General features: G+C 44.1%; 2 protein-coding genes, 1 non-coding gene and 2 pseudogenes across 21 annotated transcripts; 2 read left to right on the forward strand and 3 right to left on the reverse strand.

The window, feature by feature from the left end:
- The first annotated feature begins 5,058 nt into the window (after positions 1–5,058).
- On the forward strand, positions 5,059–5,165 carry LOC118661156. The gene has a single exon (XR_004969171.1). It is a non-coding gene; the product is annotated as a U6 spliceosomal RNA (small nuclear RNA).
- Positions 5,166–8,400: 3,235 nt separating this feature from the next.
- On the reverse strand, positions 8,401–34,996 carry GTPBP4 (GTP binding protein 4). The gene is made up of 17 exons (XM_036342547.1): positions 34,879–34,996; positions 33,290–33,460; positions 29,637–29,740; positions 29,420–29,556; positions 27,959–28,059; positions 26,430–26,522; positions 25,596–25,787; positions 22,832–22,897; positions 20,148–20,237; positions 19,186–19,296; positions 16,808–16,885; positions 16,424–16,475; positions 15,793–15,893; positions 14,062–14,259; positions 13,040–13,105; positions 10,104–10,247; positions 8,401–9,097 (listed from the first exon to the last, which is right to left on the reverse strand). Exons 1-17 carry the CDS (start codon positions 34,924–34,926, stop codon positions 8,945–8,947), a joined length of 1,905 nt encoding a protein of 634 aa, XP_036198440.1. The 5' UTR covers positions 34,927–34,996; the 3' UTR covers positions 8,401–8,944.
- Positions 34,997–66,365: 31,369 nt separating this feature from the next.
- Positions 66,366–67,224, reverse strand: LOC118656842 (annotated as a pseudogene).
- A 36,597-nt stretch (positions 67,225–103,821) lies between these two features.
- LARP4B (La ribonucleoprotein 4B) lies at positions 103,822–212,587 on the forward strand. Of its 19 annotated transcripts, none has more exons than XM_036342662.1 (20): positions 103,823–104,095; positions 117,284–117,410; positions 144,311–144,418; positions 148,143–148,277; positions 149,066–149,125; positions 168,477–168,627; positions 168,879–169,019; positions 179,927–180,005; positions 181,410–181,546; positions 183,732–183,835; positions 185,621–185,731; positions 186,951–187,004; positions 187,088–187,297; positions 190,327–190,433; positions 190,953–191,204; positions 196,346–196,391; positions 202,039–202,200; positions 207,606–207,730; positions 207,813–207,912; positions 209,238–212,587. In XM_036342662.1, exons 4-20 carry the CDS (start codon positions 148,197–148,199, stop codon positions 209,508–209,510), a joined length of 2,193 nt encoding a protein of 730 aa, XP_036198555.1. In that variant the 5' UTR covers positions 103,823–104,095; positions 117,284–117,410; positions 144,311–144,418; positions 148,143–148,196; the 3' UTR covers positions 209,511–212,587. The 19 variants fall into 19 exon arrangements, with proteins under 19 accessions (XP_036198531.1, XP_036198581.1, XP_036198600.1 ...); XM_036342681.1 differs by lacking the exons at positions 103,823–104,095; positions 117,284–117,410 and adding exons at positions 138,486–138,532; positions 145,225–145,267; XM_036342638.1 differs by lacking the exon at positions 144,311–144,418 and having other exon boundaries at positions 103,822–104,095; positions 117,284–117,459.
- LOC118667231 lies at positions 143,667–146,300 on the reverse strand (annotated as a pseudogene).
- Positions 212,588–247,043: the final 34,456 nt, after the last annotated feature.

Genomic DNA, 247,043 nt, shown 5'->3' on the forward strand with positions numbered 1-247,043 from the left:
ATAGAGTTAGAAACATTGATGAGAGAGAAACATCGATCAGCTGCCTCCTGCACACCCCCCACTGGGGATGTGCCCGCAGCCAAGGTACATGCCTTTGACCAGACTCGAACCTGGGACAGCTCAGTCCGCAGGCCAACGCTCTATCCACTGAGCCAAACTGGTCAGGGCCAGCACTTGGCACTTTGTAAGTGCTCAGCAAGTGTCACATATTCCACTGTTACTAGAATGCCCCTTCTTTGTGCCTCTCTCCCATTCCCCATTGATTTTTTTATACAAGAGTGGAAAGGATGGGGAGAGACAGAGAGAGAAACATCGATGTGAGAGAGACACCTATTGGTTGCCTTCCCCACACACCCCAATCAGGGTTGGGGATCAAGCCTTCAACTGAGGTATGTGCCCTTGACCAGAATCAAACCCTGGACCCTTTAGTCCGAGGGCTAATGCTCCAATCACAGCCAATCCAGCTATGTAGAATGCCCCTTCTTTGACCTGATGAATTTACAACTCATTCATCCAAGTGAGACTAAAAATTCCTGAAAGGGCCTGAAGGAGCCTATTTAAGCCACTCCTGTATTTGTCTTTCTCCATCAGTTTTAGGTTACACCTCTCATTCCAGACACAATCAGATGTTCAGGGCCATGTATATTTCCCATGGTCAAGTCCTGAAATCAGCTACTTTTTCAAGACAAAGAATAGGAATTTGTATACACATACACTAATTTGAGGTAGATTCATTGCAAAATTTACTCATCAGAGAGCCTCTGAAGTTGAGGATTTTTACCCAAAGACCCTCTTTCCCAAGCTTCCTTTCTTAAATTTTGAGATTAATTTTGTAATTATAAACATGAAAGATGGTAGTGATAAAAAAAAAAAAACATCAGTGGTATATAACATTCAAGATTGTTTTAAGGACTTTCCTACTACTTCAGTGAGGCCAACCTTAGTGATTAGGGCAGGTTCCACACCCAGAACATTTTGGTTTAGATTCAACTGTAATCTTTTTGTAGGTTTTGTTTGTTTTGTTAATCTGCACCCGAGGATATTTTTCCTTTGCTTTTTTTTTTTTTTTTTTTTTTTCCTAGAGTGGAAGGGAGGGAGAGAGAAAAACATCAATAGGAGGGCCAATATTCTACCACTAAACCAAACTGGTTAGGGCTGTAATCTGTTTTTAAATGTTTATTTTAGAAACATCGATTGGCTGCCTTCCACATGCCACACCCTGGCAAGTTCCCCGACCAAATGGAATCAAACCAGTACCCTCTTCTTTTGTGGGTCGATGATCAACCATAAGCAACACCAGCTGGCAGGGCTGTAATCTGTTTTTATTTTATTTTATTTTTTTAAATATATTTTATTGATTTTTTACAGAGAGGAAGGGAGAGGGATAGAGTTAGAAACATCGATGGGAGAGAAACATCAATCAGCTGCCTCCTGTACACTCCCTACTGGGGATGTGCCCGCAACCGAGGTACATGCCCTTGACTGGAATCGAACCTGGGACCCTTGAGTCTGCAGGCCGACGCTCTATCCACTGAGCCAAACCGGCTAGGGCTGTAATCTGTTTTTAAACTGAAGGACAGTGTTAATGTGCATGGGCTGCTTTTTTTTAAAATCCTCACCTGAAGATACTTTTTCATTGATTTTTAGAAAGAGTGGAAGAGAGTGGGAAAGAGAGAGAAATATCGATGTGAGAGAAACACATCGGCCGAAACCAGTTTGGCTCAGTGGATAGAGCGTCGGCCTGCGGACTGAAAGGTCCCAGGTTCGATTCCGGTCAAGGGCATGTACCTGGGTTGCAGGCACATCCCCAGTGGGAGATGTGCAGGAGGCAGCTGATCGATGTTTCTCTCTCATCGATGTTTCTAACTTTCTATCTCCCTTCCTCTCTGTGAAAATCAAGAAAATATATTAAAAAAAAAAAAAAAGAAACACATCGATTAGTTTTCTCTTGCACATGCCCTGACCAGGGCCTGGGCTGGGGAGGAGTCTGCAACCAAGGCACATGCCCTTGACCTTACAGTTGACAGGCTTCCGTTCTATATCCACTGAGCTGAACTGGCTAGGGCTGGGCTGCTTTTAAAAAAAATTATATATATAAAAAAATAGTTATATCTAGGAGTAATTTCATTTAATCTGGTAAATGAATTGCCTCCCAGTACTAATGGAGAAATGTGAAGTCTGGAAAGAGGCTCATCTTAATTAATAGTAGAGTTTCATACGGATATACATAATTTTTAGAGTAACAAGTATAGAAACAGATTGTATTAATTTCAATCAGTAGAGGAACTAAGTAGGATAAAAATTACGTTCCAAAAGCAGGCAAGACAGAGTATATATAAAGACAAATTACAAGTACAAAATAAGATAGTGCTTTTTAATCTGGGTATATAAATAATGAGAACTTTACTCTCTTAGCAATTTTCAAATACGTAATACAGTATTTTTTAAATGAGATTTAGTCTTTTATTTATCAATTTATTTACTAGAGGCCCAGTGCACAAAATTCGTGCACAGGTAGGGTCCCTAGGCCTGGCCGGTGATTAGGGCTGATCTGTGGGGCAACCAGTGGGGAGACAGGGGGTGCCCACTGGCACCCGCCTTGGCTGGCCTGGCGCCATCTGCTCCCTGGTCCCATCCCCCACCTCTGCGGGGCAACCAGCAGTTTGATCAGGGCCCCCCCCCCCCCCCCCAGCACCCGCCTTGGCTAGCCTGGGGCCTGCGAGTTGGGGAAAGTTCCTGCGTTGAGTGTCTTCCCCCTGGTGGTCAGTGCGCATCATAGCGATCAGTCATTCTGCCAGTCCTTCAGCCATTCGGTTGATTTGCATATTAGGCTTTTATTATATAGGATTCTTTTTTAATCCTCACCCGATATAGTTTCCCATTGATTTTCAGATAGGGTTTCCCATTGATTTTCAGATAGAAGAGAGAGGGAAAGAGAAAGAGAAATAGCAATGTGAGAGAAACACATCGATTGGTTGTCTGCTACACGTGCCACGGTTGGGGAGCAGCTTGCAACTGAGGTACGTGCCTTTGATGGGAATCAAACCTGAGACCCTTAGGTCCACAGGCCGACATTCTATCCACTGAGCCAAACTGGCTAGGGCTGTAATACAGTATTTTTAAAATTGGTTTTAGAGAGGAAGGGAGAGAAACATCAATGTGTGACAGAAACATTGATCGGTTGCCTTCTGTACATGCCCTAACCAGGGATCAAACCCACAACCTGGGTATGTGCCCTGACCAGGAATTAAACTTCTGATGTACTGGGACAATGCTCCAACCAAGTGAGCCACCTTGGCCAGGGCAATATAATATTTTTAACTATAATCACTATTCTATCTAATAATAGACAAACATGGTAATTGACCATACCTTCACTATGCCTCCCATTGACTAACAGCGAGATATGCAAATTAACCCAACCAAGATGGCGGCCGGCAGCCACACAGCTGAAGCGAGCAGGAGGCTTGCTTGCTCCAGTGATGGAGGAAGCCAAGGTTCCCCGCCTGCAGCGGCCGGGCTCTGAGCTCCGAAAGCAACAACGTTTCAATTATAGAAGGTAAATAAATCCCAGAATAAAAAAAAAAAAAGTAGAGGCTGGGAGCTTCAGTCACCGGCCAGCCTGAAAACGGCCCTCAGTCCCTCACCCAGACTGGCCAAGCACCCCAGTGGGAACCCCCACCCTAAAGGGGGTGTGGCCAGCCTGAAAACAGCCATCAGCCCCTCACCCAGACTGGCCAGGCACCCCAGTGGGGACCCCCATCCTGAAGGGGGTGTGACCAGCTGCAAACAGCCATCAGCCCCTCACCCAGGCTGGCCAGGCACCCCAGAGGGACCCCACCTGATCCAGGACACCCTTCAGGGCAAACCAAACGGCCCCCACCAGTGCACCAGGCCTCTATCCTATATAGTAAAAGGGTAATATGCAAACTGACCCTAACAGCAGAAAGACTGGGAATGACTGGTCACTATGACACACACTGACCACCAGGGGGCAGATGCTCAATGCAGGAGCTGCCCTCTGGTGGTCAGTGTCCTCCCACATGGGGGAGCTCTGCTCAGCCACAAGCCAGGCTAATGCCTGCCAGTACAGCAGTGGTGGTGGGAGCCTCTCCTGCTTCCTCAGCAGCGCTAAGGATGTCTGACTGCAGCTTAGGCCTGCTCCCCGCTGGCAAGTGGACATCCCTGAGAGCTGCCAGGCGGATGTCTGATTGCCATCTTAGGCCCAATCCCCCCAGGGAGCAGGCCTAAGCCAGAAGCAGGTGGTCATCCCCCCAAAGGGGTCCCAGACTGCGAGAGGGCACAGGCTGGGCTGAGGGACACCCCCCTCCCGAGTGCACAAATTTTTGTGCACCAGGTCTCTAGTGCTATATATTACATTCCCATGACTTAGTTATATTACATAAGGAGTTTATTTATGCCTTTTGACTTCTGTCACTCATCTCGCCCACACTCCAGCCCTCACCTCTGGCAACCACTAGTCTCTTCTCTGTAGCTGAGAAACACTGGCCAGGGCCATTTTTTAAATAAGTGTTGTTGTTGTAGTTGAGTTGTAGGAATTCCTTTTATATTCTGGATATTAATCTCTTACAGATATTTGCAAATATTTTCTCCATTCTGTAAATTGTCTTTTCAGTCTATTTCCTTTGATGTAAAGAAATTTGTTTGACCTAGTCTCATTTATCTCCCTTTTTTTTTTTTTTTGCTGTCTGTACTTTCCACCTCCAGTATTTTTTTGGTACCTGTTTTCTCTTTATTGACATTTCTATTATGTTCACACTGTTTTTCCCACATCCATATCTTCCTTTAGCTCTTTCAGCATCTTTAAGATAATTATTTTGCATGGTATTTGCAGAAAAACAGACACACAGGCCAATGGAAAAGAACTGAGAGCCCAGAAATAAACACATGTATATGGGCAAATAATTTTTGACAAAGGAGCCCAAAACATACAATAAAGAAAGCCTCTTCAATTAATGGTGCCGGGAAAATTGGAAAGCCACATGCAAAAGCATGAAACTGGGTTTTAGTTTGTTCCCTTGTACAAAAATTAACTCAGTGCTGGCTTCGGCAGCACATATACTAAAATTGGAACGATACAGAGAAGATTAGCATGGCCCCTGCACAAGGATGACATGGAAATTCGTGAAGCGTTCCACATTTAAAAAAAAAAAATTAACTCAAAACAGATCAAAGACCTAAATATAAGAATTGAGACAAAATCACATAGAAGAAAACACTGGATCTTGGCCTTAGAGAAGATTTTATGAGTTTGATCTCAAAGGCAAGGCAAGTAAAGGCAAAAATAAATAAATGTGACTACATCAAAGCTTATGGACAGAAGAAACCACCAACAAAACAAAAAGGCAATCAACTGAATGGAAGGTGAAATTTGCAAACAACACTGCTGATAAAGGGTTATTATTCAAAATGTATAAAGAATTAGTACAACTAAACAACAACAAAAATCCAAATAGAAAAGGAGCAAAAAACTTGACCACTTAGTATCCCAAAAAGACATACAAATGGCCAACAGGTGTATGAAAAGATGCTCAACTTCACTAGCTATTATGAAATGCAAATCAAAACTAAAATGGCCCCAGCCGGTTTTCCACAGTGGATAGAGCATTGGCCTGTGAACTGAAAGGTCCCAGGTTCGATTCCGGTCAAGGGCACATGCCTGGGTTGTGGGCTTGATCCCCAGTGGGGAACTTGCAGGAGACAACTGATGCATGATTCTCTCTCATCATGGATGTTTCTATTTCTCTCTCCCTCTTCCTCTCTGAAATCAATAAAAACAAACAAACAAACAAACAAACAAATAAAAAAACTCAGCTGAAGTGAATGACATTTCACTTAAAAAAAAACCCAAAAAACTAAAATGAGGTAACACCTCACACCTGTCAGAATGGCTATTATAAGCAAGACAAGTAGTAAGTGTTGGAGAGATCGTGGAGAAAGAGGAACTCTCATTCACTGCTGGTGGGAATGTAGACTGGTACAGCTACTCTGTAAAACAGTATGGAGGTTCCTCAAAAAATTAAGAATAGAGTTACCATATTATCCAGCAACCCTTCTTCTGGGTATCTGGCCAAAAAACTTGAAAACATTGATTCATAAAGATACATGTACCCCTCTGTTCACTGCAGCATTATTCATGGTGGCTAAACATGGAAACAATGAAGTGTCCTTCAATACATGATTGGATAAAGAAGTGGTACATATATACAACTAGAAGCTCAGTGCACAGGTAGGGTCCCTAGGCCTGGCTGGCAATCAGGGCCGATCAGGTTCCCCACTTCCGTGCCTCCTCCTTTCCTCACTCCCTCAGCGACCGGCCACCACAGCTGGTCACCCGCCATGATCTGTGCCACCCCCTGGTGGTCAGTGCACGTCATAGCAAGTGACTGAACTTCCATTCTCCTGGTCAAAATCCTGAGGGGACACTGCATATTAGACTTTTATATATGTAAGATGGAACACTACTCAACCAAAGGATGAAATACTGCCATTGGAACAACTTGGATGGATCTTGAGAATATCATGCTAAATTAAGTCAGTCAAGAACCTTATTTCACTCATGTGGAATATAAAACTGAAAGCAACAAATGAACAAACAAAACCCAAAATTCATACAGACAACAGTACAGTGATTATCTGAGGAAAAGGGGAGTGGAAGACAGTAAAGGGAGTCAAATACATGATAATGGAATGTTTGACTTTGGGTGGTAAAACACACAATGAACTATACAGGTGATGTATTATAGAACTGTATACTTGAAACTTACATATAATTTTATTAACTATTGTCACCCAGTAAGTTTAAATAAGAAGGTAGCTTTTAAATTCTTTGTCTAGTAAGGGATCGTTTCTGTTTTGGCCATACTTTCCTCTTTATTTGTATACCTTCTTGTTTTTGTTGTTGTTGTTGAAAACTGGGGGCCCTGGCCAGGTAGCTCAGTTAGTTAGAGCTTTGTCCCGACACACCAAGGTTGTGGGTTTGATCCCCCGGTCAAGGCACATACAAGCAACCAATGAATGATAAATAGTGGAACAGCAAATTGATGTCTCCCTTCCTCTCTCTAAAATCAATAAATAATAATTTAAAACAAAACAAAACCTGGGTATTTGACTCATATAATGTGCTAATTCTATAAATCAGATGATCTCCCTTTACCTGGGTGGCTGAATTTTTTGTTTTTGTTTTTTGTTGTAGGATATCTGTGCCAGCATGAGGTAAAAAATTAAGATTGTGCCCTAGCTGGGTGGCTCAGGTGATTGGAGCATCACCCATACATTGAAAGGTTGTGGACTTGATTCCTGGTCAGGGCACATGCCTGAGTGGCAGGCTTGATCTGTCAGGGAGCATGTGGGAGGCAACCTATAGATTTTTCTCCCTCACATCAATGTTTTTCTCCCCCTCTAAAGTCAATAAACACAAAACAAACAAAAAATAAAATCAATAAACATGTCCTCGGGTGAGGATAAAAAATAAATTAAAAAAACTTAACATCTTCTCAGTTCTGTGTCTTTCCTTGGGCATGGGTGCTTTCTAAATGCCCCTGAACACGAAGTTGGTCTTTAAAATCTTAATTCTTAAATCTGTGGTCCTCTGAAAAAAAAAAAGGGGCGGGGGGGAGGGGGGGGGAATAAAAGGCACTGAGCCTTTAAATTTCCTGAATCCAATTCAGCTTATGGGAACTGCAAGAATGAATGTCAACCTCTGCTATCAGAGCAGCAATCAGCAATCAAAACATACAGGGCTGGGACTGGGTGGTATGAAAATACTAACCCGTAAAGGCTAAAACTGACCAAAATTAACTGACCTACTGGCCAAGACTTGCCCTAAAAGAGGTTAGGCATCAGAGAGACTCCAGAGTTCTAAGTTAGTTACATCGGACAAGTTCTGCTGGTGCCACTATAATCTAGAACAAAGGAATTCCTGGTGCTTCCTACTCGACCATCTTCCCTATCACTGGAGGATGAGTCTCTCTCTATCTCTTATTTTTAAAAATATATTTAAAATATATTTTTATTGATTTCAGAGAGGAAGGGAGAGGGAGAGATAGAAACAATAATGAGAACCATTGACTAGCCACTTCCTGCACACCCCCTACTGGGGATCGAGCCTGCAACCCTGGCATGTGCCCTTGACCAGAATCAAACCTGGGACCCTTCAGTCCACAGGCAGACACTCTATACTAAGCAAAAAACTGAAAACAGATCCCTCCCCAGGAGGTGCTTTTGTGGTAGTATTGGGATGTTTATGTTTTAATTAAAATGTGATTTTCAGTCAAGAACTACTGAAACAGGACATGCCTACATTTAATTGCTCTTTACTCCACAAAAAAATATTTTGCTTAAAAACAAACAAACAAACAAAAAACATGAACAAAATAATCAAAACTAAAAGAAGTTTATTTTGGATAAAATAATGAAGACAGATTACAATGGTACATTGTACAAAAAGACTAGAAAATAATTTAGTGCTGGCATCTGACAAACCCTCAACCTGTATCTGCAAAGCAGGACTGGCAGCCTTCTGCCCAATGCCACAAGTGGAGAGGTTTCCTTAGCAAGGAAGGACTATTTATATGCAGGGAACCAAACCAAAGTTCCATCTTGCTGAAGAGAATAAGACTTTTCTTCATCAAAAACAGTCACACCAATAAATCTTCCCAGTTCTGCAAATCTGATGCAATCAAAAGTCCATTAAAAGCAGAAACCAGTCTACTCAAAGTATTTGCAATATTAGGCAGTGATAAAAATTTCTCACACCTGTATTGTTAAGGGTTAACCATAATTTTGAGGAAAACAGGTGCTTTAGTTATTTCATTGTTATTTCCAGTTTACAGATCATGACTCCAATTCTGTGAGACCATACCGTATCAAACCAGAAACAAACAGTCCCGCCAAACGCCAAACTGCTCCGCTGAGAAGGACACTATCTCCTGTCCTTTTTACCAGCTTTCCTCTTCCCAGAGAGTAAGTGCTTGGGCTTCATATCAAACACATGCCTGTCTGCCTCCCCTTTCTTCCCCAAGCGATTCATCTTCTTCTGAGCATTCTTCATCATAGTCTTGGCTTTCTTCACCATCTAAAGAGGAGAAAACATAAAACACATGAGGTGCTTACTGAAGACCAAATATCCATGTGCATTTTCATGACCCGTTAATAGTCTGTCTTTACAATGTAGGTGTGCTCAGTACTGGAAAACCCAGGTAAGCCTCACTCAATGCTATTTTGAACCCACTGCAGTACCTGCAGGAACTCAACCAACACCTGCATGTGAAGGCAGGAGGAAAATTACAGCCAGACAAGTTTTGTACCTACAAGGAGCAAATATATTTAGCGTGGAAGATTAGAGTGTATCTATTCTAACTCCCTCTTGGACAAAGAAACTCAGATTAGGACCCATGAAATTGTACTATTCACACTTGACAAACAAGTGGCAAGACTGATATTAAAATCAGATTTCTAGATGGAGATGGCATGGTGGAATGGAAACCTCAGGTTTCCATGAAGTCGATTGCTTGCCCATTTATACAGACTTTCTACTTTACCTGAGTTTTCAAAATGCTGAAACTAACAATTCTGGGGTGTATTTAATAAAATCAAGTTTCAGCAAGAGACAATGTACATCCAAAGTGTATTTCCCAAAAGACTGACCAAAAAGCTCGGTTGGTTCCCAGCATGACTCACTGTGGGTGAGGCCCCAGGCCTTTAGGGGCTCAGCAGGGGCCATTTCCTAGAACACCCTTAAACGGCTGGGGCATAGGCTCAGACCACCTGGTGCCCCATGACATCATACTTCTGTTCACCACGAGAGAATGGTGTTCTGTGGGCAACCCATTTTTTTTAAAAAAAAATATTTTTATTGATTTCAGAGAGGAAGGGAGAAGGAGAGAAACGTCAATGATGAGAGAGAATCATTGATAGGCTGCCTCCTGCACGCCCCCCACTGGGGATCAAGCCTGCAACCCAGGCATGTGCCCTTTCCTGCTCCAAAGGACAGCTGAGGGATGGGGAGGGTTTACCCTGAACGTTCAGGTAGCCAAAAGCAGAGGCCATCGTGTTATTAATTGCACATGACAGAGACTAACCTTGACATCCCGAAGACCAGACACATCACGTGGAGTTCGAGAGCAACTGCGACTCCGGGAAAGAGATGTGGGCGGGACAGAGTCTTCCCGCTTCCTTTTCCTAGTGACACTCCGAGACCTTCTGGCTTGGGCTGCATAATGGGCCTGAAAAGCACAAAGAACACACTTCAGGATCCTAGCCTGGCTTTCAGGCTTAGTGACAAACATGAAATCACTCCAAGGGGAGAGGGCACTCAGGAGCTTTTACCAAAGCCATTACCAAATAAGCTAAAAAGAGGTCTTTAAAATACACAAAGTTAATTTCACATTAATTATTTGTCAAATATTCTTTTTCATTTAACACTGGATGGTTACGAAGCTAATTTTATTCCATTAAAAAAATTAGAGTTGCCTACCCAGCAATATTTTCCCTTAACCCTACCAGACCGCTGTACCGATTTTTCGGTAATTTCTGAATCTGCCGCGATACCGCTGTACCTAATTTTCGGTACTTTGCCTAGACCTATTTTCTACAATGTCTCCAAGTTCCATCTTATTCTAACCACTTGTTTGCATGTAACTAACATTTTTCTATATCATGTTGGTTTTTTCTCTTTAATGCTCAGGAGCCCAGGTATAGGGGACAGTTAGGTTCAGGGCCTCAGGTCTGGTAGGGCTAACCTAGATCCGTGGTGGGTAAATCGCGGCTCGCAAGCCACATGCGGCTCTTTGGCCCCTTCAGTGCGATTGAAACTTCGTGGCCCATGCACAGAAGCCAGAATTTTGTGGAAGACCCGGTATTTTGTGGAAGAGCCACACTGAAGGGGTCAAAGAGCCACATGTGGCTCGTGAGCCGCAGTTTGCCGAGCCGCAGTTTGCCGACCACTGACCTAGATCATTAGCTCAGCATCACAATTTGAATCTTAGACATAGCGTTTTAACTTCTTTATTCCTCCATTTTGGGTTAAGCCTGTCAACACTGTGGTGAACATCAGAAAGCTCAGCCTTGGGGTTCAGCAAAGCCATGCAGATGGCCACCGACAGGTTGTTCTTTAGCCCCCCACTTATCTGGATCAAAGGATAACTCAGCTCCCTCTAAAGGCAGGCAAGCAGTAAGTCCAACACTTAATAAGCCCCCAAAAGTCAGAAGCTACATCTGCATATTAAACTACAACTCCATGTGAGCAGGGGGTTCTCACTCATTGCTGATGAAAATCCAAATCAGTCGAACCCTTTTGGAAAGGAACTTCAACAAACACTACCCTTTGATTTCATTATTCCACTTCTGGGAATGTGTTTTGAGAAAATAATCCCGAATACAGAAAAGTTCTTTTATACAAAGATGTATATATGCCGGGATAACTCACTAAGGAAAAAACATTGGAATTCTAACAGGTACCTGAAATGCCCTCTAGTTGTTAAGATTTCAGAACACAGCTTTGGATGATTTGCAGCCTAAGTTTCCCTCCCACTGAGAGACTCAATAGTACCTCATGGTTATTTGATAACTGAAGCTAATCAAAGCACCAGGTAAAGACTTTAGTAAACAAAATTAAAGTTCCAGTAAAAAAACTGTGTAGGAAAAACAAAACAAGACAAAACAAAAAACTGTGTAGGACCGACAACATTGTTTTGTTCTAACATTTCCAATTTATATATATTTTATTCACTGACACAAATCTTGTTTTTATTGTGCATTTTTTACACACCAGCTTACATTCTTTAAGGCAACAGCAAATGCATTTTTAAACTGCAAGCAATCAAAAAGGCTTAAAAATGAAAAGTCTATTACTCTAAAAGAAAGTGCCTGTTGCACAATGAAATATAGATGCAGCATATGGGTATAAACAGATTTCAAAGAAAGAAACAGAGATTAAAGCTCTCTGCATAAACACTGAATAAAAAGACATGCACCACATGGTAGCCTAGTTCATTTTTGTGCACTGTAACCACAAGTAATTGTTTTCTTTCTAGTTTTAGGAACTTTCCAAATTTTTTTAATGAATACACAAATATAAGAAAACATTAATAAAAGAAAAAAAGGTAAATAAAAAGCCCCTAGGGAGGCTGCGCACACCTGACATTAACTAAACTGGACACCAGAATGACATCCAGGGAAACCTTCCACCCACAAGGATGAGTTCTAATTGAGGAGGATGGCATGGGCAAGTCTTCTTCCTAAATTCTTCTCAAATGGGAACAGCAAGAACTGACTGTGGCAACACCATCCTGTACCAACAGGAGGAGCCAAATGCCCAACCTGTTCCCCAAAAGGGAATAGACAATATAGTGTGACTAACACTATCTGTCCTCAACTAACCACTTCCAACCAAACTGCCAGGCTAGTGAAGCTCCTCAACAGAAAATCTGCAGGTTCTAATTTCTTTTCTTTTCAAAGTAGTAAGAAATTTTATTGTCAAAACAAGAGATACAAGCTTAACAGAAGACACAAATAAGTTAATTGTTCTCATCCTTTGAGACTCCAGGGCCTCTCTGTGAAAGGCTCAGCCCAGCTCCCTATGTAGACACGACTCCTCCAAAGCAAGAACAGCAGAGATCTGAGACAGTATTCAGGACAAGGATCAGACACGTCCATGGTGAGGAGATCTAATTTCTTTTTTTTTCTTTTTTTAAAAATATATTTTATTGATTTTTTACAGAGAGGAAGGGAGAGGGATAGAGAGTTAGAAACATCGATGAGAGAGAACATCGATTAGCTGTCTTTTGCACACCCCCTACTGGGGATGTGCCGACAACCAAGGTACATGCCCTTGACTAGAATCGAGCCCGGGACCCTTCAGTCCCCAGGCCGATGCTCTATCCACTGAGCCAAACTGATCAGGGCCTAATTTCTTTTCTAGTGAACTCTGTGACCCTATAGGTTTCTGAGTCCCTGGTTTTAGAGTACAAAGCTGTAACCAACTATGAAGTATCTGAGACCATCTCAGCACACTCACGTTGTCATTATCATCCATGTCAACACCAAGACTGCGCATCTCATTCTCCAAGACTTTCCGCTGAACCTGAAAAGAGGGGAAAGTATATTTCTTTTAAGCAAAACCAGTTTGATGAAATGTTAAAAAAAATTCAGAAGAAAACGTGACTTTTATAACGATCTGTGATACACCTCTTTTACAAATTATGTATCTTTTACTTGGGCTCATGCTGATGTTTGTAGACAGCTCATTAAATCCCATGAAAACTAACATTTCCTGGGCACTTGCCATGTGTAGAACAGTGTACACTTTATCCCTGGATTCTGCACAATTCTGCAGGGGATTCCTGTGTGCATATGAGGTCATTAAGGCAGGTCATGTGACACACCCCCAGCCAGTGTCCCTGCAGCACCACTGGTGGATACAGTGATGTCTGCGTCTGCCAAGAACCACTCACTTGCTATAACATGAAAACAGTGTCAAGCACAGGAATACCCATGAGGTGTGTGCACTGTCGTCATTTCCTTCCTGTCCCACTAAACTTTAACTGCCCTGCACATCTTCTTCTGTCTTTGGGGAGCTGCCTCCACCTTTTCTATCATGCAATGCAGTTTGGGGGCGACCAGAGGATCTAACCTCACCTGCCACCCTGACGAGAACAGTAGAGAAAGATGCCTACAGAGATAGATCTGAGAGCTGGAAAGAACCCCAACCTTACTGACCCACTCGAGCTTGAACTAATAGGTCACAGGAGCCAGTAAATCGCCCTCAGATTTATGTTAGATTGGGTTAGGTTTCTGTAAATTGCAAAAGAGTCCTGACTAAATTATGATCTTATGAACTTTGAAAATCACCAAGAAAGGCATAATAATCAGAAATAAAAATCAAGACTCAACTAACCTTGAAAGTCAATACATACCAACAACAAAAAAAAGCATGTTATTACTACACACAGGTGAGAATGTTTTATCTAGCAATGAATATACGAGAATCCAGTATGGAAAGAAATGAGTCACACCTCCTTGAGGGGACACAAAACTTGCCTTCTTAGCAGTTCGTGGCATTCTGGGTCCCTGTGTGTCCTTCTCTTTGGATTGCAGAATTTTCAACTTCCTTTTTTCTCTGATTTCTTTTGCCAGCTGTCGGATTTCCACCATTTCTTCATCTTCACTTTCTGATTCACTGTCATACTCTCCAGCAGCTGTTCTTAGCTCTTCTTCTTTTTCTAATTCTTCCAATTTCTTTAAAAAGGGTCATAAACACAATCAACATTGAAAAAATTAAGTGTAGGAACCTTTCTATGGGAATTAGGTTTCCTCTAAGCCTTTCAGTGTGCAATGGATGCCAGGGTTGTCTCATGTGGGCCTCATACACATGTCAGAGCTGACCTACTAGCAAAGATTACGGGGGGAAAATGAAGACTACACAAATGCTGAGCTGACAACATATTAATTGCTCGGTGCCAGATCTTCTTCTCCTTTAAAAACAATGAGTGTACACAGCAAGGTTAAAAATGTGCAGACAGACAGCACCTCCCTCAATCCCCTCTCTCAGCAGGTACATGGAAGAACCTCCGTTCTTGAAGAACTTAAATCATTAGTCTGCACTGATCTTTTACTATTGTATCCATTTATCCATCTTAATGCCATCCCTAAACACAACCTCACAGGCTGTACTGTTAAAATTTTTAAATGCATGTAGGTATATCATAACCAAATTAAGTAAACTCACAGGAATCCAGCAGTCAGATGTGCCTACATCACTATTTATGGACAGTGTGGGGGCAGAGACTAGAATGGCATGGCCAGACTAATCACAGGCCACCCAGAATCCACACTGAGGACACTGTGCAATGAGAGATGAAGGTAGGAGGCACAATGGGAGAGTTTAGAGGAGAGCAACATGGCTTCTCGTGTGTGTAAGTGTGGACAACAGAATGTAAAGGGAAGAGCTGGGAAAACAGACTAGTTAAAGCCAAGGCAGCAAGGATGAACATCAGACAACAGACAACAGGACTATTTAGAAGTGGAAAAAACAGAAAGTGTGAAGGGGGCTTATGTTAGGGTTCAATCCCTTGATATCTGAAGACTGAAAGTATAAATTAAGGGCACCATTAATTAAGGGAACTGAGGAGAAGAAAGTGGGGAAATGTAGATGGCAAATATTGATAAAGCTTTATTTTTCAAAAAGCCTGACAAAAGAAGGCTAGCAACTAAAGGAGGACACAGGACTTTTGCTTTTTAAAGATGACAGAAATTTGCAGGCACTCATGTGCTAAGAAAAAGCAAACAAGGAGGGGAATGAAACAGGAGGCAGATTCTGGTGATGGAGCAAAACTCTGGAGAAGACAAGGAACCAGGTCTGAGAACCAGGGGTGCTGCACCTAAAAGTACCTGCCAACGAGAAGCACCTGGGCACTCACACCCACGGCGGCTCTTCATTCTTCACAAAGACAGGCTACCTGCTATGATGGGCCAAGGGAAGTAGAGCAGGAGCCGAGAAGGGAAAGGCCTCAGCGGGAAGAGGATGAATGGCCCTGCAAATGGGCAGAGCGCTGGAGTCTCCAGAACTCGGTAGGAGCAAGCTGTGGGTGACTGGGGACACGGAGGCTCGTGGGTGCAGAAGGAATGATGGCAGCAGAGGCAGGTGAGCCCACAGTTGTGCTTGAGTCATAGACCATTACACCATGAGACCAGCCAAAAGTTGTGTTTGTATCTTCTTGTAGTTGTATTAAAAAGGAATAAAAACCATGTAATTTAACAAGTGACACAAACCTGCATGATGTCAGGATCAATGTAATCAGCTACATTATGGCCTTCCCAGATCTCAGGTATCTTATCATACTTTTCAGATGAATTCATTATGTCCCAATACTCTAAAGTAAAAAATAAATAAATAAATTACATTTACAGTAATTTTTAATATCTTCAACTACCATGTGCCCAAAGCAAGTTATAACTTACGCAAGCCATTTCCCTATCTAAAGATAACAGTGTCTGTATTAGACACTATGTAAGCAAAGCCATCTGCTCATTAAAGATTCACCCCCAAACATTTCCCAAGGTCTATCAGTACCTCAGGGTGAAATGACCATAAAGGAAAACAAAAATAAAACAAGTATGATATACTCAAAGGAAAAAGGCATGAATAACAGATAACTGACAATATCAACATGGCTCCACAATTACTTGCTATGAAAGTTACAAAAATAATCTCTCATCCTTAAATGACAGAAAACTACCAGAAAGGAAGAAATCTCAGAGCCCTGCCAGCATGCAACCTTTCATTTTTAAGAAATTAGCGAAATGTTGGAAGATTTGTGCTCATTAAAGCTCTTTCACACTTTCCTGAAACACTTTACATGAAACTGGCATTTTAAAATAACTAGTACATGCAGGCTCTTACTTTGAAGATCCAAAATATAATCATCTCCCAGTTCCAGTTCAATATCTCGTTCCTGCAATTTAAAAAAACACACAATTATGATCAGTTCTATTTGACCCTTCAGGTCCAGAATAGCTGAGCCTCTCCTCCTCGTTCCTGTGAAATAACCTCCTCTCCAGCCTAAGGACTAATCCTTTCCACACCTGGCACTCAGCTCCTACATCCAGTAGGACAGCTGTTGTGCCACATACACGAGGGTGGGATCCTGTGCGGGGTTTCACAGCCATCTTCTCACAGAGTGTCATGGTGCTATTGGCCTGTTCATGCTCTAAGTCTCCATCCCTCATTGCAAAGCCTTTCTGCCCACCCTCACAAGTAAACCCAGTAAGGTCGACAGTGACCTACCCTCTTCCTTTGAGCCTCTCCAATCTCCATTCTCTTCCGGCGTGCCACCACTCCTTCTGGGATGAAAGGGGGTCTCTCCTAAAAAGATATTATGGGAAATATTTATGTAAACACCTTGCTGAATGGGAAAGAAACACACAAATGAAAATCTAAGAGTAAATTCTCCATCTGCAAAAATATATAAAACCACACCCAGGCCAATTAAAAACCAACAGATGAATCATGGGGAGAGGGGAGGGTGCAGGGCCGGTTTGGGCATGTTAGCCAGGAGGACTAAGAGCCGATTCTAAAGTTTATTTAGAAAAAATAAACATTAAGGTTACCAAGAACAATTATAAACAAAGGAAGCAACATGAGAAATAAAGCACATCATGAACAAAAGGAATTTAGATATAAACATGAGATAAATGACTAGCTAGCTGAAAAGTAGAGCTGGATAACTACCTCCACCTGCTTCCTAACAAAATAAATTCAAAACTAAGTGAAGACTTTTATTCAAACCAGGTAAAATTAAAAATAAATTAAACCATCAAAGTATAAGAACTATTTTTGGAATGGGTGGTGGGCATTGATATGCAAGACACCAAACCAAGCAACCACAGAGAAAATATTAATACACGCTAATAGCATAAATATGTGTACTTTCCCTGAGATTAAAAAGAAAATCCTCCAGCCTACAGGGGTGGCTCAGTCACTGAGCATTAAACCATGAACCAGGTCAGGGTTCAGTTCCTGGTCAGGGCATGTGCTCGGGGTTGTGGGCTCGATTCCCAGTAGGGGGCATGCAGGAGGCAGTCAGTCAATTATTTTTTCATCATTGATGTTTCTTTCTCTCCCTCTCCCTTCCTCTCTGAAATCAATAAAAATATATTTTTTTTAAAAAATCCTCCAATGACAAAAAAAACCCAAAAAAGTTTTATAGTACAAAACCCTTTTAAAGTATATAACTGTCTAACCACGAAGCTATACACCCGAAACTAATACCACATAATACTAAATGTTAACTGTAATTTAAAAAATTAAAAAATATATACCAGTCTAATTACCTTAATATAAAAATTACAAATCAATGGGTAAAATAGAAATGACCTAAAGAACTGAAAAGGCCAAGCAGCACATCAAAAATGCTGCTCACCTGCACTAATCCTTAAAGAAATATATCATAATGGAACCATCTCTTAAAAATTGTATACAAGATTATATATATTTCAGGTGTACACCATCATAATTTGATACTTGTATACATGACATAGTCACATCACTGTTCACCCAGATGGCAGCTATCTTTAACCAGTTGTAATCCACTAGACAAGTGGTCGGCAAACCACGGCTCGCGAGCCACGTGCAGCTCTTTGGCCCTTTGAGTGTGGTTCTTCCACAAAATACCACGTGCAATTGAAACTTCGTGGCCCATGCGCAAAAGTCAGTTTTTGGCCTGGGCGAGTCTATTTTGAAGAAGTGGCGTTAGAAGAAGTGGGGGGTGTCGGTCGGTAGGTGGGGCGACGGGAGACGCAGCACGGGGTAGGCGCGCGTGATTCATGCACAAGTTGAGTGAGCCAGTCAGTCAGCAGTCTCACTGTGCAGTGGTTAGTGCTAGTCGCGTCTGCAAATCGCGCGCGGGTGACAAAAGACAGACAAAACAAGTATACAAGACGAGTGTGGATGGGAGAGTTGGAAGGGGTTGACCTCAGCGAGGACGTTTTTAGCAAAGGCCAGCTTAGGAATACCCGAATTAAGTTAATAACAATGTATCTACCTATATATAGTTTAAAAAATTTGGCTCTCAAAAGAAATTTCAATCGTCGTATTGTTATTTGGTTCTGTTGACTAATGAGTTTGCCGACCACTGCACTAGACTAACAGATGTCAACACCAAAGGTGCAAGGAACCATCAGCACAATATATACACATAAGGCATTTTGTAGGACAATATTTTCAATGCCACACCTTAAAATCTCTACAGATAGATTTGAAAATTAAAAAACAACAACACTGTGTGTAAAGATGTGCACTTGAGCACTGCCTACTAGCAATTAAATGAAAACTTAAAGAACACAAAATTTGTGTTTAAAATTTTTTTAAAAAATATGCTTTTATACCAAAAATATTTCTGGAAAGATAAACAAGACAGAGTTAACATTAATAGGCCTGGTGGAATGAGAAGCAGGTTTTAATTTGGCACCTCACACTCATTTTTTGCCTTTTTAAAAATATGTGGCAGGATTTAGCCTGAGTGAGAACTCAAGCCCGCTCATGACATCCATTTATGCAGGTATGTGCAACTGCATCTGTGGCCCCTGGACGAAGCACGTGGCATGTCCGCTGTGTCAGTAACACCATAATTCCATCTCAAAGTGTCTCTGGAAGAGCACCCTTACCTTATCATCTCTTTTGTTTGGCATAGCCAAATGCAATCTGTTCAGCACCTCATTGACTTTATTTCCTTTCATTTTGGTTTCAACTCGATGAGCCAAGAGCCTGTCACAAGCCTAAGAAAGTGTGAAAACAAGGCATGAAAGTCACAAAGCATCCTGCAGCAGCCTCCAGGGAGGAACCAGCAACCAGAGACTATGTATGTTTTGACACCATAATCACACCATGTCACTTCCAAGGTGTTCTGCTCGGTAGTGACATCTAGTGGCTAAGTCTCCAGAACCACATCAAGGTCCAGTACCTCCCCTGGGGTAGACCCTACACTCCAGGATGGAGGCTGCCTCTTTCTCCCTTTCCAGCCCAGGCCCAATCTGAGGCAGAACCCGGAGGCAGCACCACCACACAGCTGGCCCGAGTAACCCCACAGCCTTTTCTGGGCCCTTCCTCCACTACCAGGGACTCCGCGCTAACCAGACAGCTCCCTAACTTGATCCACATCCCACCTCAGGACTCTAACTAGAGCAACTGAGCCTGAATAAAATCAACAGTATTAGAGTTGCCCTTTTTATTTCAGGTAAAAATAACAAAATAAGAATGTTAGAATCATGTGAAATCTAACAAGAAGTACTTCCTTGAGCTGGTCCCACTTTTACTATTTTTTCCTTCTACTTCTGAACAGGTTCCATGGAAGTACTTTTCCATCCAGCTCCCATGGAAATATTGGCAGGTTGAAACAGCAGCAGTGGACAAAGTTAAAACTCCCCGAGCCGGGAGTGAAAGCATCGCCCAAAACCCCCCTTTCAGGGGGGTGGGTGGGACCAGGGCTTCAGCCAGGGCGCCTGCACTCATGCCTCCTGCCTAAGCCACAAGCACTCACCTGCAAAGAAAACTCCTTCCTCACGACTGACTTTTCTCAAACAAGAGAGACAGTAAAGTGCTCGGCCCCTGCCTACGAGGAAGCACTGACCTCTGTTTTCACTTTGATAACCCCTTCCTCCGTCAGGGTGCTGGTCTCTATCACAGGAAATCCTTCAGCCTGCAAATCTGTAAATATTTTCTGGGAATATAAAGGGAAAATGAGAGACATGTTATTTCCAAGTCCCCATGAACAAATCTTACTGTTCCTCAAGTGGGTATTATAAATGCTGCTTAGCACAACATCTGTGGTTTGTTCTAACTCTTTTGAAGGACATCTCCCCCAAAACAGTTATTTATTTTTCCCTCTGTTATTCTGTAATTAAGAAAATACAAATTACTAGGAGGATCAAACCAGACTACAGCAAGCAAACCAGAGGCTTTCTAGAATATTCTGTGAGATCTTACCTTCCAAAAACAAACTTGGCAAGATCAAGATACAGATTTTTTTAGAATGTTTTCAAAGCTTTTAAAAAGAAATCCTCACCAGAGAATATATTGATTATTCTAGAGAGTAAGGAAGAGAGAGATAAAATATAAACAGCCCTAGCCGGTGTGGCTCAGTGGATAGAGCATTGGTCTATGTACTGAAGGGTCCCAGGTTCGACTCCGGTCAAGGGCACATTCTTGGGTTATGGGCTCAGTCCCCGGCATGCAGAAGGTAGCCAATCAATGATTCCCTCTCATCATTGATGTTTCTATCTCTCTCTTCCTCTCTGAAATATATATATGAGATAAACATCGACTAGTTGTCTCCCATACACACCTAGATATATGCCCTGACTGGGTATCTAACCTGCAGCCTTTTTTGGTGTACGATGCTCCAACCAAACGAGCCACCCAGCTGAGGCTCAAAGCTATTTTTATTTTTATTTTTAAAATACATTTTATTGATTTTTTTACAGAGAGGAAGGGAGAGGGATAGAGAGTTAGAAACATCGATCAGCTGCCTCCTGCACACCCCCTACTGGGGATGTGCCTGCAACCAAGGTACATGCCCTTGACCGGAATCGTACCTGGGACCTTTCAGTCCGCAGGCCAACGCTCCATCCACTGAGCCAAACCAGTTAGGGCTCAAAGCTATTTTTAGTAAAAATATTTAACCTCCACAGCCTAAGAGAATTCCTTAGAAAACAACACAAAAATGTTTATGCATCTAGCTCCTTATAAGCCACTAAGACTCTTAAGTGAAAGGACCTCATTTGTGTGCCCTTTCCCCATACACAACTTCATTCACAGTCGACCAATCCAGCAATAGTTAGCTTCGTGTGAATAAGACCTGCTTCCCTACTGCAACGAGCAGTGTCCTGAGGAATACCAGGGTCAGAGAGCCAGCCTCACTACTGACTAGCGTGTGACCCAAGTAAGACACTCTGCCTCCGCCTAAGTATGTGGAGACAGCGTCCATCACACAGTAACCCACCCTGCTGCTGCTGAGTCAGAGCACCGATGAATACAGGCTACAAGAGAGTGTTATCCAGACAGTTACCATTGCAATAGTGCCCACTGTCACCTACTTCTCGATTTCACTAAATCTTCCCAACCATATCACTCATATAAAACCAATGGTGTCACTGTTGGTGACCTCACCCGTCAGGGCTGCTAGGTTGTGAGGCTGAACTCAAGCATGTGTAACATCAGAGCCTGAGCATCCCAACCTTCTCCACCCTCCAGTGCTTTTAGACAGAAAAACTGAGATTATACAATAGGTATGCGGGCCTTTTAAAAAATAAGTGAATTATCTGGTGGTGTGTTTATATATTCAGCAATTTAAAGAATATATCACAGTTCCCCAAGGAAACCAGCATGGCTATTTGAAAAACTCTAATTCTCACCAAGCATGAAATGTCCACATGACACCAGGGGCACTGGGAAGAGAGCAGCATGCCCCTTCCTCGAGACCCACTCAATGGAGCATGCTCCAGGGCATGTGGCCAGGTGCAGCCATCATTCTACTGCAGTAGCTCCCAAACCTCAAGTGTGCACCCATCACCAGGGGGCTGTTCAAGCCCACGCCTGCTAGGTGCCCCCCACCCATTTCTGACTTCAGAGGCCTTGCATTCAGAACATATTACCACTGGCAAGTGACGTTGGCTAGTGGTCACGGGCACAACCTGAGAACCATTGTATTAGTGCAAAGTTTCTCACAGCGCCTGTCCTGAAAGATGCTACTGAAGAGGGCTGCAGGGTTCAATCAGTTTGACAAACCAAGGCTCACATGCTGTCTCTTGGAAAACTTCAGCAGACACGACAGATCCCGGTCCTACAGTGTCAGATGCTCATTTTCCTTCATTCACTCAGTTTCCGAACTCACTTCATCACAGACTCCATGCAGCAGACACATAGGCAACACTATGAAACCCCGCTACCTAGAAACTCACTCTGCAAAGTGCTGCTCCTGTGCACCTGCTGCCGAGGCCTGAGCTACATTCCCTTCAAGGCCCTGGTGTACAACAGTCGTTCCTATGTAAGCAAATCTTCCAGAGGTTAAATGTACCGATCGGTTGCACACATGGATGCTTCCACAGCCTCTAACAGAGCAGCCATCAGGAAATTTCAGGTTTAGTTACCACTAAGAGGTTTTTATAATGTCATGTTGAATGAACTACCAAGGATACTATCTCAACTGTAAAACCAAAAGCCAGACCAGCACTGCTATAATTCTTTCTAAACTCTGGCAATCTGAGATGAGATTTAGAATTGGTAAGAAATATTGAGAACATAAAGTTGACTTACCTGGTCCTCTTCTGGAAGCTCAGCTATTCTCTTCACATCACATTTGTTTGCTACAACTATAAGAGGCTACAACGAGAAGAGAAATAACAAGATGATCACCACCTTCATACTGCAGGTCATCAATGTGGTACTGGTCATACCACCTTGTTTATTTGCTCTTTATTTAAAAACATAACCAGATGCACCTTGGTAGTTTATATTCTCTGGTTGTCATTTTGTCTCAAAATAAACATTGGGAGCATATGCTTAGCAACAGTTTACTGAAACCATAAGATTTACAGGATTCTCAAATGGGTATAATATACAATCTGTCATAAGAATTATAAATGAACAGCATGGATGGAACTGGAGAGCATTATGCTAAGTGAAATAAGCCAGTCAGAGAAAGATAAATACCACATGATCTCACTCATTTGTGGATTATAGAGAACAACATAGACTGATGAAAAGGGACAGACCCAAAGACTGAGAAACAGCAATCAGGCTATCAATCCCCAGAAGGAAAGTAGGGGAGGGCGGGGGTAAGGGGAAGAGATCAACCGAAGGACTTGTATACATGTATATAAGCCAAACCAATGGACATGGACAACAGGGGGATGGGAGCATGAGTTTGTGTGTGGGGGGGAGGTTGGGGGTTAATGGGGGGGATGAGGACACATTTGTAATACCTTAACTAATAATAAAAAACAAAACAAAACAAAACAAAAAAAACAAAAAAAACAAAAAAAAAGAAAAAAAAGAATTATAAATGATGCAAGATAGAATACATTTTTAATACTGGTATAATGGCAATAGCAGCTTTACAAATATTTATAGGATTTCTGTAACATTTTAAATAAACCTTCATTCCACAAGAACGACTAAATCATTTATAAATTATATAGTACACAACGGTTTAATAGCAGCAACATAATGAGTGCCTCATAAAATATTTTGTACAAATGCTCAACTACTTTATTTTTAGTAATCATTTCCTTTATTCACACATAAATGTAGCTAACAGGTTAAAAAAAAACTTTTACTGGAAGCACATGTTTCTTAACTATTGTATGTTGAATTTTTATCCATAAATGTGCTGTAAGCATAAATGTGGATCTCGTGAAAACAAAACAGTACCCCCAACACTATTTGGCACCTCAAAGCACTATTTATCTGTGGAAATACAGGCATTTCTGGAAAAATGCTAAAGTATCTTTTAAGCTTAAGCTAACCAGGGGGTATTTCAAGGATATCAGCTATGTAGCTGCTTCCTCTCAGGCTAAAAAGTAGTGAAGATGTGAAACCCCTGGGTTCCTATCCATGCTCCAACCAAACGAGCCACCCAGCTGGGGCTCAAAGCTATTTTTAGTAAAAAATATTTAACCTCCACAGCCTAAGAGAATTCCTTAGAAAACAACACAAAAATGTTGTGTTGCTCTCCTGATTTCTGGAACTGCAGGGAGGTTACAGCATCTCAGCTAATCCTGCACCTCCAGTCACACTCACCTAATGAGAGTGTCCCTTCCTCCATGATACTTAGAACATTAGCGATGGGGATCCTTGACAAAGCTATAATAGTGTCCACTGTTAAGTAGATGTGTCTGACAAACTGGGGGCTACTAGAAATACCTGGCAACTTTGTAGGAGAATGACTGAAAAGGTCACCAAATAAAAATAAAGATTGCCTAGTTAAATTTGAATTTCAGGTAAACAATGAAATTTGTTGTTGGTCCTCACCTGAGGATATTTTTCCCACTGATTTTTAGAGAGAGAGGGAGGGAGGGAGGAAGGGATTGGGGAGAGAAACATGGATGTGAGAGACACATCAATGAGTTGCCTCCAGTACACACCCCGACTGGGGCCAGAGATCAAACCTGCAACCCAGATACGTGCCCATGACCAGAAATTGAAACCGTCACCTTTTGGTACATGGGCCAACGCTCTAATCATCGACCCACACTGGCCAGGACTGAGTTTTTTAGTTTTATTTTTTTACTATACATATGTCACATGCAATATTTGGGACATAATTATACTGAAAAATTTGTTATTTATCTGAAATTCAAGATTGGTATCACGTATTTATATTTACTAAATCTGGCAACCCTGGATTGGCAGGAAAGAACAAAAATCAAGTTAGGTGTGCATTTACTGTTACTGAATCAGGCTACTGAGGACAGAATATCAGGTGTCATAGTGAATCCGCTATGGACCTCAAAGAATCCTTAGCAGGGCACTGTGGAAAATACAAGGTTCAGGTTGAAGTCTTCATGAAATTTACATTTAGCTGTATGAATGTGGACAACTGACATCAAAATAATGAATATGTCAGACTTTAGTAAGCGTGATGTACCTACCTACCTAAGATGCTAGAAATGATACATTCTAATTTTTTAAATCACATTGGACCCTTTGCTTCCAAACCTTTTGAAAAATAGGTTTAGATGGAGGATGTCCTTACCTTTTAACTGTATATGATGAACATAAATCAAATCTAGAGGGTTTTTTATTGATCAAGTCTGTAGCACTTCATGAATGCATTAGCTTTACAGGCTGAAATACTTTTCATTACTTGAGAATACCCAAGATGAATGGGAACTAGATTATTGTCTTAAGCTCATAAGTGCACCTACAGAGTACATATTAGAGTGATCTAGTTAAATGTGAACAACCTCTCCAACCTAAATTGGGTCATTCCAAGATAAACATCACTTTGGGGATTGTATTTTCTGTTGTGTTCTCTTATTGATCATGCAAATTAGAAAATATCCAAATACCCACTTACCTTGTTGACAAAGAGAGGTCTGATGTTCTGGAAGAGCTCCAGCTGCGCCTGCAGCCCGTGCCCACACTGCTCAGACAAGTCCATCACATACAGCACCGCAGCACGCAGATGGGCCAGGGCCGTGATGGCCTGCATTTCAATTGTGTTCCGATCCTCCAAAGGGTGGTCCAAAATCCCCGGGGTATCTACAACCTAACAGTCAAACTTGTCACTCCAAAGCACACTGCTCACAAACTTGCTGTCCAGCACATCCCAGAGGTCACTGACAAGATTAGTTAATAAAACACAGGTCTCCCAGCTGAGCATGATAAAATAAAGCGGTAAGGGGAAACGGGGGATGGAGGCACCTCCACAGCTCATTCAGGAACTAGCAATGACCTTGAGAGAATGCCTCTCTGCTATTAGTGACATCATGAAACAGAACTGGAATAACTGGCTAACATGCCCATGTGCGAGGAACTACTTCATCATTGATAAAGTCAAATTCAACTGTGGAAATACACGGCTTCATGCTTTCAAATTAGTAAATGCCATTTCTAACAACAGGGTCAGAAACAGTGACAAGACTTTCCTCAGCAGCACCACTGTTAACATAATGCAGAAGCCTCCTGGTAGAGAAATGGGAACTGCTCTTAAGCAACCCCAAAGCTCAAAGTTTTCTTCATGAGGGCACTCCTGGCAACCCTAAGAGTCTACTTCCACCTCCTCATTCTCCCCACTCTAAAAAGTGCACTAAATAATAAGACACTTTGATCCCCTGTGCTATAGGGATCAAAGTCATTCCATTAACAAACCACCAGGACATCTGTTCCGTTTAAAGATAAGAGCTCTTACCTGCCAGCGCAGATACTTATAATCCATGTGTCCAACAAACAGAGATTTGGTGGTAAATGCGTAAGGCTGGACATCCACATCTGCTCTTGTCACCTGAAACCAATCACAGTGTTCTACACTTTATTTCCTCTCACACAGTGTAAAAGTACCCCAGATATGTTATCAAGACTCTTACAGTAGGAGGAAAAAAGCTCAAGTGAGACTTCCATGGTTAACTGCTGAGGACAAGAGCTACTGTGCTTCAACAGGTGATGGTCTCCACTTCCTCATCACCGCCCATAGCAGAGAAAAGAGCCTGAATCAAGGATAAGGGAGGCGAGGCAGGCCCAGTCGGAGGAGGACACCCACCAGCTTTTCCTTGCCTGCCCCAGCCCCTGCTATGCCCAGAACAACTTTCTTTAACGAAAAAAACACTCTACATCTGCGAAGTCCATTTGGGGCCTGCTAGCCACACACTGTCCATGAACTCTTGAAATGTAGTCAAGCACAACTGAGAAACTAAAATTTTTTTTACTAATTAAAGAAATATATTTTAATTGATCTGGGGGGGGGGGGGGGGGGGGAGAGAAACATCTATCGGCTGCCTCCAGCACTCACCCCAACTGGGGAGAGAACCCTCAACCCAGTATGCGCCATAATTGGGAATCAAACCCGCCACCTTTTATTGTACAAGACAATGTTCCAACCGAGCCAAACTGGTCAAGGCTATTGTTTAATTTTAATTATTTAAGTGGTTCCGTCTTTACTCCACAGAACTGGCCTTCGAGTGTTGAGATATAGCTAGGACACTGAAGAGAAACGGCTTGTCACTATGTCAGCACAGCTTGTGGACAAAATCCGTAAATCTTAAAGGCAAAGGTATTCTTGGAAACAAACAGCCACATGGATGTATATGCATGTAACAACTGTTTATTGGTATATGAGCTGTTTATGAAATGACATTTTAATAGCTGTTGCTGCTCTGCTCAGGTCCCTCAAAGTCAGGTAAATTACCCCGAAGCACCAAGTTACTTACATAAATAGTGCCCTTGAGCCTCAAATAATAAACTCACTCAAATAAAAATGACTCAGTACTCCCCATTACATGGACCAAATAGTTTATGTGAAAGCTGACATGGCAACTAAGGGGACAGTACCCGAGAAATACTTTCAGAGAGTGAAGTCCCATTCGGCAAGTGCAGCCTGCCACAGCGAACAGCAGGCCCACTGGCACCACTATTCCCAGAACATGCCAAGACAACATGTCCTGTGAGAGGCTCTTGTATGTTAACAAAAATGTACTGTAACATCTCAAATCTCTTAAAAATTTGTAAGAAGCACACAAGAATCAAAAATTGTTTCTGTAACAGCAATATATATATCTAGGATCAGATAAACTCAATCCTCCCTTCGAGGACACAATGTTTTGAACCCAGGACAGTACCAACTCAAGGACTAATTAGCCGTCCTCCATCCCATACAGTCAGAACATGGCAGACCCTTGGCCTCAGGACCTCAGTATTCTGCGTTATTATCAGACACAAACCAACCTTATTGATGAAGCTGGACTTGCCGACATTCGGGTACCCACATAGAAGCAGGGTCCTCGTGTTCGGATCAATAGTTGGCAGACGAGACAGGTGCTGACGCACTGTGAGAAGTTCAAGTTAAATGTGCTTAATTTCACAAGAAAAATTAAGAAACTCAGTTTAAGATCTGTTTCACTTACACTCCAATATTGTGATATATTAACATCATTCCAACATTTATAATGTGATGAAGAAAAAACAAATGAGACCTAGCCGGTTTGGCTCAGTGGAGTGTTAGCCGGCGGACTGAGGGGCCTGGATTTGATTCCGGTCAAGGGTATGTACCTAGGTTGCAGGCTCGATCCCCGGCCCTAGTCGGGGCTCGTATACTAGGCAACCAATTAATGTGTCTCTCCCATATCAATGTTTCTCTCTCTCCTCCTCCTTTCTACTCTCTCTAAAAACCAATGGAAAAATATCCTCGGGTGGAGATTAACAAAAAAACAAAATACAAATGAATGAAAAAAGGACCATCTATCTGCTCCAAGAATCCCATCCTAGGCTGTACCAGCTTGGTATTCCTATCTAACAGGTTCTAGGTGAGGCCAAAAACCGTCTAAGTGTCCAGGTGACCCTTAACTGAAAAATATTTGGAAAAGTGCTTTTGAAGTGAGTGTGTGATCCATCATTTCTGGCTAGACAGAGGGCTGCTTCCAGGTAATGACTACTACACAGGGGCCTGGTCTGCAGTGCTCATAGCACCAGTGACACTACTAGGCTGCCTTGAAGGTTAAAGCAGCCAAGTACTGCAATCTTATCGCAAATTATTTGCTAGATGCTGGGAGAGGGGGGAACAAAACCACCTGAAAATTATATGAACGTAACAAAGGAAAGAACTGTATTAATAAAAACCATGCTATGTTAATTCAGATGTTGTCCTAGTACATGAAACTATCAGGTAACAAAACAAGTAGCAGTTTGATGCTATCATGTTACAAAGAAAAGCATTTAAAAAAAATACGTAAAACTAGGAATCAGGGGACGCTTTCCCACTCCCCACCTGGAAGTCTGTGCTGTAAGATTCTTTCCCCTCCCCCTGTGGGAGTCTGTACTTGTTCTTTAATAAATCTCCACCTTTGCTATACCAACAAACAAACAAACAAACAAACACAAACTAAGAGCCATTTTATTTTCCTACATAGTTTTGGTATTTCCCGTGATTTATAATGTATATGTCTAATCTACTAAATATGAGAAACATAAGTTTTCTTAAGAGTACTATTAACTTGTAAGTATTGTAAGTGCTAGTTACTTTTTCAATAACTGGCCTGTCAGAATTTCTTATAGGATAGACTAGGAAAAATAATTTGGCCCTGTCATCTCTAAAATAAAATAAAACATTTCAAAGATAAGTTTTTGACAAGGACCAAGTACCTTAATAGAATGCACTCAAGGCCATTTTTGCTTATGTATGACAAATACCTTGTTCCAAATACTCCAAACTCTGTTTCTGTCTTTTGATAATAGTGCACATTCGCCCCAGGGCGGCACGCTTCAGCTGCTTGCAACGGTAGAGGGAGTCTCCATATTTCATAAGCCGCACATAATCTTTAGCAACACTTAAATAAATAAAAAGAAGCACATAAGTTATTTTCACTTTTGACAATTTAAAAGATAATATATTAGGAAAATACCTTACTTGTCCACTAAATTCTTGGCAATATTTATTTGTCCCAGAGCCAACTTGTAATGATCTTTATCATAGAGAATGTTCATCAAGTCAGCATAAAATGGATGGATATCCTGTAACAAAAAAAGCAAAGCAGTTTGGCCCAAGTTTCTCATCCCTATTGTACATAATACCTGAAGAATAATTTCCTAGGGAAATACATCACACCTTTCCCTCTCTTCCCACACCTGTGGCATCTCTCCCCAGATCTCTCTCCTGGCTAACGTCTGTCTGGTTCTCTGAGACAGCAGGAGTTACAGGGAAGTAAGCCTGGCAGACACCTCTGCCCATCCACAGACCTTCAACCCCACTCCTGTAGGAGAACTGTTCTCCGATCCAACCAAGGCCTGGTCCATCCATGCACTGGACCCTGCCCCTTACAATTCAAGAACTGAGCTCCAGATAGTATTCCCTCTCCACCTGGCCATTCCCATCAACCTGTAAACCTATTATTTCTCCCCCCAAATTTTAAGTTTTAAAACTCCCTTGTCTCCCCGCCCCCCCACCCCCCGCCCCAAGTCTTTTCTTTCTCCCCATTCCCACAACCCAAACTAGTCAGGACTGTCTCTACCAGGCCGTCTAAACAGCTCATCACCACCAGTGACATCCGGTCCTCCCTTTTTCTCACCAAATCCTTTCCCACACTTCCTGATGCGTTTATTCACCTGGTCTCCAGGATCTTCTCTTTCACTGGCTACTTCTCCAACCCCCTAGCTGGCTCGAGCTCCAATACTAACCACTCACACTCTCCAAAGCACTCGTCTCACACTCATTTCCTAGGTGACCGTCCATAGGTTCTCACACATCTACATTTTTTTTTTAATATATATTTTATTGATTTTTTTTTGATTTTTTACAGAGAGGAAGGGAGAAGAATAGAGAGTTAGAAACATCGATGAGAGAGAAACACCGATCAGCTACCTCCTGCACAACCCCCACTGGGGATGTGCCGGCAACCAAGGTACATGCCCCCGACCGGAATCAAACCTGGGACCCTTGAGCCTGCAGGCCGACGCTCTATCCACTGAGCCAAACCTGTCAGGGCAGGCATCTACATTTTTACAAGTCATATCTTCCCATCTCCAGGCCAGACTACTCACGAGCTTCAGACTGCTCGGCATTTCTGCTTGAACATCTCACCCCCATCTCACAATTAACATGTACAAACTGTTCTCCACCTCCTCAAACCAGTGTCCCTCCCCGTCTCGGTGAAGGGCAACTCCATTGTGGGCTATGGCCCACACCTACTCCATGAGCAAATCCATTAGCTCTTCCTTCGAAGGATACCCTGAAGCCAAACACTTCTCAACTCCTTCACCACCATGTCCTTTAAGTCACTGCGCTGACCTGAGTGGCCTCCTACCTGTAAAGGCCAGTCATCCTCTAAGAGCTAAGCCAGAACATGGTCAGTCGCAGGCTCAGCTCCAAAGGCTTCCCTCCTTAACAGAATTCAAGCCTTACACAAGTCGCCTCGCCCCACCCATTACCTCTCTGACCCACGTCCCAGTGCTCTCCTCCATCTCCTGGGTCCACCTGTTCTGGGAAGACACCACACTCTGAACCTCAGGGCCTTGGCGCTTGCTTTCCCCAGGGAGCCAGACAGCTTACCACCTCACTTCCTTCAGGTCTTTTACAACCTCCCTACTCTCCGTATTTATCTGACACACCATGTATTTTCACATTTACTGTCTTTCCCCACACGAGATGAAGTTAGGGACCTCTTTTATTACGGCTGTATTCCTAGTGTCTAGAACAGTGATGGCGAACCTTTTGAGCTCGGCGTGTCAGCATTTTGAAAAACCCTAACTTAACTCTGGTGCCGTGTCACATCTAGAAATTTTTTGATATTTGCAACCATAGTAAAACAAAGATTTATATTTTTGATATTATTTTATATATTTAAATGCCATTTAACAAAGAAAAATCAACCAAAAAAATGAGTTCGCGTGTCACCTCTGACACGTGTGTCATAGGTTCGCCATCACTGGTCTAGAACAATACCCGAGACCCAGCAATCATTTGATGGATGGTAATTTACTCTGACCCTCTACCCTGAAACTGTTCTCAGATAACTAACTCTAGCTTTAAACACACAAATACAAGGTTCATAAATTTGAACCTCTAATGTATAAAAAAATGATGCCATAGAAGAAGATAAAACTTACAAAGAACCACAGAAATCTGGTACTAATTAGACCAAAGTATTTTGTTCGTTCAAACCAGGTATTTCCTAATATCAAATTAGTTTAGAATAATCTCATCCTGTTTGTTTTTCAATTTTGAGAGCACTTTTTTAAAGCTGGGAACAGTAAAACAGGAAAGACAGGGCAGGAGAGAGCCTAGGAGAGGCTTCTTGGGCTCACTGAGAAATCAGAGAAAAGGGGGCCTTGGAGACAGGTTCAGGGGGTGAGCTTGGGACAAGCTGCCACTGCCCACTGCTCCCGTCTGCAAGTCTTGTGGGGTTCCTTAGAGGTTAGGCTGCACACCTGAGAGGGTAGAAGGGGAAGCCTCTCTTTCCCAAGAAATACTTGTTCAAAAGCATCTATTGAAAGACATATAAGTGTCACTCCTCTAGCAGAAACCTTTAAATTTTATTTTAAACATTTCTGTATTTTTAAAAACAAACCATCATCTTCTGTTTTTGTTAATCCTCAACAAAGGATAAGGTGATTTTTAGAGTAGAAGGGAGGAGTAGAGACAGAGAGAAACACTGATGTGAGAAAGACACAGAAATTGGTTGCCTCCCACATGCGCCCTGACTGGGGCCTGCAACCAAGGTACATGCCCTTCACAGGAATCGAACCCGTGACTCTTCAGTCTGCAGGCCGATGCTCTTATCACTGAGCCAAACTGACTAGGACCATCAATATCTTTTTATTTCATTTTTTATATCATTATCTTTTTAAATATAAAGACTATTTTAGGACAGTGGCAAGTTTACACTCTCACATCCTTCACCATCTCACATAACCTCGCTACCATGTGATCCTACACGAGGACTTCAGAAGCAGTGCTGCTCCACCTCTCTACAACTAAACAAACAGGCAAACTGCACTATGCAGAAGAGTGAAGAGCTCAACGTTTGTGACTGAATGGAAAATCACGGTTTCCCCCGAGCAATTTCTGACCACTAGTGAAAAAAGCAGTCAGAGCTGACCTGACCATCACCGGCTGATGAACCAACAGGATCACAAACAGTGGTAGACCTCAGGGCACGGACCCAACTTGAGGCCAGGAAAAAGAGCCTTGGAAACAGGCAGGAGAGGAAACCAGGCCAGCTGGCGGGCCACGACAACTTCCAGATCCAGTCACAGCTTCCCGAGACCCTGGGTTGGACCCTGCGAGCCTCAAAGTTACAAAACCTGGAAATAGCGCTGGGCCCTCTTAGACAGGGTTTGGTTGGCAGAAAGTAAAATTATTAAGAAATTTAAAACCAAAAATAACACAAATAACAAACCATGTTCTGTTCCCAACTTTGCCACTAACTCACTGAGTAAACTTAGACAACTCCATTAATTTCTGTTTCCTTCGTAATCTGTGAGGTGAGTAGACCAAACTGGTTAAAACCCATTACCCAAAAGCTAACATTTACATAAGCATCTGTGGACTCTAGAGTCACTTACATCCAATTTGGGGAAGTCCATTAAAATCTGTGACAGTCTGTCATGGTAATTCTGTTGAGTAAATTTGACTTTTCTCATGTAAAAATGTCTAATGCGATGAATTTGGTAATGTTTATGAATGACCGTTGGAGTCTTCCGTTGCGTCTTCGATAATGTCAGGTCAATAAAGTCCTGCAATTAAATAAAATAAGAAAGAGTTACACCAGATGCGCCTACTTTTCATCCACTTTATCGAAACCTTCTTGGAAGACTAATATCTAATAATAGTACTTTTTTTTTAAATGACACCTTTTCTAACTAAATCTTTTATATACAACCTTGTTCATCTTCATAGTTTCTGGCCTTTAAAAAACACTTAGCAAATGGCTGCTGAAATAAATCTTTCTTTTAATTCCCAAACACCTAAAAACCTTTGAAAACGTAAGTAGACAACTCAAGCGTAAATCAGGAAAAAAAACCAAAACACTCCACAGTATTAAGAAAAGATAAAAACAATCCTACCACGTTAAAAGCACATAAAACAATGAGTAAAACGAAAACCCACTGTTGATAATTTCCTAGGACTTGTTAAGGAGACAAGGGCATGAAAGGTTTTTTCGCGAGTTCCCCAGCTGGCAGGTGCCTGCAGCACCAGCGGGGATACAGAGGTCGGACTGCAGGTCGCTACTCCCTCCTGCGTCTGCCGCCTTTGTGAACCCTCGAGGGGCCAGTTCCAAAGCTACTGCTTCATGAAGCTTTCCGCCTCGCCCCTGGTGGAGGACCCTAACGTCTGAGGAAGGACCCCCCTCACCTCTGGGAGGGGGGGGGACCCCTAATGTCGGAGAGTTCTATCGCAAACCAGAGAGCTGGACAAGAGCCCAATGGGCCAATTAGTGAGGAGTCATCTTTATTGCGCGCAGGCTCAGAGCAGATCACCTCTGCCAAATTCTGAACAAACACAGGAGGGAGTATTTCCTTTTTATCTCCTTCTAGTTCTTTAAGTTATGTTTGTAGACAGCGTGTAACCTTGAGTACATATCGATCTACACAGGCACCTGGCATCAGTATCAGCGCATCAGTTAGATGGCTAGCTCGCAAGGTCAGACAATTGAGTTTATCTTTCCTATTGAGGCAAAAAACAAAGTTATTTTACAGCCTAAAAATAACAGGGTTGACCTACGGAATAAGAGAGGAGGAACAACAGAGTAGTTCAAACAGCAGTTTTTCCAAAGGAGAGACCACTATGCGTCGTGAGGACCGACCCCAACCTCTGGGGAGGAGCCCTCCTCTCTGGAGAGGACCCTGACGTCTGAGGGGGACCCCCTCACCTCTGGGGGTGGGGGGACCTAATGTCTGAGGAAAGACGCCAACTCCTGGGGAAGGACCTCTCGCCTCCGTAGAGAGAAACCCTGCTCTCTGGGAAGACTCCAATCACTGAGGAAGGAATCCCTCGTCTCTGTAGAGGACTCGAAGGTCTGAGAAAGGAACCCACCCTTTGCGGGGGGGCCTAGCCCGGGGGACCCCTAATTTCGAGGATGTGGCCTGGGTCGCGGGCCGGCAGGGGAGCTTTGCAGGAAAAAGGCGAGAGCGGAAGGTCCCCGGACGCTCACCTTGGCGGACGGCACCACCGTGATCTTCTTGAAGTTGTAGTGCGCCATGTCGGCGGGTCGGCCACGAGGGAAGCAGGCAGACACACGGGACTCGGGCGGAGGAAGGGGGCGGGACTTCCGTGGGTGACAGAGGCGGGACTTCCGCCTACCGCGCGTCACGTCCGGGCGTTCCCTGCATCTTCCTCGCACAGCCCTCGGGTCACACAACGCCCCCGCCCGGCCGGAGGTCCCTGGCAGGGGAGTCGCAGGCCCGGGTGGGCTAGGGGCGCCCGGGGGACGGAGGATCCCGGGAGTGGAGCGGCCCGGAGGTTCAGATCCTGCGGAGTAAAGGAAGGGTCCTGACGGGCTGCCCTTGGGATCCGTGTCTCCGCCATCCAGGGGTCTCCGGAAACTCAGGGGCCCGGGGATTCTGGGGGATCTTGGCGTCCGGAGGGTCTCGGGTGGGCCTTGGGATCCAGGAGTTACAGGGAGTCTTGGGGTCTCGGGGTTCCTGGGGTCTCCCAGGTCTCGGCGATGCGGGGTTCTCTGGTGATATCAGGGGGGTCTTGGGTACCCGGGGTTTGGGGATCTCAGGGGGTTCCGGGGACTCAGGAGTCCAAGGATTCTGGGGACCTTCGGGGTCGGGGTATATGTCTCCAGGGACTCTTTGCCTGCACAGGTTTGGTTGTAATCCTCAAGTTTTTGAGGTCCCCAGGATGCCTTGATGTTCTCTCTGCCATCTCCTAGGAGAGCAACCTTCATTCCTTACCTGGAAAGATTGCTGTGAACCAAGCAAACAGGCGAGGTACCTACCAGGCCATTCTTGGCTTCCATCAGTTTTGAGAAGGCTTTTAGTGACCCCCAGAGTCCAGGCACATGACATTACAGTCAAAGTCTTGGTTAATAAAACCACAATTAGAGAATCATAAGGGGAATAGAATCTTATTGGATTTATGCAAATAAATAGGGGTCGTGGGCGAGGGCCTTGTGCTCCCAAGAAGGTGGGCGCGCAAGCCCTGGAGCGTAATTTTCCAGGGATTGATAACGAATACAGGGTATCCAAAAGAATGTATACACACTATGACCAATTATTAAGGCAGTGTTTATTAAAATGCATTTCATTTTCAAAATGTAATACAATCTACAGACATTGTGTGTATACATGTTTTGGGGACACCTATGTAATGAAATGCCACCAATCAGTTTACATGCCTGGGAAACTACTATGTTCAAGGTTTTATTATATGTAAGTTGTTGAGTGGAACATAATGTAGCATAAAAGACACCTTCTATGTGCTCAATAAATGTTTTGTTTTAGCCAGAAAGACAAAATTGAATATATAACAGTCTTAGCCAGCACCATCCTATACAATAAAACCCTAATATGCAAATTGACCAAAGGCAGAACAACTGCTCTCTACAGTGCACACTGACCAAGAGGGGGCAGATGCTCAATGTAAGAGCTGCCCCCTGGTGGTCAGTGTGCTCCCATGGGGGGAGTGCCGCTCTGCCCGAAACAGGGCTCACAGCTGGCCAGAGCAGTGGTGGTGGTGGGAGAGGCTCCCGCCTCTGCTGCAGGTGGGCAGTAAGGAACAAGGGGTCCTGGACTGCGAGAGCCCCAGCCTGCGAGAGGGATGTCTGGCTGCCGACTTAGGCCAGATTCCCAGGGGAATCAGGCATAAGCCGGCAGGCAGACATCCCCCCGAGGGGTTCCAGACTGCAAGAGGGCGCAAGCCGGCCTGAGGGACCCCCTCCCCCAGTGCATGAATCTCGTGCACCAGGCCTCTAGTTTACAATATAGTCGTAAGTTGGTCATCCCCACCCTCTTCCTTCAGAGATACAGGGGCTCTTGTCCCTCAAACATCACAGCTCCACCTGCACCCACCTTTCTCCTATCCGATGGCTTTCCCCTCCCTGATGTCTCTCTGTCTCCTCCTTAGTTACTTAATACCTTCATATACAGTGACCTTCTTTCTTCTCCACACTCCCATGTGAACCAGGCAGTGACACTGTGGACTTCAGTAGCCTGAGTTAAGTCCAGACACTCCACACAGATGGCCTGTCTGTGGTGGGATATCCTGAGAACCTCTGTTTTTCATTGCACTGCTTGTGGGAAAACCAGCTTTAAAGTACAAAATGCCAATTGACAAACTAACTTTTAAACCTATTATAACACAATTCAGTGAGAACTGCCTGTACATTGAAGATCAAATTGGAAATAGAGACCAGCGGTTCTCAAATTCAGTGTCATGACATCACTGTCATTTTGAGACTTTTGTTACAAGCAACTTGTTACTACTTATAACGTTCTCAAGTTTGCAGTGATTTCCTTTTTATTAATGAAAAATGCAAACTGAAAACTCTCCTTGTGATGCCATTTATTGAGATTTCTTCTCGAGCAGGAGAGAAAGGGTTGTGCTCCAAGAATTACTATAAGCCACAGACTACTTAATTTGTCTGAAAAATGGAATTTCCGCATGCTCACAATTTTGAACAGAAGTGCAGCACAGCAAAAGAGTGTTGACAAGTACTGTGTAGACAACCTATCAAAGTTACAGGAAAGATAGAAGGGGGGCTGGAGGGTGGTGGCTATTGGAACCAGGAAGGTGTCTCTACGAAGATGAATTCAGACTTGGTGGGTATTATTTCAAACAGGAGAGAGGACAAGCCAGGTGAGGGGAGTGGCTTCTTCTAAAGGGTGAACAGATGGCACCATGGTTCACTGAGGTTGGCTTGGTTCTGTTTTCTTCCGTGTGCGGGTTAATGGATAAGGCGTTTGACTCATGCTGGGCGGGTGACTAAATGATGGTGAAATGGTTTTTCAAGCACTGTATACAAAATGCATCGAAAGTAAGGTCATTGCTGTGGCCTCAACAATATTCTCACTCCCTGAGCACCAGCTGTGTCCTCTCATAGAATCCTCACAAAGGCCTGGAGGTAGGTCCATGTCCTGGGGAGAGGGGTACAACCTGGGGGGGAGAGGCCACGACCTTGGGGTGGGAATTATTGTTATGTCTGTTTTGCACATAAAGAAATGAAGCATAAAGACCTTGTCTCCCACCCCAAGCCTGACAGTGGAGGCAGAGCTGAACCCAGCCTGTCTGAGGGCAGGGCTTCCTTCTTCACTCCCCACTGCACTGAGGACCTTCTGGGATGGGACCCCGTCTCCTTGTGTCACTCCCAGTGGAGGCAGAAAGGACCTCGCCAGCACTGGGTGGCTGCATCGCACATACGCACGAAAGGCATATAGGCGCCTAAGAAGGAGGGCATTAAATCACCCGGGGAATGATGGCAAACACAATTTTTATGCTGTTCTTTTATCAATGCTTGGCTCCTGCAGCTTCTGCGCGCTGAAGGCAATTGATAGAGTGTTGAACTCTGAGCATTTCTTTGGTCCAATAGAGACTCACAGCCTTCGTAAATACTCTATTTGGAAAGCATTCAGTGATTGACAAATGACCATCATGCTGAAATATGACGTCACTTGGACTCACACTTGGAGAAGCCATAGAAAAAATTGTTTCAGCAAATATTGACAAGTCTATTGAGCTGATTTAAAAGATATGGTAGCCCTAGCCAGTTTGAGCAGTGGTTAGAGCATCGGCCCATGGACTGAAAGGTCCTGGGTTCAATTCCAGTCAAGGGCACGTACCTTGGTTGCAAGCTCTATCCCTGGCCCTGGTCTGGGCTCATGCGGGAGGCAACCAATCAATGTGTCTTTCTCACATCGATGTTTCTCTCTTTCTCTCCCCCTCTCCCTTCTACTCTCTCTCTAAAAAAAAAATCAACGAAAAATACCCTCTGGTGAAATTAACAAAATAAGTAAATAAATTTATTTTTTAAAGATATGGTAAAATATTTAGTAAACTTCCATGGAAAATTCTTCTTTAAAAAATTTATCTTTATTGTTGAAAGTATTACAGGTGTCCCCTTTTTCTTCCCCACCTAACCCCCTCCACCCTGCCCCCGCCCCCTCCCCGGGCCTTCACTGCACTGTGGTCTGTCCATGAGCTATGCATATGTGCATGTAAGCTCTTTGGTTAATCTCTTCCCAAAGATGTCCAGGTCCTAGTCCCTGGAACCTTTGACTGTGTCACCCACCATGGCGAGGGGATCAAGAGACAGATGACCTTTACTCCCAGCTGACCTGAAGGTGGGGAGATGACGCTGCATCCGCGGGGTGGGCCCAAGTAATCACCAGAGTCCTTTTAGGTGGCGGGGTATCAGCAACAGTGCCATTCGGTGTGACAAGGACTTCACCACCACCGCTGGCTTTGAAGATGGCGGGAGGTGCCTCGAGCCCAGGGATGAGGGTGCTTCTAGAAGCTGGAAAAGTCCAGGAACGAGCTCCTTCCCTTGACCCTCGGAAAGAACGCGGCTCTACCAACGTGTTCACGTCAGCCAGGGAAACCCTTTTGCAGATTTCCAGCCTGAAGAACTGTAAGGTAATTCATGTGTGTTGTTTTAAACCACATTTGTGCTCATTTGTTGCAGCAGCAAGAGAAAACAAAGGCACCCACTAATCCATCAATTCGTCCGACTGTTGTTGTTTTTTTTAAACATTTAATCACCTTTATTTATTTTTTGTTTGTTTGTTTTTGTTAATCCTCACCCATGGATATTTTTCCATTGATTTTTAGAGAGAATGGAAGAGAAAGGGAAAGACAGAGAGAAACATCGATGTGAGAGAAACACATCGATTGGTTGCCTCCTGCAGGAGCCCTGACTAGGGCCCAGGCCGGGGCAGAGCCTGCAACCAAGGTACATGCCCTTGACCAGAATCGAACCCGGGACCCTTTGGTCCGCAGGTTCATGCTCTATCCACTGAGCCAAACCAGCCAGGGCCCGACTGTTCTCTTGCTAAAGAAAAAATAGATAAGACATGACTCTGACCTGCAGGGACAAACATATTCACAACCAATTGCAGTTGTCCAGTAGAAGTCTGTACATGTTTACATGTGGGTAGTTTTAGATGTGTTGTCTGAGCAGAAGAGAAACATTAAACATAAAGGCAGTGAAAGGCACCGTCTGAACGCGGGTTTTCTTTTTCTTCATTGTGAATCCTGTTGGGACCCAAAATAGTTGCTGTAGAGACAGAGTAGGTAGGAGCTGCTCTCAGCTAGGGGCTGAACCTGGTTTCCTCTGCATCTCTCCATCATTCCCCCTGTGGTGAGAGGGCTGCCCTGCCCTCCTCTGCCCAGAAGAAGAGTATTTACTAGTACATTCTTGCTGATGATTTCGACTACGAGGGGACAGAGTTTTCATTGCAGGAGCCACGACGTGGTGTCCGGGTGCGTGTCTTGCTCGCTTGTCCGAGAAGTGGCATGAACAGAGACAGACACTTCCTGGGAGTCCAGGTCCACCGGCTAAACTGCTCAGGGAACAGAAAGTCTCCTCGGGCTTAGTTGTTCCTGGGGCCGTAGAGGAATTCCATTCTTCACCACACTTTAAAAAAAATATATTTTATTGATTTTTCACAGAGAGAAAGGGAGAGGAATAGAGAGTCAGAAATATCGATGAGAGAGAAACATTGATCAGCTGCCTCTTGCACACCCCCCACTGGGTATGTGCTCGCAATCAAGGTACATGCCCTTGACTGGAATTGAACCCAGGACCCTTGAGTCCACAGGCCGATGCTCTATCCACTGAGCCAAACCGGCTAGGGCCACTGCATTTTTAACTGCTTCTACGTCTTCGCTAGACTAGGCAATGCCAGGCTGGGGCGTTATGGAAAACACCAAAGTTGTCACCATGAAAATGTGCCCATTATGTTTTGTGGGTTTTATTTTTTTTAATCTTTATTGTTGAAAGTATTACATACGTCCCTCCTCCCCCCGCCCCATACAATTACATTTTTAAACAACCCCATTTTCAAATCTAATTTGAAGTATGAATGAATGTGGGAGGACCCTTCTTCAGGACTCGCAGCGGACAGATCCATGTTGATCTAGCCAGTTGCAGGCGTGGTTAGCAACCGTCCAAATTCCACTGGTGCCCTTTTCTCTGCACTCTTGTCAGGACCTTCCCTGGCCACCTAGACTCTGGCTGACAGGGTTTCCGGAGATCCTTGGACTGGCCCAGGACCTGCTCCCTGGGGATGCTGGCACACATCCTGGCCTAAGAAAGATGGGGGCTCTTCAGCATGCTAGCCTCTCAGGAACCTGAGGACTAGTCATCACAGGGCCCATTCTCGGAAAGCCGCTAGCACCTGCTCCACCAGCTCCCTGAGTCCTCTTGGGGCCCAGGACTCTGACCCTCCCACTGGCTTTTCAGAGGTGCTGAGAGCTGGGTTCCCTATTCTGCAGCCCTCCTCCTCCCTCCTCATGCCCCCTTGGTCAGGGGAGGGGACCTCAGAGAGCCGCAGCTCTCGCACCCAGAGCAACCTTCTCCACACTCCAGGGCTCCCCCTACCGCTCCTTCCTGCAGTGAGAGGTGCGGTTAGAGGGACACATCTCTTGTGGGTGTGGAATGCCCACTGATTGGAAAGAAGGAAGGCAGTGCCAGTGTTTAGGATGCTCCTCCCAGGAAGGTGGAAGAAATTTTTCTGCGACACCAGAGGCCTCTTTGTGACCTGGAACGAGCAGAGCAGAGGACGGGAAACGCACGGTCTGCTAGAGTGCCTCATCTTTTCTGCTTGTTGGCTTAGAGGCAAAGCCCTCAATACATAGCCCAGAGGATTGGGCGGTGGGAGTGGGGGTGGGGTGCCCGGCCCACCCAACCCAGTGGTGGTGAAACATCTATGCACTCACTTCTCTAACACGCCGCAGATTTAAATGTCCCCAACTAGATTACAGAGAGCAGTGGTTCTCCACCTTCCCAGTGCCGCGACCCTTTAATACAGTTCCTCATGTTGTGGTGACCCCCAACCATAAAATTATTTTCGTTGCTACTTCATAACTGTAATTTTGCTACTGTTATGAATCATACTGTAAATATCTGATATGCAGGATGTATTTTCATTGTTACAAATTGAACATAATTAAAGCATAGCGATTAATCATACAAACAATATGTAATTATATATGTGTTTTCCGATGGTCTTAGGTGACCCCTGTGAAAGGGTCATTTGACCCCCAGAGGGTCGCGACCCACAGGTTGAGAACCGCTGACATAGAGTGAAAGCCCTCAGCAATGGGACTTGTCATTTCGCACACCTGATACCTGTTAGTAATTTTATATTTTAAAAATAAGAGATAGGCCCTAGCTGGTTTGCCTCAGTGGATTGAGCCTGTGAACTGGAAGGTCCCAGGTTCGATTCTGGTCAAGGGCACATGCCTGTGTTGTGGGCTCCATCCCCAGTAGGGATCAATGATTCTCGTCATTGATGTTTCTCTCCCTCTCCCTTCCTCTCTGAAATCAATAAAACTATATTTTAAAAAGATAAGAGATAGCAGTTTTTTTTTAAAAAAATAAAAGTGTATCATGAAGGAAGATATATACCTAAGTCCAAAAATCGATAGAAAACATGATACATTAAACAGGGAAGTTACAGGCAAAGCGCAAAAGGCGGTCTCCGGAGGAGGAGGTGCGGCTGGGAGATGAGAGACACTCCCAGGACTGCTGGTGATCAGCACCTGAGCGTTTTACACCCAGATGCACCCCCCGCCCTCCTCCCCTCCCCCTGCAAATCGGATCAGTTGATCTGGGGGTGGATCTAGGTAGTTTTGTGAAGCGTCTTGTGCTGTGAACAGAACAGTGGCTACCTGGCAGGCCCGACAAACTGAAAGTAACCACACAGGATGTTTCAGTCATAAAATTCCTAACCGAGCAGGTTGCAGTGGGAAGTCCCTGAGGCCTATATGATAAATTAATCTCTGCCTTGAGCAGCCCTGTCCATTGTTTTTGTGCATCTGGAATAACAGACTTAAAATGTCAGAACAATCTCTTCTCCAGGCCTGCCAGGGCAAGGGCGGATAGCCGCAGCAGCCCCGTCACTCTCCCCGCACATCCCTATAAACTGTGCTGGGAAATGTTGGCCGCCCTGTGCCCACCAGTGCAAAAGAAGTGTGTCTCTCCACTTTGCTTTCTGCCCAGTTCTGTAGACTGACCCGCTTCACTCTCTCCTTCCTCCTTACCCTGCCACCAACGATTTCATGTACCTTCCTTACATCTTCTCCTTTGATTCTAAATGCATGAAAGGAACCACAAAGCTGCCATTCTCTGGAGCATTTTCTCAGTCCTTTAGTATTTTGCTTCTGGGATTGACCCCTAAACCTTAGCCCAAAAAAACTCTTTTTTTTTTTTACATTTTAATCATGCTTTTTAATTTAAATTATAAATATACTCCTTTTCCATACTATTAAACATGAGTTACAAGTGTTATTTTCAATGGCTGCAAAATATTTCATTAAAGGGATATATTATAATTGACGTAGTAACCATTCAAGCATTTTTGAACATTTAGTTTTTTTCTCATTTTTTTACTACTATGACTACTACATTTGGTATTTCAAGTTATTTCCTTTAAAAATATCACCAGAAGTGTAACTACCTGGTATTGTTTCAGAAAGGGTTAGCACATTTTTGAGGCTTTTATTACTTTTTAGAGAATGGAATAATAGACGCTACCATCAGCAGGAAAGGACAGTCCTTGCCTCATCAGACCCTCAACAACACTGTGTATTGTCACTTTTAGATCTTTATTAATAATTCAAGTATTTTTAATGATATTATTTTAAATGTCTATTTATTTTGCTACAAATAACATTTAGCATTATTATACATCTTTAGGATTGTTTTTAACTTAAAATTGTTTTTTCCTTTCCTGTCTCATTATCATTCACCTATTCATTTATTTTTTTAAAAAATCTCTTTAAGCCCTAGCAGGTTTGGCTCAGTGGACAGAGCATTGGCCTGTAGACTAAAGGGTCCCAGGTGCGATTCTAGCCAAGAACACATGCCTGGGTTACGGGCCGATCCCCCCCAGTAAGGGGCGTGCAGGAGGCAGCCAACCAATCATTGATGTTTCTATCTCTCTATCCCTCTCCTTTCCTCTCTGAAATCAATAAAAATATTTTTTAAAAAACTCTTTTAAACCTTTCTTCAGGTTTGGAATTTCTTTCATCAACCGGGGCCCCATGCAGCCCAGGGTGGGAACTGCCGAGGTCGAGGAGTGCGCACCCAGGGCAGGGTGGGAGGTCAGGGCCTGCCGCCTGCACTAAAGGACCATCACTGTCTCTCAAAGTGGGATCACACCGTTCCTCCCCTTCCGTCACCCCTGACTCCACCCAATCAGTCCTCAGTAGGGGAAGGTGCCTTTCCTTCCTCTGAGCCCTGGGCTCCCACCTTGTCTGGACTGTCTGCCCTGGGGACTCGAGGCCTGGTGCCAGGGTACAAACCCATCTCATACAGTGTGCAGGGTATACAAGTCCTTTTTAAAAGAACATATAGTTTTTATTGATTTCAGAGAGGAAAGGAGAGGGAGAGAGAGATAGAAACATCAGTGATGAGAGAGAATCACTGATCGGCTGCCTCCTGCATGCCCCACACTGGGGATCAAGCCCCAAACCCGGGCATGTGCCCTGACCGGGAATCGAACCATGACCTCCTGGTTCGTAGATCAATGGCTCAAGCACTAAGCCATGCCGGCTGGGCTTATTCACAGTTTTTATGTTGCTCACACACTGAACATTTTAGTTATGTGGGGTTATTAAAATTAATTTGCACCTGTCTCTCTCTACTGTTTGAAAAAGTGGTTACCAGCTCACTAAAATTGCAGCCGTCGCTCTTGTTGCATTCCTATGCAACCGTGAGACCCAGATGGGCTGGCGTGACGTTCTCCGCGGGTCTCCGCCTCCCTGTCACCTCGCCTCGGCTGCTCCTCTGGGCAGGGGCGGTTGTGTTGGTGACTGCGCCTGCCTGCCTTCCACCTCCCCGGCCCAGCAGTGAGCAACCTGCTGTGTTGCAGAGGGAATGCCGGCTCCTGTTTGTTGGTTGGGGCTCCAGTTGATTTTTTACTGCCACTCCCCCGTCCTGGCCACGTCCTCCCCTTGCCCCAGGAGCCAGGCGTCTGTCTGCCTGGCCTGCTCTGATCACACACAGGATTGGGACGGTGTGTCGTCTTCCCCCACGCACATTTGCTCCTTGGAGGCAGGGATAGCGCCTGACTCACAACATCCAGCTTTGTGGTTCGTATCAATCAAAACTGTTCATTAACAGGAGAAGCAAGGGAATGAATGATGACACAACTAAGAAGGCAGCGTGTCAAGAGTTGACGTATTCTGATACTCATGCCAGCATCAATCAGCTGTTGTTGTGCTGGATGACGATTATGCGTAGATGGTACCAGTCTCATCAGCTGTCTTTCCCAGCTTCATTTATCATGCAGGTGCCCATCACCCAGAGACACAAGTGCTGTTCCTCACCACACAGGGCCCCCACTCGGTCCCAGAGCAGAAACTGGGAATCAGGCTGCGGGCCACACACTTGCTGGGGTGGGACAGGAAGCTGAGTGTGTTTGTTCAGTGGGGAGAAAAGGAGCCGGAGGTCCTAGTATCTCTGTCAGCAAGTAGGGGAAGGGCTGCACTCTTCTAACCCTGCAGCTGCCCTAGAAATCGTGCTCTAACCCTGTCTACAGGAGGTCGAACTTCAGGCCCATCAGGCCATCGCCTCCCACCACACCATTCCCATATACACAGGCCACGGTGTTTCTCCATATGTAATTAACACATGTGCCGTGGTCACTTCTGTTAAAGAGTAAGCATGAATCTCAGGACACTGGAACCTTCAGGACGGGAGCGGTGGAGGGGAGCAGCCCCGAGGCAGAAAGGCAGGCTGGAGACATTAGGGCAAACTTTGAAACTGGTTGTGAATCACTCAGCCCCCATTCCTTCTCCTCTCCTCTGCCTACCTGTGACTGGTTACCTTTTTACTGGCGTTTCTATCTAGGAAGTGCTCGAGAAGACAGGGTAAGTGCAACTCCAGCGTTCCCTTTGTTTTGTCTGTCCATCTGTTCATCTGACGCTGTGACTTAGGGTCAGGAGCCCCTCTGGAGGCAAAGGGCTGGATTTGGACCCAGGTCCCCACTCCGTAGAGCAGCCGTGGGGAAACTACGGCCCGCGGGCCGGATCCGGCCCGTTTGAAATGAATAAAACTAAAAAAAAAAAAGACCGTGCCCTTTTATGTAATGATGTTTACTTTGAATTTATATTAGTTCACACAAACACTCCATCCATGCTTTTGTTCCGGCCCTCCGGTCCAGTTTAAGAACCCATTGTGGCCCTCGAGTCAAAAAGTTTGCTCACCCCTGCCGTAGAGCCTTAGATGAGTTGTTTGCTTCTCTGTCCCTCAATTTTTCTCTCATAAAATTGGACATAATAGTAGCATCTATGATGGAAAGAAGCATAATGGTGCCCAAAGGTGTCCACATCCTAAATCTCGGAACCTGGGAATGTTCTCTTCCATGGCAAAAAGGGCTTTGCAGATGTGATTACAACTATACAGAATTGTGAGATAAGTAGATTATTCCCGATTATCTGTGCCCTGTCTAATTACATGAGTCCTTAAAAACGGGGAATCATCCCCGACTGTTCAGAGAGAGAAAAGTGACCAGGAAAATAGGGTCTGAGAGAGGAGATGTTGCTAGTGTGAGGATGGAGGGAGAGGCCACCGTCCAAGTAATAGGGATGGTTCTAGAAGCTGGAAAGGGCAAGGAACAAATCTTCCCTAGAGCCTGTAGAAGGAACCAGCCCTGCCAACACCTGGATTTTAGCCCAGTGATAATCACTCCTGGCTGCTAATCTGCAGAACTGTAATATACTAGTAAGACTTTCGAGTCCTTTTAAGTTAGCAAGTTCATGGTAATGCGTTGTAGCAGCCACAGGAAATGTGTACACCTTCCTCATAGGACTGTTGTGTTGGATGAGGTCACATGTGCCAAGAAAAGTAAGTACACCCACTTGCACTGTGGACACACATGGGCTTCTCAGTCTTGGCCCTGTGACATTCTGGGCCGACACCTCCTTGCCGGGGCTGTCCTGTGCACTGCAGGGTGCTCAGCAGCGTCCATGGCCCTACCCACTAGATACCGAGAGCACTAGCCTCTCCACTCAGGTGTGGCAACCAAAACTGTCCCCTGGCAGGCAAAGTCACCCACAGCTGAGAACCGCTAATGTATATGTCAGCTATTGTTGTTGTCTATAATACCAACAACGTGCCAGGCACTATGCTTGGTAATGTAATTTCCTTTGCTAGTTATCATGATTTAAATAAGAAAGTGTCGGAGCATGTCCACAATTATAAATGCACTAGTGCATTTACTGAATTCAGTAATGTGAACCATTGTCTGGCTGCAAACTAGACAATGTGACTTCCAAGTCCAATTATAAACCCAGGGACACTACCCATGCTTTGTATTCCTGTATACCTCACAGTACCTAGAACAGTGCTGGGTCTATCAAATAATAGAATGCTGGAGCTAGAAAGGATCTTTCTGATGATAGAAAGATCTACTGTGATAAACAATCACCAGATACTGGATGAAAGGGTGAGGATGGACAGACGAATGGATGGATGATAAATGGGCAGGTGGGTGAATGTAAGAATGGATAGATTGGCAGGTGGGTGGATAGATGGATGGTTGATGAATGGATGGGCAGGTGAATGGGTGGATATATGGGTGGGTGTGTTGGTAAGATGGATGGACAGACTAATGGATAAATGGATGAATAAGATATCTAAGAGACCAAAATGAGGTTTAGAAATATTTGTGTGATTTCTTAATCTATAATTTCAGTTCTTTCATCAGAGTTCAGTCTCTCACTCTGTCTGTCTCTCTTTCTTCTCCTCCTCTTTGTGTACAAGCCATAGATAATAGAAAAGTTTGCTATAATTCTAAACTTAACAGAGGTCCCACCTGAGTCAAACATTGATGTTTGAGATCCCCATGTGGTATGAGGCCAGGACATCTAAGGGGTCAATACATAAAACTCCGTGATATTGTGTATCCTTTGAGCTGATTTAAGTATCTCATCAGCACAACCTGGGATTGCACAAGTCTATTCAGACCCCCAGAGGGGAGTGTGGTGGGAATTCTGCAGCATTCCCGGTGCAGCACAGATTCACCTATTCTCTTCTGTTGAACTGAATGATGGTGACAACAGGATGGGGGATTGAGAAACTTTGGGTGGTTCAGGACTAATTCACAGCCTTAATATACTGAAGGGAACAATGATAGAAATATTGTCCTTAAAATACAAAGTGGCGAGGATTCTCAAAAGAGTGGAAATGGAATTGTTAATTCAGAAATAAAAGAGAACCAAACAATCTGATTCTCCCAATTTCTGTTATGTTTGTGTTGTTGTCACCAGTCCTCTGGTCCCACTCCTCCCTATCCCTAAATTGGATCTATAATAACTCTCAGGTTGAGAGATGTATTGCTATAATTCCCCTGGAGCATCACTGTAAATAGAGCTCTCCTCAGAAAGCACAATTTTAAAAAAGAGTTCTATGTCTAGGCCATGGGCCTCCCACAAGGCCATCACCACCCCCATAGACAGGGACCACCTGTAGCCTGCTGTGGGCTTGCAGCATCTGTGTGGATGTAGCTACTCCCAATAAATATTTGCCAAGTTAATGAACTAATTAATTAGTATTTTCACTGTGGGGATAGGAATTCAGCTATGTCTACTCTAGAAGTGAATAGGAATTCAGCTACGTCTACTCTAGAAGTGGAGGAAACAATATAGGTTTGAATGTGAGAAATCAGCAAACATTTCTATTGAACACTTGGATTACATGCAAGGACACAGAGTAGACATTTGAACCCCTGTATTACATGTGAGGTCACACAGTAGACAGTTGCAAGAAAAGTAAATGGAGTCACTAAATAAAGGCACCAAAACCAAGTAAAAATAAATGCACAGTGATGTTCTCTTTTAGCCTTTTATATAAACAACAGAGGCCTGGTGCATGAAAATTCATGCATTTGTGGGGAGTGGTCCCTCAGCCTGGCCTGCGCCCTCTCACAGTCTGGGACCCCTCGGGGGATGTTCACCTGCCAGCTTAGGCCCATTCCCTGGGGGATTGGGCCTAAGCTGGCAGTCAGACATCCCTCTGGCATCCAGGGAGCCCTCAGGGGATGTCACATCCAACTAATGGCTTAGGCCCGCTCCCACCCCATTAGTCAGACATCCTTAGAGCTGCTGTGAGGCAACACAGGCTCCCGCCACCACCGCTGTGCTGGCCAGCCATGATCCGACTTCTGGCTGAGCAGCGCTCCCCCTGTGGAAGCGCACTGACCACTAGGGGGCAGCTCCTGCATCAAGCGTCTGCCGCCTGGTGGTCAGTGCACGTCATGTCGACGGGTTGTTCCGCTGTTAGGGTCAATTTGCATATTACCCTTTTATTATATAGGATTATTTAAAAGCAGGTATTGTATTTGATCAGTTTCCATGTTTGTGATGGAGAAACCTGAACCCCAGAGTTGACATGGAATGTGCCACATAAGCTAGTTAGAGACAAACTGCAACTGGCACCCATGTCTCTTCATAGCCAGGCTCGCTCTTTTTCAACTTAAGATACTCCAGAGTGGGTGCTTATCCTCTCCGGGTGCAGGGGAGCCTGAGGAACGAGGCCAGAGGGCAGTGGTGACTCATTGGGCCGCATGGCTTCCTGTCCCTGGGTATCTGAAGAGTCTCCTTCTGGTTCATTGGCATCATCCGAGTGATTCAAGCTTCCTGTTCCATTTATAGTCCAGCCACTGGATGAGCTTGCTGTGGCCGTATTTCTCGCCTAGGCTCTGGTGTCAGGACTGGCTCCTCTGGGGTCATGAAACAGGATTTCCATTCCTGACTTTCACGGAGCCCAATGATGGGGGCAGGTGGCTCAGAGCTAAAGCTCCCAACGGAGCTTCATTTAACACATTCATTTAACCCCAACATACCAGGCACCAGTGCAGGCTCTGGAGATATAAAAGTAAGCAAAACAGACAGAACTCTCACCTCGCAGAGCCGCGTTCCAGTGGAGGGCATGTCAGACAGCCATCCCTGCTGTGGCGAGGAAATACAGAGCAGGAAGGGGAACAGGGGGCTAGGTCAAGGAGGGCACCATGGACAAGGATACATATATATTTTAAAAATATATTTTATTGATTTTTTTTACAGAGAGGAAGGGAGAGGGATAGAGAGTTAGAGACATCGATCAGCTGCCTCCTGCACACTCCCTACTGGGGTTGTGCCCACAACCAAGGTGCATGCCCTTGACCGGAATCGAACCTGGGACCCTTGAGTCTGCAGGCTGACGCTCTATCCACTGAGCCAAACCGGTTAGGGCGACAAGTGATATTTGAGCAAAGACCTGATGGGAAGGAGGGAGCGAAACTACATGGATACCAGGGGCTGGTTTCGACCAATAGTGCGAGTGAGGCACATGCCTGTGACTTGGGCAGCCTTGCAGCTGGAACAACGGGCAGCCACAGTGCGATGGGAAACCCTGCAGGGGTCAGGAAAAGTGACCCCACCTGGCCCCTATTTCACAGGGAGACCTCTGGTTGCCATGTTGAGAGGAGAGGTAGGTGGAAGCCCAGAGCTCAACTAGACACCATGACCCAGGTGGGGTATCATGTCTGTCCCACCTAAGAACCACAGCTCCACAGACGTGCAGCAAAGGGAGCAGGTGTGGATGATGAGCCGGTCGCTGTGGCAGGAAGGGAGGGTGTTTCTGTGCCGCTGCCGTGTTTTACTTCTCAGAGTGGATGGCGAGTCCACCGGTATTGACTCTATTTTAAAATGCTCAAAATCCCTTCTGAAAGTGAAAGGGAAAATAAGGAACTGAAGCCCACGGAGGTGGGATGATTTTGTCCGGAGCCTCATCCCCGAGAGTTTGCCAGCGTCTCCAACCCCATGGCAAGTCGTTAATCCCTAAAATTCTTGTATTCCAGGGAAATCGGAACAGTGTGCCTTTTTCAGTCCAAGGAAATCAAGTGTGAAATGCATGTCACAGACGATGAGCCAGCGCTGTGGGGAGGGGGAGTCTAGGTGATGGGAACGGAGGGGCAAGGAGGCCAATGCCTCTTTCCCTTGAGACAGGGTCCTCTAGGCCTCCTTCCACCCCCCAAAGGCAAAGCTTCTCATGCTCACGGGTCCCATCAGAAAGGCACCCTACTGTCTTGTTGGCACGACGCAGCACCATAAAATGTGAAGAGCTGTCGGCACTTCTTAAAAACCCTGGCTGGATCTCTCTCCCAGGATCCTCTTCTGCTCACTAGCTAACTGGCCTCCAGTGCTGACTCCCCTTAGAGAGCCCTGGCAGAGCCTCGACCCCCACTCGGCTCCAGGGGGAGCTCTGTGGCCAGCCTGCCAAATGCCCACAGGCTGCTGGTCCTACCTGCTCAGCTCCCACCACCTGTCCATGGTCAGGGAGGCCGACGTGAGTTCAGATTCCTTGCAGGAACTGCCCACACTGCAGGCACTAAGCAGACCCTACGGTGCACCCACCATATTCCAGGGCCTCCTTGGCATCAGGAATACAAATAGGTGTAAAAAAAATCACTGTGTGTTTGAAGATAGACAATTTAATAACATCATTTCCTTTTTCTGAAAATGAAATACATGCATTTATTATAGAAACACAGAGAACAATTAAGAAAACTAAAATCATTCATAATGTCAACACCTACAGGCAACCATTGCTAAAATCTTATATCTTACTCTCCATCGCTTGACAATACTAGTCATTTTTCCCCCCTTGTTCACCAGTTACCATTTTGCTCGGCAGCTTCCCTGGTTCTCAGCAGAGGAATCAATTGAGTTAATAGGATCGGTGGTCAGGGGTCTTACCCTCCCCTGCCCATCAGTTTGTTGGTGTGGTTTATTTTCTTAATGCTCACAACCTCTCAGTGTATGCCAAGTTCACAGAAGAGCCTTCCATCGGGCTCGACATCCTAGAGAGGATGCATTGGGGCACAGTCACAGGAGTCTGCCCAGGACAAATGGAGTCTAAAAAATGCCGGCCTTCCGCCGTGAAGTAAATTGACCACTGTCACCACCAGCCAGCACGGCCTGTGCCTTCAGGCCGCGGGAGGATTGGACCATGCCCTCCCCTGAAGGATGGCACCAGGCAGCAGGGACATCTACTTGGGAGAAGTGCCCCCTTCTAAGGAGTTAGATTGACAAATGTAAATGTTCATTAATTTGCGAGAAGAATTTATATCTTAAATAGAATGTAAATTCTGTTTACATTTAACTTGTCTAACTCATCTCCATATTTCCTTGTCATGAAACTCTAAAGTGTTGCTATTTTATGACAACAACATTGAGCCTAAAGCACCTTAAAGTTTGTTCCTTCTTTCTCTCTAATCAGTCAATTGTGTAATTAAGTCCCCTGGTTTTTGGCAAAAATGCTCAAACAGGTCCTATGATCACCAAGCTTTGGGACAGGCTTCTCCTTCCTATTCTTCTATGTCAAAGGCTGCTTCTTCCTTATTTGGAATATTAGTGCCAGATCTCAATTCATAATCCAAAGTCAACATCCAGTCCATTGAGCGACACTCACGCTCCAGGACGGAGAACATCGCCCCATGCCAGGGTGGATAAGCGTCCGTATCCTGTGAGCTGCAAGGAACAGGGATGTTACTGAATCCATGGCCAATGTTACAGAGAGAAGATGAGCTGAGAGAATTTAGCACTTTTCAGTAAAATTATATAAAACAAGCACATATATGTGATTATATATATATAAAATTATATAAAACAAGGCTGGCCGCAGAGCTCCCACTGTGTGGGGGTCAAGGCTCTGTTGGGGCTCTAAAAAATTATATAAAATAACCCTAAATCAAGCCTGTGCTATTTATTGGTGTCTGAGTGGGCAGTGTGGTACTGACTGAGGCACTGTCTTGATTTAGTCCATGTCAGCCTGGACTTGATGTGGGACTCCTCCTGTCCTGGTGGGGGGGGGGGTGCGGGAGGAGGGGGCGCGGGCTGCCTGGGCCTCCTCTTCCCTCACTGCTTTCCAGGAGATTGGAGCCCCTTTATCCACCTAGCCCACCTTAACAAAGGCAGTAATTGGGTGTCACCAAGAGTCCTGGCGACTTTGTTCAATTGGTGCTGGAGACACTGGTTTGGATTAAATTCCCTCCTTAAAGGGTTGATGGGCATTTAACCATTAGCTAGTTGGCTAGCCAGTCACTTACACTCGGACTCCTTCAATAGCGGAAATGTGATACAGCGTTCTTGGTCTTCTACGCCTGGAGCATCTACTCACAGCCTGCATCACGTGGCTCTTCTAAATAAATGTTGTCATTGTGATTGAGCATCCACAAAGCTCTGAATGACAGCGGGGTTTCACCTGCATCACTGTGTGGTCTCCTCACTGGCAAGGTCTATAGGCAGGAGGAGGATGACCATGTGTGATGACCCTTGAGGAACCAATGAGCGTTTCTAGCCATTCTTACTTTTCCTGCCTCCTGCAACAGGGAACTAACTCACTGTCCACAGGCTGGGGTGTGAGGTTAGAGAGACCAGTGGCTCTTAAACCAGGTTCACACCATCGGCATCCCCTGGCAAATATTACAAATAAAGAAGCTAAGATCCACCCAGACACATTGCTTCACTCGGCCCATGAGGGCCAAGGGTGACCCCTGGCCTGGTGTTTATAGCTCCTTCCCCTGAGTCCACCCCCAGCTCTGACTGGCCAGGGGGTGCAGCTGGCTAGCCCTTAGCAGTCCTGCTCCTCCTGAGGTTTTTGCTTGAACTCTGTTCTCAGGTTTCCTGACAGAACAGGAAATGTTCTCGAAGGGGAAAAGTCAGATGGACATGGCTAAGCTACACTCACTAGTTTGCTTACTCTACTTCCAGAATTGTGTTCCCAGTTTCCGTCTGCTTTTGTTCATCTCTGATGCCTTCAAACTACTGCTCTTAATATTTAATACAGAGTTTATTATCAGGAGAGTTAGTACAATAAAAGCAACTTGCCGTGGCCTAACACAGACTTTCCCAAGTATTTTCCTGATGGCCAAGTGTGTTCAGATCGTCAAATAATGTGGAATTGAATCAGGAATCTGATAAATTGAGACAAAAGTATTTTCCCACTGTTATTACAAAATAACTTTGGTCACTTCAACTTTTTAGTATCCTTAAATCATGTAATACAAATAGCTGTAAATTTAGTTGACACATTCTATATTTAAAGAGCAATAAATTAGAGTAGTTTCTTCCTCATTTACAGCCTCCCTTTGCCCCTGTTTAATGTACGTGGCATTTACATAGAACGTGCTGATAGTTCACTTGAGAGGGACAAAAATAATTGTCATAACCTTGTCAAAAATTGGAAGGAAAGGCATTTTTCCATACTTTGCTACTTGAACCAATATTTGTACTAATGGAATTCTTGAATAAAATGAAAAGTAATTAAAATTAAAGAAGAAATTTCCGTTCCAAAAGTTTATCCCAAGAACTCTTTTCTAAAGTGATAGCTTGGCCTGAACAACTGCCAAGGATCTGGGCATGAACAGTGCGCGGGTAGCTTAGCGTGTGTGTGTGTGTGTGTGTGTGTGTGTGTGTGTGTGCGCTAATGCCACTTTAATTGGTTTTGCAAACACCAACAACTTCATCTGACACACAGCAGAGAGATCTCCAAAGGACAGTAGAGCCAAGCCCAACACTGGGAGCGCCAGCACATCCTGTCATAAACCTTTCATGTGGCTTGGAAATGGCATTTGCAATGTCTCCATTCTTCCTTCTCAATCTGTCATTTTTTTGCCCCTAATTCTTCCAGTTGTACTTCCAAACTTTACTTCACGCTCTTCTCTCTGCATGTCTTATCGTTGTCACAATAGCCATCAAGGAAGAAAAAATACACCCCCAACTTTGAGAACGGTCAGAGCTGACGCAGCTGTCTTTTATCTCTTTGAAAAGGAGTTCCATCACTCATTCTAGGAGCCAGGGTAAAATAAACACCCCAGTTGTTTGCAGTGCAGAGTCCCTGACCATGCTGCACACAGGCTGTGATCACTGCTTTCACAGGCCTCCTGTGTAAACAGATACACACTGCTTAGACTCTCAGTCCTACTCCCACTTTTGACCAAGGATTCCAAGGACTCAGAAGCCAGAAAATCCCAGATTTGGAAGGGCTGGACCAGTTAACCCAATTTGTACCACCTGCCATGAGATTTTCCTGTAAAAAAAAACACTCCTGAGGGGTAAGACACTAGCTTTCACCTGTGACCAGAGCTTATGGTTTCTCCTGTCAGTCCATCCCATTGCTTGGCAGTGCCAATGCTTATCAAGTTCTTTCTTGTGTTAAGTAAAATATCCTTCCAGAACCCTCTACACTTAATCCTTTCTCTGTCACTGAGCTATGCAAATGTATAGTTATCTATATATATAAAAGGCTAAGCGACTGTCTGACCCTCCGATTGCCTGACCCGCCGGTGAGTATGATGTGCACTGATCACCAGAGGGCAGATGCTCAACGCAGGAGCTGCCGAGCTGCGGTGACTTGGCAGTGGTGGTTCTTGGGCGATGCACCCCAGAACCAGAGAGGAGGGAGCCTGATTCCTTGTGGGGCCATGCTATTCCACCTTCGCCTGTGGGTTATGTTGTTGCTGGGGAACTGTCAGCCTGAATCTGGTGTACGGCACACTTACATTTGCGTTCCACACCCTGTACCACGGCAACTTTGCAGAGTGCCTTCTTGCACTCAGGGACCCCTGGGGATGTCCCCTGGGAGAGCTGGTTTCCCTGCTCACTCCACAGATGCCCTTTGAGCTGCAGCGCCACCCCAGGTGTGGCTGGCCAGGGAGGGACCATGGGAGGTTGGCTCCAGGGTGTGTCTGACCCTGTCTCACCCAGTCCCGCCCTGTCAGCCACCTTCTAATTAATCTCCTTTCAATGAGCATGAACCCGTGCACTAGGCCATTAGTCAATCCATAAATACAGATGTACAGAAAATTACCATTTCTTTAAATCAACTTTCATCCACAGCTGGGCCTCTGGCGGTAGTGATGGCAGTATTTCATCTGAGTGTTGATAAAGTTCCCAGTCACTAATCAATAACCGGGGCCCACGCAGAGCCAAATATCAGGGGCATTGCAGTGGTAACGAGCATGGGCTGATCATGCTGGAATGCTCATAGCCACTGTACTTCCTGTCCTGTCGGGGCTGTTGTGGGGTGTGCAGCCCCCTGACACACCTTCCAGGGGCACCTTCATAGGAAGGGGATCAGGTTGCCTCTAATCATGGAGCAAGTCACCCCACTTCCATTCCCTAACTCCCAGAATATCTCTTTTTCTACTAATAAAAGTACCACTCCTGTCTCAAGCCTACCACTTGAAATCTTTAATTTCTCACAAGCTTTTGTAAGTCAGGAGGAGCCCTTGTCACCAAACTTCCCTGCAAAGACCCCAGGCAATGCAATTTAGTCTGAACTCTCACCTGCAGTGGGGTGGGGTGGCAGGAAAGACAAACAGGGAAGGTAAATATGGGAAGACCAACTGCAAGTGTTAACAGCCACACCTAGTGAAAATGAATCATTTTCTTAATTTCCTTCCAAATATTTGAAAATATCTATGATGTTTGCTCAAAACCCTATTCAATTCAGAAACTATCCCCATTTCATTGAATAATTCACCGTAAAACATAGTTTCCAGGGTTTTAAAAAAATCCTCACCCCTAACCTGCTGCTGTTTGCCCAAGTCTTTCTAAAAGAGCTGAGACCTGAACATGGTGTCCAGGTGTGGTCTGACCTCTGTAGAGGATCATAGTGCCAGAACTGCCCTTGGTCCAGACAATGCACAAACATCTTAAGGTAATGTCTGTTTTCTCCCCAAACACCACATTGTGGACTGACATTGAACTGCAGCCAAGACAGAATCTCGGTCTCTTTCGAGCACCTTCTCCAGAGCACACTGCTGACCCAGGAACAGCTGTGCAGACAGGGGCTCACCTCTGCTGCCATGGTTTCTGAGAGAAGAAGTCTCTTCCTCCTAGTGCTTTTGGTTCATGGCCAAGCTCTTCTTTGTGGTACAAGGAACTTCAGCTTGTGGAGAGAGCACCAACAAAGCAAAGGAAACAGGTGCCAAGCCTTCAGGAGAGTCCTTCACACCAGCCAGCTGGGAAGTGGAAGTGTCCGTCCCGAGTGTCCTCTCTGTTACGTTCACTAGATTAGAGGAACAGCATTAAAACCTTCCTTTGGTGTGTGTAGTTTAGATGCCCACCTGGAGCAAAACCCTAACAATGTAGGCTGATTGGAGGAAAGACCAATGGGATTAATGAAAAGTCAAGTACATTTGAAAATTCTTTGGGACCTATCTCTAAAAATTCTTTTTTATTTTTATTTATTTATTTTTTAATATATTTTATTGATTTTTTACAGAGAGGAAGGGAGAGAGATAGTTAGAAACATCGATGAGAGAGAAACATCGATCAGCTGCCTCCTGCACATCTCCTACTGGGGATGTGCCCGCAACCCAGGTACATGCCCTTGACCGGAATCGAACCTGGGACCTTTCAGTCCGCAGGCCGACGCTCTATCCGCTGAGCCAAACCGGTTTCGGCAAAATTCTTTTAATTAACATATAAATTGTGTGGCACAATTTTCTCAAGTAGCATGACTTGCTTTAAAAGGCCCTTTTATTAGCTCAAAGGTATACTATAGCTTGAGCCCTGGATGATTACTGCAAATTACCAGGTTTCAACTTAATGAGGGTTTCATGCCATAACGATTATAGAGTCTTGGAGACAGAACCTCAGTGGATATTGACTCTAAATTTCCATCCACTGCTGAAAACCTCCACTTGAGGATGTCTCCTGAGCATGGGTTATGTAATATATAATTATATAATTAATATAATAGTAATATTGTACAATATCTGGAGAGAGAATTTGCTTTAGTTTTGTTTTTTTTAAAAAAATATTTTTATTGGTTTCAGAGAGGAAGAGAGAGGGAGAGAGAGAAACGTCAATGATGAGAATCATTGATCAGCTTCCTCCTGCACGCCCCCTACTGGGCATCGAGCCCGAAACCTGGGCATGTGCCCTGACTGGGAATTGAATATGACCTCCTGGTTCATAGGTCAACACTCAACCACTGAGCCACACTGGCTGGGCAGAGAGAATTTTTTCTAATTGAACCAAAATCCTCTGGTTAATTTCCACCTCCCCTGTTTCAGATTTGCTTCCTAAAGCAAACCATCTCTTTTGATGATATTTTGTTTCAGGCTAAATAACACTAGTAACCTGAACAGGGATAGGGCTCCAGATCTGCCTGCTCACTCCCTCTCCCTTGCCCATTCTATAGTGGCACCTCATGCACATGGCGCACAACGCTCACAGAGCACTGTGGCAAGGTGAGTACCACTGAGTGTTGGCCTTGACTCAGTCTCTAGGCAGCCCATCCCTTACTTCTCTTATCTGTATGTCTCTTAAGTGTCCAAAATACCTAACACGATGCTTGGCACAATAAAGGAGGTTAAAAATCATTGGTTTTCTCTGCCCCTTCCTTTCCCAGCCCACACCCAAGATCCTGATGTTCTGCTTCTCTATGAAGGAGTTTAAGGAAGAAGCAGGTGCATCCCAGAAACAATGGCCCAGACTAACTGCAGCCAACTTCATGGGCATCGTGGGCCCCCCAGAAATCTCTGCTCACAGGATCTTAATCTTAGCTGCACACTAAATCATGTGATGTCAGGCCACACCAGGACCAATAAGCTCACAGATTTATCTCTGAAAGTGTGCCTAATGCTGTCTCCTATTCCTTTTATTCTAGGATCATCCATTCACTCCCATCTTGTGTGGCAAGGTGTTAGCTATTCACTGTTGGCTGCTGCTCACCACCAAGCACACACGTGCACACACATGTGCACACATGCACACCTCTCCCAGCCTTCATATTCTTAACATGCTCTATCGTAACACTGGGTTATTTGACTTGTATCCATGTAAACACTGTTCCCATAAAAAACTCTGATTCCATTTCCTTTCTTCTACACTTTCCCCCCCTAAAGTGAATAACTTGGTCTTTCTACTGGTTACCTTTCTATGCACTTATAATAAATCCCCCTCCCACCCTCTTGGCTCTGGACATACACCTCTTCCCGACATGCACATCACATCCGTGTCCAGTCTGTCCCATCTCCAGGTGCTGAGCTCCTGAGGCCTTGGTCTTCCTCTCCAGTCTGTGCTGGGTTTGCTCAGGGTCCACCAAGGGACTCTGGGAACTTTCCTCCTGTCTCCTGTGTTGGAGTTTCTTTCTGGACCCTGTGTTCTTATGTTTCTGTCTACTCCCTCATTTGATAGGAACACATCTCCACTCACTTCCCGAGATTCCTGAATGCCTGAGAATCTCGGCTATCCCATGGCCAGGTCCAATAATTGGGCTGGATAAGGACTTTCCTGAGAGGCGATCTGCCCTTAGAGTGATGGGGGGGGAGGGGGTTCTTGTTCCATCACCTCCTGCAGTCCCAACGTTGCCTTCCAGGCATCAGTGGCATTTGTTTCCGGTTCTGTGCATGGCAGTGCTCTCCCCTTGTGGCTCTCAGGACCATCCCTTACCCCCTTGTTCTGGAATTCTGTGACAGGTCTGGGTCACCCCTCAGTCCACAACTGCACCTTCAAATGTTTCATCAACCCACCAAACCAAAGATATACCTTGGTTCTTGTTTCTTGGGTGCAGTATCTCCTCTCTCTGAGGGTGCAAATCCCTAGCATTATTCTGTCCATTTCCTCTGAATGGCTTTCTGTTTGTTAACTGGTGTGAATTCAACACTGGCCGCTTTCCTCCAGAGTCAGGTGGGTTGGAGCCATCCACCCGTATGAGCGGGTCTCTAACGGTGATGGTGGCTGTGTATGTGCCTCATAGAGTGGTAGGCTGGAAGGTGTCATGGGGTGCATCCTATGGCTTCCTATGCGAGAAGATCTAAGGGGCTTCTCTCAAAGACTAATGAGATTCTATAAAAAAAAGGGTGTCCACACCTTGCCTGGAAGATGCTGCCCTGCAGCTGCCAGTGGTACAAGACTCACCGCGGAAAGAAAGGGGGTGTGGGGTGGCCTAACCCCTCAATGTGTGGTCGCTCACTTAAACCACTCAGCAGAGATCTTCCCTCTGGCTCCGTCCAGGGACCAACCCTTTCCAAGTTGCCTTATTGTGAGCGGTGGAGGGAGGGGCTTCTTTTCAAGTTTCCAACAAGCCTTTCATTTTCAGGCCCATCGGTCCCTGCTACCTCCTGTCTCTGTGCCTCTGAGGTGCTTTAAGCATAGGGCTGCCAGTAGGCTTCCCTCTGGGCTGGGCTGTCACCTGGGCTCCATGTCCTCAGCAGGATGATGCCACATCCACCCTTTCCAGTTCCCACAGTCTTCTCACTCTTCTCTCCTCTTCCTGCCCCATGTCCTCATCCTTTTTCTTCTCTTCCTTCTCCACCGCTATGGGCATTTCAGAGAGATTTCAGGTGGGAATGAAGGAAAAACTGTACATTAAATTCACTAAGCCCCTAAGCTCCTTTCTACTTTTAAAATGATTATTATTACTATTTTAAATCTTTATTGTTTATAGTATGACATAGGTCCTCCTCCCCCCCCCCGCCCCCCCCCCCCGGTCCCCTTTAACCTCTTCCAGCACACTCCAATCCTCCCCACCTCCAGGCCCTCACCACTCCATTGTCTGTGTTCACAGGTTATGCTTATATGCATACAAGTTCATTGGTTGATCTCTTCCCACCCACTTTCCCCTGTCTTCCCTCTGAGGTTCAATAGTCTGTTCCTGCTTCTATGACTCTGGGTCTATTTTTGATCATCAGTTTATTTGGTTCATTAGATTCCACATATGAGTGAGATCATGTGATATTTATCTTTCTCTGACTGGCTCATTTCACTCAGCACAACATTCTCCAGGTCCATCTATGCTGTTGCAAATGGTAAGCATTCTTTTTTATTGCTGCATAGTATTCCATTGTGTAAATGTACCATAGTTTTTTTTATCCACTCATCTGCTGGTGGGCACTTAAGCAGTTCACTGCTATGAACATAGGGGTGTATATATCCTTTCTGATGAGTGTTTCAGGTTTCTTGGGACATAGTCCTTGAAGTGGGATTACTGGATCAAATGGGAGTTCCATTTTTAATTTTTTGAGGAAACACCATACTGTTTTCCACAGTGGCTGTACCAGTCTGCATTCCCCCTAGAAGTGCACGAGGTCCTTTTTCTCCACATCCTCGCCAGCACTTGTCATTTGTTGATTTGTTGATGATAGCGATTCTGACAGGTATGAGGTGATATTTCATTGTCATTTTGATTTGCATCTCTCAGATGACTAGTGATTACTTTTTTAAAAATAATCGTCATTGTTGAAAGTATTACATATGTTCCCCTTCCCTCCTCATTAACCCCTTCTAGCCCTCCCCCGGCCCCACTCCAGGCCTTTACCACCCTATTGTCTGTGTCCATGGGTTATGCATATACGCAAACAAGTTCTTTGGTTGATCTCTTCCCACCCAACCCATCCACCTGCCTACCCTCTGAGGTTCAAAAGTGTGTTCCATGCTTATATGTCTTTGGATCTATTTTGTTCACTGGTTTATTTTGTTCATTAGATTCCACATATCAGTGAGATCATGTGATACTTTTCTTTCTCTGACTGGCTTATTTCACTTAGCATGATACTCTCCAGGTCCCTCCATGCTATTACAAATGGTAAGAGTTCTTCCTTTTCTTAAACAACATCACGCCCCAAACTTAGGGACAAATGAAAATAACAAATGGACCCACCAGGAAGCCTTTTTTCTCAACAGATGGGAGGGGCTGGAGTGTCTGATTAATTCCTTCTGTTGGTGATATGGTATAAGGTAATGGGCAGTTCTGAAAGACTGAGCTGAAATTTCACCGGTCACACTCCTGTAACACTTTATTACATTAATAGTGGACATAAATCTCTCTTCCAAAGCAGAGTCATGCCTCAACACAGTAACGTTTCCATATTTCCTTTTTATCTTTAGGTTTCAGCCGCTGGCGGGTGCTTGACAAACGTCTGCTGAACAACTTGGTGAATAAACAATGGCCTCATCAGTTATTGACTATTCAATAACTGATTCATGTGGAAAAGACTCAAAAGGACATATTTTGTCCTTTTTCTTGTTTAGCTTGTTTTACTTACATACAAATGCTAGTTCCCTCATATCTTCTGTTGCATTTTTGGGCTCTGGCTGGATCATCAGGTGTTTGAAGATATGGACTGTCTCAGGATTACATAATTTGAAGTGGGAGGAGCACTCAGAACATCTCTGAAGTCATCCTTGAGGCCCATGTAGCATGAGCCACATGAAGAAGATGGAGGTTGTAGAAAAGGAGGTCAGAGAAAAGACAGAGCCCAGACCATCCGGCTCAGAGTCCAGACGAGACATGGCCTTTCATCCGCCACAGAAATTCCTCGGCACCACTGTCTTCTGTCCCTGAGAGATTTCCACTGAGTCCGAGAGGCAGCGAGCGTGGGTCTCCCGTGCTCCTGGGTCACAGCGTCTGCACTGCCCTGGCACTCACCAAGACCAGACCAGGAGGAAGTGATTCTCCCACGGAAGCCAGTGGGTGCAGAGTGGGGGACTGGGGGTACACAGTCACACACACGTCCACTCCACATGCCTGGCGCCCTCTTCACTTCGAACTCTCCAGCAGCAGCTGTCTTAGAGGCTCAGCGTGGAAGGCAGGGACCAGGGGTGGAAGGTCTGCTTGGTGTCTTTTCCTGGTCAGGACGTCCGCCCCAGGTATGAGCCCATCTTCCACAACCCTCATTTCCTGCGCTCCCTCTCCTACTATAGTCATTCCTCCTTCCCATTCCCCTCCAGGTTCTGAACTTTCTGAGCTCTTACTCTGGCTCAGCCTTAGGCCAAGAGAAGCTGCTCTCTCCCCAGCTGCCCAGCCTCGGTCAGGTGGCCAACATCACCTGTGCGTGGAAACGCCGTTGTTATCCAGTACTGCCTCAGCCGGGCCTGGAAACGGAGTCACCTGTGCTTGGACCTTGATTCCTGCATTTTGTGGCCTGTGACCTTTAATCCTGACTTGGCTTTTGACTTCTGTCATATCTGCTGAGCCAGGCCTCTGGTTCACTTTAGTGATGGTCAGTTTTTATTTAGCACAAATTGTTGATTTGCTGCAGAAATATTTGACATCCTGGTTTCTGGTTGTTTCACAGTCCTTGGCCTAATCTATAGATTTCTGGGGCTTGTGACTTAGCCTATGACAAAAGCACAGCATGTCATGAATGTTACTGAGATTGTATTTTAAAAAAACTAATCAAGTCCCTCTTAGCTTGTGGACAAGTTTAAAAAGTGGGTACAGCTCTGGCCAGTTTTGCTCAGTGGATAGAGCATTGGCCTGTGGACTAAAAGGTCCTGGGTTTGATTCTGGTCAAGGGCACATGCCTGGGTTGTGGGCTTGATCCCCAGTGAAGCATGAAGGAGGCAGCTGATCAATGACTCTCATTGTTGATGTTTCTCTCTTTCCCTCTCAACTTCCTCTCTGAAATCAATCAATCAATATATATATATATATATATATATATATATATTTTAATATATTTTATTGATTTTTTACAGAGAGGAAGGTAGAGAGATAGAGAGTTAGAAACATCGATGAGAGAGAAACATCGATCAGCTGCCTCCTGCACATCTCCTACTGGGGATGTGCCCGCAACCCAGGTACGTGCCCTTGACCGGAATCGAACCCGGGACCTTTCAGTCCGCAGGCCGACACTCTATCCACTGAGCCAAACCGGTTAGGGCTATATATATATTTTTTTAAAATATATTTTATTGATTTTTTACAGAGAGGAAGGGAGAGGGATAGAGAGTCAGAAACATCAATGAGAGAGAAACATCGATCAGCTGCCTCCTGCACATTCGCTACTGGGGATGTGCCCGCAACCAAGGTACATGCCCTTGGCCGGAATTGAACCTGGGACCCTTGAGTCCGCAGGCCGACGCTCTATCCACTGAGCCAAACCGGTTAGGGCAATAAAAATATATTTTAAAAAAGAAACAAAAAAGCCCCCCAACTTGGTTTAAAAAATGTGGGTACCTACATTTTTGTTTCCTTAGAGCTCCTTTTATGGGATGCACTCTGTTCTCCACACGTTGCCACTCTGAACATTGTCAGGGTGGACTTGTGGACTCCCGGAGCACGGGACCATGACTCATCATCTTTATTCTCCTACATTTCCGTTCAGATACAGGAGAAACCACTGAATTCTCACACATCCAAGAGACTCCTGGAGAACCTATAAAAACTGGGATGGGGAATCTTTTTTTCTGCCAAGAGCCATTTGTATATTTATAACATCATTCGAGGGCCATACAAAATTATCAACTTAAAAAATACGTTGCTATGAAAAAAGCTCCTGGATTTATTGAACTTGAGTGCCGCCTGCGATTGATTGCCTTGGCAGGGCCAGACCAAATTATACTGTATGCAGCTGGACATTCCCCACCCCTGTTTCATGGTATAAAACATGCAACCCTTTGCAGGCAATTCTGTCTGTATGTCTGAGGCAAGTCTAGAAACATGAATTTCAAGCTCATGGTTTTTTAAAAATATATTTTATTGATTTTCAGAGAGGAAGGGAGAGGAAGAGAGAGATAGAAACATCAACGATGAGAGAGAATTATTGAACGGCTGCCTCCTGCACACCCTCCACTGGGGATAACCAGAATCAAACCTGGGACCCTTCAGTTTGATGCTCTATCCACTGAGCCAAACCAGTTAGAGCGGGGTTTGTGTGTGTGTGTGTGTGTGTGGGTGTGTGTGTTTTACTCATTGTTTATCTGGCATCACTCCACCAATCAATCAGCAGCACCAAGAACCCGTGGTTGCTAAATCCAGAGCATGTTTCCTGTCTCTGTCTTCCTCGTTGATTCATACACAGCACCTCGGACTATACCCTCCTTATTGAACCTCACCAGGCATAGTTTGGCACATTGTAGATGCTCAAAAAGTACTTGTTGAATGATTGAAGTTTGAGGATTTATTTATTTATTTTAAAAATATATTTTATTGAGTTTTTACAGAGAGGAAAGGAGAGAGAGAGAGTTAGAAACATCGATGAGAGAGAAACATCGATCAGCTGCCTCCTGCACACTCCCCTACTGGGGATGTGCCCGCAACCAAGGTACATGCCCTTGACCAGAATCGAACCCGGGACCCTTGAGTCTGCAGGCCGATGCTCTATCCACTGAGCCAAACTGGTTAGGACCGAAGTTTGAGGATTTAGACTAAGAAATATGGAAGAATCACAGAACAAAAAAATACGATTTAAGGCTGTATTTTCTGCTTTGGAGCACAAGTGCTGTTTCCTACAGGAGAAAGATTCATGTGGGGGAAAAAGCAGTCAGTGTCATTTATGCCACAGACAGAGAGACACAACGGAGGTGGGTTCAAGAGGAAAGATGCCTGCTTGCCAGAGTGATCAAGCAGGTTCCCAGTGTGGTCTCTGCTCTCTTTCTCATGTGGCAACCCCTCCTGTTTACATCACTACTGACGAATGAATGCCCTTCTTTCTAATGTTCACCTGTCAATACCGACTCTTAGCATGGATAGCATCATCCGATCTGGCCATGACATTGTTCTTGTTCTCCCCTGAGCAGCCTTCTGCCTTCCTGTAGCCCTCAGCTCTGCCGACTCTGTTCTTTCTTCTCTGCCCCACCCATTGCCGGGTCAGGCCAGAGAGGCTCTGATTGGCCCATGTTGGCTCCTGTTTGAGCTCCAGGTGCAAAGATGCATCATTGGTGAAGGGAAAGCACAGGTGAAAGTCTGAAGTTGAGCTAGGGCACGACCACTTAGGAAATGGTTAATACCCGGTATGGATGGAGTGTAACATTTGAGGAGGCGGGTGAGAAGGGTGAGGGTCAGAAAGAAAAGGAGCCAGATAAGAAAGGGGTTTGGGTACCTGGGCAGGGTTTGGAGCAGGTGTTGTAAGCAGATTTGTGTGTGGCAAGAATGGATGTTGGGAGAACAAACAGATCACTGTTGTGATCAGATAGGGGAGGAAGGTGGACTAGTAACTAGTAGTATCCAGTGGAGGGACATGGAGGGAACTAGTGGTCGTCAGGAGCAGAACTGGTCACTAGTGCCTCCCACGGAGACTGCTTACAAAATAGGGCACCTGGTTTGGGCACCGGGCTGAAGAGGGGAGGGGAAAGGCAGAGGGGAGAGGCAGAATTCAGTTCGGTTAACTCAGTGGTTCTCAACCTTCTGGCCCTTTAAATACAGTTCCTCATGTTGTGACCCAACCATAAAATTATTTTCTTTTTTTTTTTATATATATAAACAGTTTATTTACTCTAAACAGCAACACAGACAAAACGCCATATAAACACAAAGGAAGTGATGCGAAAACAAGAGGCTGGCTGACTTTGGATCTGAGGCTCATAGCAACACAACCCAGGTTCTGCGGAGAGAAGGACAGGGGGAGGGGGACTGCGGAGAGGGAAGGGGACGGCCGATTTCCTTTCCATACAGCCAGCTGGAGGGTAGTGTAGCTCTGACAGGGGAAGCATGCCTGCACCCGTGAGCAAAGGGAACTAGCTCCTCAGGGACTCATAGAAGTATAAAAGTTTATCATTTTACAGCAGTTGAAATACTGACATCAATATTAAAATAAAAGCAAGTTTTACATAACAATCAAAATACAAAAGTCTGAAGGAAGAGACCCTGTATGAAAAACTGGGCAATTCAGCAAGTGGAGAACTGTGTACCGGTGGCGGGAATGGAAAATGGCGCCCACCCACCTCCCCTAGGTGACCAGTTATTGTATAGAGCAACGCTAGATCTGCAAATGTTGTAAACAAGTTCTTGCCAAACCAATCCCTTCCTTTTGATGTTGCCGCAGGTCGCTGCTTATGAGGGTGCAAACTTCTTGGCTTGTGCTCGAACCCTTTTCTCATATTCCACTCTGTTTTGGCAGTAAATTGTGTAGGCCTCTGCTTGCGCTGGATCTTGAATATTTGGTTCATTTAGAAGTTCCTGTATTCCTAATAAGATCTGCTTAATTGTGATGGCCGGCCTCCAGTCCTTGTCTTCCTCGAGGATGGGCAAGCACACAGTGCCCGAAGGGTACACGTTCGGGTGAAATAATGGTGGTTCAAATTTGCATTTCGGAGGTGAGGATGGATAGTCATCTTTGAAGAGCATGTGTAGCTTCAACAAGCCTCCTTCCCAAAGGGTCCCTTTTTTCCCTGGAATGGCACACTCCCAGTTCATGAGGTTCATCATGCCGTCGGGGGTTTTTTGTGGGGACAGCTACAAAACCAAATGGGTGGTCTTTTCTCCAAGCTTTCCTCTCCTGGGCGAGTCTGCTGAGGGCGATCCCCGACATACTCAAAGTCCTAGGGCGGCCGCAGCCCGGCGAGCGAGGCGGACGAAGCGGCGGCGACGGAGGCGGCTCGGCACTTCCTTTGTCTCCCATAAAATTATTTTCGTTGTTACTTCATAACTGTAATGTCGCTACTGTTATGAATCATAATGTAAATATCTGATATGCAGGATGGCCTTGGGCGACCCCTGTGAAAGGGTCGTTCAACCACCAAAGGGGTTATTCAACCACCAAAGGGGTCCCACAGGTTGAGAACCGCTGGACTTGACGTGAGCTTTTCTTCATCCCTCTGGGAAGTGCTGAGTAGGCAGTCAGGGACACATCATTTAAGTTCAGGGTATATGTACACCAAGCATGTCAAACTCGCTGCCAGTAGGCCACATACGGCCCGCAACAAATATTTTTGCAGCCCAGCCAATATAATGGCATGTAAGAAACATTTTAATAAAATTTTCATAACTTAATTTTTACAATATCCTGTTATACATAATTACTAATAACGAACTACAACGTTCGCTAATGACTGATCACTATAATCGTGTTGCATTCATTTCCCTTACACGCCTTACATGCAGGCGCACCATTTCTCTCCACTGATACTAGCAGCAGATATTTTAGCAGCCGATTGCCACATCATGAGTCATGGTGTGCGCAACAGAAAATATTTTGCTTTCGGAGAACAAGAAAAATAGGTTTGTTTGCGTTATGCTTATTAATTTGTGCAATTATTCAGTGTCTGGTAGGTTAATGTTCCAGAAAAAATATTAATTTTTATTAAAATGTTCTATTATTTTATATTAGCGATTACTCACTTATTTCAGCCCTTTGTATTCAGCATGTCTCTATTGAAATAAACCTACGTTTCTATGAAAATTGAAGCTTTTGTTTTTTTGCGGCCCACATAAACTTAAACCCTGTTTATTTGGCCCGTGTTAGCCTTTGAGTTTGACATGCTTGGTCTACACGAAGGCTGCTTTGGGAGTAATTGAAGCAGAGATGATGATGGAAAGTCACCCAATGAGAGTGGGCAGAGTGAGGACACATAGCAGAAACCCCAGGGGCGCCAGAAGTTAGAAAAGAGAGGAAGAGGAACCTACGAAAGAAACAGAGAAGGGCTGCCAGAGAAAGAGAAGAGGCCAGAAGCCAAGGGAAGACGCTGCTCAGGAAGGAGGCTGAGACCCCTGAGGCAGAGCGTCAACACCGAAGGCTGTTCTTCCAGAGGCTGTCCCCGACTCAGCAGGTGTGGTCTGTATGGACAGAGGGAGGCGTGGGCCAGCTGGTGGGCTAAGGGGGTGACTAGGGAGAGGGAGATGGGGTGACAAGTGTAGAAAATTCTTTCCAGAGTGTGATCAGCCTGAGCCAGGAAGATCTCGCCTATTCCTAGGAATCAGGAGGCTCAGATGTCTGTGTCAGGGAACAAAAGGAGTTGTTGTGCAGTGCCTTTATTTTCCCTGTGAAACTGAAGAGTGGTGGAGTGGGGAGAGCTTAGTGGTTTGAGGAGGAATGGGGGAGGTCTGAACCAGCATCCTGGAGAAGGAGGGGGAAGTGACAGGCTGCAGAGCATGGCTGAGTGAACCCTCGAGTTGTGAGCAGAGCCTGTGGTCTCACCTGGAGCTCGAGACCCTCTTCTGAGCTCATTCAGGTTGCTTGTGATGATCTCTCTGAGGTCCCTGAGTTTTGCTGGCTGTTAGATCACTCTCAGCTCCTAGAAGAGACCCCCCTCCGCAGGCAGACACCTCTCTCCTCAGGTCTTTGCTTTCTTCCTCCCAGGCCCTCTGCTCTTAAAGAGCTCATCCAATTAGGTCAGGCCCCCTCGCCCCACCAAGGCAATCTTTCTTTTGATTAGCTCAAAGGCAAGTGATTCAGAACCTTGTTCACATCTATAAAATTCCTTTTACCATATAATGTAGCATGATCATAGGCGTTATATCGCAGGTTCCACCCACATGCAATGGAAGGGGATTATACAGGAGGAGGGCAAAGTCACCTATGTGCAAAGGAAGACCTGAATAAATAAAAAGAAGAGGCTCACAGAAATTGAGGGGTTGGGGACAGGTGGGTGTTCCTGAGTGTAAATATAGCAGAGTTAGGATTAGGTGTGATGAAAGAAATGCAGAACAGTCACCCAGAGCAGGGAGGTGGGCAGTTTAGGCTGATGGGACCAGGTTCTCTCAGTGGCCCTCCATCCTTATTCAGTGACCTCAGCCTCCTGGTCCAAGCTGGACTTCTAAAAAACTCCAGCCCTAGCTGGTTTGGTGGTGGATAGAGCATTGGCCTGTGGACTGAAGGGTCCCAAATTCGATTCTGGCCAAGGGCACATGTCCAGGTTGCAGGTTCAGTTCCCAGTAGGTGGTGTGCAAGAGGCAGCCGATCAATGATTCTCTCTCATCATTAATGTTTCTATCTCTCTCTCTCCCTCTCTCTTTCTCTCTGAAATCAATAAAAAAAATCCTATCTAATAAAAGAGAAACATGGTAATTAGCATACGTCTGCTACCCTTCCCATTGGCTAATCAGGGCGATATGCAAATTAACTGCCAGCCAAAATGGCAGCTGGCAGCCATGCAGCTTGAAACTCACATGAGGCTTGCTTGCTTCAGTGACGGAGGAAACCAACGTTCCCCGCCTGCCTTGCCAGCCTCTGAGCTTGAAGTTTGAAACATAGTTACAAATATAGAAGCTAAACAAAACCCCAGAAACCTGCTTTCAGCAAGCCGGGATCTCAGAGCTGGAGTTGATACAGTGTTTTGATTATAGAACACAAACAAACCAGATACCTGCTTTCAGCAGCGGAGGCCTCAGAGCTGGAGTCAGAGCTAAAGTTGGCCCAGAATAAAAAAAAAAAAAAAGAAAAAAAGGAGCAGTTGGGAGCGTCAGTCACCCGCCAGCCTGAAAACAGCCCTCAGCCCCTCACCCAGACTGGCCAGGCACCCCAGTGGGGATCCCCACCCTGATCCCAGACACCCTTCAGAGCAGACCAGCCGGCCCCCACCCATGCACCAGGCCTCTATCCTATATTGTAAAAGGGTAATATGCCTCCCAGCACCAGGATCAGCAGAGCCGCGAGGCCTCCCGGCACTGGGATCAGCGTGACAGGGGGCAGCGCCCAAACCCCCTGATCGCCCTGCGGCTCTGTGTGTGACAGCATGTGGCGCTCCAACCCCCTGATCGGCCCTGCTCTGTGTGTGACAGGGTAGAGCCATAACCTCCCCATTGGCCCTGCCCTGAGTGTGAGAGTGGCGGCGCCCCGACCCCCTGATTGGCCCTGCTCTGTGGGTGATAGAGGGCGGTGCCCCAACCCCCTGATCCGCCCTGCTCTGTGCGTGACAGGGGGTGGCGCCGCTACCTCCCCATCGACCCTGCCTTGAGTGTGACAGGGGTCGGTGCCCCAACCCCCCAATCGGCCCTACCCTGAGCGTGACTGAGGGTGGCATCACAACCTCCCAATTCACCCTGCTCTGTGCATAACAGGGGGTGGCGCCCCAACTCCCCAATCAGCCCTGCTCTGAGCCCGACCAGGGGCTGCACCTAGGGATTGGGCCTGCCCTCTGCCACCCAGGAGCAGGCCTAAGCCAGCAGGTTGTTATCCCCCGAGGGGTCCCAGACTACGAGAGGGCACAGGCCAGGCTGAGGGACTCCCCCCTCCCCCCCCAAGTGCACAAATTTTTGTGCACTGGGCCTCTAGTTTAAAAATAAAATAAAATAAAAACTCCAGAAACCGCCACACAACTTATACCTTTGGTTATAACAGTGGGAAAGCCACTTTCTGAGCATTATATGCACAGTAAGTGCCACTTTTATAAACACACACATCATTAAAGGGCTTATCTCCATTATTAAAGAGTGCTTATTTTCTGGGCTTTTCTAGATTTTTCATATGCATGGCAATAAATGTGTACAGCTTTGGTAACTAGAAAAACCCAATAAAAATCATTTCCAGAAAAGAGAGGAAATGTATTGATTTATGCTAGAGATCCAGAGGGTTGATTTGTGGCTGAGAGAGGAATGAGGACAGGACTAGATAACAGTTGGGAGAAGAAACATTTTTAGATTCAACAGAAGGGACCAACTTCTCTTCCATTGTCAAAATGTTTACAAACAGAATGAAGTGTTGTTAGGCTTGGGATTTTAGGCTTAGTTGTATTTGTTTTGGAGTTTATTCTCTTCACAAAATGAGACTCTAAAGGAGCAAAACGTGGACAACAGACAACAGCTCAGGCTGCAAATGAGGTAGAAGTTAATAACAAGATCTTGAAAATGTCAAGCTCTCCTTTCAATATTTGTCTACATGGTAGTCCCATTCCATCACCTTCCGTGATCCCTCCCCCAGATAAAGAGCATCTTAAAGTTTTCTATTTACCCTCAATGTCTAGCTCCAAGCCACACTCCCCAGGCGCAGGAGGGACTTTCATGTTGGCTACTAGGGGTCACAGTTCTACCAGCAGCTCTGGGAGGCAGCCCTCAGCCCCTGTCAATAGGGAAGTAGTCCAGGAACCTAGGTAGACAGGAACCTAACTGGTTCTTGTCTTTTTAGGTTGAACAAAATGATAAGTTAAAGATTTTCTACATTAGACTATGCTCCTCGGTGCCTTTTGGAAGTAGGGATGGGCTTGGGCATGTAGACCAGAGCCCTATCAGTACTCTGGTACTATAACTACATAGTTTGTAGTGCAAATCAAGTTCCTAGCTGCCATTACACTTTGTTATGGGGACTGGTGCAAACACAATTTCATTCACCTGTCAGGGCTCATGGGGTCAGAAGTTTGGGAGTAGACAGTTGGTCTGAGCCAGCTCCTAGGACAGCTGTACCAAGCAGGCTCCGGCTTGGTGGGTAAACCAGAAACATGACTTGGGCCTCTTCTCCTGCAGAGCGGTGTGTGTGAGAGCCCCCTCTCTGTAGGGCTGCTGGCAGGCACCATGTGTATGTGAAGCATGAAAGGCACATTGTGCAGACCAGAGTGCAGAGCGAGATTTCTCAGCCAGCCAGAAACACGCTGAGTCAGGGCGGATTAAGAGGGAGAAATCAAGACCCAACGTTCCAAACACCCTCACATGGTTTCCTCCTTGCCAGGGTTTTCAAAGGATTATATTTTTTTAAAAAAAATAGTGCAGCTTCGAGTTATTCAAGTTTACAGAATAGTGTTTACTTTGCTTATTTCCTGCTGGAACTTAAAGCAGAAAGAGTATTAAGCTCCTCGGGTTTTGCAGTACATCAGGCAGGCTAGAAAAGCTCGTTTAAATCCATGGAGTAGAAAACATAAGCCGCACGTCCTAGGCGACAGGCAAAGACACATGCTGCCTAGGCAGTAAAATATTTGAAAAGGCCATGACCTCAGCCAAAGCTCTTATTTAGTCATAAGAGCGGTATGCTCAGCACCTGCCTAATCTTCCATCACGGAGCACACCTGCAGCCTGTGGCGTGGGACTCCCCAGCTGGCTACGCCACTGGCAGGTTGATCTGGGAGTGGAGATGCAGGTGATATCAGCAGGATGGTGGACTTTTAGGTTGAACAAAACGATAAGCTAAAGATTTTCTACATTAGACTATGCTCCTTAGTGCCTTTGTTGCCCCCACCCACTCTCCCCCAAAAAACAATTTAACAACTACCCATAGATGATAATAGTTCTGGGAAAGCTCTAGGGTACAATTAAAACACTGCAGCAAAAACTGAGGATAATCACATAGAAAAATCAAGAATCATTTCACCTATGTCACTGACCCCCAGATGGAACACCTCAGTGCCAAAAGAAATCCCCTCCAAAAAAAAAAAAAAAAAAAAGAAATCCCATCCACTGTGAGTCCCCCATAGGGAAAAGGAGAGGGGAAGGACTGTAGCAGTCTTATCACTGAGGATCCTGCGGCCCTTGCGCTACCAAGGACCCCAGTGTCTCGACTGACACAAACTCCAGCTGCCAGACACAACCGGAGCCCTCACCACAGCTAACATCATCAGTGAAGAAAAAGCTTTTCCTCGAAGATTCGATACCAGACAAGGATGCCCACTCTCACTACTTCTATTCAATATAGCACTAGAAGTTCTAGCCAGAGTAATCAGACATGAAAAAGAAATAAAAGACATCCAAATTGGAAAGGAAGAAGTAAAATGATCTCTTTGTAGACGACATGATCATATAGGTAGAAAAACCTGGCTTCACAAAAAATTGTTAGAACTGACAAACAAATTCAGTAAAGTTGCAGGACACAAAATAATCTAATTTTAAAATGGCAAAAGAGCACCCTGGCCGGTGTAGGTCAGTTGGTTGGGCATTGTTCATGCACTGAAAGGTTACCGGTTAGCCGGTATGGCTAACTGGTGTGGCTCAATGGTTGAGCGTTGAGCCAGGAACCAGGAGGTCACAGTTCAATTCCTGGATGGTGTACCTGCCCAGGTTGTAAGCTTGACCCCATTGGGGGGCTTGCAGGAGGCAGACTATAGATGATGCTCCTCTCTCATTAATTTTCTATCTCTCTATCCCTCTCCCTTCCTCTCTCTCTAAAACAATGAATAAAACATTTAAGAAAGAAAGGAAGAAAGGAGGAAAGAAAGAAAGAAAGAAAGAAAGAAGAAGGAAGGAAGGAAGGAAGGAAGGAAGAAAGAAAGAAGGAAGGAAGGAAGGAAGGAAGGAAGGAAGGAAGGAAGGAAGGAAGAAGAAGAAGGAAGGAAGGAAGGAAGGAAGGAAGAAGGAAGGAAGGAAGAAGAAGAAAGAAAGAAAGAAAGAAAGAAAGAAAGAAAGAAAGAAAGAACCCTAGTAGGTTGGATTCTAGCAGGTTTGGTTCAGTGGATGGACCGTCGGCTTGTGGACCAAAGGGGCCCGGGTTCAATTCAGGCTGTTCAAGGGCACACATCTCGGTTGCAGGCTCTTTCCCAACCCTACCCTGTCAGGGTGCATGCAGGAGGCAACCAATCAGGGTGTTTCTCTCACATAGATATTCTCTTTGTCTTTCCCTCTCTCTTTCACTCTCTCTAAAAATCAATGGGAAAATATTCTTAGGTGAGGAAGGAAGGAAGGAAGGAAGGAAGGAAGGAAGGAAGGAAGGGAAAGGCAAGGCAAGGCAAGGCAAGGCAAGGCAAGGCAAAGGAAAGCAAAGCAAAGGAAAGCAAAGAAAGCTGGTTTGATTCCCAGGTAGCTCAATTCCTGGAAGGGGGTATGCATGAGGTAGCTAATGGATATTTCCCTCTCTCTTCCCCTCTCTCTTCCCCTCTCCCTTCTTCTCCCTCTAAAAATAATTTCTTAAAATCTAGAAAAAAATTTTAATGGGCAAAGGATCTGAAGAGATATTTCACAAAAGTTGATAAACAAATGCCAACAGGTACATGAGAAAATGTTCAACATTAATAGTCGTGAAGGAATTGAAAGTCCACACCACAGTGAGCCATCACATTACACCTGCTAGGAAGGTTTTTAATAAAAGACAAAGGATAACAAGTGATGGTGAGGCTGTGGAGAAAAGGGAGCCTTTGTGCACTGTTGGTGGGAAAGTAAATGGGTACAACTCTTTTAGAAAGCAGTATGGAGGCTCTTAAATTTTTTTAAAAAAGAACTTCCATATGATCCAGCAATCCCACTTCTGGGTAAATATCCAATGGAAATAAAATCAGTATGTTGAAGAGCTATCCACACTCCCATGTTCATGGTAGCTTTATTCACAATAGCCAAGACATGGAAAGAACCTACATGTCCACTGGGACACAAATGGATAAAGAAAATGTAGTATGGTATATACATATGATAGAATATTATTCAGCCTTAAAAATGAAGGAAGGTAGGGGAAGGTGGGTGGGTGGGAGGTAATCAACCAAAGACCTTGTATGTATATATGCATAACCCATGGACACGGACAATTAGGTATTGAAAGCCTGGGGTAGGGGGTAGGGTGGGCTGAATGAGATTAATGGGGGAAAAATAGGGACATATGTAATACTTTCAACAATAAAAATAAACAAAATGAAGGAATCCGGCCATTTGAAACAACATGAATGGACCTGGAGGAAATTATGCTAAGTGATAAGTCAGACATATACAGCATGACCTTACTTACATATAGAATCTAAAAAAGTCAAACTTACAGTATCAGAAAATAGAATGGTGGTTGCTAGGGGATAAAGGGGAGGGGAAATGGGGCGATATTGGTCAAAGGGTACAAAGTTTCAGTTATGCAGGATAAATAAGTCCTGGAGAGCCAATATATTAGAGCCAATGCAACTATAGTTAACAATACTATATTGTGTACTTGAAATTTGGTGAATCTTAAGTGTGCTCAACACACACACACACACACACACACACACTCACACACACACAAACACACGTAATTATTTAAGGCAATGGAAGTATTGATTAGGTTGATATGATGATCATTTCACAGTGTGTACATATATCAAAGCATTACATTGTTCACCTTAAATATACATAATTTTTATTTGGGAAAAAAAAAGGAGTGATTTAGGATGGGGCAGGCATGCTCAGCAGGGCTCTGATAGACTGAGGTGGGATGTTCTTCAGCTTCTGATGTACAGGTGATAACTGGCTGCTGGGTTACCAATTATCTGCCACCCTTTAAATGTCGGCACATCTATACTAATAAAAGGGTAATATTCTAATTAGACCGGACATCTTCTGGACGACCTTCCAGACGTCCTTCTGAACAAAGCCATGGTGGTGGGGCTGAGGCAGAGGTGGTTAGGGGTTGTCAGGCTGGCAGGAGAGAGCAGTTAGGGGGATCATGCCAGCAGGGGAGAGCAGTTAGGAGGATCAGGCTGCCAGGGGAGGGTAGTTAGGGGGATCAGGCTGGCAGGCAGGTGAGCAGTTAGGGTGAATGTAGCCGAATTCATCTACAACATTCTATTTTCACTTTGAACAGGTGCAGTCAGTCCTTCATGTATTGTTGCCAAATGTAGGACAAAAAAAAAAAAATAAGAAATCGCAAAGGAGATACTTATGCTTCAGCCTCCCAATTATTTCTCTATATGCAAAGTGACCACAAATGACAAAGCAAAGAAGCTATGTTCTGGAGGGCAGCAGCGCCCGAAACCAGTCCTCCAGCCTCTGGGCCCCCAAGGCCGCACAGCCAGGATACAGTCTCTGTAGGGCTGATTACTCTGGGCTCACCAGGACGTAGTCACTGAGTGGCTCCCCCTTGCAGGCTCCTGGGTCAGTCCTTCTTCCCCAATGGCACATACCTTCCGAGCTAAAGCAGATTCCCATCTTTCCCTGGGATCTTGTTCAGTCCTTGCTCGTTTTCCAGGAGATTTTAATAAGCTGTGCCTTTTGGTGTTTCTGGTCAGAATTACCCTGCCCAGCACTACAGAGGCGGAGACCCATCATCCTGCACCTGTGTTCTTAGTGTGTGTCCAGATTTCCTCAAACACATCCTGTGGGTTATATGCTTGGTCCATCCTGTTACTCAGCTTGGCCTTTGAATTCTGTAATTCATTTCAGTAATAATACTACATTTTAAGTTCCCTACAGACTTTTCTTGTACTGGTGCTCCCATGAGCAGTCTAGTAGGAGGGAGAGAGAAAGAAGAGAGACATATTTCGGGGATATAATATTGTCCTGAATGTCTCTGAAGGCTCTGTTAGTCTCACACTTCTTAAAGTTCTTGCCCATTTCTGAATTAGTGCCATCACATCTGGGCTGACTGTTCTAGTCCTACCTGTGGTCCTTCTCTTCTGACCTGTCCGAGGACCCCGAGGTACCTGGAGGGCTATGCAGGTTTGTAAATGAAGAACCAAGTTTATTAGTATTTGGAGCTGGCGTAGGAGTCCTCCACAGTTGTATGACTCTGTCGCATCCGCTATCTTCATTTCCCCTCATTCCAGTCTCAAAGGATATCTCATCTTCATCTGGAGGGTCACTTTCCATTGATCCTTCAGATCAACAAAAGGCAGAGATAAAAACATAAATAGACCAAAAAACAAACAAAAAACCCCCCTCCCCCCCCCAAAAAAAAACCAAAGATAAAATAAGAGTTCAGTGTACTGATGAGGTAAGTGTTTCTGGATCATGAGTGAGTGTTTACATTTTCATTCTGTATTCTCTCTGCCTGAGCTAAATTCATTTTCTCCTTAGGAAATCCACAAAAAACTGCCATAGCTTGCAAGTGTAAGTATGAAGAAGAAATAGAATCTTTTTTGTGTTGTTGTTAATCTTCACCCTATATTTTTTCCATTGATTTTTAGAGAGAGTGGAAGGGAGGGGGAGGGAGAGAAAAAGAGAGAGAGAGACATTGATGGGTTGCCTCCCCTACGCACCCTGGCCAGGGCGGGAATGAGCCTGCAATTCAGGTACATGCCCTTAACCTGGAATCAAACCTGGGACCCTTCGGTGCTCAGCTGATGCTCTACCACTAAGCCACACTGGCCAGGGCAGGAAGAGACTCTTAATCACAATTTATGTTGCCTGTTCTGGCTGGACTGCAGACTGGGCACACTTGTGTCCTGGGTAGAGGGAATGTGCTAACTGGAGTACTTGGCAGAGGAAAGACAGAAGGCTGTCCCGAAGGAGCTCACTTTGGGCCTTTAAATAGCAGTGTTGTTTGTCTATAGCTGCAAGAACCCAAGGAGCAAATACCACGGATTTTCTTCAAGAAGTGCCCACGGACAACAGAAATATAAATGCACCTCTCAGTGTGAATATGCCGAAACACTGCAGCTTTCTATTATGCTGTAATTAAGTGAAGTGGGGCTGCGGGAAGGGAAACCTAGAGTAGCCATCACAAAAATCCCAGTAGCAATATTTTCAGCATTTGGTGAGTCACTATTCTCCAGAAATAAACACAAACACAGCCCAGGGCAGAAGACTGCTTGGTCATTTCACACAGAGGAGTTTTCAGTGGTGCTGACTGCAGTTTCTGATAAACATGAGGGACCTACATTATTCTTTGAGGCTTTCTACTAGTATCTCTGAAGGTGGCTTGGGGACCCCCAGGCTACAAATAAATTATAGTCCCAAAGCTAATCCATGTCTGACATTTGGAATAATGTCACCCAGGGTATTTCAATTCCCAGCTGACTCACCAAATATAACTGAGGGTGAATCCTATGTCTTTTCAAAGTATCTCTATATGCATTCAATCACACCAAACACCTAGTGATAATGAATTAGCACTGGTGAATTTGATAGTAATAGTGGCTTTTTGGGTGAATAAATAAGAGCCTCTATTTCCTGAGTGACCTAACTCTGATGGCATGACCCCCATGTTACAGATAAGTAAACTGAGGTTTGGAAAGGGTAAGCAACTCAACTGAGTTCACAGTGGTGTCAAGGCTGCCAAGACAGGCCTCCATGTCATCCTTGCTACTCAGCTGTATGCGATATTCTGTGGATAGGCCCAGCCTGGTTCCGGGGTCCTGCGGACAGGCTGTGCAGCTGCAGAAAGAGGAGGGGCTGTGGGAGAGAAGTTCCTGCCCTGCTTTGGGCAGAGCTGGGCTTGGTCACAGTGTCTGACCCAGACCCTCCTGTGCAGGTCTTTCACGGGACGCATCACGGCCACCGTGCCAAATGCCTTCCACACTGGCCATGCTCACCCCCACTCCCACGTGCTCATCCCCAACCCCACGTGCTCCGTTTCCCTCTCAATAACCATCTCCTTTCCCCAGCAGGAGTGGAGTGAACCTTCCTAGAAGTGTGGCCACGAGTGAACCAGGTCTCTGAACCTCTACAATTGCTGGCAGTGCACCCAGGCGAGGTGGGACAGGAACCAGCAGAGGAAGAGGTACTTTGTTGGTGTTTTCTCGGAATCTGCAGATCCTTTTAATGTTCCACATTGGCCCACGATGGTGGCCGGATCTGAGGCAGTGCAGGCACCACTCTTTAAGCCGATTCACAAGCCAGGGGCTGCCTATCAATGCTCATGGAAAATACTGGGTCCTGCCCTGTCCAGGAGCTGGACCAACAGAGCCCCTTGGAGGATGCAGATTCAGAGTCTAGAGACTCTAGACCAGCCGTGGGCAAACTACGGCCTGCGGGCCGTATCTGGCCCGTTTGAAATGAATAAAACTATTGAAAAAAAAGACCGTACCCTTTTATGTAATGATGTTTACTTTGAATTTATATTAGTTCACACAAACACTCCATCCATGCTTTTGTTCCGGCCCTCCGGTCCAGTTTAAGAACCCATTGTGGCCCTCGAGTCAAAAAGTTTGCCCACCCCTGCTCTAGACTCTAGAGGGATGTTGTTGTGAATAAGGACCCCAGCATTTCTAGATTTTTTTCCTTAAATATATTTTATTGATTTTTTACAGAGAGGAAGGGAGAGAGATAGAGAGTTAGGAACATCAATGAGAGAGAAACATCGATCAGCTGCCTCTGGTACATCTCCCACTGGGGATGTGCCCGCAACCCAGGTACATGCCCTTGACCGGAATCGAACCTGGAACCCTTGAGTCCCCAGGCCGACACTCTATCCACTGAGCCAAACCGGTTTCGGCTACCCTCGTCTTTCTAGATGCCAGTTATCTCTTAGTGGCTGCACGGTGCTTGCTTTCATTACCATGCAAACCTGTTCGTTTGTGTTTTTAGGCCTAAAGTTAGAGTTTGAGGTTCAGAGCTAGGATATTCAGACCAACATCGTAAAACTACACGTTCACATGGGATGCTGGGATACATGATAGTTCAGAACGAATGTCTGTGTGCCTCGACAAGACCAGTGGTAAACCCAGTGTGCGCCACATAATGCGGAGAGTCGGACGCCTGCAGACGGCGTCAGTGGCCGCAGCAGCAGCAGCAGAGCCCCTTTTGGGACCGCAGTTGCTCTGCTGAGTCCCTGCAGCATCAGAGCCCATGTGTTGACTCAGAAATTTTCCATCAACTCTGCCAACCTCACCTCAGCCTCGTCTGCATTCCACCAGAGCCACACATCCTACAGGCTCCTGGAGTGGGTGTCCCTGGTTACTCTGATAATAAACAACGTCGACATTTCCAAGGTTAGAAATTTGGTGAAGATCATAGTACAACTTTTAAAAAGGAGGCTACTGTTTTAAAATGAAAAATGAAGGTTAGAATGTAGTGTAGCAAATATCAGTTTTCGTCAACCTTTGAGGATTTCAAAGTGTGGAGAGTTTTTCTGGTTAGGACCAATTCATAAAGGCACATCTAGTGTGGAACATAATGTGGACATCAGGGAACCCCAGGGCTGTACCCTGCATTTCCAGTTCTATTTTCTCACGTCCCTAAGCAATCACATTCGTTTCAAAGGTTCCTGGACTCATATATTGAAAACGCCAACAGTTTTCCATGAGTCCTCATGTTTCCTTTGACCTTCAGACAACTGACTTGATACCTGTACTTGGATGTCAGGTGCTTACTTCCAACCAAACACATCTGAGCAGAAATCTTGGCTTCTCTCACCCCCACAGTCTCCTAGTATCCCCCATGTGAGTAAAACCTCTCTTAACGTGGTTGCTCAGAGACATGAGGTTCCTGCTGATTTCTGCCTCCAGTCCCCATACTTGCAACCAGTCAGCAAATCCTGCTTTCCATCTTTGCGATCTATTGGAAGCTGTCCACCACCCTAGCTCTGTGGCTGCCGGCTTGGTTCAAGTCCACCTGGCCAGCTGCCACCCTCACTCGGGTTCTCAGCAGCAGCACTGTTGACATTTGGGGCTGGATGACACTCTGTCGTGGGGGTGGGGTGTGGGTAAGTGCCGACCTATGCATGGTAGGGTGTTGAGCAGCATTCCTGGCCTCCGCTCATTCAATGCCTACAGCTGCTGCTCCCGCCGTCCCCTACCAACCCTGATGTCCAAAACATATCCAGGCATTGCCAAATATGCCCTGGGTCAAAATCTTCACAAGTTGAAAACCAACACTCTCTTCCAACCCATTTTGTGCCCAGAAGAAATATGAGCAATGATATTCCTAAATCCTACTCAGATAATCTCTTGATTTTAGATTTTAAATGCTCAATGATCCCCTATTGGAATAAACTTCAAAATCTTTACCATGAGATGCTCAACTCCTTCTATGGCTGCACATCTCCTACAGGCCCAACCTCTCCCTTCACACACACTTTCAGCTAGTGCCATGGGATGAATGCCTGAGTTCCCCAGATTCATGTGCTGAATCCTAACCCCCAAGGTAACAGTAGTACTAGTAGGAGGTGGGCTTTCGGGAGTGACCTAGGTCATGAGGGTAGAGCCCTCATCATGAGATAAGTGTCCTTATAAAAGAGACTCCAGAGAGTTCCACTGCCTCTCCCACCATGTGAGGACACAGCAAGAAGACGCCATCTGTGAACCAAGAAGTGGGTTCTCACCAGATACCAGATCTGCTATTGCCTTGACCTTGGACTTCCAGCCTCCAGACTGAGGAATGAATGTCTGTCTAAGCCCCTAGTCTGTTGGGCAGCCCAGGTTGATTGAGACCAGTAGTACAGCCTTTTTTCACTCTTGGGACCCTGACCAGCCCTTTCTCACGCAGGGCCTTTGAGCATGCTATGCCATCTGCCTGGAACCCTTCAAGTTTCCACATGAATGTTACCACCTCAGGGAAGTCCATCCCTGGCCACCCAAACTGCCCCATTTTATTCTCCCTCAGCTCCTTTCTGTTTCCTCTATCAGGGTTTTTGCTGGGTACAAAATGACAGGAAAGGGTATTTCAGAAGAGATGACAGCATACACAGAAGCCCCAACACAGGAGAAAGCCCGTTGGTCTGAGAGGCAGAGGAGGTCTGCGGTAGCACGGAGTTAGTGAGGACACAGAGGGAGGCAGGGGTGGTGTAGACTGCTGTGTGCAGACTCTGAATACAATGCCAGAACCAATCACCTCCCCCGACTGAACCCTGGGGCCCCATGTTTCCCTGCTCCAGTATGGAACATACACCTGTGCCCCTGAACTAAAATCAAAGTATGACAAATAAGTGGGAGGAAAAAATATTCCTGGGATTTTCAATGTTATTTGGACAAGACAATGACTAAGCTCCTCGTTTTCTCTGCTATTGCTGAGTGGGTGTCGAATGTTCACTGTGTCACAGGCTCTTTCAGGGTGTGGATCTAGAGAGGCCACAGTCCAAGCCCTAAGGCGGGATTCACACTACGGTTCATTGGAAGGGCCTTTGGTCTGTCTGTGCAGCCCTAAATGACAAACATTGATGGGCATCTTTCTAGGGAAAGTGTCCACCACTTCCCTCAGATTCTGAAAGAGGTCTGAGCCCCCTCAGACATGCTGAGACCCACCAATGCAGGCACATCCCTGAGCATGAAGCACATTACCTGCCACCTAAATGTTGACAGGAGGTTGCAGTTCCTCTGTGTTAAAGTGTGTTCTTCAGGCTCACACTCACTGTAATCGTGACCCACAGACCAAAGGAACTGTCAGCGGCATCCATGTGCCCTCAGAGGAGCAGCCTGTGGAGGTCACAGTCACGGAGCCGGGCCTCCGTGTCAGGCTCTGGGATACCTGCGCGGAGTTCACACCCTGTAGCTTCTGACAGTCTGTCTGTGGACTCGCCAGAAGAACCGAATATGAGTGTTTTCTTTGAAGGTTAGGAAAGAAGTTTGAGAATATATAACTGAAGATTATCCTGGACTTTGGGCAATCTGTAATAATAAAAGCATACTATGCAAATCGACCAAATGACCGAAGAGCAGAATGACTGTCCGGACGACCTTCTGGATGACCACGCTAGGACACAGAGGAACTGCAACCTCCTGTCACATGAGCAACATTTAGATGGCAGGTAATGTGCTTCATGCTCAGGGATGTGCCTGCATTGGTGGGTCTCAGCATGTCTGAGGGGGCTCAGACCTCTTTCAGAATCTGAGGGAAGTAGTGGACACTAGGACATGCACTGGTGCCAGGCCAGCCAAGGCAGGTGCGATACGATTGGTCAGGGGGCCTGCCATCACCCCATGATCACCCTGCAGAGGGAGGCCCAGGCCCCCAGCCAGCGGGGTGATCAATTGGGTGGCTCTGTGATTGCCCCAAAGAGGGAGGCCCAGGCCACCGGCCAGGGGGCAATCAATGAATGTGGGCTTTGCAATCGCCTCAAAGAGGGAGGCCCAGGCCACCCTCTATGGGGCGATTGATGGGGGGCTCCGCAGAACCGGGGAACCAGGGGGGTGTGGCGGAGGATGCAGGCTAAGGTGGGTGCGGGTAGGGGACAGGGCCATGAGGCAGCCGGGGCTGTGAGGCAGCCAGGGCTACGAAGGCCTACCCTTGCACGAATTTCATGCATCGGGCCTCTAGTAGTATATAAGAAGAGAGATGTTTTCGAGTCAAGAAGCATAAGCGGTTGTAAGAAGGGAGTGACAGAAATTAAGAGTGTTTATTGCCCTCAGTATCCAGTATCGCAAGAACACTGACGCAATCGAGTGGAACCAGAGGAAAGGCTTTACTCTGGACTCCTGCAAAAAGCACCCACTAATAAAATCCTGGAAATTATTCAGGCCATGTACTTGCTGTCATATTTTCCAGTGATTTTCTAAGTAAGAACATTCTTAAACTTTCCGGAATGTGGAAAGAATGGTGGCACTGGACCATTCATCTACCTCGCTGGAACAATTTTACTTCTAGGAAGGAATCTCATAACAAATACATGTGGTCTTACTCAACACCTTCCTAATCAGATGTTCTGTTTTTATTTCTTTCCCGATTACCTTTAGAAAGGTTTGTGAACACATTTAGCACATACCAAACTTCTGACTTAAAAAAAAACTGGCTTCTCTTTGCAAAACTAAAAGCTGAAGTTTGGCATCTTCCAAGCCAATGTGAGGAGAGGGTGTGTCCCCTTTGCCCAAAGGAACAAAGAGTCCAAGATGGAAAAAACAAAAACAACACAACACAAGGGTCCAAGGTGAAATACTATTTGTCATAAATCATTTTCCGTCCTTACCTCGGCCTCCTTACCTTCCTGTATCCTGCATATTGCTATCCAGAGAAGTAGTCATCATGCTACGCTCGCCTGCAGCTCAAAGCCCTTCCTGAAATGACCCCTTGCCCTCCTCTTCACACACTCCATTACCTATCCTAACACTTCAACTTTCCCCAGCTGACCCTCTGCTCCACCAGGCACTGCCCTGGTCCCCACCATGCACACCTGTATTTACCAGTATGTTGACATCTGCATTCCTCTGTCTGCAGGAGGTGCCTCTCTCCTTGTGCTTTTTCTCAGAGCCTCCCACCTTCCTCCTCCTTATTAGGACCGTCCCTTATTTTAAATCCCGATCACCGTGATGCTTCCAAACTTTTCTAAGTCCACTCTACCACAATTTTTCCTTTCTTATGTCAGTAAATTCATTCAATAAATTTAGGAAATACATGAACACCTTTTCTTATAGAGACTCTGGCTGAGGAAAAGCATGTGAGAAATTGTTTATGCCACTTAGAGATTAAAATTTGGTAAGGAAAATCAGATGTTTTTAGATAACTATAATTTAAGAAGACAGAGCATGGGACACATGCTTACAGCCACTTAGAGGAATGAGGGGACTTTCACCCACCACATCCCATATTAAGACCACAGGGTCGCCCTAACTGGTTTGGCTCAGCGGATAGAGTGTCGGCCTGCGAACTCAAGGGACCCAGGATCAATTCCAGTCAAGGGCATGTAGCTTGGTTGCGGGCACATCCCAGTGGGGAGTGTGCAGGAGGCAGCTGATCAATGTTTCTCTCTCATCGATGTTTCTAACTCTCTATCCCTCTCCTTTCTTCTCTGTAAAAAAATCAATAAAATATATTTAAAAAAATATATATATATATATCTCCAACTTCTCATATTGAACTATAATCCTGTTAAAAAAAAAAAAAAAGACCACAGGGTCATGGACCTTGGGAAAGGGAAGAGCGGGAGGAAACCAGGGTTGAGGAGGAGGGTTCTAACCCAGAGGATCGGGCTGGCGCTACAATCCCCTGTCAGACTTGACCTGGACAGAAACTCACTTCCTGGAAGAATGCAATAAGAAGATGGATCATGGCAGCAAAAATAAACAGTGGATGATACTCAGAGTTGCAGGGAGGCACCTGCTTAGTTCCAGGAACAGAAAGAAAGAAGAGGAAGGACAAGGGGAAGAGGAAGGAAGACTGGCAAAGAGTGTCAAGAGTTTAGCCAAATAGGCCAGGTTTCTGAGCAAGACTGATTTCAGCAGGAAGCTAAGAGAGAGGCCGGTCCAAAGGCGAGCCAGCACAGGGGTGAAGGGAGCTCTCACCCAGCCACTCAGAGCTGCCAGGCCTGGGCCCAGACCCTGGCCCTAATGGCTTTTTCTATAAGTACTTTCATTTTGCTACTTTATTAATTGAAAAAGAATTGTAAGGTAAAGTAAGTACAAACCATTCAAAACAATATACAATAAAAACAGTTGAACAAGAGTGGTGGCTATATGGGTGTCATTGATAGGATTCCTTTAGCATTTCAGCTTGTATGAAATGTGCATATGAAGGGGTGGGGAGACAATAAATCCCCCTTCCCCTTTTTTAAGCACAACCGCTGCTGCTCCTGAACAGATTTGCCCTCAGTAGAATAGCCCGGGAACAAAGTTAGTAGAACTGAGAAGGACATTCTAAGTAGAGGGAAGAGCCCGGTTAGGAACGAATGGGGAAAGCACGAGGCCCACCTAGGGTGTAGCAAGTAGACCAGTTGACCAAATGGTGGCCTGCACACCTGTATCCAATATCCTGAGTTGGGCAGTGAATAAGCTCATACAGAATCTGGTCCCAGAAATTAAGAGCTTATTGTTTATTCAGAGAGTGAACATGCATGCAACACGGCAAAGAAATTTGTATAAAAAAGAAAAAGAAGTGTGTAAAATGCTAATGATGGCAGGAGAAACCCCATTTGTACAAGGCTTTGAGAAGAGATGATATGTGAGTAATACTGTGAAGGATGTGTACGATTTGGATAATCTGAAAGGAGAAAGTAGAGCTTTCTGAGCGTGTGTGCGCGTGTGTGTGTGTGCGTGTGCGCGCGTGTGTGTGTGTGTGTTCATTTTGTGAGGCATAAATATAACTACTGACTCTTTGCCTTTCTTCTTAATTATCTCATTACCTCTGAGCATTGGCAAGGGACGCAGATACCAGGGTGAAGAGAGGCTGTCTGTGGGGGAACAAATGGAAGGCCTGCTGCCCTGTCCTCCTACTTCCTGGCCAACTCCAACTGCCCTCTGTTTATTAGACATGGAAGAATGCCATGGTTACAGGAGGAGTTAACCTGATGACATACTTCATGGCTAGTAGACTGGTCTGGACCTTTAGTCTCAAAAAGATGACATGCAAACAAAACTATAAGACCATAATATAGACCCGTGTCTTTAAGAGTCTCCCTGCTGCTGGGCTTAAAAACTCTCCCAAAACTCCTTTCACAATATATATTTTAAAAAATGCTTGTGGGACCATTAAGTGCTTTGAGAACTCATGCTTCTATGAAGTAATACCTAGGGACAATCAGTTTCCACACACTTTATGTTCACCTGCCTTTTCTAGGATAGCTTAATTTTTTAAAAATACTAAGCAAATATAATCTCCCATTTCCCATCATGGAAAAAAAAAAGTGAATCAGAAAATCTGAATGCCAAGCTTGTTTTTGCTCCTCCCCAGCTTATTAAGAGAACTTGCTTGAGTCATTCAACCTTTGAGCCTGTATCTTTAACTGAAATAAAATTGAAAGAGGAGACTAATCCTGCCCCATTGATTTCACATCATTGGTATGATGATCAAAGGAAATACATATGCATAAATCCCTAATCACTGTATGAAATATGAAAAATCATTAAAGTTTCAGCAAGTCAATATATACCAACTTACATTTCTTTGAGTGACTTTCACTGACACACCATCAAACCATATGTAGAAAGCAAGTACTTTGCCCAAATATTAAAACTTCTAGGCCCAGAGAATTTCACTGCAGCATGCTACCAAACATTTTAAAGAATTAACACCAATTCTCCATAATCTTATAGGAAGCAGAAGGGGAGAGAACACTTCTTAATTTATTTCATGAAGCTAGTATGACTCTGATAACAAAACCAGACAAAGACAGTACCAAAAAGGAAACCTACAGACCAATATCCTCATAAATACAGATACAAAACTTTACAACAAAATAGCAAATAGAATTCAGCATAGATAAACAGAATTCTATATCGTGACCACGTGTATTCTAGGGATGGAAGGCTGGCCCAATTTTCAACTGTCAATCTGTGAAATCTACCACATTAACAACTTAAAAAAGAAAAAGCATATCAATAAAATTAACACACATTCATGATTTTAAAAAAAAGTGAACTCTCAAATAGGAATATAGTGGCTCTTCCTCAACTTAATAAAACACATGAACCTACAGATAACAGTATACTTATTGGAAAAGACAGTGCTTTCCCCTTAAACTAGGAACAAGGTGAAGAGGTCTGTTCTCACCCTTCTTTTCAACATGGTGCTGGAAGTCCTGGCCAATATAATAAGCAAAGAAAAGGAAATAAAAGCCATATTTATAAGAAGGGGAGAAAGAAAACTGTCATTTGCAGATGACAGGCTTCTCTACATAGAAAATCCAAAGGAATCAACCAAAGAAGCACTAGAATGCGTTTAGCAGGATCACAGGATCCACAAGTAAACATTCAAATTAGCTGTATTTGCATATATTAATAATGAATAGACACCAAAATTAAAAATACAATGTAATTTACAATCACTGAAAAAAAATACTTAGGTGTGAATCTAACAAAGCATGTATAGAATTTGAATGTATGCTGAAAATTACAAAATGTAATGAAAGAAATCGAAAGGATCTAAATAAATGGAAAAATAGGGAGTTCGTAGATTGGAAGAATAAGCATAATAAAAATCCCAATTCTCCCCACATAGATATAATTCTTGTCAAAATGCCAGCAAGATATTTTGTAGATATAGAAAACTTTAGAATATATATATAGAAAGAAAAAGGAACTAGACTAGCTAAACCAATTTTGAAAAAGAAGAATAAAGTGATGGAATCAGTCTACCCCATTTCAAGATGGATCACAGACTTAAATGTAAATACAAAACTATAAAACTTTTAGGAAAAAAACCACACCGAAAATATTCAAGATCTATGGCTAAATAAAGATTTCTTAGACTCCACACCATTATTAACATGATATCTAAAAGAAAAAACAGATAAATTAGTTTTCATCAAAAATAAAACCTTTTGCATGGTTTTGCAAAAGACCATGTTAGGAAGATGGAAAGACAAACTATAAACTGAGAGAAAATGTTCACAAAGCCCATTTCCAACAAAGAACTAGTATCCCAACTATATAAAGAACTTTCAAAACTCAACTCAATAATAAAAAACAAACAATCCAAGTAAAACCTGGAAAAAAGATATGTAAAGACATTTCACCAAAGAGGATATTCAGATGCCAAATAAGTATATGAAAAGATCTTCAACATAATGATATTCAACATAATAAGCCATCAGGGAAATGCAAATTAAAACCACTGTGAGATATTACTATACACCTATCAGTATGGCTTTAAAAAACAACAGTAACAATAAAATCAGGACAACATCCAATGCTGGGGAGGGTGGGGAGAAATGGTGCAGTCATTATGAAAAGCAGTTTGGCAGCTTTTAGTTTGGTTTTTTTTTTTAACAAACCAAACATGCAATTGCCATATAACTCAGTAATTACACTTTTTAAAATATATATACTAGTGGCCCGGTGCACGAAATTCGTGTACATTGAAAGGGAATTAATTAGAGGAAATATTTTAATATTGCTATTTGCCCTTTCTCTATAATAGACGTGTCCGGCTGGCCCCACCCCCATTGAGCGACACCAAGACCCAGCCCGCCCCATCCCTTTCAAGCCCCGCTGGGCACTGGGCGGGGGAACGCAACCTCACATCCTGGCATCGGGGGCGAGGGGTGTGGCCTCAGGTCCCCCGGCCCTGGCCCGCACCACGCAGCCTCACCCAGACCCGCCGAGCCATGAGACCCCAGACCCGCCGCGCCGTGGGACCTACCAGTGCACCTCCTGGTGACTGGTCGTTTGGTCATTCCGGATGAAAATAAAGTCATGCATTTAAGCATGCACATTCATTTTCAATGCCTGATTTGTCAACATTCTCTAAATTGAAAAATAAATAAGATCTTCAGCCAGATAGCATCATAATGCCAAGTTCTTTATATAGGGTGTCCCAAAATTCATGCAAGATTTGAATTTTGCGTGAGCATTAACAACAACAACAAAAAATAAAAGCCTAATTTTACTTGGTTTATTTAATCAGATTCTAATATCTGTTGCCATTTGATTTCAATCCCTTCAATTTGATAAGCATTGCCAAGTACCAGTTATGGCCCAGGAGCAGGGACAATGAAGACCAATGAAGACCACGGCTTTACGTATGTGCCAGCAAAGCCGTGGAGGTCATTTACCTGATGTGCTATTCCATACATAACCCTATACTGTATATTTTATGAATCAATAAAAAATTTACAATTTTTAATTATAAACCTGTGTTTTCTATCAAAATTACTTCTTGCGTGAATTTTGGGACACCCTATATAATGACACATACCATTCTCTCCACGCAGTGTGCTCCATTTGAATGGATTAAATGTATGTGACTCATACGAAAAGCACTGCTGCTTGCTCTTAATAGAGGAAGCATTAGCTCATTACCTAACACCATAAAGTGGTTTAAATGGCATATACTGACTTGAAGAACAGAAGGAAAAATAACAAAAACAAAAACAAAAAACAACGTTCAGTGCTGTGGACAGCAGAATCCTCCCCCTTTTCCTTTGTTTTTTTCTGCTTTTCCCATGAACCTATTTGTGCTCTGCCTCAAAATCAACACAGAAGACAAAATCAGATGCTGTAATCTGCATTTTATAGTGCCATTTGAGTACAAAGAGGTGTTTTTCAATCTTTATTTTTTTTTTTTTTTTTTAATCAATGCAGCTCAAACTTGCTCCCAACGTTCCAGGAGCCAGGCCAATGTGGCTGTGTGGACACACCTTCGCTAGGTGCTGTCAGGCTTCAGGGCTAGGGCAGGGAACATGCCAGGTGTTGCTGGAAACGAATCAGCTCTCCTCTCTATATAGCAGGAGTCTTTTCATTATAAAATGCAAAGCAGCAGCCATTTTCTATTACCCCCCTCCCCAGCCCTCCTCACCTGGGGCCATAGGAAGGGGCTGGGAGGATATTTATTCTCAGCTCTTTGATTTCTCTTATTTAACTGAGCCCATTGACAGCTGCTTCTCTGAGGACAATGCCAGCCACTCAGGGCTAGCCACTCCTGGAAGGCAGGCGGCAGAGCTGACCAGGGGCTTTGACCAAGCCTGAGCGTTCAGGTCACAGCCACCTCAGCAGGCGGGCTACTCCCGAAGACTCTAGGCCCTTCCCAGCTCCGCACCCAGCTCCCTGCTCTCCCCCTTTCACCCACAGGCACCACCGGCATGTTGTGCCCCCAGGCTTGGTGTGCAGACACCAGGGTTGCAGGTTCAAGATGCTCCACCTCCTCCTGGTATTTTGAGTCATAAATGCCTGCAGGGACCTTTCCACTCGGTCTTGGTCACTGCTGAGGTTTTCTGGACTCTCTAGGCCAGGGACAGCCAGGACCTTTACCCCTGACCAACACCGTGCCTGCAGCCTGCCTAGGGTATCCCCAGCCTCAGGAAAGTGTGGGGCTGTGGCCGGCCTGGGTGAGGGGTTGTGCTAGCCAACCCCCCACCCTCAATTGGGGTGAGAGAGGCTGATCAGGGGTAGGGCTGGGGGAGGGGCTGGGCAGGGCAGCCATCTTGTGATAGCATGATAGCATGAGGGTCAATTTGCATATTACCTCTTTATTATATAGGGTTTTTTTATTTCAGAGAGGAAGGGAGAGGGAGAGAGAAATAGAAACATTAATGATGAGAGAGAATCATTGATGGGCTACTTCCTGCATGCCGCCCACTGGGGACTGAGCCCACAACCTGGGCATGTGTTTTGACCGGGAATTGAACTGTGATCTCCCGGTTCATAGGTCGATGCTCAACCACTGAGCCATGCTGCCTGGGCAGTAATTGTACTTCCTTGAAGACTTATGTTCACACAAAAACCTGTACACAAATGCTCATAGCAGCTTTATTTGTAACAGTTCACAGTGGAAACAAACCAGATGTCTTCCACCAGGGAATGCCTAAGCTGTGGTCCATCCACACCACAGAACAGCACTCTGCAATAAAAAGGAACAAAATGTCAATACACAAGCACAACCTGAGTGACTCTTCAGAGAATTATGCTGAGGGAAAGAAGCCAAAGCCAAAAGGTTACATACTCTATGATTTCATTTATAGAACATTCCTGAAATGACAATCAGAAATGGTAAACAGATTAGTGGTTGCCAGGAATAAGGCAGAAGTGGGTGTTCCATATCATGAATGTATTAGTGTCAGTGTCCTGGTTGTTTTTGTTTGTTTGCTTTTTAGCGGAACCAAAGTGTTTTGGGAGCATCCATGTGAATTAAAGTCAACTAGTCCATGTGTAGAGTCCAACATAGCCATAAACTACGTGGGCGTAGGGATGTGCTCCCCTGCCGTAAGAACGTCAGGAACCCATTGTGTGCTGGGGAAGAAGGGAGAGCAGTGTTCTGGTTGTGATGTTGCACTACCATTGTGCACAATGCCATTACTGGGAAAAAGGGGAGAGGGCACCTGTGGCCCTATGTATTATTGTTCATCAATGCATATGAAGGTATAATTACCTCAAAATTAAAAGTTTAATTAAAAAACAAGGCAGCCCTGGTGGGGCGGCTCTTTGGGTTGGAGCACTGTCCCATACACCAAAAGGTTTTGGGTTTGATTCCCAATCAGGGCACATACCTAGGTTGTGGATTTGATCCCTGGTTGGGGTGTGTATGGGAAGCAACGGATTGATGTTTCTTTCTCACATCCATGTTTCCCTCTCTCTCTAAAATCAATTTTCAAAAAGGTAGTTTGCCTTCTGCATTTGGAGGCATGTTTTCCACATTGTATTATTGTGCACCGCATGTGCAGAGGAGAGAACTGCCTGTTGAAACCATGTGCTGGATGGTCCTTGCCCTGGTGATGTGTCTGGTCCTACTCAAGTCCACTCTCACACTGCCAGGAGTTTAACCATGTCAAGTTTTAAACCACTTGGTTTGGTTTATTTGGTTTTTTTTAATCTTTAGCAGAGGATATGTTTTTCAGATTATGAGAGAGAAAGGGAGAGGGGAAAAGAGAGAGAGATACATAGATGTGAGAGAGAAACATTGCCTCCTGTATGTACCCCGCTCCTACCAGGAATCGAACCCATGACCCTTTGGTAGGTGCAGGGATGATGCTCTAACCAACTGAGTCACACAGGCCAGGGCTGGTTTATTAATTTTCAGAAACTGTGTAATTAATTTAATGATCTGGGGGAGCTTTTACAATTTAAAGAAGAAACAAATATTCATTAGTCAATCAAGAAAATCTGAGATTTCTTAACCTCCTCTTCCAGGGCCACAGAGTTCCTCCTTCTGGGTTCTAACAAGTTAAAAACTTGCTTCCTTGCCGAAACCGGTTTGGCTCGGTGGATAGAGCGGCGGCCTGCAGACTGAAGGGTCCCAGGTTTGATTCCTGTCAGGCGCATGTACCTGGGTTGCGGGCACATCCCCAGTGGGAGATGTGCAGGAGGCAGCTGATCGATGTTTCTCTCTCATCGATGTTTCTAACTCTTTCTCTCCCTTCCACTCTGTAAAAAATCAATATATATATAAAAAAACAAAACCCCACAAAACGTGCTTCCCTCCTTCCTGGTAGGTCTAATCAAATAATCAAATGGATATCCCCTCCCCTGGGAAACTGATCATTTCACAACTGACATTCCCTGTCGCTTAGATACATTCTGTTTGCAAAGACCAGTAACTTTCCCCTCTGGACTTGCCCAGGATCCAGACCTGCCCATAGAATTCCCCCCCGAAAAAGCCGCCTAGAGTCCTTTAATATCTCTGGACTCCCCGTCCCTGGGTGCTGGCGCCATTTTGGGGCTCAGCCCATCTGGTTTTCCAGATGACCTAAAAATTTAATAATTTTTTACTCCGTTTGGCCTCATATGTACCTCCTTCGGTGACCCTAACAGTTCCACTGTTACACACAGGGCTGATATCCTTTGATGGAATGTGTACGTCACTCACTGCCCAGAAAATCCACAGCACCTCTGGTGGGGTTGCTCAGTGGACTGTACTACTGGATCAAACTGAGTCATATTTTTTCCATACCTGAAAGAAGCAGAACAGAATGTGTATTTTTTTTTCATTTGTTTGTTTGTTTTTTGGCAAGGTCTACCAGTTTTGTGATGAAATGCTGGCTGTTGCTTCCTTTTCACCCTGGAGAAGGTTTACTTCTGGAGCTCAATAGATAAAACTATTTAGTCAAAATTATGGTAGTTCTTATTTCCAGTAGCTTTGACCCAAGTCTTCATCCCAGGATGCTTTTATTAAAAAAAAAAAAAAAAAAGATAATATTTTTGAGGGTGTTCTTAAAATTTATTTTTGTCTATACATCTGCTCTCTTTGGTCTTAGTATAGTTTCTACTTCAATCTTTTGATTCAACAAATTGAGGGAATTTTTACCCCGAGCAGCCATTTTCCAACCTACTGCTTTACCGCAGGAGTAACATACCTTTTCCCACTTTTCTGAGAAAGGCTCAATAGCTACTGAAAACGCCTGTGTCACCCCATTTCCACGCCATTTAAACCACTGAGCCCCAACTGTGCAACATTCTCCAGGGGTTCTACACACACTGTTTCGCTACTAAGAAGCTCAAGCATGCCATGTCTCCTCTCAGGAAGGGCAGAGATGGTTCAGACCTTAAGGCCTTTGAGCCTAAGGCTAGAGAGAAGCTAAGTGGGAATGGTCAATTTAGATGCAAACAAACTAAGGAAAGGCCAAGTGATGACATAGACAGAAGGCAACTGACTGCAAGCCACAGAGGATCTCACCAGAAACCGAATCTGCTTGGAACCTTGATCTTAGACTTCTAGCTTCTAGTTTAAATAATTCTGTTATTTAAACTATCCACTCTCTGGTATTTGTTATGGCACCCAGATATACTGGTAAATTATATCACACAGAAAATTAGACACATTTTAACCTATTTTGCATTCTTTGGATAAATCCAATGTAGTCATGAAGTATTTATCTTTTTTATATGTTGCTTATGTGTTCAATAGAAACTTGAGAAACATTTTCTGGATCATGGTAGAAGGAATATAATTTTGGATCAGGCAAATTTAATAATATGCAGATCTTGCTACAGAAAATAGAAGTATACTATTATAACATTCTGTTGGTATACATAAAAAGGTATAATAACACTTGAACTCATGCTGATAAGCTAATGATGCATGCTATAAACTCAAGAAACCCCTTAAATAACAAAGTTATAGCTAATAAGCTAACAAAGGAGATAATCATTAAGACATAGTCAGTTACTACAAAAGAAGGTAGAAAAAGAGGAAAATGGGAGCATAGAATACATGTTATTAATTTAACCTAATCACATTAATTCTCATATTAAATATAAATGAACTGAATACAATTTAAAATGCCCAACTATATAGAGCTGTGGACAAAAGGGGCCACATGCTAACCTGACAAGCTCAGGGGAGGCCTGCAATAAAAATCCAAAGCAACAGTGTTGACAGGAAGGGAAACTTGTTTCTCCTCCACCCCTCAACATAAATGACAGGCACAGGTCCATCAGACAGGGAGGGGGCTAGTGTGGAAGTTGAGGTTCGAATCCAAATCTGCTCACTCCAAGGCCCATGTCCCCTCCCAATGTTTTCTAAGGATTGTAACCCTAGGCCGATGACGCTGAACAAGATTTCGACATTCCCTTTGTTGTGAAAACTAAACAACCACCTACCAAAGGAATTGTGATGGACAAACGGATGCAATTGTATTAATTAGACTATTTAGATTTCCCTACTTTTACAAAACTATATATTTTTATTGATTTCAGAAAGGAAGGGGAGAGGGAGAGATAGATAGAAACATCAATGATGAGAGGGAGCCATGCCAGCTGGGCTAGATTTCCCTACTTTCAGTGAGACAACCATTGATCAATACATATGCCCATCTCCAGGTGAATTTGGAAGTTTTAGTCTTTAGCGACATGGTGTTAAGTGTGTGAATAATTAGAGTTCCCAATGTGCAGAAGCTTATTGATAATCCTAAAGAAAGGCAATCGTGTTGGTGGAGAAGTCGAACTTCAGAATTCCTGTCCTTTTGGTTCATATTTTTCTAATTTACACCCATTATATGCCAGTAAGACTGATTTTTGGTCATGCTATTAACATTCTCCCTTGTTTTCTGAGGCATTGGAGTCAGCTTGTGCATGTCTTCTCACCCCATATTTCCTCTTTCCTCTCTGCAACCTACTCTACTCAGGATGCTTTCCTCCTTCAGCAGGAATGTTGAAGAGCCAAGTTTCCCTAGGACCCAGCCACACACATTCCTCAGGGCATGGAAGTTGAGATGCTAAGCATTTGCAGGTGCTAGAGATAACAGAGTTCCTGGAATCATGGGGCTTACAGGTTGGCAAGAAGATCAGAAACAACTACAATTACTAAACAAATGGTGTTGCTCTCCCATTGCTTTCCTGATTTCCTGCTGCATCTTATGTACCAATTCTCAATATCTATCACCCTCACTGCCACTTCTCCTTCAACAACTTTGTGAAGGAAAAAAAAAAATATTATATTCTACTAGAGGCCCGATGCATGAAATTCGTGCATGCAGGGGGGGGGGTGGTCCCTCAGCCTGGCCTGCAATGATGCCAGCATCCCTGGCCCTGGCCCAGCCTGAGGTCCCTCCCCTCCCTCCATGCGACTGCAGCAGGGATGCTGGGCTTGTGTCGCCCCAGTCTCCAGCCCAAGGCCCCTCCCCTCCCCTCCCTTCACGCAGCTGGGGCTCGGATGCTGGGCTCGAGTCACTGGGGTGACGTAGCCAGCGTCCCGCCCCAGTCACTATGGGTGACTCCATCTTTTGTTGTGGAGTGACGGTTAATTTACATACTACTCTTTTATTAGATAATGTCAATCTTAGCTCAACCAATCAACTCTCATTAAAAAGAACACTTGACAGAAATCACTCTCATTTAGAATTAAGGCTGAAAAGTAGCTTCTGATTCACATTCTCATGTACTACTATGTTCAAAATGCTCTCCTGGGAAAAGGTACCAACGTGCATCTCACAGTTGAGTTACAGGAGGGAGGCTGGCTGAGCCCAACCCTCAGAATAATACACCACAACCAAAGGTCCAGCTTACCATTTCAAAAAGCAGTCAGGACACATACCTGGATTGCGGGCTCTATCCCCAGTTGGGGGGCACGCAGGAGGCAACTCCTGGTTAGCTCTCATGCATGGCTCAGTCAAGAAGCAGCTTGGGCTGTGTGTGATCTCATCTGAAGGCTGCGCTGGAACTGGAAAACCCACTTCCCAGGGAGCCTCTGTGGCCTTTGGCAGGAGTCTCAGTTCTCCCACAGGTACCTCTCTAGAGCTGCTGGGATGTCCTTATGCCATGTCAGCTGGCTTCCCTCAATGTGACAACCAAAGACAGGAGACCATGGTTCCAAAAATGTCATTAGATCATGAAATTAAAAGAACTTCCCATATTTGTGATGATCATTTATGATGACTCACTCAAAGCTGAATATTAGTAATACTCCCACTATAGATTTGGTAACACACTACCTTCTACACTTTGTAGAGATGGTTCTATCTGAAAGAAAATTAACTACCAGTACAAAGTTTCTCTCTTTTTTTAAAAATAGATTTTATTAATTTTTTTACAGAGAGGAAGGGAGTTGAACAGAGAGTCAGAAACATCGATGAGAGAGAAACATTGATCAGCTGCTTCCTGCACACTCCCCACTGGAGATGTGTCTGCAACCAAGGTACATGCCCTGGACCAGAATTGAACCTGGGACCCTTCAGTCCACAGGCTGATGCTCTGAGCCAAACCGGTCAGGGCAGCAGTTCTCAACCTGTGGATCACAACCCCTTTGGCGGTCGAACGACCCTTTCACAGGGGTCACCTAAGACCATCCTGCATATCAGATATTTATATTACGATTCATAACAGTAGCAACATTACAGTTGTGAAGTAGCAATGAAAATAATTTTATGGTTGGGTCACAACATGAGGAACTGTATTTAAAGGGCCAGAAGGTTGAGGACCACTGGGTTAGGGCCAAAGTCTCTTTTTGACCTCTGGCTTAAGTGTGTACAACTATGATGTTTGGGAAAGAAGACCTTGTTAAATAAGTTATTTGGAAGGAATTGGGACATATGTGAAGGTGCTCAAACACAGTAGTTAACATAAGGAATATAAAGTAAGGCAAAAATAGGTATCATGCAATACTGGATTACTATAACACCAACTGGAACTGCAATCACTTAAAAGTAATAGCAAGGTCATGGGGACATGGGGCTCTCTCTGTTCCTTTATTCTCAGGTGGGGGCAGGAGAAGGAGTTCCATCAAGAAGATATGTAACAAACTTGGACAGGAGAGAAAAACAGGCTAAGTTCCTAAAATCTGTAAAAGTGACTTAGTAGTAAAGAGGACATCTTCAACATTCATTTCCCCCCAAGCACATTCCTCACAACTTTTTACAGACCCCATCACTTCTCCAACCTGCTAGTTAACCTCATTTTCAGCAAATGAACTGACCCGAAAGTCCGGGGTCTGAGCTCCTTTCACCATAGAGAATCAGGGTTCTAATTCTCTGCCACCAATAACCTCATCACCCAACCCAATGATTTTTTTTTAAATGTATTTTTTACTGATTTTTAGAGAGAGAGGAAGGTGAGAGGGAGAGACAGAAACATTGATGAGAGAGGAAAATCATTGATTGGTTGCCTTCTGCCTGCACTGAGTTCAAGTCCACAACCGGGCATGTGCCTGACTGGGAATCTAACTGGTGATCTCTTGGTTCCTGGGTTGATGCTCAACCACTGAGCCACACAAGCTAGGATTGAGCCAACGATTTTGTCCAGTCAAGATATTAAGGCCCAACTTTCCACCCAACATTCAATACTTTCTCTGTATTATTTAGATTGACCTCTAGTTGTCACCTAAACTCAACAACTTCTAAGTGAAACTTTGAAACTTTACCTTTTCAAAGTCTTCCAATTGCCTTCAGGATGCAGTCAAAACTCCTCGGTTTGGTGCTGACAGTTACAACCTGGGACTATCCTGAATTTCTCATTTCTCACATTGCCTCTCACTGCTTCCCCATTTTGCATTCTTTGACCTATACTCCAGTTTTCACACTGTACTCCATACACACCACACTTATGCTGTCTTCCTGGCCCAGAAACACATCAGTCCTTGAAGTCCCAACACTGCAAGCTAAGCCTTCTCCCTACCCTTGGTGTCTATAGCACTTATTTTTAGAATAACACATTTTGTCTTCTGATTTAGTATTTTGTTATACATTGTCTTGTTCATAAATGTCTCATCTCCCCCCAAACATTATAATATCCTTGAGAACACAGCCTATATCATACGTAGCATTTCTTTTGTATACTTACAAAAATAAGCACTTTGTTGTATACCCCTTAACAAATAACATCATGCTTAAGATCATAACAGGTTCTTTATAGGTATTCACTGAATAGTTCTGTTTTTAGGGAGGTGGGGTATGGAAGCATATTAAGAAGAGCCACATCCACCTGCATTTCAGCAAACATACTAGGATATGGCGATAGGATCAAGACTTCAAGACTAAAAGAATTCTAATTTCAAATAGACTTAAAATAACTCATATCTTCATTCACAAATGTTATATAACCAGAGCTGGACCCATATAACACTCTAATGTCTTCAGGAGGAATTGAAGCTGTTCTTTTCTGGGCACAGATGTCACAGTCTGACTGTATTTTATCAGGGAGCAATAGATTAAGTCTGGATAAGTCTTTATATAGAAAGCTATTTGTCTTCCACTTTGCTATGTTAAGCAAGGTACAGCAAAAAACATTTCCACTGAATGGAAAGTGAAGTTTCCCCAAACAGGCTTCCATTCCACTGACAGAACATGGAACACATTATGGTGTGGTGGGAAACACACTCAATCTGGAGTTCTAGTCTGGCTTTCTACTCACTAGCAAGGGAACGTTGGGCAGATTGTTTTATGTCTCTGATGTTCACTTTCCTTATGTATAAAATGGAAATGGCACCCAGCCGGGGTGGCTCAGTGGTTGAATGTAGAGCTATGGACCAGGAGGTTCGATTCTCGGTCAGGATACATACCTGGATTGCGGGCTCCATCCCCAGTTGGGGGCATGCAGGAGGCAACCAATCAATGATTTTCTCTCATCATTGATGTTTCTATCTCTCTCTCCCTCTCTCTTTCTCTAAAGTCAATAAAAACATAGAATAGAAAGTAGAAACAGAAATGTTGATAACTTAAATGTCATTTACCCATTTATATTCTTAGTATAAACTCATGCACTCTTTTTTTCCAATGTGTTCTAATGTATTACTGTCATTATCCATTTTGATGTTTCTATCTGACTAAGCCAGTTCCTTATTCTATTTCTATTTGAATGGCTTTTGGGGGCCAGAGAGCCTCCAGAGCTTAAAACCTTTTACAAACCCCATCTTGCCTCATCATAAAAATCTTTTTTTTGATTATATAAAATCTTGACTATCAAATTCAAACATTTTAAGTGGCCCACAGGAGCTTGGGGTTCCTGCCTTGCTTACCCCTCTGGCCTCCTGTGCCCACTTCCTCCTCACTAACTTGGCTTTATAACACTTCTGTTCTCTGACCAGGATTGGTCTCTCCCTCCCTGCTGGGAGGTTTGCTGGCAGCCCTCCCCCCACTTCCCCGCCCCTCCCCAACACTCCTGTCTCTCTGGCCTTGGCTTAGTTATCACTTTCTCTGATTCCTTCCCAAGTTGGCTGCAGCCCCTGCCATGTGCTTACTACCCGGGCACTCTGTGCATACTCCATAGTCATCCTTATTTCTCTTTATCCCTCACTGCTCACCTGACTTCTGGTCTGTGCTGTGCATCTCCCCAGAACTTAGTACAGCCCCCCGAGGTAGAGTAGGGACTTGCTGAGTATTTAATTCATGGGTAAATGAATAGTTCTATACCATTAGAAATAAAATTTGAGCATAGCAAATGAGTTTGCTAACATACAAGTAAGGTAATTTTCAATAATGGGAAATAAATCATGGATAAAGGTGTTTTTTCCCCCCACAACAAAGAAAAGCGTGGCTCAGTGGTTGAGTGTCCACCTATGAACCAGGAGGTGAAGGTTTGACTCCTGGTTGCAGGCACGATCCTCAGTGTGGGGCATACAGGAGGCAGCTGATCAATGATTCCCTCTCATCAGGCACGATCCTCAGTGTGGGGCATACAGGAGGCAGCTGATCAATGATTCCCTCTCATCATTGATGTTTCTATCTCTCTTTCCCTCTGCCATCCTCTCTGAAATCAATAAATTTTTTTTAAAAGAGGCACTATTAAAATTTCCTTTAAAAAAAGAAAAGGATGTTCCCATATATTAGCTGAAATTTAGGCTTTTTCCTAAGAGAATAATATCTTGCTTTTCTCATTGGTTAAATCAACAGACATTTTTAAGGAGGTCCTATGTCCCTACCCTCCACCCCCCACCTGGTGCTAGATATCACTCTTATGAGCCTCCTTCCTTATTTGGCAGACAGTCATGTAAATATCATTATAGCAGCTTTAACGGAGCTATGAACAGACCGCTAAGAGGACCCAGAGTGAATTGGAAAAGGTTTATGGTTGACATTTGAGCTGTAGTTTGAGAAATTAGCCAGATTTTTAACAGAGTGGAAGTAGGGGAAGGACACTTCCGGCAGAGGAAAGAGCACAGATAAAAGGACACTAAAGTACCACAGTGCTCAGGAATGAAAATACACCCCACACTCACTGCAGGAACAGCAAACATCTGGGAACCCATGATTCTGTTTTGTTCTGGTCTTTAACAGGACTCACCACACACTATGGCCACTGTCAGTTGATTTGCCTTTCAGTAACCGATAAGGTCCTATAGCGTAAAGCCTGTGCATTATTCCTACCTACACCCAGGAAGTACCGCAGTGATTTCAAAATACTTGCTATTTGAGTGTGATTGAAAAGTGAGGGTGTCTGACCTAGGGCTGGAAAGGAGATGGACGGGACAGACTAAAGCAGGCTAGGGCCTTCCAGTCCATGGAACACCATGTGGACTTCACCCTCCGGGGCGGACAACAAGTCTTGAGGGGAGGAGTCTTTTTTTAAGGAAATGTCTGTTGGCATAATGAGTGATGGGGTAAGGAGACCCGGAAGCAGAGACCAGCCTCTCTGCTATGAAAACAATTGGGAGAGGAGTAAAACCATCCTTCAGAGGGAGAAGGAAAGAGTTCTTTAGGTAGGATAGGTAGGACTTGTAACTGCTTGACATGATTTGAGAAACTTTTGTTAAAATGGTTTTTAAAAGTTGATCTTGGCACTCTCCCTCCCTTCACTCTTCCCCCACCCACCTTTAAGGGACCCCCCTCTAACCCTTTTTTTAAAAAATATATTTTATTGATCTTTTACAGAGAGGAAGAGAGAAGGATAGAGAGTTAGAAACATCGATGAGAGAGAAACATCGACCAGCTGCCTCTTGCACACCTCCCACTGGGGATGTGCCCGCAACCAAGGAACATGCCCTTGGCCAGAATCGAACCTGGGACCTTTCAGTCCACAGGCCGATGCTCTTTCCACTGAGCCAAACCCGTTAGGGCCCCCTCTAACCTTTAAGAGACCCCATGAGACTTGCAACCAGGGGAGCAATGGGCAGGGGCAGCTTGTCCTGGGCTAAGCCCCTGAAGCTGTCTCCAAGGCCACCTTTTCCTCCCTTACTCAGACTTCCCAGTGAGCCACGGCAGCCCTGCCTAGGGTGTCCTGCTAATTCTTCTATGCCCTTCCTTGTTTCACTGTCCTAAGTATATTTTTGCTGTGCTTAATAACTTCTTGCTTGCTTTAAAAAAAAGGTTGATCTTACATTTTAAAGTAGAAATGCTGCAGACATGTGTTTTATGTTACAACCTCACATCCCAAGGTGAAAATGGATGTTTCATTTGAATCATGTGTCAAAAACAACCACCACCAACAATCACAGGGGAACAAAACACCCAGTGTTGATTGTTCAGGAAGGATCACATGACATGAACAGAAAGTAAGAGATGCCATTTAAATATAGCGTTTTCTCCTATCATTTAGGTTTGTAGTCTTTTTTTGTAATTGAGGAGCTTGACTGTATAGCAAGATGAAAATCTAACTTACCAACTTTAGAGAATTATTCCTGGTCTCTCACAGGCAGACCCCATCACTGGGCCCAGGGATGATGTCACCGGGAAGAGCAGAGGCCTTAGTCTCAAAGGTTACAAGTGGACATAAGCTTAGAGGAGGCACCTGAGAAGGGCTCTGCAACATATCCAACAGGCAGGTTCTCTTGGAAGGTGAGCTTTCAACGTTTTTGTTTTTCCCCCCTCTAAAATCTTCTAACGCATGATTTCAGTGTTAGGACAAATATCAGCCTTATGTGATTATTCTCCTTAAAGATAGTCTTATGAATATCGTTATTTAACTTTCAAGTTGTCTTAGAGCTAGGATGTGAAAACACATCACAGAGCAGGAAGCACCCCACACTGGTGGCAATACTGTGACCCTACCAATAGATTACTGTAAGTGCAGAATGCAGAATACGTCGGGAAGGATCTATAAGAAGCATGGGTGCACCAAAAGCCTGGGCAGGGTGACCCAGAAAGCCACTGTCACAGGGGTCAAATCCTATAATTTGGCCTAATTCGTATATGTCTATATACCATCAATAATCAATTAGAGCCGAAACCGGTTTGGCTCAGTGGATAGAGCGTCCGCCTGCGGACTGAGAGGTCCCGGGTTCGATTCCGGTCAAGGGCATGTACCTGGGTTGCGGGCATATCCCCAGTGGGAGATGTGCAGGAGGCAGCTGATCGATGTTTCTCTCTCATCGATGTTTCTAACTCTCTATCTCTCTCTCTTCCTCTCTGTAAAAAATCAATAAAAAATATATTTAAAAAAAAATCAATTAGAGCAGGTGTACAGAAAATCAGGCAGCCAGTTAAAAAAAGGTGTGCATGCTTTTCTTATGTTTCTTTCTTCCCACAAAATGGTCAGAGGTGGGTGAGAAGGTTGTGTTTGGGAAGATACCCGAATTTTCAGCGCTCCCCCTGAAACCTTAGAGAAAATAGCCGACAGGCCCAAGAGCGAGGAGAGACTGAGGCACCTGCGACCTGGCCGCCTTCTCCTCAGCCCGCTCCACCTGGGATGCCGACAGCCAGAGGAGAGGCCCGGGGAACGCAGTCCCGGGATGAGGGGGCCGGGGGCTGTACTCTGACGGATCTCAGCGCTTCCCCAGGTCGCGGTGGGGGCCTGGGGAGGGCGGGGTGGGGCCGGGAAGCGTGGACGGGGCGGGGCGGTGTGCGCGGGGCGGGGGCTTGCTGCGTGCGCGCCCGCTCCAATCGCGGGCGACGGGGCGAAAGGAAGGGGTGCGCGCGCGCGCGCGGATAGGCCGGGAGGAGAGGGCGGGCTGGACGCCTCGTGCGGCCAATCGAGCCGCCGCATCTTCATGACGTAAGGCTCTCCCGGGCTGTGAGCGCCAGTCGGCGGGCCTGGCGACTGAGTGCGCGGGTGCGCGGGCGCGCGGGCGAACGGGGCGGGACTTCCGCCTAGTCCCGGAAGCGGGAGCTGTGTGTTCTCATGCGAACGGGAAGGAGCGTTGGGGCCCCGGAGTCGCGAGGTTGAGACATTTTTCTGGCCCGAAACGGGAAGGAGCTGCTGCCGCCCGCCGTCAGCCCGCCCCGCGCTGTCCCCCGCCGCTCGCCCGGGCCGGCCGCGCCCCTGCTCCCGCCCCTCCCTCACGGCCCGTCCGCGTGTGGCGCGGTCGCCGGGCACCGGGGCTGCGGCGGTCGGCGGCCGGGCGGCGGAGGCGCTGACAGGTGAGCGCGGCGGGCGGGCAGGTCAAGGCCCCCTCTTTCTCCCTCCGCTCTCTCCCCGGCGCCCGGCAGCCGCCTCGGACCCGCGCCGTGCCCGTCTGTCATAGGCCGCCATCTTCCCGGAGGACGCGGCCGGCTGGGCGGCGGGCAGGACCGGGCCGGAGAGGGTCGGGAGGCGGGCAGAGTGGCGGCGCCTTGCAGGGCCAGAGTACAGGCTGGGGTCGGAGTCTGGGCAGGGTCCAGGCAGGGCGGTGGTCTGGGTAGGGCCGGTTGCCCGGTAAGACAGTCGGGGTCCGGCAGGGTTTGGGGTCGGGCAGGGGCAGGGCCTGTGTCGCAGGTCAGGGTCCGGGCAGGCCCGGGGTAGCAGTCCGGGGTCCGGGCAGGGCTGGGATTCCGGCAGGAGCGTGGTCTGGAGTCCGGGCAGGACAGGGCAGGGTCTGGGCCCCACCGCGGGTCCGGTCCGCACTGCGACGGCCTCGCCCCGGCCTCCGCCCCGGAGGCCGGGGCCGTGGCCGGCCGGGCCGGGAGGGGGCAGGGTCATTCGGACCAGGAAGTTGGAATCCTGTTGCTCGCTGTGTGTTTGGGAAACTCCGGTTCTCTCGATAGGTTTGAGCAGAGGCAGACTGTGAAGGAATTAGAGAGAGAAAAAAATCAAATCTTTATATATCCGGTGTTCGAAACGGCCAGGAGACACGGTGGAGAAAGGGACAGGTCAGGAATCTCTTACTCACCTGCTTCTCCGTCTTGTCCAATCAGAAGGTAAACTTTGAAGAGTTAAGACTTCAGTGTAACTTTGTTTGGCAATTCTTTGTGCAGCTAATATTACTTTCCCTCCTCTTTATTTTTTTCTTTTGTGAGATGGTCTTTAATATGGGTGACATGAAACTTGAGGAAATTATCTGTAGGGTAGCTCTTAGGATTTCGAGAGCCCCTCCCGGCTGTACTGTAACTTATCCTAATCTTAAGTGAAAGTTTTTAAGTTTTGGATAACTGAAAGAATGGAAGTATTTTTCTTCACTGGGAAATTAGATTTTAAGTGTGAGGGTGTTTTAAAAAAGATAATGCCAACTTGAAGACGAATATTGTTAAGCCTATAGGTTATTTTCCTTTTTGAAAGTTTTTTTCTCTTTTGATATTTAGTTGGTCTCTTAAGTTGTATTAAGTATTTAAAAGACACTTGAAATAGGTGCTGAGTTATAGTTTCAAAGACCAAGGGGAGGGGTTGGGAAAGAGTGATGTTCACTTCTCTGGGGTGGTCAGGTAGTATGTGCAATGTGCAATTTCCATGCTTCCCCACCTGCCTGGCTCCCTCTAATTTACAGTCCCAGTAATTTACAGAAGTTGAAATGGTTATGGCTTTTCGACTTTCCTCTGTGTTTCATATACTGAAAGGCAGTTTTATAAGCAAGCTATAAAGAAATCGCTTGACCGAAGTTTGCTTGAGTTGCTTAAAAAGTGAAATAATTTCTGAAAGTCATCAGATTAGCAAGTTTATTATTATTCAACCATAAATTTGACTTGTGTACTTCCCTTTGAAATTTCTGTTTGGTTAGAAATAAGTTTCATCCTGTATTTTGAAAAGTTAATGTGAGATGCCTTATTTACATGAAATAATGGCATGGCTTCTTATTGATTAGAAATTACCCTCTCAGGACTTAACTTTTTTCATCTCTAAAGGGAATGGATGACAACATCAGCCTCATATGGCTGTTGTAACACATTGGTGTTGGCTGATTTTACTATATATTTTTTTAAAGCATGTATCAGCTTTTTTAAAATATATTTTTTATTGATTTCAGAGAGGAAGGGAGAGGGAGAGATAAAAACATCAATGATGAGAGAGAATCATTGATCAGCTGCCCCCTGCTCGCCCCCTCCTGGGGATGAGCCCTTGCAGGACTTGAACCTGGGACCCTTCAGTCCGCAGGCCAATGCTCTATCCACTGAGCCAAACCAGCTAGGGCTTTTTTTCTTTTTAATTATTGAGATTGTCATCAAGAAATTTGAAAATGGTGCTTACCTTATTACTATTTTCAATATCTTTTCTGTGATTGACAATTTTTATTAACAGATTTTTAAAAAAATTAATCACATGTATCTGGGCATAGAAATCAGGTTCTGAGGACAGAATGCGTATTTGGAGAAAGGAGTCATAGTCATACTATACTAGTATTTGAGTAGGAGCCAGAGAGAAAATAGGTGATAATGTGGGTACAAAAGTTTTTAACACTCATTTTAACATGTTTTGTAGAAGAGTAGCTGAACTTTGATTTTTTGTAATGTTCCTAGGGATTGAGTTTTTAAAAAATACTGAGATTTGGAGATTTTATTGAACTTAATATGATTTCCACAAATAAGCACATTTTGACAAATATATAGTTAAACTGTGGAAACAAATATTTTACTCAGTCATTTGTATTTTTTGAAGCAGTCTTCATATATCATAAAACAATTCTAAAATATTTAAGTGCAAGTTGGTGCTTTACAAGTTTTTGTAGTGATAGACCTGTGTGGTTGGTGTTGCTAACCAAGAAGTGGCTGAGAACCTCCTTATTTCTGTGTCATGCTGGAGTTCATGCTTTTTGATGATAACTAGGACTATAATCTAGGTATAATTTACTAACGTGTGTTGTCTTTATGATGCTTCCGTAAGATTGCAAAAAGCTGTATAGATATGTTAGTTTAAATCCATTTGCTGCTGTTCTAATGTTAAAGGCACAAGTTTTAAATATGCTTTCATTAACACATGCTTGTACTCTTGCAGAGTTCTCATGCTTAAGGACTTTTTCAGATTGGTAAATCAAGCAAATCTCAGAGTATATTCTTGTAATTCTTTCTGTAAGACTATTTACTCAACCCTTTACTTATGGAGAAAAGAAAACAGTGATGTTGTGTTTATGGAAATACATTGTTAAAAAACAGACACTGCTGCAGGAATTTTTTTGTTTATGCTCTTTTGTAAAACTTTATTCCTGTAAAGAGTTCTCCTTTTTCTGTGAAAGCTAATTTTAGAGTACACAGTGAATGAGGCACTGCCTTCTAAAAGGTTTAAACTCAACAGATAAGATGTTAGTTTAGTTTAGTTCATTTTAAACTTTTGCTCTTAATTGTTGTATTGGCTGATGATTTTGGAACTACTCTACTTCTGGAATTATCATGATTAGAAAGTGAATTTCTTTATTGGCATATGGAATTGTAAGGTAGAAGCCATTAGGTTCTCTTATTAGAAGAAGGAAGATAATTCCTAGTGTTCTAACAATTTATTCTTTTGAGTATGAATGTCTTCCTTAGAAACAGGAAGCCATTTACTTAGCTTATGTTTCCTTTCCCCCTCACTCAAGCTCCATACTTTTTATCCCTTTAATGTCTTTATAAACACTGTCTTTTCACAATTTTTATGGTGAAGTTGTCATGACTTCTGTTTAATCATGAAGGGCTACAGGTGAATGATGCCACCACTTTTGTGCCTCTGTCAGGGTCCGTGAGGTCCAAAAGGTTGGCGACCGCTGGGTTAGAGTGTCATCCTGACATGCCAGGATTGCGGGTTCTATCACTGATCAGGGCACATACAAGAAGCAACCAATGAATGCACAATTAAGTGGAACAACAAATCAATCTTTCTCTTTTTCTTTCTCCCCCTCTCTCTCTAAAACCAATCAATCAATCAAATAAAAGAGGTGTATCCTGATTATTAGGACCTTTAAAAAAACTCCTTAGTGACTGTCTCCTGCCTAAATAAAAAGTGCTGCCCTAACTGGTTTGGCTCAGTGGATAAAGCGTCAGCCTCAGGACTGAAGGGTCCCAGGTTTGATTCTGGTCAAGGGCACATGCGGGGTCCATCCCCGGTAGGGGGCGTGCAGGAGGCAGCCAGTCAATGATTCTCTCTCATCATTGATGTTTCTATCTCTCCCTCTCCCTTCCTCTCTGAAGTCAATAAAAAAATATATTTTTAAAAAACAAAAACAAAATTCAGCCCGGCCAGTGTGGCTCAGTGGTTGAGCATTGCCCCATGAATCAGGAGGTCAGAGCTCAATTACCAGTTAGGGCACATGCTGGGGATACTGCCTCTATCCCCAGTAGGGAGTGTGCAGGAGGCAGCTGATCATGATTCTCTATCATAATTGATATTTCTATCTCTCTTCCCCCTCTCCCTTCCTCTCTGAAATCAATACAATATATTAACAAAAAAAACCCCATAAAAAAAAGAAATGCCCAGACCCCTGAGCATAGCAGAACTGGCCCCATGGGGCCTTTCTTCTCTGCCTTCTCCTTGCTGACAGGGCCACCTGTGGTCAGCCTGCACTGACCATTGCCTCCCCCTCCCACCAAACCCCTAAACCATGCTGTTGTCTTTGCTCTTAGTAGTTTCTTTGCCTGAAGTTGAATGTCTTCCTTTAACCTATCCTTATAAAGTTACTTTAGGAGGCCTTCAGGAATCCCTGCCTTCATTTCTAAAGTGGTGCTGAGTGCTTTCCCATTTTCATAGTACCCTAGGCATGACACCTAATTAACTAATGGAAGTTCTTCATGGGACAGATTATGTTTGTAATCTCTTTGCTCAGCCCAGGGCCAGGTACAGTATAGATGTTTAGTAAACTTTGTTCAACTAGAGGGATAAAGGCATACCTAAAAGACCTCCCTCCTCAATTTTAGAGAAATAAACAAGCATGGAGTTCTTCACTAGAAAAGGGTACAATAGAAAGTGCATATAAATTATATTTATAGTCCTGGCTGGTGTTGCTCAGCGGTTAGAATGACAGCCTTCTCATGAAGAGTCTCTAGTTTGATTCCTGGTGTATCTGGGTTGCAGGTTCCATCCCCGGCCTGGTGGGGCATGGTATGGGAAGGAATCAATCTATGTCTCTCTCACATGGCTGTTTCTCTCCCCCTGCTCCCCTCTACACTCTCTAAAAATTGATGGAAAAAGTATCCTCAAATGATAATTAACAAAAATTTAAAAAATTATATTTATAAAATGTTAACTGCCACTTTAATAACAAATATTTTTACCTTTATTTTGCTTTAAGATTAAAAGACATTTTATTAACCCAAAACAAAGCAATTACAATAGTGAAAATATATTTTTACTGATTTTTAGAGAGGAAGGGAGAGGGAGAGAGAGAGAGAGCGAGAAACATCAGTGATGAGAGAGAATCATTGATAGGCTGCCTCCTGCATGCCCCCCACTGGGGATCAAGCACACAGCCTGGGCATGTGCCCTGAGGAGGAATCGAACTGTGACCTTCTGGTTCATAGGTCACTGAGCTTAGCTGGCGGGGCTTGAGCAGATGTTTTTGATCAATCACACTAGCAATACAGTGATGAATGGTACCAGAACTTTGTTCTAAGGCTGTGGTCAAGAAGAAATTAGGAGAGTGAATTGTTTTATTTAAAAGACTGGTATTTGCATTCTCAAAGCTTCCTTACATGAAACTTCTTGATCACTCTCAACTCCACACTTCCTTGAGCATCTCTGTTTGGACAGGTGCATTTATTATAGAATACCTGGTGGCAGGCACCCCTCATCTCCCTTCCTTGCTTTATTTTTCTGTTGTAGCACTTGCTGCATTATAATATCCTATATAATTTCCATATTTTTATGTATGATCTGCCTTCTCATACTTGAATGTAAACTTTATGAGATTGAGGGTTTCTGCCTGTTTTTTTTTTTATTGATATGATCCCAGATCTTAGAATAGTACACAGTATAAATGAAATAATTTATGAATAAATCTCAGGGTTATAAATATGAACAAAAGGAATATATTGCCCTCCTTTTGGGAACTTGCTGTCCACTGAAGCAGGCAGGCAAATAATCAGATATTCGAGTAGGCAGTGCTGAGATCATCCAGTAGATCTTAAGGGATCTGTAGGCCTCCTTCCCTACGGAAGGGTTGAGTGGGGGAAGAGGGCTTTCTAGGCAAAAAGGATAACTGTGCAAAAACTCTAATCTGAGGAGGGGCAGAGTGATTTGAAGGAACTAATTTGAATGAGACTGAGACTGGGAGAGGTAGCAGCTACATCCTATGGGTCTGGAAGGTCCCAGCAGAGATGAGAATTTGTTCTGTATTCCAAAAACAGTCGGAGGGTTTCAAAACCAGAATTGCCTTTTTAAAGTGATCATTCTGCTTTGTGGAGAGTAGCATGGAGGGAGAGGAGTGGGCACACACAGATGGGTATTACTTGGCCCCAACGTGGAGAGCCAGCCCTCTTGTTTCAACTGTGTTTATCACGGTAGAAAAGGCTTTAATTGAAGAATAGCTTGCTCAGAACCCTTTTCATTTGTATTACACATAATAATGTATGTTTAAAAAAAATGCTTTAAAATTATGCCTTAAATTTGCTAGCATTTGTTAGTTTCTTAAAGTATATTTGTTGTTTCAGCTTTTATTAAGGCAGACTAATTAACAAGATTTCCTTTTTTAGAAATATCTTTGAAAAACGAGAACATTCTGTTTTCAGGATTCAAAAACCTTTGTTTTGTCAAAGCTCAAGATACTGGGATAAAAACATAGTGACCAATTTGATTAAGATTTATAAGTTGCATCTTTCTCTGAACATGTTAAACATTCCTTCTTCAGATGTTTTTTTCTGAAAATGTCAAGTCCTTTAAAGTCTGTTCTTTAAAGACTTTATATTTGTCCACTGGTGTGGCTCAGTGGTTGAGCATTGATCCATGAACAAGAGGTCAGTGGTTTGATTCCCAGTCAGGGCCCAGGTTGCGGACTCAATTCCGTGGCAAGTGGGCGTGCAGGAGGCAGCTGATCAATGTTGATGTTTCTTTCTCATTGATGTTTCTATCTCTTGTTCTAAAAATCAATAAAAACATTAAAAAAAAAGACTACTTTCTGAACATGATTTTTGCTTACATTATAGTATCTGTTTCATTGTTGAGATTTTATTATCTGTATAATTTCTGCCTTGCCATGTACACATGATTTCTACACAAACTATATATAGTACTGTAATCCATTGCTGCCTGGTTTATTACAATTTAGCATAGTTAGAGAATACCAGGAATCTTTAAAAGTAGAATTGAAATCCCTGTGGAAAGTTACCTTTTAAAAATATAGACATTTGAAAGTCAAAGCATTTTGTGTTTTTAGCAGGTAAATAAAAACATTCAAATAATTGGTACTATATATTGGTTGTCATGTAGTGCAGAAGCGTAATTTGAAAACCTTTATGGCTGACACTTTCTCTGGAGGGTCAGTGTTCCTTTTTGATTAATATCTGAATCTTTAGTGGTACTTGTTATCAGACTAGAATCTGTTTCCAGTTTCCCTTCAGTGGGTCACTTGGAGTATAGGCCATTGTGCAAATGAGTAACTAATGAATCAGCAATGTTTGCTTCTTCACACCTTACATAGCTAGGGAGGGGATTGGCAATCAGTGAAGACCAAAGGACGAAATGAATAAGGCAGTTGACAGAAGTTGCTCTCTGTACCTGTGTTTTTTTACGGCTCCTCCTGCTTATTTTATGCCTTGGAAGGAGAAAATAGAGTCCCCAAGTAAAACTGCAGAGCATTCAGGCACATATCATTTAAGTGTCTGTGATTGGTGGAACTCCAGTCACAGAGTGAAATGCTTTCTGGCAGAGAGTGTTTTGAAGTACTAAATGACCATGAGTTTTTTAGTATTGAAGTCAAGCCCACAACACTGAGCATACTATGCCTTTCAAGTTCAGAATATTGAGAGTACTAGTATGTTTGTCATGTTAGAGGTTTTTAATCTGTAACTCATTGTAAGTTTTTATGAAACCATAATAATTACAATTCAAGATAAAAATCATAGATCAGATGCTTTCCCAAAGTCATTATTTTGCCACAAATTGTATTACTAGATAATTTTATGAGTGGGCAAATAAAAGGTAGATTATTAACTTCCAGTGTACAGTTTGCTCTGTGGAGGTTATTGATAATTTGTAAAGAATATGCTTACTAAATGTTTAATAATAGCTAGCAATACATTTAATCAGCCTTAATCCAGTAGCATGGAGTATTTTGTTTTTATCAGTGCCATTGTCATCTGTCTAGACCAGTGATGGTGAACCTTTTGAGCTCGGCGTGTCAGCATTTTGAAAAACCCTAACTTAACTCTGGTGCCGTGTCACATATAGAAATTTTTTGATATTTGCAACCATAGTAAAACAAAGACTTATATTTTTGATATTTATTTTATATATTTAAATGCCATTTAACAAAGAAAAATCAACCAAAAAAATGAGTTCGCGTGTCACCTCTGACATGTGTGTCATAGGTTCGCCATCAGTGGTCTAGACTCTAGAATAATAGAATTGAGAGGGAAACTTTTCATTCTTTTTGACTATTCAAGTAGTGTTTGGTGTGAATGAAACAACACTTTGAAGTAGGACAGTCATTTTCTGAGACTTTGAGTTTTGGTCTACATTATAACAGATTTGATAACTAGTTCCTGAAAATGGCCAGAAAATAGTGTAATACTGCAGTTGCAGTCTTAGGATTTTAGAGCTCTAAAGACTCAGAAACTGAAGCTAATAGAGGTAAAATTAATTAGAAAAATGTGTTAGTTACTTGGTGGCAGAGTGAAGACTATAACATTGGTGTCTTCTCAGTACAGTTTTCCATCGCACTATAGTTATGGAACTCACATAAGGTACTTATCCAGGTATAGTCTTACAATTTTTATTTTTAAATTCTCCCTGAGGACATGTTTTTACAGATTTTAGAGGGGTGCGGAGAAAGGGAGAAAGAAACTCGATGTATGAGAGAAACCTCAATCGGCTGCCTCCTGTACACACCCCCACCAGGGATTGAACCTGCAACCTCGGTATGTCTCCTACCAGGAATGGGGATGACATTCCAACCAACTGAGTCACACCAGGCAAGGCTAGGTAATCTTTTTTTTCTTTTTAAATTGTTATCGTTGAAAGTATTACAAATGTTCCTCTTCTTCCCTTCCCTCCATTGCCCTCCTCCGTCCGGGTCTGCCCCATTTTAGGCCTTCACCACCCTACTGTCTGTGTCCATAGGTAATGCATATCCTAGATCAGGGGTGGGCAACCTTTTTGTGAGTGCGTGCCAAAACCAGAAAAATCTCTGACTCAAAATTCTTCTGCGTGCCAACCCTAATTTTTTGAGAACACGTTACGCCTACTTGATATCTCTTAAGATGTATGTATGTGAAGAACCTTGAAGAAATAATAAAATTCATTTGAGTGACAAAAACACAGTATATGATGATGAAAAATACATTTATTTTTTAATGTATACATGTACACTGATAGTCCAACAGAAAACTTTATGAATCCGTTTGATATTATCAGTGGGACTTTTGCTGCTGCATCACTGATGACAGAGATTTTTACATCAGGTTTATATTTCGTGACCTTCAGAGATATGCACGAGCTACTACTTTCATCCATCAGGCTACTCCTATAATGAGACTTAACAAAATTCATCACTGAGAACAAAGATTCACAAGTGTATGTGGATGAAACCAAAATACTGGTCAGATCTAGGAAGGCAGGAAGAGTTAAGGCAGAGGCATAGAAATTGCTCTTCCCCTCTCTCGTCAATCCATGTCTATGGTCTTTAAGATAACTTGTTATGTAAAATTATTTATTTATCTAAGATGCACCTACACTGAATTTATCTGAAAAATAAAAAAGTCGATATTAAAAAAAAAATTGTAAATGGAAGATTATAAGAGGGTTTCACGTGCCAGCAAAAGTTACTGGTGTGCCATGTTTGGCATGTGTGCCAGGGGTTGCCCACCCCTGTCCTATATAATAAAAGCCTAACATGCTAAGTATCTGACTGACCAGTTGCTATGACGCACACTGACCACTAGGGGGCAGAGGCTCTGACCAGTAGGTTAGCTTGTTGCTGGGGTCCGGCCAGTTGGGACTGGTGGAGACTAGCCAGACATGCCCTGGAGCCCTCCTGTGGTCCCTCCCTGGCCCCCATTGTGCACCAGTGGGGTCCCTCGTGCTGGCCTACACCCTCTTACAATCTGGGACCCCTCAGGGGAGTTGGAAAGCTGGTTTCGGCCCAATCCCCACAGGCCAGGGGGAGGGACCCCACCGGTGCATGAATCTGTGCACCAGGCCTCTAGTACTAGTATACATATAAGATCTTCAGTTAATCTCCCGCCCGCCCTTCCTTCTGAGATTCACCAGTTTGTTCCATGTTTCCATGCCTCTGATTCTATTTTATTCATCATTTTATTTTGTTCATTAGATTTCTTGTTTATTTTGATTTTTAGAGTCAGTCGTTGATAGATAGTATTTATTGCCATTTTATTCATATTTTTGATCTTCTTCCTCTTAAAGAATACTCTGCAACATTTCATGTAATACTGGTTTGGTGGTGATGAACTACTTTAGCTTTTTCTTGTCTGAAGCTCTTTATCTGACCTTCAACTCTAAATGATAGCTTTGCTGGGTAGAGTAATCTTGGTTATAGGTCCTTGCTATTCATTACTTTGAACATTTCTTGCCACTCACTTCTGTCTGCAAAGTTTCTGTTGAGAAATCAGCTGACAGTCCTATGGGCACTCCTTTGTAGGTAATTACCTGCTTTTCTCTTGCTGCTTTCAAGATTCTCTCTTTGTCTTTAACCCTTGACATTTTAATTATGATGTGTCTTGGTATGGGCCTCTTTGGGTTCCTCTTGTTTGGGACTCTTTGCACTTCCTGGACTTGAAAATCTATTTCTTTCACCAGGTAAGGGAAGTTTTCTGTCATTTTCTTCAAATAGGTTTTCAATATCTTGCTCTCTTCTTCTTCTGGCACCCCCATAATTGAATGTTGGTATGCTTGAAGTTTTCCCAGAGGCTCCTTACACTGTCTTTATATTTTTGGATTCTTTTTCTTTTTGTTCATCTGATTGGGTGTTTTTTGCTTCCTCATTTTCCAAATCATTGATTTGATTCTCGGAATCCTTACTTTGTTTAATCCCTGTAAATTATTTTTTACTTCATTTAGTGTATGCTTAATTTCTGACTGGTCCTTTCTCATGTCTTTGAAATTCTCATAAGATCCTTGAAAGTCTCACGAAGTCCCTTGAAGCTCTCATTAAGATCCTTGAGCAGTCTTATAACCATTGTTTTGAACTCTGTATCCAGTAGTTTCCTTGCTTTCATTTCTTTCATTTGTGCCCTATTTCTTTGTCTCTGTATTTTGGCTGCTTCCCTGTGTTTGTTTTTATGTATTAGGTAGAGCTGCTATGTCTCCTGGAATTAGTAAGAGTGGCCTTGTGTAGTAGGTGTCCTGTAGGGCCCAGTGGCTCAGCCTCCCTTGTCACCTGAGCTGGGCACTCTAGGTGCACCCCTGTGGGCTGTGTGCATAGTCTTGTAGTTGAGCCTTGATTTCTTTTGGCATCACTGGGAGGAATTGAACTCCAGGCCAATTGGCTCTGAGAACAAGCTGCGATTACAGTGGGAGAAGTGCTGTGTAGGAAACATCCCTGTGGAGCAGGACTTGCTTCAGTGGGGCTTTGGTGCTCACTCTGCCCCTTGAGTGTTTTGCTTGTGGATGTGTAGAGTTGTAATCTGGTGTGGTCTGAAGCTGTTCACTGGGTGCACTGGCTCTGGGGCCTGCCAGGAGGTGCAAAATCAGCCACTGCCTGGGGCCACCTGGCAGGAGCTATAGAGAGATCTGCAGATGGCTGCTACTTGTATTGGGTTTAGAAGTGCCAAGGCGAGGTCCAGCTCTGAAGTAAGTCAGGCTGATGCTAGTGCTGGGTCTTGGGACTTTTATTGATAGGTATGGGGCATGCTGACACCAGCTGCTGCTTGTTTGAGCGATTTTAGGAAAGTCTGAAGCCTGAGCCAGGAGAGGCCATTCATATGGAAAAGCTGCTGCAAACAGCTTGGGTGGGGCTGAAAATTGGTTGTGGCAGGGTCTCAGGGAATCACCAGGGCAGAGAGAACAGTGTGGGCCACACTGATGGAGACTCAGATATGGCTGCCAATCAACTCTGTAACAGGGGAAGGGGAGGTCCCAGCGCAGGAACAATGACACCTGGGAGCAGTCCCTTCTGGGAGGAAGAAGCCCTGGAGTTCCTGCCCCAGTGCATACAATATAGTCCCTGGATTCCCCAAAGCTGCTGCCTGGCGCTTGGAGCTCAGAGGTAGTGGAACCATGTAAGTTCATGCACCAGCTCTTTAAAAGGAACTGTCTGGGTCTACAGCAGCCTCCATGACCATCAGCCACAATCTCCACTGGTTTTTACAGCCTGAAGTTACCAGGACTTATCTTCCCAGCTCTGGGACCCCTTACTTCTCATGGGAGGTCTCTGCAGCCAAAATAGCCCTTCCAATTGGAAAAAAACGCCACATGTGGGTGTCAGACTAGGCCCTTCTGGGCCTCCACCCTTCCTACCAGCCTCGGTGTACTTTCTTCTTTACTTCTCTAGTTGTAGGACTTCCATTCAGCCAGCTTTAAGGCCATTCTGAATGATGATTGTTATGTATTTTAGTTGTAATTTTAATGTGGTTGTGGGTGGTGGCAAATACCAGTGTTTATGTTGCCATCTTGGTTCTCTAGGTATAGTCTTAACAGTGGTATTTCGGAAGAAAAATTGAAATTGGTTAAAGTGTTAATTCTATATATGCTATTGATTTTAGGTTGGCATTTTTTTAAAGCAAATTCTTAAAGCACCTATTAAACTGTGCTTTTTAAAACATTGAAATAAAGTATATATTCCAGGAAAATTAAGAGTTTCTATCTCATTTAAGATAATTTAATTTTTAGCGCTAATCTATTTATAAAGGTGCTAACAGGTCTTCCAGTTTGTCTCATATTCAGACTGCAGTTTACATGTTTTCTTTGGGAAATAGTTTTAGAGAAATTAAATTCAGTGGTTTCCTTCCTGAAGCATTCAGACAGTTGTAAACCTTCATGTCCACACTGTTGGTGCAGAACTCTGTGTTCAGGCCTTGACAGTGTTAGAACTCCATCCATACTCTTTGCCTTTCTGTAAAGAGAGAAGTGACTTGTGAGCACCGTGACACCTCTTTTGTCTTTTGTTTATCATCTTCAACAACTGTTGGTACTCAATACCTGCTAATTTCAGATTTAACGGCCTGCAGCTCTACTACAGAATTGAGGAATGAATGCAGATTGCTATAGTTCCCACCCAAACAGTATATTTGGCATATAATTCAGAGAACTCAAAGCCCTTGCTTTCCTTTTTTGTTTTTCTTCAGAACACCTGTTTTGCTGTATGGGAAACTGAGACCTGGAAACAGTTCGCAGAATGAGGGAAGAGCAGAATATGGGATCTGTCTAGCTTCTTGCTTCCAAGACTACTGCAGATTGCATCATTGGAAAAGCGTAGGTGTCCTGTGTAGCACCCACCTTGGGTCCAAGTAACATGATAGAGGTGAGGACTAGCCACACAGCATAGTTAAAGGTCAGATATGTTGGCTTTGACTAGAAAGTTTTAATAGTTTTTATAATGATGATTGTTGAGGTTGGGGTATCCCACACCATAAGGCCAAACAGTAGTTTAACATTATTGGAGCTGATTCTGGTAGTTTGCTTTGAACTTCTATGGTGATGTTATTAGGTCCATTGTCTATTGAACTATAATCCTAATTGGTATAGGAATTGTGATCCAGTTATTTATAAAGTGGAGATGTATTATGCCTTTGGAATATCAAACAGATTTTCTAAATTTGTATATATTTTTGAATTTATTACTTCAGAACTTAAATTCTTTTTTAAAAATAGTATCACTTTTGAAAGCAACATCTTCTGTTAGTGGTTCTCAACCTCTGGCCCTTTAAGTATACAGTTCCTCATGTTGTGACCCAACCATAAAATTATTTTCATTGCTACTTCATAACTGTAATGTTGCTACTGTTATGAATCATAATGTAAATATCTGATATGCAGGATGGTCTTAGGCCACCCCTGTTAAAGGGTCGTTCGGCCGTCAAAGGGGTCATGACCCACAGGTTGAGAACCACTGTGTTAGAGGGTGTTTGTGTATTTTAATATTAACTCTTTTGCACTGTCACCTTAGAAAAATGAAGGGCATGTTCAATTGTCCCTTCTAATATTTGAAAATTGGTATTGGATTCTGTGCTTAGATGCAATGATTTCCTGAGCACAGTGTGGTATTTCATAGCTGCCCTGGTCTGGCCTCTCGCTCTTTAGTAATAGTAATGACTGAATTTTTTTTTTTAGAGTACATGTTCTGTGCTGTGCTTCCCCTAAAAATACAGTAGGTAAAATGGGAGTGCCCAGGGTCACCACTTGGAGAGTGGGGAGTTTGGGTTAACTTTCTCCTCAGACTCTGCCTGTTATTCATAGACTAGAGGTCTGTTTCATGAAATGCATGCACGGGTAGGGTCCCTAGGCCTGACTGGTGATCAGGGCTGATCTGTGGGGCGACCAGTGGGGTGATCAGGGGGGGCCCCTGCTGGAACCCACCTTGGCAGGCCTGTGGGCTGGGGGCAGCTCCTGCTTTAAGCATCTGCCCCCTGGTGGTCAGTGGGCGTTATAGCGACTGGTCGTTCAGCAGTTTGGTCGATTTGCATATTAGGCTTTTATTATATAGGATAGGGGAGGGGGAGAGTGTCCTTGGGCTTGTGAGTCTGTTTAACATTTCTAGTATGGGTCTGTTTTTCTAGTGAAAGGGTTTTATAGCTTGCAGCAGATTTCAAAAGGATCTTTGACCTCTCCCTTCAATACAAATAACAGTTTTCATGTGTTTGCCACATAGGAACTTCAGTGATTTGTTATTTTGATAATTAAATGTAGTTCTTTACTATTCCCCTACTTTGTATTTAACTGTTCTGTATGTTTAGATCCCAAGTGCACACTTAAATATATGCACACATGTATACATATACAAAATCTAGAGAATATCTAAAATAAGATGAAAATGAACTCAAAGTAATTTTAATTTTACCCTAACCTAAAAATACTGCCCTCCCCAGTGTTACATCATTTGGAATATGTAGCAGGAGAGGCTTTCACATGTATTCATCTCATTTTCTGAGCTTTATAATTTAAATACTAGGAATCTTTTCCGACATGTTTATTGCACAAAAGACCAAGTTACTAAACATGTATTTCCTGAGATTCTGTTCTGTTAAGTAGTATGTGTCAGGAATATAGCGGTAAAGAAGATAGACATACTGGAGCAACAGGACTCATTTGACATACTGTGTCACTAGGTATATATAAAGGGTTTTGGACTCAGGTTCTGTGGGAAAGATTGGGAGTGACATCTCAGCTGGCCTTGCTTGTTGAAAATGTAAGCTGAGAGGTGGGAGGGAAGATATGAGTTTAGTTGAGAGGAAGAGGTTAGAAATATATTTGCAGGTTTTTGGTTTGGTCACCTGGGTAGATGATACGCTGTCTTTCCTTGAGATTGAGGGATCGATTGTCAGTTTTTGCTTGTTTATTTGTTTTAAATGGGAAGGAGGGAAGACTTTGAGGACTCTGTAGGTCAAAAAAATATCCACCAGAAATTTGCTTATTTACACTGAAATTCAGCATATGGTATTAACTGCAGCCATAAAAAGCCAAGAGTAGAAGAGCAGAACTGGGGCACAGTGAGGCGGGTAGACTCACTCTTCTGATGAGTGTATTTATCTAATGGCAGTGAAGTGCTGGGGTTGGTGGCCTATCTTTGCTTTGTCTCTTTTTCTCTTTCTACCAAATTGAGTTGTGCTTAGAAAAGCCAATTTTCTTTTCCCTAAACTTGATCAGGGCTGTTGTACTCATTAGCACAATTACACGATTTAACTAATATAAACTGGTAAAAGTAATACAAAAGCAGTTACTTAGGAAAAGTTATCTGACAACTTTGGAGTATCTTGATAACAAGAAACTAAGAAAACTGCTATTAAATGAGGTATATAAGACGACTATGAAAAATCGGGGGATGGGGAAGGCAGAGGCCATGTGCAGGAGGAAAGATGGGAGATAATCGGGTTGCATTGAAACATTGTAAAAGAGGCCTCAGAAAGTGCAACCGGTGGCAAAGCCTATCCACACAGCAGAGTGAATCAGTGGTCACAAATTGCAGTAGAACAAATTTTAGGCCACCTCTCCAAGATGGGAAAAATATTTAAATACACTGTGACCTTTATTATGCAGAAGAATAAATTGGGATTATACCCATCAAGTTCTTGCTTCTGGGACAACCCTGCTAATGGGGAATAATACCACGTACTGCATCAGCAGTGCCTGTGGTCTAGCTATGTGATCTCCTTGTCCAGCTTATCATCTTTCTCCTTTTGTCTCAACATTTCTCTTCCACCTTCTAGCCACCAGTTGTGAATTCAGTGAACACCTTTCTCATCATCTTTGTGTCTCAAACATATAGAAAAAAATACAAATGATTACACTGTTCTAGGAATTGTATACACTCAGAGGAATTAGTTGGTCAGAGCCTGTGTTGCCACTAGTCTTAACTCTGAATATTTCTTTTCAAAGGTGTTAAAAACTCAAATCTGCTGGTATGAAACTTTACTCTCTGAAATGATTCAAATACACTTATTTTCCATATTTTGTACTTTTGTTAGAATAATAAATTATTCCAATTAAAAAAACGGGAATAATCATTTTAGAAACATTGTGCCATTCATATTATTTGTTGAGTATCAAAGAACAAAGTGTAAATCTTTGTGAAAAAGAGGTAAGAACTCATAATAATAGACTGACTCGATTTAAGAAAAAGACACAAGAGAAGGAGCACATACAGTTAAAGTGGGTAAGGATTCGTGTGTCAGTTTGTAGAATTGCCTATTGTTTGCAGTAACTTCCAATCAGGCAGGGCAAAGGAGGAGCATGAAGATAGGAAGAGGTGAGAAAGGAGGAGGACAAAAGCAGGCAGGGAAGAGTAAACATCACCCAAGGCCCAGACCCCGAGTTGGAGGAAGAAGATGGTACTTGTAGAGGCCCACCCACCCCATAAATATAGCAGCAAGGAGGCCATTGGCCCCCTTCAAAGGAACTGCATTGTCCTTCTGTGTTCCTGCTTCCCACACCTCCATTCTCCCTACCCTGTGGCTCTGTCTTTGGAGACAGCAGAGGCTGGGGCATGTTTAAACAGTGAGGTTGATGATACCAGACAAGAGGAAGGAATGGGATCCATACCACAGATGAAGGACCAGTACTCCTTCAGTTAACAGCTGGTGGTTTTTTTCCCCTCTCCAAACCTTCTTTGACATAGAAACTCCTGAGGAATAATTTTTCATAAAATCTTTTCAAGTTGTCTTATGTGTCTAGGCCAGCCGTGGGCAAACTATGGCCCGTGGGCCGGATCCGGCCCGCTCGGCTGTTCTATCTGGCCCACGGAGCCGAATGAGCGGAGGGTTCTCTTGCTCTCCCCTCCGCTCCTTCACCAGCAGCAGTGTTAACATGGCAACGTCGGGAAACACGGCCGCAGCTCCTTCTTCTGAGTCCAGTTTAAGAACCCATTGTGGCCCTCGAGTCAAAAAGTTTGCCCATCCCTGGTCTAGGCTGTATTTAGGTCTCTTGCCTTGACCTCTGAGGTCTGATTTTCCAGAGCTGTATGGGATTATAATTGTTATGGAATGCTTCCCTTTCTTTCTCCAAAGTGCTAAGAAATATGTATCTGTTGGAATACTAAATTAAAGAAAGGAATGATGTACATTCATATAGATCTTGAAATGAGGCATATTTTAATTATCACTTATAAAGCTGTCACCCGAGGATATGCTTATTGATTTTAAAAATGTATTTTTTTATTGATTTCAGAGAAGAAGGGAGAGGGAGATAGAAACATCAGTGATGAGAGAGAATCATTGATCGGCTGCCTCCTGCATGCCCCCAACCGGGGATCGAGCCAGCAACCTGGGCATGTGCCCTTGACTGGAATTGAACCGGGACTCTTCAGTTTGCAGGCTGACACTCTATCCACTGAGCCTAACCAGATAGGGCTATTTATTGATTTTTGAGAGAGAGAGAGAGAAAGAGAGACATTAATGTGAGAGAGAAACATTGATTGGTTGTCTCCCATAAATGCCCTGACTGGGGATCAAACCGACAATGGAGGTATGTACCCTGAACAGGAATAGAACCTGCAAACTTTTGGTGTATGGGGTGACACTCCAGTTAACTGAGTCACCTGGCCTTGGCATCAGTGGCTTTGAATTTTTAAGGAAGGTGGTTTGCTTATTGATTAACAAGACCTTACAAGCCCTGTAGAGCTTTGGTTAGGACATGAGGAAGACAGGTTGCACATCTCACAACCATCTGTTGCATCAAACAGCCATTTATTTACTCTGCAGACCCTTCACAATTTCTTCATGACTTGCTGAATTTCATTGTCCTTCATTTGGAGAAACATTACACATTTGAGATGTTCTTGCTGTTTGGTTAATACAGATCAGAAGTACCTTTTCCCCCACAGCAAAGTTGTTGTTTTTTTAATGTTTTCTTTTTAATCCTCACTTGAGTGTATTTTTTCCATTGGTTTCTAGAGAGAATGGAAGGGAGGGAAGAGGAGAGAGAGAAACATCGATGTGACAGAGACACATCGATTGGTTGCCTCCCAAGTTACCCACACGTGCCTCAACCAGGGCTGGGAAACCTGCAACTGAGGTACGTGCCCTTGACCAGGAATCGAGCCCACGATCCTTTGGTCTGCAGGTTGACCCTAACCACTGAGAAAACTGGCCAGGGCCAGTTTAAAAATAAAGTTTTTAATATATGTGAAAACTTGGATGTACGTTAAGAAATTGGTTTGTTACAAGTTGAAGTGAAAATATTCTATCAGTGTCAGGTGGGCTCAGTTTTTTTGTCCTTTTTTTTTTTTTAATTAAATCTTTATTGTTCAGATTATTACATTTGTTCCTCTTTCCCCCCCCCCATAACTCCCCTCCTCCCAGTTCCCGCCCCACCCTCCGCCCTCACTCCCCACCCACTGTCCTCATCCATAGGTGCACGATTTTTGTCCAATCTCTTCCCGCATCTCCCACACCCCTTTCCCCCCCAAGAATAGTCAGTCCATTCCCTTTCTATGTCCCTGATTCTATTATAATCACCAGTTCATTCTGTTCATCAGATTATTTATTCACTAGATTCTTAGATTCACTTGTTGGTAGATGCATATTTGTTGTTCATAAGTTGTATCTTTACCTTTTTCTTCCTCTTCCTCTTCTTAAAGGATACCTTTCAGCATTTCATATAATCCTGGTTTGGTGGTGATGAACTCCTTTAGCTTTTCCTTATCTGTGAAGCTCTTTATCTGACCTTCAATTCTGAATGATAGCTTTGCTGGATAAAGTAATCTTGGTTGTAGGTTCTTGGCATTCATCACTTTGAATATTTCTTGCCACTCCCTCCTGGCCTGCAAAGTTTCTGTTGAGAAATCAGCTGACAGTCATATGGGTATTCCCTTGTAGGTAACTGAGTTTCTTTCTCTTGCTGTTTTTAAGATTCTCTCTTTATCTTTTGCTCTTGGCATTTTAATTATGATGTGTCTTGATGTGGTCCTCTTTGGATTCCTTTTGTTTGGGGTTCTCCGCACTTCTTGGACCTGTAAGTCCATTTCTTTCACCAGGTGGGGGACGTTTTCTGTCATTATTTCTTCAAATAGGTTTTCAATATCTTGGTCTCTCTCATCTTCTGGCACCCCTATAATTCTGATGTTGGTACACTTGAAGCTGTCCCAGAGGCTCCTTCCACTATCCTCGCATTTTTGGATTCTTTTTTCATTTTGCTTTTCCGGTTGGGTGTTTTTTGCTTCCTCGTATTTCAAATCATTGACTTGATTTCTTGTGCTCCTCTGGTCTGCTGTTGGGAGTCTGTATAATATTCGTTATTTCAGTCCGTGTATGCTTAATTTCTAGTTGGTTCCCCAATATAACATCGAGGGTCTCATTAGTTTTCTTGTAGATCTCATTAAGTTTATCGGCGGCTTCTAAACAGTTCTTGAGAGACCTTAAAAGTGTGGTTCTGAACTCTATATCTTCCATTGATAATTTTGTCCTGTTTCTTTGTCTCCGCATTTTGTTATGCTTTCTTGGTGCACCCCCTAGTGGTCTTTGTGCGCAGTCTTATAGTTAAACCTTGATTGTTGTAGCTAATTCCAGGGAGGGTTTGACCTCCAGGCCAAGTGGCTATGAGAATCAGCTGTGTCTGCAGTGAGAGAACTTCTGTCCTCTAGGGAGGTGCTAATCTAGCCTTTGCCTGAGGCTATCCGGCAAATGCCTCTGTGCAGGGCTTGGGCGGGGCGGGTCCCACAGGATCAACAGGGTGGGCCGGAGAGAGCAGTTATGGCGGCTCTCAGTCCTGTCCCCAGGGGCTCTGCCTCTCTGAGTCCCAGCACCCGCTGCAAAGCTCGGAGAGAAAGCTGCACTCGCTCTGACCGAAGCCAGACAGTCCCACTTCTCCCGTTTGAGTCTGGGTCCCTAAAGACTCGCCCAGAACTGGAGCTCAGAGTCTGCAACTCCCTCCCGATTGAAAACGCCAACCGCGCCCTCCGCCGCCAGCCCGCTCCGCGCACTCCACACCTCAGAATTTGACTTCAGCACTGCGCCTCCTCTGAGTGTCCGTATGCGTTTCTCTTTCCTCCTAGTTGTAGGACTTCCACTCAGCCAGCATTCCTATGGTTCTGGGTGATGTCCGTTCCGTTTTTTAGTTTCACTTTTGAGGTAGTTGTTCAAGGCAGCAAACTCCGGCGTTAACCTATGCCGCCATCTTGGTTCTCCCCCCCCTTTTTTTTTACTAAATTAATTATATATAGCTACAGGACCATTTTACCGCCTCCACTTCTGGTTATTCAGCACCCTCCTAGGGATAAGCATCTCCCAATCTCAGCAGCACAGGGTTAAAGCAGCTTTAAGCTGCTTTCCAGCTCAGACTGTCCGTCATTCTTTAAAATGTTGTGTTCTAAGTTGGCTTACCACCACCCACATCTTACTCTTTAAGTATTATGTGCTTTCAATTGAAAAACTGATAGTTATATGATAATAAATTGGAACGTGTAGTAGAATTTGATCAGCAATCCTTGAAGAAAAGCAGGATTATTAGAAGGGTGAGATGAATGAGATTTTCCATTGAAGCGTTAATGCACTATCCATAGTTCATTTTTGAAGAGGACTTTTGGGGCTCTTAAGACTTTTGTGGTATTCTGACTTTTCTTTGGTACAGGTATATACTAATGCTACATTTGGCCATTAGTATTTTTGTTTTCAAATATAAATGAGAGAAAGTGAAGATACTGAACCAGACACTTCTCCTCTTTGTCCACAAGATGATATTACATCTGAAATATCAGCAGTAAGTTGTTTTTTTCCCTACACTAGACTCTCTAGATACATTTTGTTTGCCACTGAGGGAGGTTAGTTTGTGGCTAAGAAAGAGATGACAAAAATAAGAGAACAGTTGTTCAGTGGAAAGTGCCTTTGCAACAAATGAGAAGACTTGGGGGTAGGAGTGAGGGGATCTGAATAAGGCAAGAAAGATGGACCTCTCAGGGTGACATGCTGCTGAGTGATGCTGCAAATCTGGCATGGAAGGGGTTGTTATTTTCAACATAGGAAGTAGTAGTTATTAATGAGCCGAATGTTGATAGACAGAGGTCAGAATATATCCTAAACAGACTGGAAGAGAGCAGTTAGCTTTTCAGCTATGGACTTGAACATTTTTGTTAAAAATATTTCTTATATACATTGGCCAGTGTGGCTCAGTTGTTTGGGCATCCTCCTGTGTACCTAAGAATCACCAGTTCAATTCCCAGTCAGGGCACATGCCCAGGATATGGGCTCAATCCCCAGTGGAGGCGGGGTGCAAGAGGCAGCCAATCAATGTTTCTCATATCAATGTTTCTCTCTCTCTCTCCCTCTCCCTCTCTCTTCCTCTCTAAAATAAATAAAAACATGTAAAAATATTTATTATATTTGACTTCTTCCATTTTAGGTTAAATGAAGTAGACATGCTGCATTGTATCCCATGCAGTTTCCGAGTTTGGGCCTAGCACTTCCTGGGAGTGTTTAGGAAGGTGTGCACCCTGTGAAAATCTACCTAAGGAGGTCATTAGTCGTTATCCTTTCCATTTGCTTCTTTCTCCCTTTGGTGGAAAAGTGTAGGTGCTTCAGGAGGTGCTCTTCTCCTGGAAAATGAATGACTCCCAGTAAGAGCAAGAAATTATACTTTGAGAGCAGAAAGGCTGTTTCTCTGAGGATATAATTACCTACATCAACTTCACACTCAGTTTTACAAAATAACCATTATGACCACACGCAAAGTTAAGAGGTTGGAGTTTTAGTTTTCATATTGTTTCACATAACATTTTATTTAGGCTTAAAACAAATATTTTTTTAACGAAAGAGAGGAAAGGAAAGAGAGAGAAACATCGATTTGTTTTTACCTATTCATACATTCATTGGTTGACTCTCGTATGTTCCCTAACTGGGGACCAAACCTACAACTTTGGCACATTGAGATGACACTAACCAACTGAGCTACGTGGCCAGGGCTTTTTAGGCTTCTTTATTATCAAGTATTGGAGTGGTTGTCAGAGTTTGTCAGACATTTAATGGATGAAATACTTCTAGCAGAAGGTTAATGAGATGATCTAAACTCTTTGTTTGGTTTGGAATCTTAGTAAGAATCGTAGCTAAAGTAATCTTTCCAAATAATTGTCCTCTTGAAGGCAAGATAGGTTATAAACCAATTATAAGGCTTAAAGCTGGAAGGGACCTTTTTCATTTTTGTGTGTGAAATCACTAGATAAGTTCTGAACTAAAAGCAATTAGTGGAAATTTTTTTTTTTTTAATATATTTTATTGATTTTTTACAGAGAGGAAGGGAGAGAGAGAGTTAGAAACATCGATGAGAGAGAAACATCGATCAGCTGCCTCCTGCACATCTCCCACTGGGGATATGCCCGCAACCCAGGTACATGCCCTTGACTGGAATCGAACCTGGGACCTTTCAGTCCGCAGGCCGACGCTCTATCCACTGAGCCAAACCGGTTTCGCGGAAAATTCTTTAAATGGAATTTTTTTGGTCTGCTTCGCATATAGATACTTTTCCAATCATACTAGGCTAAAAAGTAAGTTTTTGCATCTAGTGTCTGATTTATGACCTCCCTAGGAGCAGAAGCAGATAAAGGTATAAAAATAAATCCCCTTTTACCACTACTATCTTTTCCGATAGAAGCACAGATGAGTTTGTATAACAGGCAATTTAAAATTTTAATCTTGAAGTTTATTGGCAGCATCTACTTAGGAATATTTCCATACTGGGAGCCAGTTAAATATGTAAACGACTACTGAGATTGGATTTCTTTCGTTTGTTAGTGTCTTTGAGTGACACATTTACTGTGAGAATACTCAGTGGAAAGAATTGACTATCATAGAGATACTGAATTTAAAAAAAACACAAAGAACTATAATAACATTTTTCTTGGAAACAACCATCTGTTGCTGTGTAAATATCCCCCTGTTCAGGCCTACAAATTCAGTTGAGTGTACAGGTGACATTTGAACAAAGGTGACTTTTGAATAACGCAGGTTTGAACTGCACAGGTCCACTTATGCACAGAATTTTTCAATAAATACAGTTGGCCCTTTGTATCTGCAGGTTAAACATCCTCAGAATGAAAATAGTGTTTTCACATTCCCAACTGTGATTCCCAATCTCAAATGAAAAATACTGTTTTTGATTCATGGTTGAATTTGCAGGTGTGAAGGGCTGACTATAGAGTCAAGAGTTACGCTTGGATTTAAGAGCAGGGGTTGGTGCCCTTAACCCTGGCATTGTTCAAGGGTCACCTGTATAATGTGTAAGGTACTGTGGAAGGTACAGCACCTTAAATACAAATTATTCTGTCATAAAACGGGAATATGCAGTTTAGAGATTATATACTGACTAGAGACCTGGTGCACGAAATTCGTGCACGGGGGGGGGGGGGCGTGTTAGAGTCCCCTAGCCTGGCCTGTGCCTTCTCACAGTGCGGGCGCCCCGTGATCGAGCGCCCCCAAGAGGTACACCCTGCCCACCCATCCGGGGCTCCTCGATGGATTGCTCCAGCGCCACGCGGAGCCACGGGACCCCGGCCATGCCACACAGAGCCGCAGGACCCACCTCCACGCTGCGCACACAGCGTCAAGTCCCTGCTCACCCACACTCCCACGAAGCCCCACCATAAGCTTTTATTAATAGGATGTCAGCAGCCGTGAGATACACAGTGTAACCAAACCAGCAGCACAAGGCAAGTGAATAAGGAGTTATAATTCCTATTATGGTATTTTATTTTCTTACACCTCTTTAGCGATGGGCATATTGAGTTCATTAAAGAAAGTTACTATTACATATTAACAAGTGTCCTTTCAACCTCCAAATACTATGATTGTACTTTAATGATTAGATATAGCTTCTTTGATCATTTTGGTTTTTTTAATGGGTTTATTTAGTTTCAAAGGTCTAAAAGATAAACTACCTTTCTACAAAGTTATGGTTAGACATTGAAAGTAACAAATTTTGACTTTTCTAATTGATTTTCAAAGGGGATCCTGCAGTACTTAATCAGGGCAGTCTCTAAAGTTCCTAAGCCCATTTTCCATTTTTAGTCAAATTGTGTTTGTTTTTTTGGAAAATGATCCTAATAGTTATGCTGGTGTTCTTAGAACACATGTCTGTATAGAAGTGTCTTATAGTATATATCTCCTTTGCTCATGCTCTGTTCTATAACACAGAGATCTAATTCTGATCTCTTCTGATCCAGAGACAAATCATGTTTCCACATCACCCTTTTGTACCAAGAAAAATAATGTCATGCACTTTAGGAGAATGATACCTTTTGGTTTTAGAAATCATCAAATTCTCAAACTATGATTTTATCACTGTTATTTGAAAATCCACTGAAGTATACCAGGCACACGTATGAAAATGAGGCTTTTAACCTCTAATAGTTTATAGTCCTGTATGACAGGGATACGTTATTCTGAGAAATGTGGCATTGTGCAAACCTAGAGTAGAAGGTATATTCTACTACATACCTAGATTGTATGGCATAGTCTGTGGTTATACTGAATACTGTAGGCAGTTGTAACACAATGATAAGTATTTGTGTATGTAAACAGAAAAAATACAGTGAAAACCGCATAGAAGATAAAAGTGTGTGTGTTTGAGTTAGAGGGACAGGGCTGTAGAGGTGGGCACCTTGGAGGGAGAGTAGATGTCAGGAGGAGTGAGGGAAGGAAGAGAAGGGGATGAAAAAGGATCCCTGAGATAAACAGACCCAGAGAGATAAAGCTTGAGATGAAGGGGAGAGGAGGGAAAGGAGAGAGGGATAAGGAGAGAGAAAGGAGAGTTGGACTGTGAGGAAAGAGATAAACGGTAACTGAGGGAAGAGAAGCAAGTTTGTGCTAATCAAAACAGAAGATACCACTTCCCACTCATTGGGATGGCCATAATAAAAAAGACAATAACAAGTGTTGGCAGGGATGTGGAGAAACTGGAAGCGGGCGTGGGTGGGCTCCTGGGTTCCCCTTCTCCCCAGCCAGCCCTCTCCCCTGACAACTGTGGGCCCCAGCCAGTGGGTGGGCACAGGGTAAGGACAGCCTGCTGAGCCTCCTTGACTATATAAATCAGGGGTCCTCAAACTTTTTAAACAGGGGGCTAGTTCACTGTCCCTCAGACCTTTGGAGGGCCGGACTAGAGTTTAAAAAAAAACTATGAACAAATTCCTATGCACACTGCACATATCTTATTTTGAAGTAAAAAAAACAAAACGGGAACAAATACAATATTTGTATTTGCATGTGGCCCGTGGGCCGTAGTTTGAGGACCCCTGATATAAATCAACCAGAGCTAACAGTGAATTTATGTCCAGCCTTTTCTTTAAACATCACAAACTTTTTGCTTAAAATAGATTATAATCTTTTGGGACCTTTATGGTTGACTGAAGTATCTTTAGGTTGGGCGGTGCATGACTGTACTATTTGGGTTGTTTCCACTTTCTGGCTGAATAATGTTACTATGACTATCCATATACAAGATTTGGTGGAGATACATGTTTTCAGTTCGCTTGGGGATATATCTAGGAATGGGGTATATGCCTAGGGGTGGAATTGCTGGGTCATATGATAATTTTTTGTTTAACATTTTAAAACTGTTTACCAGAGTGGCTGTGCCATTTTACATTTCTACCAGCAATGTTGGAAGGTTCCAGTTTCTCCACATCCCTGCCAACACTTGTTATTGTCTTTTTTATTATGGCCATCCCAATGAGTGGGAAGTGGTATCTTCTGTTTTGATTAGCATTTCCCTGATGATGATGATTATCTTTTCATGTGCTTATCAGCCATTTCTGTATCTTCGGGGAAATGCCAATTCAGAATCTGTTTCTTATATTGAGTTTCAGGAATTATTTATTCTAGATATATGTTCCTTATCAGATATATGACTTGCAGATATTTTCTACCATTTTGTTCATTATTTTTTCACTTTCTTGATGGTGTGCTTTGAAGCACAAAAGTTACTAATCTTGATAAAGACAAAATCATTTTTCTTTTGTTGCTTGTGCTTTTGGTGTCCTAAGAAGTCATTGCCTAATGCAAACTCACAAAGATTTACTGCAATGTTTTCTTCTGAGTTTTGTAGTTTTGGCTCTTATATTTAGGTGCTTGGTCCACTTTGAGGTAATTTTTAAAAAAAATATGTTTTTATTGATTTTATTTTTTAAATATATTTTTTATTGATTTCAGAGAAGAAGGGAGAGAGAGAGAGAGAAACATTAATGATGAGAGAATCATTGATCGGCTGCCTCCTGTACGCCCCACACTGGGGATCGAGCCCAACCTGAGCATGTGCCCTTGACCGGAACTGAACTCGGGACCCTCAGTCCTCAGGCCTATGCTTTATCCACTGGGTCATACTGGCTAAGGCAGCCGTGGACAAACTACGGCCGGCGGTCCGGATCCAGCCCGTTTGAAATGAATAAAACTATTGGAAAAAAAAGACCATACCCTTTTATGTAATGATGTTTACTTTGAATTTATATTAGGTCACACAAACACTCCATCCATGCTTTTGTTCCGGCCCTCCGGTCCAGTTTAAGAACCCATTGTGGCCCTCGAGTCAAAAAGTTTGCCCACCCCTGGGCTAAGGCTTGAGTTAATTTTTATATAGAGTGAGAGAGGTATCCAGCTTCATTTTTTTGCATGTGGATGTCCAGTTGTCCTGGCACCAATTGTTGAAAAGAGTATTCTTTCCCTATCAAATGGTCTTGGCACCCTTTTGAAAATTAATTGTAAAGTATTTACATAAAGGTAAAGTATTTTTGGATTCTCAGTTCTGTTCATCGATCTGTATGCCTCTGCCATTACCACACAATATTGATTGTTGTAGTTTTGTGGTAAGTTTTGAAATCAGGAAATATGACTCTCCCACTTTTGTTTTTTCCAAGATTATTTTGGCTGTTCTGGGTACCTTGCATTTCCCTAGGATTTTTGTGGATCAATTTTCATCAATTTTGCAAAAAGGGCATGTGGGATTTTGCTAGGGATTGCCTTGACTCTGTAGATCACTCTGGGGAGTGTTGCCATCATAAGAATAGCATGTTTTCTCATCTGTGAACATGGGATCTCTCCCATCCATGAACACCAGCTTTCTGTTCACCAGACCACTATTTTATGTCAGTGGTTCTCAAACATTTTAATCTCAGAACCTCTTTACACTTTTAAACATTGAATATACCTATCTCTAAAAATCAAGGTTAAGACATTTTAAAAATACCTTTTTCTTTAATAATAATAAACCCATTACATATAAATAACATTGCTTATGAAAAGATAGCAATCTTTTCCAAAACAAAAAGTAATTTAACAGGGAGAGCATCATTGTTGTATATGTTTGTCTATTTCCTTAATGTCTGATTTAAAAGAATCTCAGCTGGATTCTGTTATGAGGCAAATGAAAATCATTTAGACTTCGTGGGCCCACAGAAAGGGTCTCTGGGAACCCTGAAAGAGCCCAGGCCACACTTTGAGACCCCCTGTCATAGAGAACCAGACTGAATAGTGCAGTTTCACAAGAAAATGGCGTGATGACTGAATGGCAGTTATCTGTATTGATGAACAGCTGGGAAGGGACTTGAATGCTTTCCTGCTGGGTCAGTACTTGCTCTTCTCTAGTAAAGACACTGCTAGACCTGAAGGGTTAGAGGGTTGCTTGGTAAACATGGAATCAGCAAGCTGGGTGAGTTTTATTAAGTACTAGTGGCCCAGTGCACAAAATTCATGCATGGGGGGAGAGGGGGGTCCCTCAGCCCAGCCTGCACCCTCTCCTGTTGGGGACACCTTGGGGGATGTCCGACTGCTGTAAACCGGCAGTCGGACATCCTCTTGCAATCTGGGACCGCTGGTTCCTAACTGCTCACTTGCCTACCTGCCTGATCACCCCTAACTGCCCTCCCCTGCCGGCCTGATCTCGCCTCTAACCCCTCTGCCTGCCTGCCTGATTGTCCCTAACTGCCCTCCCCTGCCAGCCTGATCTTGCTCCTAATTGCCCTCCCCTTCCGGCCTGATCTCGCCCCAAACAGCCCTCCGCTGGCGGCCTGATCGCCCCTAACTGCCTCTGCCTACCTGATCTCGCCCCCAACTGCCCTCCCCTGCCGGCCTGATCGCCCCTAACTGCCTTTGCCTCAGCCCCCACCACCATGACTTTGTCTGGAAGGAAGTCGGACATCCAGAAGATGGCCGGTCGACCCGGTCTAATTAGCATATTACCCTTTTATCAGGATAGATAGATTATATAAGATAGGATTGCTTAAATGGGGGTGGAGGGGGAGCCTTTTTCAGCAGGAGGAGATGCTTTTGGCAGACAAAAATACATAATCCCTGTATCTGGACTGATAGCCAGGCATATGCACTATACTGCCAAACTGGTCATTAAAAAATTGAACCGCTGTCTTACTCCTTACACCAAACAGCTGTTGCCCTTAAAACCCCTTCTCACCCCCACATTAGGTTGTGCCTTCATAGTTCACCCAGATTAGGTTCTGATTGGTCAGTTTCTATGCCAGTCAGCGTCAAAAGCTCCGCCTCCTAGGCTGCCATTGGCTCCTCGCAGTTTACCCAGATTTGGTTCTGATTGGTCAGTTTCTATGCTAGTCAGCGTCTCCGGGCCTGATCAGAGAGGCGGAGCTGATCAGCAGTTGCCACAGGCTGCTGGCGAGCGGGCTGAACTGTTGACCTCTCAGAGAGAGAGGCGTAGCTGCTGGCGAGGCCCGGAAAGAGAGAGAGGCAAGGGCTGATCCCCAGCTGCCATGGAGGCTGTGGATGAGACCCTGCTTCTCTCCCCGGGCCTTGCCAGCAGCCGCGGCAGCTGCTGATCAGCCCCACCTCTCTCTCTCTCTATCTCTCTCTCTCTCTCTTTCTCTCCAAGAGGTCAGCAGTTCAGCCTGCTTGCCAGTCCCCGCCCACCCGAGCCTGTTGCGCACGCAGCCTGGCATTTGGTTGTCCCTTCCGTCGTTGTGGACGTTATGGACCCTGGCTCTTTTTATATATATATATATATATATATATGATTATAAAAATAAGTTATTTAAAAAATTGATACTGCAGGTATGAAACTAAGTAAAACTATTTTTTAAAAAAATATATTTTATTGGTTTTTTTACAGAGAGGAAGGGAGAGGGATACAGAGTTAGAAACATTGATGAGAGAAAAACATCGATCAGCTGCCTCCTGCACACCCCCCACTGGGGATGTGCCTGCAACCAAGGTACATGCCCTTGACTGGAATTGAACCTGGGACCCTTCAGTCCTCATGCCGATGCTCTATCCACTGAGCCAAACCGGTTAGGGCATAAAACTATTTTTGAGGTTTCATACACATTGTTAGTCATCTGGTGTATTTTCTTCTAGTTTCATTTGCTTTGCTTTTATTTCTACTTATTTAAAATTTACTTATTTATTTTTGGTTAATCCATGTAGGACTCAAACCACAATTCCCTTGGTTCCTGGGTCAAAAACTCAACCACTGAGTTACACTGGCCCGGTTCCTATTGATTTTTTTTTTTTTTTTTTTTTCTTTTCCCCGTAGAGAGGAAGGGAGAGGGAGAAGAGAGGTAGAAACATCAGTGATGAGAGAGAATCATTGATCGGCTGTCTCCTGCATGCCCCCACACTGGGACCGAACCTGCAACCCAGGCATGTTCCGTAACTGGGAATTGAACCATAATCTCCTGGTTCATAGGTCCATGCTCAACCACTGAGCTACATGGCCGTGCTCCCATTGATTTTTTTTAGCGGGGGGAGAGAGAAACATTAGGTGTTTGAGGACCAACACTAACCACTGAGCATCACCGACTAGGGCTTCTTTGACTATTTTAAATTATATATATAAAAGGCTAATATGCTAAGTGTCTGTCTGGGTAATGATGTCACATAGCATTGTCCGGCTTCCTCTCCCTAGCGACGACTAGCCTCCTTGCAGTTTCTACAGCCTAGGACAGCCATGGGCAAACTACGGCCCACGGGCCGGATCCGGCCCGTTTGAAATGAATAAAACTATTGAAAAAAAAGACCGTACCCTTTTATGTAATGATGTTTACTTTGAATTTATATTAGTTCACACAAACGCTCCATCCATGCTTTTGTTCCGGCCCTCTGGTCCAGTTTAAGAACCCATTGTGGCCCTCAAGTCAAAAAGTTTGCCCACCCCTGGCCTAGGAACATGACTTGCTTTATAGCCAGGTGCAAACATTTCACACTTTAACCAAATGTCTATGAAGTGTTTTCCCGTGCCTCATCTCATTTGATCCTCACAGAAGTCCTGGAGTAGGTAGGTAGGAGACTTGGTGGAATCCTATTTTCTTTTCATTAGCCGAAAAATGGAGATTTAGAAAGCTTACAAACTTGATCCTACTGAAAAGAAGTAAGAAATGGTGGACCTTGAAAATAGCCAAACACAGCTGCATTTAAATATTTCACCCTTTGTTCTCCCTGTGTGATCTATAATAACAATCTGCTTCGTGTTGATATTTATTGCTGTGTTGCTTACAATTACCTGAAAGAGAAGTTGGAGTGCTTCACTGGGCTGGAAAAAGTTTAGCTAGATCAGAAAGCAGGTCTAAGTAAGCAAGTTTATTCTATATCTATAAAAGGCTAAGTTGACTCGCGCATGCGCGATACATATAAAGCTCTTGCTGGCGCCAATCACACTTGTGTGTTTCCATCTGTCATTGTCAATTGTGAATTTGGTTGACACTTCTATTATAGAGAGAGGTCGAATAGTGATATTAAAATACTTCTAATTAATTTCTTTTCCATTGACTGCTAGAGAGAGTAGAAGGGAGGGAGGAGGGGGAGTGAGAGAGAAACACTGATGTAAGAGAGACATTGATTGGTTGCCTCCTGCATGCATCCCTACTGGGACTGGGAAACCTGCAACTGAGGTACATGCCCTTGACTGGGAATCAAACCCCTGACCCTTTGGTCCTCTGTCCAAAGCTCTAACCATTAAACCAAACCTGCTCATGCCAGCTAATACCTTTTAGTTTTGTTTTTGTTTACCCTCACCCGAGATTATTATTTTCCACGAGTAGCCCGGTGCACGAAATTCATGCACATTAAAAGGGAATTAGAGAAAATATTTTAATATTGCTATTTGCCCTTTATAATAGAAGTATGAGAGATGAAAGGAAATTAGTAAAATCTATATGAAAATAATGTATAAATTTATTAAATAAACAGTAAAAAGGATATAACAACAGAGGCATGATATAAAAATAGCAAAAACATGATATGGAAACAACAAAAACATATAAAAACAATAAAAACATGATATAAAATCAACAGTGATGCAAACAATGACTGATAAAGTGATTAAACTTTTTCTAATATCTCCCTGTATGCCACATTAAGAGTGAAAACACTTTGAGAGTGCTTGACTAATTTCCCTTGTGATGAAGTATTTAGAACTTTAACTTTAACTTTAACTTTAATGCTCTTCAAACTCAAGAGAAAGCAACATATAACTGACCATGTGCGAAAACGGGTTCAGGTAGGAATATGCCTACTCTGTCTAGAATTTGTCCTTGTGATTTATTAAGTCATCAAAAATGCTGGCATCACGGGAAACTGTCGTTGAATCAATTTAAATGGGAGGCCAGTGTTAGATGGGGACAAATCAATTCTTGGAATCAGAACAACCTCTCCCTCTGCAGATCCTGTTAATACTTCAGCTTCGATAATGTTAGGTCGTAATCTTTTGATAATAAATCTGGTACCATTACAAACACCCCATTTACTATTGAGATTTCTCAATAGCATGATGATTGCACCCACTTTCAATTTTAATTTATGACATGGCATTCCCGAAGGAGTAATACTATTAAAAAATTCGATGGCAAAATTTTCCTTTTCAGCATCATCTGTTGAATCAATGGAATCATTACTCAAATATATGTGAAAATCTCCATCGAGTATATCCAAAATTTCTTCATTTACTTTTTGAATGTGTTCATTTTTTTTTTAAATTAAATCTTTATTGTTCAGATTATTACATTTGTTCCTCTTCCCCCCCCCCCCATAACTCCCCTTCTCCCAGTTCCCACCCCACCCTCTGCCCTCACTCCCCACCCACTGTCCTCATCCATAGGTGCACGATTTTTGTCCAGTCTTTTCCCGCATCTCCCACACCCCTCCCCCCCCAAGAATAGTCAGTCCATTCCCTTTCTATGTCCCTGATTCTATTATGATCACCAGATTATTTATTCACTTGATCCTTAGATTCACTTGTTGATAGATGCATGTTTGTTTTTCATAATTTGTATCTTTACCTTTTTCTTCTTCTTCCTCTTCTTAAAGGATACCTTTCAGCATTTCATATAATCCTGGTTTGGTGGTGATGAACTCCTTTAGCTTTTCCTTATCTGTGAAGCTCTTTATCTGACCTTCAATTCTGAATGATAGCTTTGCTGGATAAAGTAATCTTGGTTGTAGGTTCTTGCTATTCATCACTTTGAATATTTCTTGCCATTCCCTTCTGGCCTGCAAAGTTTCTGTTGAGAAATCAGCTGACAGTCATATGGGTATTCCCTTGTAGGTAACTGAGTTTCTTTCTCTTGCTGCTTTTAAGATTCTCTCTTTGTCTTTTGCTCTTGCCATTTTAATTATGATGTGTCTTGGTGTGGTCCTCTTTGGATTCCTTTTGTTTGGGGTTCTCTGTGCTTCCTGGACTTGTAAGTCTATTTCTTTCACCAGGTGGGGGACGTTTTCTGTCATTATTTCTTCAAATAGGTTTTCAATATCTTGGTCTCTCTCATCTTCTGGCACCCCTATAATTCTGATGTTGGTACGCTTGAAGCTGTCCCAGAGGCTCCTTACACTATCTTCGTATTTTCGGGTTCTTTTTTCATTTTGCTTTTCCGGTTGGGTGTTTTTTGCTTCTTCGCATTTCAAATCTTTGCCTTGATTCTTGCACTCCTCTGGTCTGCTGTTGGGAGTCTGTATAATATTCGTTATTTCAGTCCATGTATGCTTAATTTCTAGTTGGTTCTTTATCACAACATCGAGGGTCTCATTAGATTTCTTGAGGATCTCAATAGCTTTATCGGCGGCTTCTAGACAGTTCTTGAGAGACCTTAAAAGTGTGGTTCTGAACTCAGTATCCTCCATTGACAGTTTTGCCCTGTTTCTTTGTCGCCGCATTTTTTATGCTTTCTTGGTGCACCCCCTAGTGGTCTTTGTGCACAGTCTTGTTGTAGTTAAGCCTTGATTGTTGTCGGCAATACCGGGGGTGATTTGACCTCCAGGCTAACTGGCTATGAGAGTCCGCTGTGTCTGCAGTGGGAGAGCTTCTGTGCTGGATCTCTAGGGCGGTGCTAATCTAGCGTTTGCCTGAGGCTATCTGGCAAATGGCTCTGCGCAGGGCTTGGGCAGGGCGGGTCCCCGGGGATCTACAGGGCGGGCCGGAGCGAGCAGTTTTGGCTGCTCTCAGTCCCGTCCCTAGGGGCTCTGCCTCACAGAGTCCCAGCAACCGCTGCAAACCTCGGAGAGAAAGCTGCCTTCGAGTTCCGACCGAAGCCAGACAGTCCCACTTCTCCCGTTTGAGTCTGGATCCCTAGAGACTCGCCCGGATCTGGAGCTCAGAGTCTGAAACTCCCTCCCGATTGAAAACAACAACCGTGCCCTCCGCCTCTAGCCCGCTCCACGTGCACTCCGCACCTTTGTATTTCACTTCAGCACTGCGCCTCCTCTGAGTCTGGGTATGATATTCTCTTTCCTCCTAGTTGTAGAATTTCCACTCAGCCAGCCTTCCTGTGGTTCCGGATGATGTCCGTTCCGTCTTTTAGTTGTTTTTTGCAGTGGTTGTTCGAGGCAGCAATCTCCGGCGTTAACCTATGCCACCATCTTGGTTTCCTCGACTTAAAACTTTAAGTAAGGTTTATTAACTTAATTTTAGGGAACGTTCTGGAGTGGAAGAAGATGTAGTGTCGAGGACTGAGAGAGGTATGTTCTGAACGTGTTCATTTTTTGGACAAAGAATTGCATGTTTAGATATATTTTTAATATTATCTATAGATATAGTATTTCCAAAGGTAGCTTCAATAATAGATCCATTACAAATCATTTCACAGGGGATTTCAGTAATATCCATTCCTAAATGAAAACTGCTATCAAGTTTGCCATCTTCAAGTTTTTTTTGTTTTGTTTTGTTTTTAAATATATTTTATTGATTTTTTTTTACAGAGAGGAAGGGAGAGAGAGAGAGAGAGTTAGAAGCATTGATGAGAGAGAAACATCAATCAGCCGCCTCCTGAACATCTCCCACTGGGGATGTGCCCGCAACCCAGGTACACGCCCTTGACTGGAATCGAACCTGGGACCTTTCAGTCTGCAGGCCAATGCTCTATCCACTGAACCAAACCTGTTTCAACAGCCATCTCCAAGTTTTACTAACCATTCACTATAAGCAGAATCCTCTGATCTCATATTTGTTGTAAGAGACAACTTCCTGAAACATCCCCAAACACTACAGTACTTTAAACTTGTTTGTTCTATGACCAATCACATAGCATGTGTTACAATACTGAGACATTGTCAAAAATCCCCTCCAAAAAGGACAACTTTCCCACCAAATACAACATTCAAATCCATAATTTCTCTTAGTAATCTGCCTATGGCGTTTATAGCATCCCTGGATGCCATGGCACATTCATCAATAATGAGAAGTTGGGCCTTTTTAATCGTTTTAGCAACTTCATTGTTTATATTGAGTCTAGAAATTCAAGTTTCATTTAATGGAATTGGTCATTTTTATTGGGAATGAAAGGTGCTTCCACTGAGAAGTAAATTTGCAGCAATTCCTGTAGACGCTGTGGGTAAAACAGTACCACCACGACCTCTAATATTAATGTATTAAAACTTTATAAAAATATCCCTCCATGCTCTGAGGGCCGTTTCCTGCCTCAAACCTCACCCTTACCGGAAACAGCTCAGGGAGGGCGCAGCTGTTGCTAAGAGGACCTAGGACTCAGTGCATCCACGTTCCAAGGGCAGGTTCCTGCCTGAAACCTCGCCCTCACGGGAAACAGCTCGGGGAAGGTACAGCCGTTTCCAAGACGACTCCTGCAGGACTGACTTCCTTCGGTTGGTCAAGCCTCGGTTGTGATGCGTTATACCTAGGGTTTTTATATAAATAGATTGATTTTTAGAGAGAGTTGAAGGGTGGGGGAAAGACACTAGAAATGAAGTGAGAGAGAGACCGACTGGTTGCCTCCTGCATGTGCCCTGACGGGCTGGGGATGAGCTTGCAACTAAGTTAAAAGAAACTATGACTCTTCAGTCCATGGGCCAATGCTCTAACCACTCAGCAAAGCAGTTAGGGCCAGGTAAGACCTTTTAAAATAGCCACAACACCTTGATTATACTCAATAAAATTAATAATCATTCCATAATATCCTTTATTACCTAGGCAACATTCAATGTTTCCAGTCAAAAATGTCATTTTAAACTTAATTGATTTGATTTTGGATGCAGATACAGTTCTCACATAAGGTTATTTTGATTAAAGCTTTTGTATTTTGTAATAATACAACTTTCCCATTTTTTCATGTTTTACATTTGCTCTTGAAATGAGGTCATCTGTCTTGATAGCATACCCCACATTTTGTATTTAGCTAATCTCTTTCTGTAGGTATTACTTAACACTAGAAGCCTGGTGCATGAAATTCGGGCATGGGTGGGATCCCTAGGCTTGGTGGGCAATCAGGGCCGATAAGGTTCCCCGCCTCCTCACCCCCTCCTCTGCCTGTGTCCACTGCCACCCACTCCCGGTTCCCCATCCCATCCTGGGGCCCAGCCCCGATTGGGTGATTGGGGGCTGTTGGCCTGGGGGAGGGGCTGACTGCCACCTCGGCGGGCAGGTGATGGGCTGATCACGGCCTGCTGGATGGGGAAGGACTGGGAGGTTGGCCGCCGGCCCCAAGGAAGGAGCTGGCCATCAGCCCCCCCTGGGAAAGGGGCTGCATATGCTGCCACCCACCCCCAGTTCCCCATCCCAGCCCGGGGGCCTGGAGGGGGGGAGGGACCAGAAGGTTGGCCTGCAGGCTCCAATGGCAATTGGGTCCTGTGGGCTGTGGGCAGCTCCTGCATTGAGCATCTGCCCCCTGGTGGTCAGTGTGCGTAATAGTGACCAGTTCTGTCTCAATGGTCACTTAGGCTTTTATCTATATAGACTAGAGGCCCGGTGCACAAAAATTTGTGCACTCGGGGGGAAGGGGGGGTCCCTCAGCCCGGCCTGTGCCCTCTAGAAGTCTGGGACCCCTCGGGAGATAACGACCTGCTGGCTTAGGCCTGCTCCCGGGTGGCAGAGGGCAGGCCCAATCCCTAGGTGCAGCCCCTGGTCGGGCTCAGAGCAGGGCTGATTGGGGGGTTGGGGCACCACCCCCTGTCACACTCAAGGCAGGGTCGATGGGGAGGTTGCGGCGTGACCCCCTGTCACGCGCAGAGCAGGGCCAATCCGGGGGTTGGGGCGCTGCCCCCTATCACACACAGAGCAGGGCCCATCAGGGGGGTTGGGGCTCCGTACCCCGTCATGCACAGAGCAGGGCCCATCAGGGGGTTGGGGCTCCATACCCTGTCATGCACAGAGCAGGGCCCATCAGGGGGGTTGGGGCTCCGTATCCTGTCATGCACAGAGCAGGGCCCATCAGGGGGTTGGGGAGCTCCCTCCTGTCACGCACAGAGCGGGGCCCATCAGGGGGTTGAGGAGCTCCCCCCTGTCACTCACAGAGTAGGTCCGATAGGGGAGTTGGGGCACCGTCCCCTGTCACACACAGAGCAGGGCGGATCAGTGGGTTGGGGCGCTGCCCTCTATCACCCACAGAGCAGGGCCAATCAGGGGATTGGGGTGCCGCCACTGTCACACTCAGGGCAGGGCTGATGGGGAGGTTATGGCTCTACCCCATCACACACACAGCAGGGCCTGTGGGGGGGCGGAGGGGGGGTTGGGACACTGCCCTCTATCACCCACAGAGCAGGGCCGATCAGGGGGTTGGGGCGCCACCACTCTCACACTCAGGGCAGGGCTGATGGGGAGGTTATGGCTCTACCCCGTCACACACAGAGAAGGGCCCGGGGGGGGGGGGGGGGCGCTGCCCCTGTCATGCTGATCCTGGTGCCGGGAGGCCTCGCGGCTCCGCTGATCACGGTGCTGGGAGGCATATTACCCTTTTACTATATAGAATAGAGGCCTGGTGCATGGGTGGGGCCGGCTCGTTTCCCCTGAAGGGTGTCCTGTATCAGGGTGGGGGTCCCCACTGGGGTGCCTGGCCAGCCTGGGTGAGGGGGTGATGGCTGTTTGCAGCTGGTCACACACCCTTCATGGTGGGGGTCCCCACTGGGGTGCCTGGCCAGTCTGGGTGAGTGGCTGAGGGCTGTTTTCAGGCTGGGGGTGACTGAACTCCCAAACGCTCCTTTTTTTCTTTTTTTTTTTTTATTCTGGGCCAGCTTTAGCTTGAGTCTTGGCTCCAGCTCTTAGGCCGCCTCCGCTGCTGAAAGTAGGTTTCTGGCCTTTGCATACAATGTTGCGAATCTGCTGGCTGAAGTCAAGGTTTCCTTGGTCACTGAAACAAGCAAGCCTCATGTTAGTTTCAAGCTGCCTGGCTGCCGGCCGCCATCTTGGCTGACAGTTAATTTGCATATCTTGCTGATTAGCCAATGAAAAGGGTAGCGGTCGTATGCCAATTACCATGTTTCTCTTTTATTAGTGTAGATGTGTTGTCCCAGAATTTCCTTTACATTGGGAGTCAGTTATTTGATTAAATAAGGCTTTTTCCCCCCAAGAATACTTGATAGGTGGTGCTCTTTCACAACATCAAGAAGAATGTAATACTTTGACTTTTAGCTATAAGATTGAAAAGTAGCTTCAGTCATTGTCTATCTGATCAACCATTATAAAGTTTCCTGTCAGCCCCTCACTTAGTTTTAGCAGATGCCATTGATTGCTGCCTTGTTAATTTCATTAGATGTTGCAGTGCTTTGATTTTCTAATTCTGTCATTCACGCTCCTCTTATTAATTGTGGTTCCTGTATAGGAAACAACTTACCCTGATGAGCTATTTGGTTATGCTATAATAGTTGTCCAGGAAAGGCAGACTAATCATTGTTTCCCTTTTGTAATCTTCAGAAAAATGAGTTGGTGTCATAACAGCCTCCAAAGGTGACCAATGTGATGGTAGTGCTTTGAACCATATGAGTTTTTATAACTTTGTATCCATTGATTCTTTCTGACCCTCACATTGTCTATCTGGAGTTCCCCTTTCTTTATTGTTGGTCCTGTGACATGTCCACAGGAGTCTTTGGTAGCTTCCTTGCTTTCATGGTAAGGTGTTCCACGTTTTCCATGTGTCCATCTCAAATTGAGCAACATTCTATAAAAAATCCAGAATTCTTGTAAAGTGTAAAGTGTAGATGAAAGGTGAGGGAAGACTGAGGAACTGTCACAATTTGGAGGAGACCAAAGAGAAGTGACAATATGCAGTATGGGAGCTTAAATTGGATCCTGGAGTACAAAGATGATATTAGTGGAAAAGCTGGTGAAAGACAAAGAAAATCTCTCGCTTAATTTAAAAAGTTACATATCCTGTTTTAAGAAAACGGATGATATGTATTTTACTAGCTTATTTGATTTTAAGTTTGTATCTCTTATGCTGAAAATCTGAGTACTTAAAAATGAATGTAATTTGTACTTTATCCTATGATAGTGTGAATATACAAAATAAAATAGTTTCAAAATAATACCAACATTTACCCCAAAGAACAGGCCTGGTGAACTTTTTAAGATTTCTTGGTGAATTTTTTGGCGCTTGTGTGCAAATTTTTATTGAGTTGTAATTCACATGCAACCGAGTTCACCCTTTTTAAGTATGCAATTCAGTGGCTTTTACTACATTCACAAAGTTGTGCCTCAGTCACCACTTACTTAATTCCTGTTTGTCTGATTACTTTATTATTTAAAAGAAATGGGAAAACAGTAATTTTCATTCAATAAATATCTGATCCTTATACTGTTTTGTTGCAGAAAGTAGAGTCTATGATTTTAGAATGATGATAGCAATTCTATCAACCAAATAATCAGTTTTCAAACAGTTTCATTAATTGTAGCAATTTCCTTGAACTGTAGAAATTCTGAAACTGTGGAATTGTCATTTCAGAAGACTTCTTCTTTTCTTGGCCTAAATGATCTGCCACTTTAGCATGACTGCAACATAGGGATACTTAAGTGATGTGCAACTGTCTGAACTCATAGCCAAACCTGGTTTCCACTGAAAATCTAGAAGCTGGCCTTATCATCCTGCAGTGGCTTGCTAGATCTCTCTATGGCTAGTGTCTAGGGCTCCCATTCCCAACTTAGGTAGATGCTTCCTGGACCACCCTGCAGACACTCTCTTAAAATCACTTAGAATAATTCTCTGAAGTTACACCACTAACTTAATTTATAAAGTTTGAGATTGATTTACATTTTTAAGGATTGCTTCGAGTGTTTAAAAAGACCTTAATAAATATTTAATTATGAAACATTCCTGGTATATGTGAAAAGAATTATTTAGAAACAGAGCTAAGAGAACTATATTCTTCCAAGTATTTAATAAGATTGGTAAAGCTTTTTCAGTGTAGCTTTGACATTGAGATGGGAAATGTACTGGTAGGATAGAGTCCACCAAACAGGAGGATTCCATCAGATGGGAAGAGGGCTTAATTTAATCTCTGCTTTTTCTTCTAAAGAGCGATGAAATCAAATCAGGGAAATGACATTAAAGGTGTGTTGAGGCTGCCTCTGAACAGTCAAGTTTCCAAGCTGGGTTTTAGGCCAGAAAGTACTTTACTTTGGTGGTAAGTTTTTCCTCTTGTGTATTTTTCTTTGTAACCCAGAGGCCTGCTTTTTGGCCATGCCAAGAAGCAATAGTTTATAGTTTTAAGTCTCAAAATAATTTTGGTCTCTTGAACAAGTAATCACAAAGTTGTTACTTACTTACTGGAAGGATCGTCAGTAATTAACATCATCATCATCATACTTTTTTTTTTTTTTTTTAAATATATTTTATTGATTTTTTACAGAGAGAAAGGGAGAGAGATAGAGAATTAGAAACATCGATGGGAGAGAAACATCGATCAGCTGCCTCCTGCACATCTCCCACTGGGAATGTGCCCGCAACCCAGGTACATGCCCTTGACCGGAATCGAACCCGGGACCTCTCAGTCCGCAGGCCGATGCTCTATCCACTGAGCCAAACCGGTTTCGGCCATCATCATACTTTTTTATTGTTGTTAATCCTTGCCCAAGTATATTTTTCCATTGATTTTTAGGGAGAGTGGAAGAGAGAGGGAAAGACAGAAAGAACCATTGATGTGAGAGAAACAACATCATTGGTTGCCTCCTGCATGAGCCCCGACCAGGGCCCGGGCCAGGGAGGATCCTGCAACCAAGATACATGCCCTTGACCAGAATTGAACCTGGGACCTTTTGTTTGGTCCGCAGGCCAGCGCTCTATCCTCTGAGCAAACTGGCTAGGGCATCATCATCATACTTTAACTCTTATTCTAGATTCAGACACTTGATAATAAAGTCTAATTTTAATGCTTTATATCTGTTGTACTGTTTGCAAGAGGGGACTATTAATAACCTTTTCTGTTGGCAGACTTGGTAGTTGTAGGACTCTCTTGAAAACCGTATGCATGTAGGTAAGTAATTAAGAGCCATAGTGGTGAGATGTGAACCTTCCTTGTTTATGGACAGGATACACGGGTCAGATCAGGATCACTATTTCTGTTGAACTGATATTCTGGCCTGGTTACCTTTGTAACCTTGTATTAAAGAACATTCAAACATACCAAAGTAGACAGGACCATGTAATGATCCCCATACCCTTCTCTAGGAGGAGAAATGGTGAAGTCCCACATCTCTGCCCTATGTACTACTATGAGGAAAATTCTAGACATTGTGTTATTTTCCCTGTAAATATTTCAACATGCAGGTCTAAAAGCCAGGGTCTCTTATTATTAAACATAATCATAATATCATTGTAACATCTAAGAAAATATAGTAATTCTTTAATGCCATCAGATATTCTATCAGTATTATTTCCCTGATTGTTGTTTTAATCAAAGCCAAAATTTGGTCATTGTGTGTCTTGTGTTGTCTTTCATGTGAAAAAAGCCAGGCTGCTTGTCTAGTAATTGCCCACTTTGCAGAACTCTGCTTGTGTTTACTGTAAGTTTGTAACAAGTTCATATCCTGGCTTCTGTTGTTTGTTTGGCAAGACTACTTCCTGTCTGGTGTGTTGCTGTTTCCATCAGCAGGATATGATTTCTGACTGCCTGAAAAAATATAGGATATCCTATCTAATAAAGGGTAATATGCAAATTAACTGTCACTCTGACACAAAGATGGCAGTGCCCAGTCTCCTCAGGCCCGCCGGGAGTCCCCAGTCCTTTCAGCCTGCACTGATTACTATGGCAAGTGGACCGAGAAGGTTTTCAGCAAGTGTGAGAAGTGTGAGAAGCAAGCCTTGGCGGGATCGAGGGAGAGCCGGCAGGCTCAGGGCCGCTGCTGCCCAGGGAGGCCCTCGGAGTTCAGTTCTGAAACCACAGGGACCCGCTCCGGCGCAGGCTGGGGAGGCAGCTGCTGCTGCCGCTCAGCGCTAGGTCCCTGGTTAAGGAAGCGGGTCCAAGTCGCAGCCACGAGGCCTGGCGAGGCTGTCTCACCCTGGACCATTGTGGCTGAGCCCTGGCAGGGGCGTCGAGCACTATCTGCCATCCGGCCGCCTGCGGACACTGGTGGAGTGGGCGTGGATTGAACATTTTAATGAAAATGGGACGCCTGCGCCCCGCCCCACTGTGCCCCTGTCCCCGGTGAGGAGAGGGCAGCGGGATCGGGGGTGCAGCCTTGGGATCCCGTTAGGAGGCACCGGGGCTCAGGAGGGGCTGGGAGCAACCTGCAGGCGCGCTTCTAGGAAGAGGTGCTAAACCGCCAGGACGCCGAGGGCCAGCTGCTGGAGGGTGCAGGCTGGGCTGAATTTCGTGCACTGGGCCATTAGTGTGTGTGTATGTGTGTGTATATATATGTGTGTGTATATGTATATATGTATATAAATATATATATCTTCTAGTTGTCCCTTCTCCCCCTTTGTTTATCATATACTGTATCATGTTCAGCCAAACATTTTTTTTGAGAGTCTTGAAAGTGTAGAAGTTAATAATGATAAAAAGCATCTACAGTACTACCTTCTGTGACTTATCAGTCTGCATACCAATCTATGTCTTTATTTTCTGGATGCAACAGTTTTGTGAGAATTGATGTTGGTCTCTATTACAATTTAACGTATTTGTCCTTTATCCTACATTTTGGAAAACACTGACCTCTTGAAACGGATTTAACTTATTTCAAGCATTTCTTCTTTATGAGTAGTTTACACTTATATATCTATCTTACAGCATTTAAGGGATTTTGTACCTTTGTGATTGATGATACACAATGACAGTTGGATGAGACTACCTTTGATCATCAGATTATTTCATTAACAAGGGTTTTGAGCATTAACCATAAACAGGTTATTGAGAGTAAGGAGCATCATTATAGAAACTAATAAGCTACATGGTTACCCAGGGAGACAAAACAGTTAGCTTTTAGATTTTTAAAAAGATATATTTTACTGATTTTTTTACAGAGAGGAAGGGAGAGAGATAGTTAGAAACATCGATGAGAGACATCAATCAGCTGCCTCCTGCACACCTCCTACTGGGGAATGTGCCTGCAACCAAGGTACATGCTCTTGACCAGAATCAAACCTGGGACCTTTCAGTCCACAGGCTGATGCTCTATCTACTGAGCTAAACTGGTTAGGGCAGCTTTTAGATTTCTTTATCAAGCACTCAGAAGAGTCTAAAGATAAGTGGGTTAAATCAAGGTCTTTATCTTGTTGTGAAGCAGAGAAGCCTGGAGTCAGACATAGGTGTCCAGGAATCTTGGGTCTGACACTTATATAATACGAAGGCCTAAAAACCACCATCTCTTCAAAACCGGAGTTACTTTGTAAGACGTGGGAAAATCAGGAGGTGTTACGTGTGAAGTTGAGCCAGTGCTTTATGGCAGAGACCCCTTTACACTATGGTTCAGAGTTGTGAAGGGGTCCTTTTAACCAATTATTGTTTATTTCTTCTGACAACTGGTCCTGGACGAAAGGAAATTAATGGGGCTGATCAAAAACGATATATATAAATTGGGGAGTCATCAAATTCCAAGGTGGAGTTCTATTAATTTTGTAATTTTCTGTTTTAGAAATATGAGTTCTGGGCATGAGTGGGTTTATATGTTTTGACACATAGTTTTTAAGTCTTGAAACATTATTGTCACCAAATTATTGTGAAGAAGAAACTTGTTTAAAAAAACCAAGGTGTTTCTTGAATAAGTATGGTGTAAATTATGGGCAGGTTTCTCTAAACTACTTAAACTCCAGAGGGATAAACATATCCTGGAAAACTTGAGGATTTTAAGACTTCAGAATCAGTTATACTCTGTACTTCAAGTTACCAATTTACTATCTTTGTCATTTTACAGCATCCTACAGTTAACATTAAACTTCTCCCGGTGGACCCACAAAGTAAACAGCTCATGACTTCTGATCAGGACGCTAAGGTTGTGGCTGAACCGCAGGGCCAGCGAGTCCAGGAAGGGAAAGACAGCGATCATCTGGTGAGTGCATACCTGAGGCCAGGATGGGCCTGTGCATCTCCCTTTCTTCTGATAACAGATTTTTACATGCAGTAAATTTATGGGTAGCTTAGTAGAGAAAACTTAAGTATAAGAGGTAGAGAAAACAAATGGCAATTAATACCTCTAGATATTAAAGCCTTGGATTTTAACTTTTTAAAAAAATTTATTGACTTTTAGAGAGAGAGAGAAATATCACTTTGTTGTTTCACTTATTTATGCATTCATTGGTTGATTCTTGTGTGTCCTAAGGATGGAACCCACAACCTTGACATTATCAGGAGGACGCTCTAACCAACTGAGCTACCTGGCCAGGCCAAAGCCTTGGATATTAAATCACCAAGAAAACACAGTGATTTATAAATACTTTTTTAGCATTATAGCCATTGCAGTGGTATGTAGTTAAAGAATTAATTAGAATTATAACATAAATTTTTTATTTTGACTGCTTTCGTTAATTGTAAGATTTGATCATGTCAAGCAGTAATATTTAAAGTTTCTAAATGGCTTTGGGAAAAGTAGCTTTTCTTAATTTTCCCTATTGAAACTACTTTAGTAAAGTAAAGGATTTTTACTTTATTGTGTAGAGTCAGAATTTCAACATTTAAAATTTTAAGGATCCTATATTGCTCTGAATATCTCCCTGAATTTCCTTTGTCATATAAAAATGTGTTTTTCTCAGTGGGTTTTGTTGTGCTCAATTACTGTGGTTTGAAAATATGTTTTTGTACATTGTAGTGATGGTATGTTTGATGTTTTCAATTTTGTAGATGAATGGTCCCATATCTCAAACCACTTCTCAGACAAGCTCCATCCCAGCTTTGAGTCAGGTAATTTAGTCCTGAGATATATCACGTTGGCGGCTCACAGATATTGCCTTATAACAAATATTCATTGTAAACTAATTAGAAAATATTGATGTTTTCCAATGGCGCAGGGGGCACCCATCTGGGTATAGTACATGTTAGTGCTGTATGTCCTCTACTGGCTTCTGTGTGTGTTAAATGTATAGTTCCACAGTGCCTTGTGCATTAATTTGATGTCATATATTCATTAAGGTGTTTTTAAAGGATCACTGATAATCTATTATCCTAGTATATAAAAAGCCAGTGGCTGTCACGATCAAAACAACCAGATGGACAACCGAACAGCAGGCTGTGTGGGGCGACCAGGCTGGTAGGGGGGTTAGTGAGAGATGACCAAACGACTGAATAGCAGGCTGTGTGGGGTGACCAGGCCGGCACAGGGGGGACAGTTGGGGGCGACCAGGCCGGCTTGGGAGAGGGGGCAGTGAGGGTCGACCAGGCCAGTAGAAGGGGCAGTTAGAGGCGATCAGGCCAGCGGGGGGCAGTAAGGGGCAACCAGGCTGGTGGCAGGACAGTTAGGGGCAACCAGGCTGGCGGTGGGGGAGGCGGGGACAGTTGGGGATGACCAGGCCGGTGTGGGGGCAGTTGGAGGAGATCAGGCCGGCGGGGGGGGGCGGGGGGGCAGTTGGGGATTGATCAGGCTGGCGGGGCGATCAGGCAGGAAGGCAAGAGAGCCATTAGGAGCCAGCAGTCCCGGATTGTGAGAGGGATGTCCGACTGCCAGTTTAGGCCCCATCCCTGGGATCGGGTCTAAACTGGCAGTCAGACATCCCCTGAGGGGTCCCAGATTGGAGTGGGTGCAGGCTGGGCTAAGGGGACCCCCCCTCCCCCGTGCATGAATTTTGTGCACCACGTCTCTAGTGTGTTTATAATTAACTTTACGTATTGATATCCTGTACTTTTTAAAGCACACGAGTAAGCTTTTAGTATAAGAAAATTGGTTCAGAAAAAATATTCCTGCCCTGACCGGTTTGGCTCAGTGGATGGAGCGTCAGCCTGCAGACTGAAGGGTCCCGGGTTCGATTCCGGTCAAGGGCATGTACCTTGGTTGCGGGCATATCCCCAGTGGGGGGTGTGCAGGAGGCAGCTGATCGATGTTTCTAACTCTCTATCCCTCTCCCTTCCTCTCTGTAAAAAAACCAATAAAATATATTTAAAAAAAAAAAAAAATATTCCTGAGAAATGTCCAAAATTTTACTGCCTATGTTTTTTTTTTCTAGGATTTTTATCATTTTGAGTCTAACATTCAAGTCTTTAATCCATTTTGAGTTTATTCTTGCGTATGGTGTAAAAAGGTGGTCTAGTTTAATTTTTCTTGCACATACCTGTCCAATTTTTTAACACCATTTATTAAATAGACTATCTTTAGTCCATTGTGTGTTTTTGCCTTCTTTGTCAAATATTAATCATATATATATATATATATATATATATATATATATATATATATGAGGCTAATATGCAAAATGTCCCCTTGGGAGTTCAACTGGAGACTGGGAGTTCTATCACTCACTATGACATGCACTTATCACCAGAGGGTTGGTGTGGAGTGAAGGAAGGCTCCCGCCAGCAGCCAGGGAAGGAAGGCCCTGGCTGGCAGACGGCAACCGGCCAGCAGCCAGAAGGCCCTGATCGGCCCTGATAGCCGGCCAGGCCTAGGGTCCCTACCCGTGAATGAATTTTGTGCGCTGGGCCTCTAATTAACTGTAATGGCATGGGCTTATTTCTGGGATCGATCTCTCTCTCTCTCTCTCTCTCTCTCTCTCTCTCTCTCTCTCTCTCTCTCGGTTAGTCTTCACCCAAGGATATATTTTTCCATTGATTTTTAGATAGAGTGAAAGGGAGGGGGAGAGACAGAGAGAAAGAAACATTGATGAGAGAGATGCATCAATTGGTTGCCTCTTGCATGTGCCCAGGGTCCGGAGATATATATCCTTGACTGGAATCAAACTCAGGACCTTTCAGTCCACAGAATGATGCTCTATCCACTGAGCCAAACTGGCTAAGACCCTATATGTCTCTTTTTATGCCAGTACCATGCTGTTTAGATTACTGTGGCCTTGTAGTTTAGTTTGATATCAGGTAGCATGATTCCTCCAACTTTGTTCTTTCTCAAGATCACTGTTGCTATTCAGTGTCTTTTGTGGTTCCATAGAACTTTTTTAAACATTTGTTCTAGTCCTGTGACTAAGTGAAATAAACCAGTTAGAGAAAGACAGTACCATATGATTTCACTCATATGTGGAATTAAATGAACAAACTGAACTACCAAGCAAAGTAGAGGCAGACTAATAGAGAGCAGGCAGACAGCTCTGTTGGGGTGGTGGTGTGGTGGAGGGATTGAGCAAAAAAAGAAAAAATAGAGAGAACTCATGGACATAGTCAACATTGTTGTGATAGTGGGGGATGGAGGGGTGCGGAGAGGGTAGGTGGAGGTGGAAAAGGGCATAGAGGGGATAAATGGTGATGGGAAAAAAAGAAAATTGGTTCACATTTTAGCTGTGAGTAATGAAAGAATGTGGAAATGTACAGCTGTTGGTTTTAAAATCTTGCTTTACACCATTTGGGTCTGCATATGTCAGGTGCATTTGGAGCTATTCCAGATTTAGCTTTGTAATCTTGTATGTGATCTTATAAATCTTACACAAAATTGAAAAAGTGAATCTTTTTAAAAGTAAAAATTTAAAAGTAATCTCACAAAATTTATGGTAAACCTCCTGTATTCCCCCCAATTATAAGCAGTTCATGTAGAAATTAGAGGGGATTGAATTGTTTATCTTCTTTTAATAAGGAAGGCTTTTTTAAAAAAAGATCCAAACAATTATATTTCATTGTATTTTTTTGCATATTGTATTTTACATTGATTGTTTTAAAACTAAATTTTATAGCCCTGGCCCAGTGGGTCAGTTGATTGGAGTGTTGTCCCATACACCAAAAGGTGGTGGGTCTGATTCCCTGTCAGGGCACATACCTGGGTTGTGCGTTTGATACCTGGTCAGGGTATGTATAGGAGGCAACTGATCTATGTTTCTCTCATTGATGTGTTGCTCTCTTTCTCTCTGTCTCTCTCTGTCTCCCTCTCTCTCTCTCCTGTCCCCCCCTCCCTTCCTTTCTCTCTAAAAATCAATAAAACATGTCCTCGGGCTATGATTTAATAAAAATGAAATTTATAATAGCTTTAGTAACTTAAAATCCAAATATAAGACCTCTGGTAGTCTAAGAGGGAAATGATACAGAAATCATTGAGAGTTTTAAAACAAAAAAATTTTTTTTTTAAACAACAAATCTTCCTCTGGTTGATTTTACAGTCTAATATAATATTCAAATGTCTTTAAAACCTGTTGCTGGGCATGAAACTAGCTTTTGGATTCTGTGGGGGTTTTTGGTCTGTTTTGTTTCTGTAAATTACTTTGTGGGTGAGAATTGAGTTAAGACCTATCTAAAAAAGAATTCAATATTTCATTTCTGTGGGGAAATAACTTGCAATTAGTACTACCTGCACATATTTTTTTGTTATTTTTAAGTGTTAATGGCTGCCCTAGCTGGTTTGGCTCAATGTGTCAGCCTGCAGACTGAAGGGTCCTGGGTTCGATTACAATCAAGGGCATGTGCTCTGGTTGCAGGCTCAATCCCCAGTAGGGGGTGTGCAGGAGGCAGCTGATCAATGATTCTCATCATTGATGTTTCTATCTCTCTTTCCCCTCTCCCTTCCTCTCTGAACTCAATAAAAAATGTATTAAAAAAAAGAGTTAATGGCCTATAACAGAATATCATGTGGCTAGTTCTTTGTCTAGCCCTGCTACTCAGTACCCCTAGTATCCCTTGTGCAGATAGCATCTCTGACACTGGGTTTTGTAAATTGGGGATATACTATTTAACAGTTTTGCACGGTGGTGCACACTTCAGGTTTTCATAGGATCGTTAAATACTTGAGCTGGAAGTTACCATAAGAGACCATCTTGACTCGCATGTGTGTCCTTTAAAACTTCATTTCAGAAAAAATAAATCTTATTAGAGACTACACTAGTGATGGTGAACCTATGACACGCGTGTCAGAGGTGACACGCGAACTCATTTTTTTGGTTGATTTTTCTTTGTTAAATGGCATTTAAATATATAAAATAAATGTCAAAAATATAAATCTTGGTTTTACTATGGTTGCAAATATCAAAAAATTTCTATATGTGACACGGCACCAGAGTTAAGTTAGGGTTTTTCAAAATGCTGACACGCCGAGCTCAAAAGGTTCGCATCACTGGACTACCGTTTAAAGAACGGTACAATGAGTAGATACAATGAGTAGATACGGTACATTTCACCTCATTTTTCCCCATATAGTATGAGATCATCTATATATCCCCTTGTACTTGTCAAGCAGTGTCTTCTTTTAAAATTACTATACTTTATTTAAAGGAAGGAACTTTTTTTTGTGGTTAAGCCTCACTCGAGGATATTTTTCCCATTGATTTTTATTATCTGCACCCCCCCTCCCCCCGTGTTTTCTTTATGTCGGTAAACCATCATTTCTTTAGCATTTGTTTTTTGGGTAGGGGGGAAATTTGCATTGTTACACTTTTTCCTACCATTATCAGTGGTGTTGCTCTAACCATTTTTTTTAACTGGCACTGCTTATGGCACACTAAGTGTGTAGACATCTTACTTGGTGTCGTGGCTCTGAGTGTTGATGCTCAGTAGTCTGCAGTTACGATTGACAGTGAGTATGCTTAGCAGTTTGATTTAGGAACCAGTCTCTTTAAGGTTTAGTCTTTCCCCCAGTTGGACACAGCGTGAGTTAAAGGAGAATTGCCATAATGATGACCAAATAAATGTCTGACTAATTCAAGAGCAGATTTGCATTTATCCAGTCAAAATATCAATCATATTTATCATACATCCCTCTGCTCCCTGTCCCCCAAAATTTTTGAGTAGTAACTACAAGCCTAGCCAACCAGTGAGCACCAAAAAGTGATCATATCTAGAGGAACTGAGACTTGGAGAGGATTAAGTAATTTCCCCAAGATTACTCAGCTAAAACATGGCAGAACCAGGGTTTGAAACCAGGCATCCTTGCTTCAGAATCCAAACTCTCAAGATGAGATACTTCCTCATTGGCATCTGTTACTGCATTTAAAAGCAGAAACAACAAGTAGAAAATAATACCAAAAACAAAACCCAGCTCTTGTCAGCCATCTGGCAACTCTTTGCATCATCTCTGAGCAGATGAAATTAATTTGGAATAAAGCTGGAGGATTTTAGGTGGGGAATAGTGTGACATATATGAATATTATTTTGATCTCATTAACAGAATGAGTTTTAGTGAGTCAAGAATGGAAGCAAAGAAACCAAATAAAACTGTTAAGCAATGAAGGTGAGAAATGATGGTGGCTTAGACTTGGAGTAAATGGATTGCAAATTTATTTTAGAGGTAGATTGAATCACACAACTCTGTGGATTGGATGTTGTAGATGTTGGGGTAAGGGAAAGATAAATCAAGGATAGTTGAGCAATTGGTTTCATTTATTTTAGGGTGGAAAAAACTGCAGAAGTAAAGGTTTGTGGAGGGAAAATCCACTTGGCAGAAATTCAAGTGAGCAGTGAAGTGGGCAGGTGGGGCTGGTTGGACCTCAGTAGAGAAATTACAGCCTGAAATACAAATTTGAAATAAAAGACGTTTGCCCTCACTGGTTTGGCTCAGTGGATAGAGCATTGGCCTGCGGACTCAAGGGTCCCAGGTTTGATTCCGGTCAAGGGCGTGTACTTTGGTTGCGGGCACATACCCAGTAGGGAGTGTGCAAGAGGCAGCTGATTGATGTTTCTCTCTCATCAATGTTTCTAATTCTCTATCCCTCTCCCTTCCTCTGTAAAAAACAATAAAATACATTTAAAAAAAAAAAGACGTTTTACTATATTTTTTATATAGAAAAGACTATTAAAACTATTCTGTATGTCTTGTTACTTTGTTTCATCTTTTCATTCCCTCTACAAGCACACTTCAAAAATACGTTATGTATTTACTTCTTTAAATAAAGCTTCAACATGTTTCTCTAACAGACACCATTCTAATTTTGTGCCTAGCATTGTTATTTCTGAACTCCCACAGATGTTATTTCTTTCAGAAAATTAGATATAATTATAAGTACTTATAAATTTTAAAGAGCAAATTTTTGTTATTTCCCTTTGGAGACTATACAAGCTAACTTCTTTGGTTGTCATCATTCCATGAAATATGGTTCAGAGAATGTTGAAACACTATAGAAAAAGAAGAGGTTGGAAATTCTTTCTCTGGCAGGTATAATAATTTAATTACTTTTTAATTGAGTTTGTGAGAATAAGAAGAATACTATGAAAAGTTTTGTTGCTGTTCTGAGTCATTGGGTTCCATGTGTTGTTTGGGTTTTAGTGCGTGGAACAGGGGCTGTTGTAATTAGGATTTTGGATTTGAGTGGCGGGGACATGTGACTGTTGTGCAAAGGGCTATTTTTGGTGTCTGGGTGTCGGCTTCTCGTCAGAAACCATAGAGAATTAGTGTGAGGTGCACTTGGAGTTTAGACAGTGCCGACAGGCGTTGTGATGTGTTTGAACTTTTGAACATGGGTTGTTGCTTCAGCAAAGAATTAAGTGGTGACAATGACAATGAAAAAACTGGCCTGTTACAAAAATCTGTGGAGGAGAAGGACCCGGATAACAAGATAAGTAAAACTTTATCTGTATTATTTGATACATTGGAAGGTGAGGAGCTGCACAATGTTGAATATGGAGCCAGCAGGGCAGCTGCTGGGACTGATATATGGCCAAGGATGTTTGTGAGGTCTGGGCACAAATGGGCACACAGATCGAGGCCACCGGTTAACTCTATTACCTCTTTAATGTATAAGTTCCTAGCTAGGTATAAAAATTTGGATGAGACTGACAAGAATTCAGGTACTGCTACTGTTGAGCAGGCCTGTGAGAGTGTCTGTAAGACTCTGTATGTGGACACTGACAGCACACGGAGTTTCTCTGCAAGTATTGGCTCTGAAGAGGACGAGTGTCTTTCACATGTCCCGGGGCCTTCTGACCAGGGTGTGCAAGAAGGAGCCCTTGTAAATAACCATCTGTACTATCACTCTGTCGCGTGTAAAAATGCTGTAGTAGAAAAAGAAATCACAGTAAATGTTCACATCAGTTGTGGTAATGAGAATAATGCTTTAGATGTGTCTGGTAGGGAGACCGAGGGTGCAAACCCCATTTGTGTGGATCATGAACAATGCTGGAATTCAAGAGAGAGCAAGTTTTACAGTATCTGTGTTATAGATCCTGGAAGCCTGGACAATGACGATGAGCCATGTGTGCACAGGTGTGGAGCAGCTGCCACAGAAGAGAGCCCCTCAGCTGTCACTTTTGAGGGGGTTTGCAGAGAGGCCTGGCCACCAGATAACACTGCTGGAGGTCCAGGGGACTTAGAGGAAGAACTATCTCCAGATGGCCTGCTAGGTCCAAGTGAAGTGAAGGAAGTCTCTAATGAAAAAACTGAGCCTAGTCTCGAAGTTTTGACTGATAGTGACCCATCTTGTAAAGGAAACACTGGTGACATGCAGGCTCGGTCTTTAAGGGCAAACACTTACACTGGGTTCCCTACAGATTACACAGAAAGTAATCCATTACATAATGTTGTCATAATACCTGAATCAAATACTAACATAGACACTGACTCACTAGAATACATGTGTGCCATCCCTGAAGAAGGAGAGAGACATAGTTCAGTACTATTAAGTCCGATGGGTGACTCAGGTATTGATCTAATTGACACTTCCAGCATTGAACAAAGTGGTGAAACCCAGGCTGTAAAAGCAAATGTAGATCAGAGTTTAAACTCTGAAAAGGAAGGAGGAAAGAACTTTATAAAATTTCTAAAAGACAGTGATTGTTCAAATTTAGATGTTAACATATTGGACAGATCAAAAAGATGTATCACTTCAGCGAGCTTTGGAAATGAGTGTCTTCTTGTTCATGCTGATTTCCGAGAAGCAGCCCCTAACAGAAGTGATGACCCCAGACCTGAATACCTGGGGCCAGCAATGACAGAGGGGCAGTACCATGGTGATCACAGTCTGGGAACTGGGAGCATCCAGCTTGCAAGCAAAGGAGAATTGGCTTTGCAACCTGAAAATAGTTCGTCTTATCAAGATGAGGATGAAATGAGCATTTTTGAAGATGAAGGTCATGATAAGAGGGCTTTTGAAAGATCTTTGAGTCAGGAAGATCTCTGTGCAGATACTGGGGCCATCATAGCCCAGGCCCAAATCTGTGATTTAACTCATGCAGTGCGGGCAAAAACCGTGGAGGGCTTATGTCAAAGAACAGATACACAGGACCTCAGGAGTTCGCAGAAAGTGCCCCAGAACAATGAGTCTCCTGGTGGACCCAGGTGTGTTCAGAGTAACTTTATGTCCTCTGCATTTATTTTCACCTGCACTGAAGAAAAAAAGAGTGAAACAGGCCAGAATCATAAAGCAGAAGATGAACTATGTGTGAAGAGTTCAGTTAGTGGCCCTCACAGACTAGAACATACCGAAAAACAATCCCTAAAGTCTAATCACAGAGAGACAAGTAAAAATGACATAGAAAATGTCAAGTTAGACTCTAAAACAATCTTCCACTGGGAAACAAATACAGTAAAATGCAAGACAGTGCCTGGTCAGGATGTATTGGCTTGTGCTAGTTCTAGTATAACAAAAACCCCTGATTTTGAAATACTTCAAATAGAAAAATGTGATGAAACCTGCAGAGTGAATGACAGCCAACACAAAGATCTTCATCTTGTACCACCTCTGAGTTCAGGTATGCAGATGGCAGAAGCACAGGAGACCTGCTCTTTTAACTGTGGTGGAGATCCAAGACGGGAGCAGGTTTCCACTGAAGTCTCTGATACCTTAAATACTGGTGTGGTGGCAGGACACAAAACAGAACTGATAGGGGAAGAGGTGGAAGAGGGACTTTCCTGGGAGAAAGACAGTGACTCCAACAGCAGCTATTGCAGAGGTCCATGTGGGACAAGCAGACTTGCACACCACTTCACACAAAGAAATGCCAGAGCCACAGTTACAGGCCCGGCTTCAAACGATGAAGTGGGTTTTGTGGGAAGTTCAAGGGTGAATTTTGGAGAAATAGAGTTATGTGACGCTCTTGCTGACAATTCCTGTTTGGTTAGTGTGGATCCGGCCCAAGTGGACAAACATATAGCTGTTCCTCACGATGTACTGCAGGCAGTTCCTGTCATACCAGGTGGCAGCAAAGAAATGGTAGTACCAAGTAGTGGGGACCATGTTTTATTAATCTCAGAAGACACTATAAATACATCTGAAAACCCCTCAAAAGAGGATTTGCAGAGCTTCCCAGAGGAATTGTATTCCCAGTTTTTGAATGAACTTTCCTATTATCCAGTGGGAGGATTGTCAGGTCAGATGTTTTCTGAAAGCCTGGCAGGTGGTGGTTGTCGATATCCGGTGGGCTGTCTGTGGACTAACACAGTTGTGAAAGGTGAACTAGAGGATGAACAAATACTTATGGGGGACCTGTACAGTCAGCCACAGGACTTCAAGATCACTCCCTTTTGGATGGAAAAGCTCCATTATCAGCTACCAGTCGCAGAAGATGGTGTTATTTGGGGATGGCAGAATAGTAGTGCACAGTTAGTAAGTGTTTTTATCAGTTTTTATTGTGCTGTGATATACTAATCTTTCATTTTGATTGCTCTTAACTTGAAATTAACAAAGATTTATTCTAAACAATGGGCAGTTGTTCGAATCTTTATGTGAAGCTATGAGTTAATGTAGCATTGATTTAACCATTTCCAAATTGGTGACCATGAATTCACTTTATTGTTTGGTGTATTTTAGCCAGAGTGTTTGTCAACTCTTGTTAGCACTAAACCTGTACTGCTCAGATGGTCAGATGCAGCTTTGTGCAGACCATCTTATGTTTGTGGACTTCTTATGCATGTGCTCGTGCAGGCTGACATGCCAGTCCCGACCTTCTTCTCACCAGCTTGCTGAGCAGAACAAGCATTTGAACCATTGGATGTTTAAAATCCTTTCTAAAAGTTTACTTGCAGTGTGTACCTGAATTAAATCTGTGCTTTCCACTTTTTTTGTATGGTAACTGTCTAAGGCAGATAAAATTTGCTGCTTTTAACTCACTCTGAAATCTTGCTGTCTCCTTTCTGTCAGAAACATCTACAGAGCTTTCAGACCACAGTACTCAAGTCCTGCTCATTTGGAAGAACCTTCGCAGATGATTTTCCAATGGGCAGCTAATTTGGGCATCTTTCTAGAAATTCTGTAATAAATGCAAATATTTCACAAACAGGAAAGTTAGCGTTCTCTTAAAGCAGTCCTTTTGGACATGTATGGTTGAAAGGACATACTTTTAATAGTGAGATTTTATTTATTTAAACAGTAGTTTATTAGTCATTTTTGTTGCATTAGGCAAGAAAAATGGTTGGTAATAGCAAGGAGATAGATGTAGAGTAAATGTTAATTAGTGCCTATTATATGGAAATAAATAAGTAGAAATTCTATAATTTAGGGAATCATCCATTAACTTTTTTCCTTTCCATGCCCACATTTGGGAGTTTTACCAGAGTTTCATTTAAGTTAGTCAGTTTTATTTCTTAAATTATTGTAAAGGCAAACACTATAAAATTAGGCCTTTTAATCCTATGCATATGATCATTTACATGAGCAAACACGATTAACAATTGGCTGCTAATTTCAGTGCGTGGTACAATGTACAATGTAGAGTGCGCACGGGTTCTGTTGCTGTCCTGCTCTTCTGCCTCTAAGTGAGATACATGTGTAATGTTCTGAATTAGCTTTTCAATTATGAGATACGTCCAAACAGCATTCTAATTTGACATACTATATTTAGGATAGTGCTTTGCTTTTCACAACTCTAGTTTTCACAGTGTTTGTACAGATATCTTTTTTTTATATAATCTTAAAATAGCAGCTGTTAGTCCATGTTACAGATCAAGAACCAGAAGTACGAGACTTCATGACTCTAAAGCCAGTGAATTGTTCTGAGTTATTAAACATACTTAGGAACAAATCCAGGAAGTTTGTGCTAACTTGAAATAAGAAATGTGTAAGTGTATCTCTTCCCCCCTTATCTTAACTGTTGTATTTTCTCCACCTGCCTTTCCCTTCCTCTGATATTAGTTACTCTAGTTTCTACTCAGTAACTTGTCAGTGGGACCATTCTATCTCATGTTGTAAAAATCACAAATTTATGAATTGCTAGGGGTAAATTTTTTAATTTATTTTTATTATTTTATTTAAAAAAAATATTTTATTGATTTTTTTAGAGAGAGGAAGGGAGAGGGATAGAGAGTTAGAAACATCGATGAGAGAAAAACATCGATTCAGCTGCCTCCTGCACACTCCGTACTGGGGATGTGCCCGCAACCAAGGTATATGCCCTTGACCGGAATCGAACCTGGGACCCTTCAGTCTGCAGGCCAACGCTCTATCCAGTCAGGGCTGGGGTAAATTTTTTAAATGGCATATTGTGTTTGGGGCGGGTAGAGAGTTTATTTTTTAAATATATTTTTATTGATTTCAGAGAGGAATGGAGAGGGAGAGAAAGATAGAAACATCAATGATGAGAATAATTGATTGGCTGCTTCCTGCATGCCCCCAACATGCAACCCAGGTATGTGCCCCTGAACCAGAATCAAGCCTGGGACCCTTCAGTCTGCAGGCCGATGCTCTATCCACTGAGCCAAACCGGCTAGGACAAGAGTTTCTTTTTAAAAAAATACATATTTTTATTGATTTCAGAGAGGAAAGGAGAGGGAGGGAGAAAAATATTAATGATGAGAGAGAATCATTGATCAGCTGCCTCCTGCGTGCCCCTGACTGGGGACTGAGCCAGCAACCACAACCTGGGCATGTGCCCTGACCAGGAGTGGAACATTGATCTCCTGGTTCATAGGTCGACAACCGACCACTGAGCCACACCAGCTGAGCAGAAGAATTTCTTTAGAGCATCAGAATTTGGGGCTGCTGTACTCTTCAAAGAGTAATATTGGTGATTTATGCAATATTGATTTAGAACTTTTTTTTTCATTGTCACCTGAGGATATCTTGATTTTTAGAGAGAGAGGAAGGGGGTGGAGGGGGGAGAGAGAGAGAAACATCAGTGTGAGAGAGAAACAGTGAATGATTCCCTCCCATATGTGCTTCAAACAGGGATTGAACCACAGCCTAAATACATGCTCAGAGACTAGGAATCAAACTTGCAACCTTTTGGTGTACTGGATGGTACTCCAAACAACTATGCCACCCAGCCAGGCAAAATGTGTTTTTTAAGGTCACTTCATTTCTGGTTCTAATGATCATTGTTTAGTCATGATTTTCAGTGGAAAAATAAGACTTGGGTGGCCAAGCAGGTCAAGTTGTTGATAATCATTTGGAAGTTCTATCCATCTATATAAAAAGCTGGTGACCACACCACCGGAACTATTGGTCGCTATGACATCCGCTGCGGCCAGTGAACCAGCCTGATCAAGGGGTGGGGCCAACTGGCCAACCTCCCGTGGCCCCTTCCCCTAGCCAGCACTACCTTTGATAGGCCTCTCTCACCCCAATAGGAGGCAGGGCCAGCTGACTAATCTCCTGCAGCCCCTTCCCCCACCTGTCCCATCCCAGATCGGTCCCCCCACTGCGATCAGAGGTGGGGCCGGCCAGCCAACTGCCTGCAGCCCCTTCCCTTCCCCCCCACTGGCCCTGCCCCCGATGGGCCCCCACCACCCTGATCAGCCTGCGGCCCCTCCCCCCAGCCAGCTCCACCCCCTATTGCTGCCCACATACCAATTGGGGGTGAGGCCAGCTGGCCCACTACCCACAGCCCCTCACCATGGCTTGCCCTGGCCCCAATTGGACCCCCCACCCCAATCAGGTACGGGGCCCGCCAGCCAATTGCCCATGGCCCCTCCCCCCGAGCCATCCTGGCCCTGATTGGGTCCCGGCCAGCTGGCCAACCTCCGGCCATCTCCTCCTCCCAACAGGCCTGGCCCCGATCTGCCCCAATTGGAGCCGGGCCACCTGAACCCACCTGTGCATGAATTCGTGCACTGGGCATCTAGTATAATTGTAAGAGAATAACCACATTTCAAGGAAATAATTTTAATAAGTTATTTCTCATGTGAGTTGCAAGAAGTTAATGAACTCTTGATAAATGTTTTTGCTGACATTAGAGCACTTTTTGTTATTACCATCATTTTCGGGGCGGCGGGGGTGGGGAGCAAGTTACATAGCCTGTCTCTTTCTTGGTTTTCTTATTTCTGAAATGGAGGCAGTGATTACTACTATCTGACAGGCTTGTCATGATTATATACAGGTAAGCACATAGAATATTCTGGCACCTAGCCAACTCTCTAGTGTTAGTTATCATGCCATTAGGACTTATGTCTCCTGTTTTTCATTCTTGTCACATCTTAGAGTATCTTTTTAATACTGGTTAATTGCTTTAAATCATGAAGTCGCTAATAGTTGATTTGGATTTGAGTATCTACTGCTTACGAAGTAGTAAATTACATAAAGGTAAAAACATAGAGAAGCTATTTGTTGATGGTAGACATTTCTGACAGGTGTGAGGTGATACCTCATTATCGCTTTAATTTGTATCTCTCTGATGATCAGTAACTTTGAGCGTTTTTCATGTCTCTTGGCCATCTGTATTTTCACTTTGGAGAAGTGTCTATTTAGGTCCTTTGCTCATTTTTTTATTGGATTGTTTGTCTTTCTTTTGTTAAGTTGTATGAGTTCCTTATATATTTTGGATATATTAGATATATCATTTCCTTTATCAGATATATCATTGCCAAATATGTTCTCATACAGTGGGCTCCCTTTTCATTTTGTTGATAGTTTCTTTTGCTGTGCAGAAGCTTCCCATTTGTTTATTTTCTCCTTTGTTTCCCTTTTAGGAGATGTATTGGCAAACATATTGCTATGAGAGGTTTCCAAGCTTTTACTGCCTATGTTTTCTTCTAGGATTTTTATAGTTTCATAACTTACATTTAAGTCTTTTATGCATTTTGAGTTTATTCTTGTATAGGGTATAAGTTGGTGGTCTAGTTTTATATTTTTGCATGCATCTGTCCAATTTTCCCAGCACCATTTATTGAGGAGACTGTCTTTACTCCATTGTATTCTCTTGCCTCCTTTGTCAAATCTTTGTCAAATATTAATTGAGCATAATGGCTTGAGTTGATTTCTGGATTCTCTGTTCTATTTCATTGATCTATATGCCTGTTCTTGTGCCAGTATCAAGTTGTTTTGAGTATAGTGGCTTTGTAGTATAACATGATACCTAGTATTGTGATCCCTCCAACTTTGTTCTTCTTTCTCAAGATTGCTGTGGCTATTCATTTTTTTTGTTGTTTTTTTTTTTTAAAAAAAATATTTTTATTGATTTCAGAGATGAAGGGGAGAAAGGGAGAGATAGAAGCATCAATGATGAGAGTAATTGATCGGCTGCCTCCTAAATGCCCCCTACTTGGGATCCGGCCCACAACCCGGGCATATGCCCTTGACTAGAATCAAACCAGGGACCCTTCAATCCGCAGGCCGACACTCTACCACTGAGCCAAACCAGCTCGGGTATTTGTGGTCTTTTTTGGTTCCATATAAATTTTTGGAGTTTTTTAGACCTGTGAAATATGCCATGGGTATTTTAATAGGGATTGTGTTGACATTTTGGGTAGTATGGACATTTGATGATGTTGATTCTAGCAATCCATGAACATGGCATATTCTTCCACTTTATATTTTCCTCTACCTCTTTTCTTCAACGTCTTGTAGTTTTCCAAGTTAAGGTCTTTTACATCTTTGGTTAAGTTTATTCCTAAGTATCTTAATTTTTTTGTTGCAATGGTAAGTGGGATTGTTCTTTTAGTTTCTCTTTATGAGTTCATTATTGTTGTATAAAAATGCCATTGATTTCTGGGTGTTAATTTTGCTGGCAAGGCTGTAGAGAAAAGGGAACCCTAGTACACTGCTGGTGGGAATGCAGACTTGTGCAGCCATTATGGAAAGCAGTATGGAGTTTCCTCAAAAAATTAAAAATGGAACTCTCATTTGACCCAGTCATCCCACCTCTAAGAATATATCCTAGGAAATCAGAAACACCCATCAGAAAGGATGTATGCACTCCTATGTTCATAGCAGCACAATTTACAATAGTTAAGATCTGGAAACAGCCCAAGTGCCCACCAGTAGATGAGTGGATAAAAAAGCTGTGGTACATTTACACCATGGAATACTATGCAGCAGAAAAAAAAAAAAAAAAAAAGAAGGATCGCTTATCCTTTGAGATAGCATGGAGGAACCTGGAGAGTATTATGCTTAAGCAAAATAAGCCAGTCAGAGAAAAAACAAATATCACATGATCTCACTCATATATGGAATCTAGTGAACAGAATAAACTGATGAACAGAATAGATCTGGTGACATAGAAGCATGGAACATACTGTGAAATCTCAGGGAAGGCCGAGGTTGGGTGGATGGGAAGAGATCAACCAAAGAACTTGTATGCATATAACCCATGGACACAGACAATAAGGTGGTGAAGGCCTGGAGAATGGGGGCAGGCTAGAAGGAGTCAGTGGGGAAAAATGGGAGACATATGTAATACTTACAACAATAAAGATTTTTTTTTAAAGAGTTGCTAAGATTTAAAAAATAAAAATAAAAAACACATAGTGAAGCCATCAAGAGTACTAATGTTGCTAAGAGTGTGAAATTGCTCACAAAACAACAACCCAAGGCAATTGAATAGGTAGAAAACAGTTGTTGATTGGATCAGCAAAAAGCATTTAGCTGGTGAGAGCATTTTGGAGGCAGTGCTATATGAAAAATTCATATAAGGCTAATAGGGGGTGGTTCCAAAAATTTCAGAAGTGTTTATAGATTAAACAGTACATTAGGAATGTACTGTATATAAGAAAAGTTAAAACAGAATCATTTTTGGGAGAGGGGGTCTGGAATGGAATAATTCAATTTACATGATTTCTAATGGGAAAGAAATGATTCGGTTTTCGAACAAATCACTTCTTGAACAGCCTTCCATAATGAATTTGGTTCAAGAACCAAGGTTCCACTATAATTAGAAATAGTGGTTTATACAAGTGTTAGGAAAAAGAAAGAGAACAGAGACATGATTTAAAAGGGGGGGAAAAGCAGATGGTACAGGTGTGAATGCCGAGGAAGGTAGTAGTGGTGTATTAGATGCAGAGTACCTTTTGCATTGCTCTTTGCAACGAGGGTTGTATCTGCATTGTTCTATCCTGATGGCTTAGTGTTGCGCCTGGCACTCACTGAGCATTTGGGGAGTATTTATTGGGGACATGGGGGCAGGGGATGAGAGACAAATAGAGAAACACCTTGTGCAGAAGCAAAGGCCAAGATGAACTGGAACTGTAGGCACCATATACAAACAGGGATTCAAGACTCAGTACTTCTTAAGTATAGTATTCTTTTATTTTTTATTATTATTTGCTAACCCTCACCCAAGGTTATTTTTTTTCATTGATTTTTAGAGAGAGTGGAAGAAAGGGGCGGGGGGAGGGAGGAGAGTGAGAAACATCAATGTGAGAGAGATACATTGATTGGTTGCCTCCCACACATGCCCTGACCAAGGCTGGGGATCGAACCTGCAACCTAGGTTCATGCCCTTGGTTCATAGTCAGCCACTGAGCCATGCCAGCTGGGCCCAGGTTTGTGCTCTTGATAGGAAATGGAACCTGTGACTCCACTGTGCGCAGGCTGGTGCTCTAACCACTGAGTGTAACAGCCAGGGCTTGAGTCTAGTTTTCTTGAAGGTAAAGGGGAACCCTGTTTTTTGCCTATTCACCAATACCTAAACAATGAGGAAACTTCCAGGTAGGCATTCACTGAGACATCCTATTTTGTGGACATATTTATTGCCTTGCCTCCTGAATATGAATAAAGTAGATACGATAGTTTTAACCACATTGGCTTCTACTGTCGATTTTAGAAGTAGTTGTTTTTTACTTGAAACTTTAATCACCCCAACTAGAGTGAATTTATTTTGTCTTTTTTTTCCTTTATTGATTAAGGTATTACATATGTATCCTTATCCTCTCATTACCCCCCCCCCCCCACCCCCCACTCATGCCCTCACCTCCCTGGTGTCTGTGTCCATTGGTTAGGCTTATATGCATGCATACAAGTCCTTTGGTTGATTTCTCCCTCTTACCCCCACCCTCCCCTCCCTTCCCTCTGAGGTTTGACGGTCTGATCGAGTTTTCTCTGTCTCTTGATCTGTTTTTATTCATCAGTTTATGTTCATTATATTCCACAAATGAATAAGATCATGTAATATTTATCTATCTCTGACTGGCTTATTTCACTTAGCATAATAATCTCCAGTTCCATCCATGCTGTTGCAAATGGTAAGAATTCATTCTTTTTTTTACTGTAGCATAGTATTCCATTGTGTATATGTACCACAGTTTTTAATCCACTCATCTGCTGATGGGCACTTAGGCTGTTTCCAAATCTTAGCTATGGTAAATTGTGCTGCTTCAAACATAGAGGTGCATATATCTTTTCTGATAGGTGTTTCTAGTTTCTTGGGATATATTCCTAGAAGTGGAATCACTGGGTCAAATGGGAATTCCATTTTTAGTTTACTGTTCTCCACAGTGGCTGCACCAGTCTGCATTCCCACCAGCATTGCACAAGGGTTCCTTTTTCTCCACATCCTCGCCTGCACTTGTCATTTGTTGATGATAGCTATTCTAACAGGTGTGAGATGGTACCGCATTGTTGTTTTGATTTGCATCTCTCAGATGATTAGTGACTTTGAGCATGTTTTCATATGTCTCTTGGCTTTCTGAATGTCCTCTTTTGAAAAGTACCTATTTAGGTTCGTTGCCCATTTTTTGATTGGGTTGTTTATCTTCCTTTTGTTAAGTTGTATGAGTTCTCTATAAATGTTGGAGATTAAATTCTTATCGGTGATAACATTGGCAAATATGTTCTCCCATGCAGTGGGCTTTCTTGTTGTTTTGTTGATGGTTTCTTTTGCTGTGCAGAAGCTTTTCATTTTGATGTAGTCCCATTTGTTTATTTTCTCTTTAGTTTCCATTGCCCTAGGAGCTGTATTGGTGAAAATACTGCTTCGGCATATGTCTGAGATTTTGCTGCCTGTGGATTCCTCTAATATTTTTATGGTTTCCCGTCTTAGTTTAAGTCCTTTATCGATTTTGAGTTTATTTTTGTGTATGGTGTAAGTTGGTGTATTTTGTCTTTTTTAAGGTTGTTAATTTATTTGTGGTTTCTTTGATGACTTATCCTGTCCCTGTTTACATTAGGAGAGCATCGGGCAATATGTGCACCTTTCTGGGTTAATGCAATGAGACGACACCAAACTCAGGGCTCCTGCTTGGCATTGCTCAAGGGCTCCTGGGACCAGGACTCTGGTCCCTTCCTTCAGATGCTCTGACCCCTGTACAGTGGGGTCAAGGCTCTAGTACCTGGAAAAAGGTGAATAATTTGGCTGGGTTTACTGAAAGATTATGGCAGCAGAACTGGAGTTAATTTGAGGAGCAGCATTTTATTTTTTGAGCAGCATTTTTGACTAACTTTTCTTTAGACTCGTGGAGCCGCTCAGGTGAGCAGAAGAAAAGTTGGGGTGGTTGTTAGTTTAATAAGGTTCACCGGAAAAGACCTCCCCAGTCCCTAAAGAAGGTGAAGGTGGTAGCATGTGAGTACTTGGGATAGTGTGAGTACCTGGGACAAATGGAGCAGAAGCGTCTGGTCTGCCTGGACAGCAAGAGGCCAGTGATCCTGAAGTGAGCATGGACCCAGAAGTGCCCCATCAAGCACCCCTCTGACAGAGCTGTTAGAGACCTTTTTTTCTGGAAGAACTTTCATTTTCTACATCCTTTGCTTATATGAGTGTTTGAGGTTTATTTTCAAATTTTATCTATCTATGTTCTATTCAGATTTGCAATTCTGCAAATTTTGTTGGGTAGTCTAGAGCATTGATGATAATTGGATTCATAGTTATTTATCAGTTACTGTCTCTAGAGAGCCTTGTATTCAGTAGGAATTTAGATTCTAATGAGAAATTGAGTTCTGAATGCACCCACTTTTGTTACTGTTGCCCTTGATTTCACCCCTAAAGTATGTGTACATAGGCTCAGCCCTTTTTAGCATAAATTTTCTGCATTTTAATTCTGATTAAGTATAATTGCATTTGATTAGAATTTGGATACAAATGCATATATCAAAATTTTTCGTAGGTACCAACAGCCAAGGTTTCGGAGCTAAACCCCAATGCAAAAGTATGGGGGACACCTGTGTTACATTTGGAGGCAGGTAGTGCATCAGACAGTGGTGTGAGTGCAGCCTGGGAGGACACCTCCTGCCAGCGTCCCAACTACAGCCAGGAGGGTGAGTGGTGAGCTCAATGCCATGAGGAGCATCTAAGCCCTCCAGGCGTGGTCTTTGTTTCCTTTTAAATTGTTTTTAAGAAATTGTTAATTAAAATTTGTGTCCTGGTTTGTGATACTACTTAAGAGCCATACCATCTTTCACCATCAACTTAAAAGAATCGAACTAACTATATACATAAGCTTTTGTTTTGTTTTAAGAGAAAGTTACTCTTCTAACCCTATCTTTTGGGATAAAATTCCTAAATACAGAATTGGATGCCAATGGTGATGGTGACAAAAGTCATGAAAATGCAGCACTGTCAGAGTTACAGGAGTTGGACCAAACAGCCATGAATACTTTGGCTCTGGATCACTCTGAATATGAGTCTCTGCCTGAAAACAGCGAAACAGGTAAAGCTGCTTTATGAATTCATTTTCATATAGAGTACAGGCTTTTTATGTTGCTTTTTGAAATTTAGCTTTTTAAATCTTTCCCTGCACAGTGTGCCTGATAGTGCTTCTTTTGAATCTATTTTAAACTCACTCCTGTATGGACAGAGATGAGGCTTTCTGGTCTCGGAAGGCATCATGGAAAGAGTGTGAGACCTGAGCACTTCCTGCAAAGTAAGTCCCATTGGACTGAGAGAAGCAGAAGATCTACCATGTGGCAGAGTGTGAGAGCACAGATAGGGAACATTAGTGTGAAATTGAGAGTCAAGCCCAAAGGAAGTTGGGTCTTTTTAAAGAGGTATTTAAAGCTATTTTCTTTTTTATTTTTTAAATATATATTTTATTGATTTTTTACAGAGCGGAAGGGAGAGGGATAGAGAGTTAGAAACATCGATGAGAGAGAAACATCGATCAGCTGCCTCCTGCACACTCCCCACTGGGGATGTGCCCGCAACCAAGGTACATGCCCTTGACCGGAATCGAACCTGGGACCCTTGAGTCCACAGTCCAACGCTCTATCCTCTGAGCCAAACCAGTTAGGGCTAAAGCTATTTTCAAAAGAAGAAAAGAACAAGGAAAAGAGAGCAGTTCTTCTTGGGGTGCCTGGATATGGGTAGATATAGAAGTGCCTACATTATGGGACATCAAAACTCACCTCCAAGTTTGTTTCTGACATAGTCTATAACCCCCAGAGACCTAAGAGGTAGGCTGTACTTTCATTGACAGTTAGTTGAAAGGGGCACCTCAAGAAGAAGGAATGACTATCCTAAGTTAGCTAGCAGAGCTGATGCAGGTGAAGTGTGCTCAGTCTCTCTGTCTAGAGATACACTTGAGTTACATGAGTGAGAAAGCACACCCTCCCTTTCTGTGTTATGTTCTCACTACCAAATGTTGTTACATACAAGAGGTACACACGCACCACCATGTACGGTAAGTGTTTGGCATCATATATTTGGTTATTTTTGCCCTTAAAGCAGTGGTTCTCAACCTTCTGGCCCTTTAAATACGGTTCCTCATGTTGTGACCCAACCATAAAATTATTTTCGTTGCTACTTCATAACTGTAATGTTGCTACTGTTATGAATTGTAATGTAAATATCTGATATGCAGGATGGTCTTAGGCGACCCCTGTGAAAGGGTCTTTCGACTGTCAAAGGGGTCGTGACCCACAGGTTGAGAACCGCTGCCTTAAAGGGCCACACCTTTGAAGACCTTGTCTGCGCTGTTGCTAATTTGGCTAGCACTTGTTGAATGTTTCCACTGACCTCTGTAATCTCCCATGACCCGCCTTTCGCCTTCATTTCATTACTTCCTTCATAGTTGCTCACTTAGCAAATGCTTCAAACTTGTTTAAATATAATTTACCTATTATGTGCCTATTCCTGAGCAGATAGATACATGTGGCTGAACAAAACTACATAGAAGTATAGTTTTGCTTTAAGTTCTTGATCACAAACTTCCAGTGGACCCTTAGCATGGCCCACAGTGGCCCAGGGAAGTCATTCTTCTGGACTGCTGTTTCACAACTTCTGTTCTGTCTTCAGACCCAGCACTCTCCTCTTCTTCATTATTTTTGGATGTAGAGCCTCTTGAAGCATAATTGATATACAGTAAACATCACCTATTTTAAGTATATCCCAGCTTTTCTATAAGTTTTATTTTTCCTAGTTTATAGCACAGTATTCATTGCATTATAAAATTGATTTTCTGACTTCATTCCTCATTGATACCTCTCCCAAATGTGATACGATGGTATACCTATAAAACCATCACCACAATCAAGATCACTACTTCTTTTAGTTGGCTTATAAATTTTGAGGTTCATTCATGTTGTAACATTCACAGGTTGTTCCTTTTTGTTGCTGAGTAGTATTCCAGTATGTTTTTCCATTCATCTATTGATGAATACTTGGTTTGTTTCCAAATAAAACTGCCGTGCACATTTATAAGCAAGACTTTGTATGGACACCTATCTGTTTCTCTTGGATAAATTCATAGATACGGAATAGACAATCATCTTGTAGGCATATGCTAATCTGCTTAAGAAATGGTGAAGTTGTGTCACATAGTGGCTCCCTTTGTGTCCCCATCAGCAGTGGATCAGAGACCTAGCTGCCCCATACCCACACCAACACCGATAATGGTCAGTCGTTTTAATTTTAGCCATTCTAAAAGGTACGTAATGGAGTCTTACTGTGTTTTTAATTTGTATTTCCCTAATGACCAGTGGTGTCAAGCATCTTTTCATATACATGTATTTTTTAGTGAAGGGGGTCTGTTCAAGTCTTTTGCCCATTCTTAGTGGCTGCTTTAGTAATATGTTTTGAGAGTTCCTTATATGTTTTGGACACAAGTCCTTATCAGATACGTGATTTGCAAATATATTCTCTCAATCTGTGTCTTTCTGTTCTCTTGATGGTTTCAATAGAAATATACAGTTTTTTTATATAGTCCAATGTATAATTGGACTATCATTTTTAAAAAATATAGTCCAGTGTATAATTTGTTTTTTCTTTTATGGATCTTGCTTTTGGTGTTGCACCTAAGAAATCTTATTTGTATGGTTTTAATTTTTGCATTTTTTAGGCCTGTTACAATTTCAAGTTAATTTTTGAATATGTTGTGAAGTGTGGAGCAAAGTTCTTTTTTCCCCCACATGTAGAAATTTGCTGGAAAGACTCTCCTTTCTCCATTGCACTGCCTTTGTGCCATTGTCAGAATCATCTGTTTACACATTTGTGGGTTTATCTCTGTCTCTCGATTTTATTAAAGTAGAAAATACTAAAAGTGTACAACTTTATAAGGTTTGATATCAGTCTAGAGCTGTGGAAACCATTGCCATATTTTCTTTTTATTGAATTTATTGGGGTGACATGGGTTTGCAAAACCATGGAGGTTTAAAGTGTACAACTCAGTAAAACATCACCTGCACATCACCCCAAGCAAAGTCTCTCTCAGTCCTCATTTTCCCCTTTCTTTGCTATCATCATACTGTTTTCTGTTCCTGGGCGTTATGCATATAAGTTTTTTGGTTAATTTCTTCACCTTCTTTCATCTAGTTCCCCAACCTCCCTTTCCTCTGACAGCTGTCATTCTGTTCCATGTATCCATGCCTCTGTTTCTATTTTGTTCATCAGTTTATTTCATTAGATTCCACATGTAAGTGAGATCATATGTTATTTGTTTTTCTCTGACTGGCTTATTTCACTTAGCATAATAATCTCCAGGTCCATCCATGCTGTTGCAAAAGGTAAGATTTCCTTTTTTTTTTTTTTTTACTACCAAGTAGTAGTCCATTGTGTAAATGTACCATAGCTTTTTTTATTCACTGATGGGCACTTGGGCTGTTTCCAGATCTTGGCTATTGTAAATAATGCTGCTATGAATATAGTAATGCATCTATTTTTTCAAAGTAGTGTTTCAGGTTTTTAGGATATATTCCCAAAAGTAGGATCGCTGGGTCAAAAGGCAGTTTCCATTTTGAATTTTTTGAGGAAAGTCCATACTTTTCCACAGTGGCTGCACCAGTCTACATTCCCACCAAATGTGCAGAAGGTTCCCTTTTCTCACCAGCACTTGTTGTTTGTTGATTTATTGATGATAGCCATTCTGACAGGTGTGAGGTGATATCTCATTGTGCTTTTAATTTGTATCTCTCTGCTGATTAGTGATGTTGAGCATTTTTTCATATGTCTGTTGGCCATCTGTATGTACTCTTTGGAGAAGTATCTATTCAGGTTCTTTGCCCATTTTTTAATTGGGTTGTTTGTCTTTCTTGTGTTGAGTTGTATAAGTTCCTTATATATATTTTGGAAAGTAACCCCTTACCACATGTCTCATTATCAAATACTAGAGGCCCAGTGCACGGAATTGTGCACTGGTGGGGTCCCTTGGCCTGGCCTGTGCCCTCTCACAATCTGGGACCCCTCGGGGGATATCGGAGAGCTGGTTTTGGCCCGATCTCCGCAGGCCAGGCTGAGGGACCCCACCGGTGCACAGATCTGTGCATGGGGCCTCTAGTATGCATATAAGATCTTTAATCTCTTCCCGGCCTCCCCCCTCCCTGCTTCCCTCTGAGATTCATCAGTCTGTTCCATGTTTCCATGCCTATGTGTTCAGCACCTGCCCCTTGGTGGTCAGTGCGCGCCATAGTTACCGGTCCAACGGTCGCTTAGGCTTTTATATGTATAGATGTTCTCCCATTCAGTGGGGATCTGTTAGTCTGTTTTGACAGCATTGCCACACTATTTTGATTACTGTAAGTTATTCTTAAAAACAGGTAATGTTAGCCTTCTCATTTTGTTCTTTTTCAGTTATTTTGGATTTTCTAATTTCCATTTTCATTCAAATTAGAATAAGATGGTTATTAGCTATAAAATGCTGAGGTTTTTTAATTGAAATTGCATTGAATCTATAGATCAATTGGAGAAAATTGATATCTTAAGCCAGTATTCATGAACAAGATATGTGTTTCCACGTGTTTAGGTCTTTGATTTTTCTTGGCTTTTGTGGGGGTTTTGTGTGTTTGTGTGTGTTTTTCAGTGTACTGATATTTCACATCTTTTGTTCAACTTATCCTTAAGTTTTTTGTATTTTTTGGTGCTATTCTATTGTAAGTGATTTTTTAAAAACTTTAATTTGTTTATACAAATTAAGCAGCTGTTAAGCAATTGTTTATCAGTAGATAGAAATATAATTAATTTTTATAAATTGACATTATACCCTGTAAACTTGCTATTAAGATCAGTTACTAGTTTTAGGAACTTTTCTGTAGATTCCATTGGATTTTCTACATAGATGTGAATTTATCTGTGAATAAATTCAGTTTTATTTCCTAGCCAGTCTGGTACCCTTTATTTCTTTATCTTGCCTGATTGTACTAGATAGAGCTTCCATTGCAAAGGTGAACATATGTGGCGAGTGCAGACATCTGATTGAACTTAGAGAGGAAAACAGTCTTTGTATTGAGTATAATGTTAGTTATTTTTACCTATATGACCTTTATTGGGTTATGTTTTCCTGGGAGTTTTTATGAGGAATGGTTCTTGAACTATGTCTTGCTTTTCCTCCATCTGTGGCAATGGTCATATATTTTTTTTCTATTTTAGTGTTTTAAAGGTGAATTGTATTATTGATTTTTCAAACATTTAACCACACGTACATTCCTGGGATAAGCCTCACCTAGGTCATGATGTAATATACTTGATATATTGTTGGATTAGATTAGTCAAAATTTTGCTGAGAATTTGTACATCTGTGTCCATGAGTAATATTGGTCTGTATTTTTCTTTTTGATGTATTCCTTCCTGTTCAATTTTTGGATGAGTTTATTATTTCTTCCTTAAATTAAGAAATGAAGCCATCCAGGCCTACACTTTTGTTGTGGGAAAGTTTTTACCTGCATGTTTTTATCTTTTATTTTTTAATACATAGGGCTTCTCAGGTTATCTATTTCTTCTTGAGGGAGCTTTTGTTACTTACGGCTTCCAAAGATTTGGACCAGTTCATTAATTGTCAAAGTTATTGGATAGAGTTACTTATATTATTCTATTTATATCCTTTTAATCTATAGGATCTGTCACATCACTCATTTCTGTTGGTAATTTGGCTTCCTCCCATCCCCCAATCAAATTTGGTAGAGGTTTGTCCATTTTATTGATCTCAAAAAAATAGTATTTGGTTTCATTGATTTTCCTTAATATATTTTTTTCTTTTTTCATTGCTTTAAATCTAATCTTCTTAATATACTTTCTTCTGGTTACTTGGCCTTAATTTGTTCTTTTTCTAGTGTCTTTTAAGACAGAAGCTGAACTCATTGATATGGGGCCATTTCTTCTTTTTTTAATGTAGTCATTTACTTCTATAAATTTCCTCCTAAGTACTGCTTTAGCACAATCTCACAAATTGTGGTGCCTTTCTTTTAAATTTCAGTTTCCAATTTTTTCTAATTTCCTTCCTACCTTTTTTTTTTTTTTTTTTTTTTTAAATCCAAACGTAATTTAGAAGTATTTAACTTAGTTTCTAAATATTTGGGGATTTTCCAGGGAACTTTCTTTTATTGACTTCTAATTTAATCTCTGTGGTCAAAGGACATACTTTGTATGACATGAATCTCTTTGGCCCAAAATATGGGTAGTCTTAGTAAATGTTCCCTTTGCACGAAAGAAGAATGTGTATTTCGCTATTGGTATGGGGGTGTTCTATAAATATCAGTCAGGTCTTATTCAAGTGTACTATATTTCTGGTTTCTGCCTACTTGTTCTGTCAGTTATTAAGAGAGTTATTCTATCAGTATTGGATTTGTCTGTTTTTCCTTTTAGCTCTACCAGTTTTTGCTTCATGTATTTTGTAGCTCTGTATTAGGATTGCTATGACCTCTTGATGAATTGACTCCTTTGTCATTGTGAAACGACTTTCTTTATCCCTGGTAATTAATTGTCTTTGCTCTGAATTTACTCTAATAATATAGTCCTTCAGCTTTATTTTGATTGGTACTAGTATGGTATATCTTTTTCCATCCTTTTACTTTTAACCTATTTGGGTATTTATATTTACTAAAGTACATTTCTTATAGATAACATAACAGTTGAGTTTTGTTTGTTTTTACAAAAAGTCAAGTCTTAATGATTTCTGCTTTAAATTCAAATGTTTAGAACATTAACATTTTCTGTGGTAATTGTTATGGTTAGCTTTGAGTCTCTCACCTTGCCATTTGTTTAAGAATAGTTTTAGACTTACAGAAAAATTGAGAAGATTGAGTATGGAGAGCTCTCAGTTCCTTCTATTTTTTTAAATCCTCACCTGAGTACATGTGTTTATTGATTTTTTTTTCTTCTGAGAGAGAGAGACAGACAGACAGACAGATAGACAGACATGGATTGGTTGCCTCTCTGGGAATCGAACTTGCAACCCAGGTATATGCCCTGATTGGGAATCAAACCCTGGAGACCTTTTGGTTTATGGACAACACTCCAGCCAACTAAGCCACACCTGCAGGACAGTACCTTCTATTCTTAACAATCTTACATTATTAGTATGATATATCTGCCACAAATTCTAATCCAGTATTGGTACGTTTTACCTATTCCAGGATACCAAATTACATTTAGTTGTCATGTCTTCTTAGGCTCCTCTAGGCTGTAACAATTTCTTTTTTTTTTCTTTTTTTAGTAAATCTTTATTGTTCAGATTATTACACTTGTTCCTCTTTTTTTCCCCCCATAGCTCTCCTCCACCCAGTTCCCACCCCACCCTCTGCCCTTACCCCCCCCCCCACTGTCCTCATCCCTAGGTGCACAATTTTTGTCAAGACTCTTCCCGCATCTTCCACACCCCTTTCCCCACCAAGAATAGTGAGTCCATTCCCTTTCTATGTCCCTGATTCTATTATAATCACCAGTTCATTCTGTTCATCAGGTTATTTATTCACTTGATTCTTAGATTCACTTGTTGATAGATGGATATTTGTTGTTCATAATTAGTATCTTTACCTTTTTCTTCTTCTTCCTCTTCTTAAAGGATACCTTTCAGCATTTCATATAATACTGGTTTGGTGGTGATGAACTCCTTTAGCTTTTCCTTATCTGTGAAGCTCTTTATCTGACCTTCAATTCTGAATGATAGCTTTGCTGGATAAAGTAATCTTGGTTGTAGGTTCTTGGCATTCATCACTTTGAATATTTCTTGCCACTCCCTTCTGGCCTGCAAAGTTTCTGTTGAGAAATCAGCTGACAGTCGTATGGGTATTCCCTTGTAGGTAACTGAGTTTCTTTCTCTTGCTGCTTTTAAGATTCTCTCTTTGTCTTTTGCTCTTGGCATTTTAATTATGATGTGTCTTGGTGTGGTCCTCTTTGGATTCCTTTTGTTTGGGATTCTCTGTGCTTCCTGGACTTGTAAGTCTATTTCTTTCACCAGGTGGGGGAAGTTTTCTGTCATTATTTCTTCAAATAGGTTTTCAATATCTTGCTCTCTCTCATCTTCTGGCACCCCTATAATTCTGATGTTGGTACGCTTGAAGCTGTCCCAGAGGCTCCTTACACTATCTTCGTATTTTCGGGTTCTTTTTTCATTTTGCTTTTCCGGTTGGGTGTTTTTTGCTTCTTCGCATTTCAAATCTTTGCCTTGATTCTTGCACTCCTCTGGTCTGCTGTTGGGAGTCTGTATAATATTCGTTATTTCAGTCCATGTATGCTTAATTTCTAGTTGGTTCTTTATCACAACATCGAGGGTCTCATTAGATTTCTTGAGGATCTCAATAGCTTTATCGGCGGCTTCTAGACAGTTCTTGAGAGACCTTAAAAGTGTGGTTCTGAACTCAGTATCCTCCATTGACAGTTTTGTCCTGTTTCTTTGTCTCCGCATTTTTTATGCTTTCTTGGTGCACCCCCTAGTGGTCCTTGTGCGCAGTCTTATTGTAGTTAAGCCTTGATTGTTGTAGTTAATACTAGGGGGATTTGACCTCCAGGCCAAGTGGCTATGAGAATCAGCTGTGTCTGCAGTGGGAAAACTTCTGTCCTCTAGGGAGGTGCTAATCTAGCCTTTGCCTGAGGCTATCTGGCAAATGGCTCTGCACAGGGCTTGTGCGGGGCGGGTCGCACAGGATCAACAGAGCGGGTGGAGGGAGCAGTTATGGCTGCTCTCAATCCCGTCCCCAGAGGCTCTGCCTCTCAGAGTCCCAGCAACCGCTGCAAACCTCGGAGAGAAAGCTGCCCTCGAGTTCCAACCGATGCCAGACAGTCCCGCTTCTCCGGCTTGAGTCCTGGTCCCTAGAGACTCGCCCAGAACTGGAGCTCAGAATATGAGACTCCCTCCCGATTGAAAACGACAACCGCGCCCTCAGCTACCAGCCTGCTCCGCGCGTACCTCCGCACCTTTGTATTTTCCGCACTGTGCCTCCTCTGAGTCTCTTTCCTTCTAGTTGAAGAATTTCCCCTCAGCCAGTCTTCCTGTGGTTCTGGGCGATGTCCGTTCTGTCTTTTAGTTGTATTTGTGAAGTGGTTGTTCCAGGCAGCTAACTCTGGTGTTTACCTATGCCGCCATCTTGGTTGATCTCCTGTAACAATTTCTTAGACTTTTCTTGCCTTTGATGACCTTGATAGTCTTAAGGAGAACTGATAAATTATTTTGTGTGTGTGTGTGTTTTTTTTTAAATATATATACCTTTTTTTTTTTTTATTGATTTCAGAGAGGAAGGGAGAGGGAGAGAAAGATCAATGATGAGAGTCACTGATTAGCCCTAGCTGGTTTGGCTCAGTGGATAGAGTGTCGGCCTGTGGACTGAAGGGTCCCGGGTTTGATTCTGGTCAAGGGCACATGCCTGGGTTGTGGGCTCGATCCCCACTAGGGGGCGTGCAGGAGGCAGCTGATCAATGATACTCTCTCATCATTGATGTTTCTCTCTCTCTCTCTCTCTCTCTCTCTCCCCCCCCCCCTTCCTCTCTGAAATCAATAAAATATATACATTAAAAAAAAAAAAAGAATCACTGATTAGGTGCCTCCTGCACATCCCCTACTGGGGATCGAGCCCACAACCCAGGCGTTTGCCCTTTACTGGCATTGAACCTGGGACCCTTCAGTCTGCAGTCTGACGCTTTATTCACTGATCCATACCAGCTAGAGCTGAATTATTTTGTATGATGCTCTTCTATTCCTGGTGGAATTTGTTTGATTTTTTTTTCATGATCATACCAGAGTTATGGGTTTGGGAGATAAAAAGACCACAGAGATTAAGTGCCATTTTTATCCCATCATGTTCAGAATACTTAGTATCAGCATGATTTATCATTGTGATATTGACCATGACCACCTGCCTGAAGTAGGCTTATTAGTTTTCTCAATCTTAAAGTTTTCTTTTAAGGATCTGTTTATTTAGTGTTTTCAGTAGCATCCCTGTGACTCTACAATTTCTCACTTGTGACTTCGATTATCTCAAACTTTAAAAGTGCATTTATAAGGCTCTCGTGTAGGAATCGTGTGGTCTTTACAGCCTGTATGTTTATTATCCTCATCCTTGATTTTTTGGCCTGTATTTATCTTTTCCGTATCTTGATTCTTTCCTTTATATTTTATTATTGCTTTATTATCTGTGTGCTTCTAGGCTGTCTGACAATTTGTTTTTAGAATTGAGACAAAGCATAAACTTGTACATATCATCATAATAAGAGGCTAATATGCAAATAGTCGTTATGCCGTAACACCATGATGCATTAACACATTAAGCGCACTGTCAGTCACCCGTGACTGACACTATACTTTCCATCCGGAAGACAAAACAGGCTGGGTGCTTACCGTGTTAAGGACTGATCAGCAGGGACCTGAGGCTGCGTGGTGCCAGGCCAGGGCCAGGGGACCTGAGGCTGCGCCCCCTGCTCCAGCACCGGGGGACCTTAGGCTGCGCCCCCCGAGGTTGGCGCCGGGACATGAGGCTGCACTCAGCGGAGCTTGATGTGGGTGGGCCCAGCCAGGTCTTGGTGTCGCCCAGTGGGGGTGGGGCTGGCCAGACACTTCTATTATAGAAAAAGGGCAAATAGCAGTATTAAAATATTTCCTCTAATTAATTCCCTTTTAATGTGCACGAATTTCATGCACCGGGCCACTAGTTATGTGATAAAAACCATCTGCTAAACTTTGGTAATAAATCTGATACTCAGATTATTTTTTGAAACTGTGTTTCTCTTTGGGGTGAGGGTTTGTGTTTTTTTTCTTTTTTGCTTCTGCTTTCCTTTTTTAATGGGTAGACCAGCATTTTTCTTATATTCTCTATACACTAGATGACTTAATATGTATATTGAAAACATTAGAATTGCTGTACTGTATCATCTGCTTGGTAAATTTTAAGCCATTTTTCCTGAGTTGATTATTTTGTATAGGAGGAAATGAGTCTCAATCAGAAAGCCAGGAAGACCCCCGAGAAGTACTTAAAAAAACATTGGAATTCTGCTTATCCAGGTAAGGACGGTAGTAGTGTTTCTAGTACCTAATACTTGTGGTATTGTGTACTGGCTATTATATACAGACTAGAGGCCCGGTGCACAAAATTCATGCATGGGTAGGGTCCCTAGAGGCTGCCGGCCAGGGCCCTCCTTCATTCTGTGCCACCCCCTGGTGGTCAGCACACGTCATAGCAAGCGATCGAACTCCCAGTCGGTCGAACTCCCGAGGGGACACTTTGCATACTTAGCTTTTACATATATAGATGTGACGCTTTACATAGAAGGAGTGTATATCTGTTACTATCTATGTCTGTATATGTCTGTTAACAGGAAATCTGGAATAGTGAATAAGTAACAACCTCCAACATGTTGAAGAACTCTAGGCCAGAGCCCTCCACAATTATCCACAAATTCATCTTGAATCGTTATCTGGGTTGCTTTTTGAAATTTTGATTCCTGGGCCCCCTCCATACCCAGACTCTGAGTTATGAGGCCTTAGGTTGTCTGTCTTACAAAGACATTTTTTAGCACACTAAAGTTTGAGAACACATTTCCTGTACTAGTTTTTAAAATATGCCAAACGTTGCAATAGGAGATTGTTTTACTCATGCAGCATTCATATTTTTAGGTGTGTCCTCCCCCGCCCCCCAAATATTTTTTCTATTGAAAAGTAGAGGCACTCTTTAATAATAAAATTTCTTCTGTTTCTGACAGAAAAAGAAAAGTAGAGTAGAACATTTAAAGTTCAAATGGAAGAATGGGACAAACAAGAAGATGTAATTGAGTTAAATGTAATCTTTTTGAGTGAGAAGATAACCCTTTGGCACATGTAAAATTTTATCAGTATTCGTGGTTTTTCAGTTTTTTCTCTGGGCCTGCCTTAATACTTGAGAATGTTCATCATAGGCCAAAATACCAGGAAGAAGCTCATAGTCACCCAGACTGGTTATCTGTGACTTAGCTTGTGATCCTTAAGTCATGTTATGATCAGGTGTTCTTTTTTTAATCCTGGTTGCTAAAAAGTGCTGGGAAGTGTTTCAGACTGAACAGCAAGCACCTTGGTCACCAACCTTTCCTGGTCTTTTCTTATTTTTCTTATTTTCTTGTTCTTTCAATTGTATTTCCTTTAAAAAATTGTGTTTGTGTTTTTAATAAGCTACTTAAATACTCTTTAGAACAGATAGCTATAAAATATATTTTGTAAAGATTTACTTGCTCATTAGTTTTGGTTGTATAAAATGCAGTATACTTTTACTTTTACTCTCTCTGCTCCCCAAATGTCTTTGAAAAAAATTGACCTATGGCAAATAACAGGTGGGTTTGGGTATAAACTAACTCTGAAGTGACGTCACACCACACGCATATCCTTGTAAGGCTCTTAAAGAAGTGTTAATTAAGAGAGATTGTCTTCTTTCTGCAGGGAGAACCTTGCTAGTGACATGTACCTTATATCGCAGATGGATAGTGATCAGTATGTGCCAATCACCACAGTGGCTAATCTGGACCACATCAAGAAGCTCAGCACTGACCTGGACTTGATTGTCGAAGTGCTGAGATGTAAGTGAATGACAGTCTAGGATGCATTTTACCTGGTATTGACATTTTTTTTTTATCAGTGTGACTGCTAGATCCAATGCTAAGGTCCTTCATGGCAATTGGAGTCTTCCCTGAAATATGGACCTTTCTGACCAGTCCCCGTTGTGGTGAAGTGCTCACAGCACTGGGCATTGATGGGCTTCATAATTGATCATAGATCTAGGGAGTGGAAAAGGCTTGTGGAGAAATGAAAAGAAGCTCTGAGTTTGGTGGAATTGTGTTTTTCCTTATAGGATTTTGTGAATGAGGTTGTTTTTTAGACATTTGGCAACATCAAAGGAAGGTGTAAATCAGAGGCCCACAGTGATTCAGGAAATGTGAATAAAAATAGTTACCTGCCATGTGCGTCTGAAGGGTCGTGGGTTTGATTCCTAGTCAAGATCACACCTCTGTTAGAGGTTCCATGGCACTGGCCCGTGCGGGAGGCAACCAATCGATGTGTGCGTCTTGTGTTGATGTTTCTTTCTCTCTCTTTTTTCCTCCCCCCCCCCCTCCCCACCCTGCTCCCTCCCTTTCATCCTCTCTAGAAATCAATGAAAAAAATAATCTTGGGTGAGGATAAAATAAAAATGTATAGTTTGCTGGTGCCCTGATTTGTTTTGCAGATTGAGTTTTCTGCAACCTAACCATTTTATTTATTTTTTTGAAACCACTTTATTGAGGTATAATTGACATATAGTGAACTGTGCATATTTTAAATGTGCAGTTGAATCAGTTTGGACATACATATGCATCAGTGACATCTTCACCGTGATCAAGATTACAAACATGTCCACCACTGCCCAAAGTTTCCTGGTGCCCTTTGTAATATTTCTATCTATCCCCTCCTACCCAGAATGGCTTCAGTGGGAATTAGTTTTATATTAAGTGTATGATATGTCTGATTTTTTTAAAATGGTATTATTTTTAATTATAAAAATTCAGTTTATAATATTGTTTACAAGTACTGGGTGAATAATTTCTATAATCTCCCTCCTCAGGACTGCTCTACTGAATAGCTCTGATGGGCGTCCACAAAGAACACAGTACGATGTGCTCCCCCACCCCACCCAAATATTTCTAAATGATGATGGGTCATCACTGTGCCCCGAATTAAAGCCCCATTTCTCTGAGTTACTGCCATGACTATCCATCTGACTCTTATGCAAAAGTGTTTACATATTCTCCCTGGTTTAGTTGTACTGTGGACAGCCAGTGAAGATTTTTTTTTTCTTGTGTCCATTTAGTAGTAGACAAAGAAGAACATCTTATCTTACAAACATAGTTGGATATTCTATTCACAAATGAAGGTTTTCTTCTATTTTCTGTTCCTAGGCAAATGTCATAAGGTCATTAAATTATTGAAACAAATAATGAAGAAACTGGCAAAAACATAATTCATGAAGTTTGAATTCTGAAAACTAGTGTTGTATTTTCCAGTATTGCTTTTGTTTTGGAATGTTCACTTAGAACTGGAACCTATTTTACATATTAGTTGAGATTGGTTCCACCTGACCCACTTGTAAAGGCCAGCAGCTTTCTTTTTTTCTTTTTTAAAATACAGTTTTGTGTTGATTTCAGAGAGGAAGGGAGAGGGAAAGAGAGAGAAACATTAATGATGAGAGAGAATCATGATTGGCTGCCTCCTGCACGCCCCACACTGGATCGAGCTTGCAACCCAGGCATGTGCCCTGACCGGGAATTGCAACATGATGTCATGGTTCATAGGTCAATGCTCAACCACTGAGCCAAGCCAGCCAGGCATCAGCAACTTTCTTAATCTTTACTTCTTATGAATTCAAAATGAAAAATCATAATAAGACAGAAAATTATTTTATTTGGGGGGACTTGTAGAAAGGAAAAGCCATTAACCCTGAATTGTAATTGTTAGTTATTTGAGCTGTTTAGAACCTTTGTTTCATAGTGTTAACATTGATTATAGCTCTTATAGGACTTTTAAATCATGTTCTATAGTTCTGAGAAATGTAATATGTAAGAGTAGTTTAAAACCTTTCACTAATTTACAGTGTATACAGGTTTTTTTTCAATGTGTTTAGTTCCATAGTGTAACATCCTATTGGCGTATCTATATTATATCATAATGGAATGTAAATGACTGGTGTGTTTTAATATTTTGTTTTACCATGCATTTTTCTTCTCTTTATAGCTTTACCTTTAGTCCAAGTGGATGAGAAGGGAGAAAAAGTAAGGCCAAATCAAAATCGTTGCATAGTAATATTACGTGAAATTTCTGAATCCACCCCTATAGAAGTAAGTAATTTCTCCTTACAAGGCTACTTTAAAGTTTTTTTTGTGTGGTTTTTTGTTTACTTCTGTGTTTTTTGAGGAGTGTATTTTAAAGAATTCTTATGTACAGTAACACTTTCACCAGGATTTACACACTGATGATTTCAATATGATTCATATGTGCGAGTGGTTCTCAAAGTGTTTGGTCTCAGGACTTCACTACAAACTTTACATTTTAAAAAATAATTGTGATTACAGTATTGAGAAATTAAAAGAAAAGGTTTAAATATTTATTTACTTTAAAGTAATAATAATAAACCCACAAGATAAAGAACTTCACTTTTCAAAACAAATATTTTCATGACAAGGATATACTGCAAAGAGTGCAGTGAGCAAGATTAACTTGTGCTTCATTCCAGCTGTTGGGCCCACATCAGTGCAGATGTTGTCTTAGTAAAAAGGCAAAGGCATCTTTTAATAAAGTAATGAATGTTTTTAATCCTCACCTGAGGGTATTATCCCATTGATTTTTAGAGAGAGTGGAAGAAGGGGGTAGGGTGGGGAGAGAGGGAAAAACATCAATATGAAAGAGACACATCAATTGGTTGCCTCCCGAATGCACCCTGATTAGGACCAGGGATCAAGCCTGCAACCAGCATACATGCCCTTGCCTGGAATCTAACCTGGGACCCTTCAGTCCTCAGGCAATGCTCTATCCAGTGAGCCAAACTGGCTAGGGCATAAAGGCATCTTTTTTATGTAAATGGAATAGAGATCATAATTTGAGAAGTTCTAACTTAGGCAATAATTTTAGAAAACCACAGCATTTGATTGAGTTGTGAAAAGTAATGTTAGAGAATTGCTATAATATATGTGACATATCCGAATGTGTCGGAGCTTTACACTAATCTGAGTTGCATGTGTGTAGTAAAACATACTGATGGTCGTGCCTTGAGAGAATGAAGAAAAGTGTTCCTATAGAGCATTAAGAATATTTTTTATTTGATTGGAGTTTTCTCATTATAGGTCACATCATTTTTTTTTCCCATACCTGATAAACTTTGAATGGATGCCAGGCATTTTGGGCTGTAATGTTTTATAGTCCTTCCTCTTGACTATTCTTGAGCTTTGTTTTGAGATTCAGTTGTCTGACTTGGAAGCAGTTTCATCCTTAGGGGCAGTGGTTAGGTGGGAGCAAAGCTGCCTTTCTTCTAGAGCTGATTTATCTATGCTGACTGAGGCAGCACCCTCTGCATGCCCTGAAGAGGGCCCTGGAGGGGCTGGACTGAGGCTAGGCTGTGCTCAGCTCAGTTCACCCTCCTAGCACTGCGGCCTGTTAACTCCAGGTGTGAGCTAGGTTCTCCCAAGCTCACCTGTGTTGCATGGCCTGAGGTCCATTGTCTGAAAACTGTTATTCCACGTATTTTGTCTTTTATTTTTGTTTCATGTGGGAGGCTAAATCTGGCTTATCTTGGCCAGAAGCAAAAGTCCAGCTAATTTTCAAATTTCTTAAATCCCCAGCCTACTGGTAAAATTAAATTATATTTTCACATTAATTTAGATTAATGGTATCTTGGGAGTAGAGAAAGCTGTCAATAAGTTGTGGACTTATGTTCCTATAGCAGTGGGACCTCAGTTCTGGAAGCCACACTGAACCTCCTGAGCTATTTTGAAGGAGCAATTTACTGGATATCAGTGTGTTAGACTCTGTCTAAGGATCTGTCTTGAGAGCATTGCATCATTTGTATTTCATGTGGACAAAAGGTGGCATGGTTGAAAATTAATTTCTAACCTTTCTATTTCCCATAGGAAGTAGAAGCACTATTTAAAGGAGATAATTTACCAAAATTTATAAACTGTGAGTTTGCCTATAATGATAATTGGTTTATTACATTTGAAACAGAAGCTGATGCCCAACAGGTAAGCTTCTCTCCCTCAAGAAGTACAAAGTTTGCCAATACTTAACAATTAGGTACATAGTGGGACTAAATTTGGGCAGTGATACTGCTATCACATTTCAGGGTTAAGTTTGAATATAAAGTTCAGAGGAAATCAAGTTGTAGCAACTTAAATAGGTGTGTGTTTGTAGATAGTTTTGTAGAAATATGAAAAGCAAGTGACATTATAATCTCAGGATATGTAAGACAAGCAGCCTAGAACATTAGTTCTGTTCTTGTATCTAGGCAGAGACAGATCTTACTAGTTGGCAAGTGTTTTCGGAAATTTGAACCTGACCTTATCTTTCACTTGGCATCACATGTGTTACAAGATACTTGAAAGAGCACCAAGGCTCTGGGAGGAGACACAGGAGTTAGGATGGTCTCCCTGCCCTGAAAGGAAGACTTTTCTCTGGGGAAACAGTAGCATGTATAAAGGAAGCTCTCAGTGTTAAATGACAGAAACAAGCATCTGAAAAGGTGGACTTATAATTGGATTCGGGGGGAGGTTACTAGGAGGAGCAGGTAGCAAGTGGGTCAGAGCCTTCAGTGTTATGGAGTAGGATTTGGAAAAGAATAAAGACTTTAAAAAAATATATTTTCTTTATTTCAGAGAGGAAGGAAGAGGGAGAGAGCGATAGAAACATCATGATGAGAGAGAATTATTGATCAGCTGCCTCTTGCACGCCCCCATACTGGGGATTAAGCCTGCAACCTGGGCATGTGCCCTGGCTGGGAATGGAACCATGACCTCCTGGTTCATAGGTCAGTGACCCTCAACCACTAAGCCATACCAGCCGGGCAAGAATAAGGATTTTTGAATATTGCAATCCTAGTTTTTTCCTTTTCCAAACTGTAATCCCAGTTTCAACTTGTAGTTATTATTAGGAATTTAGCACCCATTTGTTGTTTCCCCTGGGTTAGGATTCTAGCCTGTGGTCTCTGGGAGCCTTTCATGTTATCTATTAATACTTACAAAATGTATACAGATGTTGGTTGTGAGAATTTTGGGTAGAGATTCCATAGATCTTATCAGGTTGTTTTTTTAAAAGGAATCTGTGGCCCAAAAAAGGTTAAGAATCACAGTTCTAGGTCTTGTCCATTGTATTTTAACGATATAATTCCTTGTCTGAGGTATTAACTGTCAATTCATCTTACTTGTAAGATTAACACCATGGTATTTTGGATGACTTTATCCTTAGGCTTATAAATATCTGCGAGAAGAAGTCAAAACTTTTCAAGGAAAACCAATTAAGGTAAGCAAGACTACTGGTTATACTTTATTTGTAAATCCGTATTTTAAAGTATTCTAATAGACATTTATTATATTTTCACACAGGCACGGATAAAAGCAAAGGCAATAGCTATAAACACATTTTTGCCAAAGAATGGATTTAGGCCCCTGGACATGAGCCTTTATACGCAGCACCGTTACACAGCGTCCTTTTACTTACCTCCCATCTATAGCCCCCAGCAGCAATTCCCTCTCTATAGCCTGATTGCTCCCCAGACGTGGTCAGCAACACACAGCTATCTCGATCCACCCTTGGTGAGTCCTGTCTTTTCTTGTCTCTTATGTGATAGTTGTGTTGTGGACACTGCACTAGATGCTTTGAAGGATAGTGAACCAGATAACGTCTACAGCTTGCTATAGAAAAATACCTTCTGGTTCTGTGATGGGTTTTAAATTTAATTGGGAGATAAATAAGGAGCCATGTGTATTTAAAAACTTTCAAACATTGTACTCAGTCCTTTGCCCAGTTTGCTTGCCCTCCTGTCTAGCATTTCTTTTCCTAAATGTAAGGAAATGTATACCTAGTAAAACAAAGTATGATGCAAGCTCTGGGGTGGGTAGCAGGGGAGCTGTGAGCACGAGGTGGTCTGGGGGAATGTTTTTAAGGAGAACAGTGTTCTCATAGATTTCTAACAGTCAAAGATGCATAGAAGACAAGCCATCTTGTAAGTGTTACTTCTCACATCAGCCCTATAGTCACTTGGCATAATTAATTTTTACATATTTTGAGCTCTGTTAAAGCCTGTGGTTAGAATTCATAGATTTGTAATGGATCCAGTCCTTTTTCTTAAGCTGTTCTGGTGCAGATGTTAGAAAGATTGGGTAGGCTCTGGGCATGAGTTGGATGTAGTGGATGTGTAAGGGCTAATCTACAGCAGGAAAAGAAGTGGCCATTGCCCCCCTGCCTGGGAGGTGGAGTGGGTTGGTTGAAGGGAGGTTTGCATTGGGTTGCCAGCAGGTTTTGTTGGAACCATAGCGATGGAAGAGTAGAGTGTGTGGGAGGTTGTGGTCAGAAGCAAGAATTGAGTTTAAAATTTCAGGGATATGGCTGTGGACCACATCAAGGAAAATTGGGATGATCCATCAGCTGTGTGGGAAATGAAGGATGTGAGCCATGCCCAATCATATGGGATATTACCTAAGGCTTGTTACCACTGATTGATGGATGCAAGGAGGGTGGTAACTGAAAAGGGTGAGCCTGAGAGAAGGAGGGTAGACTCAGCTGGATGGTGGGTGCCTGTTACCTACTAGAATGTAAAGATGTGTGTCCATGAAGGAATAGTCTGGAAAAATCAAATGTGTAAAGCGGGTGATTATTGCAAAAATGGAACAGAGGCAGAATTCTGTGAAACTTATAAGTAGGGGTTTATCAGATATAATATCATTCTCTAAGTGGAACATATCAGAAGGGCTGGAAGGGGAAGGAAGCTGCATGAGAATGGCATGTGCAGAGGTTCCTGGGGTGGTTGTGGCGTGGTGAGTGTTTCTGAGCTGAGATGGGGACTGGGTAGATGAGCTTTGTAAGCTCTACGTGTACATGTTCTTAAATGTGTCTTGAGGTGTGTGGTCTGCATCTGTGGTGTGTGGGACATGAGCAAGACAGATGGGGAGAGAGACGAGTCGGGAGAGGTCCTTATGGGCGCTGAGCTCCTAGAACCACTCAGTGAAAGACGATGGCAGACAAGTGCTAACGTGCAAAATTGTGTCTGCCTCTGAATGAATCCTAATGTTAAGAAAATGTACTACTTTTTTTGAAGTATTTACTATATTCTGTACAAGTGTACTGCTAGCCATATAGTTAATATGTCATGGGAGACCTGTAAAAGGAAAGAAAGTCCGTAACCTCTTGTGTTGAATAATTTCTCCAAAAGACGCCACCGCCATGCTTATGCTGTTTAGTTCTTGAGTTAGGTTGTGTTTCTACTTTATATAGTAATATGTATCCCCATCCAGAGTGGGGTGCTTTGGGATCCTAGATCAGTTGTCTGGCCATTTGGGATGGCTCCTGGTCTGATATGTGAGGCTCTTTGCTTGCTCTAAAACACACTGCATTTTTGAGCAGAAGTGAAGAGATGATGCTTATTAGTTCTCAGAAAGTTATGTTAAATTACTGTGTTAGCAAGCAATTTATTTTTAAACTCTTGAGCAAAATTGTTTAAATACCAGAGTTCTACATGTAAAAGTTCATACGTGAAAGGATTCCTCTTGATGAGTCTTCCGATGAAAAACAATTGTCAGAATCTAGTTTTGGGGTGATTGACATATTTCTAAATAGTCTGATTCTTTCAAATTGTGGAATTTCTCGTTATTGGATTGGGGATTCTGTCAAAGTTTCAAGTCTGTCTCTCTCCACCAGCATTTTGAGGAATTCAATTAAAGTCATTGGGGTTAAGGAGAAATTTGCTGACTTCTTATCAGTCTGGAGATAGTGTTGCAGTTATTAGGTTGAGCACTTAGGGTTTCCAGACAAGCATGTGGGGTCTTGGCAGGTGCTTCCCTCTCTTGTCAATTTCCATGTGTGGGGATCCTCTTCTTGGAGGCTTGCTGGGAGGATCATTTGAAAAAGCCTTGGAAAAGGTCTTAGCCCCAGCCTGACTTTGGCCATTAGCAATAATCTTACAGAGTGCTTTTCCTAAAGGAATATCCTATATAATAAAAGCGTAATATGCAAATCAACTTAAGGGCAGCATGACCAGGTGGCGGGGGGGGGGGGGGTGGCGGCAGGGGGGCCAGCCGGCAGTCGGCACCAGGCCAGCCAAAGCGTGTGCCAGTGGGCAGAGGGAGGGGACAGTGATGGGGGGAGAAGGGGAGGGGGTGGTGACCAGCGGCAGCAGAGGGGTAATGGGGGTGGTGTGGGCTGCTCTCTGGCCAGTGCCCCCCTGATCACCTGCCCTGTCGCCTCCCGCAGAGGGAGGCCACCAGCAGTGGCAGTGGCGGGGCAATGTGGGGCAGGGCCCAGCGCTGTCCCCTGATCAGCCTGCCTAGTTGCCTCCCGCAGAGGAAGGCCAGACTGCAGCTTAGGCAGGGGAGCGGGCCTAAGCCATCAGTCGGACATTCCCTGAGGGCTCCCGGACTGTGAGAGGGCTCAGGCTAGGCTGAGGAACCCTGCCCGCCACCCCAAGTGCATGAATTTTCGTGCACCGGGCTTCTAGTATGAAGTATAAAATGGAACATAGACTCCTTGACACATCAAGGAATGACATGTGTTACCATCTTAGGCAGTGTTAACCAACTCGAAGTCTGGTTATGGTTTGTTGACTTATTTTTGTTTTTAATGAATCTAGGTAACTCCATTTCCAAGTACTGGATTTATAAATGGATTTACGTCTCCAACCTTCAAACCCGCAGCAACTCCTCTGGCTTCACTCAGACAATACCCTCCGAGAAGCAGGCAAGTTGCGTGAGTCACTAAAATGCTGTTTTTCTACCATTTGTAATAATAGGTCACTGCCACACTGTATATTTTAAAAGCAAAGCAAAACAAAATGTATTAAACCTTGGTCGTTCTAACCATGTGCATGACTCCTGTTTAACTAAGAGGCTGTTCCTGATGATTGCTAATGATATACTTGACCACTGTAGTAATGTTCATCCAAGATAAAACTACTTGAAACATTTGATTACTCAAAATGATGCTGTAGTGCCTACATACAGGGGGTTCTCTTTAGACAAAGTCTTCTGGGGTCAGCGTGCAACCATGTGAGCCTGCTTTTCATTTGAAAATTGATACTGTAGTTATAGGTTTGCACTGTCAGCACCATCAAACATACCATGCGTCAACTATTCTTACACTTTAATATTTTTTCTAAATAGAGAGCACATTTTACCTTAGACATTCCTGTGTGAGCATGCTCATTTCATCATGCTGTGATCACTCATAATTGAACCTTTATAAACATTTCATTCGCAGGAATCCTAGTAAATCCCATCTGCGCCACGCCATTCCTAGTGCAGAGAGAGGAGCTGGGCTGTTAGAAAGTCCATCAATATTTAACTTCACCGCGGATCGGTTAATTAACGGTGTGCGGAGCCCACAAGCAAGGCAGACAGGCCAACCTAGAACCCGCATACAGAACCCTCCAGCTTATGCCAAGAGAGATACAGGAACCGGGCGGGTGGAGCAGAGCAGTCTTGAATCCTCTCCTGGTTTAGGTCGAGGCAGGTGAGTTACTCAGAACTGTTGTTGGGTGGGTACTATATAATGATAAACTGTTAATATTTTTAAATTCCATTAATTGAGATGTTTTTTATAATCATTACTTTCAAATACATCACAGAAAATTAAATTGAAGGCTCTAACCATCAAAGGTTTCATATAGTTACTCAGAGGGGTTACTTTTTTAAAAAATATTTTTTTATTGATTTCATGGAGGACAGGAGAGATAGAAACATCAATGATGAGAGAATCATTAATTTGCTGCCTCCTGCAGGCCTCCCACTGGGGAATTAGTTTGTTCTCTCAGTGGTTTATTCGATACAGGATGTCAGGAAGGAAATTCCCTCTTACAGATAACTAGCTGAACTTGCCTAAGGTGTTTTGGTGTTTTTTTTTTAAACCGAAGGCTCCCAAGTTTGATTCTGGTCAAGGCCAAGGCTGTATCCACTGAGCCAAACCAGCTACGGCCAGAGGGGTTACTTTTAGAGCAGAGACCTAACTGGTCACATCTTTGTTGTAATGTAAACTATGGATGGAATGGAACCATGTTAGGTTACAGTCATTATTTGTGGAGATGTTCAAGCAGAGTAGATACCAGACTCCACAATATGTGAGCCTCTAGTCTCCTCCCATTCCTGCCTATTCAAAGAGCCCACATTTTCTGTTCTAGTCTTGCCCCTTTTCCAACCAACAGGATCACACAATAGACAGATAATGAGTTGTGTAGCCAGGCAGACAGGAGTTTAAATTCCACTAGTACTAAGTTTATTTGCCTGTTGGTCATATTTAGGGGTGATTTCCATCCCTGGGTGGTCAGTCAGGTAATGTTGGTCCCACAATGTCTGTGGTTATCTGGATCTTTACCGCATCCTAACAGTGGGCTGTGTCCACTCTCTTTTCTCCTTTCCTTTGATGCATGCAGCTTGTTGCTGCTTGCTGTCTTACCTTCTGCCACTTGCACTCTATTAGAGGGGTGAGATTAAAAAGATGGAAGTGAGTCCAGGGCGTGTGTTCAGTCACTACTCTCTTGCCCGAGACTGGCAGATTGAAGCTGGCTTTATCCAGTTTGTTCTCTCAGTGGTTTATTTGATACAGGATGTCAGGAAGGAAACCCCCTCCTACAGATAACTAGCTCTACTTGCCTAAGGTGGTTTTTTTAAAACTACTTTGAATACTTTAGATGAACATATTTCTAAGTGTTTCATACAACATGTACAGTAGTGTCTGACATGCAGAGACTCCAGTGACATTGGTTCCTCTTTCTTCTTGACTCAACAGGTGCTTCCAGTGCAGGTTCAGGGTGTGAGGGACCAGAGGCAGTCCATTGTATTTATGGTGGTTAATCCGTATGGCTAGGCCTTGGAGGGGTTATAGGATAAAAGTTAGAATGGCTGACGACAGCATGCTGCAGAACTGTCGTGGGACTGCATATCTTCAAGAAATTTGATATAAAGTTAGTTCAGCAGGTATTGGAGGGCTGAAAGGCAAAGAGGGACACTGAGGAAATACAGACTTCAGGAAGCAGCTGCTACCCATAGGGCAGGGGGACATTGGGAGTGTTTGGGCTTATCAGACTGAGAAGCTTGGAGCAGGACTTGTGGAGCTGAAGCCAGACCCTAATGAGGGGCCTGTCATGCTGCTAGAGGGACAATGCAAAAAAATGCCACCAGATAGACAGGTTTCCAGCTCCTCTCCTTTTCTGTCTACCTGTAATGCTTACTGTTAAGAAAAGCTCCTGGCAATGGAAAGACAGGGCCTGAGGAACACCTGCCCGGGGTCATACACAGGTTAAAGGGACCTGAAGCTGAGAAGATCTGGTTGACCAGTGCTTTCCAACTGTGGCCACACGGATACGTATAATCCTCCCACAGCACTCGACTTCCAAACTACAGCAGTGATGAGTCAATGCCTTTGCCCAACATTTAGAGACTCCCATACAAATCCTCTGTACCCCGAGGACTGCAACTACCACTAGCAGGACATCAGGAGAAAGGAGTTGAGCTGGGGTGCAGCAGTACACATGACACACAAGGAAAAGACAGTCAGGAAGCCTGGTTATACTGATAGGTGGCTCCTTCCTCTTCCTCAACATTTCCTTTGTCTCTAGACAAGCCTTCCGGCACTCAGTGCTTCAGCTGGAGGGTGATCCTGTAGTTCCTGAGCCATGGTGGCTGTGTCCCCCATTAGCGCTCTCCTTTTTCTGGTTTTTGTTTTGTTTCCCATTAACTTTATGTGTTGGGCTTAAGGAGCAGTGCAAGGCTTCCCAAGGACCACACATGGTTCTCCAACCCCCTTTGTAGCAACAGCCTGCAGAGCAGTCACCCCGTCAGGTGCAGTGGCAGGAGGAATCCTAGCTGAGCAGACGCTGACTGTTATGTCACTGGTGAGAGCATTCTGCTCTGTTGACCAACACAGCCAAACCACCAGAATTCAAAGTTGTGGGCACAGGAAATAGAAATTGTGCTGGTAGAATATTGGTTGTGCTCTCTGGTGGCTGGACCTATGTGCTGCCATGGCCTAAGCTTGGTCATATGCAAAGCATATGCTGCTCTCCTGAATTAGGGCCATCTTCTGAGGGTGCTGCTGGCCCCTAGACTTGCAGTTGAGTGTTCACTCAACCAGCCTGCTCCCCATATTGGGGCACGCACCACTTCTGTTGCTATGGGATGGGCCTCTGGGTCTGACTAGCACTGCATGGGCACTAAGGTGGCATCTCCTTAGGTCCACTGAGTGGTGCTAATGGGGTGATGGCAGGCAGAAATGCTGCCTCCTCCAGGATGGGGCAGGGCTGGCACCACTAAGGTGATGATAAACAGGCTAGCCTTGGCACCGGGATCCCAAGTGTGACTATTGTGCACCTGGGGTGACCAGGAAGAGCCTGGCTGGTCACCACCTTTTTTCTCCCAGCTGTCAGAGGTCTCTGCTAAAGTGGATAATTTCAACACAGATGCCTTCACAGTGTTCCTTCCATAAGACTGCCAAGGTCTTCTGTCACCAGACTTTGAGTCTTGGACTTTGTGGGTCTATCATACAGCCAGATCCTTAGCTCCTCTGTTCAAGAACCAATAAACATCTGTATTTTCATTTCTGTAACCAGACAGTGGATAACAAATATGTTGCTTGAAGTTTTGCCCTCCGTAGTTGATCCCCCTGTACCCTAGGTTTCGGAGGCACTCCTGAGGCGATCTGGCACTGTATGGCCATAAGTAATCCAGATGTGGAATGCCTCCCCCCTTGTCCCTTTGCTGAAGGACTCCCTACAAGGGAGTGATGCACAGAACTGAAGCCCTGGTTCTGATGTGCTACTTCTGCTGCTAGTGGGTGCTAGTGCTTGTGCCTATCTCCATGGCTCAGTGCCCCATCATGATGGGTGGCTCAAGTCCATGGTCACTGACGTCTACAGTCAGGCTTTTATTTTATTTTATTTTAAATACATTTTTATTCATTTCAGAGAGGAAGGGAGAGGGAGAGAGAGAGAGAGAGAGAGAGAGAGAGAGAGAGAGAGAGAGAGAGAGAAGAGAGAGAAATATCAATGATGAGAGACAATCAGTGATCAGCTGCTTCCTGCATGCCCCCTACTGGTGATGAAGCCTGAAATCTGGGCATGTGCTCCGACTGGGAATTGAACTGTGGCCTCCTGGTTTATAGGTCAATGCTCAACCACTGAGCCACACCAGCCAGGCTACAGTCAGGCATTTAGGCTCTACTAGGAGCCAGTTCCATTTTGATGATAAATCCAATACGTTTTATCATCATTCTCTAACAAATCACCTGTGTAGTTCAGTGTCAGATTTTATACATCCTGTCATTCCAACTGAATGGATGTTCAAGATTGATAATCATAACAAAAATTTGAAATAGCCACTAGGAATATTCTTTTAATATTTTTATTTTCCAATCTAGACATCATTTTTAGTCCTTTACTATATAGTTTTTGTTTCTTTTGCTTATACTTCTTAAGGTTGGGATTTTGAATCAAAAGTCATTATAAAAGAATACAAAATCATTAGGATTAAATATGTGTGCTCTTACATGTGCCCAATGAAAAATGTTCCAAGTGGGAAACATCAGAGAGATGCAAATTAAAACTATAGTGAGCCCTGGCTGTTGTGGCTCAGATAGTTGAATGTTGTCCTATACACCAAAAGGTCACTGGTTCAATTTCTGGTTGGGACACATGCCAGGGTTGAGGGCTCACTCCCTGACAAGGGGGCGTGCACGAGGCAGTTGATTAATGTTCTGCTCTTACATCAATGTTTCTCTCTCTCTCACTCTCTGTCTTTTTCTCTCTCCCTTTCTCTCTAAAATCAAAATTTTAAAAATGTTTTTTAAATTAAAAAATAAACTTTACAATAAGGTATCACTTCACACCTTACCAGAATGGCTACCATCAATAAATCAACAAACAGGTGCTGGTAAGGATGTGAAGAGAAGGGAACCCTAGTGCACTTTTGGTGGGAATGCAGACTGATGCAGCCACTGTGGAAAATAGTATGGAGTTTCCTCAAAAAGTTAAAAATGGAACTGCCATTTGGCCCAACCATTGCATTTTTGAGAATATATCCTAAGAATCCCAAAACACCAGTCAAAAAGAATATATTCACGCCTGTGTTTATAGTAGTGTTATTTATAATAGCCAAGATCTGGAAACAGCACAGTGCCCATTAGTAGATAAGTGGATGAAAAGACTGTGGTACATTTAGACAATGGTGGAATACTATGTGGCTATTGAAAAAAAAAGGACTCTTAACTTCTTGTAACAGCAAGATGGACCTGGAGATTATTGAGCTAAGCAAAATAAGTCAGTCAGAAAGACAAATACCATATAATCTCACTAGTATGTGGCATCTAATGAACAAAACAATCTGATGAACAAAATAGAAACAAAGGCATGGATACATGGATCAGACTGACAAATGTCAGAGGGGAGGGAGGTAGAAGGTACTGGATAAAAGAAGGTGAAGAGATTAGCCAAAGAACATACATTCATAGCCCATAGACACAGACAACAGTGGTGAAGGCCAAGGGAGAGGGGGATGCAGGTGGGCAACATGGGGTGGGGAATGAGGGACATGTGTAATAGTGTCAACAACAAAAAAAAGCTCCAAGTGGGAAAAAATTAACTGTTTTGCTTTTCTGTCCTCTAGGAAAAATTCCTTTGGTTACCGGAAGAAAAGAGAGGAGAAGTTTACAGTGAGTACATCAAGCTTGTATTTTTGCAAGACATTTAAATATAATTTATATTAAGCAAGCATGAAATGTAATTGCAGTTACATTAAGAATAAATGTTAAGGCGTAATAAGGAGCATTTTAAAAGAAGTTTTCTTTTTATGTCATATCCATGAAGTGATAGCTGATATTTTTGATGTTCTAATGGGGAGAAGATGGTAGCTAGTTTTCTGAGGTAGTACATGGTGCATGTGTGTGCATGTATTGTGCAGTAGGTACAGCCAGTACATACTATGCACATGATGTAGTCTGTCTGCAGGCGTCCACATGAGTTCTTGCGTGTGGTTAACTATATAGTACTAGTGGCCCAGTGCACAAAATTCGTGCACGGGGGGGGGGGGGTGTTGTCCCTCAGCCTGGCCTGAACCCTCTCCAATCCTGGACCCCTCAGGGGATGTCTGACTGCCAGTTTAAACAACTGGCAGTCAGACATCCCTCTCGCAATCTGGGACCACTGGTTCCTAACCGCTCACCTGCCTGCCTGATCGCCCCTAACTGCCTCTGCCTGCTGGCCTGATTGCCCCTAACTGCCCCCCTGCTGGCCTGGTCGCCCCCTAACTGGTCCCCTGTCGGCCTGGTTGCCCCCTAACTGCCCCTCTGCTGGCCTGGTTGCTCCCTAACTGCCTCCCTGCTGGCCTGGTTGCCCTCTAACTGCCCCCCTGCTGGCCTGGTTGCTCCCTAACTGCCTCCCTGCCGGCCTGGTTGCCCTCTAACTGCCCCCCTGCTGGCCTGGTCGCCCCCTAACTGCTGCCACCCCCCACCCCCCGCCGGCCTGGTCACCCCTAACCGTCTCTGCCTCAGCCCCCACCACCGTGGCTATCTAATTAGCATATTACCCTTTTAGTATAGATAATTTAAAGTAACTGGGCTTGTTCAGTTTGGCAAACAGAATAAACTTTTCCCATGTGGAAAATACTTCATCCATCTCTTTCCTTCAAAACACTATGCAGAAGGCATCATTGTCTCTGCTGTAACTTATGGTGGTGGGCATGTGAGATGGGGTCCTGTCTTCTTGGGTGATGACAGTTCAGCCTATGCATAGTTCTCTACTGAGCTTTGTGGAGTGCTAATATGGTGCGTTTCCACACAAGTGGTGGAGAACATCTTGGCAGTATGCAGGAAGACATGAGGGAAGGAATGGTGTTTCCTGGACTTGGAGGTGTAGAATACACTCCACACTTGGCAAAGACAGGAAAATTATTGGTCCAGTCCCCTGAGTCATCAAGTATGTACTCTCCCATTACAGAAGATGTGTTTTCTTTGGAATTTAGAAAGTGCAAATTAGTCATAATTTCCTAATTCTGTGTTATAGCTGATTTGGTCTAGTTTTTAGTGAACCCTTTGGTGAGGCAATTTATATCAGCTGATTTCAGTTGGAATTAATGATTCCTGTAATGCAGGGGTAGGGAATGTATAAGGCCCTCGAAATCATTTGGTCTGTCCCTGCCAAGGCATATATATATCCTATATAATAAAAGGGTAATATGCAAATCAACCAAACAGTGGAACGACTGGTCGCTATGATGTGACTGACCACCCCTGGGCAGACACTCAACATAGGAGCTGTCTGCAGGCCCCAATTGCCCGGTTGGGGCCTGCCGGCCAACCTCTCAGGTTCCTTCCCCTGGCCATCAGGCTCCGATTGCCTAATGGTGAACAGGGAACCGGGGTTGGGTGGCAGCGGATGCTGGTGGCACCACACCAAGCCGCTCCCCCTCCTCCCCCGGTTGCCCCACACATAGAGGGCAATTCACGGCAGGGACAGGGCTTGCCAACGTCTTGGTCCCTCCCCTTGACCGGCAGGCTCTGATCGCCCGATGTGAACAGGGACCCAGGGGTGGGGGATGGGGCTGGCTGCCAGCAGCCAGGGAAGATTGCCCGGATTGCAGGCCAGGCCTAGAGACCATACCCATGCACGAATTTCATGCACCGGGCCTCAAGTGATGTTATAAGTATCCAAATGACACTTGGCAGAAAAAGGTTCCCCACCCCTGCTATAATGTTTAACAAGAATATCATCTGTATCTCTTCAGAGTCTAGTTGTCTTACATGAGTTACTCCCATTGCTCCCTCACTGTATCACCTAAAAAGGTGAAATTTTCTCTCATTGCCATTTCTGTTTCATTTTGTTCCATGTTCCTAATTCACATGTTCATACCTGGGAACCTCTTAGAAGCCCAGGCACGTAACACAGTTATACTTGTTAAAGAGATTGCACCTGTTGTTGTACATTCTGATGATTTCAGAAATCTAAGAAACATAACATACAGGTGAGTGTTGGCCCGACCAAACCCATAGGACTGGGGCAGCATTCATACTTCATGTAAAGCCCATCAGATGCTAAAAAATGTTAGACACCTACCTTCCAGAGGAAATCCCATCCTTAGGTCCTGTCATTGTGTACCTCTTGTGTCTGGGCAGTTGTTGCCTGTCTCTTTTGTCCCTAAAAATAGTGATGTAAATTTTTGTGAAGTCTTTCTCCTTAGAAATGCTTATCTTCTGAAAACATGAAGATCTATAAAAACCTGAAAATTGCTTTGAGATCATGGTGTCTATGCATAGCCTTCTAGGTTTGCTGAATTACAGAGACCATCATGGCTCCTGTTAGTTAGTGCAAGCTCTACTCCAAGGACTCATGATAGAGCAGAGTGAGGCTCAGCTCAGTGCCTGCACTATAATGAAGGAGAGTGGCTGACAGGCTGTCCAGAGGAGGCATGGGATTGCTGCCACCTCGTATCCATGTCATCCTTAATCTGCTCTCACATGAGTTCTAACAGATTTTCTCCAGATTCTGCTTCTGGAGGAAATGATCTTCCTGTTAGTATAAGTTTCTGGGGAGTATCAGCCCTTTGAAGTTAAGTGAGCCCCATGAGAGCATTGTATCCACTCAAAGTGGCTAACGTTCAACAAAAATACCACCTAAATAGAAACTTCATTTCCTTTCTGTTTCTTTATGCCTTCAGCCAAGGACCTGAACACCTACAAAATTACTTCTAGCTTATTAGAACAGGTTGATTGTTGTTTTTCAATGAAATTATATCATTGCCTTTTTCCTGAGAGCTTGGGCTTACGATTTACACTTGGATATTATTCTGCTGAATTTACTTTCTTGAAGTCAGGAATGTAATAATACCATATTTTTACTTAGGGATTTAAAAATACAGTGTTTCCATAAGTTTATTTTCAGACTAGAGGCCCGGTGCATGAAATTCGTGCACTTGGGGGGGGGGTGGTTCCCTCAGCCTGGCCTGCGTCCTCCCTCAGTCCAGGAGCTGTCAGTTGAACATCCTTAGCACTGCTGCAGAGACGGGAAAGGCTCCTGCCATGGCGCTCGTCAGCCGTGAGCCTGGCTTCTGGCTGAGTGGCGCTCGCCCTCCTCCTCCATTGAGCATCTGGCCCCTGGTGGTCAGTGCACATCCTAGCAACTGGTCATTCCACTGTTTGGTCAATTTGCATATTAGCCTTTTATTATATAGGACTAGGGGCCCGGTGCACGAAATTCGTGCACTGGGTGTGTGTGTGTGGGGGGGGTGTTCCTCAGCCCAGCCTGCCCCCTCTCACATACTGGGAGCCCTCAGGCGTTGACCCCCATCACCCTCCAATCGCAGGATCGGCCCCTTGCCCAGGCTTGACGCCTCTGATAGAGGCGTCAGGCCTGAGCAGGGGACCCTCATTTCCCCCCATCACTGGTTCTGCCCCCAGCCCAGGCCTGATGCCTCTGGCCCAGGCGTCAGGCCTGGGCAGGGGACCCCCAGACCCCTCCGATTGCTGGCTCTGCCCCTTGCCCAGGCCTGATGCCTCGGCCAGAGGCGTAGACCCCCATCACCCTCCGATCACCTGATCGGCCCCTTGCCCAGGCCTGACGCCTCCGCCAGAGGTGTCAGGCTTGGACAGGGGACCCCCATCTCCCCCCGATCACTGGCTCTGACCCCCGCCCAGGCCTGAAGCCTCTGGCCCAGGAATCATGCCTGGGCAGGGGACCCCCATCTCCCTCTGATCGGTTGCTCCACCCCCTGCCCAAGCCTGACGCCTCTGACCCAGGCTTCAGGCCTGGGCAAGGGGACCATCATATCCCCCCAACCCCCGGCTCCGCCCCCCACCCAGGCCTGATGCCTCAGCCAGAGGAGTTGACCCTCATCACCCTCCGATCACCAATCACCGGATCGGCCCCTTGACCAGGCCTGAGGCCTCCGGCAGAGGTGTCAGGCCTGGGCAGGGGACCCCCAGCTCGCCGCGGTTGCAGGCTCCGCCCCTGCCCAGGCCTAACGCCTCTGGCCTGGGCGTCCGGCCTAGGCAGCAGGGACCCGCAGCTGCAGCGGCCCCGTGATCGTGGGCTTCGCTTTAGGCCCAGGCAAGGGACCCCTAGCTCCCGGGACTGCCAGCTTCGACCGGGACTGCCAGCTTCGACCGTGCCCAGCTCCCATCGCTGGCTCCACCCCTACTTCCTGCTATCACTGGCCAGGGCGGCAAAGGCGCCTGATTCTCCAATCATGGCTGGGGGGCAGGGCAAAGGCGGCCCCAGGGCCGCCTTTGCCCTGCCCCCCACCTCTTAGCTCCCCCCTGGGTTTCCGATCACTGTCAGTGGCAGGGGGCTTCTTCCTGCTTTCCCTTTCGCCTCCCTGCATTGTGCCTACATATGCAAATTAGCCGCCATCTTTGTTGGCAGTTAACTGCCATCTCAGTTGGCAGTTAATTTGCATATAGCCCTGATTAGCCAATGAAAAAGGTAGTGCCATACGCCAATTACCATTTTTCTCTTTTATTAGTGTAGATAACTGACCTCCCCCCCTTTTTTTTGTTAAACCATTTTTTTCCCCTAATGGAAATCTTTCATATATAAGTTGTAGAAAGTTGGAAGAGTGGCCTTGTTTTTTGTTTTTTTGTGTTTTTTTTTTTAATTTTATTTTTTTTTTACGGAGAGGAAGGGAGAGGGATAGAGAGTTAGAAACATCGATGAGAGAGAAACACCGATCAGCTGCCTTCTGCACACTCCCCACTGGGGATGTGCCTGCAACCAAGGAACATGCCCTTGACCGGAATCGAACCTGGGACCCTTGAGTCTGCAGGCTGATGCTCTATCCACTGAGCCAAACCAGTTAGGGCTTTTTTTTGTTTTTTACTGTCTTTTATGACCTAAATTACACACTGTTTCATAATACAAAATTTGTATGGAGATGAATAGGTTAATGTCTAGACTCAGGCTACTCTGATTTTTGACAGTGGGGTCCAGTTGTTCCACAGCGTCTTCCTTGTCCATAGCTATCACTTTGCGGCTTACCTGTGTCCTGCACAGTCTGTGTCTGCCCACTGTACCAGGGACCAGAGGGTATTGGTCATAGAGAAGCAGCTCCGCACAGCAGTAACCTTTAAGCCTTAAGGGCTCAGCTTTATAGCTGTGCTCTCAGTGGTGGAAGTTGCCTTCTAAGTGACTTGACCTACTAAGTGACCTTTGATTAGGTGACAAAGTTGTTGTGGTCAGATTATGTTTGTATTTTCAGACAGATGTGGAAATCAAAGATTAGAGAACAGATTATTGCCTTACTATTCTGGTGTGTTTCTTAGCCCTGTACTGTCTACACTTGTGCGACTTTGTGGTGTTGTTCTTTTTCAGAGGAGTCAGACCCAATCTCCAACGCCACCAAAACCTCCATCCCCGAGTTTTGAATTGGGGCTGTCTAACTTTCCCCCGCTGCCTGGGGCAGCAGGCCACTTGAAGACTGAGGACTTGTTTGAAAACAGGCTGTCTAGCTTGCTGCTAGGATCAAAGGAAAGGGTAAGATACATGTCACAAGCTTAATTGTTGCTAGCATTTACTAAGCATTAATTTCCTAACAGGCACTGGGCTGAGCTCTTTACACAAACAATTTTTTCCACAGGCAGAGGAGGTTCAGAGAGGGTAAAGGATTTTCAGAGGCCACACAAATTTTGATTGGTACGGTCAAAGCTGAACCCAGGACTGGAGCCTGCCTCTTAGTTCCCAGTCTGCCAAGGTTCAAGGGAGAAGCCTGTGCCATGGTATGCAGTTTAGATGCTTTCTCTCACCCAGAAACTCAGATTGCATTTTTATTATTGCTATTCAGGACTTGCATTTATTTACCAGTCAGAAGAATAAAACAGAAAAACCTGGATTATACCAGAAGTAATACAATTTTTAGTAAACTACACGAATAACAAGAAGCCTGAAACAACTTTAATACTGGTGGCTTTTGGTGAGCTCTGTCGGCTCCAGACAAGCTGCTTTCAGTCCTATGTGATTACGATCCCAGGAATCAGCTTGTGCTACTGAAGTCACACAGAATTCTTTTCCAGCACTCCTTCTGGGATCTGCTATAGTTAATGAGGTACAGAGAGCTTTGTGCTGCTGCCAGGAGTAATCCCCGTATGTATTTTCCAGTGGAAACCCATTCCATATCATTCCCAGATGTCAGGCATCAGAACACCCTGCCCCTTGGATTGGAGAAGGCTGCATCTAGACCAGCCGTGGGCAAACTACGGCCCGCCGGATCCGGCCCATTTGAAATGAATAAAACTATTGAAAAAAAAGACCGTACCCTTTTATGTAATGATGTTTACTTTGAATTTATATTAGTTCACACAAACACTCCATCCATGCTTTTGTTCCGGCCCTCCGGTCCAGTTTAAGAACCCATTGTGGCCCTCGAGTCAAAAAGTTTGCCCACCCCTGATAGACTATCTACACGCAGGGCAACCTTGAAGCCCATCAGTCACCAAGCTGAGGCTTACATGGGATTTATAGCCAGTTTTTTCAGTCCTCTTTATGCTGGTATGTGATTACTGCTCCTGTTTTTAACCTTTAAGGTTATAATATCAATCACATATTAAACTTGTGCATTATTCTAAACTTTTAGAATAATGTTTTGTGTATTCTAAACTTTTTTAAAAATATGTTTGTATTGATTTTTGGATAAAGAGGGAGAGAGAGGGAGAGAGAGATAGAAACATTGATGAGAGAGACACATTAAACAGCTGCCTCCTGCATGCCCCTACTGGGGATCGAGCCCACAACCTGGGCATGTACCCTGACCAGGAATTGAGCCCAGGACCTCTTGGTCCATGGGACAATGCTAAGTCCTGTGAGCCACACCAGCCAGGCGCATTATTCTAAACTTTTAAATAGTAATTTCTGCGTTCTAAGTGCCTCATAGAACTAAGTGCATTTTAAAGATTGTGGTCTAGTTTTCAGACTGACTTTATTGCCCCCAGTGGTGGACAGAGCAAGCTGGCCTATCAATTATTCTTATATTTAAGTTTCTGTGTAAGATTTATTTGGAAGAAAGAATTGCTACTTTAAAAAAGTCAGAGCCTGATTCCATGGCCAGGTGAGAGCCTGCATCCCTGCTTATTTTGGGAGCACCTACAATAGTTTTTTCTATCTCTGTGACCCTTGAGATTCAGAGCTGGTGGGGAGGGGACTTTGCAACTGTGCAGGAGCTTGGGGAAGGCCTCACATTTGATGTGCTGGCCACATTCTGACTCCTTGCATTCCAGTGTGTTAGGATCAAACAGATCCTTGATAACAGATTTTCCAAAAAAGGAGGTATTTCCTTTTCCCACATTTCCACCAACCTTGAATACAAAGTAATAAAAGATGATGGTTCTCCGGGAGACTGCACGTGTCTGCTCACCCCTGCTGGAGGCAGAGGAGTATAGATGTTCCTGTTCTATTCCTCTCCTTCAGCACTTTTCTGTTTAGTTTAGTTCTGAACCTTTTGTCTACTTTGAAAAGTACAATTTTAGGAAATTTCTTTTTACACTTGATCTCCCTTCCAATTATTTATTTACTCTCTTGCCTTTCTTATTAATTGCACATCATGAAGAAGTCAGCGTGTATGAGCTGTCACTGTGTACAGGGGTGGGGTGGGTGTCAGTGGCTGGAGATCTGGTATCAGGCTTTGCTTTATGACCAGGGATGATTAATTTAAAAGTTCTGAGTTCAGCTTATTCCCCTGTTAATTGAGAAAGTTAACACATCACTCCCTGGGATTGTTTTTATGTTGTTATTTTTTTTTCTTTTTAAATGTTTTATTTTCTTATTTTTTAAATCTTTATTGTTGAGAGTATTACAGATGTCCCTCTTCTTTCCCACCATTGCTCCCCCCCCCCCCCCCAACCTGGTTCCTGCCCCGTCCCAGGCCTTCACCACCCTATTGTCTGTGTCCATAGGTAATGTATATATGCATATAAGATCTTTGGTTAATCACTTCCTGACTTCCCTCCCCCCTTTCCTCTGAGATTCATCAGTCTGTTCCATATTTCCATGCCTCTGATTCTATTTTTCTCACAAGTTAATTTTATTCACTAGGTTTCTTGTTCATTTATTTTGTTTTTTAGATTCAGTTGTTGATAGATATGTATTTACTGCCATTTTTATTGTTCATATTTTTTACCTTGTTTTCCCCTTCTTCTTCTTAAAGAATACTCTGCAACATTTCATGTAATACTGGTTTGGTGGTGATGAACTCCTTTAGCTTTCTCGTCTGTGTAGCTCTTTATCTGACCTTCGATTCTAAATGATAGCTTTGCTGGATAGAGTAATGTTGGTTATAGGTCCTTGCTATTCATCACTTTGAATATTTCTTGCCACTCACTTCTGGCCTGCATGGTTTCTGTTGAGAAATCAGCTGACAGTCCTATGGACACTCCCTTGTAGGTAATTAACTGCTTTTCTCTTGCTACTTTTATGATTCTCTCTTTGTCTTTAACCCTTGGCATTTTAATTATGATTTGTCTTGGTATGGGCCTCTTTGGGTTCCTCTTGTTTGGGACTCTCTGCACTTCCTAGGCTTATAAATTTATTTCTTTCACCAGGTAGAGGAAAATTTATGTCATTATTTCTTCAAATAGGTTTTCAATATCTTGTTCTCTCTCTTCTGGCACCCCCATAATTGAATGTTGGTACGCTTAAAGTTGTCCAAGAGACTATCTTCGTATTTTTTGATTCTTTTTTCTTTTCTTATTGGATGTTTTTGGTTCCTCATATTTCAAATTGTCGATTTGATTCTCGGAATCCTTTACTATTTAATCCCTGTAAATTATTTTTTATTTCAGTTAGTGTATGCTTAATTTCTGACTGGTCCTTTTTCATCTTTGACATTCTCATAAGGTCCTTGAAAGTCTCACTAAGCCCTTTGAAGCTCTAATGAAGATCTTTGAGCAGTCATATAACTGTGATTTTGAACTCTGAATCTAGTCATTTGCTTGCTTCCATTTCTTTCATTTGTGACCTGTTTCTTTGTCTCTGCATTTTGGCTGCTTCCCTGTGTTTGTTTCTGTGTATTAGGTAGAGCTGCTGTATCTTTTGGAATTGGTGGAGTGGCCTTATATAGTGGGTGTCCTGTAGGGCCCAGTGGCTCAGCCTCCTCAGTCACCTGAGCTGAGCACTCTAGGTGTGCCCCTGTGTGGGCTGTGTGCACAGTCTTGTAGTTGAGTCTTAATTGCTGTTGGCATCACTGGGAGGAATTGACCTCCAGGCCAATTGGCTGTGAGGACCAGCTGCAACTACAGTGGGAGAGCTGCTGTGCAGGAGAAACCACTCAGTCTGCCCCTTGAGTGTTTTGCTTGTGGATGTGTAGAGTTGTAATCTGGTGTGGTCTGAAGCTTTCCACCAGGTGCACTGGCTCTGGGGCCATCTGATAGGAGCTACAGAGAGCTCTGCATATGGCTGCTATTTGTATTGGGTTTAGAAGTGCCAAGGCGAGGCTCAGCTGTGAAGTAAGTCAGGCTGATGCTAGTGCTGGGTTTTCTATTGATACTTTAAGGTATGCTGACACCAGCTGTAGCTTGTTTGAGGGATTTTATGGAAGCCTGAGCCAGTACAGGCCAATTCATATGGAAAAGTGGTTGCAAACAAGCTTGGGTGGGGCTACAAATTGGATGGGGCAGGGTCTCAGGGAATCACCAGGGTGGAGTGAACATTGTGAGCCAGGCTGATGGAGACTCAGATATGGCTGCCAGTCAGCTCTGAGGTCCCAGCACAGGAACAGTGACCTCTGCGAGCACTGTTGTCTGGGAGAAAACTGCCCCCAGTTCCTGGTGCCATCCCAATGCCAGATAATCCAGTTCCTCCCCGTATGTGTCTGGATTCCCCAAAGCTGCCTGGTGCTGGAGTTCAGAGTCTGAGTAAGTTCATGCACTGGCCCTTTAAGAACACCTGGGTGTCCAGCAGCCTCCATGTCCCTCAGCCACAATCCCCATTGGTTTTTACAGCCAAAGTTAGGGGAACTTCTCTTCCCAGCTCTGGAACCCTGGGCTGGAGGTCTGGTTTGGGGCTGGCACCCCTTGCTCCTTATGGGCGATCTCCACAGGCCCTCCCGATTACATAAACTGCACATTTAGGTGTTACCTGCTTGGTCCACACCTCCTCCCCTCCTACCAGTCTCAGTGTGCTTTCTTCTCTACTTGTAGGACTTCCATTCATCCAGCTTTCAGGTGGTTCTGTATTTTAGTTAGAATTTTTTTAAAGCATTTTTTTTTATTGATTTCAGAGAGTAAGGGAGAGGGAGAGGGAAAAACATCAATGATGAGAAACAATCATTGATGGGCTACCTTCTGCCCACACTGGGGATTGAACCTGGAACCCTGGACATGTGCCCTGACGGGGAATCAAACCATGACTGATTGATAGGTAACTGCTCAACTGTTGAGCCATGTCAGCTGGGTGTTAGTTGTAATCCCATCTTCCCTGCAATTTTTTTTTTTTTAATGCAGGTGGAGTCAACTGTCAGCACCTGCACTCACTTCAAGACACTCCAAATTACGTTGATATGGAGGTGTTGGTGTTTTGGGTTTTTGTTGGTTTTATTGAATTGTGCTAGGAAGTCTACATTTAACAGGTATCTGTATTATGTACTAGGCTGTGCTAGGCACAGGGGTGTTGGAGATGAATAGGTGTTTTGGCAAAACAAGCTGGCAGATAATACGATGGAAGCACAGAAGAGGGCCAAAGACTATGAATGAGTTGCTGGGAGGGCAGATTTGGTCTCTGTTTCCTTTTCTGACTGCCCACCCTGCACAACAGCACCTACCTGGTGCCACAGGAATGAGGGTAGGCAGCTGTCTGAGTCAGTTGGGCTGGTACCCCTGTTGGTGTGTTGTAGATGAGAGATGTGACCCATGCTTCTCTACCTGACTGTAAACTCTGACTCCAATGATTTTCAGAGCCTCAGCGCAGACACAGGCACGAGCACTCTTCCCACAGCAACCTCCAGAGAGCCCTCAGGGCCAGTCTCCTGCACATTGTCTGTGGCCCATGAACGAACCCCTTCCCCCGACCACCTGCCCGAGTAAGTATAATCCTGCTGCCTCCTCCTGATCCACTGGGATTGCTGTTATGTGTGACTCATGTGTTCCGTGGCCTTTTCACAGGGACCCCAAGGTGGTGGAGAAGCCGAGGGAAGCCCTGAGTACAGACAGACTTACTTCCACCACCGCCAGTAAATCGGTGCAGGTGAACGGCACCACCACGGTAGGTGCCAGGGGCACGGGGCCGGAGGAAAGCAGCTCCTTCTCAAGTCAGCTCATTGTCAGCAGTCTGATTTGGTGGGCTTTTACTGCTTTGTGCAGTGTGCTTCCTGTGCAGGATACCTTGGATATGTGCTAATTGCTTATTTTTGTCACCACTGCCATGGGCTCTCTAGTGTCAGTTGAGGGGGCTTGTCCTTTTGAGTAATCTCAGAACTCCAGCTCCTGTTCCCCATAGGATACATGCTCCATCTGAGTGTGGCTGTTGCTCACGGGCACTGAGAACACAGAGGCACCTCGCCCTGCCCATCATGCCAAGTCCACCCCCTCCTTCCCTCCCTTCCCTCCAGGTGGACCCAGCCTATTCTGTTTTGTGTTTCCTCAGTTTGATCTTGGTGAGCTTTGTCATTTAGATTAAGGAGTTAAACCCTTACTGTTCACTATTTTGACTCTTTAAAGAAAAGACCTTTTTTTAGGTTAAAATTATTTTCAAGTTAACAAATGATTTATTTAACAAATAATTTTAACTGTTCTTTGGTTACTTAGCCTTAATGCTTCCATTTATCTGAAAACCTACTAAGTTTTTTTCCAAGTTTTTAACTCTCCCTTTCCTAAACCCACATGACCAGTCTATAGTTAGAAATGAATGCAAACATTTTAAAGACAATTCTGACGTTCATTTGTAATTTGGACTATTTGTAGGAAGCAAGGGCAGAGAAAGCTGGTGCTGTTCATGTCTTCTTGGGGCACCTGGTTTTCTAGGCCTCCTTTGGGGCCTCAGGTGGCTCAAGAATGCTTCAACTTGGAAGGAGTTCTGTCAGAACTTTACACATCAATGCCTTTCCTAGTTTTGCCTATTTTTATAAGATATTTCTAGAATTTCTTATTGGAAAAGTTGTGCTGCAGGGGAAACTACATTTTTTAAAATTTATGACATCTTTAAAAGTAAAAATATTTTTGAATGTGGGAATTGGTTACAGTTGAAAACATTTTTCTTTTTTTTTTTTTTAATCCTCACCTAAGGATATTTTTTCCATTGACTTTCAGAGGGAGGGTGGAGGAGAGAGAAACATTGATATAAGAGACACATTGATTGGTTGCCACCCGACCTGGGGCCGGAGATCAAACCCGAAACCCAGGTATGTGCCTTTGGGAATTGAGCCTGTGACCCTTTGGTCCACAGGCCGACGCTCTAATCCCCGAGCAACACTGACCAGGGCAAAAAAAATGTTTTTTTACCTTAGAAGAACAGTATTTTCACCTGTTGCCCCTAGAGATGAGATGTCTTGTTCTGCATGTAATTAATCCCAGAGCTGTGTCTTTTCCCAGGAACTGCGAAAACCCAGCTACGCCGAGATTTGCCAGAGGACAAGTAGAGAGCCTTCATCCTCCCCATTGCCACCCCCAAAAGAACAAAAGCCAAACACTGTTGGTTGTGGGAAGGAAGAAAAGAAGCTGGTGGAGAGAGAGCTCCCTGTCCCCAAGTCCAACCAAGGACTACCCAGTGACCAGAGAAGGCCACCGGGCCGCCGGCCCTCACCCCCGCCTGCAGGGAAGCATTCACACAGAGAACAGAGCTCCCCTCCCAGGTCCCCTCAGTGAGCGCCGAGGTCAGGGAGGGCTGTGAGGAGCTGAGGTCGCCACAACTAAGCACTGTCCCACTCGGTACCGAGAATGAGCCGCTGGTTAGGAGCTTGCAGTGTAGACAAGGCCCATGAGATGCCTGCAAGTTATTTTCTTCTCAGTCGGATGTTCCCCCCCCTTGAAAAAATCTATTTTTCAGGATTTAATTAATATAAACCTTATTTTAGGTTGGTGCTTAACTGGAGGTGATGCATAAGTCTGATTTTTTTCAGGATAGAAAATGCATTTATCCTAACAAATTGATATTTTTTATTAAGCCTCCATGTGGCTATGAATGCAAGCTATAAATAGTGAGTTTTTCTAAATTAAGCGGAACTGTGCTACTTTATTTTTTAAAATAACTGGTTAGCAAGTACATATCTCTAAGGATGTCAGACCAACAGGCAAACGGGCGAAGCTGAGGGCTGTGGGTATAGCCTGGAGAAGGGATGGGTCAGAGGATACCACACACTGGCCTGGGCCGTGTACTTATTCAGAATCCTAACAAGTGATCCTAACTTTTTGTAAAAAGTACAGTCCATTTTTTATCTACTGGGCAGAATAAATCTGCAGAGAGCCCCTGAGAGCCTAAAACCTTGAGTTTCCATGCACTGCAAGCAAGTAACCAGCTCCTCACTCCAGTCTCAGTGGCTATTATGTAAGATAAATTCAAAGCACATTGTGAATAGAACTTAAATGAAAACATAAACTTTGTTGCCCACTGACATGTTACCATGACATTGTACCCTGGTGGTGGTTTGTTCCCATGAGCTGGCGGGAGGGCTGGAAGCCCATAGGGCTCCCAAGCCTCCCACACATTAGCCGGCTTCCATGGGCGCCTCCCTGTACCTCCGCATCGGCGCACGGACTGAACATTACTTAATCGTGAGAGAATATGTTTGTGGTGCCCTGTGGTGGTGGAGGATAAGAATTCCCGCTCTCTTTACCTCCAAGATGAGGGTCTCACTGATTCCCTTCTGGAAGTGCTGCACTCTGAACCCGCATGCACTAAAGCTAGCAGTTTATAATAAAGTTAAATATAAATTATTTTCTTTTAAAATGCCTAAATTTTTTCTTTAAGTATTCTGAGCAGCAGACAGTAAACTAAGAGTCTTTCCTGCTAAATGTAACCATACAAGTTTATTCCACAAAATGTTATTTAACAAGACTGAAGGTTTTTTTAAAAAAAGTTATTTCCATCCAATATTTAAAGACTTGAATTTTATTTAAACTTGAAAATGACTTTGCCTTAACTTTTGTATAAGACAGCGTAGAGTTCCTGGAGACCGGCCCCTGGGTTGGCGTGAGTGGATTGCAGTTACTCAGTGATGTGGGATCTACTGGCGCTAGTTTTACTGAGTAAACGTACTAGAGTATGAGAACTAGCCGTCATGTTTGTAATATACCTTGAAGATCTTACACAGTTGATCTTTTTTCAGATTGTTGAAAAATCCTGTAAATGCAAATAGTCGATACTGTATTAAATATGTGCACTTGGGAGTGTGTGCTTTGCTTGTACAGTTGTAAATAATCAGAACATATTAAAAAGGTACCCTAAAGAGAAAAATCTGATAAAAATTATTGATATATTATAAATGTTGCTATTGAGCTGGATGTAGATAAACTAAATGTTGTGGTTTGAATATTATTTTAATTTGTTGAGGTTTTTCTTCCCATTTAAACTGGTGTGTTGAGCTGATTCTGCCGCTTTGCTACTGCAGAGGGAAGTGGACAGTCTCATGAAAGCCTTTGGATGTGTCCATGCTCTTCCTAAAAGTATGTAAATATGTGTTAATCATAGCTGGTGTGAAAGGGTTTTTGAAGTGTAATGTAGAAAGCAGAAACTGGCAGTATCTTCCAGGGAAGTGAAAAATAATCTACTACTGAAAATCACAGGTAGCCCAGCCTGATTTACCTTGCCAGAGGAAAACGCCCTCCTCAGAGCAGCCAGCATCCTTTAAACACCTAAAAGTACACCGCAGTGCTAATATTGTGCAAATGCCTGTAAAAGGAACATGGAAATTATTTCTTTGTGGTTGCCAGATAGCTGATGAAAAAATCAGAAATAACTGACCTCTTCTGCCCGAACTAATGAGTCCCATAAAGAGAGTTGGAAAGGTAAGCTCCAAGCCTAGGAATTCTTAGTGTTGTTATCTCTGCTGGAGGAGGGAACCACGGTCATCCCCAAATGATATAATGACAAAGCCTTTCTGTGAGGCAGTGCCTGCTGGTGAGTGGAGAGCCCAGCAGCTGCATGCAGGATGAAGGTGGTCACTGACCAGTCACGGCGTGGTGAGGCATGCGCTTCAGCGACCGCTCCCACAGCCAGTCTGTAGCATCCAGAATTGAAACGTTGCTCTGATGGATTTTTATAACATCCATTTTAATTAAGCAAAGTGATATGCCAAATAACTGTATAATGTCCTAAAAACCTTCCTGATACTATCCTTTAGAATGAGTTGGCACAACAGGAACCTGTGATGCAAATGGCTAGTAGTATATGGCTTTGTACATTTTAAAAAATGTAACTTTTTCCCCAGCAGTATTTTGAGGTATAGAATCAGAGATACAACGATCACAAATGACATTTTAACTTGTACAATCGTGTGATGATGATACTTTGGAAATACAGGAATCTGGCCCCATTTCTACAGATATGAATTTAAGTATTGTAGTTGCTTCTTAAAGAGTTAGTGTCATGATATTTCTGATCAGGCCCTCCCCTGTAGGCTCATCACCAGCTGTCACTAGCTGTAGTCAGGAGCGCTGCAGGTTATGTTTCTCACAAGGTAAGCAGGTGAGGAGGGTGTGAGCTGTCGGTAGAGGTTACACAGAAAGCAGCAGACAATCGAAGACTGAAGGAGAGCCAACAGATGCCAGTTCACAAAACAGGAGCTTTCTTGAGGATTTTTATTTTTGTTCTATTTTCATTAAGACTGGAATCAAGCTTATGTGTAACTATTGGTAATTTAAGTTTCCTTTGTGTCATTCAGTGTAAAACTGTCTAATTTGAAAAAATGTAGGTTATGAAAAATAAAGATTTAGGCACTGTTCAATTTTTCTTTTGATTTTTTTTAAAAATTAAAATATTCTTTGAGTGTATCTTTTTAAAAATAACTTTTTCTGAATTCCCATCTGTGTACATGAGAATGAAATACAAATTTGTTCCAACTTGTGTTTGAATTATAAAGGCTTCTTAGCACACATGTGAATGATCTGCAGCATGAGGGTCGGCTTAATGTTTGAAGGTACTCAGAGCGAACGTTGAAATTAACTATTCATGAGGAAACTGTTCATTAAGCCCAAGATTTACCATAAAAGTAAATATCCCTGTGTCAGGATCTTTTATTTCTTGTGTTAAAAGGCCATGTCTCATGAGTTGTGTTCATAAAGTCACTCAGAGTCGATGTTGTGGTTGTGTGGTTTTCAAACCATAAGTGAGCCTCAAAAACAAAGTAGTTGGTCTATGCTTAAACAGTGGTGATACCAACACTAGTAAAAGGCTGAAGGTAGATGAAAATTCTAAGTATATTATTACTTTAGTGGACAGTCGATTAGTTGTTAATTGACCAATTTTCTTTCATGAATTGCCTGTTCATATCCTTTTTTCATTTTTCTACTAGGTTATCTTTTTCTTATTGACTTGGTTTTTTTTTTTAATCTGTTTTGGCTATTCTTTGTCCATTTATATGTTATAAATATGTTCTCAGTCTGTACTAGTTGTCTTAACTTTATTTTAGAGTATTTCTTATTTTACAGTTTTTTAATTATGTAAATGTATCAATCATCTCCTTTAGGTTCAAGCATCTTGCTCTTGTTTATGAAATCTTTCCTCACTTCAGAGTCAATCTCTTTTTATATATATTTATGTCTTTAGTCCATCTGGAGTTCATTGATCTGTGTGTATGTGTGTGTATGGTCTGAGGTAAGAACCCAACTTCACTTTCCCATCATATGGAAAGTTTCTTTTTCCTGTATCATTAATTAGTTCCTTATTTCTCCACTGATGTGTAAAGCCACTCTTGTTACAGAGTTCCCACATATGCATGCATCTTTACTTGGCTCTCATTCTATGTTCTGTTTCCTTGCTGACACCATAGAATACCATCCACCCATTATTCTGTGTTCCAAAGTATTTCCTTTGTAGAACTCATCATAATGACAACAAAATGTGCTCTGTGAAGGCAGGAATTAGGCCCATCTGGATCACGATTGTGCCCCCTGTCCTTTGTACACTGTGACATAGTAGATGCTCAATAAATATTTGTCAAATTTATGAAATATTTATTGAGTATGTATTCTCCATGCGCAGCACCGGCCTATGAAATGAAAAAAAAAAACACAGGGTGATACATTAATTGCTATTTCAGCATAGCCACACCAAAACTCGGTGGCTTAAAATGACAGTCATACATGGAGATTTGGCTGATGTGGCCTCGGTAAGGCTGCACTTGCTCACAGGTGTGTGCATGGGCTGCTCTGGGCCTTTTTGTGGGGGGATCACACACTGCTGTTCACCTCTACATTTCGTCTTTGGGCCACCAGGGAGGCATGCCCTCTTGTCCTCTTGTCTATACCTACCCTTTTAGGGCAGACTCCTGCAGGTCCATAACTCTACACTTCATCAAATGTGGGTGATTCCACAGCACCTGAAATCCAAGCCTACCTGGGGATCAGCAACGATCATGTCACTGAAGAGGAAGCTCAAGATGTCCCTAGGGACCTGTGCCCTTTCCTCTCTCTCCTGCCGTCTCAGGGTCAGCTTTGTCCTCGGAACAGGATGCTGCAGGAGCCATGTTAATATCTAGGGAGGAAAAGGCTATTCTGTGGCATTTAGGAATTACGCCAAACCAAACGTAAATTTCACATTTCATTGGCCAGAGTGAGGACCTGTGTCTATTCTTGAAACTGATTGCTTTCAGACCATTTAGGTCGGGTAGGCCAGGGAGGGCGGGGCCCCAGACAGGTTGAGACTCGCTCTGTTAGGAAAGGGGAGGCAGCCACCAACTGCCCACTGAATGCAGCCCCTCAGGCTCCAGGCTTCTGTATCACATTTGTGTTGTGTGGCCACCTGAATTTAGTCAATATTTCAGAACTGCCACATTCAAGGTAGATCTTTTGTTTCCTGCACAACACACTATTTCAGCTGGTATCAGTTACTCCACTCAACAGCTGGAGTAACCATTTCTTCCTATATCTAATCCAACACTCCTGTCATCACCTTTACATTCATAAGACACCCTGAGCCTCCCATCATTCTGCTTAGTCGTCACCTCTTAAAAGCCTCTTAACTGGCCTCCAGGCCACTGACATCCCCAGCCCCCTTCAGCCACAGGGGTCCTCCTTAAGTGTTCCCTGGCATAAACCCTGTGACTGATCCCATGGTGCAAAATGAAGTCCAAACAGCATTGTGCAGGTCACTCGCCAGGGAGCTGCCCAATTTCAGGTCTGCTGCTGGTTGGCCCTTAATCCCTGCACTTAGTCTCCAGCTGCTCATCACACCCAGCTGCTCCACTTCAGTGTTTCCCTGGCTTGGATACCTTCTCCCACCTCTGGCTGACTGCTCTTCCTATCACACAAGTTCTGTTCACACGCTGGCTCTTCACAGAGCCTGTCCCTGAGCCCAGCCCAAGGCTCTCAGCTTATTTGCATCTCATCTAATTTGTTTACTTGCTTTTGGCCCAAATTCCCTGTCTCCCCAATGTCTGGAGAGTGGTTCTGCCCACTATGGGTGTCTCATAAATCCATTCATGTATTAAGCAAGCAGTCCGGTGACAAAACCTGTGTTGTCCCACATCTTGACACCTGCATGCTTAAGGCCACCAAAGTTTCATGTGCCCCAGACCTTAAACTGTCAGCTGACCGTCACTGTGCGGGCGTCTAAAAGGCAACACAGCCGAATTTCTGACACTTCCTCAACAATCTCCCTTCAAGCGGTGACAGCCCTATGAGTCCACTCCTTGGACCCAAACCTAGGACTCACCCTTCACTGCTCTCTCTCCTGTCCCACATCAGGAAATCAGGACATGAGCTGCCTCCTGTGGATCAATGCAGTAAGTGCCGCTTTTACGCTTTTACGCCCTTCTGTCCTTTCTCACGGCACCACAGCCCACCTCCTGGCGTGACCTGGATGACATGAAGAGTCCTCAGATTCAGTGGGCCCTGCGTGCATCCAGCCTCCTGACCACTGATTAACTTCTACCTGCCCACCCTTCCTGCTGCTTTCCTCACAGTCCCCATCACTACCAAACAGAAGGTTTCTGGGTCTGGTTTGCTGTCTGCTGGCCTCCCTGCGAATACACACTTCTTTAGGTCACAGAGTGAATTTGGGGGCGGTTGGGGGAGAGGAGGTGTCTATATTGTTTAGTGCTGTTTTTCCAGAGCCTGGAAATGTTTAAAAAGCCCTTAAAAGAAAAATCCACTTTTCAAAAATTAATGTTTATTTAAAACATACTTCTATTTTTCATACTTGTTATGCCAGTGGGTGGGACCATGAAGCCACAGCCGCCTTCCAAGGAGCCATCCTGCCCCGTTTCTGCCCTGCGCAGCCTGGGCCTGGCTCTGTCCAGCCCGAGGACCACAGGTGTTCCCACTTTCTCAATAGGGTTGTGTGTAGTGCTGGGTGTCATCGTTTGAGGTTTCCACCCTGCGTTCACCTTCAGCCTCATGGGATCACCCAGAGCTCTTGTGGGAGCTCAGGATCCTGAACCTCACCTGGTTCTGACGCTGAAATAGTGGCTCCGGCCTGAGACAGGCATTCAGGTTTATTGTCTAGCACTGTGTCATTCATGGTGGATGTGACCCAACCAAGTCTGTCCGAGACAGCTATGGTGCCTGCACATGTGTGCACACACACGTGCACACATGCACACGCACACACACACAGGCGCACACATAGGCTTCCTGTGCGTTCCGCAGCATTGCCTAATATGGAGGAGCTCCACACCGGAAGCACCAGGATCACCAGGCACTGAGTTGCCCAGGAGACTGGCGCACTCAGCCCGGTGCAGGGGATCCTGCAGGCTCCTTGGCAGGCTGTTCCCTCTGTGCCTGCAGCTCTGCTGACAGTTCAGTGTCCTCACCCTTCCTTTCCCTGCATGAAGGCTCACACATCATGTGCAGGCCTCTCACAGCAGCTCCCCAGGCTAGCTCCCTAGGATCCTGGAGGTCCCAGACCAGCTGAACAGCTTCCCACGGACTGGTGGACCCAGGGCTATCAGCCTCCCTGTCTGTCCTTGAGCCTGGCCAGAGTGTGTCTTGTGAGACCTGGAGTCCTGGCTCCCAGCGACACACACCATTGCCAGCAGGTAAGGGCCCATCTCTGAGCCAACAGTACTTCTGGGGACTTGGTGACTCACACCCTGGCCGGCCACAGCAGCTCTGGAGCACCCCCAGTGGTGGCCTGGCCTCGGATGAGGGGCGCAGGGTGGCATGACCCTGGGAACTCTAGGGTTGAGGGCAGCTGGGGGAGGTCCAGCCCAGATCCTCAGACGTGGGTGTAAGGCTTGGTGAGCCAGCCTGGAAAGGGAGAATTTACGAGGAAAATAACGGGAGGTGGCACCATACCTGAGGTGGCTGTGTGACTGTCCGTGTGAGGGTGACCCCTGAGACCACGTTTCCTAAGAGGGGGAACTAAAGGGTTCCTTTCTTCAAGTTGAGATATAATTGACATCAACATTGATATTTGTGTATATTGTGAAACAGTCACCATAATAAGTCTAGGTAACTTCCATCATATCACATAGTTAACAAATTTTGTGTGTGATAATTAAGATTTACTCTCTTAGCAACTTTCAAATACAGCAGAACCTTAACATTGTTTTGTTCAATGCTGTTCTGTTGTAACACTGATGAGGAAAAAATACCGCTTCCCGGTGGGGCTGCTGTCTGTGCAGAGTTTGCAGATTCTCCCCATGTCTGTGGGGGTTTCTCTGGGGACCCCAATTTCCTCTCAGATCTCAAAGATGCACATGTGAGGCAAATGTCGTGTCCACAGTGTCCCCATCTGAGTGTGGGTGTGAGTGGCCCTGCCTTGCAGGGTCTCCTATGAGGATGGGTCCCTCCTTGTGCCCCGAGCTGCCAGGAGAGGCTCCAGCCTCCCTGATCCTGCACTGGGATAAGTGGGGTGGAAAATAATAATCCAATTTGTTTTAATTCATTTTTCTTAAATGTATGTGCAGCTACATTTCTTTCAATGTTTAATATTGAAGTTTTGAGAGTCTTTATTCAGAAATTTGATGATGTTTTTGTGATCAGAAATATGTCATAGGTAGGAGCTTAACTCTTGTTTATAGCAATTCTCCCAGGGCAGCAATTTTCAACCAGTGTGTCGTGAGAATTTTAAAAACATGCAATACCTACTATTAGTCAGGGGCACTGACCACTTTTCCCTTAGATTGTCAAATAAAAAAATGACAATAACAAACAATAGTCATCCAGTGTGAATGAATCAAAATATACCTATTTTTTTTGTCAGATTGGCCAAAAATAGAATATACTAGAAGCCTGATGCATGAAATTCATGCGAGAGTAGGCCTTCCCCCAGCTGCCAGCACCAGTTTCCCTCTGGCACAGGGGACCTGGGCTTCCCTCCGACCACGGACAGGCACACAGGATCCGGGCTTCCTTCACAGCCCTAGCTTCATCTGGAAGGTGGTCCAGAAGGACATCCAGTCTAATTAGCATATTACGCTTTTATTATTATAGATATTTTGGTGTGCCAAAAGATTGTAGTAATTAATTTATATGTGCCATGAAATGAGAAAGGTTGAAAATCACTTTTGTAGGGCAAAACTGGTTTCCTTACAAGTCATTTCACTTAGTCAGTTTCCAAGAACCTACTTCAATGACGTTAAGTAAAGACTTATTGTATTCAATACCATAGTGCCCCTTATGGGAGACTTCAACCTCTGTGGCTTCAGTTACCATGGTCAACTGTAGTCCAAAAATGTTAAATGGAAAATTTTAGAAATAACCAATTCATAAGTTTTAAATTGTGCATTGTTCTGAGTAGCTTGGTGCACATTCTTGCTCCATCCCCAATGGGACGTGAGTCAATCTTGTGTCTGGTATATCCATGTTGCATACGTTCCCTGCCCCATAGTCATTAAGTAGCCGCCTCAGTCATGAAATCGATTGTCACGTTGTCACAGTGCTTGAGAACCCTGATTTCACTTAGTAATGGCCCCAAAGCACAAGACTAGTGATGCTGGCAACTTGGATATGCCACAGAGAGGCCAATGAAGTGTATGCATGTACAGGAAAAAGCAGTATCTATGGAGTTCAGTACTGTCGTGGTTTCAGGCATTCACTGGGGGTCTTAGAATGTGGATAATGGGGGACTACTGTATAGAATTGTTAATTATAGTCACCGTGTTGAACATCACTTCTCCAGAACTTATTTTATTTTTATTGCCTTCACCCATTTTGCCCACCCTCTCCCCTACCTCTGGCAACCACCAATCTGTTCTCTGTATCTATGAGTTTAGTTTTTATTTTATAGTCCACATATAAGTGAGACCACACGCATCTGTCTTCCTATGCCTGACTTATTTCATTCATGTTGTTACAAATGGCGAGATTTCCTTCTTTTTATAGCTGAATAATTTTCCGTTATGATTATATATCACAAATTCTTTATCCATTCATCCATTAATAGATATCTAGGTTATTTCCATATTTTGGCTATTGTAAATAATGCTGCAATGAACATAGAGATGCATATATCTTTTTGAATTAATGTTTTGGATTTCTTCAGATAAATACCCAGAAGTGGAATTGCTGGATCACATGGTAATTCAGTTTAACACCCATACTGTTTCCATAATGGCTGCACCAATTTGCAATTCCACCAACAGTGCACAACAGTTCCATTTTCTCCACATCCTCACCTGCCTGCGTACCTACTACACCTTATTTCTTGTCTTTTTTATAATAGGCATTCTGACAGGTATGAGGTGATACTTCAATGTGGTGTGAACTTTCATTTCCCTGATGACTAGATTAGTGATGTTGAGCATCTTGTCATGTACTTGTTGGTCATTTTTCTTCTTTGAAAAAAAATCTATTTAGTTTCTCTGCTCATTTTAAAATAATTTTTTTCTTGCTATTGAGTTGTCTGAGTTCTTTCAATATTTTGTACATTAAGCCCTTATCAGATGAATAATTTGCAAATATTTTCTCCTATTCCATAGGTCACCTTTTCATTTCCTCGATAGTTTCATTTGCTGTGTAGAAGCTTTTTAGTTTTCTGTAGTCCCATTTGTTTATTTTTGGTTTTGTTGCCTTTACCGTTGGCATTAAATCTAAAAAATCATTGCCAAAAGCAATGTCAATGAGCTTACTGTTTATGTTTTCTTCTAGAAATGTTATGGTTTCAGGTCTTACTTTCAAGTCCTTCATCCATTCTGAGTTAATTTTTGTGTGCTTTATCAGATAGTGGTCCAGTTTTATTCTTGTATGTTTGGCTCTCCAGTTTCCCCACACCTTTTATTAAAATCGCCCTTCTTTCCCCATTGTATATTCTTGGCTTTGGGCTCTCTATTCTGTTCCATTGATCTGTGTATTTGTTTTATGTCAATACCATACTGTTCTAATTATTCTAACTGTAATAAAGTTTTAAATCAGGGAGTGTGATGCTTACAACTTTGTTCTTTCACAACATTGCTTTGGCAATTTGGGGTATTTGTAGTATCATACAAATTTTAGGACTGTTTATTCTATTTCTGTGAAAAACTCCCTTGGAATTTTGATAGGGATTGTAATGAATCTGTAGATTGCTTTGGATAGTATGGACATTTAAATAATAATAATTATTCCCATCAATGAATATGAAATGTCTTTTCACTTATTTGTAGTTTCATTTCCTCTCATCTATGTCATATAATTTTCAGTGTACAGGTGTTATACCTCTTTTGTTAAATTTGTTCCTAGGGATTTTACTCGATGCATTTATAAATGAGATTTTCTTCTTAGTTTCTCTTTATGATAGTTTTTGTTAGTGTATAGAAACAAAACTGATATTTGTATGTTGATTTTGTGTCCTGCAACTTTACTGAATTCATTTATTAATTTTAACAGTGTTTTTTTGGTGTAGTCTTTAAGGTTTTCTATATATAGTATCATGTTATGTGTAAATAAAAACAGTTATACTTCTTTTCCAATTGGATGCCTTTTCGTTCTTTTTCTTCTCTCATTGCTGTAGCCAGGACTTCCAGTATGTACTATGTTTGTGTAAAAGTGGACATTCTTGTCTTTTTCCTGATTTTAGAGGAAAAGCTCTCAGCTTTTCATTGTTGAGCATAATGTTGGCTGTGGGCTTGTCACATATGGCCTTTACTATGTTGAGGTACATTTCCTGTATGTCCACTTTGCTGAGAGTTTTTATCATGAATGGATGCTGTATTTTGTCAAATGCTGCTTCTGCATCTATTGAGATGGCCATATGATTTTTATCCTTCATTCTGTTAATGTGGTGAATCACATTTATTGATTTGCGTATGTTGAAACATTCTTGCATCCCAGAAGCAAATCCCACTTGATCATGGTGTATGATCTTTTTAGTATGTTGCTGAATTCAGTTTGTTAATATTTTGTTGAGGAACTTTGCATATGAAATCATTAGGGATATTGGCTTCTGATTCTCTTGTATTCCTGGTTTGTATCAGGGTAATGCTGACCTTGTCAAATGAATTTTTAAGTGCTCCTTTCTCTTCAATTATTTGGGGAGTTTCTTCTTTAAATGTTTTTAATCTTATTTTTTATGAAAGCATAGTTGTCATATGAAGTTCTTTAAATGTTTGGTAGAATTTATCAGTAAAGCCATCTGATCCTGGATTTTTTTGTTGGGAGGTATTTTTTTTAAGTCCTCACCCAAAGATATGTTTATTGATTTTTAGAGAGCAAGTAAGGGAGGGGAAAGAGAGGGGGTGAGGGAGAGAGAGATCAATGTGAGAGAGAAACATCAATTGGCTGCCTCTCGTACATGCCCTGACTGGGGATCGAACCCACAACCTAAGTATGTGACCTGACTAGGAATCGAACCCACAACCTTTTGGTGTATGGGACAATGCTCCAACCAACTGAGCAACCTGCCAGGACTGTTGGGAGGTTTTTGGTTACTGCTTCAATCTCCTTACTACTAATTGGTCTGTTCAGATTTTCTGTTTATTTAGGTTTCAGTTCTTTAAATGATTTTTAAGGTACACACACATACTGACAGTCTAAGATTATCCGTAATTTTCAAAGCCAGTGGCTCTAACCCTCTGTGGACTCTGAGTCAGGTCCCTGTAGCTGTTGGGTCTGCGACTGTTGGAAGGTTTGGAGGCCGGTGCAATAATCTCTTGAGGACTGAGCAGTGTGCTGGGAAAAGGGACCCGAGGAAGATGCCAGGTGGGCAGGCAGCCCTAACTTAGTCTTTGCAAAAAGGAAGTATAATATCAGGTGGAAGGAAAGTCCCATAAAAGGAGCACCAGCAGGACTCATCACCTTCACAGTGGTTTACCTGCCTGGGTACCTACTACACCTAAATAGTCCATGACTAGAGACCCAAGTTCACATTCATCCCTGGCACATGGACTAATCCATATTTGCTCCCATTACACAATGAATGGGTTACCAATGGGATCAAGGATGAAATAAAAAAAAAACTTCCTAGAAACAAATGAAAATGAACAAACAACCCAAACTCTATGGGAAGCAGTCCTTAGAGCAGCGGTTCTCAACCTGTGGGTCGCGACCCCTTTGGCGGTCAAACGACCCTTTCACAGGGGTCGCCTAAGACCATCCTGCATATCAGATATTTACATTACGATTCATAGCATTAGCAACATTACAGTTATGAAGTAGCAACGAAAATAATTTTATGGTTGGGTCACAACATGAGGAACTGTATTTAAAGGACCAGAAGGTTGAGAAACACTGCATTAGAGGGAAGTTCACAACATTACAGACCTTTCCAGTCCTTTTAGTTGTAGGGTTAGATCATTTATCTGAGATATAAAAAAAAATTCCAAAAATTAATATGAAACCAAAAAGGACCTCGAATAGCTCCCGCAATCTTGAGAAAGAAGAACAAAGTTGGAGGATCACAAAACTGGGTATCAAACTATACTACAAAGCCATTGTAATCAAAACAACCTGGTATTTACACAAGAACAGTCATATAGATCAGTGGAACAGAACAGAGACCCCAGAAATTGACCCATGCTATTATGGTCAATTAATATTTGACAAAGAAGGCAAGAGCATACAATGAAGTAAGGACTATCTCTTTAATAAATGGTGTTGGGAAAATTGGACAGGTACATGAAAAAAATGAAACTAGACCACCAACTTATACCATACAAGAATAAATTCAAAATGGATAAAAGACTTCAATGTAAGTTATGAAACCATAAAAATCATAGAAGAAAACATAAGCAGTAAAATCTCAGACATCTCACATAGCAGAATTTTCACAGATACATCTCCTGGGGCAAGGGAAACAAAGGAAAACATAAACAAATGGGACTACATCAAAATAAAAAGGTTCTGCACAGCAAAAGAAACCAGCATCAAAATGAAAAGGGACCCCACTGTATGGGAGAACATATTTACCAGAGATATATCTGATAAGGAGTTAATCTCCAAAATATATAAAGAACTCACAGAACTCAACAAAAGAAAGACAAACAAACCAATTAAAAAATGGGCAGAAGACCTGAATAGACACTTCTCCAAAAAGGACATGCAGATGGCCAATAGATAAGTGAAAAAGATGCTCAGTGTCATTAATCATCAGAAAGATGCAAATTAAAACAATAATGTGGTATCCCTCACACCTGCCAGAATGGCTACCATAAAAAAAAAAAATAAGTGCTGGCAAGGATGTGGAGAAAAGGGAACCCTAGTACACTGCTGGTGGGAATGCAGCCACTATGGAAAATAGTATGGAGTTTCCTAAAAAAATTAAAAATGGAACTACCTTTTGACCCAGCAATCCCACCTCTGGGAATATATCCTAAGAATCCAGAAACACCAATCAGAAAGAATATGTGTTACTTACAATAGCTAAAACCTAGAAACAGCCCGTGCGCCCATCAGTAGATGAGTGGATAATAAGCCTGTGGTACATTTACACAGTGGGATACTATTCAGCTGAAAAAAAGAAGGTGCTCTTGCCTGACCTGTGTGGCTCAGCTGGTTAAACATCAACCTATGAACCAGGATGTAATGGATTGATTCCCAGTCAGGGCACATGCCCAAGTTGCGGGCTAGATCCCCAAGGGGGTGTGCAGGAGGCAGCCAATCAATGTTTCTCTCTCATTGATATTTCTATCCCTTTTTCCCTCTCCCTTCCTCTCTCTGAAATCAATTTAAAAATATTCCAAAAAGAAGGAGCTTTTGCCCTTTAAGACAGCATGGGTAGACCTGGAGATTATTATGCTCAATGATATAAGCCAGTCAGAGGAAAGCAAGTATCCATGACCTCACTTATATGTAGAATCTAATGAACAAAATAAACTGACAAACAAAATAGGTCCAGAGACATGGATACATAGAACAGACAGACAGATCTCAGAGGGGAGAAGGGTTGGGGTGGGGGGCAAGAGATTAACCAAAGAACTTATATGCACATGTGCATAGCCCATGGACACAGACAATAGTGCGGTGAAGGCCTGGGGTGGAGTAGGGGCTGGGTGGAGGGGGACAATAAGGGGGAAATGGGGAACATCTGTAATAGTGTCAACAATAAAAAAGAAATGTTTGCTCCTGTGTTGTGCCCACACTCTCCTCCCAGGCTCATCCATCCTGCTCTTACTCCTTATGACAGCAGCACCTGCTGGACCCAGCCAAGCCTGTTGGTTTTCATCCATAAAAGGGAAAGTGTTTGCCCCAGTCCTCACCCTAGTTCTGTCACCAGAGGGCGGCAGAGAGACTCCGACGGATGCAGCCAACTGTTCCCAAGGAGACAAAATCAAGTCTCAGCTTTGTCCTTAAGGGACTGGCGGGCCTCTGTGAGTGTGCAGGACGCTGGCGGGGGGGGGGGGGGGGGGGGGGGGGGGGCCTGAGAGTTTCTGTGCTCTGGCCCAGGGGCTCGTTGGGCAGCTCCCTGTCTTGTTTTGAGGCCAACCTTTGGGTTTCTAACCACTACTGGTCCTGCTCCCGCAGGTCCTGAGGTGGCCCCAGGGGAGCAGCTGTGGTCAGTGCTGGGACTGGGGACATCCTGGAGGGCCGGGCCTGTCGGCATCCAGACTTGCCCTGTCTCCTTAGCTGGCCAAACCTGCAGTTTGCCTGGAAATGTCGGCAACGCGATTTTGTTTAAACTTTTTTCTCTTACATTTTCCATTCCTAACACAAATGCTTCTTTTTTATATAACCATTAGGGGTTAGACCAGCCCACACTCCAGCCAGCCTCCTCTTCCTGTTGTCTCCCTCAAAGCGGACTGACTTGGGGTCTTCCTCCCAGGCCCCCTGGCTCAGTCAGTGGGCCCTCAACCCTCGGGCACAGTGGGACCAGGCAACTGAGTGCTGGTCCGGGCCTGCAGCGTGGGAGGTGGGCGGATGCGGCCTCGGGACGGAGGGGCAGGGCACGTGGAGACTGCCCAGAGCAGCAGGAGATGCCAGCCGAGTTAGCACAGCCACCTCTTTCCCTCGCCCCCCTTTCTCTCTCCCTGGCACCTGCCATCTGAAACCTAGGTCAGCACCCACATTTCACAGAGTGCACACCCACGGTCCGCCACTGGAATGCCGATGCCCAGGCTGCCCACTGCTATCTGCCGTCTATGTTTTGTTCTCCATTTGCTAAGATTTCCAAGCCCACACATAAATGCACATGCATGGGTCAGGGGAGGCCGTGGAGGCGGGGGAAGGGAAGGCATCCTTACAAGCTGGGTCACTGCTGTGGCCTTGGGGTTCCTGGTTCAGCCTCGGCAGAGAGCAGGCAGGGGTGCCGTGTCGTTTTATGTGGGAAGGAAGGGGGGGAAGGTTCAGCATCGCCAGGCCCAGCCTGACAGCACACGGTGGCTTTTGCGTCTGGCGTCTCAGAGACCTGGACGCTCTGGCCTCCTTCCCGCGAGAGCTCGCTCAGAAATGATGCTCACGGTGGGGAAGGAGGGAGGGGCGGGGGATGGAAATGAACACACTCCTACCTCTTCATATGCAACATGGGCTGGGCTCTTGAGAGCCTGTGGAGACCTCTTCAGATGGGCTCCGGTGGGCACTTTTGCTGGCAGAAATAACGGCCCAGGCAGATGCTCCAGCGATGAGAGCAAATGCAGGCCTCGCTCTGCAACAGCCTCCTCGTGGATTTCCATAATTGGAAGAAGCAGAGCCGACAGGAAACACACCGCCGTTAGAGTGACAGGCGTGCACGTTCCGTCCGGCTCCTCCGGCGCTCGGTGTGCTCTGAGCATCAGGTGCGTTTCCTGGAGGGGCGCTTTCAAGCACAAACAGTACCTTTTTCCTATTTATCGAGCTATGAATTCCTCTCATGTTTTGCCAGTCACTCTCTGGGGGCTCATTAAAGCTAATCAGCTGAGTAAATAATATAGAAGCAGGACAAAAGGGATCAGCAGAATAATACGAAGAAAACCACTTTGGTGCCCTGTTATAATCGGGTTCTTCACTCTTCACACTTGAGCTCTGGGGGTAGAAAACACCTTCATTCTGCAAGTCAAACAATTGCAATAGAAAAGATTCAGGATGGTTTTGCAAAAGATGAAAAGAAACATACTGGCCTGAGCCAGTTTGGCTCAGTGGCTAGAGCACCGGCCTGTGGACTGAAGGGTCCCGGGTTCAATTCAGGGCAAGGGCACATGCCTGGGTTTCGGGCTCAATCCCCAGTAGGGGGCAGCCAATCAATGATTCTCTCTCACCATTGATGTTTCTATCTCTCTCCCTTTCTCTTTCTCTCTGAAATCAATAAAAATATATTTTAAATAAATAAATATAAGAAACACACTGTTATACAGTGTTGTGTGGTGAGCGGAGAAGTTGCAGTCAGGGCTGAATGCCAGCAATTTCCTTTTCAGCCGGCCCTGCACCAGTAACTGGCAAATAGAACTCAGAAACGCACTCCTGTGGACACAGGGCCAGGGGGGAGGCGGAGTGGCGCCCATGGGGAGCTGGAAGGAGGCGGGGCTGGGTTCTCCCTCCCTACAGGAGCCGGGACCGGCGGGGGCAGGTGCTTCTGACACGGTGGCTGCTTCCGGCCTCCCTGTGCTCCAGCCCTTTCTCTGCAACGTGGGCTGCAGGCATAGGTGACTAATGGAGGTGACGCTGAGCCACGGAAGTCAGCAGGGAGCCGGGATGATTCAGCTCCTTCCCTTCGGCATCTGGCCCAGGAGGCGCTTGCTGCGGGGTGCAGCGTCCTTGGTGTGACACACCTGTGCGCACGGGGCTCGGCTCAGCGCCTGGTGATGGAGGCGGCAGCGTGGGCCGGCGCTCGGATGGTGAGGGCAGCAGCGCCTCCTCCCACTTGCTCCCCGCACCGCCACCCGCGTTTCTCTCAATGATTCTGCGTAAAGTGGGTGGGACACTGGCCTGGCTTCAGCATCAACAGGAACACTGTGAGTCTAGTCCGAGAACTAGGGATGGGCTAACCCAGCGTGGGGCCTGCCACCACCTCGGTGGAGAATACTGCCTCCCAGGAGTGTGAGCCCCACGGTGGGTCTGTGCAGAGGATGGGCGGGGAGGGCCCAGCGGTTTACGAGCTGCCCCCCCCCCCCCACCCCGGTTCCTGCAGGAAGGCCCCGCCAACTCTGCCCTCCTGTCAGCACCCAGGCCCTGTGGAAAGGAGTGGATTTTACTTCCCCAAAGCCTACACCAGCACTGTCCCCTGGAAATGTAATGCGAGGCACTGATATCATTTCAAATGTCCTAGTAGCCACATTTTTTAAAAAAGTAAAACGAGACAGGCTACGCTAATTTTAACGTTTACCCAATACATCCCAAATACTGCCACTTCAACAGGCAATGAATAAGAAAATCATCAATGCGATCTGTTTTCTTTTTTCACGCTCACCTTAGAGAGCCAGTGCTTCACGCCTGCAGCACCTCTCATTTTCCCAGGAGCCTGCAGCCGGGGCCGGGGCCACGCCTCCCGGTGCAGTGCAGGTGTTGGCTGAGCCCATGTTGTCCAAGTGGCTCTCGATGCTCCTCGGTTGTCTAAAACCACAGCCCACGGCTAACAGAGCTGTCCCCTCACCAAGCAAAGCGCGGCCCCACTGAGAGTGAGGCTGAGGCGGTGTGGGGCCACAGGCAGGGCCAATCAGCTTGGAGATACCCACGAAGGAAATAAAGAGCAACTGTGTGCAGGGGAGATGTGATTTAGGGGCAGAAATATTTTTTCTGTAGGAAAGCAGTGCGCCTACATGTGTATGCATACACGTGTGTGCATATACACGTGTGCATGTTTGAGTGTGAGCATGCACATGTATGTGTGTATACTGCATACACACGTGTACATGTTCATGTATGCACACACACATACATCTGTAGGCATATGTTTAGGCATACATGCATGTGTGCAAGTGTTTGCATATGTGTGCACACGTGCATGTGTGTATGCGCGCATGTGTGTGAGTGCATGTTTGTGTGTGCACGTGTGTGTGGGCGTGTGAGAAAGAGATGAAAGTGAAGGGAATCCACATTTGTAGTGTTTTCTATTTATTTCTCCAACAAAACAGTTTTGGGAAGAGGCATTGCACTGAGTGAGGCTACTCTGGGGGACAGCGCGCTGCAGTGACTGGCAACGCCCAAGGCGCCTGTGCACTTCACGCTGGAGGATCCTTGTTGCTCCGTCTGGGCAGTGAGACCCCTTTACTCCCTGTGGTTTAATGCCAAACTACTGTGATGCTCAGACCTGGGCTTGGGCTCGGGAGAAGGGGGGCAGCTCCTTGCAGGACAGCCCAAGGCTCTGAGAGGTTCCCAGTGCCAGGACCGGCCTCCCCTCTGCCAACGCAGGGGGGGGTGGGGGGAAGCCTCAGAGCCCGGGAGCAGCTCCAGCCTCAGCCCCATCCCAAGAGTGTCAGCCCATCCAGCTCACACAGGGACCGTTCTCTGAGGGGAAGATGCCGCCAGTCCACCAAGCACACCCTCCCCTTGTCTGAGCACTGCCCCCCAGCCCCACCTCTCTGGCTGCGCCAAACGGCCCGTGTTTGATTATGTGTCACCTGAGGCAGAGAGAGAGGGAGAAACAGAGAAAGAGAGAGAGAGAGAAGCAGAGAGAGGGGTAGAGCAAGAAAGGCAGAGACACAGAGAGGGAGAGCCAGAGATAGAGAAGCAAAGAGAGACAGAGTCGTGAAGGCAGTTTGCGCAGCCCTTAGGGCAGCCTCGGGCCGCAGGGCCGCCCGCTGTCAGAGGGGCGGGCTGCCGGGCTTGTGTGGAAGCCTCATCCCATCGAGTGGGCTCCTTCCTTTCCTTTCTGCCTCCTGGGAAATAGAGCTCCTGCAAACTGATTTCAATAGCGGAATTTCTGATTCACTGGCACTGAGCCCGCAGCGAGGCTCTAAAAATGGCATTTCTGGGGCTGACTCAGTGGTTAGGAGGCATTTGGTAGGTTCGCTCCTGCCGTGGAGGAAGGAATGACTCATCCTCCTGGGGGCTGGAAAGGTTTTGGATTGAACGCCTGGAGCCTGATGCCACATCTGGGCCGCTCCGACCCACGGGCCCTGGGAGAGGAAATCCCACCGCAGGCCCAGCGAGTGTAGGAGTGTCCTGCCTCCCAGCAGGGGTGGTCTGCTCACCTACCCCCAGGTAGGACTGTGCGTCCCTAGGGGTGGCCAGGGGGTCTGTGAGGCTGCTTGCCCCTGCCTGCCTTTCGCTGGGGGCAGCCTCTCTTTCGATGCTGAGAGGACATTGCCTTCAACCAAAGAATCGGAGCAAAACCTGGGCTCTTGAGACAACTCGCTTTTACTGGGGCCCATGGGAGGCGTGGTGTGCATTGGGCTTCCCTCCACGCAGAACTGAGGCCGGCGTTGAGTGCAAGTAGTTGATTTGGGAGGTGAACCTGGAACAGCCAGTCAAAGAGGGGCAGGGAGGGACACACCAGGCCCCTGGAGCTTTGTCCAGCACTGGACAGTGTAGGCAGGCCCAGGGGTTGCCTGGGAGAGGAATCTGGGGTATTACCCACAACCCCATGCAGGGGTACCCCTGCAGCCCCGGGCCTGATCTCAGGTGATCGGAGGGAGATGCTGGTGCGAGCATAATTCCGGTGGCCGAAGGCGGCCAGTCTGTGCCATTCAGCCATCTCAACAGCCTCAGGCCAGACCAGCGTCCTTTCCTGCCCGGGCCACGGGAACGGGTGTGCACTGCTGCTGTCTGCTGAGCACACAGAGGCCTTGATGCTCGGGATGCCTGGGCGTCGCTGTGAGGATAAGTCAAAGGGCCAAATGTCAAGGGACCATGAATGGCAGGAAGAGTGTGTGATTGGAACCGTCCCCGTGACACAGGCCTGCACGTGGGGCTGGGTGGCGGGCTTCACGGGGCACACAGTGCCCAGCCTGACACCATCTCCCACAGCAAGGAAGAGCTTCTTGGCGTCTGCCTCCCGGAGCCCAGGCCGGTGGATGGACGGGCTCTGAGTGCATCTCTGGCTGCTCGCCAGGCCTGGAAAGAACTGCTGATGGCTGAGGTGGGTCAGGCCACACCTAACTCATCAGTAATCCAGGGCTGAGCTGCCTCTCTGGCTGGCCTGCCTCGGGCCTGGCCCAGGGACTCCAGCATGAGCTTTGATTTCTCAGGGAAGAGGGCAAATCTTTCTGAACCTTGCAGGCTGTGGGATACCTGGACGAGTTTTGTGCCTGTGTCTGGGATTGACAGCCGCTGGCTTGGAATTAAGTCAGAGGCAGAGAGCTGAGCCCAGGCCTTCTCATGACCCCACATTAAATCCTGGGGCGCTCACTGAAATGCAGGTTTTCTGGCCGCTTTCGAAAGGCCCGCTCTGCGGATGAGCAGCAGCCGTCCTCTGAGAAGCAAAATACAAATGGCACCTTTAAGCCAGAGGAACTGCACTAGGAAGGGGCCAATGATCAAAGACAGGGTTCACGTTCAGAAGTCAGGGCTCCTGGTCAGAGCTGTGAGGCTCTTGGGGGGCCTCACAGGTGGACTTTGGTCCTCCTGCCCCCAGCACCACACAAGTGGCATCACCTCCCCTCCCACTGGCTCTCAAGGACCGGGAAGGGTGTACTTCCCAGTGCTGGAGCCTTCACGCCCACTGGGCTACTCAGACAGGGAGGGCTGGGGACGGAGGGGTGCACAGAGCGGTGGCACTGCCCACCCGCCCAGGCTGGCTGCTGGCCGGCTCCACACACCAGCGGCCACCCGAGCCCTGCCCACGTCTGCTGTGTCAAAGATGCTCAGGATACAGGCTGCACTCATGAGGAAACGGACGCACAGATGACACTAAGACCGGAGAGACTGACACGAAGGTAAACTCCTGGAGAAGAAGGAAGGTGAGTTTAGTAGCTGCAGTACCTGATGTGGCCTGACCTCGCTCCATGTTTCTGTGGACTCTGGTGTCAGGCCCACACTCTGTTTCCTGTGTATTTAACGTTAACACGTTAATCCCCCAGTGCGGATACCGGGGAAATGGAGTTTAGAGGACAAGTTAGCAGTTAGGATCCCACCGCTGATGCGCAAGGCTAGAGGCGGCGATGGACGGAGGGCCCTGGAATGGCAAAGGCAGCTCTCGGTTCTGAAAGTGCTGCCCAGGGTTTCTTTCTTGCGCGTTCACCAGGTTCCTTTCTTGACAAATCTTCCAGCTGAACCCGTCGGGGTCGTGTTTTATTATGACATTGAGATGGAAGTTCGTTGGAGAGTGGGATTTGCACAGGTTTTTAAAGTCAGGCCACTTACCGTACATCCCACAGCAGGGGTCCTCAAACTTTTTAAACAGGGGGGCCAGTTCACGGTCCCTCAGACCGTTGAAGGGCCGGACTATAGTTTAAAAAAAAAAACTATGAACAAATTCCTATGCACACAGCGGCGGCAAAAACACCCGGCGGGCTGGATAAATGTTTTTGGCGGGCCGCATGTGGCCCGCGGGCCGTAGTTTGAGGACCCCTGTCCCACAGGATGAGAGACCCCACAGGCACACGGTCTCAGGGGCGGAGCTCCGTGGCGGGGGCGGGGCTTCACGGCGGGGGCGGGGCGAGCTGGGCAGGCAGGCCTGCAGGCTTCACCGCTGAGCCAGGCTCTTCTGACCTTGGTCTCTGAGTTCACTTCTCCAGAGTGAAGCTCACGACTTGATTTTTATCGATTCTTTTGCAAATGAAAACGATAAAGGTCAAGAGACTAAATACTTACCGTACGGGAATCGCGTTTCTCATTGTTAACTTTAAATACACAGGGAAGTGATCCTGCCTGTGGGTTGGTCTCAGGGGTGAGGGAAAGTGGCACCGGGATGGGATGCCAGCCGGGAATGTGGCACTGTTCACCCCTGGCCCACTCCTGCCACCTCCCCAGCTGTGATGTAAATTTAAATTTGGGCAAACATTTCAGAAAGAGCTTCCACCCAAACCTCCTGTGGAGCCAGGGCTAGGCAGGTGCCCAGGGTCTGCCTCCGGGCACCAAAGCATCCTGAGAGAAAGAACAATAATCATCTTAAAAGATTGTGCAGAATTTCTAGCCTCCTCGCTGTTCACAAATGTTCATGGCAGCCAGAGGCCACAGAGCCAGCGTTAGGTCTTCAGTGCTTAGGGTGTGATTCACTCTGCAGCGCCCACATCACCTGGGAGCTGCGAGAAATGCAGACGCCCAGGCCCCACTGCCCTGGGGCCACCATGACCGGGTACGAATCTGCAGTGCGGCCAGGTGTGCCCGTGCTTCACAAGCACAGTGATGGGGAAGGAGTGCTGTGGGCAGGGTTGGCTCCCCTCCCCTCTCCTCCTCCCTCTCACCCCTCTTTTGTCCTCAACCCTTCCCCCATCCCTCCCCGTTCTCTCCTCTCTCTTTTCTCCTCTCTCGAATCTGAGCAGCCTCGGGCTCTGCCTTCTATTTTAGGTAAAAGATCCCACATCCCACAACAGCGTCCTCACGCACTGCCCTTGCCTTCCGCACCAGGAGCGACTCGGGTGGTGTTTTCTCTCCCATTACTTGGGGACGGCTCCATTCATTTTGTTTTCCTCGTTCTCAGTACTTGGATACTTCAAACGCGGGTGCCATGGGGCAATCCCTGATCTACTTTTAACAAACAAATACTTTAGCCCTGGAGGAAAGGGCGATCTCCTTAAGTGAAGGGATGGCAGACGGGCTTTTGTCCACTGAAGAAACCCTCCCAGATTCCAGCCAGCAGGACACCAGAGGTGCTCCCTGCCCCGTGGCCACAGGCAAAGGGAGCAAAGGCCATGAGTGAAGGTGGCCACAGGGTCCCCTGAGTGCCAGCCGGGTGCCACCAGCCAGCGTGGCCTCCCTGAAGGTCCAAGGCCAGCTTGTCTGCAGACCCAAGACTCGGTCCCAGGGACAGGACAGGCCTCGCTGTGTCTCGGCCTCCTCTGATGGAAGTCTCTCATCAGTCTGTGATCCGTCTGAGGGGACGGGGGCAGGATCGGGGCTCAGATCTCAGAGCCCCCACTGCCCGCCACCTGGAAGCCCCGCAGGGCTCTACACCTTAGAAGATCCACACCCATCGCTGATGCCCGAGTGTGAGCAGGGCCATGTCTGGGGTGGACTCACTCAGGGCTGAGGTTACTCACCAAAAGGGAGATTACCTGATGGCCTGTCCTACCTGGGCCCCGGGAAAGGGACCAGCTCTTTCTGTGCTCACAGAGACCAGTGGTGTGAGGGGCTTCATGGGCCAGCTTGTCCCTGGGGGACGATGGCCAATACTCTTGCCCAAGTGAGGCAGGGAAGCTCCAATAGGGGAAGGCCTCTGGCTCTACCCCTTCCCTTTTCTGTCTTGTCTGGAACATCGCAGCCATGACCGTCACTGACCACCTGTTCCCCTGCTTCCCCCTCCCCAGTTTCCAGTACTTGAGACCAAAAGAAAAGAGAAATCGCCATCTGGAGCGGAGGGACACGGACGAGCCCCGTGGCAGTCACCCCCCCACTGTCAGAGGCCGAGGAACACCCTCCCCACCCTCTCCCCATGTTTAATAAAAACCTTCCACCCAGACCCCATTGACGTGTCTCGCTCTCCAAGGCCACCCTCTCTCACTTCTCGAGAGTGTGCTATGGCTTTAATACAGTTACTATGCTTTGCGAAGACTTTCTGACACGCTCTCCAGTTCCTTCTTGCTCCGAGACAAGGACCCGGATTGGGTTGAGACCTCGCTGTGTGGCTTCACAAGCTGGCCCCTCTTCTCAGAAACACGGACTTTCAGGGTTGGGAGGGTCACGAAGGGCCAGCCGGTGCCTCTGCGCTCACCCCCCACCAGCTCCTTCCTCTAGTGAGCGGCTCGAAGCCAGACGACCCTCCCCCACCCCCGCCCCCGCCCCGGAACCAGGTGCCTCTCCCTCTCCCCGAGAGCCCCTGGCCCACCTCTGCTGCTCACACTCTCTCCTGCTCTTGAACTGTCCCCGTTTCCCTACTCTTTCTTTCTTTTTTAAATCCGATCCAATAAAGAGGTGATATGCAAATTGACCATCACTCCAACACACAAGGTGGCTGTCCCCATGTGGTCAAAGATGGCCGCCACAAGATGGCCTGCAGGGGAGGGCAGTTGGGGGGACTAGGTCTGCAGGGGAGGGCAGTTAGGGGTGACCAGGCCTGCAGGGGAGGGCAGTTGGGGGGACCGGGCCTGCAGGGGAGGGCAGTTGGGGGGGACTAGGTCTGCAGGGGAGGGCAGTTGGGGGGGACCAGGCCGGCAGGTGAGGGCAGTTGGGGGGGACTAGGTCTGCAGGGGAGGGCAGTTGGGGGGGACCGGGCCTGCAGGGGAGGGCAGTTGGGGGGGACTAGGTCTGCAGGGGAGGGCAGTTAGGGGTGACCAGGCCGGCAGGTGAGGGCAGTTGGGGGGGACTAGGTCTGCAGGGGAGGGCAGTTAGGGGTGACCAGGCCAGCAGGGGAGGGCAGTTGGGGGGGACTAGGTCTGCAGGGGAGGGCAGTTAGGGGTGACCAGGCTGGCAGGGGAGGGCAGTTAGGGGCAACCAGGCTGGCAGGGGAAGGCAGTTAGGGGTGACCAGGACAGCAAGGGAGCAGTTAGGCGTCGATCAGGCTGGCAGGGGAGTGGTTAGGGGGTGATCAGGCAGTCAGGCAGGCGAGTGGTTGGGAGCCAGCAGTCCTGGATTGTGAGAGAGGTCCCAGATTGGAGAGGGTGCAGGTTGGGCTGAGGGACACACACACACCCACACCCACACACCCATGCACAAACTTCGTGCACTAGGCCTCTAGTTTAAATATAATTGGTGTACAATGCTATGTTAGTTTCAGGTGTCCTATACAGCGATTTGGCAATTTTATAACTTACAGTGTGATAACCCCACTAATTCTAGTCATCTCTGTCTCTGTGCAAGCCTATCCCAACATTACCACATTTCTCTTCTCCTTTTCGCCTCTCCCTTCTGATAACCATCCCTTTGGTCTCTGTTTCTATGAGTCTGTTTCTATTTTGTTTGCTTGCTTGTTTGTTTAAGATTCCTTAAGTGAAACCATGTGGTATTTGTCTTGTGTGTGACTTATTTCACTAAGTCAGTACCCTGTAGGCCCATCCATGTTGTTGCAAATGGCAATGTTTTTCCTGTTTTGGCTGAAGAATATTCCTGGGTGCAGGGGACCCTCAGGCTCCGAAGGAAAGGGGAGCCCAGGTCAGAGACAAAAGGCCACCTGCCGTGCTGCCCGGCTCCCCTGTGCTCTGACCCGATGCCCTGGGCCGGTGCCTGGTGTGGTCCGACCTGGATGGAGAAGGTGGTCGTCTCTTCCTGCAGCTTTGCCTGCACCCAGCCCTCTCTCTGCCGCGGCAAACCCCGGGTCCCAGGGCAGCCAGAGAGATTTTCTTCAGAATGTGAATCAACCACATCACCCTGTAACCCTTAGACCAGTGGTTCTCAACCTTGGCTGCACATTAGAATCACCTGGGAATCTTTTTAAAATCCTGATTTCTGGGCCTCATCCTCCAGAAATTCTGTTTCTTTGTTACTAATGTTGCAGACCCACCCCATAACAAAGAAACAGAATTTCCCGAGGATGAGGCCCAGAAATCAGGATTTTAAAAAGATTCCCAGGTGATTCTAATGTGCAGCCAAGGTTGAGAACCTCTGCCTTAAACCAAACCCAAAGCTGTCGGTGTGTCTAGAACAGCCGTGGGCAAACTACGGCCCGCGGGCCGGATCCGGCCCATTTGAAATGAATAAAACTATTGAAAAAAAAGACCGTACCCTTTTATGTAATGATGTTTACTTTGAATTTATATTAGTTCACACAAACACTCCATCCATGCTTTTGTTCCGGCCCTCCGGTCCAGTTTAAGAACCCATTGTGGCCCCCGAGTCAAAAAGTTTGCCCACCCCTGCTCTAGAAGGTTCTGGACAGCCAGTTCCCTGGGTCCCTGGAACCTCCCTCCCACCCCCCCATCCCTGACTGTGGTCCCCTCCTTCCTTTGTCCTCCCAGCACAGCCTGGCCCCAGCTCTCCCACAGCTCCTCCCCCACTTCAGACGTTGTTAGGTTAGGTGGCTCAGGAGGCGGCGCAAGAAATAGAGTCCAGTGAATCAGAAAAGAAAGGGAAGGAAAAGGTTTATTCTGCGTCCCCGGGAGACCCATGTACCCCAAGGACAGGGCATGTGGATTCACGCCAACAGGGAGGGGGGCGCTTTTTTTATACTGCGGTTGGGTGAGGGGCGGGGACATGAGCTGAGGAATTCTCTGCTGCAGGGAATGGGCGGAATATTCAGGACGAAGTTCTTATCTGTGTGGGGGTATGTGAATTCAGGGAGAAGAAGCTGGTATCTGTGCCTGGCACCTTGATCTGTGAGAAATTCGAGGGGAAGTCCATTATCTTGTCATGTCTGCATATATCCGATCCTGGGCTCTCTCCGACCTAACATACGTCACCCCTGAAAATGCCCCTGCCCAACATCCCTCCAGGTGCGCTCCTGCCTCTCCCACTTACTGTGCCTGTGTGTGTGCCAGGGGCCCTCGGTCACCCCTGAACTCCCCAGGCACACGCGGGCACTGCCGTGAGTGGTCTCGTGAGTGGATGGAGAGCAAATATTACATTTCAGTTACTCCCCAGGCAACTGGACTCTGGATTCCGAATGACCTTCCACTCAATAAGGACCCCCAGGTCTTATCTGCCCCCAGGAGGCACACCTCTGTCACCCCATATCTGCGCAGTCACACCTGTCACCCCACATCTGTGCAGTCACACCTCTGTCACCCCACATCTGTGCAGTCGGGGGCAGCTCAGTGCAGAAACTCACCTGCGTCTCTTTAAGTTAAATCTCGTCAGATTCAGTCTCTTCAGCCCACGAGGAGCTTTTCAGAGATTGTGTGACCTCAGCCATCTGACACCGCCTCAGTTTCCGCCCTGAAGGCTCCAGGGGAGGTTCCCTTGTCACCTGGCTCAGGCACGGTTACCTGAGTGCACCTGGCGAGGGGCCCAGGCCGCCTGAGCTGACTGCAGCCTTTAATTAACAGCCAGCCTGCCAGTCAGCCCCGTCCTCTGGGCCCTGGTGAGTGGATTGAGACAGAACGTGCACGCCTCAGGTAATTTTCAATTTCTTGGTGGCCACATTTAGGGAGTACAAAGAAACAGGTAACAGTAACTCTAATAAAGGATTTTATTTAAACACCTCATCCATGATATCATTTCAACATGGAAGCAACGTAAGATTGTCAATGAGACAGTGCATGTCGTTGCCACTAGAAGTCTCGGAGACCCGGTGTTTTATGCCGACAGCGCTCTCACTTAGGGTCACCATGTTTCCTGCTCCAGGGCCCTTGCATGTCCCGCTGGCTGGGCTACGCAGGGCCCATCTCTGCAAAAAGGAAGGTGTGGAGGTGAAGCTATTGCACGTCCAGCCTACCCCTGCCATCTTAGCCGTAACGATCCCCTGCCCCTGGTCCCAGAGTCTGTCTCCCCAGGCGCCTCCTTTCCCATCCCTACTTCTACTGTCACCCCCAGTGCGTCGCCCAGCAGGTCTTGCTCTACCTCCCTGTGTGTGTGGACAGGTGCCAGGTGAGGACCGCCAGAGCCCTGAGCGGTGGGGCCCAATGGGGACCCAGCCTGGCAGGCAGTGGGTCGCTGAGTGACAGTGGCTTTGTCTATTCCTGTGAGCAGCACAGCCCAGGCTACTGGTCACCTGGCACCTGGCCGGGGCACGGAGAAGGCCCATGGAGCTGCCAGGAGCTCCCAGGTGCCCAGGCCGCCGTGGCAGGAGCAGGAGGCCAGACGGCATCTTCACCTCCATGCCTCCTTTCTGCAGCGGATCGGGCCTTGGCAGCTGTCAGTGGCTGTTTAAAATGCACAGGCACATTGCAAATATGATGCCTTCCACACGGAGAAAAAGTTTGGTTTTCAAATCCATTCAAATGATCCTAAGTAATGCCAGCAGTTTGCATTCCCACAGTGTGCAGGGCTCCAGTTTCTCCACACGCTGTACATGCAGACGACAATATGGTGTCGTGCACTTCAAATCTGTGCAGAGGGCAGATCTCATGGTGAGTGAGTGTTCTTACCATAATAATTAAAAAGAAATGTCCACACTACAGGAAAAGGAAGGGAGTAACAAAAGTCTTAGATAAAATCCCAATGTTAACTTTTAAATGGTTGCAAAAGTGGCTCTAAATTCTTTCTGTTGCCTCTTGGTGCACGTTTGCATTGCTGGATGGTTTTGAAAATGCATAGGCAGCACAGGAATGCTTAGAGAGTCTTGGGAATGCATTATGTGTGGCCACTCAAGGATAAATCCGGGTGTACAGAGGTTATGTTTTCTAAAGCAAGTTTCACAGTAAAATCATTTTTTCTTAAAATATATTTTTATTGATTTCAGATAGGAAGGGAGAGGGAGAGATAGAAACATCAATGATGAGAGAGAATCATTGTCTGGCTGCCTCCTGCACGCCCCCTACTGGAGATTGAGCCCGCAACTTGGGCATGTGCCCTTGACTAGAATCGAACCCAGGATCCTTCAGTCCACAGGCCAATGCTCTATCCACTGAGCCAAACTGGTTAGGGCCACAGTAAGATTTTTTTTAAAAGATTTCATTTGGAAGCTCAGTGTTCTTGTTATCATGACTACGTAATTATAAAGAAAGTTCGAGCTCCATGTCCTGCCACCAAAGGCCCCCATTGGCCCTGTCTCCCGAAGTCACCTCACCAATAACAGGCTTGTCTGGGAGTGGAGGTCCCTGGGCAGCAGCGCAATGCCAGCCTGGCCTCCTTGTCACCAAGCTCAGCACCCGCCCCTCAGCCTACTTAATTGGCCTTTCACTCCTTCTGTGGTGAATATGCTTTTTTAAAAAATCAAAATTTTGTCCTGGTCAGTTTCTCAGTGGTTAGAGCATGCACCAAAGGGTCTCAGCATGAACCTGGGTTGCAGGTTTGATCCCTGGCCCTGGTTGGGGTGTGTGCAGGGGGCAGCCAGTCGAGGTATCTCTCTCACATGGATGTCTCTCTCTCTCTCTCTCTCTCTCTCTCTCTCTCTCTCTCTCTCTCTCTCTCTCTCTCCTTTCTCCCCTCCCTCTCTCCTTCTCACCCTCCCTTCATCCCTTCTACTCTCTCTGAACAATCATTGGAAAAAATGTCCTAGAGTAAGGATTAACCAAAAAATAAATATTCCAACTGCCATCTCCTACATTTTGGAAGCAGAACCAAGCAGATGACTTAAACAGAGGTCTATGCTTCCGGGGGCTCTTTCGAACCTGTCCGCTCAGCTCTGCTCTCTCCTCTCTGTCCTTCCCCAAACAGCTGGTGCCCCTGTGGCCCCGTGGAAACCCTGGGCAGGGTGGGATCTGCTCTGCCTCTCATAAGAATAGCCCTGCAGGTGTGCCATGTCACTCCTCTACCTGCCTGGGTGCAGTGAGTGGCGAGAAGAGGGGTGACAGCCACCCCACCTTCTCTCTCACAGCAGAGCAGAGCAATGTCTGTTTATTTGATGGCGTTGTGAGCTTTTGAGGGCTAAGACGTCCCTTCTGATTCCCACTGTCTGGGGGTCGCTGAGATGACATTGCGGGGTGAGGGCGGGGGGACAGCGTGGGGCAGCAGCACCGGAGCTGCTCAGGCTGGTTTGTTCACTGTCTCACTGCACATACAAGCACAGTGTGACATGTGAAATACATAAGCACAAAAAGAAAGCAAAGCAAAGTGGAAGTGAACTTCCAGTGTAAAAGTGGGGAACATGGTAGAGGTCGGATGTGCCCTATTAGCCACCAAGGTAGTCTCACCGTAGACGCTACCCAATGGTTAGCTGCAGTTGCTATAGCGATCGGTGCAAACAGAGAGGTATTGACATTGTACAGAAAGCACTTTCCCTTTGCCATATTTTTGGAGAGATTACTGTTTAAACTTGGAATGAGAAGACAGTCCTGGGACGGTTCCAGGTACCCAGGGCAAGCAGCTGCCTCGACTCCTTTTTTGGAAGGAGACAGAGGATAAATATAGGAAGCACAGGGCACACACAGGGCAGCCACGGATGAAAGGGAACTTGGACTGATTGGAGCCAGAGCTCAACCAGCCTTCTTGATCCTTGCATTTCTCTGTTGATCATGATGAAGACTTGCGGGTACTCCCTGTGGTCTAATGGTTGGTAGAGGTAGGAGCTGTACAGGCAGGTGGTCCTGGCGTCTTGTGTGCAGATGGAGCAGAGAGCTGGGAGAGGCAGTGACCCCAGGGGGTCTGGATGAGGTCTTGGAGAGAGGTTGGGTCAAGGGCATGACCCCTGCTGTTGGGCAGAGGCCACCAGGCAAGCAGTAGAGTGGAGGAGGAGCTGTCTGCATGAGGCCTGGCCGCCACTAGCTGCAGCATCCCGGAGCCTGGACTCAAGTTGCAGGGCCCCAGCCGGAGTGGCCATCTCCACATCCCCAACACTAACTCCCATTGCCCCCTCCGCTGGCACCCACCTGTCCCCCTATTTGTGTTTGTAAAGTCCGATGCAGCAGGTGCCTGCGCCCCACTGCCCCCTTCCCTGCCTGGAGGCATTATCCAGGCGGAGCCAGCAAACGATTGTGTCATTTCAGTGATTCTGCTTACAAATTAAATGCTCTGATATTTGCATTTAAAACGGAATTGCACAATATAAAGGTGAATAGTAACATTCATGCTAATAATTGAAATTTTTAGATTTTCTTACAACAATTATAAATTGCAAATAAAAATATGGCAAGTTGAGAAAGAACGATGAAAGAAAGAAAAGCATGACGTAGCTTTCACATTTTTTCCTGCCTTTGAAGGAAGGGGCTGTGCTTTCCCGCTGGATGAAGACATTATTCCGGAGGGTCCTGGCCCGCGGAGGGGACACACGCACAGCACACACTCATGTGCACACGAGAAAGGGACCGCAGCTCGCTTTCCAGGGCTGCAGGTTCCCTGCTCACGCCCTGCAGGTGCCGCTTTAAATGTCCCGGCGCCAATCTGAGGATCCAGAGCACGTCAGAGCCAGCACGACCTGAACCACGGTCCCTGTGAAAGGAGCTTCTGAGAGACGAGCGTCACGGAATGTTGCTTTCCAAGTGAAAAGAATTTTTATTTATTAAAAGAAGTGACACAACCCAAGTGTCCATTGAAGTTTAGATGAACAAACACAAGCTAGTCTATCCACACCGTGGAATGTTATTTAGCCTTAAAATGTCTACAGCATGGATGAGCGTGGAGGGCATTATGCTGAGTGAAATAAGCCAGTCGCAGGAGGACAAATGCTGAGTGCACAGGGATAGAAAGTGGAGTGGTGGGTGCCAGCGGAGGGGGCAATGGCAGTTCGTGTTTAATGAGGACAGAGTCTGAGATAGAAAGTTCTGTGGATGGATGGTGGTGATGGTGATACAACAATAAATGTGCTTCATGCTACTGAAGCACACACTGACAGTGCTTAAGATGGTAAGCTTCCTGGCATGTGTATTTTAGCATTATAAACAACAGTAACACACACTCATTGTAAAAACGAAAAGCAGACACCAGGAGAAGCTGCGGGTGGAAAGGTGTTCGGAAGGGCCCGCGCCGGCACACTTATGTCTCACACCCCAGGTCCTGCCTGAAAAAGCCAAGGTCCTGGACTCCACAGGACACGAGCCATCAGCCTTCCGTGGCCCCGGGGTCCCAGGCAGGGCGCTGGGGCGGCTGGAGAGGCTGGAGAGGCTGTCCCCACAGGCGAATCTCCTGCAATGTGGCTGGAGTCACCATTTGAGGAAAACTCCCGTAATTCTGGGCATTTAAAGACATGAGCACCGGACATGCTCTTTCACACGGAGGTGCACGTATGCAGTTCCCGAAGGGCCTGGGGAAAAGACCTGCCTCCGGGTTTCAGCTTTCCAAACAGCAGTTTCTCACAGCGGCTCTTTGGAAGGCAGCTTCCGGAGGACTTTGAAAATACAGAGGAACGAGGGTCTTTAGGGAATAATAGAGGAGCGTAGCTAAGGCCACATGCTGTGACAGCTCCAGAGCCTCCTCTGGTCCCATAAGTTTACCTTTACACAAACCCGACAAATGGTTTCCAAAGCCTCTGGTGCATTTAATTTCTCCACCAGCAATGTATGAGCTTCCAGTCACTCCACGTTCTCATCAACACTTGGTATTGTCAGCCTTTCTAGTTTTAGCCACCGAGAGGGCATGCGGTAGTATCTCACTGTGGTTTTGCTGTGCATGTCTGTAATTTGCATAAAGTTAAGCATATTTTCTGGTACTTATTGGAAAGGTGCATACTTTATTTTATGAAATGTTTGTCCAAATATTTTTCTCATGTAAAAAAGTTGTGTTGTCCCTTTACTGAGTTGTAAAAGTTGTTCCAGGTCCAAGTCCACCATCAGGTATATGTATTAGATATTTTTTTTCGAATCCAAGACTTGCTTTCTCATTTTCTCCATGGAGTAGAGACATTTTTATTGGATTCAGTTTACCTTTGTTCATTTTTTTAATTGTGCTTTTAATATCTTTTCTTTGGTTACTTTTAAGATTTTATTTCTTATTACTGGTTTTAAGTAATATTCATATAGGTCTTGTGGTTTTCTTTGTGCTAACTCTTCTTGGGAGTTTATTGAGTTTTTTAGAGCTGCAGGTTTATAAAATTTTATCAAATTTAGAAAATTGTAACATTAACTATTTTTCTGCACCACTCCCCCACACACAAACTTTTTGCCGAGCTTCCAACTACACGTCTGTTGGACCACTGGATGTTGTCCTTTGATGCACTAAGCTTCTGCTCATTGTTTTTCACTGTTTTTCTCTCTGTGCTTTATTTTGGATAGTTTTCTTTTGTCGTATCTTCAAGTTCATTGATCTTATCATCTTCAGTGTCTAATATGCTGTTAATAACATTTAATAAAATTTTTATTTTAATTATTGTATTTTTCATTTCTAGAATTTCCATTTGGTTCTCTTTTTTTAAAGATTATTTTTATTTATTTGTTGACTGATTTTAAAGAGAGAGAAAGGTAGGAAAAGAGAGAGAGGAAGAGAGAAACATTGGTTTGTTGTTCATCTTATTTATGCATTCATTGGTTTCTTCTTGTATGTACCCTAACCAGGAATCAAACCCTCAACTTTGGTGTATCAAGATGATGCTCTCTAACCAACTGAGCTACCCAGCCAGGGCTGGTCCTTTATCTTTTATATCTTCCATTTCTTTCTTCATTAGGTTCATGTGTTCCACTACATTCTTGAGCATATCGAACATATAATAACTTATGCTTTTGTGTGATAAATTCATCATCTCTGTCATTTCTAGGTCTATTTCTACTGACTGATTTTTTAAATTATGTTTCCCATTTTCTTGCCTTAGTGCATGTCTAATAATTTTTTTTATTGATTGCTAGCCATTGTGAATTTTAGATAACCGTTTACTAGATTGTGCTGTATTCCTTTAAAAAAATATTGAAGCCCTAGCTGGTTTGACTCAGTGGACAGAGTGCCAGCCTGCGGACCGAAGGGTCCCAGGTTCGATTCTAGTCAAGGGTACATGCCCGTGTTGTGGCTTGATTTCCAGTAGGGGGTGTACAGGAGGCAGCTGATCAATGATTTTTTCCTCAGCATTGATGTTTCTATCTCTCTCTCCCTCTCCCTTCTTTTCTCTGACATCAATAAAAATATATTTTAAAAAGGTTTTAAAAATATTGAAGCTATTTTTAGTCTTATTTGACTCTTTCACTAGAAAGCTATTGTTTTAAAGCTATTTTAAGGCAAGTCTGTGTAGTCTTGCCTATAGGTTTCACTGCTGAGGCAATCCACTGATTGTCCATGTATTCAACAAGGTCTCTCTAGCCTGACTGTAGGGATTGTGAACACTTCCTATCCCTGTATGAACTCTAAAAATTGCTCTTTTTACAGTTCCCCAGTACTTCTTCTTTCCCTGGAATATGCTCTTCTCAAACTAAGGCATTTTACCTTGATTACGAGCAAATGGGTTCCAACTGAAAACTCAAGAGAACCCATATGCAGATTTTTGAGCTCTTTGCTTGTGTGACTTCTTCCTGTTCTCTACTCTGCCTCACAAATTTTAGTTGCCTAAGCTTCCCCAGGCTCCAATCCTACCTCCTCAACTCAGTGAAACCCCCTGGTGCTGTTTGGTGCCAAGATCACAAACTGCCTTCAGGCTGGATCTAGGCTGCTTAAAAGACTCATCTCCATTGTTTCCCAACAGCATTGCTGTTCTGTGTGCATGGTTTGTTTAAAACATTGTCTAATTTTCTGTTAAAGCAGAAAGACAGTCTGGACACTTGTTCTCTTACAGCTAGAAGTGGAAAACTCAGTTTTATTTTTTAAAATGTTTTTTCTTAATTACAAAAATAACACATGTTCGTTTTAGGAGATTTAGAAAATACAAGTAGATATACACACAATAAAAATCACACATAATGTGCAAATAACCACTAACATTGTGGTGTCTATCTTTCTGACAGAGGCCCTGTGAGTATTACTGTATGTATATGCATCTGAGCGTGTATATGTCTACATACTGTGTTTTTTTCTAAACAAAATAGAATACTGCACATACTATTTTATAATCTGATTTTTAATTTAATATTATATAATAAATAGGTTTCCATGTTATTAAAGTCTTGAGACCATCTCCCTGACCTCTTTACTTATGTATAATCCTCTCCGTCCACCTTCCTTCCCTACTTCTGCCCTTTCCTCCTACTATAATCCGTCCTCAAAACTTCTCTGTCCAGTCTACTCCACCCCTAATGCCATCCTAGACATCGCAATGTGCACGGAGCACAGAGAGGTCTGGTTTCTGTGCTGGTGAAATTTACTGTCACAGGAAGAGAGGCTAAGGGCTGTGCCCATCTGGGGAGCAATGGCGGAGAATGTAGAGACAAGTACCCTGCGAGGTGGGGTTGGCTGTGTAGGCGGAGAGTGGCTATGGAAAGGGAAAGGCTTATTTAAAAAACAGTCACAGACCAAAAAATATAAATAAATAAAATAAAATTAACTCTGAGATCTCTCAAAATTCACCTCCTTAGAGATTTCACAGTATTGGAGTCATAAAATGAGTCATTGTTTTTGTGGGATACTTAAAACTTTGACTGGTTTGCTGGATCATTTTTCTCTCTCTTCCTAGAAAAGATGGCTGTGCCTAGCTTGAGCATAGCTTGAGCTGCCAAGATCCTGTTGCTAAGGATAGCCCAAACAAATCCATATACTAATAATTTGTCCACTTAAAACACAAGGCAAACACAGTCTGTTCTGTATGTTATAGTATTTTGATTACACACAATTATCACGATTTCTAAAAGTGTGAATGTGAGCCTTTTACTTGTGGGATAATGATCACGGGGGGGTAAATTAACTATAATAAAAACCAACCTCTCAATTATGTAGGAGGTAAAGTAAGGTGAAGGGCTAATATTTAGACATCTTCCTTTCTTGGGAAATCTCTTTAATATGCTGATTAAATTAAATTTCTATATTTTTATGCTAAGTAATCTCACATTTTAATCTCACCCATCAATAGGTATTCATATTTACAAAGTACAAAAATTATGAAAATTAAATTTATAAATAGGTCTGTTTCTGAGCTCTCTTTTCTGTTCAACTGGTTCATCCCTGGAGCAGTGCCACGGCACGGGGTTAATTATTATAACTTTATAAGTCTTGATATTGGCCAAGTCTTCCACTGTGTCTTCCTTCAGGAGTGTCTTCTCTATTCTTGGCTCTTTGCCTTCCACAGAAATTTTATAATTAACTCATCAGATTCCACAAAAATCCATCTTGGGATTTTAATTAAAATTATATTGGACCAATATATCAATTTAGGGGAAAATAATATCTTTATGATCTTGGGTATTACTAGTCTTGAATGTACTGCTCTATTTTAAGGTATTCTATAATGGTTTTCAAACAAGTTTCAAAATGTTCTCCATAATGGTCTTACAAATAACATTGACATTTATTTGGAGTTACTAGTGATGCACCAAATACATTTTTGCCAAATACCAAATAACCAGTGTCAAAACAGATATCTAGCCAATGTTGTGTCCAATGGTGACTCTCAGAAAACTAAATATATAATACTAGAGGCCAGGTGCACAAAATTCATGCACAGGAAGGGGGGGGTTCCTTCAGCTCAGCCTTTATCCTCTCCAATCCGTGACTCCTGTGGGATCGGCCCTAAACTGGCAGTCGGACATCCCTCTCACAATCCGGGACCGCTGACTTCTAACCTCTCACCTGCCTGCCTGCCTGATTGCCCCTAACCCCTCTGCCTGCCTGCCTGATCGCCCCTAACTGCCTCTGCCTCAGCCCCCGCCACCACGGCTTTGTCCGGAAGGAGGACCGGACGACTGGAAGATGTCCAGTTGACCCGGTCTAATTAGCATATTACCCTTTTATTAGTATAGATATGCCCAACACACACACATAAATATAAAAATGCATCAGAAAATTTTAATTTTTACACTAAAATTTTTAGTAACAAAATTTTAAGTTTGATATTCTAATGGAGAACCATAGGTTCTCAGAGCTGATAGCTGTTAGTGCGCCTGCAGCTGGTAAATTTCACATTTGCAATGAGGTGAAGGGAAAAGCCAGAGACGTTTTTTAAAATCCTCACCTGAGGACATTTTCACTGATTTTTTAGAGAGAGGGGAAGGAGAGGGAGGAAGGGAGGTAGAGAGAGAGAAAGAGAGAGAAACAATCATGTGAGAGAGAGGGAGACACCCACACATGCTGGCAGCCGGTGCCAGTGATGGAAGCACAGCCTAGGCCTGTGCCTGACCAGGAATCAGATCCACAACGTCTCAGTGCACAGCACGATGTTGCTACCGACTAGGCCACACTGGCCGGGGTGAGCCAGAGACTTCTGAGGTATGTCATTTTCTTCTCTGAAACTTTCACCTTCATATTTTTTTAATGTATTTACTGACTAGACCCTTTCTTCCCAGACAAATTTTGAAGTGGCCAACAGAACAATAAACTTTTAATATATCTTTGTGAGATATGAAGGAT

This window comes from Myotis myotis, unplaced genomic scaffold (assembly GCF_014108235.1).
Source record: "Myotis myotis isolate mMyoMyo1 unplaced genomic scaffold, mMyoMyo1.p scaffold_m19_p_1, whole genome shotgun sequence".
In the NCBI taxonomy this organism is placed as follows: Eukaryota; Metazoa; Chordata; class Mammalia; order Chiroptera; family Vespertilionidae; genus Myotis; species Myotis myotis.

Excerpts from the sequence above, each read along its gene's own strand:
- GTPBP4 (XM_036342547.1), bottom strand. The coding sequence starts at position 34,926 with ATGGCGCACTACAACTTCAAGAAGATCACGGTGGTGCCGTCCGCCAAG. Across the intron at positions 29,557-29,636 it reads GCCAAGAATTTAGTGGACAA|TGTTGCTAAAGATTATGTGC; the intron begins GTAAGGTATTTT and ends TATTTATTTAAG. Across the intron at positions 25,788-26,429 it reads ATAAGTATCTGCGCTGGCAG|GTTGTAGATACCCCGGGGAT; the intron begins GTAAGAGCTCTT and ends TTTGACTGTTAG.
- LARP4B (XM_036342572.1), top strand. The coding sequence starts at position 156,733 with ATGCAGGCTCGGTCTTTAAGGGCAAACACTTACACTGGGTTCCCTACA. Across the intron at positions 168,628-168,878 it reads TCCCAACTACAGCCAGGAGG|AATTGGATGCCAATGGTGAT; the intron begins GTGAGTGGTGAG and ends TCCTAAATACAG. Across the intron at positions 207,731-207,812 it reads TCCCCCGACCACCTGCCCGA|GGACCCCAAGGTGGTGGAGA; the intron begins GTAAGTATAATC and ends GCCTTTTCACAG.